Source organism: Panthera uncia, chromosome F2, assembly GCF_023721935.1.
Source record: "Panthera uncia isolate 11264 chromosome F2, Puncia_PCG_1.0, whole genome shotgun sequence".
Classification (NCBI taxonomy): Eukaryota; Metazoa; Chordata; class Mammalia; order Carnivora; family Felidae; genus Panthera; species Panthera uncia.
The window spans coordinates 42670467-42958824 of record NC_064812.1 but is presented as its reverse complement, the minus strand read 5'-3'; the positions used below and the strand labels follow the sequence as shown (position 1 = coordinate 42958824).

The following is a 288358-nucleotide window of genomic DNA, read 5'->3' as shown; positions in this document are numbered from 1 at the left end:
GGGGAGGGCACTGTGGACTGAGTTAATTGCCTTTACACCACATAACCAAGGCTTTCATTTCAAAAACGAATATAACCATTTCTGTAAAACATCTACTTCAGAGAAGAAGTACTTTAAAGTATCTTAGTATATTCTTGTTGGCAATGAATTGACTCTTTAACAGTTGAATTTATAACTCGTTGGAGCAAATTTGAAAAGAATACTAATATAATAAATTACTGTAATTTATCACATAAAATGATATGATTCATACTTTTCCATTAATTCGTATGTATTGTCCTACAAATTAGTGAGGTTGTAATACATACTTGATTTCTTAATTCAGGCATCGGTGATCTAGGCTCAGCCTACTCAGATGTGCAGACATTTTAATCAAAGAAGTTCTTAATAAAAATAAGCTTTAGAAGGTAATTATACCACAGCAAAATAATTTGGGGACAATTGAATTGTACACTTATGGCCCTTATGAAATGTAAGCCCCTTTATCTGTATTCATAAACATATATGTATAATATATATGTGTATTCGTGCTGACCCTATAAATCATAAAGCTCAGTTTTATATACATGCTACATCAACATAGGTCTCAGATCCTTCAACACAGTCTTGACTTCACATATTCTTTTCCCATTGTCAGACTCAGAACCAAATATGTCTATATTTGGAGTTTCATATGCACATATTTGTTTTACAAAATGTTATTGGTTTTCAATTATCATTACTAAAACAATAGACATTCTAAGAGAGGAGCTTCAATTGTATGGGCAGTTATTGTGCAGTAGGTTTATGTGGAGAAAGATGGAAATTAGATAGAGCATTGGTAGCATGTGTTCCTAGATTCATCAACACATGGATTTTTAAAATATTAAAACAATAACCTGTTTGAAAGTTTTTATAGTAGCCAAAGATCAGTGTGGACATTTGTAAACATTCCAGAAGATGACTGGACAAAATATTAGAAGTAAACATTATTATTTTCTTTTACTAAAAGATTTCTTTTGTCTGATTCCTAACATGGATCTTGCAAGCTTCTGAAAGGAAACGTGTTTCCAAACAGATGGAATTCATTTAAATAAGAAAGGTAAGAGGAGTGCCGACAGAGGAACCATGGCTCCTGATATTACCATATGAAAGTACTGTCTAGATCATATGACTAACAGCCAACTAAGTCTGCCATGATGACCCATATTATAATAATCTGCCGCTGCACATTTCACACCAGCCACGTGTAGAGTTTTTAAACCTTTTTGATTTTTATTAAGTACTGTTATTACTATTATTGGTATTATTATAGTTATCACCTTACTTCGTACGATGCTTCTTTTGGCAAACTTTAAGTCACCATACAGATATTAATCTCCACAACAACTCCACAAAGCAGATACACCACATGCTTATGAAATGAGCTCCATGTGTTGAGGGTTGCAACACAGCTTTTTTCTTTAACCAGAACTATCACTCAGTTAAGAGCTAGCCACCTCCATTTATGTATATATATAAACGCATTAGGATTCTTCTGTTGGAACAGAAGCTAGCCATATTTAACTTAAAGGGGCCATTTATAATTAAGACAGAATTTGTAGTTAAGACAGAGGTATCCAGTCAGACTGGACTCAGGCATTGAAAATCCAACCTGAGTCCAGGCAGCTTCTGTCTACAAACCTGCCTCATTGTGTCTCTCTGTTGATTGTCTCTCTTCCCTTTGCAGTAACATGTGGACTTACGATGGCATGCCATAGCTTCTGAGTTTAGGTCTTTGTCATTCAAAAGACCAACTTAGACTGAACTAGAGTTATCTGGTCCCAATTCTAAAGTTCCTAGAAGAGAAATCTGACTGGGCAAGCTTAGATCAGCTGTCCACTCTGAAACCAACAAACCCTGGCCAAGGGGGTGGGATCCAGAAATGCATATATGACTCCTGAGATGTCCGGTTATGTAAATGAGAAGAGCATTTAAGGGTTGGAGGACATCATTATAAGACAGGCAGACCTTTCCAAAGGTGACTGTGACAAATAATTAATAATTAATAACCCTTTATATTTTATAAAACGTTTCCATATTTATTTTTAAATTTTACCTCTTTTGATACTCGTAATGCTCTCTGGTACATATCATTATTCCTGTATTTCCGTGAAGAAATAGGAGTTGGAAAGTCTATGGAGCTTGCCCCAAATTACACAGCTAGAATGTGAAAGAGCTAGAACTAAAACTCAGATTTTCTGACAGCCTGTGAATAAACTCAAAGACACGTTTCTGTTCTTTTTTTTTTTTTTTTTCTTAAAACAGAACCTCTGCTCTCTTCCCTAAGAAGTGTCCTTCCCCACACCCTTACGGAATATATCTAAGGATACTCAAAAGACTGGCTCACAGGTATTCACAAAACAGTTTACTAACCAGACTTCCCATGACTTATCTGCTGTATTCCATTTTCCCTGCTGTTAATCCCCATCATCCCCATCAATTTCCCATCAATTTCCACCTCCCTCCAAGGAGCCTGAACACTCTCACCGCTGACTCTGTTGGCAGGGCCCCATCCTCAGAAGGCTGGTGTTCTCTCCAAAACAGTTCTCTGATGTTTCCAAAGCTTCCCCTCCCTGAAATTGTGAAGCCATGCTGAGGTCCCTGTGAGTGATGCAACGGCCTTCCTGGTCTCTCATCACGCTGAATCACCTAGGCCACGAGGCAGCTCTGCTGGAGCCAAGTCCCTTAACATGTGCCCCAAACAAATTTCCTCTCCGAATCTTCACCTGTCTCTTCATAGCAGCCCCAGTAAAGTTGAAGGGGGCATACAGGCAGGTGACATGTTCTGGACATCCCTTGCACTTCTCTGTCTCTCCCATGGGCTACTTCTCGGTCATTTATTCATCCACCCTTCCACCTATCCATTCATCCAACAGGTATTTGTTTATTATGTACTACATGTAAGAAGGTGTGTTGGGTGTTCAGAGACACAGCAGTCACCAGGAGAGTCAAAGTCTGTCCCTTCATTGGGCTTACTTCTGGTTAAGGAAAAGGAATGGAAAACAAGTGCACAAATCGAATAATTTCTGGCAGAGAAGGAAAAATACACCAGAGAATTGGGGCAAATAGTCACTTGTTAGGTGGAGAGCAAATTTAGGTGGGGTGATTTTTTGGAGACCTGGCATGATTTATAAATCTGATTTATGTAAAACAGATCCATCCTTGCAAAATACAGAGGCAAAGAACTTTAGGCAAAGGAAGGGTGTGCATACAGGTTTTGAAGAGGAAATAGCTTGGTGTCCTTGAGGAACAGGAAGACCAGAGGTGAATGGTAAGAGGTGAGGTCAGAGGCAGGGACTGAGTCAGGGAGAGTTTTGTAGTCTGTAAGAAGAGAGTTGAATTTTATGCAGTGGGGAACCACTGAATGTTTTTGAGCAGAGAACAGAAGTTTTAAATGATCACTCTGGCTACAATAGGGGAAATAAAGCATAAACATCAAAAAGGGGAAAAATATTTAAATTACTTACTCCTCCCTTCCTTGCACCATAACTAAATAAACAAATACATTTTCATGTATATCAAGTTTTGCAAATTTTTGCTGGCGACAAAGGGAAAGATTTGTTGCCTAAAACGAAGCACTGGCCAAGACAGACTTCTTTTACATGTAAACACTCCTTCAACACAATTTTTTGAGCTTATAATAGAGGCCAGAGTACTGCGTTAGGCACCGGAGAGGTAACACAAACACAGTGCAGGCCCTGTGCTCCAGGACCTTTCAGTCCCGGGGGAAATCCAGACAAGAAAAGAAACAATTCCAATCCAGTGTTATATTAGTTACCTAATGCTGTGTTACAAATCACTCCCAACATCGAAGCTAAAATCAACCAACATTTATCATCTCACAATTTCCATGGGTCAGGAATTTGGCAGGGGCTTAGGTAGGTGGTTCTGGCTCAGGGTCTGTCATCAGACTGCAGGCAAGACGTCGGCCAGGGCTGCAATTATGGGAATGCTTATTTGGAGTTAGTTTGAGAAGCCGCTTCCAGGGTGGCACCTTTGCACGGCTCTTGGCTGGAAGCCTCAGTTCCTTGTCATGGGCCCTCTCCATAGAAATGCTGGAGTTTCTTCATGACATGGCGGCTAGCCTCCCCAGAGAGCAATCCAAGAGAGACCAAGGAGGAAAACACAATGTCTTTTTATGACCTAATCTGGGAAAGGACACCCAGTACCTTCTGTAGAAGCCAGTCCCTAAATAGAGCCCACCCTCAAGGCGGAGGCAATTAAGCTTCCCATAGAAAAAGAAGGAGCCTTAAAGAATTATGGACATCTTTTCAAACCCCATCCATCCATGTGGTAAAGTAATGCTGTGGCAGCAACATATAGCATCCTTAAACCAAGCTTGGAGAATCCTAAACGTCTTTCAGCAGGAAAGTTGAGACAGGGAGTGGATGGTGAAGAGGAGTTCAAATAGTATTCCAGGCAGAAGGAAGAACCAAGGAACTGACCCTTTAAATAAGAAGGTGTGGAGCATTAGGGAAACAGAAGTGTAGCATCTCACTGAATCTATGAAGTTAGCAAGTGGCCCTACATTCTATATGCCACCAAGAAAGGGAGAATGCTGCCGCTTAAATAGGATGAACCACTGATTGAAAGACACATTTTTTTTTAATGTTTTATTTAATTTGGGGGGAGAGAGAGAGTAAGCAGGGAAGGAGCAGAGAGAGGGAGACACAGAGTCTGAAGCAGGCTCCAGGCTCTGAGCTGTCAACACAGAGCCCAACACGGGACTCAAACTCATGAAAAGATCATGACCTGAGCCAAAGCTGGACGCTTAACCTACTGAGCCACCCAGGCACCCCTGTGAGACACATCTTTATTTCAGAGGTGTAAAGTTATAAAATGAAGTAAGTGCATTTTGGAACCAGTGAAATTGTTGTTTTGATATTGAGAAGGCCTGGAACGAGGCAGAAGAGTGTGAAGTTTGAAGCTGGAGGGTGAACAGGAGCCAGAAGATGATGGATCCTGGAAACCTGCAAATTCAGCCTTTAACCTGTTATCAGTGAGAAGTCTCAGAGGTTGCAAACTGAATAGTGAATAGTCAGAAAATCGGATCTGCATTTTAGAAAGAGCATTGTGATTGCAATGCACAGAGTGAACTGGAGGAAGGCAAGGATACCAGGAGGCGTTGGCTGTAGTAAAAATCCAGAGCACATAAGACAGTGACTTAAGCAGCAGTTGGTGGCGGTGGACGGATGGTAGGGATAAAAGAATCAAGCAGAGTTGGTGATTAATTGGATGTGGGGGTGGGAAAAAAGAGAGTAGGCTCTATACTATTAAAACATTGCACCGCCATAAATTTTACACAATGACAACATGTAGAGTTTTAATACCTTTCTGATTGTTATTAATTACCATTATTGGCATCATTATTCTTATCACTTCATATTTTATTATCTCGTTGGGACTGGCTGAATTCATGTTATCCAGAGAGACAGTATAATATAGTGAAAGTGCAGGGATGTAGGAGACAAAAGAGATCGTTATATAATGCTGGCATCATCCTGTAGCAGCAAGTGAATTTGGGCAAGATATATGACCTCTCCAAGATGGTTTCCTCACACTCTACGTGAGTATGCAATGTCTCCTCTGCCAGTGGTTGTGTGGAACAGAGAAGGTTTATAGTAGGTGCCTGAATTAGTGCTTCGTTGCCCGACATGCAGTGGGTGCTCAATTAATGGTCACCATTATTATAACATTCATATAGCATTTAATTTGACAAGCCAAATGACCATTTAGTTGGTTATTTTTCACAGCAATTTTATGAAATAATGGAGAAGGTAATGAAAAGGGATGAAGTCATTAAAGAAGGTGGAGGATGGAAGGATTCACATTGTTGCTTCTACCTTTGTCTGCCAAGGACATTACACAGTAATGACCATGTGTGTTAAAGTTCAAGAGCCTATGTACAGGATCTCCTGCCCATGGGTAACAGATAACTCTGCAATTTCCTCACAATTAAACAAGATGTTAATGGATATTTCATGCATTTTTAAAGATGAGTTTCATTATCAAGTAAGTTTTAGAAATGCTGGGCTTTGTTAAACCAGTTTCTTTTCTGCAGAATTCACCAAAGCTTTAAATATTCTCAAGTCTGTTATAAATCTCCAAGAAGGGAGATACGATGCAGCATCTTCCAAACTTATTTGATGATGGAACTCTTTTGAGACTAGTTTTCCACAGAATACAAGTTTGGGAAATTTTGCAGCAGACTGTATTTTCTTGAATATCTGCATCTTAAATGTATTCTGTCTTTACCCTACTTTAGAAATAGCCACCATATCTGAAAGACATAGTAAAATAAAAATTATGACTCAGGATAAAAAGAATCTTAAAAACATCCTAATATAAGGACCTCCTTACTCCTTAACATTGGTTGTCAGAAAAAATTAAAAAGAAGAAATAAATTTTGTGGGAAGTATACAAAAATTAACCACTTCTATTTTGTCTTTATGTGCATATAGAATAAGACAAATGATTCCTATGGATAATAAGATTATACACCCATGTAAGGTATAAAGAAGCTTTCCCTGTATATATTTAAATCTTGTAGAAGCCATGAAAATACCAAAACAATGAATAATTATGTTTAAAACTATGCATCCATCCATCTTCCTTATCTGTTGATTTGGAAGATATCACATACATATATAGGGATGTATACTTAAGTATCAGTACTCATTATAGCAGTATACATATAACACTGGAATATCATAGAAATCAGGGTAAGTTGAACAACGGTACCCAGAGAAAGATAAAAGAACCAAAGTACATTAATGGTTGGTCATTAAATTTCATTTTCTAGTAGCACTGGTATTGAGATCAAATCGAGTATCTGTGGTTGAGAAGGATTAAAGAGTCTGGTCTAGTTAGTACTCTGACTCATCTCTCATCCCAGAATAGCTTTGAAGGTGGCCTAATATTCCTCCTCCTTCAATATCAGTGACAACACCGAATGACCTTATTCTTGGCATTTTACTGTATGGTTTCTAGGTTGGTCTGTACCTTTAGTAAACTATCAGCCATAATATTTAAAAAAATTTTTTTAATGTTTATTTATTTTTGAGAGAGAGACACAGAGCACGAGCGGGGTAGGGGCAGAGAAAAAGGGAGACACAGAATCGGAAGCAGGTTCCAGGCTCCGAGCTGTCAGCCCAACAGCCCGAGTTGGGGCTCAAACCCACGAACTGGGGGATCATGACCTGAGCCCAAGTCATACGCCCAACCGACTGAGCCACCCAGGTGCCCCTGCCATAATTTTTTTTTATTTGGACATTTCAGCGTATAGTAAGGATATTTTCCACTGTCTCCTAAACACGCTTTATGGAATTGATCTTCTGAGATAGCACGCCTTCTTCAAAAAAGGACTATAATGAAAACCTCATCACACCAAAATCATGTCGTTGGTGTTACAAGTTATCTACATATTTCTAGAAAGATAATGTCTGTGAAGCTCACTCACCTTTCTTACTTTAACGCATGAAGCAAGTCTTTGTGCAGATTTTCAAAGTATATGTATTGTACATTAGATTCTGTCCAACAAGCTCTCCCTGTGCAGTGATCCCTCGTATCATTGCTACAAATTGTCAGTGCCCCAGTGAAATGAAGATATTGATTTCACCATAACTCCTTTCACCGCCTCCATAGGAGGCTCTTTCTTCAGATACAAAAAATGCATTAAAACCCCATGCTGTCACGAGGCAGATTAATGCCCTGTGTCACAGCTCTCCTTGGAAACTACATCAAACACCAAGCATTAGAACTGGATTAGGAGCCACTGAGACCTTTGACCATCCCAAGACTGCCCTTCTCTTCTGTCCCGTATGAACAATGGCTCCATTTGCAAATTGAGTCATGAAAATGAAAATGCCTGGGGACAGGAATGCACAAATGCCTTCGTGTCAGGTCCTTACACACAGAGCAGAGTGGACAGTCACATGGATTGCAAACTAGGCAGCATATTCAAACGGGGTAGGAAAAGGCAGAAAATGGGAATGTCAGCTACCTGAGAATGCTTTTGAAATAGAAGACAAAAAAGAAACCTAGAGAAATAAATGATTTATCTTAGTGACTTACTGGCCCATCAGAAGTCCCATTCTCCTGAAACTTCATCCAGTATTTGAGTCCTGATTTTTGCCTTCCAGGATAACTGCTGAGTTTGCTGTTTCCAACTTGAACCCTCCCTTCATTCTTATTAGCCCTTGGAACGGACCCTCACCCAAGGTGCCCTGATACACCTCTCAGTTGAGTTTATTAACTGCTTTTGTATTCTCATTTCTAATTTAACATGACTCTAATTTTAGTTTCTTCCCAGAACCCTTTAAACGGACTTGGCATTTTGCTTCCATTATCTAAACAAGTCGTCTCTTCTCATAGCAAACAGACAGCTTCTCCTTTTGGACTGAAGGATAGTGAGTATTAGGGAGAATGTAATTCTGCCCCCTAGGTGCACCTGAAACAGTTTGGTGAAAAACCTTTGTTTCCATTTTCTGTTAACGGCCTTCGTGAAGGCCCAGGGGGTTCAGAAGTCCACAGAAAGGAGTCAAAGACAGTTTATAAGGTCACTACATGTAGCCCTGCAGGCTGCTTAATGTACAGCTTCAAAAGGCAGCAGGTCCTTGTGCTACAGCATAATTGGTGTCTACTGAAGTCATGTGGTTCATTACTGAAACGATCCTATATGGCGGTTGTACTCATACCCAGACACGTGATAAGACCAGTGAAAGGCTGGGTAGTTGCAGCAGGTAGACTCTACTTTTGGGTGAATTTGAACATTCTTCAGGCATTCCAGTAGGCATTTGTTAATTTAAAATAAGAAGTTGCTGGCCTTTCGTAGTATTCACCCATCATTCCAAGGTGAAACACATATTACTAATCTATAAATTCCTTCCTTCTCATCTAAGACCTCATGCTCGGACATCTATGTCAGGAGGACTTGGATGTCCCCATCGGGGACAAACTGACATCCAGCATTGCGTTGGACAGTTTCTCAGACTGAACTAGAGGACCAACCCCTAAGACCAGGACTATCATTGTATCCTACAGAAGTAGGGTTTCAGTCCTTGAAGTTTATCTCCAAACGTAATTAATCCAGTTGGTGAGGAAATAGGTATACTCTATTATGGCCAGGATGGACAATTTGCAGAAGATTGTGTTACCAAATGGGCATATCTGGGAGGGCCATAATACCCAGTGTAAACCAGGGAGATCACATCTTGTTTTTTCCTCTTAGGAAAGGTCACATGTCTACAGATTGGTTCTCAGAATTGTGGATGAAGATTGCAGGATCTATGATTAGTTATCCATATTCTTCTGTTTTCAAAGACTTGCATGAGTCAAGTTCTGGCCCTTTAGGTATATCTGCCACCCACGTGAAAGCAATCATTTGTGAATTGATTCTCCACTGATCATCCCACCGAACCCAAATCCTCTCCCAAGATAACAGGAGAGATTATTTGTAATGCCTTTGTGAGAAATAAGAACCCCTATAAAAAGCTCAAATCTATTTGTTCTTTTATCTTAACCCCACAATTGTCCCTAGAAGAATGTCTGAATTTATTTTGTCACAGCTTGCCATGATCTCAGGGCTGTGCATCTGGCTCATGGGCCTGCTCACAAAAGCAATGCAACCAAAGCATGTTTAAGAAATTTTCAGATATGTTGGAATTCTCCGAACCAGATAATTTTGGACTAAAGATCCTATTTCTTTCTCAAGGACTTTCTCTGACCAGCAGTGAAAATACCTGTGACCTCTGCACACACACAATTCCCAACTGAGTGCCCGTGGAACAAATACACGGATATCTGATCTGTCCGTGGGGCTACATCTCATATCACGAGGATGATTATAACACCTGTCTTTGCTCCACCATTTCTTCCCCCTGACTTGACCTTAGCAATACAATCCTCACATCAAATTCCTCTCTTTTTGTGTCCATTAATCCCTATGATGCTAACTGTGAACTGCCAGCAGTTGCGAATGTCAGGATGTAAGTGCAGGGGGAGAAGTGCGCAGAGATGAAATTGGACGTGAGAAGAATCATATCGTGACAGGCTTGCTATGCCATTCGGACAGGCTTGGACTTTCCCCCACAGGCAAAGGGGAACCATTGGTATCTTTCGTGGAAAGATACAAACCTGTTCACAATTCCTCCAGTAGTGACCTCTGGTTCCCTCAATGACTACCGATTATGGCTAACTCAAAGGTTAAGTTATTTTAAATCTTTAAGTGTGATAGGAACCAGATTTTTTTTCTCACTTATAGGTATATTTGGTTTAGAATGGAATTTTATTTTTGGCAACTGCAACACTTCATGACAACCTTCCAAGTATACCTAAAGTGTGAGTAAACAGAATTGAAGCTTGATTAAAATGAGGGCTGGAATACACAAGTTAAATAAAGAGCGTAAATGGTGAAAAAAACAAATTGGATTTCTAAACTTACTTTCACTTTGATCACCGAAGGTGTTATATATTACAGTTTGATAGCTCAGAGAGTGACTGAAATGGTAAATTTATAGAGTATCATTTCATTTAAATGAACAGCAGGATATATTTGCAGAAACAGATTAATGTTTCTTGGAAATTTATTAACACCTGCTTGTTTCTCTATGCTCCCTTTGCTAGTGGATTTTCTATCTATCATATGTAAATCCCATTCTTTTTTTTTTTTTTAAATAAAAGGCACTGAAAGCGTAAGATCTGTTTCACACATTATATAGCTAGTGACGAATGCAGTCAGATGTGCTCGATGCCCACTGTTAGGAAGGGTGTTGAGACACTTGGGAAAGCCTGAGGGGAGAACCCAAGAGGGCAGTACAAAAGAGGATTGCCTATTCCTCCCTCTTGCTATTAAGTAGGTGCATTCCCTGTAAGAGGAAGAGAATTCTCCCTTTGAGTTTGGAGCTTTCACAACTGCTGACCAGGGAGGATCCTGTGATGTTCTACACCCAGTGTGCTGAGTGTGGGAAGGGGTTTCTGTACCAAGCACTTAAATGACCCAGAATCCCCCTGGGGTTACAGAAGAGAGTCCGCTGGATCCAGGCACCCATCCTACCCCTACATTGGCCTTTCAAGATCTTGCCACCAGAGATGATTTTGGGACACAGCCCTGTTCTGGCTCACAGACGGATGGGTGATCTTTGCCCGCCCTCACAATCTTTAGTTTGGTGTTTCACTGTAACATGTTTCGAAGTTCTTTATTCTCAAATCAAGGTGGTTCATGTTTTTTTGTGATGCCTTCTCCCATCTTTTTTTTAAATTTTTTTTTCAACGTTTTTTATTTATTTTGGGGACAGAGAGAGACAGAGCATGAACGGGGGAGGGGCAGAGAGAGAGGGAGACACAGAATCGGAAACAGGCTCCAGGCTCCGAGCCATCAGCCCAGAGCCTGACTCGGGGCTCGAACTCACGGACCGCTAGATCCTGACCTGGCTGAAGTCGGACGCTTAACCGACTGCACCACCCAGGCGCCCCGCCTTCTCCCATCTTTAACATCAGAGGTGGAATATACAAATTCTTCCTTCTGCATTTTATATTACCCCTGAATTTAACTGCCCTGGGATCTTTTTTTTCCCTCCTAAAGTGAAATTAAACAAACGATTTCTAGTGGGAGGCTTTCTTTAAGATTTGAGTCTTAGGAAGATGCTTGTTTAATTTAAGGTGTGTTTTATATGCATTTATGGCGTTTTGGGAGGTGGAGGTGGTTGACCTAAACCTTAACACATCATACCATGTGGTTGATGGTGTAATGGCCACATTACACCCTTTAGAGTTTCTATAATCTTATTTCATTTTGGGTTTGGATATGGAAAGAAAAGTTTGTATTTAGAGCAGCTAATACTTTAAAGTGGATCAAAATTTTAGTGTCTGAGAGGCCCAGCTGGTTGGTTCAGATCAGGCATCAGAGCTGAGAGCCAAAATGACTCCTACCAGAACAGGTGCCAGATAAATAGAGAGGCAGAAGCCAGGTTCCAAAGGCAGATCAGACAGGAACCCAGCATCACAATTAAAGGATAACCCTGTGGGGGCGCCTGGGTGGCTCAGAGGGTCGAGTGTCCAACTTCGGCTCAGGTCATGATCTCCCAGCTTATGAGTTTGAGCACGTCGTCGGGCTCTGTGCTGACAGCTCAGAGCCTGGAGCCTGCTTTGGATTCTGTGTCTCCCTCCCTCTGCCCCTCCCTCACTTGTGCTCTGTCTCTCTCTCTCTCTCTCAAATAAGTAAACATTTACAAAATAATAATAAAGGATAACCTTGATGCCCTGCCCTGTGTAATCCAGATCTTTGTGACTCCACAGCTACACCATGCCTTCTTCTTAACCACCTTGAAGCTACATATCCATGAGGAATTACATTCAGATCCTTTTCTTCTGCTAATTTTGCTTCATATTTTGGTCCCCAAAAAATACAATTCTAGGCTCCTGGCTGGTACAGTCAGTACATCACGTGACTCTTGATCTCAGGGATCATTAGTTCAAGCTCCACATTGGGTGTAGAGCTTACTTTAAAAAAATACAGTTCCAGTTGCCAGGTTATTATACTGGATGGATAAACTATGGGTCCAAATGAATGAGAAATGCTTCAGCTAATGTAATAAGCAGGTGGCTTGCAGCTTTGACCTCTCTCAGTGTTGCTGGAAGCACTTGACTTGGAGCTCATTGAATCTGAAAAAGCCACCCGTGAAACCACTCTTCTGTGAGTGATCACACAGCAGTGTTCAGGACCCTCCTGAAGTTCTTCCTGGAAACCTGACAGCTGCCATCATGGCCTATAATTGCCTCATATCAAATCCACACAGAGTAGCTCCACACCTACACCATCCTTCCTCTTTCTGTCTAATTCAGACCCAGACACTTCTCTGAATGAAGTTTTGTCAGGCAGCTGATTTAAAAGCCTGTATTCATTTTAAGGTCTAATACAATGGTTTTATAAAAATACCAGAATTTAAGATAAAATTTGCTTTTACTATATGACTATCAGCCACAAACAGTTACTACATACCTCTAATGAATAGGCACTGTGGGAGGTTTTAGAGAGAAATAGACAAGACCTGGTTTGAACCCACAGTAACCTAAGGAGGGAGGAGGAATCTTTGTGAACAAATAAATAACAAGAAATAACAATAATAAATGGTAACTGTAATGGATGGTGGGGTGAGCCACCCAGATTCCACTTCAAAGAATGAAAGGCACCTTTTTCCAGTTAGTAGGAGTGAGACCTCTCTTAAATAAACCAGCCTCACCTAAGGGCATGCCTGCTTCTGGAAGCAGTCTGCATTCAGTGACTGATGACTTTATACCGGAAATCAAGCCTGGCGCCTACAGCCAACTGAAGATTTGTCTGAAAGGCCTCAGAAGTCTCCACCTCCCATACTATTGACTGACTCCTCCCTGGGCCAATCCTGCTTCATCCTATTCCTTTAAAGGGTGCTGACTGGTCCCAAAAGCATTCCTGATAAACTTCCTAAATGATAATCTCCAACTCAGAGAGCGCAATGGAAACTGATATTGGAAAAATAACATTAATCTGTTCAGATGCCTGAAAGATCTTTTCTCCAATAAGCACTCAATGCCAACAATTATAACAGTATGGTATATTGTTGCTTTTGGAAAGTGAGGTGGTGTTTTATAATTTAATAAACAATTCCAAGACAGATAAAACTGCGAAAGTGTCAGTCAGGAAGATAGCTGGTTTGGTTTGATGCAGAAATTAATTAAATGCATTAATCTACATGTCATGTAGATTAATGAGATTCATAATCTATATATGTAGATTATGTATATAATACAATGCACATAAATATGATAAAGTCAATCTATTAGTTATTTCTTGATTTCCCAACACAAATATGTTTAATACTTGGCCAAGAAGCATAGGCAACAGAGAAAGAATGTATGTTTTTCCCTGGAAACCTACATTTTGAAGCAGATGATACTTCTATGCATGTAACTGATAGAGTATTAACTACAACAAGGAGAAGATTTGAGTAAAGAATTCAGGTAAGTCTTCCTGGAAGAGATTGCATAAGAGTAAATTTTGGAAAGATAGATACAATTCAGATGGAAAAAAAAAAAAAAGGAAATTAGCCAGAGTTTTGGGACAGAGCTGGAAATAAAGTACTTGTGGGTAAAAGAGAAGCCTCCCCCTGTTCTGGACTCATTCTTGAAAATAAATATAATTTTTCATTTTAGAGTAGTGACTCTGGAAGTATGTTTTTAAAGATATATACTGAGATCAGATGCACTGAGTCTGTTCTCCACCTTCCACATTTCTTTTCTTTGCTGCCCACACTCACATGGGTCCCATTCCATCCTAGCTGTTTTTGGCAGGCTAGACATGCATATTGGTGCCTAGATTAGCTCTAGTTCCAGATTATTGACACGGGTTCCTTTGCTTGTGATATTTGGTTTTGTTGTTGTTGTTGACTTCCAGTTATGGTCCCTGCTTGATTTCTAGATATTTAACGAAGAAGATGCTGAATTCTGTAGCCATGCACATCATAGAAATTCTACAAAAGCTATTTCAAAAGAAAGATGTTGAGGATTTATTAATGAAAGGGGAGAAAGAAACATAAAGGTGAGAAAGGAATATTGAGTTAGTATTAACTAAGAGCAGTAATCATTTTGTTCACATTTTATTTTGTTCACACTAATTCATTTTTAATTTTCTTTGAAATGATAAATAGGCATTTTCCCCTCACTTATTCTTTTGTATGTGAATCCGTCTTAATGTGATTAATATTTTGCCTAAAAAGAAGCTGAAGACATAAGTAATTATAAAAAACCATACACAGTAAGAGTGCTTGTCCTCACCATATCCCACTATTCTTTAGATTTTCACTTATGAAAATGTTCACGTCATATAAAATGGAGACATTTTCTTTAAAAAATATTTACTATCTATAGCTTCCCGAAAATGTTGAAGCTTCCCAGAATGGTCAGCTGGAAGCCTTAATTTCTTATTCCGTATGTATTTTATAGTAGCCCATTAATTCTTTTTTTTATCCCATTAATTTTTTGAAACGCTTCCTGATGAATAAACGTGTACTAGACATTGTCCTCCTCAGGTGTCCAAGCCTATAGCAAATAGTATTCACTGTGTTCAATGCACATACCTGATACTGGGCATGTGTAGATGTTAGTTACTCTAGTAGCTTTCTGTAAGTTCCTAGACCATTTCAAAGCTACTAGAGTAACTAACATCTACACATGCCCAGTATCAGGTATGTGCATTGAACACAGTGAATACTTTTTTTAAAAAAATTTTTTTGGTGTTTATTTATTTTTGAGAGAGAGAGAGCGTGAGCAGGGGAGGAGCAGAGAGAGAGGGAGGCACAGAATCCGAAGCAGGCTCCAGTCTCTGAGCTGTCAACACAGAGTCCAACGCGGGGCTTGAACTCACAAACCGTGAGATCATGACCTGAGCCATCCAGGCGCCCCCCCCCCCCTTTATTTTTCAAAGCCCATTTTCTCTTCAAAAGCTTTTTCTGAGTTTCCCTTAACTGCCTATTCAAAGAATCATCTTTGCAAATATTAAATGCATGGTAAATATTTCAGTAATTTATTGAATAATCTGAATACAAGTAGGCATCATTTTTCTCCAGTTTGGTCATACTAATGAAAATATTTTTCTCTATGGCTGGTTATTTTGGATACTCTGTCTCATTATAATAATACAACTTTTTTTTTTAAATCAAAGCATTAGTACAAGTCATAAAAGGACTTTTTCTTCAAAATTGCTTCTAAGTTTATGCATGAAGTTTTAAGGAGCCACTTAAAACCTGAAGATTACATCATGATAATCACCAAGGAGACCAGTGCCTGGGTGTCATTTGACGAAGGAAATAGAAAGGCTTATTTAGTTTGGAATATCATGATATAAAAGAAAAATAATATTAATATGTGATTATTCACATTATCTTTTTCCTCTCTTAAACTCTAAGAAGAACTCTATCTTTGCCAGGTTAATTTCTAAGGCTTTACTGTGTAGAATTGGGGTAATGCATGAGAGGGAGAATAAAGAAACCTGATCTGATTGATTCATACTGGAAAGGACAGGGAGTTATTTATAGATAAGACCGTGGGCCGGGAGGTGGGGGGAATGGTAACAAGACAAGCAATATCCAGCATATGCTATGCTTGAGGGAGAGTTTAGGGGAGTTTCAGGAATAAGAGGGAAAGTTATCTGGCTAGCTGCCATGATATGATTTCAAAAGATTCAGAAGATAATGTTGAAGAAGGGATTAATTTTTTTTTCTGTTTGTTATTAAGGAAACTCTCTCTCTTTTTTTTTTAGAGTGACGGCTATTTTACCTTTAAAATTCTTTTAGATGTCAAAATTATTTTTGAATGTGACAGTAGATGTGGCAGTTTGTAGGAGTTCCATTTAGGCTGTTGTGTTGGGGTTAATGGAGATATATCAAAGTGGAAATGTCTTAAAGACATTGAGAGATATATGACTTGAGTTTAGATCAGGGAAGGCTTGGAGAGATTTATAAATCATTAGCATGGCTGTGGCAGCTGACACGGGGGAAGGAAAGAACTCTTTGAGGAATGTAGCATTGAGGTGAAAGCACCGGGGCCACAGCCTAAAGAAACATAGTTATCTAAACCAAGACCTGGAGCATACAGATGTCGATATTAGATATTCAGGAATGAAATGGTAAGAAGCACTGTCATTGGGTGGGTAGAAATTTAAACAAAATAGGGTTAATAGGAGCAACCAACAAATGGAATCTTACCACAACAGTCTGATTATTTGGAGTCTGATGTCAAAGACACAAAGGATATTAGCAGGGAAGCAGAAAAAAAAACGTAGGTGAGAACTGTTGTCTCCAAAGCAGTGCGTGGTGCTGACAGAAAGTGGCTACCAGCTATTTATTTTAATGGGGCCTCTCTGGCAGAACTTGTGTCAGATTTTGTATGGGAGGTCTGTAAGTGGCAAGTTATCAGGATGGGGGTAAGGGAAAAGGCAGCCATGTCAGGATTGGGCATATCAGAAGGGCATCATAGGAATGGCAGATTAAGGGCCTCTGAAAATCCACTTCTCCATAAAAGCAGTGGGAACATGGATAAAAATTGCCAGAGTCAATTTTTTAACAACTCTGGAAATTAGTCAAAGACTTGCAACAATTCAAGGATCTGAGGAGAGCAGGTAGTGTTGTGCCCTGTTCAGTTCAGGAATTCCCTCAGTTTCTTTCTGGAAGCACCACCGTTTCTCAGGGTACAGAATAAATAAGATATTTATAAGTTGGAAGCAATCAACTTTTTACAAATAATTTCATTTTAGTGTTTCCTCCTAACTCAATCTTATTCTGAGGTTTCAGATGGCTATACCAAATTATCCTTGAAGATCTATTTAAACCTGACTATTGCTATGACTATTACAATTCCAGAATGGCATTAGATATTAATATAACACTATTATTTTCCTCAAAATGTATAAAGCGCTTTATATCTTTATCAATTGTTGTTACATGCAGTATCTCATAATCATCATGAAAGTTCTGTGAGGAAGGTAACATGGTTCCCATTTTATGGATGAACAAAATAAGGTTCAAAGGGATATTGTAATTTACCTAAGGCCACCAAAAGAGTGAACGAGGAGGATCACTCACTTTCTTCTCCATCTCCTCCTTTTCGTCCTTCTTCTTTTAATTTTTTTTTTTAACATTTATTTATTTTTGAGACAGAGAGAGACAGAGCATGAACAGGGGAGGGGCAGAGAGAGAGGGAGAAACAGAATCCGAAACAGGCTCCAGGCTCTGAGCTGTCAGCACAGAGCCCGACACAGGGCTGGAACTCATGGACCGTGAGATCGTGACCTGAGCCGAAGTCGGACGCCTAACCGACCGAGCCACCCAGGCGCCCCATTGTCCTTCTTTTAAAATATTTTTAGGGTAAAGTTTAAGAAGGATACAGTATAACCACCACTCAAGTCAAGAAATACAACATTACCAGAGTCCCAGAGCCCCTTGGTGTCACCTCTCAATTGTTATCCCTTCACTCTCCCCAAAAAGTAACTACTATCTTTACAGCTATGACAGTGCCTCCTTCACTTTCCATTTTACCACCCAAGCATTCATCTCTGAAAACTATGAATGTTTGTACTTTATATAAATAGAATCTGCATCGTGTGTGTATAAACACACATATACACCATGTATATAAACACATACATATATATATAGTGAGAGTCTGACATTTTTCACTCAAACTATGCTTTATCCAAGTTTAGGTGCAGCTAAACTTTGTACATTTTCCTTGTTGTATGCTATATGGTGGTAGGTATAGTATATGAAGATATCACAATTTATGTATGCATTTCATTACTGATGGATACTTGGATTGTTTCTAGTTTTCATCTATTTCCAATAATGCTGCTATGAACACACTTGAATGTGTGTCACATTTCTACTGAACATATACCTAGAAATGGCACATCTTGATTTGGTAGAAAATGCCAATCCATATGTATACCTCTTCTGTGAAGTGCTTGTCCATTTTTCTATTTGGTTGTCTTTTTCTTATTGATTTATAAGAGTTTTTTAAAAAAAGTTTCAGTTATAAGCTCTTGGTTATGTATGATAAGTATCTTATTCCATAATTCCCTTTTTACTCTTCTAATGGTGACAAACAGAAATTCTTAGTTTTATTAATCTTTTCCTTTGTGCTAAGTGTGTTCTATATACTATTTAAGAAATACTTCTCCATCCTTAGATAGAGGCCACTTAGATATTATTTTAATTATCTCCTAGAAGTATTACTTTTTAGTCTTTCACAGTTAGATCTAAAATCCATCTAGAAATTTTATTTTGTTGCCTACATGTGAAGTATGGATTCCAACAAATTCCCAAATGTCTCAGGACATATTAAAATACTGCAGTGCTACCTTTAAAAAACAAACAAACAAACAAACAAACAAACAAAAACTCAGGTGTTTTAGTTCTGTGACTAAATCAGACTTTTAAAATATTTTTGCCCAGCATTTCAAGTAATCTTATTGGAAAGGTTGCTCTGAATTACCCAGCCATCTCTTACTAGAATCAGAAATCAGCCATCCTTGGACTTTTCATCTTTTTACATCTGTCTCCTTTTAGACATAATGCCTGCCATTCTGGACCTTTCATATGACCAAAGAGATATGGCACATGCCTCTTAAGCAGTTACAGAACAATGTAAGACAATTACTTATTAAATACAAACTTGAGTGGTATAGACATTAAGTGCTTTGGAAACCAAGAAAAGTTAAAGTACTCTGTGATAGATTTACATTACAGAGAGGACTACAGAAAAATGCACAAGAGGGAAAAAGCCTCTAAGTGATGATGGCCAGATGAAAGTGAATATAAAACTAAGGCCAATAAGAGAAATGAACATGGCTGGCTACTGGACTCAGGAAGATCCTGACAATCTAGGAGGGTCATCCAGAGATTTTGCCATGTCCAGGGGAAACAGATAAATATTTTTTGGAGTTGAAATCCCATAGTAATGAAAATCTTAAAGTTTGGGGCTCTATCTTGAGAACAATGGCAGGCAATAAGAGGTTTGAACCACTGATTGACATAGTAAAGTAATTACAGAGGTCTTCCTGATGGAGTTGAGATGGAAGAAATGAGGGGAAAAAAATGGGCAGGAAAGACTTTCCTTATCACAGGTTAGAGCCCCAGGCCTAGGGGAAGACCATGTCTAATAGTGGCACCAAGCGACAGCAAAAAACAATGTCAGATAAATGAAAACACATGTCCACACAAAAACTTGTACATGAATATTTGTAGAAGAGAGCCAAAAAGTAGAAACAGACCAAATGTCTATCACCTGATAAATGGGTAAACAAAATGTGGTATACCCATATAATGAAATGTTATTCCTAATCTTCTCTAGATCTCTTACTGTTCAAGGAAGGATAAGAAAAGTCTCAAAGGTGTGATATTTCCCAAGAATTTGAGAAGAGGTTTTGATCCAGAACTAATTTCGTAAATAAAGAAATGTCATTAACAGTGCCCAAATTGTCATAATTTGTCTCATTTTCAACTCATGGAATGGGAACAAGAATGCACAAATTAAAAGCAGAGTATAAGAATGAAGACTTCAAAAAGGCTACAAAATTCAAATGGGCTTAAATAAAAAAGGAAATTATTGGTTCAAGTAAGGTTTTGGGCTTCAGGCACAGCCTCATCAAGGAGCTCAAATCATGTCAAGATTCAGTCTCTTTCTACGTCTCTTGACTCTGTGTCCTTTGTTCTCTTTATTAACTTCATTCTTACTCAGGCTCTTCGTACATATTGTTCTGTGGCAATTCTACGTTTGCTTCCTGAATAATCTCAATGGAAAAGAAGGCTTCTCTCCTCCAAAAGTTCCAGTAAAAAGGCCAAGAAGTATTCTTATTAGCCTGGCATGATGACAGACTCTCTGATTGGCAGGTCTGGGTCACATGCCTGCCTCTGAAGCTGAGTGGTGGAGTCAACCACATGTGAACCAAACTCACCGAGAGTAGAAGCGGGGTAGAGTTGCCAGATTTAACAAATGAAAATACAAGATGCCAGGTTAAATTTGAATTTCAGGCAAATTATGAATATTGTGTCGGTGTAAGTATATCCTATGCAACATTTTGTACATAATTTACTTTAACATGTTATTTGTTGTTTCTTAGAAATTTGTTGATTCTCAGATTTCACTGGAAGTCCTGTATTATAACTGGCAATCCTAAAGTGGGTACTTCTATAAAGGAAAATTAGAATGCTATTACAGAAAGGGGAATTGGTGCTCAGTAGGGAAAATTGAAATATCTGTGAAGAGTAGGCTAGAGAAGAGGCCAGTATATCTCTTTGTCCTTCTGAAGCTACCACCCAAAGTATTAAGAAACCTCTTCAGTACAGTCAAGGGATAAACTAATGTCATGCTGAAAATATGCCAAATTTGCAATCCTAATTAAAGCATTTGGAGAGAGACCATGACTCATTCCAAAATAAGCCAAAGAAATTCATTCACCTACAAAGTCAATTTCTTCTTTCACGAACGCGAAAATAAAGGACTTTGTTTTCATAAACCTGAATGTCTGAGGAAGTTTCAGTGAAAATAAGTGCATCAGTCCCTACATACCCATTTAACTAAAGAAATCAGTGACATACAAAGAATCATGAGTAAATGTAAATGTCACCACCCAAAGCTCCCTCAAGCAGAAGTCGGAGGAGAATTTGATCATTATGATCTCTTGAATCCAGATCTCATCCCTGATCTACAAACCTTAAAATTTCATTGAGGCCATTTACATAATACACTCTACAAAATTAAATTCCAAGTCCACATCATGACTGGAAAAATACAGGTTTCCGAGTTTTACGACTATAGCACACTTGCATAAGGTGTTCCATAACAAAGGCTCTTTGCAGAGGGACAAAATATGCCAAGTGAAATAAACTAAAATAAGTGCCCATATGTGCGCATATATAAAAAATTCATATAGAGAAATATTTATTCTTACTTATTTCCTATAGGAATATAAATGTGATTTTAAGGGGAGGTAATTTTACAAATTATAAATCTTCCATTTTGCTAATTCAAAAAAAAAAAAAAAAGGCATTTTTAACCAGGCTTCAGACCCGTCACCTGAGCCACCCCTGGACCCTCCCTCAGCATCCACTTACACTTATTCAAACTTCCGTGTGCCTTCCAGGAATGAACGGGAATGGCTAAGAGGAGCGAGGCGGATGGATGCCCCACGTGATACCAAGGCATCTATTTTCCATCCCTAAAAGAACAACGACGCTATTTGTGGTTGCCAGTTGCCCATATATCATCCTCTCCCTCTTCTCTTTCTTTTCCTTCTCACACCTGTGTTTGTGAACCAACCTTAAAATCTTTTGCAAAAGCAAAGCAGAGCAGCTGGGGGTTGTTTGTTTCACATACCTTCTGGCTAGTGCCACTCCACAAATGTCCAATTCGCACTTCCATCTTGCCAGTCTACAGGGAATTTTCTGCTTTTCGTTGCTTTATTCGGGGACATTTTTTTTGCTGTGTGTGGGTGTATGTGGTGGGAAGAGGGGTAAGCTGGGTGGGGAGCAATGTGCTCTTTGGTTGCTGGGTTTAGCTATCGCCATTTGTGATAGGGCAACAACTTTTGGGAGTTCACGGAACCACGCCAGCCTTTCTAACAAGAGAATAGACCGGTAGGTATTGGAAACAGTCGTTTGCTACAAGGGAAACAGCCAACATCTTATTTGCATCCATGCATAGCAACAATGCAATTAAGGCAAACTTCTTAGAGAATTAGATTGAGATGGTAATTAAAGAATTGTGCAGTGCATTTTAATGTGATCATAGAGAAGTAAATTATTTGGTATTGCTATATTCTCCCTCTTTAGAATAAAATGCCCTGGGACCTTTAAATGAAAATTCCCTCAAATTTCACTGGTACTGGGGAACTGATTAAAGCAGAAACTACTTGCTTAAGATATCAGTAGCTCTAAAGTTCACTACATTAAATTCCCCACAATGGAGAGCCTTCTTACAGCTCCGGAATGCAAGATACACACTGAGGCTTTTGCCGATGCGTTGGAATTGTAGCGTAGGCCCCCAAAACTGAGGAAATCAGGCAGAAGTGCTTCTGTATTCGAAATAGAAGTAGCAGGGAGCCCCATCATATATTTACTAACTCACGTTAAATTATCAGTGCCCGTCATTCCCATTACCCACCTCCATTTTAAAAAAAAGAATGAAAAGAGCCCCTGTGTTTGAGCATTATGGACCTCACAGCCGAGGCATTTCCCTTTTATCTTGGCCAGAGGAGAAAGGGTTAAGGAGAACTGCCTCAGGAAGAGCTACATGAGGCAACACGGGGAACCGCGCCTGGCTAGACCCTGTAGTTGCCACCATGAGCCAGGAATAAGTATTGTGAGTGACACGTGTCCCTAGAGGACAGAGACTGGTGTTTGCGTTCTACCTGGTGAGCTCACACACAAGGCCTGAGATTGCCTGAAGCTACGCATGGAAGCAAGGGCTGCTCTGGGGAGAATCCTGTGCTTGTGCCAGTTGGCTTGATGGAGTGTGTCTGTCACATTGGCTCAAGCCCTCATGATTGGACCCTGCCCAAAAGGGAGGCCAGTAGAGATTAGCAGATGCCAGCAGTAAGAGGCTGAGAAGTGGGGGACTCCAAAGGTCAGCCAGAGTGTGTGCCATTCACATCAGGGAATTATATGAGGAGGTCCCTGTGTGTTTTAAGGGTATCAGGATCTGTTTTAAATAGGTATGGTAAGGCACACAGACACAGACAGGACTGTTATGAAGAAAGATGTTTATTAGACTCACAGATCCCTGGAAACAGGAAGCATGCCATATAGGGAGACACATAGGTTAGCACCAGGGTCGGTCAGAAGGCAGAGTGAGCGAGGGGCAAATGTGAGCAAGAGCCTTTATTGGTTTATTGGTTACCGTGGGAAAGAACGTGTCAAGCAGGGTGAGCAGCTTTATGATTGACTAGTTTGAATAATTTCAGCAGTTTGTGGGGCATAGGAGTTGTCCTTAGTTGATTGGTACCTGGTCCTGGAGCAATAAAAGAGGGGGCAGGATTGTGGGCTCTAGACTGGTTAGTTTGTACTTAAAGGTGTGCTTCTGAGTAAGTCGTTTTCTGTTTCAAGAAACTGGCTGATCGTTCCAGGGTCAACAAAGGCCCAAGTGTCAAAGTCTCCAGATAACAGAAAATAAAAGATAGAGCACCACCGCAGATGCCCGTGTCTGAGCTTCAAGAAGAAGCTACTATTATGATGCCACCCTGTTGGGAAGCTTGATGGTGAGCCCGTGTTAATCAGAAAGAACTGCGGCAGTACCAGGAGCATAAACCTTTGTCCTTCTCCCCAGATGGAGGAAAAACAACTGGAGTGAGATACGTGGCCAACCACTCTTAAGGGCTATGGGGAAATCTGCTCTAGAAGCTGCATTTGGAAGAGTAATTTTCAAAATCACTGAGGTTGTTTTTTGTTTGTTTGTTTTAATTTTTTTTTAAGATTTGTTTATTTTTGACAGACAGAGCATGAGCAGGGGAGGGGCAGAGAGAGAGGGAGACACAGAATCGGAAGCAGGCTCCAGGCTCTGAGCTGTCAGCAGAGGGGATGTGGGGCTCCAACTCATGGACCGTGAGATCATGACCTGAGCCAAAGTCGGAAGCTTAACTGACTGAGCCACCCAGGCGCCCCTGTTTGTTTGTTTTTTAAATCAGAGGTGTTCTCACAACTTTCCAGCCTTTACATATTTGTTTATTTGAAGTTATCCCAGTTTCCCAATATTGTTTTCTTTTCATTTTAGTTTTCTTCATCTCTTATATAACATATGTCTTGCAATAATTTTTCCCTTTCAATAATGATAAAGGATGGCTCTTTTTTCATAGGCCCTTATGTATTTGACTATCTTTCTGTAGTCTTCACACACAAAATTTTGCTTCAGTTTTGAATTTAAATTAGAACTCTTAATATGTCTCCTTTTTCTTTTCTTTTCTTTTTTTTTTTTTTTTTTGGTGGAATTTGGTTCTGGAGAGATGAAAAGCTGGAGGTTGGTCCTAATGTTTATTATCTCTTAGATAATGTGCTTTTCTTATTTGATTCATGTAGAGCTTTTTAAAAATATCCTTTTAATTAAAAAGAAATTCCTCATCTATGTCTTAAAGTGAGTCAACCTTTATTGATTTTGGACTGAAACATGATGACACGTTTAGACCAGCTGGCTTGGATTTCTTTTGTCAGGAAAATGTCTTTTGTTTGTCACTCTTATTTCATTTTCTCTGGTTTTTAATCAGGAAACTTCTGGTGTTTTTAAGTTGACCCTTTTTCTGTTTTCCATATTCACCTTTCTATGTTGTAATTTTTAGTCTTCATTGGTTAGCAGTATGTTCAGATGCAAACAACAAAACAGCAAACTGTGGATTAAACAAGCAGGATGGTTTGTTTTATATCACAAGAGGGTCAGAGTTAGGCAGGACACGGCTAGTGCAGTGGTTTAAACAATGATTAAAACAATATGAGTATATTAGGCTCATTCTGTCCCTGTGTTCCTCCAGCCTTAGCATGTGGGCTTATTGCCTCTTAGTTTTAAAATGGTTGCTGCAATGGCAGTCATCATAACTGTGTTCCAAAAAGGAAACGGAGGCAAGAACAAAAAGGCAAAGAAGGCTTTCTCCCAGTGACATTCTGTCTTTTTATTTGGATGGAGATAGTCCAGGACTAACTCTTTGCCTATTGACCAGACCTGGTCACATGCCTCCCTTGCTGGTAAGTGGCTGGGAAAGGGGTGTGGATGGGGTTGGCTAGCCCCCAGGAGTACCTGCTTCAAGTGTCTTCATGCTCTCTCTCTTTGTCATGGCAGAGGCGTTCAAATTGGTCCTTTATGTAGTTAAGCCATTTTTCCAGAACTAATTCTATTATTTTATGTTTCCGATGCAGATTTTAATTCTGTGATTTTTGTTTTTGGTTTCCATGATTTTTAATTCTCATTTTATTACTATCACTTTTTTGGCATTTTAAGCATCTGCTTTTTTTATTTCCCTCTGTATGTCAACCTAACTTTTACAACCTTATTCTGCCCTCTCTTTATGATTTTTGTTGTTATTTTTCTATGCAGACCATCATTTTGCCTCTCTTACTGAAAACAATAAGTTTATTTTTTTTAATTTCCTGTAATAAGCATTTATAGTGGTGTAATTTCCTTTGAGTCTTTCATACAATACTCTATTTTTCTTATGCCAAGGACTTTTTCCCATTTATTCATTTGTATATTTTTTAAATTTACTCTTGCTTAAGAATGAACTAAATATATAAAACCCACATATACCTCTTATTTTCCTTTGCCCCTTCTCCTAATGTCCACTTCAATGCTTGCAGATTCCTAGTCTTGTTCTCAGATTTCATGTTATGGATGAATTGGTGAATTAATGATTGATGAATTCATGATTGATTTCCCCATCCCCCAATCCAATTTCCACTATCCAATAGCATTTATCTATTGGTCTGAGGAAAACTGCCCCACAGTTTTCAAATGTGAGAATTTATGTTCAGCACAATTATAGCAAAGTGTGACACACGGTTAGATCTCATTATATATAATATCACCACCACCATCATCACCATCATCACTATTAGAGGAAAGACTCATGTTAATCATCATCACATTTTACAAATGTAAAATCCAACACTGAGATAAACCATTTCACAAGAGCATAGAACAAAGGAACTAGAATCCATAACCAGCAAAGAAATTGAATCAATAATCAAAAACCTCCCAACAAGCAAGAGTCCAAGGCCAGATGGCTTCCCGGAGGAATTTACCAAACATTTAGATAAGGGTTAACATCTATTCTTTTGAAGCTGTTTCAAAAAATAGAAATGGAAGAAAAACTTCCAAACTCATTCTACAAGGCCAGCATTATCTTGATTCTAAAACCTGACAGAGACTTCACTAAAAAGGAGAACAACAGACCAATTTCCCTGATGAACATGGATGCAAAAATTCACAACAAGATACTAGCAAACCAGATCCAACAATACATTAAAGAATTATTCCCCATGATCAAGTGCGATTTATTCCTGGGATGCAGGGCTGGTTCAATGTCTGCAAATCAATGTGACATATCACATCAATAAAAGAAAGGATAAGAACCACATGATCCTCTCAATAGAGGCAGAGAAAGCATTTGGCAAAATACAGCATGTTTTCTTGATAAAAACTCTCAAGAAAGTAGGGATAGAAGGATCATACTTCAAAATCATAGGCCATATGTGAAAGATCCACCACTAATATTATCCTCAATGGGGAAAAACTGAGTTTTCCCCCTAAGGTCAGGAATACAATAAGGACGTCCACTCTCACCACTGTTATTCAACATAGTATTGGACATCTTAGCCTCAACAATCAGACAACACAAAGAAATAAAAGGCATCCAAGTCAGTAAGGAAGAAGTTAAACTTACACTCTTTGCAGATGACATGATACACGTACGTGGAAAACCCAAAAGACTCTGCCAAAAAACTTCTAGAACTTATACATGAATTTAGCAAAGTCACAGGATATAAAGTCAATGTACAGAAATGGGTTCCATTTCTATATATCAATAATGAGGCAGCAGAAAGAGAAATCAAGGAATTGATCCCATTTACAGTTGCACCAAAAACCATAAAATACCTAGGAATAAACCTAACCAAAGAGGTAAACAATCTATACACTGAAAACTATACAAAAAAAAAAAACTTATGAAGGAAATTGAAGAAGACACAAAGAAATGGAAAACATTCCATGTTCATGGATTGGAAGAACAAATATTGTTAAAATGTCAATAGTACCCAAAACAATCTACATATTCAATGCAATCCCAATCAAAATAACACCAGTATTCTTCACAGAACTAGAACAAACAATCCTAAAATCTGTATGGAACCAGAAAAGACTCCAAAAAGCCAAAGCAATCCTGAAAAAGAAATCCAAAGCTGGAGGCATCACAATCCCAGACTTCAAGCTGTATTACAAAGCTGTAATCATCAAGACAGTATGGTACTGGCACAAAAACAGACACATAGATCCATGGAGCAGAATAGAGAACCCAGAAACGGACCCACAAATGTATGGCCAACTAATCTCTGACAAAGCAAGAAAGAATACCTAGTGGAAAAAATACAGTCTCTTCAGCAAATGGTGTTGGAAAAACTGGAAAGCAACATGCAGAAGAATGAACCTGAACCACTTTCTTACACCATACACAAAAGTAAACTCAAAATGGATGAAAGAACCTAAATGTAAGACAGGGAGCCATCAAAACCCTACAGGAGAAAACAGGCAACAGCCTCTTCGACCTCGGTGGCAGCAACTTCTTACCTGACATGTCTCCAGAGGCAAGGGAAACAAAAGCAAAAATAAACTATTGGGACTTCATCAAGATAAAAAACTTCTGAACAGCGAAGGAAACAATCAGCAAAACTAAAAGGCAACCGATGGAATGGGAGAAGATTTTTTGCAAATGACTTATCAGATAATGGGTTAGTATCCAAAATCTACAAAAAGCTTACCAAACTCAACACCCAAAAAACAAATAATTCAGTGAAAAAATGGGCAAAAGACATGAACAGACACTTTTCCAAAGAAGGCCTCCAGATGGCCATCAGACACATGAAAAAATGCTCAACATCACTCATCATCAGGGAAATAAAAATCAAAACCACAACAAGATATCACCTCACACCTGTAAGAATGGCTAAAATTAACAACTCAGGCAATAGCAGATGTTGGCGAGGATACAGAGAAAGAGGATCTCTTTTGCACTGCTGGTGGGAATGCAAACTGGTGTAACCATTCTGGAACATAGTATGGAGGTTCCTCAAAAAGTTAAAAATAGAACTACCCTATAACCCAGAAATTGCACTACTAGGTATTTATCCAAAGGATACAGGAGTGCAGATTTGAAGGGGCACATGCACCCCAATGTTTATAGCAGCTCTATCAACAATAGCCAAAGTATAGAAAGAGCCCAAATATCCATTGGCTGATGAATGGATAAAGAAGATATGGTGTGTGTGTGTGTGTGTGTGTGTGTGTGTGTGTCTTTATGTATATATATATATATATATATATATATAATGTGTATATATACACACTCAGCAACAAAAAGAATGAAATCTTACCATTTGCAACAACGTGAATGGAACTAGAGTGTATTATGCTAAGCAAAATTAGTCAGTCAAAGACAAATATCACATGACTTCACCCATATGTGGAATTTAAGATACAAAACATGAATATAAGGGAAGGGAAGCAAAAATAATATAAAAACAGGGAAGGGGACAAAACATAAGAGACTTAAATACAGACAACAAAATGAGGGTTGCTGAGGGGGTTTTGGATTGGGGGATGGGACAAATGGGTGAGGGGCATTAAAAAGGACACTTGTTGGAATGAGCACTGGGTGTTATAGGGGATGAATCAATGGATTCTACTCCCGAAATCATTATTGCACTATATGCTAACTTGGATGTAAATTTAAAAAAAAATAAAAATAAAAATAAATAAATAAATAAATAAAACAAAATATATTGAACAGATTTATATATATGTGTATTTATGAACATAATAGGTATTACTAGTGTATTTCTACAGTGCATTCAGCTTTATAATTGAGGTATCTATTTGAAGTAAAGTACATGAAATAAAATGTATAGTAAGCACTAAAACTGTTAAATTTGTGATTATAATAGTTATTTTCTTTGACCATGGATTGAAATTAATTATGCTAAATGAATTTTGAGAATGATTTAAAACTTTACTCCAAATGTAAATAGATTCATTGTGATTCAATATTTTAAAAAAAGATACATAACAGATGAACATAAGGGAAGGCAAGCAAAAATAATATAAGAACAGAGAGAGAGAGAGACAAACCATAAGATAATCTTGAATACAGAGAACAAACTGAGGGTTGCTGGAGGGGTTTTGGGTGGTGGAATGGGCGAAATGGGTGAGGGGCATTAAGGAGGACACTTGTTGGGATGAGCACTGGGTGTTATATGTAAGTGATGAGTCACAAAATTCTATTTCTTAAATCATTATTGCACTATATGTTAACTAACTTGGATGTAAATTATAAATAAATAAATAAATAACATATATGACACCATTAAAAAAACAAATAAACAAACAACAAGAACAACAAAGCAACTAGACCAGCCAGGCAACAGGCAGAGGAAGGAAGTGGTTATGGCTGCAGCTGTGTCACAGAAGGCTTACCTGAGGAGGTAGTGCTTAAGCTGAGCTGAGAGAGATGATGTATCAATCAGGACTATTTTATTTGTCATCGGGTTTCTAGCGAACAGACCTCAATAAAAGGGCGGTGATTGATTGAAGGCATTGAGAAGTCCAGGCCAGATCAGGCTTCTGGCAGATAATCCACCTCTCCATTATCTGACTCTGCTATCCTCTGTGTTCATTAATTCTCCAAAGGTCTCCAGAATTCACAGAAAGACAAAGAGCAGCTCCATATTAACTTTCTACCATGTTTGCTACCTAACACTTCATGCAAAGGGAACAGCACATGGAGAACAACTAAGAAGTGTCCATCTTCATTTTCCTCCTTACTATTTTGAAGTCTCTCTTGCCTTCAGTACCCCCAGTGTATATTCTGTAAGAGTTGTGATCTTTGAATGGTTGTAGAAATGGAAGTTCCAGTCTGACTATGTCTGAACACCCCTAGGCCAGCACAGTGTTTTGCAATTTGTGTAAATTATGTGTCAAAGAGAGGATCAAAGAGTGAGGAGAAATTTTCCTTTCATGGTACCTATTCAGCTACATGGTTTTATTTTTAGAGAGTAAAATGTCCATGGGACATGGATTTTATTCAGCAAATCAGCTGCAACCAGCTTTTTAAAAAAGTGAAAGAACTAATTAATTCTGTAACTAAAGAAAATTCCTCTCAGAGTCTAATGAATTGCTGACTTCAGCTTCTAGTGTTATGAGGTTTCATCTTTTTTGAGCCATCATGAATTTTTAACTTGAGAGCTGTGGGAGACTTTTTTAGGGGATGAATGAAATTGCCTGATATTAATTTATCTCTGATGATCATATGAGATATATTTGAGAATTAGTCAACTCTTTGTGTTCAACTGGAGTGGGAGGGTGTTGGAGGGGAGTCAAGTGTTGCTTTCTTCTGGAATAGCATAATGCTGGCCAGACTACTATTTGGCATGGGTTGATGGAAGGAGAGTTAATCATTGGATCAACAGAGTAGATTTAGGCTTTCAATGCCCCTCTTACCCTAAAATTCTGTATCTCCATTACTCTATATTTAAGAGAATTAGTAAAACAATAGCCACTGAATTCCACCTGTGGATAAATTGCTTGACCCACATTGTACATGACATGCTCTCTCCAGTTTGCCACTTACTTGGTGAGAAGAGAGAAAGAATGGATTATTTACAAAACAAAATAATATGTTAAAGTAAGTAAACAAGGAGGCCATTACACTGAAGTGGCTCTAATGCCTTGGCAGCCCACATAAGCAAAACCTAAGCCGGGGTTAATTTCTGTAAATGTACTGATATCCAAAAAAGAACAAATTTAAGAACAACCAGCCTCAAAAGGCCAATTAGGCTTTTCCAAATAAGGCAACCGATTAAACTGTAGCCAATCACATAATTTCCTTGCTTCACTTCCTCCTCCTCTGCATATAGCCTCTCCCTTAACCTTTCTTAGTTTGGCACTGGCCAATTCCAACCCATCTTTGGTCAAATAAACTCTTGAAAATTTCAGTGTGTCTCAGTTTATCTCTTAACGGTTACAAGTGAAATTATTGTGCAAAGAATAAAAAGCAGACTCTATAAACTTTCTGCAGGTCAAAGCAATGACCAATTTTTTGTGAAGGATTCCACGCAAGCAGGTCCATTTATTAAAACAGAGACAACTCATCCAAAGGTAGATGGTGTGAAGTCGAATTTCAAGTCTATGCAACTGCTTAACAGGAGGCACCAAAGACCCAATGTCTGTGATATGCTTTGTGGAATATAGAATCTTGCCATTTGACAATAATAGAGGGACTCAGGATATGCAGCAATGGTGAATGAGGCTGGAGACACTGGATTCAAATGTCAGATCTGGATGAGGAGCAATGTGGAATCACCTTGCAAACCCTAAGTCTCTCTCTATAATCTGATATTATTGTACACAACTGTTCCACCTGATTAATGAAGAAAACTGGGCTCTTTTAATTCTCTTGAGGTGGAAGAAAGAAACAGAGCTGGAGATATCTTTTTTGTTTATAAGTTACACAAAAGTACATTTATAATGCAAACTGTGGAGGCATAATAACACTTACAGACTATGAATGCCTACCACGTGTCAGGCACCGGCCAAAAGAATACACATAAATGCTCATTTTGCAGTCATCAGAAAAATTGAGGGCAGAATCATTTTACCTATTTTGTAAGGGAAAGACTTAAAACCTCCAACTACATCATTAATTTGCCATAAATAGCATGGTAAATAGCAAGAATGATGGGAAGAGGTATTGTATGTCTGACAAGTGGAAAATGAAATATGAGAATTAGAAGAAAACAGAAAAGAAACCCAGAACAAGCATGGCTTAGAGTATGATTAGGATAGATTTAACTTAGAAACTCAGCGATCTGGAACCTGGAGAGTATACACAGATTTATTTCTAGTTTTTAGTTTATTGATATTTTTGGTATTGACTGTATATCATTCGACCCTGAAGATGGATAGGTAAAACAAAAGGAACGTCCCAAGGCACCGTGGTCATTGTTGCCCAGAGTGAATAGCACTGCTCCAGTCCATAGCTGTGGAGTCAGGACCATGTTCCCTTAAGTAATCCTATCAGACCTCATTTTGTTTATCAATAGCAATATCCATGCTTCTTAAATATCAAATATCCACTATATCCAAGAAGCAAATATCTAATCCAAAACTTAATGCAGATAATTACTGAATCATATATCCCTGGGAAGCAATTATTTTTAAACAGCCATAGCTGTTTTGATTACATGGACATTTAGGTTCCCTCTTTGCCATGTTTGGCCTCAAAAGAAAGATGGCAGGATCAAAAGAAAAATGCAGTACTGGTTTCGTGACAGTAGAAGAGAGATTTTTAACAATTCAGGATATAAAGGGAAACCAGAATCATTTTAGGATCTTAGTCTTACCTGGAAGATACGTAAAGATGCCACTGCTGTTTTTCATAATTGAAGGGAGACCCTGGTGTTTTTGTGTTATTCTTTCATTTTTCTTTTTTCCTTTGCCATGAGAAAATGCTATTAAAAGTTGCAAATGGTATCCATACCTGAAGTGTACTTAAACACTGCGGGGTCTTGTACTCGTCAGAAAACTTCGCTCTCTCCCAGTTTTTTCAGTTCCACGGTGTTCTGTGATCAGCAATCCTAGTGCCTTTCTTGCACTATTCCAATCAGTAGGGCATGATGAATGGTTGAGAAAACTATACAGATTAGATTACACAGCTAATTTTTATGACAGCACTCTGAAACAGGTTTTGCCTCCCATGAGCTCCCCACATCATCCCCCCCACCCCCATATCATTTATTGGACCACTCTTTCTCTACATTCCTCCTTTCCTTTCCTTCTTTCCCCTGGAATACACATTGTTCCTCACACTTACTTTCTATCTCAGTTTATCTTATATATTTCCATTCTTCTCCTTTTTGCCTTTTCCCCCTTCCTTTTATTTTCCTGCCATTCACCCTTCCCTGTAATGAGCAGACCATTACACATAATTTATCTATATTTAAAATACTGACATTATTTATGAAAGAAGCTTTCTGGTGAGAGAAGGAACCTAATGACTTTTTCCCCTTGAATTATTTCTCCCCAAGGAGAGAGGAGGGTAAGCAGGTGGAGAAGTAAGAGAGAGAGAGAGAGAGAGAGAAATATTCGAACTCAGCAGAGTATCATTCGCATCATACAGAGGTATTTAAAAAATATATGCTGTTTAAAATAAAATAATAAAAATACATGCTAGATTTTGGCATATTTTGGGGTGTTTAGCTTTCTAGTTACTGTTTTGTGACTGATGGTGGCGTAACCTTTATATTCTCACCCATTTTCTCTCCATTTGAAATTTTCCACATTTTCTTTTGATTATTAAGAAATCAAAGAATTATTTGAGATTATTAAGAAATCAAAGAATAATTAAGAAATTATTAAGTTATTAAGAGTAGTTCAGTTTACACCAAGATTCAAATTATATTATAAGCCACTATGTACCAAAACCTCTGGGAACATAAATTAACAGTCATTATTTAACACAAGTATTGAGATTTAACAATATTGTATGCATTAAGGTTATTTTTCAAAATATGGTAAATTTTGAATTTATGTTTTAATACAAAAGCAATCGTGACACAACTAATGAGATTATAAATGTGTTTGTGTGCTATTAAATAATTATTAAAATTTGTGGTTTGCTTTTTAATAGAAATATTTTCTACACTGAAATCCTCTATATAACAGAAATGTCATTTCACATTAAGTGAAAACTCATCTCTAATATTTTACGATAGTCCTTCTTTTGGTAAAAATGTAAACATACATATACCACATGGATATAAGACATGTATATTGTAATTTTTATTCCTAACACATCATTGAAATAATGTATCTTAAACATTTTGACAACTATCTTAATCCTATCTCATGCAAGACACAATTTGAGAGGCACAATGGAAAGAATTACTACTTTTTTGCTTCTGGTATTTCATACCAACTCATGAAGTAAATCAACCCAGTAAATTTTGGCAGTAAATTCCCAAGGGTGACCTACACTTTGGAAAGTTTGGTTCATTTTTGATACTTCCTCCTCACAATGTGTAGACTGCCTGGTCAAGTTTCTTCATGTTCCAGCCTTGTTTCTGACTCGTTCGACCCATTCTGTGGCGTGCTCCTTTCCTGCTGTTCTCATTCCAAGTGAAGTCTTGTGAAAATGACAGGGTCGGTCCTTCTGCAGCTGGTTCCTTCCTGCCCATGGACGAGCTGTTTCAGCACTCAGCCTTATCACCCTCTCTTGCTCAGTTCTCTGCTCCCTGCCCCATATTTCTGTCTTCTTGTCCCTTCCCTGGTGCTAACAAAATGTTACCTAAATGCCGCTTCTTTCAATGGCTCCAAACCTGCTCTAGCTTCGTTCATCCCCTGCACGATTGTCTATTATTATTGTAGCAGTTAGCACAAATGGGGAGCTTGTGCTGTGCCAATGACTGAGTGCAGTGCTTCCTAAATCTAGGAGGTAGGTGCATTTGTTACTCCTCTTTTATAAATGATAACATTAAGCCTTAGAAGGGCATATGGTTAGTGAGCACTAGAGATGGGTTTTAAGCCCGGAAGCAAGATTTTCTCTGTTCTGCTAAATTATTTTCTTAACTATTCACGGCGGTCAACTAAATACATTTTCTTATTAAAAGTGTTGTGGATGATAATAATAATTAGAGTAGGGAAAAGGTCATGAAAGTTCTTTGAATACTGTAAAAATGTTCCACCAGTGCAGGGTTGTGAAAATAATAATTTATGGTTCTCAAGCCCTTTCATATCACCTCATTTAAATTACTGTTAGAAAATTATGTTGATTATTCTAACAATCTGATTAATTGGGAACATTCCATACAATCCATACACGGACTCCCAATTTCAAGGAGTTAGAAAAAAACAAAACATTTCATAGGATTTCCTCTTTCTTTGATGGGTAAGGAAGATGTTACAGGAACTTAGGGTCATGGGTTTGGAATCTACGTAACTGTATTATTGTACAATAAGCGTGCATTAATCAGGCAGCACCCATAATCAACATGAAAGAATAAAAACAAGCTTTTACTATTAAAGCATTACTATTGATTTTTATAAACACCAAAATAAATACCCCTTCCAGGCCCATTACACAGGTAATAATAACCATTCATTTAATTAATACTGACTCAGAGTGAAAAATTCAATCTGAGTACTTATAACACCCACATTAATATCAAGAAGGTTCATTAGAATTAATACCACAATAAATATAAAATGAATTAGTAATGATTACACCATCATTTTAAAGCATTCCTATTTGTACTCCTGTATTTACTTTAATCACCATCACTCTAAATAGCAATTAACAAAAGCTGGGCTGGGCATATTTATGTAGGAATAACAAGGCATATAAATGCGACCCATTGCAAACCACACACGTTTTATCTACACTCATGCATCAGTATGGGAGGTTACTAAAAATGACGTATTCTTTATAGCATTGGTAAGAAAAATAAAACCATTCGACAGTTTGGCTTCCTCCCTGGTTTTAACTTGTTCATCCCTTCTCAATAGCTACATTTTGATTCAAGATGCTAGCGCAATGCCCAGCGCGCATAGTAGGAAGACGATTAACCTTTGTTGAATAATTTCTGAGTTTCCATGATACAGATTCGTCTGGCAGGACTACTGGTTACACTTGGGTGCTTAATTTCAATGATGATTACAGAGAATCTGTCATTGATTAGCTATGTATGCAACCAATACTGGACAGAAGTTATTTACTAGGGGGAGAGGAGATCGTGTCCTCTGTCACTGCCAGCTGCCCATACTGAACTGGGATAAGAAATATAACACATTACTTTTGCAGAATGAGTTATTTGGGAAGGAATTTCAGGAAAGAAATGATGGCTCTTTGTTTCACATTCTTTCTATTCCCATTCTTTTGTGGCTGAATCTTGATCTTTTTGGACATTAGGAAACTACCTCAATAAGAGCAACTCAGATAAAAGAAGGAAACAGGAAGAGAAACTACACCAGCAACGCTCTCCCCCTTTCCTTTCATCCTGTTGCTATGGCTCTTGCAGAATCTTAAGTCCTGATCATATTTGAATTGGGGAAAGCTGAATAGAATAGAAAGTAGTTAAGTTGCTATTAACTCGAAACATTATTTGTATTCACTCGTAAGTACTGGTTAGTCAGTAACATTTCATAAATTATTGACAGTGTGATAAAGGGAAAAATGTCTCCAAAAGAATGTCACAAAGGCCTTAGCACATTAGAGGGAAGCACGCAGTGTGTTTTTGATGGGGGGAAGAAGGCGCTCCTATTTGAAAATCTGGTTCTATTTGGGATTCACGTGCTGCCTGATGAGTAGATTATCAAAGCTCTGCTCTGTACTTACCCCCTACATCATCTGTTTTCACTTTTAGTTGCTTTAATCTTCTGTCCTGTTCACTTGTGTGACTGTCTACCCAGAAGAGAAGCGAGGGATTTGCTGACTGTGGAGACAGTGACTGTAAGTGTTTCAAGAGACTATGAGCCTTGAAAACCAGAGAAGCAATGAGCAAGCTAGCGTTTATTTGAAAGGTAAACATTAAATCCAGGTACAGAAACAACACACAATTTATTACCCTATTGATCACCAAGAGACTAATGCCTTCCCCTTTCCTAAAGACATTTATCCAATAAGCTTTGTACACACCACAGCAACAATCTGTAACCCACTTACGGAAGTGTCACGACTACAGCATTAATTACTAGCGGTATGTGGCTTGGAAATGGTTTCCTGGTGAAGTGGCTTGTATAGCTCACAGCCTGGCATAAAACCACATTCCAGTCTTTTCCACCTCCAACCTGAGGCCATTCTCCAGCTCTGAAAGAGAAAGAAGATAGAATATTCTCAGCGTTCCTTCCTTTCTTTTCTCAGCACACAGTACGCACCTCCAGGTAAACACTCTAATCTGCCCTGACAGAAATCCACCATTTCTGAGCAACTACTTCGTACCAGGAAATTTATATAATTTTTTGAATCTTTGAATGACTTAATGACATGTTAGTCTACGCATTGATAGGTGAGATTCTATGTAAAATAACTCAATAAATTGGTTATATTCAATCAACAGATAAACATCACTTACAAAGAGAAAGCAGCTTTTTAATGGGTATCCCCACCACGCACACACGAAAAAAGGTCTTTCTATTTAATCACGAAGCTTCATAACTAAAGGAGGTTCACAAACTAAAGACTAAAGAGTAAACAACACAGGTGATAAATAACACACACCATACCACCAGTATCATAGAGCCATCTCTGTGGGCACCTGTGGGGGGCATTTGTAAACACATTGTATCCCAGCCCCCCTGCCCCAGGCACACATGTGAAGTGGGTGGACTCTTCTCTCCATCTTTGTCAAAAACATTTTATTAAACACCTGGTATAATTACAGAATGCTGTGCTAGGTACTATGGAAGTTTTAAGGCTTAGCGCAATTGTGTGAGAATACAAGACTGTCTCATTTTGGATCAAGCTATTGCCTCTATTCAATGTGCGTGATAGCTTTTGAGAACACTCTTGGAGATCATAAAAGTATCTAGGCACTCTACCACCATCTACTTTGGTCTATAGCATGGTGGAAGGAGTGTGAAAACAAGGAAAGTGGATAGAGGAGAATCTAGATAGATGATGTTCCAGTCCAGGGAGAAAGAGAATGTAAGAAGACATCAAGGGAAGTGGAAGATTCATCACCATCATCATCATCATCATCATCTCTAATCTTTATCAGAGTTTACTGTGCATAGGCACAGTGCTAAGTGCTTGATGTGCATTATCTAATTCATTCTCACAATAATTATTTCATTAAGAAACTACTATTTCTCAAATTACCGATGAGAGAGCTGAGGGTTAAAGAAGGTTAATCTAGCTCCAACACGCTGGCAAGTGGCAAAGTCTGGGCTCAGGCTTAGGATGTCCGACTCCAACGCTTGCAGATGTAGTCGTCACATGTCAGGAAGCAGAATGAGAAAAAGAGCACCTGCAATTCATGAAAAGATCAGACATGAACCTGTGCTCCTGATGCTACTGACATGATAGGGTGGCAGGAGCCACTAGTCAGGATGAGCCTGGTTCCGCTCAGAGGGTGGCTCCCCAGCTAGCCGTTCCTCAGTTGTTATTTGCAGCCAGCCATGCTGGTTGACTCTCCCTCTCTCAAGTTGGCAATACATAGTAAATGGGGAAATGATGGGCTATGCAATATATAATTTTGGAACAAAAACATTTTTTAGCAAACTTTTTACTCCAGTATAACATACATACAGAAAAGCAACCAAATCATGGGTATTTAGTTCAATGAGTTTTTCACAAAGTGAATACACACCTGTGTAACCACACCTATGTAACATATAACCTTTGTCACAGAGAAACAAAGTATTACTGGCCTCTAGTAGCCCCCCTCAACTCCAGTCACTAATTCTCTTAAAGTGTGACCATTAACCTAACTCCCAAAACTATAAATTAGTTTTGCCCATTTTTGAACTTCATAAAAATGGAATCACATTTTTTTTTGTTTTTTTTTTTAACGTTTATTTATTTTTGAGACAGAGAGAGACAGAGCATGAACGGGGGAGGGTCAGAGAGAGGGAGACACAGAATCGGAAGCAGGCTCCAGGCTCTGAGCTGTCAGCACAGAGCCCGACACAGGGCTTGAACTCACTGACCGCAAGATCATGACCTGAGCCGAAGTCGGCCGCTTAACCGACTGAGCCACCCAGGTGCCCCAGAATCACATTTTGTATACACACACACACACACACACACACACACACACACACATATACATATATACATATAGTGACTGGCTTCTTTATTTCAATATTTTGTTTGAAAGATTTATTTGTGCTATAGCAACTAATAATAGCTTATTCTACGTGATGTATAAGACCCATTGTACAAGTAGACCATAATTGTTTTATTCAATACACTGTTGATGAATATGTGTGTTATTTACAATGTTGGGTGCAGACTAGAGAGAAGTCTTAGAGCTGTCCAAGGTGGGCAGTTGACTCCTGTCCATGCGGATACTGTTGCTCCTGGTTCTCAGCCCATGGATGGCCCAATTTTGTACCCATAGAGCAACAAAAAAGAAATGAAAATAAGAATTATGAGAGAATGAACTCCATATAAATATGAGAAACAGTGTGAATGTAAGAATTACCAATTATTAGACTAATCTTTGGCAGAGAAAAATTTCAACAGACTTCTCTATCCATGAACATTATGCCAGAAGTAAAAAAAAAAAAATGAAGAAATAAGAGAAGTAGAAAAATATACTCTGATCTCCTAAAAATGAAAGTAGGCCAACTAATAAATTACTGAGACATTTTACTTGATTTTTTATTATTCTAGATTAATAACTTGATTGAAATTTTAAAAAAATACATGTTTACTATTAATAATTCAAATCAGTACTCTAAATCACAAATTTGTTAACCACGAATTGTAGACAATTACACAAAACAATATCACTACCCCGAAATAATGATTGTTAACATTGGATGATCATATGGACCAAAGGAAGAATGGAAAATCAGAAAAAAATATTTTTGTTACATGTGATGAAATTATATATGCTACTTTTAAATTAAAAAATTATTAAAATTAGGGATGCCTGGGGCACCTGGGTGGCTCAGTCAGTTAAGTGTCTGACTTCAGCTCAGGTCACGATCTCACAGTTTGTGAGTTCCAGCCCCGCGTCGGGCTCTGTGCCGACAGCTCAGAGCCTGGAGCCTGCCTCAGACTCTGGGTCTCCCTCTCTCTGCCCCTCTACTATTCATGCTCTCTCTCTTTCTCTCTCTCTTTCTTTCTCCCTCTTTCTCTCTCTCTTTCAAAAATAAACATTAAAAATTTTTTTGTTAATTATTAAAATTAAGGGAGTCTGGGTGGCTCAGTCTGTTGAGCATCCGACTCTTGATTTCAGCTCAGGTCGTGATTCCAGGGTCACGAGATGGACCCCCACATTGTCCACACTGAGCGTGGAGCCTGCTTAAGATTCTCTCTCTGTCACTCTGTCCCTCCCCTACTTGCACATGTGCTCTGTCTCTCAAATTTAAAAAAATTATTAAAATTAATTTTACATGATTAAATTGAAAAAGTGAAGCTAAAGTGACTATTAAAGTAATGCTTAAATTTAAATACAAATGTTAATCACAAGGAAAACTACTTTTCAGAAGTCCTTATATGCTTTCAAAAAAGAAGATTATGAAAATCATCAAGCTATGAGGATAATTCTTTTTACTTGCACATCACATTTTAGCTGCTTCCTATGACATATGTGAAGCTAACAGTCTTAGACTTTCTCCCCCCTTCACCACTTCCTGATTTGGGATAGTTGGAGTATTATTTTGATACTAATAATTTTACACTTTTAATAACTTTAATAATTGTATATTATATATTGTTATAGATAATTATTAGGAATTATTTTAATAATTTATACTTTAGTCTCTAATAATTATGAAGTTACAGCTCTTTTTTTTTTAATGTTTACTTTTTGGGAGAGAGAGACAGAGCATGAGCAGGAGAGAGGCAGAGAGAGAGGGAGACACAGAATCTGAAGCAGGCTCCAGGCTCTGAGTTGTCAGCACAGAGCCGGACGCAAGGGCTTGAACCCACAAACTGTGGGACCATGATCTGACCCTAAGTCAGATGCTTAACCGAATGAGCCACCCAGGTGCCCCTAAAGTTACAGTTCTTTAGCCAGTTTTGACATTTATGGATTCTTTTTAAATTTTTTTTCTTTTGTGTGATATAAATATATGTAGGTTTCTTCCTATTTTTTTTTCAAGAGGAGATCACTGTTTCTCTTTTGCTGAGGCCATGTTCATTACAGAATCTCTACCTATTGCCTTTATACTTAGATTATGTCTTGGCTAGTATTCTTTGGTCACACTTTATTTTTCCTCAAACTGTTTAAACATTGCTCCCTCACAGTCTAACACTGACTGTTGTGGGGAAATTCAAAATCAGTCTGATCTCCCCAGCCCCCCCCCCCCCCCACTTAGTTCATGACTTTTTATGGATATTTACAACATTATTTCCCTATATTTGTCATTCATTTTAATTAACCAGGATGTAGTTCTGTGTGATTTTTCAGAGTTCCTGAGATGCAGAGGAGTTCTCACTGTGTAGATTCAATGCATCTCTTCATCTCAAGGAATTGTCTTTCATTCTAACTTTGTATAATTCTTATGTTCTGCTGGGCTATTTATTCCAAGGTTATCAATGATAGGTTATATTGAAGTCTCCTTTCTCATCATATCTTTCAAATCTACTGTTATTTCTTTGTTCCCTTTACCTTTTTCCTTTGTAGTCACTGTCATGATCCTAAAAGTTAGCTAGTAAATTGATTTTTTTTGTAAAATGAATCAATTTGTCTTTCTTTCTTTCTTTCTTTCTTTCTTTCTTTCTTTCTTTCTTTTTTCTTTCTTTCTTTCTTTCTTTCTCTTTCTCTTTCTCTCTTTCTTTCATGTCTTTGCTTTTCTCTTTCATTTCATAAATCGGCTTTCAATTTGCTTTCTTGCCTCTTCCATGTCCTTCTCATTTCATTGCAATGTTTTACTGATTTTGTCTTTGAACTCTCATTGTATTTCATAGGATGAAGCATATTATGTTCCTTTTCCTTTTCTTCATAACCAATATCCTAATATTGCAGGGTCTTCATGCTATATATATTATGTTCTTTCCATACTTAACATGAGAAAACATACTGACCATAAAATTAAAGACTCTCTGTAGGGCTTTGATAGGGATCTCAAAAGTCTAAAAGATACAAATTATATTTTCTCAATAAAACTTCCCTGTTTCCAGACATTTTTGATAGCTGCTATTTGCTATGACAAAGTATGATAGAACCTTCATGTTTTCTTTCCTATCAATCTCTACCTAGCTAATTATCTTTTCCTCTGAGTTACAAGGGAGGACAAGACTTAAAGTTAATGCGATAGACCCGGCAGTGTGTGTTAGTGTGTGTGTGCATATGCACACTGTAAGATGAAGGAAGGGGGTGATAAAATGTTTATCTGGTCTCTCATTCTCTCTCTCTCTCTCTTTCTCTCCCTCCTTCCCTCTCTCTCTTATACTCTTATACTAAGATTGACTCCACATAGTTTGAGTGTAACCAATTCCAAGAGGGAACAGTTTAGGCATTATAATCATTAAACTATTAACGAGCTGTTTCTGTGTCAATTGAAGATTTTCTTGAAATTCTCTTTTGTAAGATCTTGCGCTGAAAACTATTAGTTGGCCGCTATTTGATGCTAAGTTTCACATTACACTTACCCATTCTTCCTTACAGAGAAAACAAAACTTTAAACTAAGAGATTCTTGAAATCTTAAGAAGGAATGGAAGCGGTATTCTAAATTTGACTGTGAAATTACTAACGTAGAGTAACCTTTCCTGGAGAGTGAGACTAATTCTTTATCACAGCCCTCAATAGGTTTTATTTTTAAGGTGCTTAGGATGGCCCCTAAGTCCCATGTCAAATCCCATAATATTCCTTTAACATATTAAGAAATGATGCTTAAAATTCTGAAGTTTCTGTAACTGAAGTTAAAATTCTCCCTACAAATATATATAACCGATAATTTTCAGAGAGTAAGTTTTGGTAAGTGTTGGGGGGGGGGCATCTAGAGAATTTGGCGCTTGAACTGGAGGAATTGTCTGAGGGTACAAGAACAGCCGGCGCTTGTGTGACAACTGTCGGTTACCTTACAGGTTGGTGGAGGCCCGGCCTTGCTTCCCGGAGAATACTTTTCCCAGCGGCAACTCTGCCGGTGTTGGACATACCCAATCAATGAATTTCAGCTGTCACCGCGATCGACACGGATCACTGAACAATTGACTAGACTGTGATGATCAGTATTGATTGTGAATGTGTCTGAAATTAAAATATTGGATACACTATAGACTATTCATTTTGTGAACGTGGAATACAGGCATTGAACCATGAGTCTTTAATTCCCATGCTGGTCACCTCATCTTATACGACCAAGACATTCATTCTCCTCCATTTTTGCTTCTAAGAGAAGGAGAAATTTAAGTGGTTTCATCAGAGATACAGGTAAGCACCTGAGATTTCTTCAGCATTTTTTAGAAGGGAAAGAAAAATATACTCTAAAAAAATCACAACATGTAATGATCATTCCTATTGACGTACTATAGAGATATACCTTCGATCCCCTGTGTAAATTCTGTGAATGTAAGGACAGTATTAATTCATTTACTCAACTCATAATTAAGCAGGCATCATGATGTGTCAGGCATTTTCTGCATACAGAGATTCAGGCACTTTTCTAGATGCAGCAATACAATAACGCCATGCCTTCTGTTGCTCCCATAGTCTGGTGGGGTGGGGGTAGGGGGCCAAACTTGATAAAACAACCGCATCAGTAAATGTAAACTTTAGAGGAGCATAAGTACATTTTCAGTGAGGTGTCTGGCACCGTGAGTGCGGAATGGAGGAAGGAGATAAATGAGGCAGGCAGGGTGAGGTTTGCTGAGGCAACGATCATTAGCTGACACATGATATTAGAGTAGGGTTTCACTTGAGAAAAGTAATTAACTATGCAAAGAGAAGGGCACGGCTGAAGATGCAAGAATAATCCAAGCAGAGAGAAAAGTGTTTTTGCAGCTGAAATGGCACAGTATTTTAAATTTGGACAAGGTGAGGGTGGCTAAGGGTAAAGAGCAAGAGCAAGTAAGATGAGACATGAAGCTGGAGGGAGAGGCGGGCACAAACAAATGCAGAGGCTTAGAGTAGAATGACATATGCTCCCGTGAGTCTAAGACAGTCCCTCTGACGCCTGCTGTCCATGTAATTAATAATAACATACCCTTTCGATCCTAAATGCAGTCCAGTGTGCCAAGGAAGGGACACGATCATCCTGCTCAAAGGCCTTATTAGGGATTTTGGTCTTTATCTTAACTCCTAACAACGGGGAAATAATTAAAATGTTTAAGCAAGTAAGAGACGTGATTACATTTCAGGCCTGAAAAGATCATTGCATAAGGTGTACAAGAAGCTGATGTGGGCAAGAAGGGATACAGGGAGTCCAGGTTAAGAGGCTGTTGCAGGAGTTGGGGAAAGGATGGCAGTAATATGAAGAAGATAATGCGAGAGGAAAGAGAATGACTTGATAGCTTTTTTTGCTCTCATTGTCCCAGATTTGGTCCCAAATGGAATTCCCGTACAAATACAGGCATTGATTATTTGGTGCTTTAGAGGTCCCAGGATGCATTATGCAATTCACTAACAAATTCAGAATGTTCGGGTGCTTGGGGGTTGGTGACTCTCAATGATTAGTTCACTTCTGGCAAACGGTGCACACATAAGGGAAATAATTCAGGGGGCACCTATCTTCCTTCTCTCATTGTAGACATAGACCATGAAGAATGCTGGGAATATTAAGACTGAAGCTTCTGGATTTGCTCCCCAAAACATTTTATAATTCCTTGGCTTCAAGATGCTATAGAAGAAACTTTGATAAACACAATGCAGTTGAGACCACATTGTGCCTAAACGTATCCAAATATCTCTCTCATTGCAGCAGGAGATAGGGAAGAAAGGTTTTCTAGAGGAAACCCTGGGTATCCTTAGAGGCCCTGTAACAATTCACTGTGGAAGTGAGTGACAATAATAAAAAAAAAAAAATTAGGGGTACCTGGGCGGCTCGGTTGTTTAAGCATCTGCGTCTTGATCTCAGCTCAGGTCTTCACTCAGGGTCACGAGTTCAAGCCCTGTGTTGGGCTTCACACTGGGCATGAAGTCTACTTAAAAAAAAAAAAAAAAAGAAAGAAAGAAAGAAAAACTAAAGTCCTTCATCCAGTCAATCACTCAACTATCAACTATTAAATGTCTATTTTGCCACAAAGTGTTCTCGGCTGTGGAATTATAGCTATAGATATGAAAAATATGGTCCCTGTCCTCCTGGCATTTACCCTCAAACAAGACATAAGCAAGACTAAACGAAGATATATATATATATATATATATATATAGTCATGTATATATGTATACATATATATATATATTTGAATATATTTGAATTCCTGAGATTTATGACTAATGTTAATCTGACTTGAAGGAAGGTACTGCAGATAATGTGGTAAGAGAGAGCTCTTATTGGAAGTGCTATTTGAGCTTAACCCTGGATGAAAGAAGAAGACAGTCATTTGGACCTAGTGAGAAGAGTCCAGAACAAAAGGAAAGCTAAAATGTCTGAGGGGTAGTGACAGGTGGAGGATTGCTATGCAATGAGGTTGGAAGGGTAGGAGGTAGGAACCAGGTGTTGTAAGGCTTTATGGGCTGCAGGAATTTGGGGTTTGCTCCAAATTGCAATGGAAACCATTGGAGAGTTTCAGGCAGAAGAACTTCATGATGTAAATTAAAAAAAAAAAAATCTCTGACTTCTGTTTTAAAAGGCCACGGTCGAGTGCCAATAATCATGAGTTCAGTTTGTGGTTTGTTACAGTAGACCATTTGAGAGGTGATTATGTCTGGATTAGGATGTTGGAAGTGAGTACATTTGTGACATGTTTTGAGTTAAAAATGAAAGACTTTGCTGAGAGACTCAATGTATGGGTTAAGAGAAAGGAAAAGTCAACTTTTCCCTTCAAGAAAGTGGATGGATGATGATGCAATTTGTTGATACAGGGGAAAATGGAGGAGAAAAAAACATTTGGGATGACAGGAATCAAGGGTTACATTTTTGGCATGTTATTTGGAGAGACCACCTAAGTTGGTAGTTGGATATGAGTCTGTAGTGATTACCAGATGCTGTAGATGCTTGTTGAATATGGTCATTTGGTGGTCATTAGCCTATATATGTTATATACGATTATATATGTTATTATTACATTATTGGAGGAGATCACTTGGAAAAGACTAGTCAATTGGAGCTCAGTTGGAGGAGACCAAGATCAGATTGCTTTATATAATAAGTGGACCACAGCAGGTGTGGGGAAAAAGAGAAAAGAACCAAGGTGAAGGAAAGAAAGAGTAGTTTAAAGAAGGGTGTTTAAGGAGAATTATGAAAGATTAGGGCAGCTGCCCTATGGGGTTTTTGACATTGGAAAGAAAAAGAAAGATGATTTTTTTTTCTGTCTAAACTCCTCCAAAGTGCTTTCAAGAGATTCTCAGAGAATATATTCATGATTTTTCAGAGATTTTGTGTGGATTCATATTTATTTTCCTCTTAAACATATGACAAAATAGAGACTGGTCTCAAGGTAACTAAGTTATATCTTAGTTGCTCATCTATTATTTCATTTAATTCATGCAACAACCCCATGCAGGAGATCCACTTCACACATCAACATAAAATTAAATCATTTGTTGGATTTTAATTTGCTATACTCAAGAGATTATTATTTTTTTTTTTAACCTCAAAACTATCCAGGAGCTAAAAAAAAAATCACAGGTTTAGTTTTAAAAGATTATTTGTCCCATTTTTATTTATCCAGAGAAAACAAAAAGAGAACTGGAGGGAAGAGGTGCCTGGCTTTTCTGATCTTTGACTTGAAGGACAGGGACCCTCATAGATCACACATTCAATGAAAACAATCTGAGCAGCTATCCAGGATTCCTAGGCAGAACTGTGAAGTCGGAATGCTTCCCGTAACATCTCCAGGAGCAGAGCCTCTTAGAAGCTGCTATCTCTTTAGGTGGCTGTTCAGGGTTTCCATTTGCTAAAATGAGTGTAATATATGTTCGACTCTTGTATCAATAGGATCTTGGGTTGAATGGGCTGTCTGTCCGTCAACTATTAACAGAGCCTCCAAATCCCTCACTCAGTGCTTAAGATTTCCTACCTTGAGAAGTGGTTTTTACTTAGTATTTCAAACATCTTTTCTTTCTAAGGAGCATCTTAGTCCACAGTGTATACTCATCACACTGGCTAATGCCCTTTTCTGCCATCGTCGTATATAATTTATAAGATAAGCTTAATATACATTCTGACTATTATAAATGACATTTTACTTAATAATTTTCATTATACTCCAGATTCATAAATATTTTATAGCACAGTGGCACCAGAAATGGGATCACTGAAAGTGTTTAAGTAGATATGTTTCACCTTCAGAAAATTGAGGCTTTCCTCACAAACTTCTCTCTGCCACCCAAATGTCGTAAAAGTTGTCCAAAGTCACAGATAAGAAATTGCAGTCAGGATTAAAACTCAGACATTTCTGATTCCAGAATCCTTGCTTTCAAACTTCCTATCGTAGTAAATACTCACTACATATTAGTCCATTTCTAGTATGCACTAAGTAAATATTTGTAAGTAAAATAAATATTCAGAGAGTCTGGATTATAGTTATATATGTATAGTATACATACTGTTCTTTGAGGAAAAATTAAAGTTTATGAATATTATTGGTTTAATCACCTCTACTATGGAATTAAATATATTCTGTTACCCAGAACATGCCATCAATAAATAAAAAACAACTCCATAATATTGCAGAAATTTTGGAATGCTAAATCATGCTACGTTATTTTAAACATACGTTACTTTTGTGCTAAGCTTGTTTCCAGAAGAAGCAAAAATAATCATTAGGACTTAGTCATCTAGTCTAATACTCCCACGCACCTAAACTTTTTGTCAAATAACATTGCTGAAAGTGACTTGCCCATAGTCTCATAGTTAACGCCAAAATGAGAACCGAAGCTCAAATGTTCTGACTTTAGTTTGTGCCCTCTATTACACAACACATTTTAATCATTGTCATTGCCCACGTTTACTTTCTCGTTGTGATATCTGAGATATTTGAAAACAGAAGTGAAGTATATGAGTTTATTTATCATCCATATGCCGTCTTTGTATATCTCCACTGCGCCCACCCCTGCATGATTTATAAGCCATTTTCCACACTTTAGAAAACCTATTTTTGTCAAGAACATATGCAAATTGGGTGCCGGAGAGTTTCTACCTTCGAGGCTGTTAGGTTAACTGGTTCCACAAACGTGCTAAACAAGAAGAAAAAATGGACAAAACAATTTCCATCGGCAATGCAGAACGTTCTCAATATTATTGTTTAATCAACCGGCAACTTAAATCTGGCATTATGTAAAGCATCACAATCCTGGTACACATTTGGGTGGGTCAGGGGGAATCACATCAAAAATTGTCCTGACTTATGCTGATGTGTTTTCTGCAGTCCGCAGGACAATGCTCATTGGGAAATTTTCTTTTGCCTTTTCATATTGAACAGTACATTGATATATCATGTGTTTACATATAGTGTTGTTATGACTGTGACAGATTTCTGAACAATTTTCATTACCGATTACTCTGAACCTCAAGTGATCTGAGGAAATCATTTTATTGTAGGCTAAGACATTTTTTTCAACGTGAAAGTAAAAAGGAATTACTTTGACACAGTGGAATGCAATAAAGCAATTTGTGATCAGTTCGAATAAGATGAGTGAGAAAGAAAACAAAGTCTTTGGCACTGGGAGTGTCTGCCTCTTGCTTTGATATCTTTTCTAATGCTGCAGAAGCAAGTTGGGTCATTTCTCCTCCTCCCAGGCTGTTCACTTACCATCTGTCAATGTTGAAAAAATACAAAGAACACTGTATAATTATTTTCCTTATGAAAAACATGAATGCAAACTTTCTCAGAGCTAAAACTTTTTTAGAGCAGGATAATCAGCTGCAAACTCTGCTTCTCAAATATCTATCTAATACTCTCTGAATATCTTAGTACTCATTTATCCCAATAGCACCTTATCAAGAACAAAACAGCATACATCCATAAAGTGAAGTATCAAACAGGTGTTGAAAAAATGAGAATGTCCACTCTACTTTGTTAAATAAGAAAAACGAGTCAGAGAAGAAAATGTTATACCATTCAGTAAATATTTACAATACCATTTCTGTAAACACACACACACACACACACACACACACACACACACGCTAAATCATTTAGGGAATAGGAATGCATTTATTTCACAACAACAGAGGCAGAAAGAAACATCCTGTATCTTTATTTTTCTGTCTCTCCTGCCTGGTAGAAAGTTTAATCTCAAAAATGCTTTTGAGTGTTTCTCTTCTTTCCTAAGGTTATACAAGAGTCCTGGATGCTTAAAAGTCATGAAATTTTAGGAATAACCTGTTTTTGCTTCTATCATGACCACGAATGAAATGAACCTTGCCCAAACCTGGATGGCATTTTGGAAAGTGAGGATGGCTTTGTTGCACATAGAATCCACTTCTTCCAAGTCTACTCAGCCATCAGGAAATCCAACAGGCCCTCAACACCTGGGCCCTTCCAGCTCCTTTCCATTACCTCGACAAGTCTATCCTACATGATTTCTGCCATCTCTGAAGCACTGTGTGGAACTGGGTACAGGACTCTAGCAACTACTTATTCTAACACCTTTTCCCTTCTTCAGTTTTGTGGGATCAACCCTTCTTTTTAGGGCCTTACCATTCACTTATTATCCAATCCCACTGAGCCCTTCCTCTCCCTTCACCCCCATAAGAGAGCTTTATTATCTCCTAGGAAACAATGAAATCTAGGTCTTGAAGATAAGAATATCCCTCTTAAATACAAGGCAACACATACACTCAGACATACACATGATTATTCACTGCACAAATATGTATAATGGAAAAATATTGCAAATACCCTAAATTCTTAATGGAAGATGGATTAAATAAACTGGAAAAACTCACACAATGGAATAAGCTATACAAAACTAAAAGCTGATCTTGTGAAGTGATAAGAAGTGATTTCAAGGACATACTACTAAGTGAAGAAAGAAAGATGAATATGAGCACACATAGAAACATGAAGAAATAGAAATATGTATTGCGAATGGGTAGATGCTGCTAATTTTTACCAAGGAAACACCCCCTAAAACTAGACAGTTTAAACCATACAACAATGATAATTATTACAATAGAAGTAGTTAAGAAGATGGTAGATGGTATGAAATAGGAATAAGATGTTTCTGTTATATTTTTAAATATAGTTATAAGACTTGAGCCATACATGTTTAAATTAAATGATTAAGTCAAAAAGGCTGTAAAATTCTAATCCTAAGATTAAATACAAGTGGAAATAAAACCAAAATTTAATCAAATTTGTAGTTTAACCACACAGAAAAAGTAATCAAATTACTTGTAAACATAGCACCTTCACTGTAAAATTTTAGCAGATATAGTCTAAACACTAAATAACTGCAAAGAAATTTAAACTTTACATAGTGGGTTTGCTGCTGGTATTATTGTTAAAGTAATAACCTAAGCTTTTTTCATTACTATAGAACACATGCGTAAATAGAACGTCGTATTTTGGGATCAAGGTTCTTACTAAGGGAAAAAAGATGTAAATATGGAGTGGGGAGAAGATAAAGAACTCTGTGGTGATAAATTTAAATTGGTGGCACCCATGTGAACCACATGATGTTTTTAAAGATATATATGCCAGCTGTCCTTCAAACAATCTAGAAGAAATGGCATCCCAGTAGCATTGAGGACACCTAGTACCAAAATCTTGATTTCTAAATACTATCTCTAGAAGAAAACAAAACTCCTTGGAGAGAAGATTGATGCTAAGTATAGGAAGAGAAAATACAAGGTAAGCCTGGAAAATTCTGCCCTGAACTGTCCAAACAATAATGGAGACATGTCTAAAAGACAAAAGCCAGCTTGATGGGCTTGGCTGGCCAAACTACATACAATTTGAGCATCAAAAAAGAATAATGATGTGTTAGGCTGTAATACACTGAGGAAAAAAAAAATCCATGAGACCATAATAATACTTGAAGAAAAAGGATGAGAGAGAAGGTAAAGCTTTTATTTATGTAAGAATGACAAGTAATAAACTTAGAAGGAATTTAAAAATTAGAAAATAGTGCTTTTGCTCACACTCCAAGATTGGGACATTATTGAGAGACAGGCTATTCACATAATTTCAAAGTCGTATACTACAGCGTACTTCTTGGTTGCAAAAAGAGAGCTGGGAGATATGCCTTTAACCTAATAATCCCAGTTAACATTATCAACAACGAGACAGACAGACTTTACGCCTCTGAGGTGATAGAATGTAAAGTCCAAGAAAGCACCTCTATAATATTCTTGCCCAAATATCTAACTTGAATCTAGGAATGAGGAAGCTATTTTGCTTATCTAGATTTGAAGACATTAGACATATCAATTAATTCCTCAAAAATAGTATGTCATAAAAGACAAAAGGCAAGGGGGCCGTGTTATATTAAAAAGAGTAAAAACACATGACAAACAAATGCCACATGTGATCCTTAATTGGATTCTGATTTCAGGCTGGGGAGTGGAGAAAGGTCAGCGGAAAGATGTTTGCAGATAGTTGTGTACTAAATAATATTACTCTATCACTGCTAGTTTGGAAGTGTGACGGTGGTTTTGTGTTTATGTAAAAGAATGTCCTTGCTTCGGGGGGTTTATGTTGAGGTATAAAGAGGTTAAGAGCCATAATGTCTGCCGGTCTGCAACTTACTTTCAAATATTTCAGCAAAGTAATTGTGTTTGAAAGAGATAAAGCAAATGTGGCAAAAAGTTAACAGTTGGTGAATTCAGGTGAGTGTTATACGGGTATGCATTGTACTTTTCTTCGGGCTTAAAATTTTTGAAGAGGTGCCTGGGTGGCTCAGTCAGTTAAGCGTCCTTCTTCTGCTCAGGTCATGATCTCATGGTTGGTGGGTTCAAGCCCCACCTGGGTTCTGGGCTGACAGCTCAGAGCCTGGAGGCTGCTTTGGATTTGTGTCTGCCCCCCTCTCTCTGCCCCTCCCCTGCTGTGCTCTCTCTCTTTCTCTCAAAAACAAATAAATAAACATTGAAAGTTGTTGAAAATAAAAATTTTGAAAAAATAGTTTTAAAGAGATGGTAAATGTAAGACAAAAACTAAAGCTAAAATTCTAAATTTTGGAAATAAAGATAGGAAGACTCCATTGTTTTGGGGTTGGAGGCAATAGTGAGTTAGAGGGGTCAGATGGAGAAAATTGCCTCTCATACTATTATTATCATCCTACAGCTGAATGTTATATATAGCTAATTTCTCTATGAGGTTATTCTGGTTATTAATTAATAAGTATAGGAAAAAATCTACTGAAGCATATAAACCAAACCACAAATACATAATGGATGAGAGAGAGTTTGTATTTGGGGTGGAGTGAATATGGAATTCTTCCACTAGCTAAATCACAGGTTGGCAACCACAGTGAAGCCAAATCTGGCCACTGACCTAAGTCATACATTTGTACATTTGAAGGTTTTTTTTAATCCAATATATTTTAGTTTTTCAGTCAGAAGAATAAAAATCAGAAAGAACTAATTAGTATGGTATGCTCAATGACTAGCTTTTCCCGACTTTGCTACCAAATGAAGGATACAGGTTGACTTTCTAAAAAGAGGGAATGCATAAATAAAATAAACATAAATAAGGAAAAACTAGAATATTCATTTAAATTAATACATTAGGAGAGATGGGCGAAGTGTGTGATAAGACTTATTTTACATTATGCAGTACTTATAAAAAGATATGAGCTTCCTTTTCCAGGAATCATAAAACACATTTGCTGAATCATTCGCCAATTCCACTGGCGCCTCTGGAGAAATGTGTCAGGTATTTTGGAGTTTTCTAAATTCAGGTTCAGAAAGGTTAAGTAGCTTGCCAAGCAGCACAGCACAGCTCAGCAAATTACTGGAAAGAAAAAGAGGGAACTCAGTGCTTGAATCTTTGTTGAACCCACCCAGAAAAGAGTCAAGAATTTTCTCTGGGACCTTTCCATGAACTAGAACTCTTTGTATTTTAGAAGGAAAGGGAAAAACACCAGCTACCACCTAGAAAATGTGTGTTATTGACTAGCTTTACAGGATTAGCTCTACCTACTTGAAGGTTACTCAACCCCCCTGTTGGTAATGTTGTATTTAAAAAGCTTTTAGGACTCAAATCAAGGAAATAAAAGCTATCCTGTTCTTATAATTCAGTGTGTCATCATTTTGATAAGAAGCAGCCAACAGATTCTCTCCTTTTACTATCGGCAATTTCTGTCTTAAAGAAACAAAGACCAAAGTGAGAAGACTTGAGTCTGTTTCCGTACTTCTCTTGGGTGAACTGAACTGGAAGTATTGGCAATGGCCACTGCCTCACTGCCTCCCTCCACGCACACAGCTCCCATCCTCCCATCCCTGGCAGGCATGGGAAAGAGGAAAAGCCAAACACTGTGCTTTTTTTTTAATCTAACCTCAGCCTGATTTTATAAAGAGCTCTGGAACATGAATTGTACTGCACAGCTTGTCCTGCTCAAACACAAGATAGCTGACTCTCACATCAGCTGGTCACCAGCTATGGGCCACCGCTGGTAGGGCGGCATATCCTTCTAGAAATGCCAAGCAAGGTGGCTTCTACTGGGTGGGGTGGCTCCCATAAGCCAATGGCAATCCTCTAAGAGGCAACCGTAAGCTGTTATTAGCAGCTGAAACATAGTTGCACTGTCCTAGTGAAGAAGGTCTATTCAGGACGTCAATAGCACCTATACCAAGAGTCAAATAGCCAGTAATCATAAAGTATGTTTATGTTCATTACTCACAAAAATGAAAATTAAAGCCCAGTGAGGTCACATGTTCCATGTATAAGCGAAACCAATGCATATTCTGCAATCAATAGGTGTAAGGTTCTATAAATCAGATCTGTAGATCTGATTTTCTATAGATCCCGTCGATAATTGTTCATATCTATCTATCTTTTCTGCTTTGGTTTTTCCTTGTTCTATCAATTACCAAGAGAGGATCATTAACATCATCAGTTATGATTGGATGCTTTTTCTATTTGGCTTGTTGACTCTGTCATTTTGGCTTCCTGTACCTTGAAGTTGTGAGACACACACATTCAGGCCTGTATGTTCTCAGTGAATAGACCTTTTGATCATTGTGACATATTTTTCTTTATCTCCAGCATAAAGTTTACTTTGTGTGATATTAATTGGTTCATCATTTAATCATGTTTCCACAATTTTATTAAAAGAGAGAAAGGCCAAAAAGAAAAGAAATTCTTTGGCTTTTTCTCCATGTGTGTTGGCTACCTACAGAGGATTATCTATACCATGCTGACCTTGTACAAATCACTGATCTCAACATTTCACCTGAAGAAACTCACAGAGGCATTAAATAAGAACCCATCAGTCCACTTTCTAGAAACCACGGTACATGTGCTCACTTAGAATTTGAGTCTGTTCTAAGTTCTTTTTATGTATACAGTATCCCAGACTTTATTTATTCTTCATGGTTTAGACTGGATCCTGAAACATCTTCATCTGAATACACAGTCTCAAAACTCATAATTCAAAATAAGATAGTCATAAGATTAGCATTTCTTGCTTTTAGAAAACTAGGCTTTTGGGGGAAGAAAGTGAGGGTGGGAAGGCACGCCCTCTGAGTCTCAGCCATGTCCTATACAATATAAACAAATGTAAGCCTCGATGGATTATTTCCATTTTCTGTAAAATAGTTTTTTATAAAAAGCTTCATCATATTCAAACTTGTTACACTGGCCAGGCACACATCCAGGTTTCCTAATGATGACAGGGCTTGTGTCCTCCTTTTAAGTACTTTCGAGTTGTTATAAAACTGTAAAAAGAATAGAGAGATTTCTAAAAGCAAATTTATGTGGCACAATAATTCTGGGGTGTGTTGTTTTTGAAAAATAATGTTGCTTTGACAGCATTTTAATGCTGTTTTTGCTCTGACAACTTTATTTACAATAGATTTGACTTTGTACACTTTTATATTTGTCAAAATCAAACCCTGAATCAGAACCTGGGTTTATCCAGGTTCCTTCAAAACTGCACTAGACGCATTCCTCATTAGGCATCTGTTTATTCCAAAACACACACAGACACAGGGGATAGAATTAGATAACACTTTTTTGGCTTACTAAATGGGTTAGACTTAGTAAATATGGTACTCGCTTTTCAACTGATTCTGCCATCTGTCAGCAAACTTATTGTTTTTAGCAGGGGTTTTTCTTGTGATAATTTACAAGTTGTTTTTCTTCTTTTGTTCTTTTCATGAAGATACATGTCCTTAAAATTTAAGGGGAAATAACGCATAAAAGAAAGGCATCCACAAAACAGAAACAGCAGAGACCAAATGGTTGCTGGGGAGTTAAAAGGTGCATGAAATTTTACCACCAAAATTTTCTTTCTTCTTTTTTTTTTTTTTTTCCTTGCAATGAAGACGGAAAGAGAGTGAGACTCTGTATCCTGCAGGTGACTTCTCAGTCCCAGCTCTGGGGAGGGAATGCATCCGTACAAGAGAAACAGCACACAGTGGAAGGAATTCATTTCTCAGGAAAAGGTACAGAACACGGACTCCGGGAGCTGAGGAGTGTCCAATAAAGCCATCTAGTTCTGAATTCTGCCCTCTGCCAGGATCATAGTAGCTACCTTTTGCACCGTGCTTGTTCCATAGATCCTAGTAGGGTTTATTGTATTTTGTATCTGGCACTAACTGCATACCCTCGGGAAGCTACTTAGCCTCCCTAAGCCTCAGTCGCCCTGAGAAACAAGCAAAGAGCGTAGCGTGTTTAGTAAGGTGCCTGATTTTCATTATTATTGGTCAGAGCTAATTTTACACATTTTCTTTTGAAGAGAGTGAGCTCCTTGAGAGAAGGACTATGTCCGCTTCGCACTTAGATGTCCAGGGCCCTTTCCAATGCACTAGAACATAATGGGCAGTTAGTAAATGTCTGTGGAATGAATTGGTGCCTGCACAGGAGATTGAATCCATAACGACGCTCTCACCTTATTGGTGTTTGACTCTCAAATCAACCTTGTGAATTATTCTTTCCTACGTGTTACAGATGAGAACATTGAAGCCCCCAAAAGTTCTGTGACTTGGCCAAGCGTACAAAATTAGTAAGTGAACTGAGACTCAAAGCCAAGTCCAGTCATTACTCTTTGTTACTAAAGAGAAGTTCCAGAAATGATACCAAAGGCGAACATTTAATCCATTTGTCTGGCTTGTATACACCGCTTCAACATTTGCTTATGTGTTAATACCTTGAGCATTCACAAAATAATTTAGCTTTCATCTATATGGTGTGAGAAATAGGGGGTTTTGTTTCAGATACCAGAGAAAAAAAATGGGAATATTTTCAGAAGTAGGTATTTTCTTTCTTCAATGACTTTAAACTTAAAATGTAGTCAGACTACATTCCTTAAAGTCCCCTAAACTAAAATACCCTCCCTGTTCTATGGAAATCTACAACTTTAGCTGTTACTATTTATTGCTACTATTTATTGCTACAAAAACCGTACACTATTTCTATTCCTTACAACAGCTTTAAAAGTTAGTTATTATTACTCACAGCTCACGAGTGAGTAAACCGAAATCCAAAGAGGTCAAGTCACTGACTCAAAGTTTGCCTAGGGAGTTTATTGATCTGAATTTTAAGGATGTTTTACTTTATGCCTGTGCTTTCAAACTGTCATGTGCACGTAACTGTTAAAAAAATGCAGATTGGAGGGGCACCTGGGTAGCTCAGCTGGGTAAGCGGCTGACTCTGGCTCAGGTCATAATCTCCCAGTTGGTGGGGTTCAGCCCCTCGTGGGGCTCTGTGCTGACAGCTCAGAGCCTAGAGCCTGTTTCACTTTCTGTGTCTCCCTCTCTCTCTCTCTACCCTTCCCCTACTTATGCTCGTGCGCTCTCTCTCTCTCTCTCAAAAACAAATAAATAATAAATAAATAAATGAAATGCAGATTTGATTGTGTAGATCTGAAATGGAACCAAAGTTCCCACATTTCTTTTTTTTTTTTTTAATGTTTATTTATTTTTGAGACAGAGAGAGACAGAGCATGAACGGGGGAGGGTCAGAGAGAGAGGGAGACACAGAATCCGAAGCAGGCTCCAGGCTCTGAGCTGTCAGCACAGAGCCCGATGCGGGGCTCGAACTCATGGACCGTGAGATCGTGACCTGAGCCCAAGTCGGATGCTTAACCGACTGAGCCACCCAGGCGCCCCAACTCCCACATTTCTAACAAGCCTCTAGCTGATGTCAAGGCTACCATTCTACAAACCACACCTTGAGTATCAGAGCTCGTTGCTACATTACCTTCCCAAATTCAGACACCCCTGCACTCACCTTAATTCCTCAATCTCATGGCCAGAGTTCTGCTTATAAGACTAACATTTTGCTTTCTTCTAGCTTGTGTGTATAACTTACTGTATTGGTCCTTCATACATTACTTAACTAACATTTTCTCCTTTCTGCTCAATCCTATCGCAGTGTAGCAGAAATTTGAGAGTAGCTGCAGTTGAAAACCTCTTTGTCCCCCATTTCATCAGCTTCCCTAAATCAGAAGATTGTATTAAGAATCAGCAACCGTGCTCATTAGTGAGCAAAAGGAGGGGGAGAAAATGAGAGAATAGTTAACATAGCAGAGGCAGAAAAAAAAAAATTAAGCAGTGAAATGGAAAGCCTACAGCCTAAGAAGAAAAAAATAGAGGCCGATCTCAGAAAGTCACTCCAGGGAAATTTGTGAGGAAATTCTATGCAGGAGCACAGAAGCATGACAAGGAAAAGAGAGGAATGAAAAAGCTATAAAGGATATTTGACATCACAGTCTTAACCAAACGGTGATGTGCAAGTGAAAATCAATGGAGGCTAAATATTTAAGCATAATGACTGCCTAAAAGTGATTAGAGCAAATGGAAGAAGCCATACATTTTATTGGAGCCATTGGAGGAAATGGGACAGGAGATCGCAGAGAAATCACAAGTGGGGACAAGGTGTCATGGAATGAAATCAGAGGGGATAAAGAAGAAAAGACTCATGAATCAAATTTCAGCATAGACCATGAACTGTAGATCAAATCGAACAAACAGTCAAGGAACTGTTAATAAATCTAAATGGCTCTGGGCAAAGTGAGGAGTCGGGTGGAGAAGGAATGGAAAGAAAAGAGATCAGCAGCCGAAGCACAATTATAAGGGGAGAAGAGTGGCTAAATCAAACACAGTCAATAAGGAGTCCTATGTCTGTTCATTCTACCGATATGTATACGAAACTGAGTGGTCAGAAAGATCTTAAATACTTAGTTTTGTTTAGAAGAGAAGCACAAATATAGTCATGGGTGAGATTAAAATTATTAAGAAAGTAAAGCAGCCATGTCTGAGCCACGTGCCTAAGGTCCAGAGGAAATTTCACTGTGAGTCTGTCGTCCTGCCACCCTCCCCGTCCCACCCCTCCCCCAGCCGCTCCTTCCCCTTTCCCTATAGCTTTGTTTCCATGGAAATCTATGAAGGAAAGTAATGTTTTGATTACAGGTGAGAAGGGCTTGAGGGTCATTTGTTCACTGATATCAGAAACCATGAAAAGAGATTCAGTTTAGTGGGTGAGAGGGGAAGGCAGAGATCACAACAGGGACAAAAGCAAATTTTACCAAATTATCTTCATCGGCTATAAGAAAGTATGCAAAATTTGAGTTCTATGTCCTATACTTGATCTGAATTGTTCATATGTTTTTCAGATGCAGTTTAATATTCGAGAGTAATAAACTAGTTTTTTGAGCCATCTTACTCTTTTTTTTTTCATTACTGAGGTATAGGTGACACACAATGTTACATTAGTTTCACGTGTACAACGCAGTGACTTGACACGTTTATACGTTATGCTACACTCCTTCAAGTGCAGCAACCACCTATCACCATACAATGTTACTACAATACCATTGATTGTAGTATACATAATGTATATACATATATACATACGTATGTGTGGTGTATATGTATATACACACTACAGCTTTCTCCTTTCATCTATCAATGGACGCTTGGGTTGTTTTCATACCTTGGCTATTGTGAATAATGCTGCAGTGAGCGTGGGGATGCACGTATCTTTTCAAGTTGAAGTTTTCATTTCCTTTAGGTAAATACCCACTAGTGGAATCACCAGATCACGTGGTATTTTTCTTTTTCATTTTTTTGAGGAAGCTCCATACTATTTTTTTTTAAGTTTATTTATTTATTTTGAGAGAGAGAGAGAGGGAGAGAGCGCCCATGCGCGTGAGCAGGGGGAGGGGCAGAGAGAGAGAGAATCCCAAGCAGGCTCCTCACAGTCAGCGCAAAGCCCGATGTGGGGCTTGAACTCCTGAACTGTGAGATTATGACCTAAGAGGAAATCAAGAGTCAGACGCTTAAGGGACTGAGCCACCCAGGCGCCCCCATACTGTTTTCCACAATGGCTGTATCAATGTACATTCTCACTAACAGTGCACAAGAGTTTCTTTTTCTCCGCATCCCCATCAACACTTCATATTTCTTGTCTTTTTTACTCTAGCCATTCTGACAGGGGTAAGGTGATACCTTGTGGTTTTGACTTGCATTTCCCTGATTATCAGTGATGTTGAACAACTTTTCATGTGTCTGTCGGGCATCTGTATGCCTTCTTTGGAAATATGTCTCTTTAGGTCTTTAGGTCCTCAGCCCATTTTTTTAATTGAATTACTGATTTTTTTGGTGCTGACTTGTGTAAGTTCTTTTTTTTTTTTTAATTTTTTTAATGTTTATTTATTTTTGAGACAGAGAAAGAGCATGAACGGGGGAGGGTGAGAGAGAGGGAGACACGGGATCTGAAACAGGCTCCAGGCTCTGAGCTGTCAGCACAGAGTCCGACGCGGGGCTTGAACTCACGAGCTGTGAGATCATGACCTGAGTCGAAGTCGGACACTTAACCGACCGAGCCACCCAGGCGCCCCTATAAGTTCTTTATATATTTTGGATATTAACCCTTACTGGATATATCATTTGCCAATGATCTCCTTCTCACTAGTTTGCCTTTTTGTTTTGTTAATGGTTTCCTTTGCAGTGCAAAATTTTTTATTTTGGTGTAGTCCTATAAACTAATATCTTATTGAGTACTTGCTAGGTACCACTCAACACTGATTACATTTTCCACACAACATCTCATGCATTATAGATGAGGAATAGGAAGTTTAAGAATGAAAAATGCAGTCCAGAGTACATGTGTTTTGTCTCTTAAGAAAGAGTGTATAATTCCCTTATTCTTATAAAAGAGTTATCGGCCACAAAGAGCCTTGGGTACTCAGGACAAATCATGACCAATGACCTCTTAGGGCAGGATTTACCTTTGGAACTCTAGACAGCCTTCCTTCCTACCTCAGTGGCATTCTTTCCAGCCCTTTTAAGTACCAGTGCCTAAACTTTTGTTCTTCTATCTAAACAGAGACAGATGTGATATTATCACGAATGGTCAGGGAAACTGATTGTCCATTGACACTCAGTTTCACAGTGAAAATTCAGCTTTCCTAATTTCCAGGTAAGTTTCCTTTCTATCATACTGCAGAAAGTTAATTACTATAAGCCAGGTTTGCCTAAACCCAACCCAATTATGCAATTCTGTGGAGATTTTCTAAGTGCCTACTATGTACTATTCCATCTGCTAGTTGCTGGGGATGAGTAAATATAAGTAAGTCTCTAAGGAATGCAGCCTGCCCTACCAGAGAAAAATGCAGACGATAATTACAATATTGAGTGATGAGTTTAATGATGAGATAGCCCAAGGGAAACCTAAGTTCTTGAAACTTAGAAAAAGCAAATACTTCAAGTTAGGAAATCAAGAAAGGTTTTAAGCAGCATTTGAGAATAGGTGGAGAATGGAACATTTGAGGTAGCATTCTAAGTAGAGCAAAAGTATAAGCAAGATATGGGAAGTTCCAGAAATGTGTATGAAGGTAGAGTGGTTCAATTTACTTCAGGATGGGGTGTATGCTGAAGGATAACAGCAATGCTCAAGAAAAGAATTAAGATCTACTTTTGGCCCACACACCAGGCTAAGGGATTTATGTTTCATTCTATATGCTTGTGTTTCCTGAAGTGTGAGGTCAGGACGACTAGTGGTTAAAATATATTTTAAAGAGTACACAGATTTGATTTTGTGTAATATTTAACTATAGGGAGAGAACACTATTCCATCCTTAGGATCACATTAAGGAGAAACTTTCCACTAGGCACTAAGAGTTGAAACACCCTTTGAGAATCATTAGCATCCCTATGTAACAAAAAAAGAGTGAGCATTTCAGGATCAAAGTTTTTAGCAGAGAATGTGTCCAGAATTGAAGAATCTGTTTTGTTCAAATCCTGTTTATCTTAATATCCATCCTCTGTTTATGGCAATTGATGGTAGTTTTCTGCTGTAGTATCAGCATTGCTTTTTTCATAATTATTACATAGATCTAGGTCAGTTTATAGAAAGTGAGCATGTAAAGAAAATTATTGATTAAATCACAGTGTAGGCAGAGTGCAGAAATGGAAAAAAAATATATAGTGTTATATGAATAGCCAAACTTTAGGAAAAAGTCTATAGGCCAATTGTACCGCATCAAGGAAGCCCACATCAGAGACCATTTCAGAGAAATGGACAATTATGTCAAGTGCTGTACAAGGTCAAAAGGGACTTGGTTTTTCAAAGGGCACTGGTGACCTCTGAGAGCCGTCCATAGTAGATGTGGACGGAAATGAGACTAAGCAAGGATTAAAATGGCAGTGAAGAGGTGGACGTGATCTAGATATCCATGAACCACATTTGGAAAGTAGAAGTATGGTACTATAGGAGCCTTCTTCATATTTTTTCTGGGTTGGCTGAATGAACACTCAGTATGCACATCTGTGAAGGCGTTTACTTACCTGAGACTCAATTTATGTTGATGATAATTTTAAAAATGTAATCCACTTCTTCTCTTCTTCTTCCACTTTTTCTCTTAAGTAGAGCTCCTAAATATAAAGAAAACATTTGTATTGATCTGATCATAACTTCTACTCAAGCCTATGTCCAAATATGCCATCAATACACTCATCAGTTAAAAAAAAATCCATGAAGCAAGTACTATTATTACTCTCATTTTTAAAGTTAGAAAAAATGAGAGTCAGGAAAGTTCATGTAACGTACCTAGGTGACACTGACACAGTAGAGCACATATTTAATTCTCAAGCAGTTTTCTGGAACCAACACTCCTGATGCCAATGTGTGTTGTCCCTGTAAAACCTAGAAAGTAAATAATAAGCATATAATATGATTTGCCCAAGATGAAAGAATCAGTTCCAGAATTATGTTATAGCTTCAAAAATGTTCTATCATATGATGGGCTTTATAAAGGAAAGTGATTTATTTTGGTTAGGTACCCTATACTTATCAAGTACTAGAATATCTCTTTGTCAATTTATTTTTTCTTAGACTTCTTCCCAGGCCCAGTTGAAGAACCATATCCTTTATGAAGCTGCCCCTGACTCTCTTCCTTTTCTAAATGGCTACAGTATTCATGGCCCTTGCCCCACCATAGCCCACTTGGTACATACATTGCATTTTTGTGTATGCTATGACTCCTGGAAATCATGTAAAGTTGTATATGTCTTCATATAATGAGAACTTAATAAATTATTTCATGGAATACATCAAAGACCCAAGACCAAATTAAAAGGTCTACACCCGAAGTAAAAACTTTTAAAGATCCTTTATCCAAGACTTCATTTTATACTCGGCTTGCTCCTCATGGTCTCAGCTCTCCTAGCGTTTCCACATCCCAAGCCAGGCTGCACTGAATTCTTTAAAGCTGAAGCAAGCTTATTCAATCAGCTATAAATATAAATGTTTACTGGAACACAAACCAGGAGGAGCCTATGAGAAAAGTAAAGGAAATAAAGCTTTTGTAGTTATTTTTCTTCTCCAAGGTTCCTATCTCAGAACCAAATATTTAAATACTATTTTAACTGACATTTAAGCTAGCCAGGTTTAACAGTTCTAAAGATAGAAGAATAGTAAACTGGGTCTTAAAGAGAGAGAGAGAAAGAGAGAGAGAGAGAGAGATCATCATGGAATGCACATTAAAACCCAAGTTCACCAGCATGAATTTTCTGTTATCCAATTATGACATTGTAATGTATCTATATGCTTGTATGTCTATCTCCTCTGCAAGCCTGGGAACACCTCACAAACAAGGACTGTGTCTTTGCATGTCAAAAGATTAGTCTTCGGTGGTTGTGTCCAACACTAACATCTGCACCCCATCAGACCCCTCCTGGACAGTAACAGTGGCTGGCGTTCATTTAGTGTTTACCGTAAGTCGATCTCTATTCTAAGTCCTTCATATGTACTAATTCACTTGCCTTTTCAAAATCCAATAAAAGAAGGGCTCTAATTAATCATTCCCATTTTATAGATGAGGCTGTGAGGCACAGAGAAGTAAAGAAACTTGTCAAGGCAGAGCCAGAATTTGAAAACAGGCTGTCCTGCCCCAGCCTGCACACTCTTCATCACCACGCTGCAATGCGTCAGTCAGGACAATACTGGGGATTAGAAAAAGTGGGCAGAAATTTAGAATTCCGAACTAAGACCTCTGTGCTTTTAATAAGGGCCTCAGGTGATTCTGATGCAGATGGCATGAGAACCATACATTGAAAAACACAGTTTTAGATAACAGGCATAGAAACATTTTTAAGAACTGGTTTTTTGTCTACTGTTACAGTTCGCCAAGCATTTCCATATATATCATCTTATTTCATCTTCAAAGCACCCCTGAAAAGTATTACTGTTTCCCATGTTTGTGAATGAGAAAAGTACGTCTCAGGAAGCTTACTCATGACCACACTGCTATCAAACATAGATGTTCCAGTTGTAAACCCTGTGCTCTTCCCATGACACTGACGCCCTAACTGACCTTCCTGGTTCTTTCTGAAGTTCATAATCCACCCAACAAACCAAGGATCTCCTTAAAGCATAAATCTCCTGATGTCATTTCCAGGGGATTCTCACTACATTTAGGGAGAATCTAATTCCCTTATGTGGCCTGCAGGGCCCCGCACGATGTGTCCCCTACTTGCCTCCCTCACCTAATCTCCCATCACCACCCCTCCTGCCTGGACTCCAGTAACTATGCACTTTCATTTCTAATCCTCTCATGTCAAGTTCTTTTCTCTAACTAGGCTTTTTCCCCTTTCCTGTTTCTTATTTATTTCACACAGCACCTGAAATTAACCCATTAATTGGTTGATCATGGAGACCACGAAGAAAGTGCTCTTGTCTGACTTGTTTCATACCTGACATTTACAAAGGTGCAGGTCCAAAGACTTCACGCGTAGATCTGTATAATTTTCACAACTGAGAGTCTAGGACCTTGCCTTATGTCACCTGCTAATCAGTGACAGGTGAATTTTACACAGAGGCTGTGCCTTTCACCAGTTACCTGGACTTTCCCTGAAGAAAGTGACCCCAGCACCCCACGTGTTGACATAAGCCCTCATCTCTGTGCCAACACTCTCACGCAGCCCCTTGACCAAGCCACCCATGCTCGTGGTTAAAAGCACCCTAAACAGAGAGTGCTTTGATGAAAGCGTGCACTTTCCCCCTCTTTTCCAGTCCCATCTCCAAAGGAACAAATTTAAGTCAAGGCAACAAAACTGATTAGCAACTACAAAATGAGCATCCAGCATGCCCTTAAGATCAAAGTAATGTCAGAGAATGTAAAATCTAGAATTACTCTTTATTTGGTAGTAATAGTGGAGTGGGGAGGCAGGTGGAGAGAGTGGAGGGAAGGGACCTTCAGAGGTGACTCCACATGATCTCAGAGGAAATACTTCATAATGAGCATCCCAAACCAACAGAAGTAGAAGCCTGTTAATCAAAATGAAGCAGCAAGTGGCCAAGCAACCATTATTTCCCTTCCAGACATCTTACTGGTTTGGAGGTCAAATATCTATTCTTCATCTAGCATAAAAAGCTGCCATTTGGGGGAGGTTGAGTATTTTATTATTATTTTGCTTTGTTTTGCTTTAAGACATCTGCCATTTCTGCGAACAAAGATTTCTGTTCTGTGGTTCCTAATAAGCTTTGCAAGGTGGTTTTCCTGGCATATGAAGAAGTCATTTGAATAATAAAGGCTCATATTTATAATTACATTGAGTTAAATAGATTTGCTTAGCTTAGGGTTTGGGGTTATTCATAAACAGATGTGAGAGTCCAGAAAGCCTCTGTAATTTCAACAGTCTCGCTGCTCTGGGGGTGCTGAAGGGCTTAGAAGCCTGAATGTGAGTGAAAGAAGCTTTCCCCAACTCCCCGAATAATCACCACTGCACCTCAACCCAAGTCTGCTTCTCTCAACCCAATAGGATTCATGCTTACTAGCCAGGTGCCAGCGTGAGGGCAATGAATGAGCCTGGCTCTAAGCTGGGAGCATTCACACCCTAAGCATTCAGGGAGGAGCCTTTTATGCAATGCTTTGCTCTGTTCTCAGAATATAGTCTACAGTCCTATTTGAAGCTTCTGGTTTCAAAAGTGCTAAAAAGAGGTCCCTCATCCAAGGAGCACCTTAGGGTCTAGACCTTCCCTGACAGCCACCTCTTTCCTTGAAATGTACTAGCCCTGCGAGCCATCACTCAGATACTTGGGAGGTGATACAGTCAGTTTTGTGCCACATTTTGAAACCTGTAATGTGCTTTCCTCCTTGGAACCACTTTTGAAAAAAATATGTGTGTGAACATGGAATTCTTGGCCACTAATTTTCAATCATCGATGAAGTGGATTCTCTTTGACAAATAAATTTTTACATGAAACCACCATATATGAAACAGGAAAAGGCCAATTTGCTCTAGTTAAAATATCATTTATATAGAGGTTCCCAGACTGTCCTACCTCTATCCCTAGATGCCTCTTCCAAAACCTGGAATTCCCCTGGACCCAGTTTGAAGACCTTGCTCTGAGGATTTGGCCAAACGTCTTGAGCCTCAATCAGGACTTCCCTCATGTGCTAGCTAACTTGATAGACATCTGTGGGACATTAAATAAGCTCTGAATTGTGATCTCTAAAGCTCTGATAACTTCTGAAGCCAAATCCAATTTAATCTGTGTAGTGGGTTGGATAGTGTTTCCTAAAATTTCATGTTCATTCAAAACCTCAGAAAATGACCTTACTTGGAGTAAGGGTCCTTTCAGATATAATTAAGACAAGCTTCAAGATAAGATAAACCTGGATTACAGTGGGCCCTAAAGCCAGTGAGACTATCCTTTCAAGGCACGGAAAAAGGAGAAGACCCAAAGATGTAAAGAAGAAAGCACTGTAAAGACAGAGATAGAGTTGTCCGTGAGCCAAGGAGTATCAACGATTGCCATCAACTACCAGCAGCTAAAAGAAAGCAATGAGACAGTCTCTTCCTCACATCTTTCAAAGGGAACCAACCTGTTAACACCTTGATTTTGGATTTCTGGCCACCAAAAACTGTGAGACAATAAATTTCTTTGTCTTCAGCTACCAAATTTGTGATAATTTGTTACGGTGGCCCCAAGAAAGTAAAACATTGTCTCTCACTTAGAAGGCAAGTATTTGTGGAAGGAATATTTGTCGAGTGAGTATAATCTATCAGTTCACTTTGATACAGTGGCTGACTAAAGAAAATGTTTAGCAATAAGTGTTTGAGGAGGAGAGGGAATGCTCATGATAGGGGCCAGAAGAAACCCATTTTTCCTTCGCCTTTAGTCCAAGGCAAGACTCAGGCAGAGCCTCCAAAGGACCAAATGATCGTGTGGTTCATGGACAAAGAACTATCCAGGGAAGATGAACCGATGGCTATTGCTTCTGGCTACCTGAGGAATAACAGTAGCTCCCAGATGCTTTCTCAAAGATGCCCTGACATCTTTGCCCTTTGAGATCTTTGACACAATGAGAAGCCATTCTTTTTGTCTTTGGCAGTCAAAAAAGTACAAACAGCGTACAAGACACAGATGGGAATTGGTAAAATATTTATATAATGTAGACAAAGACGATTTTAAGGAAATTATTTTTCAATAGATTTCAACAACAGCTACAAAGTTCTTACGGCTTCTTATAAGGTGCACCATATTGCCACCTTGGCTTTCACTTTGTTTAATCCATGATCATCCAGTTTTCTTGGCTGTGCTTTGTGTGCACACTTTTCACCTGTTTTGTGCCTCCATGCTCCTCGCCTGACCACAGTTTTATTCTAAGGCAGTATACCTAATGGCTAAATTTCTACTTATTTAATGTCCCTGAAGAGTTCTTGGAATGTAATGAAGTAACTGCTTTCCCTGTAATTTATGCATACATTTATATACTGAACTGTAGTTTAATCAAACTCCTTTGCCTTGTGTAGTATAATAGCAATATCTAATGAAAACATATGAAGTATGTGTTTCATAATTACCCCAGACAGCTCATTTCGGTTTGCTTCCTACTTAATCCCGAAATTCCTATCTTCCTGCACTGTAAACACTTTCCTTCCCTTCTCATCAATCTCAGTTATGTAAATGAAGCAGGGGCGGTGGCACAATTACTTTTTTTCTGGATGTTATCAAAGGCCCTATTCTTAGAGAAACAGCTGACAAGGGCACCCGCTAAAAATGATCCTTTTGTTTTCTGGAAAGGCGAAGCAGACCTAAAGTAGGGAGAACTTTGCACAAACCCTGGAGAACCAGTGCCAGGGGCCATAATGCCCATGTGCTTGAGCGTGGTAATCCCCATAAGGCTGGCTAGCCCTGCAATGGCCGTGAGCCTCACTCTGTGCTATACTTTCTACAGAGCACAACTGGAGAAAAGCCATCCCAGTAAAATTACTTTCATGGACTGAAAGTAAATCTCTGACTGAGTTCAGAGCGTCAGCATCGTGAATGGTCCTCTGACTGCCGAAATAAGCACACCAGCCATCAGAGAACCTTGAACTTCCTGCTGCATGCATGTGTATCCTCTGTGGAGATCTAGATTCACTGCTGGTTTCCAATCCACTGGGGGGGGTGGGGGGGGGTGGGGAGGCAGCACGTCGGCAGAAAAAGTGACCGCTGTCTTTAGGTTTCAGTACTTGTCTAAGTGTCTTTTTCCTTATTCCTTTTTATGAGAATGATTCCTTTTCTGTCTATTCCTTCTAATATTCCTTCTAATACTTCTCGTTCTTCACTTTCACTGTTCTGGAGGCCTGCGGATGGAACACACAAATCATGGGACCATGGGAAAACATACTAAGAGTTGAAGCCAGATATTCCCAGCACCCACTGACTGCGATCTCAAGCAGGTTAAATGATCTCTGAAGCTTCGGTTTTCTCACCTGCAAAATGGCGATCACGCATCTATCATTTCAAGTCACAGTGAGAACAAAAAGCCTGGCATGGTGCTAGGCACTCCAAAAAGCTTTTCTCCCTTTTGTCTTTCTAAGCAGTTTTCTTCCTACCACGTAAGACATTCATTTGCTTGATAAACACTAATGTAACACTTCTTTTATAACAGGCGCTGTGCCAGAACCTGAGATAGAACGTAGTCATTGGTCACATGAGTCTGACTGTCTGGCAGGGAAGGTAGACTGATGACAAATGACACAAATTGTATTTGCATATTCTATGTGCTCTAAAGCAAAAGCACAGAAGGTGCTGGGATCATTAACTAGGTAAAGACAGGAGAGGGAACGTGGGGAAACGCTCCTCACAGAGCATTTGGTCAGCACAGATAAAGGCCTGTGGGCTGAGAGAAGCAGAAAGCTTAAAAACACCTCGAAAACTCTCCAGAATAGGAAGTTTTCAGGCTTCTCATAAAGATCTCCAGGGAAGAATTTTGCACATGTTTCCCTGACAATCTACTCTAGTGTTTTCTGGTGTTATTTTGTTGGGGGGAGGGGGACAATATAAAATTACAGGAAACTTGAAACTAGCAAACTGTTCATAGAATGTATCGCCAGGTAATATGTGGCAAGATGATTTGAATTATTAATTTGTGTTTTATCCTCATTGAATTTCCTCTTTTCCTTTTGAATATCTTATTTTATATCTAAGAAATATATCTTATTAAATATATCTTGAATATCTTATTAATATCTAAGAAAAAGACGCTGCTTTTTTCCATTCTCTGTCATCACTGAAGAAATGGAATTTGGTTTAAAGAAAATAGAGGAATGTGATTGTTCTTGTGTTTTAGATTTGTAGAGTAAGATTCACACACTCCACTTACTACAATGGGGAAATCATCGTTTAAGCTGAAAATCTTCTGACGTCTTCAATATCTAGAACTTTCTATGTGATGTACAAAGGGGACGCTGGGCTGTGTTAAAGTCAGCACTGTTGTAGGTCTATGTTAGAAGGCCCCACCAAGCCTGCTGTCCTCAGTCCCTCCTGGATACTTCATACCCATAGACTAGTCTTCATTACAGGGATGCCATGACCAGCCATTACACAATTTGTAGATAACTGGGTAAAATGTCATTCTCATACAATCCATTTACCTGAAGGTCTATTCTTTTTGAGATATAAAACCAGTCTACTCATTCGCTATTCTGTGTTTTCTTACGTGATGGTCAGTCAAGTGCAACCACAGGAGGAGACACAGGAGAGTCTTAGGGAAACAAAGTTAATTATAGTCATAGAACCTAGGGAGAGGTCCCTCCATGCCAGGCAGGCTCCAAAGGGAAGCACCATGTTTTGGTCGGGTGACAGAAGCAAGGGGAAAGCAGAAGCAAGAGCCTTTATTGGGGTTTCTGCAGGAAAGACAAGGCAGGGCAGAGAAACAGGTTAAGGTCCAGTTTGAATAATTTCAACAAACTCTAAACTGTAAGAGTAGTCCCTAGGTGCCTGGTACCTGACCCCAGGATGATTTTTTTTTAATGTGTATTCATTTTTTGAGAGACACAGAGAGACAGGGCATGAGCGGGGGAGGGGCAGAAAGAGAGGGAGACACAAAATGCCAAGCAGGCTCCAGGCTCTGAGCTGTCAGCACCTGAGCCGAAGTTGGACGCTCAACCAACTGAGCCACCCAGGCTCTCCAGACCCTAGAATGATGAAGGCTGAGAACTATTGCCTCCTAGAGAGTATGGGCCAGACAGATGAGGTGTGGCTCTAGATTGGTTAATCTGCTAATCAAAGGCATGCTTTTGCCATTTCTAAGAACTGGCTAATCTAGGGAGGGACAGTCTCTCCCTAGTCAGAAGTGTTATTTAAGACCTCAAAAAACGCCATAATACACAAAACACACACACACACACACACATATTCACTGTGCATATATTAAACTCATCTTATGTAAAGATTTATTTTACATATGTAAAACCCATATGACTAGAATTAAAAAAATTTTTTTTTAATGTTTATTTATTCTTGAGAGAGAGAGAGACAGAGTGAGTGCCAGTAGGGGAGGGGTGCAGAGAGAGAGAGAGAGAGAGAGAGAGAGAGAATCCAAAGCAGGCTTCAGGCCCTGAGCTATCAGCACAGAGCCCCAAGCAGGGCTCAAACCCAAGAGCTGTGAGATGGGGACCCGAGCCGAATTCAGACGCTCAACCTACTGAGCCACCCAGGTGCCCCTGTTAGAATTTTTTAGTGTTACAGAACTAATGTTTACTGTATCATTATTCATTTTGTGAGGGCCTTTTTAAGAATTGTGCAACTCATCCTACTTTCAGCTCTGAGGTGAGTATGTTCTACCTTGAACCTCGCAGAGTCCATTCACCCTTTTGCTTGGGTTTTTCATAATTCAGGCATTGGTATCTCACCCTTACAGCACAGGCACTGACTCCTCCCCCACTCTGTGTGGGAGTCCTGATTGGCTCAGCCAATCACCACTCAGGTTCCATCCTCCTGGCCATGGTGATTGGTTCAGAGAATGTGACCAATTGGACCAATCAGACGCTTGGATACATCTACTAAGGGCTTGTGTTAAGTTTACTTATGAGAACTTAGGCTAGACGCTGCTTTTTCCTGTTAGACATGAATAAGGAGCAAATAGTTCCCACCAGCTATGGGCAGCCAGTTTATGGTTAGGGAAGGCAGAGAGGACAGAAGGGAAGAAATGTGTTCTTTGGAGGTCATTGTTGATCCATGAGATTAATCTTCACCCAGTGCAAGATTTATTTTACTTACATAAGACACCCGCACCCCACCCTTGCCCAGCCTTTTTAAAAGTCAACCGGACTCAAGTTTTCTGTTACTTGCAATTAAAAGCTGCCTGGCACAAGGTCCTTGTTTTCTTTCCAACATCACTCTATTTTGATTCTGGTGCTAACGGAGTGAAGGCTTACTCAATTTCTTCTCTTTTGTGTTACAGTAAATCAAACAGGTGAATTAGAAAGGTGAATTGCAGCTTTACCAAGCAATGAATTTTGAGTAACGTAATAGCAGCCTTTAAGAGGAAAAATGGGCAGAAATGTATAATTATTATATGTGTGGCAAAAACATCCAATTACACAATTTTATACACACTCACACGCTCTAACTTTGCTCCCCTCCGTCTGTCCTTACGCAAAGGCTCCCCTGGATCTCTGGGATGGCCGTGCCAATGACCGTTTCCTTGGTGGAGCCTAGCATTCTGATCCCACAGCTCAGGACCTGGAGGCCTCTCAGCTATGCCAGCCCTCAGGCCACGGGTTTTTTAATTCTTTCCTCATAAAGGAAGAAAGTAGGGGAAGCCAACCCCCAGAGAATGAGAAAGAAAATAAAGAAGCCCAATAACTAAGTAAAAGAAGAAGAGAAAAGGTCAAATAAAAGGTCAGAGAAAAATATTTTCTAACTGTCATGCTTCACTCTATTCTTTTGTCCTTTCACATTCTCAGTCTTTCATAAACTAAGGAGGGAAAATGAAAATTAGTTTCATTAGATACACCACTTTTGTTGGACTCAGGCTTGAGTTGATCAAATGAGGCAGCTGAACAGAGAATGAATCTTCCCTGTGATTAGCTCGCACTCTTGAAGTAGCCAGGCACCTGTGAGGATAGGGGGTGGAGAGAAGATAATAATTGGGCTCTCATCTTTTCTAATTATGTATGTTTCAAGTGCATGTGAACGGTGGGGTTTGAGAAGGCTACATAAAAAAGAAAATTCAGTCGTGAACACTTCAGTCATTAAGTCTGGTATTCAAAAGGAGGGAGGGATAAAATTTTGAACAATGGAAGACTTGAGAAACAGATACCCCAAAATAATACTGTTTACTGAAAATTAGCACAATTGTTTATTTATTTCGTATCTTACAGCATCTTTATCTTACCAAATAATTACCGTAGCTATTGACGAGACACCCTGCAAACTGTTTTCTGTCCTTTGTTTACAGTGCCTCTGAAGTTTCCAAAAAAGTTAACAATTCTTTCCTTTTTATATTCAATTTTTCAAATGAATATGAACAGTAAATGCGAAGACTCCAGTGTGCTATTTATGTGTGTGTGTGTGTGTGTGTGTGTGTGTGTGTGTATTATGAGGGAACGTTAACAAAATATCAGGTGTTATAGAAATTTTATTTAATTTTAATTTAATTTAATTTTTTTAATGTTTATTTATTTTTGAGAGAGGGAGCACAAGTCGGGGAGGGGAAGAGAGGGAGACACAGAATCCAAAGCAGGCTCCAGGCTCTGAGCTGCCAGCACAGAGCCCAATGCGGGGGCTCGAACTCACAAGCAGTGAGATCATGACCTGAGCCGAAGTCAGATACTTAACCAACTGAGCCACCCAGGCTCCCCTTTATTCTTTTTTTTAATGTAGAAATGTGCCTAAGAGTCTGTTCCTCTGGTCTTACATCTTAGATTTGGGTTCCTAAGCAGAATATAAGTGAATTTATTCATTTTCTCCTTGATATGTTGTCTACAATTAGAATATAGGGGCACCTGGGTGGTTCAGTCATTTGAGCATCTGACTTTTGATTTGGGCTCAGGACATGATCCCAGGGTCATGGAATCAAGGTGTTGGGCTCCTCACTGAGCATGGAGGCTGCTTGAGAGTCTCTCTTTCTTTCTCTCTCTCTCTCTTTCTCTCTCTCTCTGCCCCTCTCCCCTACTCACACATTTTCTGTCTCTCTCTCTAAAAAAAAAAAAAAGCTACACTTCTAACAAATCCATATGGAGAGGTGCACTTTTAATAAGGGCTTTGGGGTCCAGACACCTTTTCTACCCCTTATTAAATGGGAAAAATTATTTTTTCCCAATATAACTACTAATAATTTTGATTTGAAAGATACATTGATAAAGTAAGATTTTTTTTTAAAGCAAACAAGTAGTTACCATGCCAACAGCCTGTATCCCCATGAGGATGGATAATTTGGTTCATCGATGCTTTCCCATCACTTAGGATAGGGTCGGCCATATGTCACTAATACTTAACATGTCATCAAGTATTTATTGAATAAATATATAAATACATTTTTTTTTCAACATGTCACTGTCACTAAATGTCAACTATGGCCAATTACTGTTTAATCTTTCTCTACCCATGGCTTTCTACCAGGCTTGGGTAGGATAGTTTTATCATCTCACCCTGAATACCTGTGTCTAGACAAGAGCCCTTTTGAAGTGTAAATACTGCTAGAACTAAAGCTACATTTGGCACAGAAGAAAAAACAAAAAACATTTGGTCTTTTTTCTCTTACAGATTGCTACTTCCTAGAGAAAAAAGCTCTCTCTGCCTGCTTGCAGCCAGCCAGTTGGAGGAAAGGCCCTAATTATCTTTCTAAGTTCTGGCACTCAGACTCTATTTCCTCTTTTGGCTTAATACCAAACAAAATGTGAAAGGAATAAAAAAAAAATCAACAAGGCAATAATACTCTTGTGTGTGGAACATAATCAGAAAATTACTTTCTTGCTACCAAATACTGATATAAATTCTATTCCATTTGATCAGAAGTTTGAGATTTCATACAATGCTTAGATTTACAATTAAAACCCAATTAGCATACCACATTTCCCTATTATAGCAAAGGTCTTTTGAAGGGAACATATCACCTTCAATTGCAAAATGATCTCTATTACCAGAGTTTAATTCTAAGCATATTTGAATAGATATAAAACAGTGACTCTGTATTTCTTCATGTTGTTTATCACAGACTACTTTTCTGTTTTGAAATCAGAATTTTGTTGTCCTTTTTCTCTCTTTGTAGCCTGCTTTATTTCTCCCTCTACTATCCATGTCCCAACACCCTCAATTCTTTGAGCTTACTATTTGTCTACAGTTCTCACCTCCCTCCCCAAACTGACCTCACCATTTTTACATCATTCACCTTTTGAAGAAGGGAGAAGTTGGAGAGGGTGGTATGCAGCTTTCTATTTTTCTGTTTCTCCTGAGCAGTAGTCTCACTAAAGAAACCTCTATTAGTAAGACAGATCTCTGCTATTAGAGAAGAATGCTGGAAACTTTATATACTTAACTTAAAGAAAACTATGAACATTTACATCTTCTCTATTGAATTAAACACATAAAGCAACTCAAAACCAAAGTTCACAGCTAACAGCATATTTTCTTACATTTTATTATGTTTTATGAACATGATTAGCAATTAGCAGGTGAAGAGGTATGTAACTTGTGTATCGAATCCATTCAAATTTCTTAAAGGAAGAAGCCATGTAAAATATATCCAGCACTGAGCTTGTGACATGAAAAGTTCCCCCCCAAAATACATAAATCAGTGAACTGAGGAGTCAGTGAATCACTCTGGCTGCAGTGTGGAAGATGAGTTGGAGACTGGGCCAGCTGGACCTGGTAAGAATAGGTAGGGGATTTTTAAAGATCTTGAGGATATTGGGGAGGTAAGTGAGGAAGATCTAAAAAGGTAGTAGAGGCGCACCTTGGTGGCTCAGTCAGTTAAGCATCCGACTTCAGCTCAGGTCATGATCTTGCAGTCTGTGAGTTCAAGCCCACATCAGGCTGTCTGCTATCTATGCATAGCCCACTTCAGATCCTCTGCCTCCCTCTCTCTGTCCTTCCCCCGTGGGCCCTCTCTTTCTCTCTCAAAAATAAATAAACATTTAAAAAGGTAGCAGAGATGGAAAACAGGGGCTAGACATATGTTAAAGACAGAGGAGGTAAAATCTCTAAGACTTGCATCCAGAGGATGAAAAAGGCAAGTAATCCTGGGTGCCAGCTGGTTTTTCACCTGAAACTTGGAACATTTCAAAAAATTCCATCAACATGGATGTTGATGAGTTTACAAAATTTAGAGAGCACAAGTACTGACCATCACTAACTACTCTCTCCCCCAAATGCTCTTTCCCATGGTGACTTTCTGTCTTTCTACTTCTTGATCCTACTAAGTTAATTTAACAAGGGGGCCGGTAGACACAAGCAAACTAAAACCTAAGCTTCTAACTGAACCCTAAAGATAACCAGTCACAAGCAGCCAACAGGAGTTCCCAAATAATGCATCTAATTAAGCCACAGCCAATCAAATAATTTCTGCGCTTTTCTTCCTCCTCTTCTCTATAAGAGCCTCACCCTCCGCTGCCGCAGGGGGGCGCTCCTAACCACTTAAGGTTTGGCACTGCTTTATTCCTGTGGATTTTTGCTCAAATATATACTTAAATTTTAATATTCCTCAATTTGTCTCGTAACGCTCCCATTTGATCGCCTCCAATTTCCAGAAAAGATTTCTTTTGTTAATTAAATGTAATGTGTTCTTCATTTTAGTTCTTTTACCATTATGGACATCTACTCTGATCACGTCTTGTAGCTGGCCCCAGTATTTTCAGTCACATCCTCTTTCTAGCACAGCCCTCTTCTTCCTCCTCCTTCAGGGATAGCACACACCAGTGTAATCAAGTAAGAGGTCAAGAGACTATTTCTCATTCACTTGCATAGGTTTTCATGGAATCCATTTAGTCTCATGTATTTTCAATTAAAGATATACCATTTCCAAGCTTCCTTTTCATTTTCTTTCCTTTTGTTTTTCTTCTTCACTTTCACTGACCTAGATTCCACACACCAGATGTGTTCACCTGGAACTCAGATTAAACGGAAGGATGTTCACTCCCTGCTCCTTTTGTACCTCAGGTCACAATCTGGAGAATTCCTCTACAGAGAAAAAGGTTGGAAAACATATTTCTAATTCTTAGGAGGAGGTAATTAAATAATTTCCTTTTATGATACTGTCTTTGTTCTCTTCTTGAAAGGAAAGAGCAGCCCCTTTATCACTTTAAACAGGGCAAACTAGTATTTCTAACCCTCCTCCCAAAGTTAATTAACATGTAAATACTTGTCAGTAAAAGGTAACACTTCAGTAATTAGCATATAAATGGGCCAGGGACAATATTCTGCCATAAAGGAGACAGCTTGGAAGATTTTGCCAAATGTATTTGGAAAGAAAAAAATAAAATAAAATAAAATAAAATAAAATAAAATAAAATAAAATAAAGCCTTCATCATTTCCATGCAAACAGTTATGAAATAGAATGTCAGCGGGTGCCTGGGGTAAAGGGAGGAGAACTACCCTGCTTGGATAGAGCAGGGTGACGTTTGCATACACAACTTGGTTTTATGTACGTGTTTACTCAAGAAGCCATGACGGAAAGTGACTAATTGTTTATGTCCAGAAAACACATCATGTTTGTCTGATTTTAATGAATATCATCAGCGAAGGAAACAGAAAGCCATAGGTGGGAAAAGAATTTAAGGGCTAATTTTTCCATATTGGCTGTAATGATGAGTACACTCACAAAATTGCACATACAGGTATTGCTTCCACTCAGCCCTGAATTTGTGTTTCAAATGAGGTAATTGTGCACCTAATGATCCGTTTGCACAAGCAATTACCTGATTGGCATATGCCAGGTGAGCTTTTGAGAGATAATAGGACAAACACACTTTTGCGTGGCACCTATCGCATCTTGGTTTGAAAAAATAAAATAATAGCTACATTATATTTGTGACATTCTTATTAGAATTGTGTCTCCACGTGTGGATGAGATGTTCGTGCTAATAAAAGATAAGTCATTAGTCCACGAGGAAAATAAACTTTGAGCACACTGGCAAGGACACTAGTTACTGTATATTAAAGCTACAACATATCCTGGTTTATGGGGAGGAAACTGAGCATTTATCATCAGAAAACCAGGATTGCAATTTCTATATCAATTCCAGATATCCACATTTAGGCAAGTCACTTACAAAACATGGAATCACAGTTCTTTGAAATGGAGATAATCTTCTTCACGTGGAAACTGAATTTGATCATTATTACTCATTGTGTCTTGTATTACTAGGACTAATATTAAGCAAATTGTGCTGATATTAAATAAATCATATTGATACTCGTGCCCGGTCAAGGTGAACCCTGGCAGGATCACGTTTGGTGGGGCCGGCAACCTGGGTCCCTCCTCTTTCACCACCTGGTAACAGGTGACCCAGCTCAGTTGACGTTATTCCGGATAGACTCACCCTTGAAGACAGTTTTCCCTGACTTTTTCCAAATCTGATCTTTCTAATCTTCCAAATAAGTCCAAGTTCCAATGGTTGGCTCAAAAGCAGATTGGTTTTCTAAATTTGAGGAGTGGGTACATTTTTAAGGCACTTTGCCTAGGTAGTGTGATTACCATAGGACAGAGGAGAAGATCTGTACGTTAGCCTCCACCTACCCAGAAGCGGGCCTTCTGTTCCCCATACTCTAGAAAGTCACTGTCCAATAGAATTTTCTGTGGAGGATGGAAATGTTCCATAATTCTCACTGTTCAACATGGTAACCACTAGCTACATGTAACTATTAAACACTGGAAGTGTAGCTAGTGGGAACTCAAAAACTAAATATTTTATTTTATTTTAATTAATAGAAGTTTAAAGAGCCACATAAGACTAATGGTATATTAGAGACTGCTATAGACTGCTATATTTGACAGTGTAGCAAGGGAAAAACAAAACATTTTATCAAGTAATAATTGGACGGTATAGGCTATGAATGTCACTTACTGTCCAGAGTTATTTACTCCTACCTTTCACAAATAGTGAATGCCAATCCTTTTCCATGGCAATCTTTGACATTTTTTAAGCCATCTTCTGTTTACTCCTTGTCATCAAAATAAGCTAAGAAAGAAGTGCACAGATCTAAAGACTGCAGTTAATGTACTCTTATTAGAATCCAGCCTAAAAGCAAAGCAAAACCAAAGAAGCAACCAACAAGGAAATAGGCAGAGTTTTTTAGGAGTCTTTAATACCTGTGATCTGATTGTTGGTGGGCATTAGTTATGAGAATATCATCTAATTGAGATGGACTATTAAGGAATCAGTCTGTGACATAACCAAGTATTGAAACCCTTATAACCTAAGAAATATTCCTAATTTGACTGGGCTTTGAAGACATAAACATAGTTTATTACTAAAACATAGTAATAATAATACAGGACCTACAACCTAATAATTTATTATGTCTCAGGCAATCACCTAAGAATTTTGCATACTTTATCTAATTTATTGTTCATGACAGTCTTATGAGATGGTTGTCTTATTTTCCCCATCTTACTGATTGTGGAACTGAGACATCAAAAGACAAATCATAATTTGTCCAAGGTCATAGCAAGTACATGTGGCAGAGTTGAAGGTCAAAGCCAGAACAGTCAGACTTCAGAGCCTATCCCCATAACCACCACATGCTGTGGTTTTGTACCACCTCAGGGAAGGATATTCTAGGAAAATGATGGACTTTCTTAGGTTTCATAGAAGAGCAAAGGTTTTCATGCTAGACAACCATTCTGCCAATGGCTTAATAGCAATGAGTCTGCAAATAGGTAAACTGTTTCTTGGGCAACTTAAGGGAACAAATGAGTATCTATTGGGCCTGACCTTTCTCTAAGGCAAACCATGATATCACTTCTTCCAAAAGCACTGGAATGGAATGAATCACTTGAATCTAGTTTCGTGGGAAAGTTAATTCGCTGGCGTGAACAGCTCAGGAATAGCTCATTGACAGGAAGACAGTCATGCTTTCGTCAGTTGAGGGTGAGGACCCAAGTCCCATCATGCTCCCTGACAGCCTCCTGACTTTTTTTTCCTCCTAGGAGGCTTGTAATGCCGCTCATATCAATCTGGGCTTTTGCGAACAATTTATAGTACCATCTGAGATTGCCATTCTTGCTGAAGTGTAAATGAGATGGTGAGGCCATCTCAGAATTAAAAAATGGTGACCTAGTCCAAACTAAAAATATTCATAATTCTGGTTTCCAGAAACCAGGGATGTGAAATAGAGGTCACGGGTGGGAGGTGGGGAAGCAGAAGGTGGCACTTACCTTTGATGATACAAAAAGCTTCAGCATGTGCGTGCGTACACACATGTGCACATTTGCACACACACATGTACCTACATTTAACTCCTGTCGGTGTTCACTGTGCTCCCCTGTTCCTCCCTCTCTGTCCCTAAAACTTGTGATAAAGAGATCCTTGGGGGTACCTGGGTGGCTCAGTCCGGTTAAGCCTCTGACCTCAGCTCAGGTCATGATCTCGAGGTCGGTAGGTTCGAGCCCGGCGTCGGGCTCTGCGCTGACAGCTCGGAGCCTGGAGCCTGCTTACGATTCTGTGTCTCCCTCTCTCTCTGCCCTTCCCCCACTCATGCTCTGTCTCTATCTCTCAAAAATGAATAAACGTTAAAAAAAAATTTTTTTTAAAGAGATCCTTGAATATCTTCTCCCCTAAATCTGATCATACTATTGCTATTAAAATATTAAGACTTTTTAGAGCCATTTACAAAAATGTTAATGAAACCTTCTGTAGTTTTGGGGGGATAAAGTGTAAAATATAGCAGAAATAAGGATATTGGTAATAACTAAAAATACTAACTTTCCTGGATGATAATTCCACATACCAGGACATGATCGGATCCAATTACGCTGAGCTCTATTCAGTAATCACTGTGTAATGGGATAGAATCACAGAGTAATAGGATTTGTTTAAGGCAAGGATAGAGGAGCTTAATCCACATTAGATATCTTAAATGCATTAAGAGTAAAAAAGACTGATACAAAACCGTTCTGAGAAAATGAAAATATTTTTAAGGGTTAGATGTATGGTCTCTGAAGACTCTTGAGGGACATTTACAAACTTTGTTGCCTAGCGATTTTCATCAGCAACTTCTCTGAAAATAGAATTTAAACGAGAAAGGGTTCTATATAAAGACACCCATCCTGACACTTTTTTTTTTTTTTTTATAAGATCACTGACCCCGGCTGATCAAAGTTTGGTTTGGAAAAGCCAGGACAAGATCTCAGAAGGGTCACGATGGCCCTGGACACATTGTTCGGCTTCTCAGATGGAGAACTTTGAAAAGGAACTGCGAATGCCTTGTCACGCTTGAACTGGATATTAGTTGGCTAAGCTGAGAATCAAATATGGGAAATTAGTTGCCATTAAAAGATCGCTTCAGGCAGTTCATTTCTCATCAGCCAAGCTGTGCGGGCCTCCTGCTGTGGACAGTGAGCATTAGCTTACTAAATACTTGAGCTCATCAGACACTGCATTACTCATGGAGGGGCCTGAATTTTGGCGATGGGGGAGGGGGAAGAGGAAACACCAGATAGAAAAACGTAAGTAGTGGCATCTATTTGGATAGCTATGAATGCTCTATGCTATTAGGAAGAAACAATACAAATTATTATTCATTGCCAGGTACAGATATTCACAATTGGCAGTTAAGAGAGAAATGAACTGGTTATGAAACCAGTTTTATGTGATTTTATTTTTGGTTCCAAAGTGTGTGTGTGTGTGTGTGTGTGTGTGTTTAGCCTGGAAGAATAAATGGTAAAATCTTCCCAGAAATGAGTTTTTACCATTTCTCTTACTCATCTGTATTTTTAATAATTTTACAATTCAATTATTATAATTTTATAATAAACACCCATTACTTATGAAATAAAAAATAATAGACATTAAGCAAAAGATTATGCCTATTTCTTTTTCTCCCTGGTTTTGAAATTTTTTATTTCCTTTTGAGGAACATTCATTCTGAAAGTCTTCTAAATACATGAAGTGGAAAATTCCAGGGTGAGTACAAATGCACTGTGAATAGAAAGTAACGTGCATCTTGGGGCCTCTCCTATCTAGCAGCTCTAGAACAGTCTGAAGGCTAGGCATCCACAGTTGCTTGACATTCTCACCGGCCTTTCTCCATACGGAAAGTTTGCAACGACTCTCTCCTTTGTTCTCCTCCTATGAAAAAATTGCGTGCTCCAAAACAGGGTACCTTATGTACCTAAAAGTTGCATTATGTGTGGGGAAAAAAGAAGGGGCGTTGGAGTCAGAAGCTTTGGATTTGAATCATGGTTTCCCTGGATAATAGCTGTGCGACCTTGTACAAGCCATGTGACAAACCCTGAGTTTCAGATGTCTTATCTGTGAAGAGAAATAGTAAAACCTATCTTACCCAACTATCTTGACGATTAAGTTAGATAACCTGTGGAGAGCCCTAAAGAGAGGTAACCTGTGAGTTTTGGTTATTCCTACTTTCGTGCTTTTTCATGCGGTGAAGCCAGGGAGAGGAAATGGGGTGAGAGTGGTAGAGTTGACCACCATGTAGGGTGCAGGAGCATACACAACCTCTGAACAAAGTAGAGGTGGGTGGCAGTGTCTTTAAAAGCGCGGGTGGTGACTGATGGATGGCCCACGCCTTGCAGGATCCATGTCTGCAAGATGCTAAAACCCCTGTGCCCTACGAAGGAGACCTCCTAGAAATACAAACCTTTCTTGATACAAGACAGAGGACACAGCCTTGCTCCCTGACCCATCAGCCATGGGATCATAATAAATGTTCCCACAATTCCAAGCCCATTCTCTCCACTCCAAGATGGGGATGTCATCTCCTTTTTTCAAAATCCTTTATAAAGTGGGAAATACAACCTACTTACTTCTCAGTAGTAGGATTCTAGGATTCTAGTTCGCAAGCAAGTTTGCAAGTTACTAACTAACTCATGATTCTCATAGAATCAAGTGCAGGAACAAAGCTGGGTTCCAGGAACTCCTGGTAAAGTGGCCCACTCGTCCCAGCTTGCCCGGAACATTCCTGATGTTAGCACTTGAAGTCCAGTGCCCTGACAAGCCCCTCAGTACAGACACACCTGGGTAGCTGGTCACCATCCTTCCTGGCTGCGCCCCTCTGAGTGTCTGCTTCTTTCTGCTCCCTGTGGTGACCAGCCTCTCCACTCGCTCTCTCTGCACAGTTAGAACCCCAGTGGCAGGTCTCAGTCTCTAATTTTGTTATCAGATGTGCAATTTCATTTATTATTGCCCATGATGTAACTGTAGTTTACAATAACCCCATTTTAAAAAGTTTCATAATCAAAATTATGTGCCCCGCATCTGCAATTTATAACGAAAGACTGCCTCAGGGGCCACTGTACTGATGAGCTCAGTGCGTTCCTGAGATTACTTATCTTCAGATGAAACCATTTAAATACACTCCATGATCTTTAAGAAATCTTGCAGGGAAGATGCTTGTTTTTAAGAAACCTTGGATTAAAAATCTGCCCAATGGTAAATTCTACAAAATCAGCCTCTTGGCTATTTTGCCCACCATGGTTACCCCTAGTGTTAAGACCCAGCTGGCCAAGTGGATGAACGAATGAGGTAAATGACAATGAAAATATGAGAAAGCTCCGTGTTGAGGTGTGTGCATGCTACCTGCTCGTGGGATAGAAAGTCAGAGAAGGAAGCACACTGAAACGTACTGGACTTGGCAAAGATTTGGAATAGAGTAGATAGATATATGATGAGAAGGGAAGCCAGGTTCTTCACTGTCTTCCTCATTCAGCTCCTGACCCAGTCGCAGATCACGAAGCCTAGGACTAGCCGACAAAGTGCAAAGCCAACTTGACGGATAAGGGGAACGGCTTTCCCCTGCTGGTAGGGGTATTCCCCCCTCCTCGTTGGAACTCATACTCTCCAAGGATGCAGATGCAGAACAATGGGAAAGAGTCAGTCAGACCTATGGCCACCAGTTCCCTTCTACTTAGGTGTCTTCCATTTGAATGGATCCTTTGTAAAAGCATGCAGACTTTGTGAATGTTTCCTTGTCCTATGGTTCATTTTTTCATTCACGTTTTTCACCTTTTTCATTCACTTTTTCACCCTTTTGTCCGTTTCCACACAGCCTCATACAGGGTAGCTGTCCACCTCTAGCTCATTCTTGTGCATAGATTTCTACTGACGCTTCCGCTCTCGCAATCGGCAACAGGACTTGACACGTCATTAAAATATACTCAGACACCATCTCAACTGCAATCAGAATAACTTGCAGGCAAAGGGCTCAAGCCAGCCTTCCGGATTTGTGCGCGGAAGAGGCAAAGTCATTTTCTTCCGTAGCCTTTCTCCAGCGTTGCACTGATTCTAAACCAGCCAGATTGGACTCGCATCTCCGTGAGGCTACTTCACCACTTGTGTTTTCGTAGTGGCAGCAGCCTAATAGTTTACACTGAACTGTCTTAACACTTGCCCACGTGTTCTGGCTGCCCTTTTATTACGGATGAGCAGCCCTGGTCTTGAGAGGTTCACTTGGTGCAACATGGGTTTCATCTGGGTATGATCGTTGTGATCAGCGCTGTCGAGGGGACAGGCTGCTGCCAAACCACCCCCTGCGTTGATTGCCTAAGGAGAGAAGTGGGCCAGCTCTGTCCCCTTGGCTCCGAGACACAGAATTCAGCAAGACGGGGGTCAAATTACCCCAAACTCCCTCCACTTCACCTAAATAAACACTTGTCGTATGTGCCCAGGAAAGAGATGCTTTACTGTTGGTATTGCTGTTTTCTGGAGCTGAGAGGACAATTGCTTCCTTGCAAACATGGGCAGATTAAATACACTACATTCTGTCCTTTCACCATCTGCTTCTCGCTTTTTTTATTTTAAGCTGCATGACTAAACTTTATTATCTGATGGGTGAAGGTGGGCTCGCCGCCGTAGCTGTGCTCAACTCCTTGAGGCTCGGAATGAATGCAAAGTTGCAGGGTTGATCTGCAAGGGGCGAGTCAGAAATCAATTGGCCACTGTGCAATTATCACTGGCTGTGTCAAATACCGAGACATTAGCATTCTAAGATTCCTCCCGGCAAGATTCACAGCGGGAGGGAGGGAGGGATGGAAGGGGAGCTACAACAACAAAAACCTTGTTTTGTTTCATTCCTCTAAATATCTATGTTTGCATAATTTCCCTTTCTCTTTGTGCCCGCCTGGAAGTGCTGTGAGAAAGATTCTGTTCCTGAGCTCTGTCTTTAGACTTGTCCTTCACCATCCGCGGTTTCTGGTCTTCTCCGCTATCTCCCTGCCTTGCCTTGTTTCCCTTAAAATTTTGAAGCATTCTGTCACCGTAGGTGAGCATAGAATCCCTTAGGAATGTCTGACTATCCCTTCCAGCTCACATTCATCCTGCTTTCACCCTGGGGTCCTCTGACTTCTAGAGCTGGGACTGGCCCGAGGCAAGAAAGTCACTCCTCTCCGATGTAAAGGTTGAGGGGACACCAAGATAAATAACCAACCTCAAGATAAATAATATTTCAATACCATATATGTTTAAAGATTGTTTTTAAATTTTTTTTTTCGATTTGGGGATCATTGTAGTTTTACATGCAGTTGTAAGGAATAATGTAAAGAAATTTCCCCCTTACCTTTTTACCCAGCTTCTTCCAATGGTTAGCATCCTGCAAAACTACAGTACAAGGTAACAGCCAGGATGTTGCCACTGATCCAGTCAAGATACAGAACATTTTCATCAGGACGAGGTTTCCTCGTGTTGCCCCGTTATAGCCCCCCTTCGTTTCTTCCCCCTCCCCCACCCCATCCTTAGTCCTAGGCAATTACTAATCTTTTCTCCATTGCAACAATGTTATCATTTTGAATTTTTTTTCAATAGAATCACACTTTTATATAACCATAGAGGCCGCTTTTATTTATTTATTTATTTTTAAATGTTTATTTATTTTTGAGACAGAGCATGAATGGGGGAGGGTCAGAGAAACAGACACAGAGTCTGAAACAGGCTACAGGCTCCAGGCTCTGAGCAGTCAGCTCAGAGCCCGACGTGGGGCTCGAACTCACAGGACAGCGAGATCATGACCTGAGCTGAAGTCAGATGCTTAACCAACTGAGCCACCCAGGCGCCCCTAGAGGCCGCTTTTAGGCAACAGCTTGAGCCATGGAAACTTGATCAAGGCAGAAGAGCCCACAGTGACCCCAATCCCCTGGCTGAGTACAAACAGGACCATCAGGTGACCCACTTCAAAATAAGCATAAGCTTTAGCTCACCAATGGGGTTACCCTCATCTAGGCAATTAATAAAAAATGGGAAAATTCCTTATATCCCTATATCTCCTCGCCTTCCTCCTTTATTTTTTAAAAACTTTTTAATCTTTATTTATTTTTGACAGAAGGAGAATGAGAGAGAGAGAGAGACAGAGTGCCAGCAGGGGAGGAACAGAATCCGAAGCAGGCTCCAGGCTCTGAGCTCCAGCTCAGGCTCCAGCACAGAGCCCAACGCGGGTCTCAAACCCACAAACCGTGAACTCATGACCTGAGCTGATGTCAGACGCTTAACCACTGAGCCACCCAGGTGCTCCCCCCACCTTTCTCCTTTCAAAACAGCCCCCACCCACTGCCTCATTGTAGATGGTCTCTCCTTTGCTGTCCTGCGGTGTGTTCAATAAACTATCTGCTTTGTTCTCCTCCGGGTGAATTCTTTCACCACCAGTGCTACTGACTTCCACATTTGGAGGTCCCTGTCTGGTTGGGAGAGGCACCGCAACAACCTTTTAGGGTTTTTTTTTTCCACCGAGCATAATTCTCTGGAGATTCATCCAGGTTGCTACATGCCTCAATAATTTGCTCCTTGATTGCTGAGTAGTATTGCATGGTATGTGTGTGCCTCAGTTTGTCCATTCATTCATTGAAGGACATCTGGCTCATTTCCAGTTTGGGGCCATTACAAATAAATCTCCTATACAACATTCGTGTGCAGATTTTTGTGTGAACATAGTTTTCATGTTAGAGGGATAAATGCCCAACAGTGCAATGCGTGGGTCATATGGTGGTTGCACATTTAGGTCTTTGAGATACTGCCAAACTGTTTTCCAGAATGACTGTACCATTATACGTTTCCACCAGCATTTGGCGTTGTCACTCTTTCTCACTCTAGCCATTCTGATAGGTGCGCAGTAATATTTCTTTATGCTTTTAATTTGCACATTCCTAATGGTTAATGATATTTAACATCTTTTCATTGCTTATTTGTCATCTGTATGTCCTCTTCAGAAAAAAAATGTCTTTTTATGTCTTTTTCCCATTTCCTAATTGGATTGGGTTCTTTTTTTAACTGTTGAGTTTGAGAGTTCTTAATATATTCTAGATACTCATACTTTGTTGAGTATGGGTTTTAAACATATTTTCCCCCAGTCTGTAACTTATCTTTTAATTCTCTCCACAGGGTCTTAAAAGAGCAAAAGTTGCAAATTTTGATGAAGTCCCATTTATCTTTTTCTTTTCATTTTTAGATTATGCTTTTCACGTCAAGTCTAAGAACTCTTTGTCTAGCCCCAGATACCAAAGACTTCTGATTTTTTCTCAAAAGTTTTGTAGTTTTATATGTAATTCCATTTTGAATTAATTTTTGCATTAGGTGTAAGGCTTAGGTTGAGGTTCATTTATTTTTGCCTGTGATGTTTAATTGCTCTAGCATTACTTATTGAAAAGACTCTCCTTACTCCCTTGAATTGTTTTTTCCCTTTTGTCAAAAATCAATTGAAGGGGGCTCCTGGGTGGCTCAGTCTGTTAAGTGGCGGCAGACTCTTGATCTCGGCTCAGGTCATGATCTCACAGTTCATGAGTTCAAGCCCTGCATCAGGCTCTGATGGTATAGAGCCTGCTTGGGATTCTGTCTCCCTTTCTCTCTGCCTCTCCCCTGCTCGTGCTCTCTCTCTCTCAAAATAGATAATAAACATAGAAACATTTTCAACTGATTGAAGGTGTTTATGTTTGTCAATTTCTGGGTCTGTACTCTGTTTCGTTGACCTATTGTCTACCCCTCTATCACTGCCACACAGTCAAAATAAATTTTAAAATAATCTATGACAACCGAAATATCAAAATTGTAAATGACACAGGATCAGTACCAGTGCCGTGGAAAGCCATATTGGGGCCTAAGGCAAAAGAAAAAATCATTACTAGTGATCCTCTGGTGACGTCCAGTCACCAACAGGAACAACGACCTGCTTGGACATTGGTTAACCAGTCAACACACCACAAATATTTGGCAATCAACAAATATTTGCTAACAGAGGCTGGCAATTTAGTATCCAAGACGTCCCCAAAACACAAAAGAAGAATGCCAATAAACAAAGGTAGAAATACAGACCATATTTCCAGTCATCTGAATAATTTTTAATATTTTTTAAAATTTTCATCTCGATGTTTAGTACCATATAGATGTAACCAACAAGAACACTTAAGATACAAAAAAGTTTTATGGGATGGAAATATTTTACCACTACTACAGACGTTCTCTGCAAGTTTACCATGCATGTTGTTTAAGAAATGGGACAAAACAGCAGCATAATCTTTCCCATGAGGTAAATAACAAAGAAGTGAATCTCTTTAGTGGTGAAGTAGGGTGAGATTGAATTAGATATCAACCAACTATTTTCGCAATTTTGAAAACGTCTTTATAGAAGTAGGGACAAAATTCAAAATATTTATCACCTATGGCATGAACATCAGCCAACTATAATGGATATTGGCCTTAAATGACAGGTAGGCCTGTTCTGGGGTATATCAGCACAAAATATGCCCTATCACAAAGGGTATGTAATCCAGACATAATGCTAAGAAGAGTCTTCTGTTTTCATATTATCCACATGAAAACTTCAGAGTTAACTTGATGAAATTTTTCACCTTGATATTCATCAGTGTCATTTTATAATGTTAGCAAATATTTGTGGGTGCCATCCTCAAGATGCTCACATATATGTGTGTACTTTATTGATAAACTAAATCCTTCATACACATGGATAGGCATTTTTGAATGACAGATGAATGTGAGGAAACCATTTGGTTTTTGCTTCAAAATTAGTATATACCTTATTATAATAGTAACAACTATTTTTATATAATTTGTATAATTGAGGTGTTAACTCCTTATACTCATATGGATCTCAGTGGACAAGTGTATTAGGCAAACTCTTAATAATTCTGAGTAGTGTCAGCATTCCCTTTTTGTAGGTGGGAAAACTGATGACCTTGAAAATGATAAAGACTAAACAAAAACCTATGTCCTCTGACTGCTGACCCTGTACCCTTCATAATGTACGTAAGGAAACTCTTTGCAAATGACAAAGTTTTATATGAATTGTAGACATTTTTTATTCTTATTAACAAAGAAATATCCTTCTGTGTGAAAATGACTGAGGAAAGTGGCTTGTGAACTACATCTTTGAGTAAAGACTCAATTCTAAAAGATGTTATCAACAAAACAAAACAAAACAAAACAAAAAGGACAAGTAATCAATTGATTGGTAGTTGGTTTTACTTTATCATTCATTAATGTCCAAATCCTCTTTAGTCCCCAGGTAGACCCACGTAACTTCATGTTGGGGAGAGAAAACTTTTTCTCATATTGGGTTTTTTAAAACTTTTTCTAAAGAGTGGGTTACTTAAACCAACCAGTTGTGTTGATTTGTTAGGTTTAGAAAACAACCAACAGCTTGCTCAGACAGGCCAACTTATTAGTCCAATATCATTAAGATCTTCTCATGCTGCATGTGAGACCTTGGATGAAGATCACAACTTGCAGTATAGTTATGTTTGAACCATGAGAACTAGACATATAATTGGTGCTCTGGAAAGTTTTCGCCCTTCAGTAGCTGAACATTTTTTTTTCTATAGTATTGTTAAGACTGCACAATTTATTTTATTAAAAATATGGTCCAGGACTCTTATGTTGATAAATTACAAAACTCCCCCATCACTTTCCTTCTCTGAGTCTCCCCCACCTCCAACCTGTATCTCCTTCTATTCTACTGTTACGGTCCCTGATGAATGCCTGCTTCACAAAATGACAGGAGCAGGTGAACAGGTGTCACTGTAAAAAAACAAGAAAACAAAAAACCAGAAAGCTTACTATTTCTCAATGTTTATTGAAGTGCTAACCTAATAATACACTTTTTGGGGTGGATCAGGGGGCAGAATTTTGTGTCAGCCCAGGAAACTCGCCGAATAATTCAACTATGTTGGAAATATTAATTTAGTCGAGCGGACATCTGTAAGCCTTATTCAGTTCAGTACAATGCTGATTTTATATCAGTTCCAGTTTTATAAATTCTCCGTTGGTATAAGACCACAGTCTTGCCAATATTCTCATAAATGTACCACATTACCTTTCCTTTCAATACTGTGTAATTATGATGAGCATAGATAATAGAGACTGAACTGTTTTAGTGATTTATGGGAAGGAATTGTTTCAGAAGGGACAAAATATTCCTGTAAAATGAGCGACAGTAACCATTTGCATGAATGAGCTAAAAAGTAAAATGTGTAGAAAAGAGTAAAAAGAGAAGGCACAGAACTGACATTCAAAGCGAAGGGTAGACAGGAGAGAGCCAAGCAGGTGAATGCATATAGCATATTTTTAAAAAGAATGTTAAGAATGATGCATGATCAACAGATGGCCAAACAATTTTTTTTGGAAGGATATGGAAAGAAATAACAGCCTTTGATTTTAACCTGGAGGAAGTTATTGGTGATTCTAGGGAGAACACTTCTGTTAGTGAGAAGAACTAAGGCATTGCAGGTAATCCTGGAGGAAATAGAGGCAGCTGGTAGAGCTATAAGAAGTCATCAGTTATCTACGTTTGGAGGTGTCCATTAAGAGGAAAGTTCCCAGGGGAAAATGGTAGGACATAAACCATTCTACCCTCGTATGCTTCCAGGGTTGTGGCCAAAGTCCCTTCTCCTCTGAGCTCCCGTAGTTTATCCATCTGTGACCCTCATTTGGCACTTAGGGCCTGCTGGCTTGTATTGTTCTTTATTTCTTTAAGAGTTGGTCTATTTCCCCAACAGCCTGTGAGCTCTTTAACAACTGCTTTGTATCTATCGTCTGCCACAGTGCATTGCACAGAACGTTAGTGACAATAACAGTTGTCAAGGTAGTCGTGGTAAAAGTTGTAATAGAAATAGCTGTTCCTAGGACTGTGCTCAGTACTTTATATGTTTTATCTCATTTAATCCTCCTCCCGAGGTAGCTATTATTATTATCCGTCGTTATCTCCAATGTGAAAGCGAGGATGCTGAGACTCAGAGTTCAATGGCTGGCTTCTGCTCACACAGCTTGTAGGTGGCAGAGTTGGGACTCAAATTCAAGGCTTTCAGATCTCAGTGGCCAAGTTTTAGTGAAGAGAATCTGGCACACACTGTCTCCTTCCTTTTTCTTTCACTGGTACCTGAGGTTCTAAACAGTGAGAATTTCATCAAGATATCAGGGCAACAAGTTGTTTTACGTTTATCACTGGAATCTTCAACTCCCCTGTATTTTATGAGTTTTATGATCTGTCACCAGAAGCACAATGGTTTACGTCTGGGAGAAGCTTGAGGTCATGGGAGCTCTGATGGGGGTAAAGATCTGAAAAGCTCTCTGACCAACTTTCTCAGAAGGGCAGCACAGAGAGCATTTTCTGTGAAACTAGGCACTCGCAGACACACAGCACAGGCCGAGGCCAGACAGAGTTGTCAGATAAAGTACAGAACACCCAATTACATTTGACTTTCAGATAAACAACAAGAGAAAAATTAGTGTAAGTATACTCCAAATGTTGCATGGGACATACTTATACTAAAAAGTATGCTTTAAATATAAAATCTAAAAAAAAAAAAATAAATAAATAAATATAAAATCTAAATTTAACTGAGCATTCTATATTTTTATTTGCTAAATCTGACAACTTTTCGTCGGCAGCACATCTCTTCCATCTTTTGAGGCAAGGAAGTACAGATCTGAACCGGAAGCCAGGAGGAGGAAGGAAAGAAATGTTTCTGTCACTCTTGAAAATCAGAACTGCAACTCAAGTAAACTTGACCAACTTAAAAGTTGGGACTTTTACTTTACGTCTGAATCATAGTCATTCAAAATGTAGAAAATAATTTAACTAAAAAATAATTTTAAGTTTTTTGTACTTTTTTCTCTCATACACACAAAAAAGAAGATAGACAAGAATGCTTTAAACCCTCTTCTACGTGCAATAACTTATTTGACTGACTTCATGGATTCTGCAAGGCAAACAAGGAATTGGGTTCGAGTTATGATTCGGATAATGGGTTCACTCAAAATCCTGATAACAACAACAACAAATCCTGGGAAACCGTGTATCATCCTGTAGTATTCCCATCTGCCTCGTCCTCTGCAGGAGCCTACAGGGTCCCTGAATCAAAAAAACAAAAAACTTTAGAGAACCCAAGCCAACTTTCCTGCCTCTAGGAATGGCTGTTCTTTGCCATGGGCAGATTTGTCTGCACATTCGTGGTTCAGTCAAAACTGCCTGCATCTGGGGGGCCTGGGTGGCTTGGTTAAGCGTTCGATTTCAGCTCAGGTCATGATCTCATGGTGTGTGAGTTCAAGCCCCATGCCAGACTCAGTGCTGACAGCTCAGAGCCTGGAGCCTGCTTCAGATTCTATGTTTCCCTCTCTCTGTGCCCCTCCCCTGATTGTGCTTTCTCTCTCTCTCTCTCTCTCTCTCTCTTTCTCAAAAATAAATAGACATTAAAAATAAAAACTTCTTGTACCTGAATTACTCAGCTAATTATATTTCTGGTGTTCCATCTGAACAACTTTCCTTTAAACATGAATCTTAGAACCGAAGTACTAGTCCCTGACTCAGTGCCAGCTGACTACACTCATCACCCAAGCACCCTGGAAAGATTTGGGGAGTTCAGACATGTTGAACAGGGTTGAAAAAGAGTCAGCTGCTCATTTCCAGGGGCTTTAACTTGTGCAGGTTGAGAACTGGGACGTATCTTGTTTTTCTCTCCTCTTCTTGCCCCTCACCTCCTATTCTCCCCCATGGTCTCCCTTCATTCTCAGCATTCAGTGTGTTTGACAGAGACATTGTAATCCTGTTCTGGGAGTCATAGTGACAACTTCCTCTTGGAATCTCTTTTGATTGGAGACCCAATGTTCATTAGAAACATTTAAGAAGGACAAGGGAGCAGATCTGGCAACCCATATTTCTTCAACTTGCCAGAAAGCATCTTACTTTCTTTCTTTTTTTCTAATTTAAGAGTACATTATTTACTTAATTCCTAAAAGTGACCAATTATTTGGTATAAGCATTACAAAGGGCCTGATTTCATTCCCAAGTTCTCTACTTTGCCTTCTAAATAGTGCACGATGGGTTATTTTTCCCAATCATGAGGTCTATCCTCTGAATGGTATCTATCATCCCTGTAAATGAATCCCATTGAAAATGAAGTAACTTTCATCGCATGAAATCATGTTCTAGAAGGATCACTCTATGAGACAGATCTCTTTAGGACTGGATGACCCCACCATATCAGGGCTATCCCCAGGAGATGTAAAATTCAATGCCCTTCTTGTCAGTTAATTATTTTAGAAGAAAGAAAACAGTAAGAAACAACTGGCCTTACAAAACTGGCAAAAAAACAAAACAAAACTTTGAAATTCTGAAAATAAATATGCACTTAAGTAGAAAAATAAAGCTGGACTGAATTTTAAAAAAGGGCTTTCCAACTGTCTGTGATGAATGACAACGATTCTAAAAATGCATGTATGAGAATATAAACATTTGCCTCTAAGATTCGTTTTGTCCTCATACACTTTTACTGTTTCAAAATGAAATTCTGCTGCTAAGTTATAAAGTTGAGAAAATGATATATTTGAAACAACCCAAGTTTTTACTTCGGAAATAAAGTAGTGTGTGGGATTACTTTGTTAGTATTTCAATTTTCTGATCACCATCAATCTATTTAAATGTTTCCTTGGAGCTCTTGCAGCACTGAAAATTCAAAGACAAATCAAAGAGGTGTGGCAATTAGTCCAAGGCCCATGTGTGTGACAGTAGCTTCTGCCCTAAAGTGGTTAAAATATAATATTCAAGATTCCAAGAATTTCACAGGCCTATCTGAGCAAAATACCAGGAACGTCATGGATGCTGAGCATGAAATTTGTCTTCGACATACATGTGGTTTTTATCATACACTGAATAAATCTGGTGTTATTTTCTCCTACAAATTGGCCGTGGCTTACATTTCACTTCAGATTCCTTTTAGAGGGGGGATCCCGGGGTGGGACGTTGCAGGACCCGAATACTCCCTCGGGAGAGGACTTACTCTCCAGTGTCCAGTAGCTGATGACTGAGCTTGTGAATGATTTTGGACTCTTGCCTGTCCTCACCAGCACCCGCTTTGAAGTTAGGTTTCTCATTGACACTTCTACTAGATGGAACAAGGGGAGGTGCCAACATGGCATAAAACAATGAATTCTTCTATGCTTCTTTCAAAAAGAAAAGAATTGGGCACAGTAGAGACTGCGGTAAAATGACATCATTAAACTGAGGATTTTTTCACTGATATTCTTATTTAAAAAAAGAGGAAAAAACCCCAACTGAACAATTGCTACGAAAGAACTATGCTAGGTGCAGTGAGCATACCGCGGTGGAAGGAACACAAAGAGGAAACTGAAACAGAGAACTGCTTTGCAGTATGGATTTCACCAGCCTATCCTTGGAGATAATCAGGAGTCACCTCCTTCGGCCTGGGTAGTCAGCTCTTATATGCTCTCCGTTTGTCCATGAGTGTGTATATTATGTGTCCATTTGAGGGTGTGTCTGTATATGCCTGTATGTTGTGTCTGTGTTCCAGCTGGGCCTGAAATCAATTGTTCTAGTTTTATGCCTCCAGATTAGATTGTGTGAAGGAACGAGCCCACAGCAGGTGCTGTTTCTACCACCTACCCCAAGTACTCTTTGCAGTTTGGTAGGCAGCCAGTGATGAGTTGTATTTTCCATATCCCCATTTCCAGTGTTTATATCTGGTACTGTCACAAGAAATTATGTGGACAAAAATGCAGGTTGCTGAATTATTTATGTATCATGTCTATTACTTAGTGAGATATATTTGTAAATTACAAATAGTTTCCAAAAGCCTAAAATCATTTAGGCTAATTGGTACATTATACAACCTAACTGTATAATTGATTTTTTTTAAATGAATTGGTCCCTAAGTGAGTTTTGAGTATTCCATAATAATTGGTTTCTAATAAGTGATATAAATAAATGAGTGATTAATGCATTGATATAGAAAGCAGTTGCTAGGCCTTTAGTGCAGCTGAAAGACCCAGTATATTGGGTCATACACTGAATATTCTATAATATTGAGTGTTCTATAATAATTGGTTTCTAATAAGTGATATAAATAAATGAGTGATTAATGCATTGATATAGAAAGCAGTTGCTAGGTCTTTAGTGCAGCTGAAAGACCCAGTATATTGGTACATCAAGTCCATCAGAAGGCTAAGCATAATTTAAGTCAGAATGTCATCATTCCAGACTGAAAAATTTTAGACTGTAATGAAAAGTGCCCATCTTTCAGTCTTTGATCATGAATGCAGGTGATCATTCAGTTTAATAAAAGAAAATATATCATTGACTTTAGATGTAAGGTTAACTTAATTGTGAATTGTGAGGATTGAGATGTCCCAAATATTTAGCTTCCTAGTACTGATCTCAGCGATGAATGAAGAGGTAGTCGTTTCCCTTACAACAGAACATTCCGTCAGCAGAAGATATTTACAAAAGCACATTAAATAATGGGTGTGTTGGGGTTGTTTTTCAAGTTGATTGGGAAGGACACTCTCTCGTTTAAGAAGAGATATATGACTTCATACAGGAGACTTCATGGTCACTGGCCAAATGTTAATGTTCAGCACTTAGTATCTCTGGCTCGGACCCAGTCTTAGCATCTCAGGATCTGTTAAGTTGTTCCTTCTTCTGAAAGGCAACTGGCGCTTGAGAGCAGTTCTGACATCCTTTGTGCAAATGGAATCTGCAAGCCAGAAACCCGCGGAACTATTGTACAGCTATTAGAGGCACCTCTGCTGTTCATTCACAAACGTCAAAATGGCACACAGCCGTGTTGCCAGTGGGCTTTGTGACACCAGTTCCTTCTTGTCTGGATACTAGAACTGGCTTCCTTTCGGCGACATTGCCTCCATACCATTTAATATAGCTTAGTGGTACCGTCAGCCGAGGAAATCCATTCTTCTTCTCTCCAAATGGCAATTGTGTCACCCAAGTTCTCTCTTTAGGATACAAGGAATGAGCTGCATGACAGAATGAATATGTTTGGACATGACTCATTCCTGCCCCGGTGCCTGGAAAAGGCTGCCATGTAATTCCTTTCAATAGTGATGCTCCCGAATCCCTTGAAGCCGCCTGGCTCCTGCCCTTCTCGTGTCTTGTTTTCTGCCTTCTCTTCAGTCCTGAAATTTTCCCATAACCTTGCAATAAATTGCCTTTTCTTTTTAGGTTAGCCAAATTCGGCTTCCTGTTGCTGGCCTCCAAAAACTCCAACAAACAAAAATGTCTCACTTTTTGGTTAGTTTGGGCTTGAAGAATATATAGGAAAAAATAAAACCCTAATGTTTAGTAGCTGCTCTGTGGTAGCATAATTGATCATTGACCCGGGAAGTAAAGGAGAGTTATATCCAGATTAATACAATTAAAAGCATCGTCATCCTTTGCAAATGCTGCATCTGTCATCCTAATCTAATCTACTGAGTGTTGGTTCAGGTTGTCGGATCAGCAAATTCCAGGTCTATTTTCACCAACGGTTGTTTATTTTTGTGGTATCGGTTGTTACAAGCTTCTCAAGGGTTCCTGTGCTTTATAAAAAGTAAGTTTTCAGTTTCTTTTCTCTCTAAATTTCCCCTCTCCCAGCTGCCATATTTCATATTTCTAAACTACTACTTTAAGGAGGTGGAGCAACCAGGCTGACAAGGCTCTTTTCTCAGGGATCCACAACATTACCTCATTTTTTGTTTCACCTCTATGTTCTCCTTCCCCCATCAATCTGGAATGACTAGATGCCAGTCTTGGAAGTTGCGGAGAAAGGTGCATGGTAAATCTTGCTTTTCCTTACCAAATATTCACCCCAAATTATGTGTAAGGACACAAATCCTTCCTACTTGCTTGTGACTTAAGATTCTGAACCTCAGAAGCTACACGGCCCTGGCGAACTCTGAAAATATACAGTAATTAACATTCCAAAGTAGTACCCTGTTAAACTACAATGACTCTTCATTGTTTAACAGGTCAAAATTCATTATGTGGAAATTCATATTTTGGTTCAATCTTATTATCCTTATTTCTAGTCAAATACAGGGAACTAAAAGTCCATTGGGTTGTGTTAGTGGGAAGTGAGGGTGTTCCACTAGGATCTGTCTGCTCAGCCTAAATCTGGTGTCCCTAAGACCATAAAGACTCCATCACGGCAGGAGTACAGAATTTTGTGGGAGTAGTCCTACCCATATTCCTCAAGACAAAAGTCTTTATTAACTTATGCTTGACTCATTGTGAATAGGAAAGACTGATGTCCCATGAGATAGATTTCATAAGCTTTTAAGGGGGAGTAGAAACCAATAAAAGCATGATCAATCCTGTCAATAGAGCCAAACCTCTGGGCGAGGACCTCTGTGGCACAGGTTTTTACATTTCTTCACAGCAAATTTCTTTTCCTAACTATATTTGGCTTATTCTTATTACTTGGTGTTTGAACACTGACCATTTGGGAGCAAAGAGAGATGAGCCAGAGTGTCCAGGGGAAATCATGCTGGGATTACCACTTTGACCAAAAATGATGAGTTTGCACACATATAATGGGAACACAAGCTGCTATTCCCTTGATAACTCCTCAGACTGTCTAGTATATATAACTTTTCCTATATACTGGGTTCTTGACTGAGACTGAACGGGAGCTGTGAAGTTACTCCCTGCCTCTGAGATGCTATTTTTCAATAATATTGACTCTTAGAAAAGAGGAGTATTAAACTCAGAGAATGGAGAGCTGACTTTTCATCTCAGCTTCAACACTTACCCTCTAATGGATTTAAAGTCAGAAGCTCTCGATATACTTCTTGCAAATGCTTGGTTTGAGGATCGGATACCATATTGAATTTGAAACAGCTTTATAAACCATAGTGTACTGAACTAATGTGAATAGTAATTTTCCTTTTTTCTAAATAAATTTAAGACTTGAAGTGAGAGAGATTTCAGGAAGAGGTAGTTTCTCATAATGCCTAATCACTGCAACCAAAATGATGATATCTAGTAATCATGATCAGTAACAGTAAAATAGAAACCATGCCTATAAAATTCTTCACTAGTGGAAGGAGTACACCTTAGAGTTTCTATTAATTAATTCAGTGTTAAGGGATAGACATGTTACATGAACAAGTTTATGAATCCAGGAAATTATCCACAGCAAACAGTTACAAGGAAAACCTGGTTTCCAAAGAAAGCAATCTATTTCCACTCCATGCTCATTTTGACTTTCATTCTGCTTTTCACAGTTTAGAAGGACAGATAATTCAATTAAAATATTTTCACTGTTTTGTAATACCCCATGGTGTTATCAAATTCTTAAAAAATAAATCAAAGTGACATTAATAAACCAAATAAAATATTGTTAAATAAGTTAATACAAGTTAGCGGTGTTGAGGCAAAAAGTTTGGAGAGAGAGAACCCGACTTGAGATCAAGCAATTCCAAACACACACACACACACACACACACACTCACAAACAAAGCTTGTGGGTTATTAGTTTTTCTAGAGGGATACTACTCTTTCTCTAGGCATAAATTACTTTGGTAGAACCAATTCTGATTGATTATAACTGGGAAAGAAGATAAAGAAGATTGACTCCTATAGGTGGAGAATTTCGGAAAAATTATGTGCGATACGTTCCTCACATTTAGCATAGCTTCTTCTAGATAAGAAAAATATTTTATCTCTTTTTGGGCAAATTGATCATTATTAGTTCACTGATTCTGTAACATGTGAAGAAAGTACCCAACTCTTTCCAACGTTCTTCTAGACAGAGCCACTTCACAGAACACAGGAGGGAGAAAAAGACAAGCGAATCACACCTTCCACCCATGGGAGAGGATAGCCTCAGAATAGATCAACGACACTGCAAGAATAGCTCTAAATCACTAGTGAGTTATTGGTTAAGAGGGGACCCAGCTCATCACATCCACTGAAAGCAGAATCCTCTCAAAAAGAACAGGACCAAGATAAGCCCAGCCACCATGATGAGAAAAGAAACAGGACTTCCAGGGGGCCAGAGACGGAGTCAGAAGCTGCTGTTGGCACTCATGTCGGGAGGCTTATTAACTGGGCACCTGGACTTGGTGGTCACACCGCTGAAAGTTCATGTCAATTGTTTGCAAGTTTTTCCTTTTCCACCTTTTTTCATATTAAGGTTTTTTGTTTTTTGTTTTTTTTTTTACAAGTTACCTTAAATCTAAACGCAAGTTCTTTGAATTATCTCAGAAAAATTGAGTTTTGTGTATCTACCCAAAGAAAACAGCTCTCGTTTTTGAGAGGAAAAAGCAACTACAAAGCTATTTCAGTTTGTGGGTTTTAAATTATTTTATCATTTAGAAATTGTCTCATTAACACAGTTAATAAGGAGTAGCATTAGAATTTTGTCTTATTCAGATAATGTAAAAGCCATTAATGATCATTGTTAAATGAAGTGACTCTTAAACAAATAAAAATGTAACAGTAAATTCTCAGAGCTTTGTGGAGTCATGGAATCCATGCAGATTAGATGGAAGCCATCTCAAAGTTGGTGACATCTGTCAGAGGCTCTAGCTCAACCACAGCTATACCAACAAAGCAAACTCATGAACGACATATAGTAAACACTAGACAAATAATCTCTGCATTCTATAGTGCATGTAGAAACATGGGTTCAAGTTCAGACACTACTGGTCTCAGCTGTTTGGCTGTGAGAAGTCTCAATTTCTCTGACCCTCAGTCTTTTCATTTATAGATGAGCAAATAATTCCTAGCACTACTAGGGACCCAACTAGTGCTTCCCTATTATTTTCTTTGTAGTCAGGACCTACACAATGTTTTATACAAGTAAGAACTCAGTTCACACTCACTGAGTTTATGCCTCAACAGTTGCCACAGATCCAAATCAAAATCCTTTCTTGTTTTTGTTTTGTGTGGCTTATTTGTTTGCCACAAGAACAAGAGCCATCCCCTTTTGTCTGCCTTCTACATTGAGCCGATTAATCCACTCCTGCCTTATTCAACTGTGAATTCCCTAATTCTCAAAGGTACTGCTTGCCTGGCCCTTGTGCAGAAAGGTCCGATGAATGTACAGGGAGGAAAAGAAGCTCAAGAATCATCCACAGTTTGGCAAGTAATCTATGAGATGGCCTGGAGCAAAGCACTCAACCCAGTAGGGGTGAAGGTTGTCATGTGGTCAGTCAGGTAAGTCCCGTCCTCCTCAGTCCTGCAGAAGACTCGCAGCCTGATCAATCAGCAATGGGTGGACAATGGGCGGGGCTTGCAGGAAGACTGATGATCATCATTCTGTAAGACTGAGATAACTGCCCTGTCCCCTTAGAGCTTCCTGGGCTCTGGATTGTCTTTCACTTCCAATTCTCATCACATTTATTCTTCAAATAAGTCTCCTTTTCATGAAAGTGGCTTATGTGAGTCTCAGATCCAGCTAACCCAAGGAATCAAACTAATTAGTTTTTTTGGTACAATTTTCACCCCAAATACATCCTAGTCCTTGGTTACATTGCCGAAGCTGCAGTAGAAAGACACTTGTAAGGAACAGAGAAGAAACAAATACAAGCAGGCAGAACCTGCATGGCACACACCCTGTGCAAACAGTTATTTGTGTACATAATGTTCTCATCTCCCACCAGGAAGTGTCTATGCTCCATGAAACTTCTGAATTCTGCACAAGTTTGGGAAGCTCACTCTGCGGGATTTCCTCTGCTTTCAGCTCCCAGGATGTCCTTGTTTCACTTGGCTAATTTTTTGAGCTCTACTGAATCCCCCTGCGGGGCAGAGAGCAGAATCCCTGTGTCTGGCAGGGGAAGGAAGCATAAACACACACACACACACACACACACGCACGCACACACGCACACACACACACACACACACACCCTAAGTTCTTATCGACTAAATGTTACCTACACTATTAAAGGAAGACAGTGAGTGTTGAAATGCATTACTTATATGCCAGGCAGCAATCAACTACATTTTGCTTTATAGCATTGATCAGAGTTTTACTAGACTACACTTAGGGAAATTATCATCTGTGTTTACTTACAGGGAGTGTAGGTAGGATGGAGTGTGGTTTACCAGCATTGTAAGCCAAAGGCTGGTAGCAGAAAGCACAGAGGTGGCCACGTATCCTAAAATAATCCCCAGCCACTGGACCAGGCAGAGGCCTCCTTAATCGGAAGAAAGGGTAGAGTGAGATGGGAAACATGGAGCCCCAGACCTCCTGGGAATATGTGATAGTTCTTTCATGGGTCCTCATGGAACAGCCGGAGGCCAAAGGATGAGACTCACCAGCTCCAATCTCTCCTCGTTTCCAGTCAGGAGGGGACTGCCTCTGGTCTGCATGCTTACAACTGTGTGCCAAAATACTGCCTTTGCAAATCTGCTCATCTACATCACCCAAACAACAATGCTAACCAAGTCTGAGCTGCTTGTTTCCAGTTCTCTCTTGGCTTCAGGAATTCAAGAGAAGCTACCCTTCAGGGAATAGCAGGGTGAGTAATAGGACTGTGGCTGTGTTTCTACACGTGGAAAAGGTGGTCAGGCAAACAGACCCAGAATCTCCCAGTCCCGCCAGGGTACAAATGACCAAGAGCTTTTCAGTCTTGGAATTCAATATCATTTTCCAAATAGAGATAATTCTAAAATCCCAGGTTGAATAAATTTACCACATGAGCCAACAATTCCACTGCTAGGAACCTACCCAAAAGAAATGAAAAAGTATGTTCAAATGTTCACCGGTTGGTGACCAGATAAACATGATGGGATATCTATGTGACAGAATACTATTCAGCCATGAGTATGTATGGAACACTGATAGATGTTACAATATAGGTAAACATTGGAAATACTGTGCTAAGTAAAAGAAGTCAGACAATAAAGACTGTGCATTATGTGATTCCATTTATATGAAAGGTCCAGAGAAAGCAAATCTATAGAGAGAGACGGAGTCCAGATTAGTGATTACCAAAAACTGGGGGTGGGAACAGGGATTGACCACAAATGGGTAGGTGGAATCTTTTGAAGTTGATAGAAATGCTCTAAAATCGAAATCATGGCAATTGTTGCACAACTCTGTAAATTTACTAAGGATCTTTGAATAGCTGTACAGTTAAAATGGGTGAAATTTACGGCATGTAAATTATATCTCAATTAAGCTGTTAAAGACCAAAAAATCCAAGTTTCATCATTCAGCTTAAGTAAGACATAGGAAGGGAGAAAGACTGTGTGCTGAAAATTTCTTATGTTCATAGAACTCACATGAGCCCCTTCTTTCCATCATGCATTTTTATCAGTCTTCCCAAATGAGTGGCCAGCTTACACTTGTTTGCCTAAATTACCTTCTCTCGGATCTCTTTCTTTGCTTACATATGTTAGAGAACTTCAGATAGAATCAGGAAGGAGGAATGATCAGCTTGATCCTCTTATTAAAAAAAAATTATGACAGTGACATATTAGACAAAATATGAAGATGGTAGAATAAAATTGCTCTTTTTAGCATTTTATATTTTCTGTATGAAAGGTATTTGTGCAGCCGTTTCTATAACCCAGGCTGGTACCCCACAAAAGCATAATATATGGCTAGGAGACCACCACATGTCTGTCTACCATTAGGATGGGGAACAATATATTCAGTAGGTACGGGAAAGTCCACTGGGGAGAAAATTCTTCCTCTTGCCTCCAGGGGCATCTGACCCACAGCAGCCGTGGTGTGTAGCTTGACTAGCACATGTTTACAGATTGGTGAACATCCGAAACATTCGTTTTATTAGGTAGTTACATAATAGCCTTTTATTTTTGATTATTTATGCATTAGCGGCAAGCAATGGAGATGTGCTATGTAGGAAAGTTATTATTTGCTAATTTGCTGCTTTTAAAATACACGGCACACTATCTATTATGTATCATGCATTACAATTACAACAACAGTTTAATTAATCACCAGCACCCTGTTTTGTACCAATCTACAGCAGAATTCTGGGTAATGGTGTTGTTTACCACTTAGCAAGTAGCAACATTTCACTCTGTTTCACTACATTAAACTGCTCAAATAAAGCAAACGGATATTGAAAAGAGTTGGCCATCTGCCTTTATTTTCTTTTACTTTTGTTTAAAAAAAAACTCTCAAAAGAAAAAGCACACAGCCATGAAACTGATAGTGACAAAAAGCACTTCTATTTTTTTTTTTTTTCTCTTTATCAGGTCAGAATCTCATCTAAATGCAGTTCTGATGAATAGTTTAAAAAATAAAAAAGAAGCCCGCTTTGTGGATTTGGAGTGGGTCTCAAGACCAGCCGTGAAGCCTAATGATTATTTAACGGTGCCGCACTTGAGGCTGGCTTCTGTGAGCCTCCTTTCCCCCCTTAAGAGTTTGATGAATAGGTCTTGTGACAGCCATTTAGGAATAAACAAGAATTCATCAGTCTGCATAAGAAGAAGCCAGTTTATAGATTAAGTTTCCTGAGGTAATTCATGAGGTCAGTCCCATTTAGATGGAGACTATTAGGGCCTGGCTCTCGAGAATGGCCATACAGGGGAGTCACTCCAAAGGGACCCCGCTCACACAAAGCCCCCTTTCAGGGAGAAGCCTGCCATTTTTATGACCCTGCTGCTAGGACGCACATCAACTTGTCACTGTGCAGATCTGCTAGGGCAAGACCTCATCACTCTATTAAAGAGCTCTGTGACCCTATTGATTTGAAGTATTTAAAGCAGGGGTGAAGTTCAAAGCAATTTCTTTTCTATACTATTACTCAGTCTCTCTGTGTCTTGACTCTAAAACATCTGCTGTCAGTTCCTTTCTGTTGTCTGATTCTGGAATCTGTCACTGGAGAACAGAGTAGTTTTATTTAAAATAAATTGGATTCCTTTTCAGTTTTCAGCATTTCGCATTGTGATCAATGGTTTATGCTCCTTCGTCTGCCGGGAGACTTAACTGCAAGTGTATCCTTTTATGTCCCTTTAGGGCAAGACTGAAGCAGCGTTAGCCTCTGAGGTTTTATAATAGAATCGAGTCTTAGAAGTAGGTAGCAGCCACCGGCTCCTCTAATTGGCCAATCAACAAAAATAACAACCTTTCATTAAATAAAAAATACATTCAAGAAGGAAAGAGAATAAAAAAATGTATCTCCAACTGTGGCTCCAAGACCCAAATGCTAACAGTATCTTTTTTTTTTTTTTTTTTACTTTTATTTGCTCCGAGAAATGAAAACAGAGTAAACAACTCAGTTATTTTTAAATGTCAGCAGGTAAGGCAAAAACTGGGATCCAGTTTTGAAAGGTGTTTTGCAAAACAACGCAGGCTGCCATACTGTTCTGTGGAACCGGCAGGAACCAGGGAACACTCTGAATAGTTAATAATACCTTAGGCATTGCTCCTGCATTACCCAAGTGATAGTGGGAAATTGGTAGCCTTTAACTGGCTTGGTTGGGAGACTGGTCCAGCTCTTTGGCTGAGTCTGTCCTCAGCCACAGTGTTCTCAGGAAGTATGTTTGAATGCCAATGCTGAGTTAAACATTTTCATTTTCTAAAAACTCAAGAAAATTATTTTTTTTTAATGATTATTTTAAAAGCACGGGCAGAGGAAACAATACAAAGTTCAAGACTGGTATTCAGTTCAGCGTTGTCACCAATAAATCCAAAGAAGTCACTTGTCCTCGCGGTTCATCTTAAATAGACCAGGGGTATCTGATGACAATGGAAGCACAAAACCACTTCCTGTCTCCTAAGAGTCTCTTTCACATTTATCTTCTTTTATTCCTTACGCCTCAATTGGGCAGTGTTTCTCTGGCAGAAAACACCCTCACGGAGTCAGCTATCGCCTCTCTTCAGATGACTCCTGATTCTGCCAGTGCGTCCTTGACAGCCTTCCCCGGAAGAACTGTGGTCAGGTGTCCAAGCCTGGGCGAAGTCTCCTCCCACCTCCGACACAGCCTGTTTAAATGTGAAACTTTAAGCAATGTCCATCCTACAGTCTTCGTTTCAACCTCAGCATTCTCTCCTTTCAGTGGTGCTTCCCAGTCACCTGTTCTTCCCGCACATCCTATCAGTTGCCTAGTGTGCAGCATCTACCACTGGAATGTGTCCGACCCCACACCTCCTCCGGATCTACACTCACATCTTCATTACCTTTCCTCACCGGGTGCTTCCAAATTGGGTCGTCTGGCGTCAGCCTATTTTCACTCCAGATTAAGCCTCTGAAACCAAGCTTTGACCGAGGTACTGAACTATATGAAAACTTCCAATTGTTCCACAGAACGTAGAAAACAAAACCCAGTTCCTTCAGTCTCATATTCAAAGGCATCCTGACTCCAGCCCCTCATTCTGCTCTCCTCGCCCATACTAGGCTCCAGTCTAACAGCCATCCGGGCCATCCCCTGTCTCATCTCTTTCCAAACTCTCTTGAAGGCAGCCCATCACTCAAAGGCCTACTTGCTCACGGCTTTGAGCTCCAGCGCCATCTCTCATGAGCTCCAGACCCTTGGATCCAACTGCCGGTTGGAATCTCCTCTCGGATGTGTCCCAGGCAATTAGAACCCAACAAAGTTCAGAGTTACCTCATCATCTACTATCTCAGACTGTTGCCTCTCAACAAATAGCAACACCACTCACCAAGCGGCTGGTACCAAAAGTCTCCCTTTTCCTCGCTTCTCACAGCAAACCAACGATCGATTCCTTATTTCTTCTATCATCTTCACACCTTTTGCCTCTCCTGCCTCCACCGTGACCAGGCATCCTCTCCAGCTCAATTTTGAAGCATCCTGATCTGGGACTCGATTCAAGAATTATCGTCTTGCTTCTTCAGAGAAGAGAGAGACCCCATTGCGCATACCTATATCATTTCACAGATCAGGGTTTTGTATTTATTTGTAGAACCTCTTCGTAGAGAGATGCTAAAAAAAATACGTAATGAATACGTGAACAAATGAACAACGAATCTTAGCAGGAGGAGAAAGCAGAACTAAGTTTTCCCTTTTCCAGTTTAGGATGATGCAGAATTAATGTTCAGTTAACTAACACAAGCTTACAAATGAAGACTGATAATGTTTACCACAAGATTTAACCCATCTTTCGTCTTCATTTGCTATGAATACGAATATGTTTAAGCCAATCGGAAAATAGCTTATTTTTATTCTAATTCTTCTTCTTTGAAAACATTCCTATGTCATGCCATGGGCTATGGTGACTTAAATATGAAATTATATCGTTTATTCAGTGTTTCTTTTTAAACTAGTTGTGCCTCAGATGATGCGATATGTTGAATTCTTGTTAATCAGAACGTAGTGCAGGCTTTTTTGTAATCCTGAATGTGTATCTTTCTAGCTCTCTTATTTTCTGTATTTTTCTGGCACAAAAATTGTGCTACCATAGCTCTGAGGTCAACAGTTAAGTACACTGGTTCAGTTCTCCCTGAAAATTTTCAATAAAGAGAGCACAAAAGATTTGAAGGAGGTAATAGTTTCTGTTGAGATCCTCTGAGGAAGTAAGTAATAAATGATATGTGACACCGTTTCTTATACCTTTAATTTGGAAGAGGAAAAAGGGAGAAGAAACTTGTGGATGTCAATAGAAGCGGAACGCCCTAACAAGTTGATATCGTCTTGAGTGTACTAATGCTGAAGATGTTGGAGTATTATAGCAGGTGTTCACAAAGTGCATTTTCAGAAAGGACCTAGAATTTGATGGGCCAACTCTGCTCCATTCAAAGAAAAGAAAGGTGAAAAAAGAAAACCTTTCTTCCTACGAAGGACTGATGATTCCATAATCAATTACCTTTGCTAAGAAAATCTAAATGTCACGTCTGATGAACTTCTAACCAGGTTTCGTCGCTAAGCTAATATCTAAGACTTTCTAAACTAGGGAAAATCATCTTGTTTAGTTTTTAAAAAAATGATTTGGATCCTAGAGTAGACACAGAGGAAATTTCAAGTGGAAATATGGATATGTCTTACAGAGTCTTAATTTTCTGCATATGTACATATAATAAGACTTAGAGGCGGGGCGCCTGGGTGCCTCAGTCGGTTAAGCGTCTGACTTCGGCTCTGGTCGTGATCTCCCGGTTCATGAGTTCAAGCCCCACGTCGGGCTCTGTGCTGACAGCTCAGAGCCTGGAGCCTGTTTCAGATTCTGTGTCTCCCTCTCTCTCTCTGACCCTCCCCCGTTCATGCTCTGTCTTTCTCTGTCTCAAAAATAAATAAACGTTAAAAAAAAAAAAAGACTTAGATGCAAAACCAAAGATTAGAGACTTTCTAAAAAAGACAAAAGATACAAGGAATTAGGTGGAAGAAAATTGTATTTCTTGGCAAATCTCTTCTATCAGATTCCAGATTCTGCCATTGTGTATGCTGCTCTTTCAATAAAGCCCTGTATTTTTTCTGTAGAAAATCATATCAAGGATACTCATCTTATGCAAATGCAGATGACTTATAATTCTAAATATTGAGTGCCTCTTTAGCACCAAAAAGAGAATAGTTAAGATATTTAACTTTTAGCACATCTCTATTTTTGTGTCATTGATGAGATTATATTTCAGATTATATGGAAAGCACTGAGGAAAATAATAAATAAAGCTCAGCCCCTCTATTTAAGGAGCTTAAAATTTACTGGACAAAAAGATAATTCATAAATTTAATTCATAAATTTGATCATCTTCCCCTGTTATTGGTATAAGCTAACAAACACCACACACATTTGTTGAAGAGTAAGGATTATATAAAATCGATTGATTGCATCTTATTAATAGTTGCTTTTGGACTCATTTATTAGACATGCTTGTAATGGCTTAGGAAGATAAGGGTTTATGTTCACATAAGGCTGGTGAAGCAATTCTTTAATGTCTTCAACATACCAGGTTTCTTGTACGTTTCTGTTATGTCAGCTTTACCATGTGACTTTTATCTCTGAGTTCATCTCATGATTATAAAGATGCCATTCTACCTTCAAGTTCATATATGTGCTCCAGACAAGAAAAAGAAAGCACCAAGGAGGGAAGGGGAGAGACAATCTCAAAGAGAAGAAAGCTCTCACAGAAATCCCCAGAAAAAAATGTCCTTATGTTTCATTGGCCAGAACCATAGTGCATGATCATTCCTAATTGCAACAGCATCTTGGAGACATAGCTTCTCAGCTGGGAATGTTGCTCCCCAAACAAAATGAGAGTTCTATTTATAGGAAAGACGGGTATGTGGATATTGGTCAGATGGAGAGAAATGCCTGCCATTATTAAAACAGCTCTGTGAAGGGTGCTTGGGTGGCTCTGTTGGTTGAGCGACCACCTTGGGCTCAGGTCATGATCTCATAGTTTGTGAGTTCCAGCCCCACATCAGGCTGTCTGCTGTCAGCACAGAACCAGCTTCAGGTCTTCTCTCCCCCTCTCTCTGCCCCTCCCCGGCTTGAGCTGTCTCCCTCTCAAGAACAAATCAATATTTAAAAAGAAAAACAAACACTACATGAATAGCTTCTCAACTTTTGCATTTTTCCCATATACTTATAATCCCAATGTATTAGGTCCAGCCAAGAAAGGCCCTGGTCCTGGGATGTTAGAGAGCCTGCTTTGGCTCTCCAGTTCCATGCCTCTTTCTAAGGGAAAGGATTATATTGGACTGAGGGGAGATGTGTACATGAAGCCATGTACACTCCATTTCCACGATTGCCAGATCAAGTCCCTGATGCTTAGGCCAAGGAATTATCTGCCCAAATGTCTACGGAGTCCTTGGGTCAGTGCTTCTGAAGTCTCAATTCATCACTAGTATAAATGTCCCTATGCTGGAGGGGTGACCAAGGGACAGGTGCTTGCATAGACTGTGGCCAGAGCTTTGACATGTAGGTGGGATGTTTAAAAGTGTGTATCCAACAATCCTCATAGGTCAGGACAAAGCCAAGTGTGGAGGACAGGCTGTGGGATGGGAATAGATTGCCCCCTACCTTGGAATATAAACACTGAGAGTCAAAGAATTCTAAATTCAAACCTGGTTTTCTAGTTATTATGAATATATATCTGTCAAGGAAGCTGGATAGGACATATTTTATTGAAATGTTCAGTAACTGACTTAAAACTCTCATTTGGATCTGTGATATGTGGGCTTCCGTTTGTACTCTTACCCTCAGCTACACAAATATTAGGGGTTGGACAGGGACAAAAATCATGGGATTTTAGTTAATTCAGCTAGCACATGGAGTGGCTCAGTGTGATTTATCTAATTAAAATAGCAACAAATATTCAATAATCATAATTCTCATCATCATCATCATCATCATCACAGAAGATTCCATCTTGAAGACCTATCATTCATTTAATCAACAAATATTTCATGGTACCTCATTATGTGCCAGGAATTATTTTAGGTCCTTAGGATATAGTTGTGAAAATGACAGATAAGGAGTGTGAGTGAACAGTCAGTGCCTTTTACACATCAAGACATTTCTCAGTTATCATTAGTAATTTGGACATTTCTGAAATTCAGACCTTGTGCATGATTTGGCTAAGGAGACCATTTCCCATGATTTTAAGTAAGAAAAATTGTCATGCATTTCATTTTGACCCCAGCCCCTAAACCAGTTCCCCGTGTTCACTAAAAATAGTAAAGCACTTATAAAGAAATAAAAACAATCATGTTAGAATGTAAAATACTAAAAGCAATGTTTCACCACGTAGTTAATAAGGTCGCTAATGAACATTCCTTTATAAAAGTAACAGCCCTTCTTAAAAGCATCAACACACAGCACTTATCCCTTCCATCGACATGGTGTACATCCTAAAAGTCAACCAGTGATTCTGCTTCCAGCTAATATTGAACCAGTTTTCTCACCACAAACAAGGAGTCTGAATAAAATACATTAAACAACAGTTCTCGACATCAGGTAACAGGCAGTGCAGGAGATCTCGGAGGTCTCTGAGAGATAGGGAACAGAGGAGGTGAGACTGCAGCGCCTGCCCTCCTGCTCTGCGTGGAGGCACTTTCTGAACCATGGTGCAGAAAGGGAGAGCCAGAATCCAGGACCGGAGTCCCACTGAGGGGTGAGAGTAGAGGCATGAGCACAAGAAGGTCTATGCCAAGGCTCCGAGATGTGTATTGCAGTACAGTAACATGTTTCACTTTGTTTAACTCACTGCTTCCAACATTTTTTAACACACATCTTTCCTTTTCCAAGTAACAGTTATGCTCGTACCAGTCCTATCCAGTAGAACTTTTTATGATGCTGGAAATACTTTCTCTATTTCTTCTGTTCGATATAGTAGCAACTAACCATGTAGTGAACCCTTGGAATGTGGCTAATGCAACTGAGAAAACCCATTTTTTACTGTACTTAATTTTCTGAAATTTAAATTTAAATAGTCCTATGTGGCTGGTGACTGCCACATTGAACAGCACAGCTCTAGAAAAATGTCTACGGCAAAGATCATACATTTTGGTAAACCCCTGTGTAACAATCATGTTGTTTTCAGCAGATGAAGAAGATCGGGTTCAAGGTCATTAAGACTTGTCCCAAATAAGATAAAGTGAGAACAGAGCCAGGGTGTAAACCCAAATAAACCCAAACAGCTAGTTCCAAATTCCATGTCTTTTCTAGTGTTCCACTCTGCTCCCAAGATGCTACAGAGATGAGTATTTGATGATAATTTCTGTGTTTTTTATTTTGATAATACACTTGCTATTTCTATTTGTATAAATTTGAATTTTGTTGCATTTGTTTTGCTTCCTAAGGAAATATTCTCGTTCCAAATGCTTTATAAATAATTCTTTTCAACTGTATTTTTTACATAAATATTAAGTAGATGTTTCCATTTTATCGATGGAGGCATGACACATAAAGGAACATAAAAGAAACATGAATTCTGTATCTGCTTTATACTGAACACATTTTAAAGCTATACAAGCAAGACTAGAAGTTGGAATAATTTTAGCGTTTATATTAACAGTTATCTTTAAAGCAAAAAGGGAAGTATTCACTTACATGTACACAAATAGTATTTTAAATTTTTAACATTGTTGATTCCCATACAAAATATCAAAGCTACTTTACAGAGGTCTAGGTATAGCTTGTAGTATGGTTTAGTAGTATGTACTTTAAATATCATGTACAAACTAATGGTAATGCTCATAGGTTCAGCTGTAAGAGTTATGTTTCTCAGATTGCATTGATGTGCACTAAACATGACTTCCAATGACAGGTTATCAGATTTACTGACACCCAGACAAGACTCCATTGCATCTAACCAATGATGATGGTTATATATGTCTCACAGGTAATAAATTAATTTAGTATGCCAAATAGAAATAAATGAAGTCATATTTGGCATAACTTCAATTTTCTAAAATTGCTTTTCAGAATATTATCATCAAAAACATTTTGTTACATTTTTAATTTTTTTATATTTGTTACATATTAGGTAAATATGTGTATACACTATGACGGTTACCCATAATTTTCAATGAAAATTAATGTGAACATTTAAAAATATTTTACTTAAAGTATTTTAAATTCTATCTGTAATATACTCTAATTTTAATTATATGACAACTATCAGTATAGGAAAAAGTGAATGGAAAAATGTCAAATTGCTACAAGTGATTATGTCCAAGAGATAAGATTATGTATTTGTCAATTCTCCAAGTTGTTTATAATGCAGTCATATTACTTGTATGAAAGAAAAAATAAATTATCATATCAATGCTACATTTAATCTTCAAAAATATATCTCAAAAGAGGTATATTCTTTATACAAATATATAAGTAGGTTGGCCAAGCTTTGATCTGAAGTATTTATAAAACAGTTAAATTAGAATGGGTTTTACTTTTTAGAAAGGATTTGCATGGCAAAGTGAAGTGAAAACCATGAGCTAATTACGTGGTAAATTCAATTAGTGTAGTCACCTAATCTAAATTATTCAGGCTCATTGTAGCTGTAAAAGAGCAGGGCCACCCTGCCCAGGACCCAGCCATGTGCAAATAGATGGTTAGTAAATCCTGCCAATGGTAATAAACAAAATTGATGATTTTCTTCCTATTCTAGCTGCTTTCTTTTTATGTGTGGGAGTATGAAGCATCAGATAATTTCTTCAATGGGATTTTTTTTTTCAGGAAAAACAGACTTAGAAAAAGCATTCCCGTGTCTCTAGACTCTTATACATGTAGCCTACCCACAACTGAATATTCTCAAAATCATCTGCATATGCCACACATGGCTAAGGCCATAGGTCAAGGGTAAGTAGATAAAAGAGGATACTTTACTTCCTGTTTGAGGTTTGAACTGTTAAGGTAAGAAAATGTATAGGCCAGTACCTACCTGTAATTTGCTTCCAAGCAAGTGTCTTACGTAAACTTGAAATCAATACTGTACCGTCCTCATAGAACAATCTGGAATTGAAAAGAGAAGGGGCCTTACTATCTAGGACTTCTGCACAAATATCTAGGCTGCTAATCTTAACTTCCCCCTTCCCTGATAGAGAACAATGTCAAAGTGTCATTTGGGAACTAGAAACTCTGTGTCCCTTGTGATTAGATTGGAAGCCCCAGATAATCTGAGATATCCCGACAAATCTCAAGACAGTTAATCACATCTTCAAAGTGCCTTTGGCTATGTAGAGTGACATTTACAGTTTCTGGGGATCAAAACCTGGATACTGTTGGGAGTCATTATGCAGTTTACCACACTAATGTTAAAGGTTCTGGTGGTACGGGTGATGAACATGGCAATGTTGTCGTAGGGGGTAGCAAGAGTGTTGGCCAGCTTCATGGCATTAGTACTAATTGTGATGGTGGAGGTGATGTTGATATTGGCAAAGGCACTAGTAATGTTTCGTAAGTGGAGTGACAGGACTCTGGATGTTAGTGAAGTAGGTGTGGGTCACCACTCACACGCACATCACAATGCAGAAAGCACCCTATGACCCCAAAGAGCAGACCAGAGTACCCTAACTGGACTAACTACAGTGGGGCCTTCAACAAGTAATGTCAGCTAGTTGAGCAATTCTGAGAAACGGCTGAGACAGCGACAGAGAAAGTCCCATCCACGTAGGTGAAGATGTTTCACGGAAGAGAATTTGTCAGCACAATTGCCTATGCTTCAGTTTCCGCGGCACTTGGGCATTCTGCTTAACGTAAATGCTTCCCCTCTGCCTGGAAGACAGTAGGCATCCAGCAGCCAGATTTGACAACTGGCTCTCACAGTTCCCTGGAAAGATGACAGGGCACCAGGCTGCCAGTAGGAAAGAGACCGGCTCTGGATACTACACATCATTGTTTTGAAACCTACTCCATCTTGGTGTGTTGTAAATGCCCCCTAGTTCTACCCCCCTATGGACTAAAATTTCACAGAGGAAAATTTCATCAGTCACCTCCAAACATTTTTCAGGTAGAACCTCTCAACCCTCCCTTGTTTCAGCACGCTCAGCACCCTGTCCTGAGAAGTCTGAGTTTATTAGACATCTATTATAACTGACATATTGTTGCAGTGGGGGTGAATAGATGCATTAGACAGATGATCTTAATTGGCTTTCTTCCAAAAGAATTTTTTTAAGAGACAGCTGAAATTCATTCACATTTACAATTAGTAAAACTTTCTTTCATTATTGAAATGCTTGCTGAAACAGCAGCCACATCAGGGTGACAAATCCCGTTATCATGCTTTCCGCAATTGTCTCCCCAAAAGATGCCTATTGAGAGCATTGTCTGGGTTTGTGTATGAGACTGACAATCAAGCTCCAGGCAGAGGGTGGGAGGGGTGTGCTATGCAGCCTGCTCCAAAGTGCTTTTGTGTGTGTTTGTGGTTGTTCAGTAGAGAGATCTAAGGTTCTGGAAAAATCTGAGGACGCACTATGCGTGCTAACAAGATCAGTCATCGAGCATTAGTGGGATTCTCATGCTTCGCGCCTTTAGTTTTCCATTTTCTTGTATTTTCCTCTGTGAGCAATGGCAGGTGCTATCTGTTTGTCAGGCTGTTACTGGGGAAAATGAGGGTGGGGAGAGATCATTTTTTTTTAAGTGAGCAGTTAACAGCTGAACTCACATGGCTGACAATAGAATTGTGATGAAGGGCACACAGAAAGGCATGTAAAGATTATCCCTTAAGACGCTCGTGGAATGAATTGCTTCCTGAAGGGACTGAGAAGGAGTCATTGCTCTGGGCCTAGCATCCCTTTGGGGCCGGGTGAAGGAGACCGGACAGGCCATGCTGGTCTGACTCTGTTAGACCAAAGAGTTTGTCAAACTTAGCAGTTTTTCTTGCTGTGGGACAACGAAGACACAGGTAAGATCTTCAAATGCTGAGTGGAAGGAGAGAAGGGAAAGAGAAGTAGAGAGGGGGAAGAATCAATGAAGCAATGCTGATAATTGCTGTTTCAGTTCTCCTGAGACTTGAGGCTCATTTTCTTTCACCAAATGAACTGCCTGAGGGATGCTGTTTAAATACTTCTGTTTATTTATTGAATTGTCCAACATGCACCATGTTATTTTGTCTCATATTCCTTCTGAGCGCTGACAGTTGCTTTCTCTTTCGCCAATGCACCTCCGAGCATGTTGGCCAACACAATCTGGGCCCACTCCGTTCTCTGAAGAGCTCGCTCTAATTCTAGAACCATGATTCCAGCCCAGCGAAACCTGCTATCCTGACAATGAGCCTTGCCCTGAATGCAGAGAAGCCATGTGCCCAGGGTCATGCTTTTGGCCGGGGCATATCAGGGCAGACACACAATCTGAGGTTGAGAGGTGAGGCAATAGTGTTGCTTGAAAGAGGCGAATGGAGCTGTGAAATCAGAAAATCCCTTGCCCACAGCGTCCTTCGGTGCCTGGAAAGAGGTCTGAATTCACATGGTGTTGTCACTGATACCTTTTCAAGGTTTTCAGGCTTCTCCTTAGTGTATACTGAACTTGACTGAGATAAAGAAATTAAGAATGTCCCTAAATTCTAAGTGCCATGAGGGCACAATGTCTGTCATGATCATCTCTGTGGATCCAAGTCAGCATTTTCCTAGCACGTAATGAATATTCAAACGTTTTGATCTAATGAATTAGTGAATTACAGAGTTTAACTCAGCTTTGCCACTTACTGTGTGATGGTGACAATTTTCGTGCTGACAGCAGGTACCCGGGACTCAGCACCATGGGCAAAACATCATATAACATAGAGCCTCTGCTTTCAGGAAGCCTAGGCTTGAGGAGAGGTGATGAGGTATATAAACCAAAAAGTGTTGTATGCGCTCTGATAAAACATGTTCAGGGAGGGGCACCTGGGTGGCTCAGTCGGTTAAGCGTCCGACTTCAGCTCAGGTCATGATCTCACAGTCTGTGAGTTAGAGTCCCTCATCGGGCTCTGTGCTGACCGCTCAGAGCCTGGAGCCTGCTTCGGATTCTGTGTCTCCCTCTCTCTCTGCCCCTCCCCTGCTCATGCTCTGTCTCTCTCTGTTTCAAAACTAAGTAAAAACATTAAAAAAAAATTTAAAAAACAAACATGTTCAGGGTAAAGGAAGAAATAATCACTTCTCTATGAGAGGGCGGGTCAGGAAAAGAATTTTCTAGAGAGTGACTTTTGAACCAAGTTTAGTTCTAGATGAGTAGGATGAACCGAGTGTCCAGGCCCTTGACTTGCCAGCCCTGAATCTGGCTCCGGCTTCTCACGGCCATCGCGGCACCCCCTCCACATGAGCTGGTCTGCTGTGACTCTGTTAGAACACTGTCATTACCTGGATGCTCATTTCAGTGGACCTCTTATCACTGTTAGCTAAAATATTGTCCCTGGAGATTTTCCATTCTCTCATCTCAAACTCTTCCAGCCTCAACATACCCACCTCCACCCAAATGAGTGAGAAGCCAAGGGACGGATGACAGAGGTTTTTGCATCCAGCAATCAAAGGAAACAAGGTACTTGTCCTGCAAATACAGCTTCCAGACAAGTCTCTAAGCCCCCACTTCCAACCAATTTTCTACTCTACATCTCTTATATAGGAATTCTAACCTCCACTGCTCCAACAAATTTTAACAGCAACTTCTCAAACTCCTATCTCATGGAAAACAGACTACATCCTCGAAGTCATCAGAAGATATTTTTTCCCCATCTTGACATTTACCAAAACCATTATGCTGTTTCCCTACACCCTCCCTGAAGGAAGCATTTTATTCTCCTGAAACTCATAACCCCACAAGCCTCCTGAGAAAATTTTGGCATCATTTTTGCTTTACAAGGCTGTTTCAAAATCTTACTGCTTCCCACACTCCATCTCTGAGGCACGTGGCACCTGGTCACATACCACTACCTCTCATCACTGTCTCTAACAACTGTCTTGTTATACCGCCCCAATTAATGATAAATATTGGCATATGAATCACAACCTTCCTCGTTAGCCCAAGCACGGCCACCATCCTGGGTGATTCCAATGAACATGTGGAAGACCTATCCAACATCAAAACCATTCCTCTGCTTGGATTTGTCAATGATGACATCCTTCTCACACATCATATCAAACTTTAACACTTAATTCTTTGATGACAGTTTCCTTTATTTCCAGCTGGTCAACGCTCTCAAGTAGTCACTCCCACCATCCCTGCATTTGATGCCATAGGGCCCCCTGATCTCCAGACCACTTTACTGTCTTAGTCATACAGACCCTTCCGGCACCCCTTCTTTTACTGACTAGCCTTGACCTATTCAATTACATAAATATCTGATCTGCCATCACTCACCTTCCTCACATTCATCTTCCTTATACAGTCAGATCCTAACCGCCCATCCCTCCATCCCTGGGACATGTCCATAATTTACCTTTTCTACTCCTATATCCAGGCTCCTAAGCACTGCTTGAGAAAATCCCAGCAATCATGTGGAGTAGTGACAGCAAAACTGGCCTCCAGCCTTATCCGGGCCCCTGTTGTTACCTGACATTTTTTTATTTGTTCTTGGTCTTTGGTTCAAGCTATCCATACCCCTTTTAATGTTGATATTATCCATCAGTTTAGCTAGTCAATGGTCAAGCACCAGTTTAGGTGTTGTTGCAAAGGTTATTTTTAGACGTAATTAACCTGTCATCAGTAGGCTTTGGGTTAAGCAGATTATCCTCCACAATGTGGTGGGGCTAATCAGTTGAAAAATCTGATTAATTAATCAGACCTTAAGACTTAATCTGACCTTAAGACTGAGGTCTCCCAAGGAAGAAGGAATACTGCCTGCAGACTATCAGGCTTAAGACTGCAACATCAACTCTCACACCCATTGCCAGCCTGCCGGTCTATCCTGGAGATTTCGGTCATGTCATTCCTCACAAGTGCCTGAGCCTATGTCTCAAAGCAAAGCTCTCTCTCTACATATATCCTATTGGTTCGGTTCCTCTGGAGCACACTGACTAATATATCTCTCAACAACTAATAAAAATACCTGCTACTTTCTCAGTCCCCATCCCTCTCACTTTCAGGATACCTTGTTTGGTACACCCAGAAAGTTTAGGCAAAATCCAGCCTAACCTGACTCAACTATCCAACATCCTATTTCTGATGATCTTACACGAGGTGTCTACTGCCCGGGTGACATCTTTCTTTGACATTTAAAGAAAAACATTTTAATGGTAATTATATATCTGTGATGAATACCAAAGTGATTTACCAAGGTGGTGATGGCTTATGTGTCCCTTGAAACTGTCCACACTGAAACTTTATTTCTACTGCAAAAAAAAAACCTTATTCTCAGTCCTGAGGCTGCTATTCTTTGTTGTAAAACAAACACATACTCATGGATTTAGGACCAGAACAAAAGGAGTTATTCTTAAAATTGAATATTAGACATTATTAACTTAACCATTCACTAACCATTCCTCAATGACCTGTAATTTTATACTGGCCATAAGCCCCTTAAAGACCTAGCTTGATGCCATTTTCTCAGGGCGTTCTCTCAAATATTTTCTCAGATTGTGAGCATCAGCCCTCCTTGAAATATTTTTCTAACTCTCTTCTCCTCTCTCTAGAAATGACTCTTCCAGAAACTCTAAATTCATCCTTCTGTCTATATAATGTAGAGGAATATAGATTTAACCACAGCACGGTTCCCCAAGTGTGGTCTGGGGACATGTGGGGTCACCAAAACCTTTTTAAAGCATCTGTAAGGAAAAAACTATTTTCATAACGTAATTAAGAAATTGTTTGCCTTTCTCACTGACATCTTCTCAACAGTGTATAGTGAGTTTTCTAGAAGCTGTGTGACATGAGATATTGCAACAGACTAATACAGAGTTAGGTATAGGAATCCAGCTATCTTCCTTAGGTAAGACTCTAGAGAGATTTGCAAAAACATAAAACAATAGCACACTTCTCACTAATTTTTTAAAAATAGAATGATTTTTCATAAAATATGTTATTTGGTTAGTACTTGATTGGTTTATTGTTATTTTTAAAGCTTTTATTTTTATTTATTTTTGAGAGAGAGACAGAGAGAGAGAGAGAACAGGAAAGGCAGAGAGAGGGACAGGGAGAGAATCCCAAGCAGGTTCCATGTTGCCAGCACAGAGCCATACACAGGGCTCGAACTCACAAACCATGAGATCATGACTTGAACCGAAGCCAAGAGTCCGACACTTAACCCACTGAGCAACCCAGGCACCCTGGTTTATTGTTATTTTTAAATAAAATTTTAAAAATATATATATTTCTTAAATTTTTGTTTCAATTGCTAATATGGTAAACACGTAGACTTACAACCTACTTAAACAGAAACTCTGGTTAATGTATGTAAAGAGATCCTAGGACCACAAAGTTTGAGAACCACCCAGGCCATGCTGTGGTAGGCTTCTATCTTTTTCATACCAAGAAGCCATCAAGGCATTTTTCCTTTGAGGATTTAATTCTTCTGATACAAATTATGACACTTTTTTAGGATTAATAGCAAATTTTCCTTTCTTTCTTTCTTCTTTCTTTTTTTGTTTGTTTGTTTGTTTCTTTCTTTCTTTCACTGCTGAAGGCCAAATAATCTATATCTCTGCTTATCTTTTATTCCTTCCCTCTAGGCTCACACAAGTAGGGATCCTCGCTCCTGTCAACTCTTGGAGCTACTATTTACTTTCATGATTATCCTCAAATACTTTATCTTCTATTTCTTAAACAGTTCCTTATTTGAGCCCATTCCCTTCAGCCTATAAATAGGCACGAGTTCATCTAATTTAAAAACATACGTGCATATTTACATATTTATATTTCATTTACACATATATAATTTAATATCCATGTAACACACTTTACTTAATTACAAATGTAAGTATCAATCAGACATCTCTACATATCTTGATTTTAGCCAAGCTTTTGTGAAAAGAATCAAAACTTTTTCTGTGTCTCTTTATTTCTTCACCCTTCAGCTCCTTTGAACTAACATCTGACTGGATTCCTCCATAGCAACTATTTTGGTAATGGTCACTGATGACTTCCAAAATGCAAAATTCAATGGACACCATGTAGCTTTTATCAAAAATGAATTTCCTGTGGTACTTTGTACTGCTAACTACTCTTTCTACCTTTGCCTTCTATGGCCTGTTCTTCGCGGACTCACTTCCTCTCCGACCCCTCTTTCCCACTCTCTGATTTGGGCTCCTCTTTGTACCTACACTCCTGAAATCTTATTTGCCAGATTTGTGTCAAGATTTTCCAGAGTTCTGTTCATACGCTGGTTGGATGTGAAAACCAAACAAGAAGACTTGAAAGAGCCTGTCAAATTTCTGACTTGGTCAATGACTAGTACCGCCACCTGAACCAGAGAACATGGCTCAAGAAAAGTACGTTCAGGAGGGGAAATACCTTTTCATACTAAGAAGAGGATGAAAGAAGCAGATGGTTGTAGTAGTAAAAAGATTGAAATGTCCAGTCGCACACCATCTCTAAGGTCTCTTTCTCTTTTAAAACTCAAGTGCTTGGGACCATTTTTGAACGCGATGCAGATCATGGACCAATATAGTGGAGGATATAATGATGGGAGCGTATGAGGTAAGCTGCATGGCCATTTTCCAGAAATGCTTTAGAAAAAAACTTCTTAAACTAAGTGGACGAAGTGACCTCAAAGTCCCTTCAGTATTTAGATTTTATGGTTCTCTGATTATTCAAGCATTAATCTCAGAACCGAAGCCAAAGAAACTAAGGCAGAACTACTGAAAATCAGGGAGGAGTCACAAAAATAATGCATTTCCTCTTTGTTCTGAGGGACTAAGAACAAATCATGTAAAACACTTTGGAAGGGCATCCCATCCACAGCCCAAAGAATTTCTTCTTGACCGACATTTAGGAAGCAGAGAACAGTCTTCTAAATTTTTTCCTTCCCACCTTAAGATAAGCATCTTCATTTATTCATCTTGATGCCTTCTGTTATTTCCTCCTGAGTAGGATATGCTTCAAGGTTAAACTTGACACCAACAGTTGACCAGTGACAGGTGACAGCTGACACAAGATAAGTGGATGGAATGATCTCTGGTGTGCTTGAGCAGCTTTCTCATAATCTGTTATTAACACAGTCACCCTTCTCCAGAACCTTGGGCATAGAAAAAGAAGTATTCTCTGACACATCACTCTACCTGCCCTCTGAAGGAGGGTTCTTGACCTTTGAGGGCAACATTCATTGTTGCTTTCTTCTAAGAACAAGTGCAGACGCTCCTTGACCCTTCAGCTAGAGAATACCTAGGTGATAAGCCAGAGTATTCTAGAGTATTGCTGATTTTTGGATATGACAGATTTTAATATCAAGTTTAAAATAAATGAGCAAACACAGGGTGAAGAGCGAGTATTGCTGAAGACCAATCATAATGAAGAAGAAGAAAAAAAGAACGAGAAGGAGGAGGACATGAAGTAGGAAGAAGAAGAAATAAAAGAAGCATTAATTAAATGCCCAAGACCAGGACAACCCTTTCATTTACAGTCTATAACACCGTGAGGTACATGTTCACTGTCTCACAGTCACAGGTGAGGAAACAGAGATTTAAAGAGCCTACTAGTCTGCCCAGGCGCACACAGACACTGTGTCGGATACCACGTTGCACTCAGGCTGAGAAAATCAGCAGGGCAAGATGGTTGTGGCTGACACGTTTACCAAAGTTGAGAAAAATACCGAAGGGCCTTGCATCCCGGGTGTTTGAACCTTGTGCAACCGTTCAAGTCCATTTCTAAAACCCCCACAGCACCAAAATATTGGGAAAATATCGCGCAAATTTCCTGCTGAGTCAGATTATAGCAAGTAGAAGAGTATTGGCATACATAGTTATGCATATACGACTCCTCTGGAAAGTTCTTCGTGGGGAAAAAAATAGACACAGGCACTGTCTTTTTTTTTGAGAGAGAGAAAGAGTGCCCATGCTTGAGCACTTGTACAGGTGCAAGCAGGGGAGGGGCAGAGATAGAATTCTAAGCAGCTTCACAATGTCAGCCTGGAGCCCAACTCGGGGGCTTGATCTCATGAACCCTTGAGATCATGACCTGAGCCCAAATTAAAAGTCAGATGCTTAACTCTGAACTGACTAAGCCACCCAGACACCCCAACCAAGATATATATTACAGCACTTTGGAAATAACAAGATATAAGATGCTAGAAAAGGCTACCGATAACACAAAATTGTAAATATACTTTTCATTGTGATTTTGTAGATCTGCAGCGCTGTCTCTGTTCAGATAGAATGAATGGATCTGACGATATTGGAGCTGCCACCTGAAGAATATAAGTTAAAATCAGGAGCGAGTATCTTCTGTCCTCATTATCACTGTGACCTCAATTATGACTGGCTACTACAACCCTAAAACTCTACGACCAGGTCACACTTGATGGCTCACAAAGTGCCTTGTCATATACCATCTCATTTAATTCTAATAATTATCCTATATTGTTATTGTCCCTTCACAGAGGAAGCTCTGGAAATGGATGTGACCCAAGTCACATCTGTGATCGGTATCAGAGCTGGGATTCCAACCTAGGTCTTCAGCTTCTGCTCTAATATTATATTTGTAACCACATTTTTTAATAACATATTTACTCCCTGATGATGAAACTGTTCATGTAAGTATCTTCTCTGGATGTCCGTGAAGTGACACTTCATCTCATTTTAGAGTTTGCCAGAAACTCCTGGCCACAAAGGAAAGAAAATACGGATTGCTCTTCTAATTTGCCTGGTGAATGTCTAGGTTGGGTAAGGGATGTCAGAGGGCAAAGTATCTGCAAGCTTTTCATTATGTGTCTTTATGCATCTAGATATCTGATGTGCGGCTTGATAACTGGAAGCCAAATCCAAAAAGTTCATCTTGAATTGCACTCTGGCCTGTGATGTGTCTCTCCACACAACTGTGTGTGTGCGCGCAAATAAGTATGTAAATGCACATACATTTGCATCTATATACATAGGTATTTATATACACATAGTAATTTGTAAATGTAGAGGCCATTCATGCAGTCTGCATGAGTTCTATTACTATGTAGACCCTGAGAAGTGTGACCAATGAAATGTTATACATGTCATATGTAAGGCAAAATCAACATTACCCCCTCCCTGGGCTTATTAAAAGGTGGGAGAATGAAATGAACTAAAACTACCCACTGCAAATCAAACATCATATTGGTTTGCTTTTTTTCTGAAAGTTTTCATTGTTCTGATAGATTGTGAAAACCATTTAAATCACTTCAATCGCTATTTGTGGACTTCAAAGACATTGGGCTTGGGTTTAGGTGTCTCTGCTTATGAAACACAAGTGCCCAGTACTCACTTTCTCAGCTGGGCCTTCCCTCTCTTTAGCTTTGACCTTCACTTGCTCTCAAGTTGCAAGCTCATCAGTAGCCTCTTGCCGGGAGAATGACTGGGGCAAACCTTGCAGAGCAGCCCTAACCGTGTTCCACTGGGTGTCTCAGAGCCAGTCCAAATTTTCTGTGCTTTCTTTTTGTGTATTCCTTCTAAATGTCCCACCTGTGACTGGAGAGTTTGGAGAATTGTCCTGGGCTGCTGGAATGTCCTAATTGCATGGAGGGCTTTAGACAGTGCCTGAGGTTCCATGCCCCAGAAGCATGCCAGTCAATGAGTGACAGGTAGAGGAGTATGAAAGCTCTTGCCCGAGCTGGGACAAACCCCAAAGTGGCATTTATACTCCACAGCTCCCCTGCAGGGTCAGGCCAAGACTGGACTTTGGCTGGACTTATACCCTCCCTCAGCTTCCTGTCCTTCCTGGTCCTACGTCCTCCCTCTTCTTTCCAGGGTCTCCTGGGAACACATTCTTAAGTTTCTGGCACAGGGTCTACTGCTGGGGAACCCAACCATCTACAAAACCCTGGAATATGCTGACCTTCCTTCTTTCCTCCCTTCCTTCCTTCCCTCCTACTTTCTCTTCCTTCCTTCCTTCCTTCCTTCCTTCCTTCCTATCTTTCTTCCCTCCTTCTCCCCCTCCTTCTTTCTCTTTCTCCTTCTTTCTTCCCCTTCTTCTTTCTCTTCTTCCTTTCTTAATTCCTTCCTTCCCTCCTATCTTCTCCTTCTCCCACTTCCCCCTCCCTCTCTGCTTTGTAGTTTCTCATCCTAATTCCTTTGACAAATACACTTCTAACATAGAAATTGATAAATTTATGAGAATTAATATTTATGGAGCACTATCAAGTATTGTTCTAAGGGCTTTGCATGTATTAACTCATTTAATTCTCTTAACAACCTTAGATATAGGTACTATTGTCTTCATTTTATAGGAAAGGAAATTGAGGCCTTCCTGTAAATTGAGGCAGACAAGCGATTTGTTTAAAGTCACACAGCTAGGATTTGAAGGCAAGAATTCTGGTTTTAGAGTCTGCTTAACATCTTTGAGGAACAAACCTGGCTTCAGAGTCCTGGATCTGATTCTTTCATGAATGATAAGAGTTTAGAAAAAGTTCCTTTTTATGTAAAACATTTTCTTACTTTCCCTCCCTCTTACACTCTCTGTAAAATGGGGCCTCCTTGCTGTCTGTTTTCACAAACTAACAAAATAATTTTGTAAATAAATTCTACATTTATTATTTTACTAAACTCTTACTTGGAGAAAATTTAACCATAGCCACAACTTTTGTCAAATATTAAGCTATTCCTTTACTAAAGCAAATCTTCTGATGATTTGGCAAACATACATTATTACTGCTTTTTAAATTGTGGCCAAAATATTAAACAGGATTCAATTTCCAAATTACTCAAAGATATTTCCTAAAATGTTGAAATAATAAGTACATTGACTCATTTTCTGCCTTTTGCCTTATGTTTGTGCTTTTGGTTTTGGGAATGAGGCAAAAAGTAGGATTGTTTTATAATTGAATTTCTTTGTCACCAACTTTGTTACCAACTTGCAAACAGTAATTATCATGTTTACTGCTTACCTGTATCTTGAGAAAGTCTAAATGAAATGTGCTGCCTTCCCGGTAGTGAATATTTAAGTGAAGGAAAAGGAAGACTCTTTGGAAGGTATTTCATCACCTAAGGATTATCTCATTTTTTGGTGACATATATGTGGCACTCAGTGCGTGCCAGGCATTGTTCTAAATGTGTTCTGTGCCTTAACTCAATTAATCCTTGTAAATCCCATGAGGTCAGTACTACTACTATCCTTATTTTATAAATATGAAAACTGACACATAGAAAGATTAAGTATGGTTCCTAAGATCACAAGACTAGTGAATGCTACCAGTCAAAAAGTGGATAGAGCCCTGGGATGTGACTTTAGGGTGTGTGCTCTGGCCATCACACTCTGATACTTCTTGGCTAGTTATGTGGAAATGGAGGGATGGCTGACATCATTTGTGAAGACTAATTCAGTACAGCCATTTTTGTTTATGAATGTGATGGTAATACCATGCAAGGTCACTATGATGAAGGAATTTAGTTACAAACCTCATGAAAAAGATGACGTTACCATAGTTTTGTAGAAACGAGGACCTGAGCAAACTCTTTCATGCCTTATGAGTCTATAGTAATGAAATCCAAAGTCAAAGTATTTGGTACAGTTAACATGAAATAAATATTGGGGTAGGGGTGGATAGGGGAATATAATTCAGGGACATATAATTCACATAATTATAGTTCAGGGACATATAATTCCAATGGGAAGATATTCTGGTGGAAGCCAGTCATTAGATGGGTACCATGGTGTCCAGTGACTGGAACGTGATCCAGTATATAAAGGGCAGTCTTGGCTGGTGTGTGACTGGGGGCAAGTTTCATAACTTTCCTACCTTAGACTCCTTATATACACATAAAGTGATTTAGACAAAAAGCTACCTGATCTTATTCAGCCTTGCAAACCTTTGGTTGTTAAAGCCTGTGGATTTGTTTTGGTTTTGGTTTTGAGTGGAAAGAAGTGCCAGGACTTTTGTTTTCATTAATTAAATGATATTGGCTTATGCTTTGGACAGCCATCCTTGTGAATTCTGAGGCTGCCTCCCCAATATATACCCAGGCGGTGCTTGTGATCCATCAATCTATAAATCAGTAGACATGTTCTACTCGTACATTAAATTACAGGGTGCCCTGGAGCAATATACCTGCTGTTTGTCAGCTACTGCCACCTGCCTCTGGTGTCTGTGGGCTTATAACTTCCAAATGAGCTGTGGTGGGGGGGCGGGAGAGCCAGATGAGAGAAAGGAAGCAGCGATAATGTAAATGCGACCGGACAGGAAGACATGGTTGCACTTGGCTAATGACTTGCAAAAGACTCACTAGTTTTCTCTGTGTTGGAAGTTGGCCATCTGTTGGTTACCTACCTGTTAGCTTTAATTCATGCAGTGACAAAGAAAAGGGAAAACAAAATGGTCTTTCAGTCTGTGTGATGTTAACCCATTTTTCTGGGGGTGGGACAGAGATTCACACTAAACATTGCAAGAAGGTTTCTATCCTACAAAAGAGAAAGTTGACTGTATGTATGTAAAAATGAATTCTCTTTGCTTATACCTGTCAAGAGTTATCAGTACTACTGCTATGTGCCAGACATTCTTCGAGATGCAGGGGCTACCACGGGAAAAAAGACGACGTCCCTGTCCTCGTGAAGCTTACATCCCAGTGAGAGAAAGAGACAAGTAAACTAATAAAGATATGAATTCAGCTAGTGATTGTGCTATGAGGCCAATAAAGCACAGAGAATAATAGGAGAGGGAGTGCCACTACCTTATGTAGTGGGGCCTGGGAAGTCTTTTCAGAGGCGTCACTGGAGCAAAGATGTGAATTATGATAACGGTGCAGAGACCCGGGGTCAGAGCCCTCCAGGAAGAGGGACCAGCAGAGAGGCAATGAAGGTGGCTTGTCCCCTCAACAAGAAGTCTAACTATAGCTGAGGGGTACTAAGCACTGGGGAAAGTGGTAGGAAACAACAGCAGAAAAATAGGCAGGGACAAATTCGCATAGGACCCTGTAGACCAGAGGAAGGACTTAGAGTTTTATTCAAAATGAAATGGGAAGCAGTGAGTTTTGAGCAGGAAAATGGCACAACCTGAGTTACATTTTAAGAGTCACGTGGCTGTGTGTGAAACAGATGTGAACAAGAATGGAAGCCAGGCGACCAGCCAGGAGGCTAGTGCAGTGGTCCAGGTGAGAGATGCTCGTGGCTCCAACCTGGATGGTAGTAGAGGTGGTGAGAACATATTTTTCCAAATATATTTTTTAGGGCAATCCACTTGCTGCTGGGTTGGATGGGAAAGTTTGAGAAAAAGAGGAATTAAGGATGACTCCTGGGCACACCTGGGTGCCTCAGTCAGTTAAGCCTCTGACTCTTGGTTTTGGCTGAGGTCATGATCTCACAGTTCATGAGTTCAAGCCCTGCACCAGGCTCCCTACCGTCAGCACAGAGCCCTCTTCAGATCCTCTGTCCCCCTCCCTCTCTGTCCCTCCCCTGCTTGCACACTCTCTCTCAAAAATAAACATTAAAAAAAAAAGAATGACACCTGGATTTGATCTTGATAGAATGGTTTGATGGCAATTTAGTTTTTTAAAAATATTTGGGGAAAAAAATCAAGATTAAAATATCCAGAGTTAGTTTCATTATGAACTTGTTTAGTTTGAGATATTTATGAAATACTAAAGTGAGCATATTAAGCAGGCAATTGGATATAAGAATCTGGTGCCCAAAGAAAAGGCCAGGGTAGAAGTGTAAATTGGGATTGCTTAGTGTTATGTAATGTTTAAAGCCACGGGAGTCAATGAAATACATTCTCTACAAAGAGAAGGTAAACAGAAAAGTGGATAGGACTGTGAATCAAGACCTGGAGAAGTCCACCATTTCATGTCAGAAGAGGAAGAATCAGAAGAGGGGTGATGTCTCAGGATTCAAAAGAAGAATATGTTTCAAAAAAGAAAGAGCAGGGATGCCTGGGTGGCTCAGTCTATTGAGTCTGACTCTTGATTTTGGCTCAGGTCATGATCCCAGGGCAGTGGGCTTGAGCCCCACGTTGGGCTTCCCACCGAGCATGGAGCCTGCTTGAGATTCTCTCTCTTTCCCTCTGCCCCTCTCCCCCTGTTGTGCACTCTCTCTCTCTCTCTCAAAAATAAAAATAAATTTAAATAAATAAAAAAAGAAAAAGAAAGAAAGGACAGTCACTATAGTCACCAGCAACATGCTGATTTGACAAGTAATACCAGGTAGGGAACAGACTGCTGGATTTGTGAGATGAGGGTCATAAGTAAAATTCAATTGGACTAAAGAGGAGAGGAGAGAAGGGAAGACAGAATACAGACAATTCTTTTCAGATGTTTGCTTTAAGGGGTGCGCGCACACACACACACACACACACCAGGGCATTAATCCAAGGTACGCAAACACAGTGTTTTGTTTTATTTTGTTTTGTTTTTAGTTATTTACACACTGATCTAAGAGAGGCTAAAGCATACTTCTGTCATTCTGTCTTAGAAGGTGGAAAAGCAGTTTATATGGATACAGATGCAGGGGATGGGGACAGTGAACAAGCCAGTCCTTGGTTTTCGCTCAATATTCTCATTTGTTAGTGACACAAAATTGCCACTCCTTAGACTTTTCTTCTTTCTTTTAAAGTTTTATTTATTCATTTTGAGAGAGAGGTGGGGGGAGATAGAGAGAGAAAGAAAGAGAGAGAACCCCAATCAGGCTCTGCATCGACAGGGCTCGAGCCCAATGCTGGGTTCAAACTCATGAACCGTGAGATCATGACCTGAGCCAAGATCAAGAGTTGGACACTTAACCTACTGAGCCACCCAGGGGACCCTCGACTTTTCTTCTTTAGTCTTTTAGATCCTCACAGTGTTTTATGTTTTATATAGTCCACATTTTTTTTGCCTACGCTGATAAATTCAGTCTTTTTCTTAAAGACTTTTATCACCACGATACTTGAAATAACTAATTTCTGCCTAAGTCTAAATTGTAAATCCATAAAACTACAGAAAAGTAATTGTATTTATTCTAATACACTCCTCAAATGCCTGCAGATAAGTAGTTAATATCCCAGGAATGGTTACCCCTCCCACTCTGTTTTGTTGCTGTTCTGATTTCTCTTAAGGTCAAAGGTGTCTTGCTCAACTATCAAAGAAGATGGGCGTACAAAGCTAATGCCATTCGTCAGGGAAAAGAAAGCAACTTCCAGATTAGTATGAGATGATCAAAATAAGAACTCTTTGAATGCTTCCTACATAATTCCATTGATTTCATTTCTCTCCTTCAGAGACTGGCAGCCCCAAATTTCTCTTTCTAAGCATTCCATGCTTACTATCATGAGGGCCACAGCAGCATATAGGCAGATGATAAAAGATTTTGTAATCTGGCTTCTGGATTGTTGTGATAGCCCCTGACTTTTCTTTTTCTTTCAAAAACAATTCCCTAGTCAACAGCTATTAGAAAAATACATTCTCCACCCTACTCTGAGTCCTCAAAAGAGGCAAATTCACCTCAAAATTGGGGCTAACAATCGGTCAGTAAACTAGCCAGCCAAGTAGCCTCAGTTTTATTTAGAACTTTCTGGGTTTTCGCCCAAATTGTTTCCAGAAGCCAGCTGGCTCCCAACCCTTCTTTGGCTTTGTTTTCCTTTTCTGGGGATGTGCTCAGGCTGCGCTTAGTCAGTTTGCCTAATTTTGAGCCTCATCAGTACTTGGCTTGTGCTCACCTTCTGGACTTTCCCGTTCCTGAGTGCCTTCCAAAGACTGCTCTCAACCTAGATTAGAGAACAGGACTGGATAGTCCACAGGGCCTTCAGGATTTTCCGATTTTCTTCAAGAACAGGGAACTTTGGGCTTGATCTGTAAGTGCTATTGCAATACATAAATTCAAAGAAGGGGAATTTGTTGAAGATTGGAGTATCTGGAAAGGACAATTAAGCTGGCAGAATTTTTTTTTTTTTTTATGAACTGTCCTATCTATGACCATTGACTATCAGACAAAGGTTGGATATTTGTATTTAGCTTATGTATAACAGTTAACCTAATAGGCTCACACTAAGCTCTTTATGTTCTTTAGTCAAATGTTCACAATAATTCTGCAACATAGGTGTTCTCAAGGTCTCCATTTTATAGGTAAGATAGCTGAGGCTTAGGAACCTTACATGACTTGCCCAGACTTACACAGCTGGAAAGTGGCAGAACCAAGCCTCAAGCCAAGATGTTCTGAAGCAAGGTCTACCCGCCACTGCATTCTGCTGCCTCAAAAGGCTTCCACCATCCCAGCCCTTACAAATTTTAAACAGGGCCCTATGGATTCTTGACTAGCCCCAGCCCCAAACGCTGATGCTAGCGGTGTAAGAGGATCGAGTGTAAAATATCAATGGCAAAATACGGGTTAGAGTTCTTGTAAGATTATGTTTCATTTCATGTTTTAAAATATTTAAAAATATGGGGTGGCTGGGTGGCTCAGTCAGTCGAGCATCAGACTCCTGAATTCAGCTCAGGTCATGATCTTGCGGTTTGTGAGATTGAATCCCTGTGTCAGGCTCCACATTGACAGCACAGAGCCTTCTTGTGAATCTTTGTCTCTCCCTCCTCTCTTCTCCTCCCCCATTCTCTATCTCTCTCTTCTTTCTCTCTCTCAAAATAAATAAATAAATAAGTATTTTAAAAATAAAATAAAATATTTAAAAATGGTGTCTCATAAATTTACTTTTGGACAAAGTGTCTACCAGAGAATCAAACCGCCATTAGAATATTTGTAGCTTTTTGTGTGTCTCGCGTCCATGAAATACAGCCAGATCAACACTAAACCATCCTGCACACCTAGTAAACTGATTGGAGGATCAACACAACAATCTGCACAACCTGAACCACAGAGTTCAGCAGGTACGTGGCACAGAGAGGTGAACTTGGGGAGAGAGAAGCTGGCGACGGGACGGGCAGGGAGCTGCTTTTGCAGGCAGAGAGAGGACTGAGACTGGGGTTGGGGGGGAGAATGCGGGAAAAGCACCCCTCCCCAAAAGCAGCTGGAGGGAAAGTGGAAAATTGGAAACAGCCACAGGAACTAAACTAAAAAGGGAGAAAGGAGAGGGTTTAAATTCCATTAAGACTATAAACAAGGGGAGCACAAAGTTTGCAACTCCGCAACTCCATACCTGGTGGTGCTCTGGTGGGAAGGGTGAATCCCCAGGAACAGAGTAAGGTCCGGGAGGTTCTCGGGCCACACAGGGAAAAGCAGTTCCACTGCTGGAAGGACATTTGGTAGAGACTGTTGAAGACACCTGGTCCTAGAAGACCCCAGAAAACGGCCACATTCGCTGGTGCTGGAACAAGGTCGTTAAGGGTGAAGCCTGGTGCCAGATGTGTGTTGTGATTTTCCATAATCCCTGAAAAGCTGCTGCTGCACTATTTCGTGAACTTTTTCTGGGTGGGCTGCCACCTGGCCGCGGTCTCAGGGCTCCAGCAGCAGCAGGGTCCAGCAAGCGTTCCTGGGTGCAGCTGACATTTGGCCATTGTTCGGCCATTGCTTGGTGAGACCCTCCCACAGAGGGTCGGAACGGGTCAAAGCCTCAGTCCTTCAGAAGGGGGCAGGGGAAACAGCCGCATCTGAGACAAAACTCAGGGGAGAGGTACTGCCTGGGGCCTGGTCACAGACAGTGAAGAAGCGGGGAGGGGACGAAAGCTGAAGGCAGAGGACAGGTGCACGATTGCTGAACAGGGAGAACAGAGTTCCTTCAAATACTAGAGACTGGGTAGCTGGGTGACACCATTTTCACCGTTCCCGCTCATGCACATACGCACATAGGAGCGCCACAACAATCCACCCCAGTAGGCTAGCAGCACCATCTAGTGGAGAATGGAGCCGTTACACTGAGCCCCGCCCAACTGGGCCAACCTCGCTCTTCAAGAGCACAAGTCTCACCGCCAGCTTAATTTTTGGACTGTAAAGTGCTTCATGGTCTGACTCCTACAGGAAAACAAAGTAATTTCAGTCCTACTTCAATCTGTTAGCAGTCGCATCTATTCAATTTTCTTTTTTTTCTCTTTTACATTACTTTTCTTTTTCTTGAATACAGACAGAGAAAAAATTCATTTTTATTTTCAATTTTTATAAAAAATATTTTTCTTTAATTTTTTTACCATATTTTTTACTTTTGTGTAAATTTTTTCAAATTCTATCTTACTTCCATCATTTTATTTTAGTCTACTTCAGTGTATTCACCTTTTCAAATTTTCAAATGATTTCCTTTTTTTTCTTTTTCTTTTTTCTCTTTTTTGTTTCCTTTCTTTTTCTTGAATGCAGAAAGAGAAAAACTTCGTTTTTACTTCCAATTTCTATTAAAAATATTTTTCTTTAATTTCTTTATATTTTTTGCTTTTATGTAAGTTTTTTCAAATTCTATCTTACTTCCATCATTTTATTTTAGTCTACTACAGTGTATTCACTTTTTCAAATTTTCAAATGATTTATTTTTTCCTCTTTTTCTTTTTTGTTTCTTTTCTTTTTCTTGAATACAGAAAGAGAAAAAATTCATTTTTATTTTTAATTTTTATTTAAAATATTTTTTAATTTATTTCTACTATATTCTTTACTTTTGTGTAAACTTTTTCAAATTCTATCTTACTCCCATCATCTCATTTTAGTCTACTTCAGTGTATTCATTTTTTCAAATTCTCAAATGATTTCCTTTTTTTCCACCTTTTTTTCTCTAATCTGTCAAACCACTTTCAACACCCAGAGCAAAACACACCTACGATCTAGCATCATCTATTTGATTTTTATATGTGTGTGTGTTTTTAATTTTAATATTTTTTTAATTTTAATTTTTTTAATTTTAATTTTTCTACCTCACTAATTCCTTTTCTCCCTTCAAAATGAAAAAACGAAGGAATTCACCCCAAAAGAAAGAGCACAAAGAAACGACAGCCAGAGATTTTACCAACACAGATACAAGCAAGGTGTCTGAACCAGAATTTAGAATCACGGTAATAAGAATAGTAGCTGGAGTCGAAAATAGATTAGAATGCCTTTCTGCAGAGACAAAAGAAGTAAAAAATAGAATGAAATTAAAAATGCTATAACTGAGCTGCAAACATGGATGGATGCAGCGGCAGCAAGGATGGATGAGGCAGAACAGAGAATCAGCGATATAGAGGACAAACTTATAGAGAATAATGAAGCAGAAAAAAAGAGGGAGATTAAGGCAAAAGAGCATGATTTAACAATTAGAGAAATCAGTGACTCATTAAAAAGGAACAACATCAGAATCATAGGGGTCCCAGAAGATAAAGAGAGAGAAATAGGGGTTGAAGTGTTATGTGAGCAAATCATAGCATAAAACTTTCCTAACCTGGGGAAGGACACAGACATCAAAATCCAGGAAGCACAGAGGATCCCCATTAGATTCAACAAAAGCCGACCATCAACAAGACATATCATAGTCAAATTCACAAAATACTCCAGCAAGGAGGGAATAATGAAAGCAGCAAGGAAAAAAAAGTCCCTAAACTACAAGGGAAGACAGATCAGGTTTGCAGCAGACCTATCCACAGAAACTTGGCAGGCCAGGAAGGAGAGGCAGGATATATTCAATGTGTTGAGTCAGAAAAACATGCAGCCAAGAATTCTTTATCCAGCAAGGCTGTCATTCAAAATAGAAAGAGAGATAGAAAGTTTCCCAGACAAACAAAAATTAAAGGAGTTTGTGACCACTAACCCAGCCCTGCAAGAAATTTTAAGGGGGGACTCTCTGAGGGGAGAAAAGATGAAAATATATGTATATATACATATATATATACCATATATATATATATATGTATATATATATGTATATATATACACACACACACATATATATATACCCAAAGCAACTATATATATATATATATATATATATAATATTATATATTATATATACCAAAAGCAACAAAGATTAGAAAGGACCACAGAACACTACCAGAAACTCCAACTCTACAAGCATCATAATGGCAATAAATTCATATCTTTCAGTACTCACTCTAAACGTTAATGGGCTCAATGCTCCAATCAAAAGACATACGGTAATAGAATGGATAAGAAAAGAAGATCCATCTATATGCTGTTTACAAGAGACCCACTTTAGACCTAAAGATGCCTTCAGATTGAAAATAAGGGGATGGAGAATCATCTATCATGCTAATGGTCAACAAAAGAAAGCCAGAGTAGCCATACTTATTAGACAATCTAGTCTTTAAAATTACAACTGTATCAAGAGATGCAGAAGGGTATTATAGCATAATCAAGGGGTCTATCTACCAAGAAGACCTAACAATTGTAAACATTTATGCGCCAAATATGGATGCATCCAAATACATAAATCAACTAATCACAAACATAAAGAAACTCATCGATAGTAATACCATGGTTGTAGGAGGCTTCAACACCCCACTCACAACAATGGACAGATCATCTAATCCAAAAATCAACAAGGAAACAATGGCTTTGAATGACACACTGGACCAGATGTACTTAACAGATATATTCAGAACATTTCATCCTAAAACAGCAGAATATACATTCTTCTCCAGTGAACATGAAATGTTCTACAGTATAGACCATATACTGGGACACAAATCAGCCCTAAGTAAGTACAAAAAGATCGAGATCATACTGTGCATATTTTCAGACCACAATGCTATGAAACTTGAAATCAACCACAAGAAAAAATTTGGAAAGGTAACAAATACTTGGAGACCGAAGAACATCCTACTAAAGAATGAATGGGCTAACCAAGAAGTTAAAGAGGAAATTAAAAAGTCTATTGAAGTCAATGATAATGATAACACTACAACCCAAACCCTCTGGGATGAAGCAAAGGCGGTCATAAGAGTATATAGCAATCCAGTATATAGCAATCCAGGCCTTCCTAAAGAAGGAAGAAAGATCTCCTATTCCTAACCTTATGCCTCAAGGAGCTGGAAAAAGAACAGCAAATAAAACCCAAAAACAGCAGAAGACAGGAAATAATAAAGATTAGAGCAGAAATTAATGCTATAGAAACCAAAAAACCAGTAGAACAGATTAATGAAACCAGAAGCTGGTTCTTTGAAAGAATTGACACAATTGATAAACCACCAGCCAGTTTGATCAAAAAGAAAAAGGAAAGGACCCAAATAAATAAAATCAAGAAGGAAAGAGGAGAAATCACAACGAACACAGCAGAAATAAAAAGAATAGTAAGAGAATATTATGAGCAATTATAGGCCAATGAAATGGGAAATCTGGAAGAAATGGACAAATTCCTAGAAACATATACACTACCAAAACTGAAACAGGAAGAAATAGAAAATTTGAACAGACCCATAACCAGTAAGGAAATTAAATTAGTAATCAAAAATCTCCCCCCAAAAAAGAGTCCAGGGCCAGATGGCTTTCCAGGGGAATTCTACCAAACATTTAAGGAAGAGTTAATACCTATTCTCTTGAAGCTGTTCCAAAAAATAGAAATGGAAGGAAAACTTGCAAACTCTTTCTATGAAGTCAGCATTACCTTGATTCCAAAACCAGACAGAGACCTCACTAAAAAGAAGAACTATAGACCAATTTCCCTGAGGAACATGGATGCAAAAATCCTCAACAAAATATTAGCCAACCAGCTTCAACAATACACTAAAAAAATTATTCACCACGACCAAGTGGGATTTATACCTGGGATGCAGGGCTGGTTCAATATCTGCAAAACAATTAACGTGATTCATCACATCAATAAAAGAAAGGACAAGAACCATATAATCCTTTCAATAGATGCAGAGAAAGCATTTGACAAAATACAGCATCTTTTCTTGATAAAAACCCTCAAGAAGATAGGGATAGAAGAAGCATACCTTGAGATCATAAAAGCCATATATGAATGACCCAACACTAATATCATCCTCAATGGAGAAAAACGGAGAGCTTTCCCCCTAAGGTCAGGAACAAGACAGGGATGTCCACTCTTGCCACTGTTATCAACATAGTATTGGAAGTCTTAGCCTCTGCAATCAGACAACACAAAGAAATAAAAGGCATCCAAATCAGCCAGGAGGAGGTCAAACTTTCACTCTTCACAGATGACATGATACTGTATATGGAAAACCCAAAAGATTCCACCAAAAAACTACTAGAATTGATTCATGAATTCAGCAAAGTTGCAGGATATAAAATCAACACACAGAAATCGGTTGCATTCCTATACACCAACAATGAAGCAACAGAAAGAGAAATCAAGGAATCGATCCCATTTACAGTTGCACAAAAAAACATAAAATACCTAGGAATACATCTAACCAAAGAGGTGAAAACTGTATACACTGAAAACTATGGAAAGTTTATGAAAGAAATTGAAGATGACACAAAAAAATAATGAAAAAGATTCCATGCTCCTTGATAGGAAGAACAAATATTGTTAAAATATCGATACTACCCAAAGCAATCTACATATTCAATGCAATCCCTATCAAAAATAACACCAGCATTCTTCACAGAGCTAGAACAAATAATCCTAAAATTTGTATGGAGCCATAAAAGACCCCGAATAGCCAAAGCAATCTTGAAAAAGAAAACCATAGCAGGAGGCATCACAATCCCAAACTTCAAGCTATACTACAAAGCTGTAATCATCAAGACAGTATGGTACTGGCACAAGAACAGACACTCAGATCAATGGAACAGAATAGAGAACCCAGAAATGGACCCACAAACATATGGCCAACTAATCTTTGACAAGGCAGGAAAGAATATCCAATGGAATAAAGACAGTCTCTTCAGCAAGTGGTGCTGGGAAAACTGGATAGCAACATGCAGAAGAATGAACCTGGACCACTTTCTTACACCATACACAAAAATAACCTCAAAATGGATGGAAGACCTCAACGTAAGACAGGAAGCCATCAAAATCCTCGAGGAGAAAGCAGACAAAAACCTCTTTGATCTTAGCTGCAGCAACTTCTTACTCAACACATCTCCAGAGGCAAGGGGAACAAAAGCAAAAATGAACTACTGGGACCTCATGAAAATAAAAAGCTTCTGCACAGCGAAGGAAATAATCAGGAAAACTAAAAGGCAACTGACAGAATGGGAGAAGATATTTGCAAATGACATATCAGATAAAGGCTTAGTATCCAAAATCTATAAAGAACTTATCAAACTCAACACCCCAAAAACAAACAATCCAGTGAAGAAATGAGCCAAAGACATGAACAGACATTTCTCCAAAGAAGACATCCAGATGGCCAACTGGCACATGAAAAAATGCTCAACATCACTCATCATCAGGGAAATACAAATCAAAACTACAATGAGATACCACCTCACACCTGTCAGAATGGCTAACATTAACAACTCAGGCAACAACAGATGTTAGTGAGGATGTGGAGAAAGAGGATCTCTTTTGCATTGTTGGTGGGAATGCAAGCTGGTGCAGCCACTCTGGAAAACAGTATGGAGGCCCCTCAAAAAACTAAAAATAGAACTACCCTATGACCCAGCAATTGCACTACTAGGCATGTGCTGTTTCAAAGGGACACATGCACCGCCGTGTTTACAGCAGCACTATCAACAATAGCCAAAGTATGGAAAGAGCCCAAATGTCCATCGACGGATGAATGGATAAAGAAGTTGTGGTATATATATATACAATGGAGTATTACTTGGCAATCAAAAAGAATGAAATCTTGCCATTTGCAACTACGTGGTTGGAAGTGAAGGGTATTATGCTAAGTGAAATTAGTGAGTCAGAGAAAGACAAAAATCATATGACTTTACTCATATGAGGACTTTAAGAGACAAAACAGATGAACATAAGGGAAGGGAAACAAAAATAAAAACAGGAAGGGGGACAAAACAGAAGAGACTCATAAGTATGGAGAACAAACGGAGGGTTACGGGAGGGTTTGTGGGAGGAGGATGGGCTAAATAGGTAAGGGGCACTAAAGAATCTACTCCTGAAATCATTGTTGCACTATATGTTAACTTGGATGTTAATTAAAAAAAAAATAAAAAATAAAACAAGTTAAAAAAAAAAAGAAGATTTGTAGCTTTGATGGATAGAGGGAAAGCTCTGTGTAGATTTGGTGTTACCTCTATCCTACACTTAATTTAAATCACAACCAACAGCAGATTTATTAATTACCTTGATTATTAAATCCATGTTCCTCCTTTTTCCAATTCGGTCTTTGGCCAGTGTATGGAATCATTTAGCAAGTATTAGGAAGTGTTGGGACATGAATGGTTTTGAGAAACTGGGGTACCAATGAGTCTCCTTTCCCCAGAGTCATTGCCTTTATTTGACACTGGAATTGCAGCCTGGGTAAGGCCATCCCAATTAAGTCTTCTTCCTTCCCTTAAAGAACCATTGCCATCTTCACCAAGAGCATTTGTCCAAGACTTTTCTTCAGGTTCTATTCAGCACATTCAGTTAAAACTTTTTCCACAAGATTTTACTCACTTTCAAAATATAGCTGATTACAAACACTTGAAAGATGTAGGAAATTGGAAGAAAATTTATCATTCAAATTCCCATGACTCATTTGACAAATTAATGGACTGTATATACATATATCAGAGAATCACAACCCAAATCCATGAAAGATAAGGGTTTATAATACATTATAAAAAAATGATGATATAGACATAAATATAATTTTGTGTTGCTTTTTTTCATTCAACATGACATCACAATTATCTTTCTATTGCCTATGCCATTAAATATTCTTTACAATTTTTAATTTAATTTGATTTTTAATAGTTCTTTTTTCTTTTTTAAATAATGTTTTCTAATTTATTCCTGGTTATAAGGGCACAAATGAGTTTTATTTATAATTTATGTATCTGGCATCATTGCTGAGTTCTTACTGGTTTTAATAGTTTGTAAATTCCCTTGGTTTTTCTGTGTAGACAACAGTTTTTATTTCTTACATTCTAGTGCATATACATTTTATTATTTTTCCTTATTTTATCATGCTGGAAAAAACTTGTAGTACAATGTTGGTCCATACACTAGTGATAGTAACAGGTATAATGTTTTATATTCAACATGAATGTGGTTGTTTTTCCATCTTTAGTCACTGTCGTGGATTATACACATGTGTAATATGTATACACACACATATCTTGATTTGATTCACTTACATTTTGATTTTGGCATTAAAAGCCAAGTTCTACCAATTTATGCTTCAGTTTTCTCAGCTGGAAATCAGAGTCCACTGTCCACTTCTTAAGGTTGTTGTTAGTATTTAATGAGACAACACACATAAAGTGTTCATATCATACTACATGCTCAATTTAAATATAGGTTACTACCTTTATCATTTTAGATAAGGATAGTTTATAAATTTCCTTCTTTATGTTGTCTGGATTTAGTATCAAACATCATAAAGAGTTCCCAGCTTTTTTTGTTCACAGAAACAATTTGCATAAGATATAAGCTATTTATTCTTTCAAAGAAAACTCACCTGATAAAATCATCTGCCTATGGTATTTTTTTAATGGTAGGTTTTGATTATTGATATAAACTCCTTAGTTTATTCACATTTTCCAATATTTCCTGAGTTTGCTTTGGCAATTGTATTATTTTTTATAAAACCATTTAACTGATTTCAAATTTATTGGCATAAATCATGACCACTATTCTTTTGTGCTTTTCATCTCTATTGTATTTATTATTTCATTTTTAAACTTCTAATATAACTATTTTCTGCTTTCTTGCTTTTTTCCTTGATTGATCTTACCAGAAGTTTCTTACTGTTATTAGTCTTTTCAAATAAATTAGTGTTTGCTTTTGTCAATCTTTTCTATTGTTTTACATTTTTTTTATTCCTTTAATTTATGCTGATTTACATTTCCTTCTTTCTGTGTTCTTTGGATTGACTGTGACACCCTTCTGCTAATTTCTTGAGTTGAAAGCTTAGCTTGTAATTGTCAAATTTTCTGATTTTCTTATGTAGACATTTAAAACTATAAATAGCCCTCAACCACTAATTTACCTTCATCCCACAAGTCTTCATGTTGGTAGTTTTATTATTTTCCTTCTAAATACTTTTTTTAAATTTCCATAATGATTTGTTCCTTAATCCATGCATTGTTTAGAAGCATGGTTTTTAGTTTCCAAATGTGTGAACTTCTTTGGGCTGTATTTTTATTTCTCATTTCTAATTTCTAATAAAATTCCATTATAGTAAAAAACATGGCTTTCAGTATTTTGATTCTTTATATTTATTTATTAAAATTTGCAATTCAGACTACTATATGGTAACTTTTTGGAAATATCCCACGTATGCTTGAAAAAATGTGAATTTCTGAATTTGTTACAGGGTTCCAGCTTGTCCATTACAGAAAACTTATTGACTGTGTTATTCTAATAATGTACTTAATTAAATTCAATGTGAATACTACTTCCACTAAATCTATGTTTCTAGTATTATATGTACCCAAATTTCTTTTAGCTCATATTTATCTAGTATACTTTTTATATGGCTTTACCTTCAACATTTTAAAATCATTATTGTGTGATCTTGTCTTCTTTAGACAAAGTTACCATTTGGAGGACCATTTTGCCTCTGGATGGTGCCTTGCTCTGTTTCATCTAGAGCAATGATGCATTTGAAAATAGTTAAACTTACTTCAACATTTATTAAAGTGACACACACAATACACCTGATCATACAGAATTAAATAAGACATGATTTCTTTTCCTAAACACCTCCAAAACTAGTGTGCATCCATTCTAAGCAGGTAATTCCAGTATAAAGGGCAACCGTTAAGATAATGGGATGCACTTGATAAACATCTCCTACTGAGGTCCAGCTCTAACTGTGGCCCTGGAAGACCTGGTGAAGAATCCCATTACTTTCATCAAGAACATCCAGCTTCTATGCATATTGATGATCTTAGGAATGCAATTAACTAAGGAAGGTCCACTTTCCACCATGAAGCCACTCTCTGGGTTCTCAACAGATTCATTTACATGAATTTAGACATCTTTTAAAAAATACTAGTGGACATAAGAAATAAAAATGCCCTTCAAGCCATACTTTAGAAAGAAGTGTGTATGGTTTAACTCACTTTGTCTGGAGCATGATTAAACAAAATATACAATAAAATATGTCATATGACTGGGTCACCAGACATGCCCTTAGGGCCTCATGAGACATCAAGCCATGGAGAAGTATATTAGTGGACCAATAACACATACTCTGTCTTATCCATTGGCCATTAGAATATGGCTGTTTTAAGTAAAAACAAATTAAAATATTGTTTAAATCCTTATAATTTTTGTGATTAGTGATCATTTTTGGACATTCTGCAGTACTGATTCTTTCAAATAAAAAAATTATCATTTGGAGACTTTTAGGAGCATGTCCTAAAGATATCATGCCGACAGATATCTATCAAGAGCCTACTTTGTGCAAGCATAGTCCTTAGGTGTGTGGGCTGGAGGATGTTGAATAGGGGGTCAAGCTGGGAGGTTACAAGGGGTCTTCAAACACCAAATGAGGTTAATTGAGGAGAGGAAGACAAGACACAGACCTGAGAGAATAATCATCAGGAAGAAAAAAAAATCAATAGATAAGGATGTTGTGGGTTGAATTGTGTTCTCCAGAAAGCTATATTCAAGGCCTAATCCCCACCACTTGTGAATGGACTTTATTTGAAAATAGGTCTTCGCAGGTATAATCAAGATGAGGTCATATTGGATTAGAGCGGGCCCTAATACAGTGGCTGGTGTCATTAAAAGAATATCAATGAATGGTATCTGTGTAACAGGACAGAAATTTGAACACAGAGACACAGACATACAGGGAAGAACACCATATGAATACCAAGGCAGAGACTGGAGTGATGTCCATAAGCCGAGAAACACCAAGGTCTGCCTGCAGCCATTAGAAGCTGGGAAAGGGGCATGAGGTGGATTCTTCTTCAAAGATGCCAGGAGGCACCAATTCTGCTAGCATGTTAGTTTCAGACTTCTGACCAGAACTATGAGAAAATTAATTTCTGATGTTTTAAGCCAGTTAGTTTGTGATGATTTGCTAGAGTGGCCCAGAGAAACGAATAAAAGGAGAGTCGATTCAGAAAAGAGGTGACCTTGGGGGGATTCTCTGGAGACTTTGGGGTTCTCTGGTACCTTTTTAGATGGTGCTTTTGGCCAGTGTATGAACACATAATCATTGAGTTTGAAATAATGATTCTCATTTTTTGGTGAACACAAACAGTTTAGGTGGAGCAAGAGATATAGCGCATTTCAGTAGGACAAATACCCTCCTTTCCCACCTGTTCCCAACTTTAAATGTACAAGAACCCAGTGACTGATAAAAGAATATGATGAGCTGAACACCTGGGTGGCTCAGTTAGTTAAGCGGCCAACTTCAGCTCAGGTCACGATCTCATGGTTCATGGGTTCGAGCCTCCTGTTGGGCTCTGTGCTGATAGCTCAGAGCCTGGAGACTGCTTCGGATTCTGTGTCTCCCTCTCTCTCTTCCCCTCCCCAGATCGCACTCTGTCTCTGTCTTTGTCAAAAATAAAACAAAAAACGTTAAAAAAAAGAATATGATGAGCAAAATTCAAAGACTAATTGTAAGCTTACTACAGCTTTATATTATAAAACAATGACACAAAGTTAAAAAATAATCTAGTGCCTCTGTTTTGCTAGTAAATTTTAGTTAAATAGAGCAAATGTACAGACAGCCCATAACTAGTGAAGGCAGCACAATTTAGCAGATGATGCATGTATGTATCTGCTTTATTTCTAGATATATAGATGATTCATTATTGAACTCACTGCAGGCATGCCTTAAAATCTAGTTATTGGAAAATTATAGACCAAACTAATGTTGATGCAAATGTGCAGAGCCACATATTGTAGGGTTAGCCAAACAACCCACATCATACTAAAATTAGTAATGATGAAGCTAAACTAACAGTAATTTGTAATTCTAAAGCAAGATCATGGCAATTGAAAATCACAACTGTGGATATACTAACAATAATGGATACTTCCCCCAAATTGTGGGAAATCAAACTTGATGCCTATCCACATGTGAAGGAGGAGCCATCATTTATTCAAATATTTCAGTACAGGGGCTCCTGGGTGGCTCAGTCCATTGAGCATCCAACTTCGGCTTAGGTCATGATCTCATGGTTCATGGGTTCGAGCCCCACATTGGGCTCTGTGCTGACAGCTCAGAGCTTGGAGCCTGCTCTGGATTCTCCCTCTCTCTCTGCTCCTCCCCTACTCGTGCTCTGTCTCTCTCTCTCTCAAAAATAAGTAAACACTTAAAAATTTTTAAAAAATATTTCAGTACCTGATCATTCACCTAGTAAGTGCACCAAGCCATCATTCTGGGTGCTGGGGATATAGCAGTAAACAAAATAAAGTCCTTCCTCTGCCAGATCTTACATATTGCCAAGTACGTGCAAAATGTAGTATACTTTTGAGTCCTTGATGAACTCTGGTGAGTCTTAATTTTGTTCTTAATATTAAACTTGACAGGTTTCTCTCAAGTCAGTGTAGCCATATAGTAAAGAGGAACTCTAAAGAACTGTGTATCATTCACACTCAAAAAAATATCTTCCATGTTGGATTAGTCTGTGGTCCATTAGGAGGGTAATTGCTGCTCTCCAGTAGGCCACATATCATACTTGAGAAACACTTCTCTAAAACTATCACTTAGATCATCCCAGATAACTGCTGGAATAATTTGACCTTTGACTTCCTGAAACGACTTTGAGCGTTTTATCCCTCTCAGTTGGCACGCAAGTAGAACATCAGCCTCGCTCTAATCTATTCGGTCGTGGAGGATAAGAGATGGCAGAAGTGAGCTCTGCTTTTTAGTGTGCCTAGGAAAAAATTAGATATCAAGTCAGCCTCTTCTTCAGCTGGAGCGCATTGGACATATTGGCCCCTGCCGGCTTTCTCCATCAAAGAGGCTAGGTCCTGCCCAAGCAGAGCCAGAAGTTGGTTAGTATTGGGGTCTCAGCTATATAGGTTTAAGGGATTCCTAATGCACCTGATATCTTCTCTTATTTATTTGGGGTTTGATATATTGGATCTGTTGTTAAAATCCCATTTCAGATGTATCCATCTCACCTACTCAGCTTTCTCACATGTCAGAGTTTAATTTTTGAACAAGTAAAAACGCATGACTCTCAGACAAATAAAAAGTTCACATATGTCAAAAGTTCACTTAACTTACAAGGGAAATGGCAGGGTGGTAAAGTTGGTTCAAAGGCAAATTTGAGGGCCAGAGTTTCACCTAGCCGCTCAGGTAAGGCGTGTTAAAGTAGGTTTGCTAAAAGGCAGACCTGGCCAGTGTTCTTCAGGATAATAGAACTGTAAACTTTAGGGCTTCCAACGCTGCATGCAGGATCATTTACGTCTCTCCTGAACGAGGATCTCTGAGCGGACTCGTGTCTTCATAGAGCCTGGGCCCAAGAGTAAACCTGTAACCAAGAGTAGAAGGAGGGACAGCAAAGATTTAGCCCTGAACGGGGCCTGTTGAACAATGACCCAGAGTGACTTGCAAGGATGTGTGTTTGCCTCATTTCCAAACCTTAAATAATCTTTGCTAACACAGGGTTTTGCTTTTGCAAAGACCAGAATGACCAAAAAAGAGAGTGTCTGTATTATTATGTCTAACGCTTGATTATTGGCTATATTTTGAGTACTCATTTAACACCCACTGTGATAGCTTGAAAACCTTAGGCTAATCTATAAAGTCTGCCCAGACTTAGAAAATACAATCTCCTTCTTTCTGTGAGTGAGTGTGTGTGTGTGTGTGAGTGTGTGTGTGTGCTTAACTCTCCATAGGAGGAACAATATATGAGATGAAGAGATGGATTTTTCTTGTGCTAGCATTATTGGTTCCAGGTCCCCTGTCTTCCAGCTCAAATTGCGTCCTCCAGGCAGAATAATCTACTGGATAAGAATGGGAGCTTTGGCGTCAGACGTCTTTGGGTAATAATCCTGGCTCTTTTATTAACACTGTCCTCTAGCAAGTTAGTTAACCTTCCTGAATTCCAGTTTTTGCATCTCTAAACTAGAAAAACAACATCTACATTGCAGGGCTGATGTGAAGATTATACCCAAAGAACTTAGAACAATTCTGGCACCTAAAAGAGCATAATCAATATCGGCTATTGTTCCTTGTTCTTAACTTTACAAACCCCCATACCACACAGAAAATAATACACCAAAGTCTTTGAGATTTAAAAAAAAAACAACAAGGTAAATTTTATATGGATGTTCAAGGTAATGACAACAACAACATTGCCACACTTGGTCTAATTTTAACAATTTTTCAATAAGATCTAAGTTTGTTTGTTGTGTTTGATTTATTTTTCTCTTGATTTTCTTTGATTCTGTAGCCTCTCCATGGACCTGGATATGCAAAATGAGTATGCTTTGCTGACATCAAGCCTCTCTTCCAATGCACTAGAAGTTCCCTGTTATATGTGTTTTTAACACTCATCTTAGATGTCACTGGATCCCAGGTCCTCTTCCTTTCAGAGGTAGTAATAGGATGAAGGCATGATACTCCCAAGATCTGCTTGTGAACAACCAAGCACGCTCTTCATGTTTTATTCTTTTTTTAATGTTTATTTATTTTTGAGAGAGAGAGAGAGGAGTGCAAGTGGAGGAGGGGCAGAGAGGGGGACAGAGGATCCGAAGTGGTCTCTGTGCTGACAGCAGTAAGCCTGATGTGGGGCTCGAACTCACGAACCACGAGATCATGACATGAGTCGAAGTCAGACACTCAACTGACCGAGCCACCCAGGCACCCCTCTGTTGTATTCTTAATGCCACTATATCAAGTTCTCTTCTGTGTAGATCTTGAGAGTTCCTCCCAAATTAGACTCATGGGCCATCTGCTCAAATCTAAGATTTATTCACTCACTTCAGGTAAAGAAATGTATAAATTGAAGTAGCATGTACAAGACAATCTCACTTAACTTCAACTTGCTCATGATAGAGTTTATTTCCTTGGAAAGGTTTATGCCAAAATTAGGTTTTCATTGCATACCTTTTAATTCATTTTTCCACAATAAGTATTCATTTCTGTCTTCAGCCTGCCCCATGGATAATGACACAAGAAGCTAACATTCTAGCAAGGTACGAAGTCAACAACATCAGTTATAGAAGCATAAAGAAACGACTGTACTCTACGAAGTGTTTCATTAGCAAGACTGATGAACTGCAGGAAAGGTAGGGGGATCGCTCCTTGCAGCCCAAGATGAGATTGACTCAGCGTACCTGTCACCTGGTTGGTGACGTGCCTTCTGAGAAACTATTAGAAGAGACAAAAAGGAAAGGAAAGAGTGAGAAATTCTATTCCCATTTTATAGGTGCAGCAGGTGCTGTGTTACTTGGTTCCTCTATGAATTTTTTGTTATTGTTCAAATGAGATTTAAGAAAAGCTATCTAAAACACCCTAACCATGTTAGGTGTTGCCATTATTTCCACGGATTCACATTCAGGCTGGAGATTTAGATGTGGAACTGTGCAACTTCACCGATGCTGCCGGCCCTGTCTCTCGGAAGCAGCAAGAGCTGTGACATCCATGTCAGCTCACATTGTCCGTAAACAAGGAAGGCCTGCCTCTGAGTGGGGTTGAGGGAATTGACGCCTCACTTGAGTGCTTTGAGAGGCCAAGATCAAAAGCACTTTTAAGCATATCATATAATTATCATCATTAAGAAGCACAAGGCGAGGAGTCCTAAACTCTCAAATTTTCAAAGCAACAAAAGCTGCACAGCTTTAATGGGACTTTGAAGTCAGACAAATCTCCAGGTATTTTCATTATAGAGACTCACAACTAATTAAGAAAAACCCTATCTGGGCCAGTGTTTAATTATGTTTGCTTGTCCGCCTGTGTCATGTTCTGTGTTCTGAAAGTAGAGGGGTTTCAATTGGATTGTACTGAAAGACTGTGCTGGGACCGGCCAACAGCTTTCATTTTGAACAAAGCGTGGCATAGCAGGGTTTTGATCTCTTTGGCCTAAATAAATAAGTTCTTAATAAGCACTAATGATTTTCTTAATCGTCCACACAGCCCAAAGGTTAGCCGGAACTTTCTCCATTAAAATCACACCTATTTGGGGGCGCCTAGGCGGCTCAGTCGGGTTAAGCGTCTAACTTCGGCTCAGGTCATTATCTCACGGTTCATGGGTTCGAGCCCCAGGTCGGGCTCGGGCTCTGTGCTGACAGCTCAGAGCCTGGAGCCTGTTTCGGATTCTGTCTCCCTCACTCTCTGCCCCTCTTCTCTCTCTCTCTCTCTCTCAAAAATAAGTAAACATTAAAAAAAAATTTAAATAAAAAAATCACACCTATTTTATATTAGGGGGAAAAGTGTTACACCATCTACGTAGGAAGATCCTGGAAAATTCTGATAATAAAAATAAAGGCAAATGGCACTAAACATATCTCTCTAAGAGACACTGTTTATACGGAAGCTAGACCAGAGCTGGTGGCCTGAGTCAGATCTTACTTAAAGATGGCTTTTCTTTGACATATGAGATGGCTCACATTATGTTCCTGTCTTTCTTCCCCACCTCCTTTCAGCTTCATGGGTCGCTAATCAGCTTCTTCAATATCTTCGTTCACTAAACACACGCTGAACGGCACACATTCCATGCCAAGCACTGTGCCAGGCACTGGGAATACCAGAGGATCCAGTCCCTTCCCTGGAAGGCAGTACAGTCTGGCAGGGGAGAAAGACCAAGGAAGAAAGATACAGCCTAGAAAGGGTGCGGCAGAGGGAAAGAGAAGGTTACTCTGCAAAGGAGCAAGGGAGGGGGCACTGCCTGGACATCAGGGAGGGCATCATGGAGGAGATGCTTCTGCACCACATCCTTGCTCCTTAGCACGATAATCACCTAAAATGCAGAATACCTAATTTTTTTCCAAGTCTGTTTTTTGTACGAATGTTTTTTTTTAATAAAGTGTAGTTAATAGTACTGTCTATTACTACTATCTATTACTTCTGATTCCAAAGCCTATAGCCTTTAGCTTGATCTGAAGCCTTCTCCCATTTACTAGCCCTGTTGTCTTGGATAGATGAGCCAATTCCTTTGAGCCTCAGTGTCCTCATCTGTCTAGTAGATGTGATAGAATGCTCACTTCACCTGGTTGTCTTGAGCTAATAAAATAATGTAAATAATGTGCCAAGCATAGGCCCGGACACATATCTGGACCCCAAAGCTGGTGGCTGCTAGTATTTTTATTCGTGGTACTTGTTAAAAGAAAGTCTGGGACCCAAATCTCATGCCTACCTACATCCTGATCACAGCAAGGCCTTGTGAAAATAGTGTACTTTACCCAGGTCCTGGATGCTTAGACATGGCTGTGTTTCATGTCTAATACAGCTGCTAAGTGATTCAGCTGCTTTTAAAAGCTGCCCTTCTGGAGCCTAGACAGAGTGTGCCCTAGTGCTATGCCCCATTGTACTTTTATTTTTAGCGACACCAACCAGCCCATCATCATAAATTTAGATCATAATATGATGCCAGCAAAGAATCACCCAGGGGAATAATCCATGACCACTAAACAGTTCTAACACTTGAATAAACTGAGAGAAAAATAAAAAGAAGAACCAACAAATTTTTAAATCCCCCGACCCATCTATACAGCATTACCTCAGAGCAAGGCTCGTCAGATTACTCGGCACGGACTTTAGTAAAATGAGTAAATACACAACGTCGAGAAAGTTTGGAGAGAAAGAACATCATACATTTAAGGTATTCGAGGGCTGTCGGGCCTGCATGTTTTTGTAAAGAAACATCTGTCAGGATTTGTGAACCCACCAGAGTGCCCAGGATTCACTTGTTTAATGTGGGAAGAGACTTTAGAGTCAAAAGCCCCAGGCAAGCTGAGCAGGCTGATTGCCCCCGAGGAAAGCAGGAATTTAGCTGAATGCCTGATGCCATTTTAGTGCCAAGTAGCAGAACCTTTTGATACTAATGAGGCCCCACCATTTCAGAGCAGCTACATTAATTGACATTAATCAAAAAACCTATTGAAAAGTTTACCCATTTTCAATAGGTCAGAGACACCCTGTGTGTTGGAAACCCTTCTGCCGATTAGCAAACGTACTGCTTTCAGAGGCCCGAACCCTGTTGGGGGCTAAACAGTTCCTGTTCGTCTTTGTACATCCCAGCCACCTCGCTAACCTTTCAATGGCGCATGCAACATTGGGATTCCTGTTTTTTCTACTGGCAATGGAAGAATGGACCCCCCAATACTGTTTCCTAGGCTGTGATCGCCTTGGGAATTTCCATGGCAGAGATGTCCAGATGTTGACAGCTCTTTTCGACCATTCCAACTGGGCTTCCTGATTAATTCAGGCATAAGAGAACAGTTCTTAACCACAGACAAAGCTTCTCACTGCTGGCTGTCCTGCCAGTCTCTATGCTCGCTTCAATGGTTATTGGGAACCAAACGGCACAATAGGACAATTTCACAGTTCATTATCTGAGAACTAGTGGAACCTCAAGAATTTAGTTGGGGGCAAGCATACACATCTTGTATATATATCTAAATTTAACAGAGCTACTGACATTGAGGGCTTTTGAGCTTTCGTCACAATCACCTAAAAGGCAGTGAGAACGAGCCTTTGCTACATGACAATACTTGTGACAATTAGGCCACCTTTGCTGTTTGTTTAGGAATTTTGTGAGGTCTGTATGAAGGTAGGAGAATGATTTTGTAGGGTCACTGCCAGCGCCATGATTTTATGGCAGAAATTCTACAATCAGGCAGAAAAATATACCTAGATAGCTTCACTAGATGATTTCTGATCATTCCAATTTGGCTAGCACAGTGTAAGGAGTGACTTTCCTACTGGTTTTCTCCACACTGTCTAGGGCTAAAGCAGGCCTGGGCTGGGCCAGCTGCACAACTGAACGTTGACTGCAAGCTAAGGAGTCACCATGTTCTCTCTGAACCTCAAAAGAAAGATGCTTTTCAGTGCAAATTCTGTGAAGTGTGAGCGTTCCTATTTCACTGGAGCTGGTTTGCTCACATCTAGCCACGACCAGGGAAGGGAGAGCCTTCAGCCAAGTCTGCAACCCGCTCAGCCCCTGTGGGACTTGAGTTTAGCTCTTTTAAAACAATATTTTGATGAGTTGTGTGTAAATGAATCAGAAACATATGGATTCAATTTCCCTCGAAGTGTACGTGGGTTTAAAAATTAAGGGGGAAAAATGTGTGGTGCTTGGGTATGTATCAAAAGAAAAATGTTTAAAAAATAATACAAGATGCTTTGCAGAACAGAAAGCATGCCTTGCTTCTTGAAGCCAGGGCAATTGCAGTGGAGCAAGAGGCCAGTCTTATGACTCTGAAGTTAAAAAATATGCATGAGGGCCGGCCTTCCAAGGTCCGCTGTTGTGTTGGCAGCCTCCTGCGATGTCCTGGGACCTTGTGAACACCACCCAGCAAATGAAAAGCAGACACTATCCAACAGGGAGGCCAAATGATATCTGGGCTGAAAATTAAATCACCAGGCAAACTGAACAGATTTTCAAACAAGGTGCTTGCACTCTCTTTTTAAGTTAATTTAATTCTAAATGGAGGGCAGCCTGCAGGCCGAGATATAAACTGAAGCTAAGACACATAAACCCCAAATTCTATCTTCCGAACCCTGAGGATCCTCAGGACCAGAGGCCATGAATATTGGAGAAATAGACCATTTGGGAACTGAAAGTTGGTCAGGAGGGAGCCCGGCTACTGAACGCCTTTTGGCTTTTGGGACATGTTTACTGGTTTGCCACATCTTCATTCTTATACTACCCCAGCAGCAAGAATCTTATACTACCCCATCATACAACAGTGAGTCCAGGCTTAGGGTTGCCAGAGACCAGCTATATTCCCAAACCACTTGGGGACTGATATAAAGCTGTTGTTGTCAAGGGAAGACATGAAAACAATGTACCATCTACTATTACAATAATCACGTGAAGGATAGGACAGTTCAACATCAAAAACAAATATTGATAAAAATGAGAAACAAAACAAAGTCCTTCCTAACGAAGGTAGTTAGCCAACAAATACTGATGGTATTCTAAAAATATAAGCGATCTAGGTGTTCATTTCTAATGCAGTTAAACCAGACTATGATAGTTTATCTTACAGTTGCAATTGGTTTTAATAATCAGTAGTCATTTATTAACTGGAGAGGTCCAGCTTGTTCAGATATGTGACAGGAGAAAGTGAGATTGCAAAGAGACAATATGCATCACTATTTCATTCGACTGAACATTTAAGAAAACTGAGAAATAACAGAGCTACAGTGTTCTTGGCCTTGGATGCTCCTCTTGTCTTCTGGACAAGGGCCGTGGAGGAGCAGTGGGAGACCAGATGTCTGGCCCTGGAAGGGGCTTTACAGAGAGGCTACTGACTGATTCAGTGGGATTCTTTCCACCCATGACTGTGCAGGTCCTAATGTCCCTGTAGTACAGGCACCATGGTGGCTTGAGAGAAAGACCTGACCTTGTAAAAGCTTTATCAGTTACAAGCCCAGGCTTGCCAACTGCCTTGGATTCAGCCCAGTTCTTTCCATGAGATTAGATTCATCTTATTGTTCTCCCACCGAACACATACCTACCCTAGGCCTCTTCCCTCCACAAACATGGACATCCTCTAATCTGAAACAAACCTGAGTTATCCATAATCACACTGAGCATTTTCTTTGCTCTTAAATTTAAAGAAAATATCTTTTGATTTAAATTATGTTTCCCTAAAATGCAGATTGTGGTTGATCAAACAATTTTACGACACGATGGTTCTCTGAATTTATTCCCGAGGTCATCCTCTTCTTTCTACCCTTCACAGAGTTTTCAAGAGGAGAAAAGATATTACCCACTAATTCTCTTCCCATTACTTCTGATTACATCCACTTTTCCTTGGCAAATTGTAGCATAAGCAGATACCTTCCCTACCCTTCCACTGGCAATTATTAGACTGAGGAAAATTCAATTTATTTCTTTGTGTTTAAGGAATAGGAAATTTCCAGGGTATCTGAGTGGGATTCCCAGGATCCCAGGGTCAAGGGATCCAGCCCTGCATCAGGCTCCAGGCTGAACACACAGCCTGCTTAAGATTCTCTCTCCCTCTGCCCCTCCCCCCTGCTCATGCTCTCTATCTCTCTCTCTAAAATGATTCTTTTTAATTTTTTTAATGTTTATTTTTGGCAGAGAGAGAGAGAGAGAGAGAGAGAGACAGAGCATGAGCAGGGGAGGGGCAGAGAGGGAGGGAGACACAGAATCCAAAGCAGGCTCCAGGCTCCAAGCTGTCAGCACAGAGCCCAACGTGGGGCTCGAACTCACAGACTGCGAGACCATGACTTGAGCCGAAGTCGGAGGCTCAACCGACTGAGCCACCCAGGCGCCCCAAAAAATGATTTTTAAGAAAGTAGGAAATTCCTAATACCAGCCTCAACTCTGCAATGGTTTTCAAAATTTTTTCATTCATCAAACATTTACCGAGTGCCTGCTATGTACCAGCACTGCTCTCAGAACCAGAAATACAAGCACAGAAATACAAGAAATTCTGTTACCTTCAATCAGCTTTCAATTTCCAGTAGAAGGACACAGATATATAGGCAAATTACTGTAAGTGAGAGGGCTGGTTACTTCCTCTGCCTTGGAAGAGGGGTGGGGGGGGCGTGAGGAAAGGCTTACTATGCAAAAAGGCAATTGTTTTCAATACCCTGTTGGCGAGGGAGAGATTCCACCCTGGGGTTAATGGGGTGTCTGAACACATGACACCCAATCCTGGACAGGCAGGATCAACAATAGCTTATTAGTCGATTAGTATGCAGTCGCATCCCGGCGGGTGGAGGATGCCGCATCACATGCGAGATCATACCCGCCTTGCACTCTGGAGCGGGATGAACAACCACACTATGGGAGGCAGGCTTTGCAGCACCAAGAAGGTGGGGCGCCCCTGGTTCCCACAGGAAGATGTGCTTGGCTGGTTTGAGTAATTCTGTGGCTGGCAGGGAATTGAAAGTCACTACTCAAGGATAAAAGCAGGAGCTGCACTTGGTTCCCCTGACAAAGGAGGGCTGTTTAGCTCGGTGACCTTTTCTGCAGGAGCAGCATGAGGAGGGGAACTTGGGGTTAGGCCGTTGGAAGCCACCCTAACTTCACCAGACATCAAGGCAGCACATAATACTGGGCCTTAATGTTACACATGATACCACAGTGAGGCTTGAGGCAAGTGTTGAGAAATACGTGAGTGGGCTTTCACTAGGTGTCTGGGCAAGGGCATGCTGGCATTCCAAACAGAAGAGCAAATGGGAGCAAAGGCCTAAAGGCATAGAGGGGCCTGGAAAAGAAGTTAAATATTTTGGGGGGGAAAAAGTGAACACTTTCTTTCTACAGATTTGTAGAAAAGAAACCACAATCTGTCTTTAAAGTTTAAAATATTTAAACATTAGAACTAATGAAAGAAGAGAAGACATGCTAATTGAGAGCAGCACGATCCAATGGAAATATAATGTGAGCCAGAAATGTGAGCCACCTATGTAATTTTAAGTTTTTTAGCAGCCACGTTTTTAAAAAGTAAAAAGAACTATGTGAAATTAATTTTAATGACATAGTTTATTTAACGCAATATATCCAAAATAGTATTATTTCAACATGTAACAATGTAAGAAATACTAATAAAATGTTTACATTCTTTTTCCCATGCTAAGTCTCTGAAATCCAATATGTATTTTTACAGTTATGGTGTACCTCAATTTGGACCAGCCACACATTTCAAGTGCTCAATACTCACATGCAGTTGATGGCTGCCCTATTGGAGAACACAGACTGAGAACATTTTGAATTAGGTTAAATTTGGAACAGAGCGTTAGGCAGTTTTCTCATCTGTAAATCAGCTGTTAAATTAGCAAGCTCGCACAACTGAGTGCAAATTTTTAGATATGGGATGGAAAATGCCTGGCGTGTGTATTGTTACTGCCACAAACTCTTTACTATAACTATTACAGATATTACTTCTAGATCCCGACACACTTTCCCACTAAGTCTATAGGCAGCCACTTTCAAAGAACAGAAATGGCGTGTAAGATGAGTTCATACGTTGTCCCAGATCCCCAGGCGCTGCTTTAAGACTATAGTTGATAAGCAAATGTTAAGTCTCCAATCCAGACTAAGCTTTAAATGCTCAGCTATAGAAATATAATGCAACAGAAGCCATTGGCCATAGGTTAAAAAAGAAAACTCTTCAATTAATACCATTTATTAGATCCTGTAGATGATGACTGTAACTTGGCCACTTCACCAAATGACTAGGCATTTTATGCCTGAAGCTGAACTGCACTATCTAAAAGACTATATTTGTTTTTGGACTTCTGCAGAGAACACTCTGAAGATTTTCCATCCATATTTACACTGAGTTCTTCATAAAGCAAATGCAACCATAATAAATAAACTGTGTAGCAGACCTCTTAGAGACCACAATTCAATCATTCACACACACAACAGCTCTGCTCACAAAATACATAATTCGTGTGCCCGTGTTATGCAGAAAAAAACATCCTACCTAATTGAAAATAGTGTTGCTAAGTCTAAATTCTTTGGTTAAGAGATGTGTTTTATTTTGATGATTTATTTTTAAATATCCCCATGGGTTTTTTTCTTCCAATATTAGTATTTTCTCTTCTGGCTGAACCTAGATTTTTCTGTCATCTTAATAATACCATTGCCCAAGAATTCATATTTCATGCCTTGTATTTGCTGTATGACATGGGAAATGATTTCTTTCTTTCTTTCTTTCTTTTTTTTTTTTTTTTTTTTGACATAGAGTAATAGGAAGAAACCTAGGAAGGGAGATACAAAAATTCAGAGACTTTGTTTTCACATTGTTCTTAGTATTTCAAAATTAAAAAAAAAAAAATAAGACAAGTTCTTACATATGTGGATTGTGATCTAACTGAAACAATGCCGTGCCCAAAATATATAGAATTCAAAGCCTGGGAAGCAGAAGGAGGCCCATGTAATCTAGCAAAGTCAGGATGTGCACTGATCAATAAAGGCACAGTTTACAGGATTGTTAAAATATTTGTGAGGTAATTTTAGAAAGCTCTCCTAGAGGTCAACTAATAAAATACTCCACAGAACACCTTATGGACCAAAGTAACATCATTCTCCATTACTATGCATTTGAACTGCTTTCTTTCTGATCATGTAAAAGGTTCCCGGCTTGACTATTTTTTCTCCATGAAATGCGTGCATTTCAATCTGAAAATTTCCCTGACCCGTCATATAAAATGTTATCTTTGACATACATTAGGCAAATAGAAAAAAAAAATTAAAAAGTAATGAGAAGGGGGCCAAACTGCTTTGAGAAGTTTCCACATATGTGCTAATTAGTGATTCCATCTGAAAATATTCCCAGAAAGCTGGATGAGTAAAGCAGACGGGGATAAATAATGCAAAGACCCTGTGGCATTGTCACAAACACCATAATCAGGGCTGTTTGTGAGTTCAGAGAGAGTCTCCAAGAGCTATGCCTGAACATAAAATATCAATGGGGTAAATCTGTGCTAACAACCTCAGGGTTATCGCGCACACACACACACACACACACACACATCACTTATTTCTTCCAACCTTTTGGTACAGCTCTTCCAGGATTTATATCTCACTCACCCCCATCGTCAGGTCTGTTTTTACATAAAGTGAAAACAAATTTCTAACATCTAGTTTGTAGTGCTCTTGAAACGCACAGACTTCATTCAAACACTGGTCCAGTTACATAAGCACATGGAGATGATTAGCTGTGAAATAAAGCATTAGTCCACAGCATCAAACACCAAATGAAATACTGTCTGATTACAGGGACTACAACCTCTGGAAGTCCCTTTTGTGAAATGACAAGCCTGCTGTTTCGTCTTTGGATACAATGCCCAACTGTGTTTTTTAAGTACAATTGAGTTTCATCAACCAGACCAAAAATACTGCTGGTTGAAATGCATTCTGTAAAGTCAGTGGAAAAATAACACTAGTAGCTCCATAAATGAGGGGTAAATAGCACTATTATGGTAATTTCTGGTTTTAATGCTTTCAGCTAACACAGGAAGACTATGATTTGGAAGTTGCAGTGGAGATATTAGGAGAAACACCTAGATGCTTCACTGGAAGTGCTGCAGAAATGACAGCATAAATTGTGCGATTTCATGCCCCCCCCCACCCCTGCCAGCCAAAAACAGAGGGAAAAAAGCATTTCATAGCTTTATGAGTGTGTATGTGACGTGTACCCGTGTATTTTATTAGAGGCATTTCTACAGTTCCCTCATGCAAGATGTTAAGATTGCACAAGACTGAGTCAAAACTGCTCCTCCCAGCCCTGCCCTTCCCCACCTACTGACTTGAGCACTCTGGGCTCCTAACAGCCCCGGGCAAAGGAGGAGCTGGAGCACTCCCCAGTGGACTCATTGGTGTCCAACTTCCCAGGAGAGCAGCAGTTTTGTGCTTTGCAAGACCAGGGTGACCTCCCCCTCTGTGTCAGTGATCCATTTACCGGAGGGATTTTACTGCTTTCTCAAACTTACTGGGCATGAAAACAAAGTCTGCTCTACAGGAGTAAACGCAGGGTCTGGAACCAGTTTGAAGCCTGCCTACTAATGAAAGGCCCACAGTCTCTTCTTTCTTTAAAATCAAGCCTTCCTACAAAAAGAATAAACTGCCCTCCATGACCGGGAGTCAAGTTACCAGGTATTTACATTTAGACAAGATAGAGTCTCATCTGGCAGCCTGGAAGAATGCACGGCTGTCAAGAATCAAATAAAGGCTTTCAAAAATCTTTCTCAAGAGCCAAGGATGCCATTTGAAGGGCAAAGTGGTGAGCAATTTCCCACTAACATCACAGGAATTTTTAACATTCTGTTTGAAAGATAAAACCTGCCCATATCCATCAGAAAGTCTATGGCTCAAGACTTAAAAAAAATATATTATTATAAATTTTAACATACTAGATTTTTCATTCCTGCACAGTAAGTTTTTTCTTTAAATGGAATAAAAAAATCTAGTGTGCTGATTTTTCACTATAAAGGGAATTTTTAACATTTTGGGGATAAATGGTTCTTTTTTCTGTTCTTTTTACAAGTTTGATGGGCATGTCAGTGTTAATTGCTATCTTATGTCTAAATTTTGTTACAATAGATATTTATCCCTACCATACATGAGGGCTCACTCATTTTTATTAACCTTAATGCACAAGGGGGCTCAGTAGCTTTGTACCCCAGAATTTGGATGTTCCTGAAAACGTCTAGAAGATTACAGGGACAGGATGTATGGAATCAAGAGCTTCCTTGAAAGACACTGTGAGTTGGAAAAGGGTAAGTAATAATTCTGAGCTCAGAATTCAGCCCTCATTCAGGTTATCCTCTGCCTTAGGCTTCTTGGCCTCTTCTCAGGAGAGAAAAGGAATCTTAAATAAAACAAAGCAAAATTAATAAATAAGTAGATAATAAATGCATACATAAATGCATATATAAATGCAATGTTCAATCATTTAACAAGTGTTTATTGAGTTCCTGGCACTGAGAATACAGCAGTTACATTAATGAAGGACACAGAAATCCTTGCCCACCTGGAGCTTGTAATCTGGTGGGAATGGAGAGTAGTGGAGAGATAATATATCTAAGTACCATGTGTAATATATTTATAAGGTAATTAGTTCCAAAGGAAAAATCAGGGAAGAGAATATGAGACTAAAGAGGTATGTGGAAATTTTAGATAAGTTGGCCAGAGATAGTCTACCTGAAAAGATGACACAAGAAAAACACTGAGGGAAATGAGAGATACCTGAGGGAGAAGCTTTCTAGGCAGAAGGAACAGCACGTGCAAAGGCCCTGAGTCAGGCCCATGTCTGGCATATGCAGGGTGCATTAGAGTGAGCAGATAGAGCATGGTAGAAGGTGTGGTCAGAGTGAAATGGTAAGGGTAGGCCAATCAGGCAGCACCCAATAGGCCAAGGTGACCCTACATATTTGGCTTGATAAAAAGGCACTGATGTGTTTGAGCACAGGAGTGACATGAGCTCAGTAATTACATGATTTCAGTAATGACAGGATAGGGACAGAGCAGAAAAGCTTACAACTGGAAGAAGAGACATTTAAGTTGAGACTTTAAGGAAGAACAAGAATTAGCTAGGGTCAAGTGGGTTTGAGGGAGATGGGACAGAAAACATTTTTAGAGCCAAAAACAGTATGTGAGGAGGCTCAGTGGGATTGGTGCTCGTGTTATCTAAATCACTGACAAATGATGGTAATGATGGCCATATCTTCTGCATGTTCAAAATCAGACATTGTTTTTTTTTTTTTTTCCCATGGAAGAGTATCATGACAAAAGTCCTTAGGCAATGCCTTTTGTGAGGACGACACTAACAGTAGTGCTCAGATGTGTGTCTTTGGCATCCGTGTGGCCTGAATATCTGCAGTGATGGAAGACATGGCTACGATGAGCCTAGAAGAGAAAGAGAATGTAGGTGTCATATGGTAGGCAGCAGAGACCCACCCAAACAATTTACAATTCTTGAGACATGGCCCTGACCCAGGACCTTTGCACTGGCTGTTGTTTGTTGTCGCTTTGTTTTATTTTTCTGCTGGAAAGACCTTCCCTCAGATACCTCTCATTTCCTTCATGTTTTAACTCCAGTGTCACCTTCCACAGTAGGACAACTAACTGAAATTTACGCATCTGGAACTGAAGTTTTCCAAGAAACAAGGGCTAAAGATGAAAAGTAAATGGATAGTATTTTTTCAAAGAAATTTTGAACCTATTACTTCCTTTTGTCCACATACATGCTCTGTAAGTTATGAATAGCAAGTAAAGAAAGTATATCACAGAGACTTACTAAATTATATAACACCACAGAGAGAATTAATGGCAGAGGAGGGAATGGTAACCCAGGACCCTTGGGAATGAGTTTTAATGTTTTTGGACCAAGCCTTGATGTAAATGAAGACAGGTGGTGGGGGAGGAGGGAAGAGCAACGGCCAGAACTTGTTTGGAGAAAGGATAGTTTCCATGTCCCAGAACGGTGACCCGTAGATTGCCATATACTTTGGTGATAAGCTCATTTTCATGCAACACAAACTATACTTTAGCATATTGTTTAAGATGCTATAGCACGTGCTTGTGGGAAAATAAATTAGTATGAACTTTCGGGGGGGGGGGGAGGTAATTTATGATTTTGAAATTCTTAAAATCAGAATTTTAAGTACTAAAATCTTCAAATTCTGATTACCAGATAGTTATTACTTGGGCTACAAGTCTGGCTATAAGTAACCAAAACCCAAAGCAAACTGCTTTAGTAATGAGGAAATGTATTGACTCACATAATTAAATGTGAAAAGACTGAGCAGGTTGCTGTCTTGATTTAGTCCAGGGGCTCCACTGCTATTCCCTGTGACTTTCCATGTGTGAGCTTACCCATCAGACAAAGAGTGAGGAGTTCTGAGTACAGCATAAATGTTCGAAACGAGAGGATTGATTAAAGTATATTGGAATATCATACACACATTAAAATATGTTTAGAGTACTCTAAAGACTTGAAAATATGATCACGATAAACCATTAAATCAGAAAAGCATACTGTAAAGAAATATGTTCAACACAATTCCATTTTTGTTAGGAAAAATATGCTGCATATCTAGAGAAAGAACTAGACAGACATATACTAAAATATTAACAGTTATAAATTATATCTGAATAATGGGTAAAAGAAACATTTTTTTGATATTGGTATTTTCTAAATTTTCTACAATAAACACACATTATGAGAAAAACAGAAGTCATTATTTTAATGTCATGCAATGATATTTGGGGTTTTGATACTTAAGCCTACATATAAATTTTCTTTTTCCTTTTTTTGGTCTGGTACCCGTTAACAGCGATGCTCTAGCTGTCAGAAGTCAATATGATATGGCTCAAGTCAACTTACCATGTTGGAAACTGTCTCACTGGGCTGCTAGGAGAATTATCACAACCACTTAAGGAGATTATGTGAAAACAAGACTCTCAGACATCCTCAAGTTAGAGTTCTTCCAAAAATAAATAAAGTTATATTTACAGGTAATCTAGGCAGTTCACTTCCATAGGAGAAGAGATCCTTTGAAAGCTACTCATGAATTTACATCCAATGATAACCATTATTTGGTAAAAGTCACAATGCGACTGGCAGCGGGTAAAGACCTTTATACATTTCCTTTGATTAGATATTAGTAACCCCATTTTACGGATGAAGACCAGGCACTAAGGAGACTATGTAACGTGACACAATTCATGCAGCTGGTGGAACCAATACTTGAGTTCAGGCCTACTTATTGCAGTCTCTGGGACTCTCCTAAAACTGCACGTTTTTTCTAATCAAGCTACTTGGAGCACCTTTCACTTTACAATCCTCACTCCTTTTAGGAGACATTGTTTTTCATCACCCAAAAGATTCCAACCCTTCATGGGTAGATTTTGAAAAAAAAAAAAAAAAAAAGACGTAGCTAGTTTTCTTCATAAAACCATTGTATGTGCTCAAATTCAAATAGCATGCATAAAAATTATTCTCCAAAACATGACCATTAGACAGATGTCCTCCCAAATGAATGAGTACTCATGAACACATTTGGAATATAGGATCTGCCCATCAACAGTATGTATTACTTCCCCATCAACAAAACGTGAAATAACCTGTTACAGAGAATTTGTTTCTGGAGCTAAATCACAGCCATGTGAGTAGGCCTTCTAATGAATTCTACCCCACAAATATTAACAATTAGGGAAGAGTCCATGAGTATGCTGGAGTCGAAGTTCTAAGCCAAGGGATGAGCAGTGGACTTCAAATATGGAAGGATAATGAAAATAAGAGAACTACATTAAATTGGTCTTTGATATCCCTCTTCTTTTCTGGGTGGTCTTTGATATCCCTCTTCTTTTCTGGGTGATATCAAGAAATTTCTGGAAGTTTACTGTGGTAGTGTTATACTTTATAACATTTATAAGAGACAGGGAGAGAAAAACATTTCACCTACTCTTCTCACACATTCATTATTTTTAACAATACTTCACCAGAGATGGCTTCTAACAAAGTGAAATATCTTATGTATTAATTTTTTTCTCTGGAAAAAGCCAATGTATGCAAACATATAAAAATCCATTTAAGGAAAAATGTATTCTAGTCATTGAGTGCTTCCTTACATAGAAATATAATCTCCCAAATATTCGTCCATTATGTAATATCACATTGCTGGAATCTAATTGCAATATCATCATTATAATACTTAGCAGAACTTTTCCCCAAGTGCTATCCCATCCATTTTTCTCTGTATAACAATGATGAGTTTCATTTAATGATGGAATTAATACGTATTTTTAGCACCTCACCTCCATGATTTCACTCTTGGATCTGACCTTTTAAAAAATGTATTTCCAAGTAGGAACTAAAGCAAGGGATTTCCTCCCCTCTTCTAAGCTCACACATGCTGTGGTAATGCTTTCATCTAGTATAAATCAAGTTAAACCTGTGTGATAGCTTACAAATAATTCACATATCCCAGTGAGCTCTTTGGTGGCTGACTTGTCCTGCTGTATGATACAGAAAAACTTTGTCCTTTAACCCACAAAATGGAAGCTAGCAGAATCACAACTGCCTATAGAGCAAAAACTTTCTGCCTGCATGAGTGAGTAGGAGGATTCAGTATCTCCTACAACAGAAGTACCTGCAAAGGACAGCTTTCATTCATGGCTTCGGAGGATGTGCTACCTAGCGGCCAAATCCTCCCTCCTACTAGAAGAGGCCCAGGACATTATGCGAACACGACGAAAACACCCTTTCGGGATCCCCACAAGAAGGCAAAAACTTAGGTGCCCAAGATCAGTAAAATAGACAAAGATGTCAAAGACGAGGCCACACTTTCTTTTTCCCAGGAGAATTTGGAATCTTAGAAGGAATCTCTATAACAAGTTCATGTAATCATTTACCCAAGGAAACCTTGTTTTGTAGATACAAACAAGAGGGTGCCCTCTCACCCACCCCAGACTGTTTATAATGATTCCCCTTATCCCCCACATAAAGACACCCCTGATGGGAAGATTCCTCTTTGCACCATGAGGATTCTAGCCCCCTCCGTGACTTGGCATCTGCCCACCTTTGCAAACCACACTCCCGACTAATCATCTTTCAGGACTCAGTTATGCATTACCTCCTTTCTGAACCATTCTCAGTTCCGTTCCCTGTTTAGAAAATTCAATCACTCCCTTTTCTTATGCCTTCACTCTGTCCAGTATATCCTCTATCCAACACATGACAGACCCTATAATATTGCATTTATTTACAAATGTGACTGTCTCTATAAAACTAGGATCTCTTTGAGAACAATAATCACGTTGAAATCACTGTTGAACTCTATTACATAACATGGGGATTCTGGCACTTAATAGACAGTATTTGCCCAACTGATGTTTGACAGATAAATGAAGAAATGAATGATAGGTAAGTGAGAGAAAGATTAGAAAAATTAGACAGATTAAAAATTAGAAAGATTAGAGAAATTAAGACACTTGCCCAAGGTCTCACAGATACTGCATGGAGCCAGAACTGGAGGCCGGGTGATCTCATCTGTTTGGCTCTGAAGCTCATACCCTTTCCATTATAATCCAACAGGTAAGATAAAAAAGTATTCTTTAAAATTTTTTTTTTCATGTTTACTTATGTATTTTGAGAGAGAGAGAGAGAGAGAGTGAGAGTGAATGCAAGCAGGGGAGGGAGAGGGGCAAGAGAGAGAGGGAAAGAAAGAGTCTCAAGAAAGCTCCACACTGTCAGCACAGAGCCCCATGTGGGGCTTGATCGCGTGAAACAGGAGATCACGACCTAAGCCGAAATCAAGAGTTGGACGCTTAACCAACTGGGCAACCCAGACACCCCAAGATAAAAAGTATTCTTTTTCCTTACATCAAAAGGATTGCTCAATACAGTATTTTAACACTGAAGGAATGTCATGCTTCACCCAGGTTCAATAGCCCAGTGGTTTCCAGTAAACAAAACCTCTTCCTCTTTTCCCTCTCCAGCCTGAGGATAGCCTTGTTAACTCAGTGAGTGATATGAACTCAAGGAGGGGAAGGGACAAAAAAGATGGGCCAAAGAACCCCACTGCACAACCTCTCAGACAGCCATCTCTCACGAACAGTATGCACTCGACACTGCTCCATATGGTCCTGAGTGCCTGTCCTACTGCTCAGAATGCTGTATGGTCGCCTCTGATCTCCAGGACCCTGGGAAGCTTCCAAATCTCCTTAGCATGGATTCCAACTCAGTACCTCCTTCCCCATTCCCCAGTCTGCCAGCAGTGGTCTCTATCCCGACTTTGTCTCGAGCTCAACTTGGCCCCAGGGAAGCCACAGGCTTCAGAGATCCCTATTTGCAGTGAGATTCAGAACCATGAGCACTAAAAACGTTATAAAGTTCTTTCTTTTTTTCCATTAGCATTTTAAACATCATTTTGCTGGTCTAGCACCTATCTATTCCTCCTTGTAAACAAGGAGTTTACAAGTTTGAATAAAACAGAGGCTTATGTCTTTAAAATCATCTGTACCAATAGTTCTAACAGAACAAAGCTAATTCATATATATGCAAGGAACTAGAAGTGGTTGAAATGAACTTCGCCTATGGTCTTTCCCTCCCCCATCAAGTGATACCCAAAGGAGAAGCTACCCAATCCTGATGTTTTTACAGAATGACATACATCACACAGGTAATTACTCATCCATCTTAATGCTTCCTTTTAAGTTTGCCCTTAAGAAGCCTGTGATCTCCCAAGTCAAGGGCCTCAGTAAAATCAATAAAACCTCGTCCTATCAGGCCACCAGCCAGATCATTTTCCACCTTTTAACAAGGCAGTGGTTATTAAATGCCTTGTTTGAAAACCCAAGTGGGGTCATCAGACTTTCATGATGAGAATAATCCATCAATTGTACATGTGCTATCTTTTCAGTGTCTTTGATATGAGTGATAAAGTAGGTAATGGCCTACGGTTTTTCAATATCTGAACATGTTCTCCTTTCCACATTGGGGTTGCAGCATAGCAAAGGGAATTTCACGACTGGAGGAAGCTTGTTAAGAGAGAAAGAAATTTCGCTGAGTTATTTCAGTCAATGCATAAGACATGCTGCTGGCTCCAACTTTGAGAGCTCAGCTCCAAGCTGTCAGTGACTTCTTTAGTCCTTAATGTGGCTATTCAGTGACCAGAGATTCTGAATCCATAAACTTACAGTAAGATAGATCTTGTCATAATGACTCTTGCCATACTTTTCATTAACTGCATCCTTGCCTTGAATTGGTAGGAGCGATGAGAGATCTAGCAGCTAGAAATTAAGAAGTATCAATTCATGTCGGACTCTTCTTAAATACCAATCTTAAAACAAAAACAACAAAGCAAATATACTTCTTGTGGGTGTCTATGAAAATAGATGTGTCCTTGAAAACCTTTCTGACTTCAGAATTGCTAAAGACTTGTATTCTGACATCGCCAGACATCTTCATGAATGATTAAAAAAAACAAAAGCAAAAACAAAACAATCCATAATTTAGCTAATGGAAGCTCCTTCTCTCTTCATTTTGCATCTGTTTGATTTGGTTGGGAAAGCATTTGGAGGTTATGTATTTTCCACTTAAGATATAATGCTTTTTATTGTTTCACATTAATTATGAAATTAAAAGGAGACTATTTCAAAGCCCTCATTGCACTGTTGTAAATATACAGAATTAATCAAGAAATTTAATTCAAATTTCAGTCTATGACAATGTCTAGTAAGGAATGGTTATCTGGGATCCTATGGACTAAAAATGACTATTAAGCCAGCCCTCCTCCACTTTATCAAGGCAATGATAATTGACACAGTGATGGGGATCCTGAAAAACAGCATGGTTCTGAAATATCTTTGAAATTATTAAAGGAAGATTAAATATATCATTTTATTGTTAAATATATTCTTGTGCTCTAAATCTTTGAAATTAGGTAAACCTCAAATGGTTTATTTGGTTATCTCCATTTGTCAGAGTATTTAATTGCCCCAAACACTTGATTTCTCAATCTAAGAGCATAATAGACAGTAAGCTGTTCTTGTCTGTTACCTAGGAAATAAGCTCTAGCACCTGTGCCAAAAGGAATACGGCCACAGAATCAATGAAGACACAAATGCACTTTGCATCTCTCCTTATTCCTGTTCTCTTTAGCTTTTATTGGAATTTATTTAGAGAGAAAATGAATTGGGGAGGAAATAAAATGAATCAGCTCAGGCAGCTTACATTCCCTTTGTTATAATGTGAGTAATAATGGAAGGAAAAACAATGGTTGGGAGGTAATATGAATAATCACAAGCCTTTTATTTATGGATCTACATTTACTTTACAACATGCCCGTGTCATCCCATTTATCCCTGAAGCCACCCTCCACGGCAAGTGACGCTGTTGTGGAGACCACCAGCTCCCTGCAACTAGATGGATCTTGGCTGAAATTCCCTGCTCTCCCACTAACGTGCTGTATGGCCCTGGACAGGTAATTTAATGGTCTAGCCTCAGTTTTCCCATCTATAACATAGGGTCAATAATATACCATAAGATTGATGCAAGAATAAAGGAGTTAATGATTAGGAAAATTGCTAAAATTCCAGTGCTTTGCAATTATGGGGCATTTTCTTATCTAATCTGCAACTCCCTAAGAGCTACAACTCTTCTTTGTATTTTACCAGTGAGGGAACTGAGGCTTAGCACAGTTTAATGACTTGCCTCAAGTTATTTGCCAAAGGAAGTGAGTGTTTGGATCACGCACTTTAAACTAACTATTGGCAGAGTATTTGGGATCTACTTACTCTCTCAGGTCTATCACTACAGTCTTCTACAGATCCTTTGCACCCACTCTGCTCCCTTCCGCTTTGCATCTTCTGGTCCCTCTGCCTACAGTGCACTTCCTTCCGCCTCTGCCTCCCTCATCTCTACAGATTCTGCACATCCCAATTCAGGAGATGCTGCCTCAGGAGAGTCCTCTCCACGCTCCTTTGTAGACCAAGTCCCCTGGCACAAGTCCCTCAACAGTAGAATGCTGTCATATTTAAAATTTTCTAATACTTTATATAACTACAAATGTAATGAAGAAATGTGCTCTCCACAAGACCTAAGTTCCTGAGACAGGCCCTATGTCAGTGTTTGCTCATCACTGTGCCCTCAGCGCCTCGCACTCTCCCTGGCATGAGGGAGTGTGCAATAATATTTCTTAAATAATTGTGAATGAGTGAATACACCAAGTGTGTAATACATTCTGGCTCTTATTTCTAGCCCTTGGTGTGCAGATCAAGAAACTAAGGTTTGGTCAGGTTAAGTAAGCTGCCCAAGGTCACCCAGGTGATGTGTTCTAGATCAGACTCAAACTGAAGTCTTCAGACTCTTTGCAAGGATCTCACCATCACACTCGAATTTTTTAACTGAATTTTTGTTTAATTTTTTATAAGTTTATTTATTTTGAAAGAGAGAGAGAGCAGGGGAGGGGCAGAGAGAGGGAGAGAGAATACCAAGCAGGCTCCATGCTGTCAGCATAGAGCCCAATGTGGGGCTCAAACCCACAAACCATGAGATCATGACCTAAGCGGAAACCAAGAGCTGGATGCTTAACCGACCAAGCCACCCAGGTGCCCCTTTAAGCTGAGTATTAAATTTAGATGTTGTGATAGAATAATGGCCCCCCAAAGACATCCATGTTCTGATCTCCAGTACCTGTGAATTTGTTACGTTACGTGGCCAAACGGACTTTGTAGATGTAAGTAACAATCTTGAGATGGGAATATTGCCCTGGATTATCCAGAAAGGATGAATGCCATGTAATCACAAGGGTTCTTAGAAGAGGGAGGCAAGAGTATTAGAGTCAGAGAAGGAAGTGTGATAATAGAAGCAGGGGTCAGAGTGATGCCATTGTTGGAACAAGGCCATAAGCCAAGGAATGCAGCCAGCCTCCAAATGACAGGAAACAAAATGAATGGATTCTCCCTAGAGTCTCCAGAAAAAAACAGCCCTGACGACACCTTCCTTGTTTTTAGCCATGTAAAGACCTATTTTCAGACCTCTGACTCCCAGAACTTGATGATAATGAATTTAGGTATATTGTTTGAGGCTAGTAATTTGTTCACAGTAGCAATAGGAAACTAATGCAGATGTTAATGACCTCAGGTCCATTGATAAGGTTGTCTTCATGGTGATGTAAGCCATTGGCATTACACTGTAAGATCAAGCTCAGTGGATGGATATAAACAACACACAATAATAAAAGACCATTTGTTGAATTTGATCTGTGCGGTTAGTTACTCAAATCAGATTAATTTCAAACAAACAATAAATCTATTCTTTAGTCGTTAACCCTGAATAATCTATATTGAAAGGAAGCGAATTCTATGGAAAATCAATCTCACCTTCTTTTTGTGAAGATGTGGTGTACTGAAAAAACTTCATGACTGAAAGTCTAGGATGTTGATTTGAGGGCCATTTGCCACTTTTCAGTCATATGACATTAGGCCGTGCACTTGTCCTCTCTTTCTTCATTCTAACATGAAAGGAATTGAGAGGCAGATCCTGGAACTACCCCCCACATCTACCATCTATGACCCCACCATGCTATTTTTTAGCCTGACTTCACCTTCTCAATTAAGCATGTTTGTACATTCTAACCTGTCCCACCCACTATGATCCTCTCTTAGGTTCTTGTTGCATAACACCCCACACTGAAGTCTAAAATTCATTCTAAAGGCGCACACACAACTTGTAGTTCATTGTGATTACAAAAGGACAGAGCGTTCAAGCTGCCGTAGGTCATTTGTGTATGAGTCCAGAATAGTCACTACACTGAATGTTAACATATGTCTCCACTCTGAGTCTGTCCCTGAAGCATAAGAAAATTCTACACGGGTCAAGGATCTCCTCCTTAATAAATTCTCTCCTGTAACTTTTAGGGATATTAAAAATAATAAAATAACGTAACTTGGAGCGTGATGTTTAAAAGCTCACAAGTTTACCAATGAAATTTACATATCCTTTCTCTTAAGATTGCTTTTAGTGTTTATTTTCTTAAAGAGTCAGACAAGAGAATAAAAGATACAAGAAAAAGTGATAGGAAGGGAAGAGTGCGGAGGAGGGTTGGCAAATAGATCCTTGGCCTCTTCTCTCCTGGAGACCTGTACAAATAAGAAGATTCCGAACAATCAAAATCAGAGACGCTACTGGAGTCACCACATGCCTGCTGACAGATGGACAATTTTGCTAATATACTCAGTGGAACTTGAAAAATTGAAAAATCTATTCCCAGTATATTTTAATGGCTCAAGCAATGAAAAATTTATATTAGTATTGATAATGACATCCTTGGAACAAGAAAGAAGCAGGGACTGGAAGTGCATTATATTTTTAAACATCACACCAGGCGTTGCTTCTGGAAAAACACAGTTCCTGTCCTAACTAGTGTTTCAGTGGCTCATCTTCATTAAGTAATATATAGGATGAAAAATGTTAGTAAATTAGAGACGACAAAATAAAATGGCCTTCTTCCCCAAGAAACATTTTTCAATATGCTGTATTTCTATACACCAAGAACCAGCATTATTAACGCATGGGGATAGTTATAGCTCTTTATACATTACCGACTTGACTCATGGTTGGCTCTGAAATGGAGTATCTAAGAGATCTACTTCATAGCTTTCTGTAGGACCAGAAGCAACTGTAGAAGCTCTCTCAGGGACAACATTCTGAACTCTGATCAGTTCAGAAGCACCAATCTGCCAAACCTATTCTTGTGTCTCTTAATGGATCAGATAGAGTGGCCTCAGTTATGAGGTTCCCTACACAATCACTAGATTATAGGTTTATAGGGCAGGTGAGCCAGCAGTTTCTGAAAGGAAAAGCAGATTGAAAAAGTGAGTCATTGGTGAAGGCCTAAGTTACGTAACTCCTCTAGCAACAGCTCAAAAAATTGGGTTGCTTCACTTTCCAGAGTCCAAATAGTTATAGAGCCCATTGGCTATGCTAATATTTATTGTCTATAACAGATCAATATAGGCTAAGAATGGTAGACTAGGGTCAGGAATGGAAAAGGCTTATGAAAGAAGAGAGCAAATAGTGGTCTGCTGTCATAGCCAGTCTCCAAGACGACCCCCAATGACTCAGGCCTCCTGGTATTGGCACCCATGGATAGTCCTTCACACACTGAACTAGAGTTGGCTGTTGTGACCAACAACATTCTGTGGTCACATTGTGGTGGGAAGCATAGTACAGTATTTCTAAGGCCACATCATGGAAGGCATTACTGCTTCAGCCTTGTTCTTTTGAATCACACATTATAAGGGAAGCCAGCCACCATGCTGTACAGCCCTGTGGAGCGGTTCACATGGACAACAATGGAAGAGCCCTGCTGGCAGCCAGCATCAGTCTATCATTCTTGTGAATGAACCACCTTGGAAGTAAAATTTTTAGCCCCAGGCAAGCCTTCAGGCAACAGCCTGAGCCAACATCTGACCACAACTTCACAAAAGACCCTAAGCGAGAACTGCCTAATCAAGATCATCCTGAATTTCTGACTCACAGCAACCATGCAAGAAAATAAGTCATTGTTGTACTTATATACGTCTAAGCTTTGGGGTGGGTTTATAAGACAGCAATAGATAACTAATACTTTCAAACTGATAGCACGAGTTTAAATGTGACCTAAACGGCATCTAATATAGTGGTTAGGAGTTACTGGATTTAGGTCTGAGTTTAAATCCTAGCTGGATGATTCTGCAAATTATTTCATCTTTCTAAATTTCAGTTTCCTTATCTGAAGAATATGGATAATAATAATACCGACCTCTGCACAGCAAAGGGAACAACCAACAAAACTGAAACACAACCTATAGAATGGGAGAAGATATTTGCAAATGACATATCTGATAAAGGGTTAGTATCCAAAATCTATTTAAAAACTTAATACAACTCAACAACCCAAAAACAAATAATCCAATTAAAAATGGGCAGAAGACATGAATAGACATTTTTCCAAAGAAGACATCCAGATGGCCAACAGACACATGAGAAGATGCTCAACATCACTCAACATCAGAGGAACGCAGATCAAAACCACAATGAGATATCACCTTTACACCTGTCAAAATGGCTACCATCAACAACACAAGAAACAGCAAGTGTTGGCGAAGATGTGCACTGCTGGGAGGAATGCAAACTGGTGCAGCCACTCTGGAAAACAGTATGGAGGTTCCTTAGAAAGTTAAAAATGGAGTACCCTACGATCCAGTAATCACATTACTAGGTATTTACCCCCAAAAGACAAAAACACTGCACCCCAATGTTCACTGCAGCATTATTTACAGTAGCCAAATTGCAGAAGCAGCCCAAGTGTCCCTCAGTAGATGAATGGATAAAGAAGATGTGGTGTATACACACAATGCAGTGTTATTCAGCCATAAAAATGAATGAAATCTTGCCATTTGCAACAACATGGATGGAGCTAGAGAGAACAATGTGAAGCGAAATAAGTCAGAGAAAGACAAATACCATATAATTTTTCACATATGTGGAATTTAAGAAACAAAACAAACAAGTGAGAGAGAGAGAGAGAGAGAGAGAAACCAAGAAACAGACTCTTAATTATAGAAAACAAACAAATGGTTACCAGAGGGGAGGTGGGTGGAGGAATGTATGAAATAGGTGAAAGAGATTAAGACTGCACTTATCTTGATGAGCACTAAGCAATGTACAGAATTGTTGAACCACTATACTGCACACTTGAAACTAATGTATGTAACTATACCAGAATTAAAATGAAAAACTTAATTTAAAAGAGTAATAATAATTCCTACCTATCATTGTGGCCAAGGTTATGTATCACTGGATCACATGCCCTCTAGGATCTATTCAAACTTTAAAATTCTGGAACACAGAATTTATATATATATATATATATATATATATATATATATATATTATATAATGTATGTATACATGTTTTATATATATATATAAAATATAATGTATACATGTTTTATATATATATATATATATATTCAGAATACATACACACATAATAAAAGACAGGAGACACCTGCTATATTAAGCATTTACTCTTTTGGCTACTAGGCCAGATAGGTACTTTACATATTTTACACCACCTTTGAGTAAAATCTTACTTGGTGTCAATCAGGATCATAACATTTAAAGGCTTCTTGTTTTAAGAAGAATTGGTCCAAGATGAAAGCTGTATGACAAAAAGCTACTGGACTGTAATCAAGTTCTATTGCAGCCAATTAATCTTTGTACAAAAGCTGGAAGGTATTTCATCAACCAGAAATGAAGGAGAAAGTTTTATTATAACCCAGTAGTGAACTGACCGTTTTATACTCCAGGGACAGGGAAAAGTAATCAATCCATGGGTGTTTACCATGGGAAAAACTGAGGCTTTAGGAGGGAGAAGCTTAGCCCCAGGGAGGGGATCCTGTAAGTCTGTCAACTTCTTGATAGAGCTCCTGGCCTAGACCCAGCACTCCCCTGGCCTTCTAGCAATTGAGGCTGTATTTGACTTATAAAAAACAAAACAAAACAAAACAAAAAAACTTTATTAAACTAGCCTTTTGTCATTGAGACGTGAAAATTCACTCGGTTACAAGTATTTTTTCTTCGGTGTTCTCATTTGAAGTGATATTTCGTTTTGTTTTTCTCTTGTTTTCTTTTCCCTGTCTGCTCTCTCTGCAGTTTCTGGTAATCATGAGAACCGTGGACATTATCATTCCACCAGCCCTCTCTCCATTTTTTGCCAATTCCAATTTGTTCTGAGTCCTGCAATAAATGAAATAAATAATACATGAAAAGGCCAGAGGCAACGGCACCATCACCCTGCACACCCAGGGGAGAACCCAGAGGTTGGAGGGAGCTCTCTGCAGAGAAGATGGAAAACAATGTCTCAGGGGCCCAATTATTTACTGTAGCTCCTGAAATGAGATGATTTATGTCGGTGACAAGGCTGTCCTGGAAATAGTACCCAACTGGTATAAATTTAGATCTATTATGAAAAAAATGATCCTTGGACCAAAAAGAGCCCAACTTAAAAAGAAATTAAATGACTGTGGATTGTACATACACATACTGTAATACGTGTGTGTGTGTGTGTGTGTGTGTGTGTGTGTGTATACACATACATACAGGTATTTGCTACATATTCAATATTTAACTGGTGGAAGTTCAAGAAGCTAAGAATATAAACACTTTGTATCTCAAGTTTGTAAGGTCACACAAAATAATTTGAGTCAGGTCATAGGTGGAAGAGGATAGACTTTTAATTGAGGACAGCCTTTAATTTTTTGGTGCGTTACATGAATACCGAAGCATTTAATTGGCCATGACATTGGTAGCGAAACAGGCAAGGGTTAAACTCACTAGATTAAGATCAGGATTTGGTTACTTCAAAACAACACCCTCCAAGGTCACATAATGAAATGAAAAATTCAAAATGTCAAATAGCAGTGCTGGTTCCATTGGACAAGCATCCAAAGGAAATTCATTAAAGCCCTGGGAGAGTCCAAAATACAAAATTCCCAGGCCTTAGAAAGTCATCGGGAAAGAGGAGCCAGCAGTTGGTTAAAGCTTAGAGGATCAGGTTGCTGCCTCATCAAGATAGCTGATAGTAAAGTTTTTTAAAGGTATACAGGATCAGTTAAAGAAGAGTGACCATATGTATCATGTGAACATGCGTATTTTTATTTACAAATACGTGCTCCACTGTATATCATATATGTTATAAAACACGTGCAAAAAAAAAAAAAAACCTTAGAAAGCAATAAAAAATAAACATAATCCTACGTTCTTTTTCATTCTTCCACTATGTCAGTACGGGTTATAGCAATGTCGCCAAAATTTAGAGACGAAGAGAAGTGTTATGGCATCAGGCCAAGATAGGGATAGGGGGCGAGAAGCAGGAGCATCGGGGACTGCAGACAATTCAGGTGTGCTCAGTACCTAGTGCTCAATAAAATAGTGAGTGGACATTGAGGATTATTAGTGTAATTCCCACCCCTCCAAACTAATACCGCATTCCTTCCTTGTGATTGTCAAGGACTATACCCACAAGGAGGTATGGTCCTGATTTGCCCTCACCCCACCACTCCTTGGACTCAGCTTTCCTGCTGTCCACATGGCGGCTGGGAGGCCAAACGCTATTGTGAACAAAGAAATAAAAGCCAACTTGCCCTTCCTTTGACTGTGGCAGTAACGGGACTGATACCAGGTTTTTCTCACAGACTGTCTGCCCATCTGTGGAGAGTGGCTGTCAGACCTAAATCACCTACACAGAATAGGTATTTCAACTGTGGATGTTGCAGAGGGGCACCTGGGTGGCTCAGTTGGTTAAGCGTCAGACTTCAGATCAGGTCATGATCTCGAGGTTCGTGTGTTCAAGCCCCACGTTGGGCTCTGTGCTGACAGCTCAGAGCCTGGAGCCTGCTTCAGATTCTGTGTCTCCCTCTCTCTCTGCTCCTCCCCTGCTCACACTCTGTCTCTCCCTCAAAAACAAATAAACATAAAAAAAAATTTAAATGTGGATGCTGGGGCGGCTGAGTGGTTCGGTCAGTTAAGCGTCTGAGTCTTGATTTTGGCCAGGCCATGGTCTCACAGTTCTTGAGTTCGAGCCCTGCATGGAGCTGTGCGTTGACAGTGCAGAGCCTGCTTGGGATTCTTTCTCTCCCTCTCTTGCTGCTTCTCCCCCTCGCCCCCCACCCCATGCTCTCAATCTCTCTCTCAATCTCTCTCTCTCTCTCTCTCTCTCTCTCTCTCTCTCTCTCAAAATACATAAATAAACTTAAAAAAAAATTGTGGATGTCTGAACTCTATTTCCTCACCCTGGAAATTCTGCTTTGGTTGGTCTGCTATGGGCCTGGATTCTGCATTTTATGATTTCCAGACTCTGCTGAGGCAGGTGACTGACTGCAACCATAAGGAAGAGGCTAGACTTGCAGATTCTGAATCCTTAGGCATCATGGCTCAGCCTCTAACCCTCCACACTCATTCTTCTGAAGACAACCGATCAGAAGATGTTGACATCAAGGAACTGTCAGAGACCCTCTAGGGAAAGATCCGACAGGGTGGATGGAGTTAAGTAGCTCCCCTGTCCATCGTTTCATTAAGATCCACAGAGGCACTCCAACAGCATTACGACAATCTTCACTAGTGTCCAATCTGTGGCTGATGAGCTCAGCCACCCTACCTACAGCTCCAATTCCCAAAAACAGTCATTTGTGCAGGAAAACTGGAGCTCAGGAAGCACACTGGGTGAAGAGTCAAGGGACAGCCTTAGGATACAGGAAGAAATAGGATTAAGGAAGAGCATGAAGGGGTATGTGGAACTGAGAGAACGTTCACGACGCTGGGCCTACAGTGAGGGACCAGAAGGATGCCGTGAACGGGTTTAGCAATCTACATGGGGCAGACAGGGAGAGTGCTGAAATGCTACTGTGGAGTCGAATATAACTCAATAAGCAATGGGAACCCCCGAAGGTGTTTTCAGCAGGTAAATAGGTACAATGAGATGAGCTTGGAGAAATGAATCTCAGAGCAATGTGAGTGATATATTGGGGACGTGGGAATTTGAATGCAAGAAAACCAGACATACTTGCAGGTTCAATAACTTACTATTTTTGACACCTTATTAAGGAATTAACTGAGAAATTAATTAGGCCTCTACACCAAGCAACCTAGTGCTAGGGGAAAAAAAGTAAATTCTCATATATCTTATATATCTCTTATATATCTCATATATAGCTGACTGCAAGGAGATATATGGCTACCTATTCACAGAGAAGTGCATATATACAGTCCATCAAAGTCTTAAAATCAAACGGCAGGTTTAATACAAAAATACCCCCTCCATGAACTCCCAGCTCTCTGCCTATACCACACCCATTATGACCAAAGAAAAAAAACCAAATTTAGAGACCTTAATAATTGAATTAAACTTTGCACATAGAGAAATTCTTTTTGGTGTTGCTTTGGCTTTAAAAAAACAGAAGTATCAACATATCTTTTTGTCCAGAAAGAAGCGAAAACGTGCAAAATAAATGCAATATGCCCTGTCTTGCCTCCCTGAAAACAACCATTGTTGTATTGTATTTTACATATCTGTTTCCCCTTCCCAGATTCTTGAAGGCAGGGGCCAATCTGTTCGCCATGTTAGTTCCCAATAACAAGAGCAATTCCCCGCTGAAATGCAGGACATAATTATGAAATATCCTTGATTAAATAAATTGTTCATTCAGGTACATTAGAATGTCATAGAAATACTTTAAGAATTCACGCATGGGGGGGCGCCTGGGTGGCGCAGTCGGTTGGGCGTCCGATTTCAGCCAGGTCACGATCTCGCGGTCCGTGAGTTCGAGCCCCGCGTCGGGCTCTGGGCTGATGGCTCGGAGCCTGGAGCCTGTTTCCGATTCTGTGTCTCCCTCTCTCTCTGCCCCTCCCCCGTTCATGCTTTGTCTCTCTCTGTCCCAAAAATAAATAAAAAACATTGAAAAAAAAATTTTTTTTAAAAAAGAATTCACGCATGGGAACAGCTATTTTCAAACCCTACCGCTGGGGTACCTGGGTGGCTCAGTCAGTTAAGCCTTCAACTTCAGCTCAGGTCATGATCTCACAGTTCGTGAGTTTGAGCCCTGCCTTGGGCTCTCTGCTGTCAGAAGGGAAACTGCTTCAGATCCTCTGTCTCCCCCTCTCTCTGCCCTTCCCCCACTCATGCTCTATCTCTCTCAAAATAAACAAATAATAAAACATTGGGGGGGAAAAAAAGCCCTACTGCTTTGCCAAACAAATCTAAGCCCCTGAGAACTAAGACCAAGTGACCCAACTCATTTTTTATGGGGGGGGGGGGTGGCCCTCTTGCAAGTATGTTCACAAACACAACGGCAGAGCACCCTCCCCTCACATGACGCATGTGCCCCAGGTCTGGAACAGGGGCCATACTCTGACGTGTCCCATACGTGTGTCACATGAATCACAGCCAATGTAAGGCAGCTCCTCTGAGAACTGAGATCTGCATATTGTTATGACCTATTTTATGCAAACTTGATACTTGGGAGTTACAATACTAACCTTATTCAGTGTCTGAAAACCTTAATTCATAGATTCCATAAACATTTATTGAATTAACCCCAGTGTGTTATGTGATTATGAGGATAGATGGAGTGGTGCTGAAAATGGAAAATGGAAAAGCAACAGTGCTGACGTTATCTCATGGAAAGCGTGCTAGGGCAGAACAACCACTGTAGCAAACAATTGCAAATGTCTGTAGCCTTGCACAGTGTATGATACCGTCTCCCTCAGGCAAAGCCAGTGTGCACGATCCTGGTTAGCTTTCCTAGGGATCCCTCCTCGAAATGTGCCCTAGGGACCCAAGCTCCTTCTGACGCCATTGTCTTTAACACGCAGTCTCCATGGAGGAGAAAGTGAGAGAGTCAAAGATCAAGCATGGAAGGTTTTTTTTTTTTTTTTTTTTTAATGTTTATTAGTTTATTTTGAGATAGAGTGTGAACGGAGGAGGGCAGAGAGAGAGGGAGAGAAAGAATCCTAAGCGGGCTCCGTGATGACAGCACAGAGCCCAATGTGGGGCTGGCACCCACAAACCATGAGATCATGACCTAAGCCAAAATCAAGAGTTGGAAGTCTAACGGACTGAGCCACCCAGGTGGCCCAAGCATAGAAGATTTTTATAGGCCAGTTCTGGAAGTGTCACATATCAGCAAGGGTGATGGGAAAGAATTCAATAGTGGACCCAGAAAGAAAACCAAGTAGATTTGGAGAACACATAGCATTATTTCTGTCTTAGAGTGTTGGCAACATTTCTATTTACCTCATCAGTCAGTGGTTTTCCCTGTAGTTGGGCCTAAATCAAACACAAACTAAAAGGCAATGTGGTAGAGTAGGAAGCTATAATTATTTGATATCATATTGCTTATAATTAATTATGTACAATTATTTATTAGCACTATTGTTATTCAATCGCCATCTCAGTTTCCAAAATCTTCTTTCTTATGTATTTTATCATTAATTCATTCTGGTAGCCATACCAGAATCAAGCTGGTGCTTTTTAAATGGTTATTTTACAAGAGTGATCCATTTTTCCCATCCTAGTAGAGATGACCTTTATAAATTCTAAGGCCTAATCATTTTAGTTAATTCAAAACAGGTGGAAAATACCTTATAGGAAGTCATTTGTTATGCACAAGATCAAGCTGAAATGTCATCACCTCTCCGTAGCTCTCTCTCCTTGAGACTTCCTTTCCCAGATATAATTAATTGCCCATGATCTGTGTTTTCACAGCATTTTATATACACTCCGTTTTAGAATGAATCACGTTATCCTATAGTTATTTGCTTACGTATTTGTCTTCCCCATAGACTTGAACACCTTGGGGTTAAGGCAGTTTTTATCTTCAGGGCCTAAAAAAATTGCTGGGACACAACAGGTGCAGAATAATTGCTCCGCCATTGTGCGCCACCACCTTTGTGGCACTGTGTCCACACCGCCTTTATAGCACTTAGAAAACTACACTGTAATTTTTTTTATATGTTTCTGTGACTCTCTCTGACTCCTAAATTGTGTAGATTAGGACAGAAATAATATCTTACGTGCCAATTGCCTACTATATCTTTGTCTATACATTCAAACGCCAACTCATTCTGAAAATGATTGTATATGCTTTGTATCATACGGAGCAGAAGAGGGTTAAAAATACATAACTGAGGAAATAATGACAAAGGGTAAATAAGGGTAGGAAAATGATGTGAAGAGTCCAAGAGTGAGATGAGTACATAAAATGCCTGGCAGAACATCCCTTACTGTATTTGTGCAACGTGAGGCATAGACTTCGCTCTGAGGTTTCTAGTATCAAAGCAAAAGGGGCCACAATCTCATTTACAAAATGTAGTGTCTAAAATGTTTAAGCCAACTGTTTTCTTGAGGCAATGGTGGTTTGCTCTGGCGTTTTAAATTTTTATTTCTGTTTTTCAGTTATCCAGTGTTTTTTCTTTCTTTTTTTTGGGGGGGGGTGTTGTTTTGTTTTGTTAAACCAGGTATTATAATGATGAGCTGCATATTTGCTGGAGGTTTTCCACATAAACCAAGGAACTGTCGTTAAAAGGTGAGAAGTGAGGCCTCTGCTAAGCTCTAAGAGGAAGTTCCAGGGGATTCACAGAGAACAAAAGATATCCACTTGAATTACAGAGCCCTTCAATTCATCTCTTTCCTCCTCCCTACTGATGTCACCAGTCCAGAAGTGAGAGCACAGGGGCCCTAGTATGCCTTCAATGAAAACCAAATTAAGGTTGAAGGTAATCTCTTCTACCTGGTCTGGAATGTCTACCAAATAATGGCATTTAGATATCAACCACCCACTACAAGGTAGGACGAGGCTTCTCACATGCTGGTATCAGGCTAGCTACATACAAATTACTGGTGGGAACTTGTTGGTTAAATAGAAATTTCAGGAAACTCTAATTTATTAGGTCCTAACTCTAGCTCAGAAATTTATATTATTAAAATTCTCCCACATGATTCCAATCAAGTCTAAGTTTGCAAAAACTATCAACTTATTCCTTAATTTAAGAATATGAGTGCAATTTCCACCAGATTTATTCCCTAGGTTTCCATTTCACTAGTCACAGGCTTGGTGATTTAACTCATTTGTTCCTAGAGCTACACATATAGGAAGTATCTTTCCCAGCCCTCATTCTGGGATGTAAAGCCCATCAACTCCATAGCTATACCCTTGCATTTATGGCTTAGGCAACAATTAACCTGTGGGCTCTAGATTATCCAAACAAGCATCATATGTCTTATTAGTGGAAATGTAAAATTTTTGGCAGAGAATATCCAATGTGCTATCAAATCAATCCAGGAATCAAATAAATGGCTTTCATTGTACAATACCAACAATAACAACTGACATCTACCAAGTACCTGCTATGGTTAATATGGTTCAGGTGCTATACTATGGGCTTTATAGGGCCTCCCACTTAATATCCTGAAGAGCCCAAAGAAGTAGATATCATCATTCTTGCTTTACAGACAATAAAATTGAGGTATAAAAGAGTTAAGTAACTTGCCTAAAGTTATAAAGATAGAAAATGGCAAAGCCAGAGTTTGTTAGTACCCAAAATCTATAAAGAACTTATCAAACTCAACACCCAAGAAAAAAATAATCCAGTTAAGAAATGGGCAGAGGACATGAAAGGACATTTTTTCAAAGAAGACATGCAGATGGCTAACAGACACAGGAAAAGATGCTCAATATCACTCATCATCAGGGAAATACAAATCCAAACCACAATGAGATACCACCTCACACCTCAGAATGGCTAAAATTAACAACACAGGAAACAACAGATGTTGGCAAGAATGCAGAGATAGGGAAACTCTCTTACACTGTTGGTGGGAATGCAAACTGGTGCAGCTACTCTGGAAAACAGTATGGAGGTTCCTCAAAAAGTCAAAAATAGAACTAACTATCTTGTGATCCAGCAATTGTACTACTAGGCATTTATCCAAAGGACACAAAAATAATTATTTGAAGGGTCACATGCACCCCAATGTTTATAGCAGCATTATCTATAATAGTCAAATTATGGAAGAAGCCCAAATGTCCATTGATGGATGAGTGGATAAAGAAGTGGTATATACACACATGATGGAATATTACTCAGCCATCAAAAAGAATGAAATCTTGCCATATGCAATGACATGGATAGAGCTAGAGTGTATTATGCTAAGAGAAATAAGTCAGTCAGAGAAAGACAAATGCCATATGATTTATCTCATATGTAGAATTTAAGAAACAAAACAGATACAAGGAAAAAAAGAGAGAGGGAAACAAGCCATAAAAGACTCTTAACCATAGAGAACAAACCGAGGTTGATGGAGGGAGGTGGGTGGGGGATTGGCTAAGGGGGTGATGGTAATTAAGGAGGGCACTTGTTGTGATGAGTCCTGGGTGTCATATGTAAATGATGAATCACTAAATTTTACATCTGAAACCAATTTTACCATATATGTTAACTAACTAGAATTTAAATTAAAAATGAAGAAAGAAAGAAAGAAAGAAAGAAAGAAAGAAAGAAAGAAAAGAAAGAAAGAAAGAAAGAAAGGAGGGAGGGAGGGAGGGAGGGAGGGAGGGAGGAAAGGAAGGAAGGGAGGGAGGGAGGGAGGAAGGAAGAAATTGGCTAAGCCAGAGTTTGGATCCAGGCAGTCTGACTTTAGAGCCCATGCTCTTAACATCCTCACTATCTTTCCAGAAGCTGGAAATGGCAGCTTAAACTTAACAGATATTAGAACAGAAACCCTAGCCTTACTTTGGATGAGATTATTTTACCTTTACAGACTTGGAGAAAAATATTTGAAACCTTTAATAAAAGTGAATGAGCCTACTAGAATTTAATAAACGTGTAATATTGAAAAACTACCCAGAAAAATACTACATATCAGGTTATCTACTTCATTTATCCCAATAGGACATGTTCCAGGAAAGGAATTTTAGTCCTGATAGGGCCTTGAATATTACAGGCTTCTAATTCACTCTTAATAATAAATGAATGCATGAAAGAATGAATCAATGAATGAATGAATATATTAGTGTTGATTAGTTTGATTAGAATGATTAGCCAAATTGATGAGGGAAAACATAGAGAAAAGGGATGGAGGAAGGATGTAAAGTATATTGTATCATAACTAAATTGCATTATATTTTCACACTAACAATCCAAAAATTAGGATATCCATTTCATCACTCTAGACCTTCTCTGTGAAGGGATTTGGCTCATATGATTACTTTGTTTCCTGGTAGGTCTTTTAAAATAGGTTTTATGTTCACTCAAATCTTGTGTCAAAGCAATTTCCAAGGAGGTCTGTAATTTTTCTCCCTATTTTGCATACATTATCAAGACAATTTGAAAGGGAAAGTGCAATATTATACACCCTTAAATACATATATTATACAATATCTATGCAATATTATAGACCCTTAAAACAACTTTAGAGGAGTTCATATACACACATATCGTCTAAGAATTGCTTTCATATAAGCTCAGAGAACGGAAGTTGTTAGACAAATAATGATTCCTCACTAGGAATCATGTTAGTAGGTTTATTTATACTGGGGCCTCAGGGTTTAGGACACACACAAAAAAAACCCAACATGCTTCCCACGGAGCACATCTGAAGTGAAAGCAGTTTGTTCAGCTGATGTATTTAACTGTCAGGAATCATCATCTGAATATGTGTGAATTTCTGTATGTTTGTAGCTGTAGCATGAGGGATTATGACTGAGATCCCAGAGAAGCAACCATTCATTCCATGAGACTCCTAGGGAATGAGTATGAATGAAAGAGAAACATGGAGGAAATTGCACTTAGAGGAAAGTATCAGGGTATTTTGCATCCCCATTTCTAGCTCTGGACACACTCATACCCATTCTCACACACTCACAGGTACTCACAAATATGCAACCGACATAAGTATGGGAAAGTCTCCAGAGTCAGATGAAGCCCTAAGGCCATGTAAAAATTTAGGTTTGGTGGAAAAGTGGAAGCCTGGGAGACCCCTATCCTAGAATCCAGATAGCGTGTTTGTCTCCTGCGGTGAGCGTCTTTAGAGATGAGTCTTGCTCACTCATTTGTATCCCTCACATCTTGCATAGGCCTGGGCACATAAACCGTTTTCAATACAAGTTCACTGAAAGATTGAGTAAACAAATCAACAGATGAATGAACACTAGATTAGAATAGCCCACTGTAGACCAGAGACCCTGCAGAATAACCATCTCAGCCTCTTGATTGCTCTTGCTGCCTGGACAGGAGCCAGATAAAAATACTACCTTCCATTATTAGAGTGTTTTGAAAGTTACGAAGGAAGTTCATGACTATTAAATTCATTTTCTCCTCACAGCAACCTCTTGTTATGGGAAGGGCAGATACCTTGACCCTAACTTTGCATATTAGGAAGTTATAAAGCACAGAAGTAAAGTAACTTGTCTCAATCTACACATCAATGGAGTCTATTGATAGAAATGGAACTGAATCCAAGGGTAGTTATTATTCCCCACTTACTCCTCCACCGAAAGATGTTTACACACACACACACACACACACACACACACATGAACGCACAATATACATGTAACAGTTGATTCTCATTATTTGTGGTAGTTATGTTTTACAAAGTCTCCACAAACACTGAATTAGTGAGTTAGTGAATACTGAACCATTGCTCCTTGGAGATATATATATATATATATATATATATATATATATATATATATACTGAGTGATTTGCCTACAGGCTCTCCACTAACAGATGCTAGAATTGGGCTTCAAACCTAGTCCAAGGCCCCAGACCAAGAGTTTCTCATACTACACTTCCCTGCCACATCTTGTCTCCATCCTCTAGTCCCTTCTGTTATGAGAGAGAGACAGAAACAGAAGGATTCCTTGTTTGACTCCAATGAGGAACTTGTGCTTGGAAGGGCTATATCTCTCTCACTCTGCATATATCTGTGAATGGTGAGCAAGGCACCAGAATATTGATTTGGAATTATGAATACATTTTAGTAAGTAGGCAACTGCACAATGGAATCTGTGAATGATGAAGATGACCTGATTATATCATATCATATTATTATATCAATCATATCATATCATATATCATATCATAACATAGGAATGACCTTTCTTTTAGGTCTGGTCTCTTGACAAGAGAAAAAAGACTAGTTTTGTGAGAAAAGCTGATCCACTGGTAGGCAAGAAAGACTTCTACCAATTTCTACTTCTACCTTCAGGCTCCAGTCTGTTAGACAGACATAGTTAAACTTCTGGCCTCCACACTTTCATTACCCACATGATACTTGTGGGCACCGAACCAATGTAAAAAGATAGAGGGGAATGTATTTCACACAAAGGACTTTCGTTCCCTCTCAGATCACCTCATCTTTCAGCATAGGAAGGGAAAGACTACTGTCCACAGGGTGCATGTGGGAAGCACAGTGAGGCAATCACAGCAGGGCAGAGAAAGCAGAGGTGGAAAACCATGATTAAGAGGTGCAGAGAAGACAACCTTGCTGTGTGGCCATCAAGGGAGACAATGTTGACTGAATAGGCTTTGGGTCCGGCTGACATCTAAAGGGCACAAGTGCAATATGGCTGGGTTAGAAAACAAGTCAATGGTGGCAAGTCAGGGAGCAAAGAGTGGCCAGAGTGAGGAAAGCAGTGCACCTCTATCTCCATCTCTGCACCATCGGGTGAGGAGAGTAATGAGGGCAGCATCTCAGCCAATTGCTACAATTTCCAGATGGCCTTATATGAAGCATTTTGCATGCACATACATTTCATTCTTAGAAGAGCACAACCAGGAAGTGTACTGTGCTCTTTCCACAAGGGAGGTAGTAAGTTTTACAGAAATGAAGTGATTTGCTCATGGCCACTCAACCAATCAGTGGCAAGGCCAGATTCCAAACCTAGTGCCATCTGAAGCCAATGGCCATGTTTCTTCCACTTTCTAGATACTCAGCTGCCGTCCAAAGGTACTAGAGAAAAACATAAATATGAATCTAAAAATAGCTGGCAGGAGTTTGTTGGCACTAGAATTCTCTACCCTGTTCAATAATGAAGTCATATTAAAAAGCCTACTTTGAGAGAAAGGAAAATGCAATTCATCAAATTGATGGCTGTGTTCTTATATTAAGAAACTGACTTTCTGAACTGAGTGTGTCAATGTGCGTGGTGATAATATTTATGTTCTAATAACTATAGATCTGTCATTCTTGTTATCACCAAAATAAGTAATTTGTTACAAAAGACGCAGTTCCAAAGTTATCCAACTATCCTTATTGTAAAAACTGTAAAAGTCTTTGGAAACACGTAAACTCCATCTTGCCATATAATGAATCAATTTAAAAATTAAATATGAAGCAATGTTCAGCTAAGGAGTTTGGTGTTTTGCTGAATGAAAGATGTTTGGAGAAACGTCATGGGATGTCCCATGATTCCCCAACATGCCTGAATTTACTCATCCTTACCGAGGCACATTTGGAACCCAGCCACGAACACATAAGGAAACATGCATTTACCCTGTGCTTCTAGGGAACAAGAGCATTACTTCAGTGGTCTTCTATCCTTCTGCCTCCTCAGTCTTTGTAGTCTGTGAAACAGGAAAATAGATGCCATTCCTCCAGCCCCCAAGTTTTATGTATTGTATTCTTTTAATGATGTACAATTGATTCAGTGCCTTTGAACTTCCTCTAAACATCTAAAGCACTTAGGATCATTAAGATGCTTTCAAAATGCAGAGAATGTATCCCTCAAGTACTCTTTGACACTTGTTGTAGATGGAACGTTGCCTCTGTCTCACCCAGCCTGGGTGTCAGCTCGTGGCTCATTACTGTAAATTGCTAACATTAGAAATGGTGACTCACAAAGAGGAATCGTTGGTAAACTTACACAAGAGGAGTTACCAGGCCACGTGTCTGTGGGGTGCACTAGGTGTTAATGCAGGAAAATAAGATGCAAGCTTTCTGAAAGATACCCATCTTCTGAATCAATCATACTGCTGTGCCGGAAGGTAGGATGGAGTTTTTAAAAGTGGGGACCACCATCCTGATTTCCTTAACCGAGACGTCTTATTCCTAAGACATGCCTCAGCTTTGACAATATATAGTGCACAGTGGGAATGACAGCAGAGGGGCCAGGCTAGCTGGCCAAAGGTAGAAAGATAGAAACTACACTTGACTTTGTTGAACTAAGTCTATTGCCTTGGGCTCCCCATTTGAGGGATCCCCAATTTGCAGTAGTAAATGGCAGAGGGACAGGGACTCAGGGAGGTAAAATAAGTCAGGAGACCTAAAGTAGGTAGAGCTGGTGAGTTTAAAAATAAATACAGTTCCCATAAATCACACAAGGAAATTAAGCATAATACATTTATCTATCATGTATTTAATTATTCTATGACAGGACCTTCTTAACTTAATTCTACTATTCTAACTTCTACTCACAAACTTTATACTTGTTAAACCTTTCAAGATTGCCCTCTTTGAGTTTCATCTTAACCTGACTTGCCTTTGTAAGAAAATATTAAAGTGGAATAGGTAGTCTCAGAACTCGTCTATGAGTAAGCCATTGGCTCTCAGATGTTTTGGACCCTAATCCATAACAAGAAATACATTTTGCATTGTGATACCATACAAACATACAAATATATAAACAAAAGCATACACATAACACAATGCAATAATACTTCAATAAGTGATGACTATAGAAAGAGTACAACCAAAAAATGATGTATTATGCAGTTGATAATTATATTTACCTAAAATATTTAATACCATGGCCCAATGCTCACAATAAAACAATAAAATGGAATCTAGAACATGTAGGAGAACAATTGTGTATATACAGTATGTATCCAATTTTAAATTCAATGTTATCTTGATAAATTCAGACCACTAATGCAATTTTTCCTTAGGATTTAAAAGGAAAAAGGACATTCTTAAAGTGAACAGGTCCAAATCCTATTTACTCTACAGAAAACCAACAGAAGTGTGGCTTGTCAAGAAAAGAGATGAGAAACCATATAAAATTATAAAAAAGGAACCCACAATTTCCTGATAAATTCAGACTGTATAGAATCAATTCATATTATTCAAAATATGAGTCTTAATTAATTAGAATAACAGCAGTAACAACTATTAAGTACCTGCATTTGGGAATATTCTTATTGCCAACCAAAAAGAAAAATAAAACTAGAGTGATTCATAATTTATGCCATGCAACTAATGAGAAATATTGAGCTGCTTAACTATCCACTCATTCATTCATTCATTCATTCACTCATCTGAGCATGTAACATGTTTGAGCCACTATGATATTCCTGGCTCTTTAATAGGATATGGAGATCCCAGAGATAACTAAGACAGAGATCCTGTCCTCAAGCAGCTCAAAACCTAGTGAATGATCCAGGCAAGTAGACACTCACATTGAATATGGTGAGCAGGACACCAGACTCGAATATAAAGTACTATGGGGACAGTGACCCTGTGGGTCTTGGGAAAATGGGAGAAGTTTCAGAGAGTGGCTAACCTTGGACTGAGTCCTAAAAAGTGTGAGGACTTTGCCAAGTAGCTAAAGGAGGAGGGCATTCTCATAAGAGAGAATAACAAGTTCAAAAGCCCAGAGATGGGAGAAGACGTCCCCTGTCTGGAAACCCCTCTATTTTGGTATGGCTGAAATGTAATAGATAGTGGGGAGAATGGGAAGATATGAAGTAAGTTGGAGAAAACCAGTGTTTTTATGCTATTCTGAAGAGTTTGGGTCTCTTCTGAAGACAATGGAGAGCCCATGAAATGTTCAGGGACAAGAATTAACAGATTTCATTTGTCTTTCAGAAAGATTATTCTGGGATGGGTTTAGAGACATGCATGACAAGAGGCAGAGACTTATTAAGGACTTAGATCTGCAGACACTTGTCATCGTTCAACTGACTCTGCCAAGAGAATCTGCAAACAGAGACCCTGCCCTCAGTGAATCCAGCGTCCAATGTATAGAACCCCAAATTACAACCGATAGAGAAATGCTCTTTCTCGAGATAAATGTGTTCTGTTTGCCAGCACTTTGACACAAAAGGAAGCACTGGCTTCATAGAAATAATTAATCCTCTTTTTCTGCCACTGGGATAAACAAAGAAGGAAAAAGAAATAGATGTTATAAAAAAATAAAATCCAAGGCAGATCAAAGGGGATGTGGTGGAGGATTGAACAACTGCTCCCCTTAAGCAAAGAACAGTAATGAAGAAATGAGTTTTGGCAGCCCAGCCAATGGGATAGTAAAGAAATTAATCCAGAAGGGATGTAATGACCTGAAAAAAATGATGAACAAAGACCAGAAGCATCAGGAGAGAGAAAGGGGGAACAGAAAGGTAAGAGCCATTTTCTTCTCTGTCCTGCCTATTTGAAGGATATCAGATTTAAGGCCTCAGTAAAGAAAGAAGATATGAAAAAGCAAGCCAAAGAATGATTTGGCAAAGGCATTTAAATTTCTTATTCTTCTTATTCATTTTGTTGTTGTTGTTGTTAAGGCAAAGAGTGGTATTTTAATTTACTGTCATAACAGAGGAACTGACTATTGATAACAGCAGACTGGTTCAGGAACGATGAAGTTTCAGTAGACTCAGGATGCATTTTGAAATACTTTGTTTTTCCAGCTAAAGATTAGAGTTTTACTTTTGAGACTCAGACCTTTAATATAATGTACCCTGATGGTTTTTATTTTTTCTTTCCAGAATGGACTTTAGTGCAACAGGGAATTAAACTGAAATCATTAAATTCTTTCTACTTAGCACTTTAGAGAACATTTATATCCAGCCTGCCTAAGGTTAGTGAATACTATAATAATAAATTGTTAATACTCAAGTCTTTGGTATTTATCTGATTTTTAAATGATTTTTCCACCTCATTAGGTAGAGTCTTATTTTCTTTTAGTTCTCTGAACTCGAAACAGAGAAGATAATCTTGATGGCCTGAAAATCTTCTTTTGACCAAATGCTCTCAAATAAACTTAGAAATGGCACGGGTGTTCACAAGGATATATCTGAATTTGTACAGTTCTGAGTAATAGCTCCAGAGGTTAAAGTTCTCATTTATGAACTGGTTTGTACTTCTTCTTTTAAAAAAAATTTTTTTTAACGTTTATTTATTTTTGAGACAGAGAGAGACACAGCATGAACGGGGGAGGGGCAGAGAGAGAGGGAGACACAGAATTGGAAGCAAGCTCCAGGCTCTGAACCATCAGCCCAGAGCCCGACGCGGGGCTTGAACTCGCGGACCGCAAGATCGTGACCTGAGCTGAAGTCGGATGCTCAACCGACTGAGCCACCCAGGCGCCCCGTGAACTGGTTTGTACTTCTTACACACAGTTTGATATCTGTTTCTCAGGCTTCAAGTGAAGACACTCACTGTGGGAAATTTAAACCAGCCACTCAGTCTCAAATATTTTTCAAAAACATCCATCCTTACCCATTGCTTTATGAATCAGGAAAATGGATTATTAAAAGTTCTGATTATTGAAACAGCTGCAGAACAAAAATCAAAATAAGAAACCCTCAGATAATTTGATTTTATAGCGGTACTGTGCTCCAGAGTATGAGAAAAGCTATGTAACATTGTGGCCATTCACCTATTTTTTAGTAAAGATACCTTTTTGAAGCTGATACCCCAATATTGGTTAAGCCAGCCATCTGATTTCTTGAATTTTAACCTCCATCATCCCTCCTCAAGCCTCTCCACTCTGGTTACTGTTCACACTGAAGAAAGAAAAAATTTCTATCCACTCCCTCCAAATCAAGTCGGGGGAGCATTTGCCAAGAAACCTGCCCTTTACCAGAAGTGGGCAAAGTGGCAACCACAGCAGACGACATCCCCAGGGGCCTAGTCTTGTGGTCTGGCTGCAGTGAGAATTTTCTCAGCTTCCTGGGGGAGAAGGGGCACTGACCCAGCTTTCAGCCTCAGCCTGCTGCTGCAGAACTAATTACTAGTGTGAAAAAAAAAAAAAAAAAAAGACTTGATTCAGGTCAGTGTTTCCTCAAACATTGTTTACATTTGATTTTAAATCCATACAATGGCAGAATTGACATTTGCAGCTTGCTCCCACATTCATTTGAGGGGTTTTATGTTATTTTATTTTCAGGTTAGAAATGTTTGAGGAGGCATTTATCATTAAAGCCATGGCCTTTGCTCCTAAAGCTTCACCTCCCAAGTACAATAACAAAAACTGCTAATTACAAGAGGGAAAACAACCAGGAGTGGATCACAAAGGGGAGCCCTTTCTTCATCAGCATAGACAATAGAACAGCTCTTTCCAAGGCCCCACACAAGACTTGGGACTGGGAAGCCTGCTCTACCCACCCGGGTATTCACTTAATTCTACTGTCTAAGAACATGAGGGAAGGAAAAGGCATTATTCTCTTACAGAGTCATAATCCAAGGTAGACTAAGTTATGTGCAATACCAAACAACCCCCAAATCTCTCTGATTGAATCTGAGTGAAGTTCATTGTTCACAGTCAAAAAATCCATTGAGGGTCCAGGTAACACACTGGAGCCACTTGCCCCCATACAGTGTGACTCAGTAATCGAGGCTGAGAGAGGCCTCCATCTTGTGGATGTACCATCTGGAATATTGTCCTCCTTGTTCTATCCAGCATGGGAAGAAAGTGCTGGTCTCACACCAGTGATTCAATGCTTCATCCAGGAAGTAAGGAATGGCGCATTTGCATTCACAAGATCTCACCTAACTGCCGGAGGGCAAAAAAATATCATTCTCTTAGAAATGAGCTGAAGAGAATCAGATTAGGGTGAGCACTAAAGTCTATAAATAACAGCTTATGTATACCATACTCACATGCAGGCAGGGTGGAATAATTGTGTTTTTGTAATTTTTTTAAAGTTTATTTTTATTTTTGAAGGAGAGAGAGAGACAGAGAGAGAGAGGGAGACACAGAATGTGAAGCAGGCTCTAGGTTCTCAGCTGCCAGCACAGAGCCTGATGCGGGGCTCAAACCTGTGAGCAGAGAGATCATGACTTGAGCCGAAGTCGGACGTTTAACCGACTGAGCCACCCAAGTGCCCCATAAACAGGGAGCCTTTCTCTTTTCCAATAAATTTTTAAATTCCTCAAAAATAATCCCTTTTTTTCCCTGATGTCTTCACTTTTTGCATTGACAGGTGAATTTTTGTTCCTAGACGATGTCATATAAATCAGTTGAGATAAGAAAGTTGACTTATTCAAGTGAGAATACTTTAATATGTGTAACACTGCTCTCAAAAATACATTGTGGGCCGGCGGGGGGTGGGGGGGGGGCATCTGGGTGGCTCAGTGGGTTGAGTGTCTGACTTCGGCTCAGGTCATGATCTCACAGTCCATGAGTTTGAGCCCCGCGTCAGGCTCTGTGCTGACAGCTGTACTGCCATGAACTATTACCCAAAAGACAATCTCATTAGCTCTACGTTACAGTCAAATAAAATATTTCCAAAGTTCTCTGAATTGGGAAAAGTTTGAATCAGGATCTTCCATTTTTGCATATGGGGAAACTACACCATAAAGAGGTTAAGTAACTTGCTCAAGATCACACAGATAATGAGTGGCAAGGCCAGGATTCGCTCCAGGTATCTTGGGTATACATCCCCCTTAAAACACCATGTTACACAACCTCATATACCAAAAAAAAAAAACGTAATTAAAAAATAAAAAAAAAAATCCAACATTTCTATTAGAGACAAAGTTAAAGAACATGAATCTGGACAGGTACAGAGAGGACATATGTTGGAGGGCTTTCTGTGCTATGTTAAGACGGTAAGAAGGTTGGGTGAATCCTCCGCCACAGGCCAGCAAATTTTTCCTGGAAAAGGCTCAGATGGGAAATCTTGTAGGTTTTGGAGACCCTATACTCTCTTTCAGAAGTTCTCAATTCTTCATTGTTTATGGCTACTTTTATGCAATGGAAGAGTTGAGTTTGTACGTGAGTTTTATTTGTACAGAAACAGAAGATGGGCCAGATTTGGCCCATGAGCCACAGTTTTCTCTGCTCTGAGCCAAGAAGGACCTTGAAGAATTCTGACTGATCATTGACATGTTCAGACTTGTGGTGGATGGATGGTGTTGATAGTAGATGGCAGTGAGGGGCAAGACTAGAAACTGGAAGCAGCACAAAGAGTGCATAGAAGAAACAATGGGTGCCTAAATCTGGCAGAAGCAATAGGAAGTAGAAGAAGGTATGGACAAGAGAGGTCTTGCTTGGGCTTGTACAACTGATAAGACCATCATTCAGTTAGCTGTGTGGGAGAAAGGAAGGGAATATATCCAGGAGTCCCATGTGTATATAGTGGTGCCAGGCACCTCTTTTAGGAAATACAAGAGAGTGAGTAAGGTGAAGGGAGTTAAAGGGGGACGGAGGGACATACTTTGGGATGAAGCAGATTTGAGGAGTCTGGATTGGCCTGATGTACATGCCCATTAGACACCTGAACATACACGTCTGAAGCATAGAAAAGAGGTCTGAGTGGGAGATGTGGGTTCACAGTCAACAGGACAAAGATGGACTTTAAGCTGAGAGGGTTAATGAGAGAGCCCAGGAAGGAATAAAGAAGAGAAATAGGCTGATGAGAAATTCATGATGTCAATATTTAAATAAATATCAATATTTAAGGGATGTTGTGAAAGAAGAGACACCTTGAAAGAAGACCAAAGAGAAGCATAAGGAGTTCAACGAAGAAATCAAATGAGGAAATGAATTGAAGAAGGATGGCATTGTCAGCAGCGGTAAATACTGTAGGGAAACAAATATGATGCCTGAGAAATATCCATGAAGCTGACCATTAGAGGATCAACAGTGGTGTTAGAAAGAAGAGTTACATCAGACTGGAGAGGAAGAACACCAGCTTATAATGAGTTGAAGATAGAGAGGAAGACAGGTTCTCAGGTGAGAAGGATTTGTACTTTACGTGCAGGCAAGGACTCGCATAAACAAAGAGAGGGACACTTCGAGGTTACAGGCAAGAAAGAGAACGCAGTGGAACAAGACGTATAAGGTGGAATCCAGAACAGGGAAACAGGCTGGCCTTGAGTGAAGGAGGCAGAGGAGCAGGACAAGTGCTAAGAGGGATGCAAAGACTGATGTTCTAAGGTGGAGAAGCAGAATGGTGAGGAAATTCCTAACTTAAGGGCCTCTGTTGTGTCTGTAAATAAGAAGCAATGTCTTAGATGCCTATATATCTGGAGACCCAAGAAAAGTGGGGGACAGGACTAATTCACAGAAGCCACCAATAATCAGTACCTAGTAGTTAGAAAGTCCACCCATTTTCGACAAGTCTATGTGAGTGCAGAAAAGGCAGCTGCCACCACCTTTGGGAAGTTTTGGCTAAGGCTCCCCTCAGACTATTCCCAGTAGCTCTCAGCCAGCAGCATGGCCAGCAAGTCCTTCATTACCATGGTTCTACTAAGGCCAGTTACAGTGCCTGTGATTCCGCCATTAGAATGTGTCTCTGGAGAAGGCAACATTTTCCGGTTGAGGATTCACAGTTTGGAAGGATTAGTTGACAGCTGGCTGCAGGCAAGAGAGATGGTCTGAGGATCAGAAGGGTGTGGGGATGGCTAGGAATCCCAAAGAAAGGGAATTACATGGAAGTGCAAATTCACTGCCTTCACATGGAAATTAGTGCTGGCCTTGAGCATGGGGGTGGGGATGGGGGGGGGCTGTGGGCTTGTGGCTGCTTGCAACCAACCCCACAAAGCATTCATCCTTTGCAGCATTATAATATCCATGAGAGTCAAGCTTGTGAAAGGGAGATAAATACTATTAGTTATTTATGAAAAGATATTTTTAACAATGTCCTGCAAAATAAGACAAATGTGGGAGGAAAGATTCATCTCTATGGAAATAGCAGTTTTGAGAGAAACAGTACTATTATTTTTGGAGATTCGGAAGATAAGACAGTCTTGGGAGAAGGAGAGCATTCTCAGTAGGAATCCACTGTAGTGCTGGGGTTACCGACAGCTACCATTCTGTTTAGGGGGTGATGAGCTTGTGATATGCCATACAGTCCTCACACAAACACCTGGACAGGTTGCAAGTGTAGAGTTGCGTGCTACCTCCTTATCTGAAGGGCAGGGAGGAAGCAAGGACAGGACAGTCTTGAAATGAAGAATGCTAGCAGAGCCTGGGGCCTTTCTTGTCTTGAGCCTTCAGATTCTGCATAACAGACACAATGGAGGAACATTAATCACAATAGGCCAGGGGAAGGTCTCAGTGGAGAGGTGGCTCAAAGAACCTTTCCTTATTTCCTTCCTCCTTCCTTCTTTCCCTCCCTGTTTTCCCTCCCTTCTTTCCTTCCTTCTTCCCATCCTCCCTCCCTCCCTTCTTTCCTCCCTTCCTCCCTCCCTCCCAGCACCCCACGTGACAGTCTGCTTATTTTTGACCCAGTTCCAACATCAGCTCCTTGTGAAGCTTCCTCAGTGTTCCTCCCACCTCAGCAAAATTCTGTGAGCCCACCTCTGTGTTTCTGCTAAACGGCAATACCCCCAACTTAGCAACTCGTTTTGAATTGTCCTGCTTCCTCACTGGACTCTGGACATGCAAAGACTGGCGCGTTTTCCTCCTCCTTCGACCTCTTTCCCTGGTTCCCCAACAAAGTGCCGCACACCTAGAAGGAATATACTAAATGCATGTTGAATTGAAATACATATGGGAATTTGGCAAATCAAGAATGTTTTTGAAACTTCAATTTCTTGGCTAATTAGACATAAAATTAAGAAAGTGGCTGAATGACAAATATTAAATTCTGAATCCTCTTCAAAATGTATAATAGTGTGTGGAGCAGCAGGAATCTTTATTCTCTCCCCCTGAAAATATAATTATAGAGCTAGAAATGACTAGAAGAATCATTCGCTCCATTCTCCTCTGCCTCCAGGTAGGTTATATTAAATTATCTCAGACAGATGAAAATCTATCCTTTTTTCATTTCAAAAAATGAGATTTTAATTCCACTATTCTAGTATAAAAAAAGGCCTCAGCTAAGCAACTCATCCTGATTTCTTCTCTAAAGCCCACATGGCACATTTTGAGTTGGATAAAGCCAGCTGGATAAGATTCCTTTTGTTATAGTTTTACAAATTGCATACATAGATTTATATTTATATGGAATCTATATTTGTATATAGATTTATAAATTTACAAATTACATACCTAGATACTATACAGATACAGATTGAGAGTGTGTGGGGGGTGTGTGTGTATGTGTGTGTGTGTGTGTGTGTGTGTGTGTGTGTGTGTGTAGGGAGAGAGAGAAGGAGAGAGAGAGAGACAAAGAGAGACAGAGAATTGGCTCTATTTAACTTAAAATTTCTGAAATGATGAAGTAGGGAATATTTTTTTACCTGATGCCCCAAACTCTAGGAAGTTTTAGTCTGGACCAAGTCAGGTTTTCAATATGAGGCATGCTGGGGAAACGACACATGAAGACAAGTCTTTAAGTCATTATATATGTAGTGGTCTCTTCTCAATCTCTCTTCCCTGTGCCTGAAATCCCAGGATGTGGGACTGTATCTACTTATTTTCTTTCTACTGCCATGAGAATTTTAGATCTGAACTTGTGGACATCAGTTGTCATTTCTGCTAAGAACTAGAAAAAAGAAAAGAACTAGAAAAAAGAACTAGGCTTTGGGAGAAGAGGAAGGTGGAATAGGGATTGAGATTATTGTGGTGAAGCCTCAAGAGGTTCAGGGCACAGAGGAGAAGCCAAGGGAGATTGTCCTTCATCAATGGATGGAAGAAGGGTCAGAGCCATGCAGCAAGAGCTCCAGCCTAGGAAAGCAGGGGCTCTCTAAGGAGCTACCCCACCCCCAAGCTATTCCAAGGAGGTTTAATACAGGTTTCCATTGTCTCTTTTACGGCTTTATTTCTGGGACTAAAGTCAGACTCCAGGAATGGATTCCATAACTAGCAGGGAAAACAAAAATCAGAGAGGTATTGGATATCTGGAAAGAGAACCAAAAAGGAAAATAAACTACTTATTAGGATAAAAAGCAACATGATAGAGTTAAAAGAATAGAACTTCCGGGGTCAGGTTCAGAACCCAGTTCTGCAATTTATGTGTGAATTGGAGAAGTAATTTGTTCTGTTTTAAGCTTGCTTTCCTCATCCATAATGGGGATAATGGTATCTTTCTTATAGGCTCTTATGAAGATTGAATAAAATAATAAATATCTGCAATACAGTATGTGCTCAGTTAATGGCAATTATCAATATACTATTTGTAACAGAGATAAACATATTTGTAAGTATCTTATTAAAGCTTAGGAGAAGGGAAAGAGATAAATAATAGATTAATTAATTATAGAGCATTAATTATAACTTATTTAAGGTGTGTAAAATAGTATTGATAGCACGTGTTTGATTGTTATATTTCAGTAAATGTAAAAAAAATAGGGATAAGATTCTTCCTAACCTTACTTGTAACCTTTATTTCTCTGCAAAGTCTTGGCTTCCTCAACTGGGAATTCTACAATGAGGGTGTAGTGAACGCAGTGGTACCCAGCCAGATCCACCCTGGTTAGACCCAACACTCATTCCCCCAGCTGCTAGGCTTGTTGGTAGCTGAAGGGTCCCGACTGAGTTTCTCCCAAAGAGAGAGCTGCCCTTAGTCACAGGGAGATTCCTTACCCAAGACCATATCCCCTCCTGGGGCAGCCAGCCCCTAGTGCCCTTTGAGGAAGGTTTTCAAAGACCCAGCTGTTCTAGATGGTGGGCTTCACATGGTGGGAGCTGAGGCCTTTGCTCCAGCTGCATCATCGTTAGGTTCTTCCTCAGCCCCATCTTGCTGCCTTTACTCCCACACAGGAGATGGGCCTGGGAGCCCTTCCCAGGCTCTGCCGCTGAGTACTTCCTGGGACCCAACCAGAGGCAGAGGGTTCAGGAAAACACATTTTGCCATTGGAGACAGACCACCAGGACTCCAGAGAGGAAAGAGAGAATTTGGGCAGTGGTAGGTGCCCGGTATGTGGCAGGGGTCACTAATTATAAAACTGTGAAAGAAGAAAGGTGGGCCAAGACGAGAATGGTGGGCCTGGCGTGGAGCGGGGTGGCTTGGCCTGAGTGGGAGGTCCCGGCATCAGGAAAGGCCCACAGAGTATTACAAGTCTACAGGGAAAAACAAATATTGAGAGAAAGGCTACAGAGTTCCACCAGGCATGGCCATACTGGGGGGATGAAATGCCAACCCAAAACGGGTTGCCGCTATTCTGACACCTTGTTCAACAAAGGTGTTCTTTTTTTTTTTTTTTTTAATAAGTTTGTCCTCAACAGTACAGTAGAAATTCAAGAGAAGAAGGAATTTATCTGATTCCAATCCTCTTTCCAGGAATTTTCCCCTGGGCCGAAGCAATTCCATAAAGACACTCACTCCCTTCAGCTTTCTCTTCTATAGACGAGAAACAGAAGCTGTTTGTTTCCACCTCTACAGCTTGTCCAACTACTCTTTCTGTTCTAAACTTTTACATTATAGAGAAGGGTTATAAGGAGTTTATAAACTGCAAATTCAGGCTTATAGCTTGAAGGGCATAAATGTGCTGTGCCACCAATTCGGTGCTATTCAAAAGGGCATATTTTATACTCTACTGTAAAAATACTCACCAGGTGTGCCGTAAACATGAGTGTTTGAGGGTTTCCTGGCTGGGCCTTCATCATCTTGGGTTTATTGAGCATTTTATTATTTCTAGCTAATAGTAGAGTTGTGTTTCTGGTTGCACTTAGAGGTAGTGGTGGTAAGTTTGAGGAAACCAGATTACTCTCCCCAGAAGCTCAGGATCAGGTCTCGCCTGGCAGTTCAAAAGTTCCTCCTGAGAATGATTTGAATGAAGCTGTTGTTCCCTGCTTGCAGGTGGTTGGACATGTTTTCTTCCTTCTCCTCATCCCATCACAAGGGCTTTTAAGTTATTAAGAAATCATCAATGTGTGCATTATTCAAGAGCCATGACAGATCATTCTCCCACCGGGAGTAGGAGAGAGAGAAAGAGGAGTCGGCTTAGAACCACCATCGTGTGCGTCTAAGAAGTGGGAGATCACAGCCACCACGCAGGCCACCTCCCCTTGTCACTGGTGAGGTGGCCAGGGCTCTACCTCAGTCTTAAAGCCTGGAGATGGGTTCCACTGGCTGGTGCTGCATCGCAAGCGCTTCCGGCCTGGACCTGTCTCTCTCTGCTCCACAGTCAGCAGAAAGAGTAGCTCCAGCAACTCAGAAGCAAGTCCCCACCAGCTACAATGTGGGGGAAACGTGTATTTGCTAGGGCTGCTGTAACAAAGTACCACAAACTAGGTGCCTTAGAACAACAACAGAAATTTATTGTCTGATGGTTCTGGAGGCCAGAAGTCTGAAATCAAGAAGTTTGCAGAGACGTGCTGTCTCCAGAGGCACTAGGGAACGGTCTGTTCCAGACCTCTCTCCTTGTAGACTGCTTGTAGCTTTGGCTTCCAGATGGTGGTCTTCTTCCTGTACCACTTCACATCGTCTTACCTCTGTCTGTGTCCAAATTTCCCCCTTTAAGGGCATCTAATCATATCAGATTAGGTCCCACACTACCCACCTCACTTGGTTCTCTCTTAAAAGACCCAATTTCCAGGATGCCTGACTGGCTCAGCAGGTTGAGCGACCGACTTCGCCTCAGGGCATGATCTCGAGTTTTGTGGGTTCGAGCCCCACATGGGTCTCTGTGCTGACAGCTCAGAGCCTGGAGCCTGCTTCAGATTCTGTGTCTCCCTCTCTCTCTGCCCCTCCCCTGCTCTCTCTCTCTCTCTCTCAAAAATAAAATAATAATAAAAATAAATTTAAAATAAAACATAAAAGACCCTATTTCCAAATACTGTCACATTCTGAGGTATTGGGGTTTAGGACTTCAGCATATACTTTGGGGCTGGGGCGCAGTTCAACCCATAACAGTATGCAAATGTTCTGGTTCCGATAACTGGGTAGTTGGCTTTCAATGGAGACAACCCTCTCAAGAATTGAGATAAATCCAAGAGAATCTCCAAATATTGCCTGGCAGAGTGGTTAGTTAAGAGCCCAGGGTGCAGCCCTGGAACCAGACAAAACTGCCTGTAAATCACAACTTTGCTAGTTCCCAAAGTCACCTCTCTCAGCCTCTGCTTTCTTGACCACAAACTAGCGCGAAGTATGGTTTAGGTTTTCATGCGGCTGCTGTGAAGGTAAAGTGAGAAAATATAAGGAAAGCATCGAGTATTAAGACCTAGGCACCTGCTGAAGTTTCAATAAGGATACTACCTATTTTCAAACGTCAAGGTTTCTCCCTCCCTGCAGAAAGAACGTCTAAGGGCCCAGCCTGAGGTTACTCCTTAAAGCGCTGTCTATAAAATCCAAAAGAGCTACCAAGGCATCAGTCCCAGCCTCCCTACAGAGACACTGCAAACAATGGCAAACAAATTGGGTAGGTTTGGATCTTATCTTCCAGCCAATCTAGAAATCTATTGTTTCCAAGTTCTTCAAAGTTTGTGTTTTCCAAAGAGAGAGGTCTTTTTCCCTTCCTTAAAAAAAAAAAGTCACTGTCTGAGTCAATAGATTCGTGGGTCATGGAAGCAAATTACAAAGCTAATACAATGGATTTGAGAAATTGCTAATGTAATCAGATTTTGAACAAGCTTTGGAAACGGTCCCTATTTCGCCGCACCAAGGGTATTTTTCTAAACCGTTCATTGCTTTCAACAACCCCATTATAAAACCAACTAAAAGTGAGAAAAGCAAATTCAGCAGCAACCTATCTTGTCAGGACAAAGAAACCTTCCTCACCAGGAAGCTGTTTTCAGAAAAATATTCAACACCAAATAATCCTATTTGAATTTTGCCACTCAAAGAAGTCTCAGAAAGAGGGACTTGTGGAAGAAATTTGGGCAGGGGTGGGGGGTTTGGGGGGTGGGGGGTGGGGGGTGGAAGGAGGTAGACAGTCCTCCAGAAAGCCTTCATTTCTTTCTACCTAGAGAAATAGAAAAGATTTCTGTACCTTTCATTTCATTCTGTACATTTCATACAGAAATCTTTTCTATTTCTGTTCCTTTCATTGTAGGAAGTAAAAATTATGTGATCCAACACCTCTGACTTTTAATATAATATTTAAACCTCATAATAAAATGTCGCTGAAGACTTTACCTGCTCAACCAGTAAAAGAGACACTAAAGTCTAGAAGTCCCTGAGGCCTTGCCTAGCACATAGTAAATACCGAATTAATGTAAACTTTTCATCATTTCATATGTAAGGTGACCCATACGTCCTAGTTGCCCTGCAAAGTCCCAGTTTATACTTGTTGCCTCAACAAAAATGTTTATAATGTCTCCTTTCACTATCAAAAGTGACCCAGTTTGGACAAAAAATCATATGGTCCACCCTATTGATAAGCAACTTTGAGAAGGTCTGCAAATATCCTACCACATAGGTTTCCTTTTATTTTTGGAAAGAACACCTGAAATTGCATTTAGGATTTTATTGGGGGAAGAACTTACTTCCTTTGATATTAGATGTAAGCATTTTCCCTTATGCAATGTTAAACATATGTGTTTAGGGTTTTGTGGGTTTTTCTTTTTTTTATAAATTAACTTTTTCTGAGCAGTTCTCTCAATCTACAAATATTTACTGTCTACTGTGTGCAAAACAATTTTATATCCAGTACCAGTCAAAATTCCAAAACATAATTTAAAGCTCTCATTCAACCAAAAAAAAAAATACTCTTCCTATGTTCACTAAGTTACTTTTATAAATCTTTTTAATTTGTAACTATATGAAGACTTTAAACTGGTATGAAAATAAAGCAGTAATCCAGACTGGAAAAGACATCAGGCTGGGCATGTGGTGACTTCAGTGCTCTGCCCAGCTGCTAATTAGCCGTGGAATGCTAGAAAGCCGTCTTCCCCTCGCTGGGTCCCAGTTTCCTCATCCATAAAATGAGAGAGTCAGATGAGATCATCTCTGAGGCTCCTTTCAGCTCTAAAATTCTATGATCTGATGAACCATCTCTTTTCAATTGATTAAAATGAGTGTTAAGAGATTTCCTAAAGTAAACAAGCCAGGCGTGATTCCAATTTGTTTGGTTTTCCCATTTTTCTTTTCATTCATTCAGTTTTCCAGCTCAGAGCATTTGGGCGGGGGGGGGGGGATACAAAGTAGGTATTTCTGAATTGTCATTTAGAGATGACACCTGAAATCTTCCCCATTTAAAATGCCTAACACGTTGCCATTTTTAATGTGCTTTCAAAGCATTTAGACAGCAAATTCAAAAGGAAATAGTCTGCACAAAAGTTGACTTAGTTTTAACCATGCAGAGATTCAACCACCTTATAGTTTATTTTCCAGCTTGTATCTTGGAAGGACAAAAAGAAAAAGGGGATTGATAAAATAATAATAATAATAATAATAATAACAATAAAGTTCTAATATTCCTACCATCAGCTAAGGAATAGGTCAGTCCAAACCAGCTTAATGTTACCGGTGAACTAGCCCCTTTGTGGACATTCACGGTCTCTCAGCATCAAATGACCTTATTTGTTGGCTCAGTGGTTTAAAAGAAGCATTCTATTTCCCACGGTTGTACTTCAATATGCTCTAATCCATAGAGATTACTGTGGTAGAATGTTTCAACCCAGTGTAGCTTTCAGGCACAAGTAATTTTCATCGGAGCAAAATTCACAGTCAATTTATGATCAACAAAGATATTAAAATCTTAAAATTCTATGGTAGATGCCAAAATCAAACTACCACAGGGACTTAGCTTTTTTTTTAATTAAAATTTTTGAAGTATTTTAACAGCACACACACACACACACACACACACACACACACACCACACACAAACCTGCAACTCGAACCTTGATGGAATCAAAAAGGAATTTGCATTTTTGATTTTATGTACAGCTGGTGGCCAATGTGTTTATCTCGGTAGGGAGAAGGGGCAGGTGGGGGATAAAAATAGTAGTTAAGATAAAAGAATGATCTCAGTATGGATTTTTTAAATAAATGACAAAAAAATGGATGACAGAATTGAAAATCTATATTCTCCTCAGGAAGCAGGTATGGGAATAGAGGGAGCAACAGCATGCCTTCAGTGGAAGAGCAAAGAGAAGGTATCATCAAAGCCCAACCCTCATTAGAAGTGGCCCCTCTAATCTCAGGTTAAGAATTTAGGGCTCTTTTGAGAACACTATTATGTGCCCGTGGTTGTGTGTCAGGCAGAACTGGCTACATAATTTAAGGAACTCAGAAAAAAATGAAACTGTGAGGCCCCTTGTTCAGTAATTATGGAGAATTTCAAGATGGCGACAGTAAAGCATTAAACCAAGGCCAACACCCTGAGCAACTGCACAGGTCACATACTCATAAAACTGACCCTGACACCAAATTATCCACACCCACATTAGCTTCCATCCTTTTACTGAATTGCACAACCCAGGAGGTGTGTGCCTCTATCCGGGCTTTACAGATGAGGCCATTGAAAATGAGAGCAGTGTTTCACTCAGTCAGCTTGTGAGAGCTCAGATCCTCTTCCAAGAGACCTAGCACTTTCTACCATCCTGGCTACACTTAGTCCTCCACAACAGGCAAAGGTCAGTAAAATGCTCAATATGATACCTGAACTTCTAGTCTTCCAAAGATCTGGACTTCAATCAGGTAAGTCTCCTAAGCATGAGCTACCTGTTCTATTTGTGCTTTGCTTACAGATTTTGCCCAATAAGTGTTAGCTAAATGAGTGAGTAGGTAAACGTGGTGTTCAATATAATAATAATATACTTTGGTAGATAATTTTTACATTTTTAAAAGCATTGTCACACACTTATTTTTTTCTAGAATTTTATATTGCTGGGTATTTTAAGTAATTCTTACGACTTATAAATCCCTGAGAGTCTGAGCCTGATATAGGACAAGAGAAATACCCACCCATATTCATTCAGAACTCTTTGCTAAGCACTGACTGAGCTAACCACTAGAAATAAATATACATATATATGTATGCACGCATTTCCCTTAAAGGCTTTACCATCAGTAAGGCTTCCAGGATACTTTCTGAAGGGGAGTAAAAGGTATTTAGATGGACAACTGTGGGACAAGATTTCAAAAGTAGAACGACATTTGCAAATTGCAAGACACGGAGAAAGAATGCATGTGTCACGTGATGGGAAACGAGAATGAAGAAGACAGGGACAGACCATGAAAGGACCTTGAGCACAAAGCTCAGGATGCTGGCTTCCTCCTACAGGCTCTGAGGAATCATTCTAGGAGCCAAATGGCATTTCCATGACAAAATATATGGCTCTCAATCTGGAAACACTTAGAGATGGGAATTGTAGGCTTCATAGCCAAAAACTAGTCCTAATCATCCCAGCCCCATTCATCCTGGGTTCTCCATAATAGTTATCCCACAAATGTCCAAAGGTTCCTGAGAGTGAGAAGGAGCAGACTTCATGGAATTCTCATAAGAATGATTTCATACCTGAATGCTCACCCATGAGCCCTGGTATGTTAATACCAGCCTCTCCACAAAGTTATAGGCAGGCAGTCAGTCTTGCATGATGGAGGGTCTTCAGGTCTCAAATGGAGGATCCAGTCTCTTCAAAGCTGAGTAAGTTCTGTGGCCGTTCTGAAAAATTAATGAGTCGCCTTCTATGAACTTAGTGCAAGCCCTTCCAGTTTAACCTATTAGGTATTTCTCAACCGTAACCCCTCACCATCAGCTGTCACCACCCTAGTTCAGGACTTTTTCTTGGACAACTGTATCAGCCTGCTATCTGACCTGCAGCCTTACTTTTCCTGTGCTCAAATTCACCCTGTGCCCAGCTGCCCAAATGACACACATAAGGCACCAATCTGACCACTTTTACTCCCTGCATAAGAGCATCCCCATCCTCTACTTGATGAAGTCCAAGCCAGTTGCCACAGCATGTAATACTACACATACCTACCTCCGGGCCTGATTAGCTCTCCCCAAACCTCCCCATCTGCTCTCCGGTGTGGCATGAAACAGCTTGTGATTCCTGCACACACACTACCTATTTAACCTTCCCTGCTTTTCTCATCCATTCCTTCTGCCTAAAGGATCCTCTTAACATTTCCTTTCCTGGCTGATTCTGAGTCATCCTTAAAGTTAATTCTGTTGCCTTTTCCTCCAGAAAACCACCATGGACTCCTCCAGCCCCAGTGATAGGTGTCTCTCCTTTCTGATGCCATAAAAACTCTTCACATACATCTTTTTAAATTATATCACCATCATTTATGTATATGTCTCCCCCTTTGGATGTGAATTCTTTGAGGATTCTAACATATCTTCTTTATTCCAAGAGTTAACAGAGCACCTATACCCACTGGTGTTCATGTGTGCATATATCATGGCTTTCTAAGTTGGAGGGTCCGAAGAAGGAAAGGAAGAAGCAAGGTAGGTTAGGTAGAAGTAAATGTTACATGGCTATAAGGGGCCATAGAAGAAATAACCTTCTCCTTTTTTCCCCCTGCTGCTAAGATCTAGAATACTTCCTAATTAATAAATATATCCCAAAGACATTCATGGAAAAGGAAAAGGAGGTGATCCTTGTATTGGATCCCCACAGAACAGGGCTTCAAAATAATCACCACCCCCTCATGAACATCTAAAAGCATTAGGAGCTCTCCAATTCCCCTAGACAAGATGAGCCATGGGAGGCAATTTTTTTTTTTTTTAATTTAAATCCAAGTTAGGTAACATATAGTGTAGTAATGGATTCAGGAGTAGAATGTAGTGATTCATCATTTACATACAACACCCAGTGCTCATCCCAAGTGCCCTCCTTAATCCCTATTACCACTTAGCCCATCCCCCCACCTACCTCCCCTCCAGCAATCCTCAGTTTGTTCTCTGTATTTAAGAGTCTCTTATGGTTTGGGGAGGCAACTTTATTAGGACAAAATTGACATGTTATCGGCAGCCGTAATGCTCTTTCCTTTCTGTCCCTAACTAAATTGTTAAAAGGCAACCATCCATTCTGAGATGGTAAGAAAGTCTTACTTGAGATGGCAAGACAGCCAGGAAAGGTAAACCTTTTTTTTTTTTTTTTAATCTTTCTCGAGTATGGCTCAGGACTAATTTGAGGACGAGAAACGATTCCAGTGCCTTGTAAATTGCGATCCACATTGCAACTCCTAGCAGCCACAGTTCAGCACAGTTAGAAGTCAATTAAGGGAGGCCCAGGATTAAGACATCATGGAGACTGAATTATCTCACACCAGCAGGAAAGAGTCGTTTCTTCAGTTCAGGTTCATGGTCTTTGGAGCAGAAGTGGTTTTGAAGAGGAAAGAAAATACCGGCGACTGTGGTCTGTTACTTTCTGCAAGACAAGGAAATAGAGAAGATTCCAACCTAAATTTATAGCTAGCTTTTCAATATTTTTTAACTAATGAATTTATCTTTTTAATACACTTTGAGTACAAATTTCAGGGCTTCAGGTTCATTGGGAACAGCTAAAATACCAAAACATGGAATAAACCACAACATCCCGCAGTTCCCTCCATATGTTTTATTTTTTTCCCCTGTTTATGGGATAAAATAGGTGAAATAAAAGTAAAAGTTTAATTACAAGAAATAAAGTGTCAGCAGTGAAGTTCACAGCCAATTTTTGTACTTGGAGTCATGGAGCATGTTTCCACGATATGATTGTAGGTTTTTGATTGTGCAATAAAATAATTTCAACAATAAAAACCATTAGTATGCAGGTGTTCTACAATTTTCTTAGGGAGTTTTGCAAGAGTTGGCATGCATTTGATAAATGCACTCTCAAACCCCAAACTCCTATGCAGAGACATGTGGCTTCACACGGAAAAGGCTTTTGCACACCTGCAGTAATCAAGCAAAAACATAATGGGAAGCAAGGGGATTGGGGGACACACACCCTTCTGTCTTCAGACGAATATTGAAGTATTAATGAAGCCTCATACACAGAAAGGCAGTATTGTCATTTGCTGACTTGGCCCACCCACAGTTTTAGTAACTATCACTTTAGAGATTCACGTGTGATCTTTAAATAAGCATAAAGGGGACAAATCATATTTTGACCTTATCGCAAAATTAAAAGTCACAACATGGCTTTTAAAGTAACTCTACTGTTCTTATAGTGAAGAGATACTCAGTTCATTGGCGTTTCTGAGCAAGTTTCTCATGATGAGCTCTTATTCTACGCTTAACAAATAAAGATGGTGTGCATTCACATCTAAGCCTTACACTGCAGAATCCTTTACAGGATCCTTCTACGCATCACCCACATTTAAAGCAGAATGAAGCAGAGCTCGCTGGTGGGCACGGAGGCAGGAACCCTGAGCCCAGCTCTGCAGACACCTGGGTAGGCACAGCCTGGGAACTACCTCTCTATACTCCAGTGAGAGAAAATGCATTGTGTGTGTTACATAATAATTTCATTGAGGAAATTTTTACATCTCTTGTTTTTCAATGGTAGCAGAATACATTGCTCTTTTCTCTTGATCCGATTAGCAAATGACCTCCAAGACCTAACAGCAGTAGATGTGAAGTCAATGTGCACGAGGTCCTCACCCACCTCTCAGCCCATTCTGGCAGCATCTCTTGATGGTTACTCCACAAGGAGCTAAAATTAGGTCACAGCAGCCTATCTAAGGCAAGTCTGGGTGGAAAGATCCAAAGGTGAGCCTAAGCCAGCATCTGTATGAATTACTAACAGCCCAAGCCAAGAATACTTAATAGCAATGCCAAGTGCAAAGGGAAGAGTAAGTAGGTTGTAAATGGGAAACAAAGCCAAAGGCCAGGATTCAGGAGGAAAGAGAAGAAGAGCAGAATCAGATCAGGAAGGAAGCAAGATGATTCCAGGCAATTGTTCTGACTCTCACTGGTCTGCTTTCAACTGGTTATTAGGCCCAGTAACATCCATGGGCAAAGCTGAAAGATTCAGAGTTTGGGCTAATACTCCCTGCTGCCAAAACGTTTAGTTTTTTTCTTTACCTATTTATATTGTCACCTCTTTAAGCAGTGGACACTTCTTCACTACCCATTGAGAGTCTAACAGTGAAATAGATGGAAAAAATCTGGTCCCCTCTGATTCTGAAGACCAGGGGTTAAAGACCACACCTGTTCCCCTTGTCAGGGGTGAAAAAGGAGGCAGGAACGAGGAAGGAACTCCTATGATAGGCTTAGCCAGCCTAAACTTTTTCTTCTGATATTCTTTTACTTTTTAAACTCTGTATTTCCAAACATAAGAATAATAGCCTCCAGCACATAAAAAGCATTCACATACTATCAATATGTACCCAGCCCTGTGCTAAGTGTTACAGAAATCACAAATATTGCAAAATGCAGTTCCTGCCCTCAAGGTTTTTGCAATTTCAGTAAAAGACAAAAGACTTCTATATGAAGCCATAAAACTGGATTTTGTCAGGCAAAGAACCACCTCAAAACTCTGTGGCTTGAAATAATCATTTATCTCCTCTCAATTCTGTGGGTTGCAGGTTTGGGTTGGGCTCAGCTGAGACACAGGCACCTTTGCCTTACATAGCGTCTGATGATCCCACTCCTATATCTGGGGCCTCAGCTGAGACAGCTGGCAGGCTTGGGGTGGCCAGGCCTTTCTCTCCACAGGAAAAAGAGGGCAGGCTTATTCAGAGTAGACATGTTCCAAGAGAGCAAGTTCAGAAACTGCAAGGTCTCTGGAGGCTTAGACTCACAGTTTACACATTGTCACTTCTGTCACATTTTTGTCTGTTAGGTTGGTTGGTTGGTTGAATCGAGTCATGAGCCAGCCACAATTCAAGAGGTAGAGAAACCCACTCCATCTCTTCATGGGACAAGCTGCAAAGAATTTGTGGCCAGATGTAATCGTCCACAATCACCCACTAGCTATAATTATTTGTATTATTTGTATTATTGTAATTATTCACTCACTTCCGAGATTGCTGGAAACCATCATATAGTTTTATCACAAACGCAGAGTCCAATATCTTGGGAACTTCATCCAGATGTGGATGGTTCAGATGTGGACAAGGCCTCTTAGGTACAGCTTCTTGCATGTGGCTCCTCTTAGTCCGGAAATTTGTGAACTAAACAGACACATTTGTTTGCTCCCTCTCCCCACATACCCGACATGCAATGGTGAGATGGCAATAAGAAAATCGTAATAAATATCTCCATTCAAAAAAAAGAGAGGGGTACCCAGGTGGCTCAGTCAGTTAAGTATCCAACTCTCGGTTTTGGCTCAGGTCATGATCTCATCATTTCATGAATTCGAGCCCCACCTCAGGCTCTGTGCTGACAGTGTGGAGCCTGCCTGGGATTCTCTCCCTCCATTCCTATCTTTGCCCCTCCCCAACTCGCACTGTCTCTGTCTCTCTCAAAATAAATAAATAAGCTTTAAGAATTTTTTTAAAAAAGGAGAAATGGGAAGTAAATAGGAATCATTGGTGCATAGCAACTCAAGAATCCAGTCATGTACATATACAATAAGAAATAGCCCTTATTTACAGAGAAATAGCTTTTCTCATCCTGCTCCCTTTTCAAAGAAATTTGAGGACCCAGAGTCATCTGTTTACTTTGAACTGTTTTGGTCCCATTAGAATGCAACCTTATACAACCCCCTTTAAAACTTTGTGGGTTTCCTATGTATCAGGGTAGAGCCCATTTAATTAGACACAGAAAACACACACACACACACACACACAATTGTTTTTGATGTGCTCTCCTTTCTTCTTTTGACAGGAAATCAGGATGCTATAAATTAATGCCCTTGAAGTCTTTAGAAGTTATCTTGCCCTATTGAGAGAATCTTCTAGGAACCACCACAAATCTTTCTGAGGTCTGTACAGGTGCTTAAAACCAAACCCCCCCCCAAAAGATTTTAGAAGGATCTTTTGTAGACTGAAGAGACTGTGACTGAAAACTATTTTATTTTCTAATTTAGAAAGTCTAGAAAGGCCCTCTATACTTCCTCTACTTTCTGCCTGCAAACTGAATAGTTTTCTTTAGTTCATCCCTTTCTTTGTATATGTTTTCAACACTCTGCCTGAAAATTTTCTTAATTGGATCCACAATCGTATGAGTTAGTTACATTTTCTAACTTCCGAGTCACCACATGCAGTGGTTTTGCCAATTACTTTGAAACAAAACTAGTGCCACATGTTTTAGGTTTTTTTGTGTTGGCAGCACCTCACTTCCTGGTACCAATTTCTGTTTAAGTTAGCCTTTGTTGTGCAACAAACTACCTCAAAAGTTAGCAGCTTAAAACATTGATTTGCTCATAGTCTTGTAGGTCAACGATTGGTGTTGGACCCAATGGTATGCTGATCTGGCTGTAGTCATTGCTGAATATGTAACCTGTCAACAGCGGGGGTCAACACTGAGCCCCTGATATGGCGCCATTTCTTGGTAAAACTGCCAGCCACCTAATAGCAGGTTGATTACACTGGACGACCTCCATGTGGTCTTCCATGCCTTTCCATTAGAGGCAGTACTTTGTTCTCATGGAATTGACACTTCCTCTGAATATGGATTTGCCTTCACTTCCCACAACACAAATGCCAAAACTACCATCCATGAACTTGCAGAATGCCTTATTTACCATCATACTACTCTACATAATATCGCTCTGGACAAGAGAATTAATTTTTCAGTAAATAAAGTGGATCATGGGCTTATATTCATGGAATTCACTGTGCTTACCATAACCCTCATCTTTCTGAGGCTTAACAGAATAGTAGAAAGGCCTTTGAAGACACAGTTAACGGTATCAGTGCGGAACCACTCTTTTGTGACACCCTCTAGGATGCAGTAAGTGCCAGATTAATGACTAATATATTGTACTGTTTCTTCCATAGATAGGATTCAGGATCCTGAGAATCAAGGGATGGAAATAGAAGTGGCTCATATTACTATTATCCGTGTCCTCTACTAGTAAAATTTCTGCTTTCTTTCCTCACAATTTTGGGCTCTGCTGGTTTCAAATGCTTTGTTGCTAAGGAAGAAGGTTTCCAGGGGTGTGCCTGCATGGGTACACGTGTGTGCACACACACATGTTTCATTAAACTGGAAGCTGAGATGACCACCTGGCCACTTGGGCTCTTCACATCAGTAAACCAACTGTCAAAGAAGGAGGTTCCTTTATTGGTTGGAGTGAAAAAAAATTGGTTTGCTACTTGAAAGGTTTTCTCCCTCCCACCAACCAATTTTGACACCAACTGGGTGTCCTCCAAATCCAATTTAATTCTGACATTAACTATCTGAGTTAGTGTCAGACTCCACAGGTTTAAGGGCTCAGTCCCACAAAACTGCTCCCATTTCAGATGCCAATTGCGAGTATCAGGTCCCAGGTTACCCACGCTTCTGTCCAACTTGGCTACAAAGTTGGGGGGTTCCCATAACCCCCCTCCTCAGTTTCGGTAATTTATAAGAATGACTCATAGAACTCAGGAAAATTCTATACTTACAATTACCGTTGATTATAAAAGATACAAATGAACAGCCAGATGAAAAGGTACATACGGCAATGTCCAGAAGGATCCTGAATGCAGGAGCCTCTGTCCCCACGGGGTTGGGATATGCTACCCTGCCTGCACATGTATGCATACACCAACTCAGAAGTTGCCCAGATCCCATCAATTAAGGGTTTTTAATGGAGGTGGCATTACATAGACATGACTGATTAAATTGTTGGCCATTGATGATTAACTCAATCTTTATCCCCTCACCCCTCCCTAGAGGTTGTGGCAGGAGACTGAAAGTTCCAACTCTCTAATCACATGGTTGTTTCTCTGATGACCAACCCCTATCCTGAAGCTATCTACAGGGCTACCAAGAGTGCCCTCAGGAGAACAAATGACATCCTATCACCCTTATCCCTCGGGAAATCCCAAGGGGTTTAGGAGCTCTGTGCCAGGAACCAGGAACAAAGACCAGATATTTTTCTTATTATACCACACTACTGCATAATAGGAGCAGAGGCCTCTTAATACTCCCAATGCTCTGTGATAAAGGAAATAGAAAACTGCAGTGGCCCATTATAGGTGAGACAGCTAACAGCACAGAACCTTCCGGAGTGACAGTTTAGGTCCCCCACCCACCATCAGACAAGAACCATGATGAGTTGAGGCCCCAGATTGGAGCAAAGGGAATATGGCAAGGTTACAGAAAGAAAGAAGCTTTAAATGCCAGCAATGACTGTGCGACCAGTTGCAGAAAAGAGGACGGTAGTTCTTACTAGTATTTCTTCCTTAATTTGGTATGAAGCCCTATATAGTTTGCTTTTCTTTTTCTTCTCTTTTTCCTACCTATCTGAGGTATATTCATAATGGTTTACATTATATATAATGTACATAATAATATATTACCCATAATGCCAAGTTATCAAGGTATTGACTGCACTAGACTATTCTATCATCAGTTTGTTTAAGCTGAGAATGGCTTTTCCTGGAATCCTTCCCCTCTCTATGATTCCAGGCTAGAGTTGGCCAAAGGGGGAACTGGAAGAGAAGCAGCTCGGCATCAGGAAGTGGTTCTACACAGCTCTGTCCCTTCCTCCTTCTCTTGGGAGTGAGCCTGCCCCCCCAGAGCACACCTTCTGCCTCTCTCACCTGAGGGCAGATCTCTGCAGTAGGCATGTCATTCCACCTCCAGATTATGAGATCCACGTGCCACATTCTTCAGCCTTATCAGAGTAAGGATGGCATTTGTCCTGTTTCCATATACTTCTCAGCTGGTTCAGAACTCAGGTGGGGAAGAGAGGTCTTCATTACTGGGCTCCCCTGAACCCCGAGATTGATTCCTCAAGGAGATCCAGGAAAGCTTTCCACCAGATCTTGAAAGATGTCATGGGACTAGAATAAATGAGAACCAAGGAGGCAGGCACAAGAAACAGTGTGAGCAGAGAAAGAATGTAGTGGGCAGGAAAAGGAAGATTCGTGTGAGGCACAGAACTACATTTTCTACGCAAAAGAAAAATAACGAGGGATGCAGTTTGACAAGACACAGGACAGCGGGGCAGCTGATGGCAGCCTGGAAGACTAAGGTTTTCATAACAGTTACTTTAATTTTGCGCCAATTGTTCTGGTTCCTCCTAATATTAAATTTTATGATCAGCTTCACTCCCAATTTAATAAAATAGTGCAATCGGCTCTTTTATAGATCTCTTTTGTGGCTAATATAGGCTTCTTCAAATCCAAATCAGAGAAATGACTTGCCAATAGTAATGATGTCCCAAGCTCTCCAATTGCCTGTCTCTCCCATCATCCTCACTATACCTGACTTGACTTGGAAAGCTATTTTGCAGTGTTGCAACATTAATAATGCTTACCAGGAGCAGAACGCCTTTTTTATGTGGTTGATGTTATTTCAGCATGCTTTACTAGAAAGGCAAAGAGAAAGAGGTCCGGGATGATAGAAACATTTTGCCCTAGTTCAGTATCTGTCAGGAATTTAACCGATGAATTGTATCTCAGCGTCTGAGCTCATGCGTATGTTATGTATCATGCTGTTGGAAAATGTACCCACATTTCCCTTTGGTCCCTTTTCTGCCCTCCCCCGCCCCCTCCCTGCATTTCAAATTCATTTTTGTTTCTGTTCTAGGACTAATGAGACTGTGATCAATGCCTCTCTAGCTGACCCTGCCTTCAAGTCTTCAATCATAGCTTCTCTGTCTAACCCACTACCCTCTCCTCTTTGTCAACCGATGGATTTATTTAGTTAAGAAAACTAAAATACGATCATGCCTCAACTCCACAAACAGGCCTCTGGGTTGATTTTCTTCATTTTATGAAATCCAACCAACCGTAGGCGCTAAACTATGTCTTTACGGTGTCTGTGTCTGGGCTGATAATATTTTCTTCCTTTGTGAAGATGTTTTAAGGTCTGCCTCTTTCTCCTCAAGTCAGTTCAAGAGTGCTGTGCTCTGCAGGGTCACTTCCTGAGGCTGAGGTTCTGAGATCGGATACAGAAAGCTCTATCCCTAAGCAGGTTTTTCGTATGAGTTAGGTGCTCACAGTTCTCCCCTTCCTAAAAGGGGACTCCAGATGAGGTCAGCACCCACCAAGGGGTGCTGGGAAGAGCCTGGCAGCCCAGATACCCACTGCCCGCTGCTCACCGATGAGCCAGACGCCCCACGACGGGGTAGGGGTGCCGTGACTGCAAGCTTCAGAAAACCCCTCCCTGCAGGCTGCCCTTCCTGCTTCCGCGGTTGCGCCAACCTCACATCCAATCCTAACAGGACTTCTAGGACAAAATGCTTTTTACACACCCCATCTCACTTGTCACTTCCAATGTTCCTAAAGGCAACCCGATTCCTTCGCTGTTTCCGGAAGTGTAGAGCCGGAGCTTCCGGCAGTTCAGTCCCTCGCCTTAATTGCAGGCAGCTAAGTGAGGGGCCATCTCTGGCCAGCTTCACGCTCCTCCCTCCTGGGCCGCTTACTCCCACCGCCCCACTTTTGGTCTAAGCCCTGCCTCTCGCACAGTGCGCTCCATTCCGAGCCCCCAGATGCCATCCGCACACGCGCTGCCTTCGCCTCCAGTGGCCTGTACCCCTGTGCTGCATCCTCTCCGGGATACACAGCTTCCGGCTACTTTTTGGCAGGCTCTGGGCCATGGGCGCTTCCCAGGTTCCGAATGCTTTGCGGGGGAAACGTGGGGAGGCACCTGGGGGCTCAGACGGTTAAGCCTCCGACTCTTGATTTCAGCTCAGGTCATGATTTCACGGTTTGTGAATTCGAGCCCTAATCCAGTTTGGGATTCTCTCTCCCTCTCTCCCTGTTCTTCACACACACACGCGTTCTCTCTCCCCCCATCTCAAAATAAATAAATAAATAAATAAACATTTTTAAAATTACCAAAAAAAAGAGGGGGGCACCCGAGTGGCTCAGTTGGTTGAGCCTCCCACTTCAGCTCAGGTCATGATCTCACGGTTGGTGGGTTCGAGCCCGTGTGGGGCTCTGTGCTGACAGCTCAGAGCCTGGAGCCTGCTTCAGATTCTGTGTCTCCCTCTCTCTGCCCCTCCCCGGCTTGTGCATGCTCTCTCTCTTCTCTCTCTGTCTAAAAAATAAATTTAAAAAACATAAAAAAAAAAAAAAAAGAAGGAAATGTGGGTATTCTAAACCCCTCCAAGACATGACGTGGAACTAAGCCGCATGCCTTAGATTAACCCCGACACTTGAACAAACTGGAATAATGGAGGCTCATGGCATATGGAAAGAAAGCAGAGGAGTGGCATATAATCCTCTGTCTTTCTCTCTCCCCTTTATCTTAGTGTGCTTTTATTTTATTTTATTTTTTTCAAGTTTATTTATTTTGAGAGAGAGAGCTTGAGCAATGGAGGGGCAGAGAAAGGGGAGAGAGCATTCCAAGCAGGCTTCACACTGTCAACACAGAACCCCGTCATGGGCCTCGAACCCACCAACCCATGAGATCATGACCTGAGCCAAGATCAAGAGTCAAGTTACTTAACTGACTGAGCCAACCAGACACCCCATCTTAGTCTCCTTTTAAAAACAAAAACCACACACACAAAATAAATAAATAAAATAAATACAAATAAAAACAAAAACCACATTTTTTGTCTTTTCTCCCCTTCTAGGATAGAGAAGTTCATTTTAACTCAATTTGACCTAATTAAGGTGACACACTGTAATTTCTCCCACTCTTTATGTCTTTGCCCAAGGCCTTTCTTCTTTACAATAACTTACACTCATGCACCTACAATAGCCATCACCAAGATGATGCCACATACTTTGGACTGTCAACCTTCCCAAGCGACCTTGCTTCAAGTCTACTTCCCAAGGGTGGGCCTGCAACTCACAGAGAGAAAATGGAAGTTCCATCTTACGAATCCAATTTAAATGAAATACTCTCCAAAGCAACAGATCTCAATGAAATCTATTTTTCTTTTGTCATTTGCATGCTCACGATTTTGATAAATAATCATTTGCATTTGAAAGGGGAAAAATCAAGTAAAGCATAATTGAATTCTGATACCACTTGGGAAATACGGTCATAGATGTGAGAACGTTAAGATGGTGCAAAGGACCCTAAAAAAATCATTTGTGCAACTAGCACACTGTATATTTGATCTGCAGATTCCTGGACAAGCTTCATGAGAGAAGCTTTGAGAAAACACTCTTGGGTCACAAGTCATGTATGTTTTTGGTAAGAATGAAATGCATCTTACATCTGAGGGTACTTTTTAGGAACAAAGCATTTGGAGAAATACCTGGCTGGTAGCTGCTTTAATACTCAACAAGGAAGATAGCCAAAATTTAACGACAAAATACAGGATAAAGAACAACAGGGAGAATGACGTCTTTACTCTTAAACAATCTGTACTGCATTGGTTTAATGCAACTGCAATTAGCCAAAGAAGAAAGTTTAGGATTATCTCATTCCATTTTCAAAAATCACCAATAGCACATATTACATGCAAATCATGCTTCATATCATTCTAAATACTTTCATGCATTCCTTGGTTTTATTCCCCTTGGAGGTGATCAGAATGGGCATTATTTTCACCAGTGAAGAAGCTGAGGGAGGGAAATCTCCCACCAGGGTTGACACAGCTGCTTAGTGACAGCAGTGGATTGGAACCCAAGTTTGTTGAACACCCACCCAGAGCACCCAGTGTCCCATCAGCCTGTTATGTCAGTTCCATACTGGTCGTGAGATTCCAGGCATTCCTGGAATCCATATAAATTGTATTTTTGATTGAGATCCTACTGATTAACCATGCTCTTCATTAGGGCCAAAGAATGCCATATTTAATCTAAAAAAAATGGAGGTTTACATGTAAATGCAGACAACGCCTTGCATAAAAGCCTCCTGCCTTGAATTTCTTGTAACACCTCTCTTTCAAAGAGCTAAGGAAACTTTGCAGCCACTTGCTAACCCTCCCAACATGCCTGTGAAAGGCCCAGTGGGCAGTTTTAATTATGTCCGGTTTACAAATAGAAAAACTGAGACACAGATGGTGAAAAATGAAGCTGAGTAAGGGGTTTTCCCAGAACCACCCGGCCTGTCGGGTCCCGGCCACTGCTTGCCAGGCCCGCACAATCTCCACTTGGCCACATTTTCTAAGTAAGATGCTTCGAATGGCAGATGATCCTTAAAGGCTCTGGTGTGTTTCAGCTGTAACACACAACTTTCAGAAGTAGTAAAATAAAGCGGTCAGAGCCCTGGGGCTGTTGGGAGGGGGGCCGGTAAACGATAGGTATGGAAAGTGCTTGGCACTGAGTAGCTTGCAGGTAGTATGGGCACAGGAAATGGTAACAGGGAGATGAGTCTCTGCCTAAAGAGAAATGAGGCTGCTAATGTAGATACTTAATAAATATTTATGAAAGGAAAAGAGAGAAAAAGAAAGAAGTGAAAGAGGGAGAAAACTTTGTAAATGGGAAATTGGGCTTACTCTTCTTTGCCTGTGACATGTGAGAGCTTATAAAATGGTTTTCTCCTCTGTAACATGAGGGTCAGGTGGGCATGTATCATTAACACTGCCCTTCATAGAAGTCAATCTCCACCTCACTGTGCAGGCTTCTTTGCTTAAATTACCTATAGTTACTTCAACCTAACCAATACATTTTAGGCAGACTCATTCTAATATGGTTTGTTTCAACTTCAGTATAAAAGAATTACAAGCCTTTTGGGGGGGGGGCGGCCTGGATGGCTCACTCAGTTAAGCATCTGACTTCGGCTAGGATCATGATCTCACAGTCTGTGGGTTTGAGCCCCGTGTCAGGCTCGGTGCTGACAGCTCAGAACCTAGAGCCTGCTTCAGATTCTGTGTCTCCCTCTCTCTCTGCCCCTCCCCTGCTCACGCTCTGTCTCTCTCTCTCTCAAAAATGAATAAACATTAAAAAAATAAATTAAAAAAAAGAATCACAGGCCTTTTTAAAAGTAACTAAATAGGTTTGACTATATTGCAATAGTTCCTGATATACCCATCATAGAAAACAATCCTTTTCTGCTTTTTAATCTCCCCAAACCAAACATCTTTCTCTTTTTTTTAATTTTTATTTTAATGTTTATTTGTTTTTGAGAGAGAGACAGAGTGTGAGTGGGGGAGGAGCAGAGAGAGAGAGAGACACAGAATCCCAATCAGGCTCCAGGCTCTGAGCTGTCAGCACAGAACTGGATGCGGGGCTTGAACTCACGAACCAAGAGATCATGACCTGAGCAGAAGTCGGACGCTCAACTGACTGAGACCCCAAGGGGCCCCAAATATCTTTCTCTCTTATATACCAACTGCAGCCAGATACATGGTGATGTAGGTAGGGCATACAATTAAGATTCTGAAAACTTTGCCTAGCAGATTGAAAGATACTTGAAAATTCATGTAATTCACTGGCTTTTTGGCTTTCTTTCTGGCTAAATTCAATCTTGACCCCTCAGTTCTAACACAGAGTCCCTGGCCCCTGAGGAAGCCTTGAAATGGTTACCTGTCTTCCAGCTTGTCAGACTCAGTTGCTCTGCTCAATGTGATATTATTAACATCATCTGCATTAAAAAGCAATGAGTAAACATACTTTATTGCTTAAAAAGGAGGGATTGCTAAATATGAGAAAACTGAATTGCTTTTAACCTTGCCCAGGTAGGCGCATACAACTTGTTTTGTGTTTAATCCCATTATTTAATGTGTGAAAATAAATAAATAAGAATGGGCTGACAGCAGTGGCAATATAATATCCTTTAATCTGCAGTTCACAGTGCATTTAAAAAATAATAATTTTGAAAGGAGCATTTGAAAACATTTGATCTTAAAAATGCATATTTTGCTTATTCTAGTGTTTGTTGATATGAAGGCTTTGAGGTCAGCCCAGTAAATATTCAGTTTGCTCGGCACAAACTGTGCAGGAATCTAATAGAAAGCAATATTGTTGAAAATGGATATCAATTGAAAACAGAGAGCAGCGTCAACTATTCCCCACTGGGAACAGACAACAATAAAACCAGTCAAGCATTACACAGCCGAGCCTGCCAAATGTCATTAGAGTGGAGAAAAAAGGAAAGGAACATGGTCGGGAAAGAAGCACTTTGCTTTATTTTTTTTCCCTCCAATTTAAAAAGACAAAAAAAAAAAGACAAAAAAAAAAAAGCTTGGTCGGGGGGGGGGGGGGGGGGGTGGGTAGTAGAACATTTAAAGAACAAGGACAATAAAATTGTCCTAAAATTGTCCGAGCCAGTGTCACCTTTATCCTAGGCCTGATATATCCTTTTTTTCCTTCCAGAATGATTATATGATAAAGATTTTCAAATAATTTTTCTGTCTCTTCAGCTGAGCATTTTCCCCCAGTGACTCTCTAATCAGGTGCATTTACAATCGTAAAGTTCCCAATTTTTAAACTAGCATTGTGATGTCATTCACAAAAATCACATTTCTATCATCATTTAATTAATGGATCTGAGGTCATATTGAAAAAAAAAAAAGGTTTTGTAAATGTAAACTTTTTCACTGTTACCACCAAGCTTCAGTGGGGAGCGTTGAAGAAGGAATGGGCTACAAAGAAGCTCTATCTCTGGGTGCAAAGATCTATTTACAGTAGCTCTAAAAATCTGCTACGTGATGGCAATGTAGAAAAATAATTGCTGAGCAATGGGCGGGACAGACAAACACATAACCATCGCCATCCCCACCTGAAGGCAGAACTGGGAGCCAGTGACTTAGCCCCAAAGCTTCTGCTATATCTATGGCATTTTCATTGATGATTTGTAAATTTTCAAACAAAGAAAAATTGTCTCCTACAGACAATGGTCAAGCCTCTGAACAGCCAGCCAAGAGCTCCCCCTAGTGAAGTTGCACGCATATCAGAGTGAGCTCCCACTTGTGCACATACATACACAACACACACACACACACACACACACACAGCCTTAAACCTGACTCTTTATTCCAAAATGTTGTCCAGACCCACATTCTTTAAAAACAGCATGAAAAAAAATCCCCCACACTCTCCTGGATTACTCCTCTTGCTCATTGCCCAACCCCGCCCTCAGCGGTAAAGAGCCTAGTGAGGACTCCTGTAAGAAGGTGAAACTGTCATTCTGATCATATCATTTTGAAATAGTAATAATAACATATTGGCTCCAAATCTGCATCCTCAAGTAGATGATATCAATGTAGAAAGTCCTCAGGGACAGCTTATTACCATGTAATTAGCATAATAACTTTGTTGTGTAAACAAAATAAAAGACAGGCTTGAATATAAAAAATATATCTTACACTGGATCAGGATCTACAGCTTCTACAGAAAAATCTATTGTCTGCCAGTCTTGTATTTCGTTGCCACATCACCGTGATAAACACCTAATGAAACGTGCAAGCAGCTTTCTATGTAAGTGTACTGCATTCGTACACGTGCATACACGTGCCCATATATTTTACTGCAAAACAATATACAGAACACTCATTCTACTCATATTTAACAGAACTAATTTGCTATAACGCCAGCATTGCATCTCCCAGATCAACCCTAATTCCTTCAAGTACATTTTGGCTTCTTCCAAAAAGATATTTTATTGGTTTTATGAGCCTTGATAGGGCTCTGAAGGAAGAAAAGGCATTCTTTGGGGGAAAGAAGGTAGCAAACGTAGAAATCAGACACAGAGATGAAAGGCATTTTATGTCTTCCTAAAAATTCTTTGAGGGCCATATCAACATTTTTAGTAAAATACAAACGACTGCCATTTTATAATTAACAGCTGTTTGTGTTAAGTATCCAGTGCTTCCTAGCTCCGGCTAATATGCTTTTTTTGCTGAAATTATAGATCCACAAGAAAAGGGATCATAGGTCTAAAATGCTAAAGGTGACCCTATTTCCCTGGGAGTCTAACTCTAGAATGCACTTTGTGAAATGTTATATATTAATGCTCAAGCTCTGAAATCTTTAGACATCGAAACAACACAGGATAGAGTATTTTTTATGAAGTGTTACTTTCATCGTCAAGCTTCTTTGAGTAAAAATATATACATAAGAAGAAGTAAATTTAAATAAACCCACTGGCTTATAGACACTATTACTTAGCCTCCCAAGAGGATGGTGACAATTAATGCGAAAGTCTTTGCAAAGTTTTGGTGGAACACGCAATAAAGTTTTCGTTTTGGTTAAAATATTTTCTAGGGACTATTTTAACGAGCTAGTTTAGTATACTCAGATCTTTGTTCCTTCCGTAGCTCTTGCATCTCCTCAAAACAAAAGAGACCAGGGAAGGGATTGTGGTGGGGGAATGGGGAATATAGCACAACTCAGCCACTGAATGGGACACATAAGGATGTCACCAATTTTACCACCATCGGCCAAATTATTAGGGCCAAAACTTCACTCCCCTAAAACCCATATCAATGATGAACTCTTCTACACTTCATTGTTGGACTGTGGGTATATATCTCAGCCTGCAAAAACTGGGTTTCTTCCTTTATAAAAGGGGGAATTATAATGTGCAACACCTCCCTGAATCAAAAGGAAACCACTATACAAAGAATGGAAATTAGACCTATTACATTAATTAAAATTCTGCCAGCATCTCTGAAAGTGTAATTTGGCCCAATGTGTTTTAAAAAAAAACCAAAACATCATGAAAATTAGCTAATGAATATTGTGCAGTCACTTCCCTAACATAAAATAACTCAACCATTTAAATTGCACAAATTCCAAAATGGTCTAATTTACAATACGTCGTTGTTTGCTTGTTTGTTTTAGAAGTGCTTAACCTAATAACATGGTGAGATTGTATTTTTTTTAATTCCAATCTTTTATAAAATAACAAGAGACTCGTGGTTGAATTTTCCCATGAGCTTAGTAACTACAACCCTAAATACTTAACTCTGACAATATTTACTCCTACTTAAATTTATTATTTAAAATTTGATCCTCTCAGTTTTCACTAGGTTGAGAGTCAGGAGACTCAGGCTTTTGAGTCAATGCTGACAATTACCCACTATGTGACCTTGAGCAAGCCACTGTCACCTTGGACTCCTATAACAGTATCTACCCTGGTGGCGTCATGGGGTGGCTGTGACCATTAAATGAGATAGTACATGCAGTGTTTTAAATATTAGAAAGTGCTAGACAAATACATGCACTGTTATTTTGAAAAGTAATGTCTTAATCAGTCAACGAATGTGTAATCATCTTTTAAAACTTTCTCCAATTGATTTCTCTAAATGGTTCTTTCAGTTTTTCATTTTTTGGAAAACCATATATGTTGAGTTACTTACCTGCAGAGATTTATTTTTTTAATTTTTTAAGTATTTATTTATTTGAGAGACAGTGGGGGTGCAGGCGGAAGGGGCAGAGAGAGAGAGGGAGACACAGAATCCAAAGCAGGGTCCAGGCTCTGAACTGTCAGCACAGGGCCCAACTCAGAGCTCAAACCAACTGACCATGAGATTATGACCTGAGCCGAAGTCAGACACGTAACGGACTGAGCCATCCAGGCGCCCCTGTAGAGATTTATTTTTTAAAAACAATTCCTGGTACCATTGGAATCTTAGTTTGGTATCTACCTCTGTTCCAGTCAGTCTTTCCTGCTCAGAATTGTCTCCCAAATTATATGAGAGCACAGCCTATATATATATATGTATATATATATATATATGTATATATAAAACCATTGTGCTTCTTTGGTTTGGGTTCTCCTAGCCTAAAAAGTGTCCAAGAGGTTCTCTCTGAAGAATTTCCAGAGAAGGTACCATTGCCACCAGATAAAGGCTCTGCCTGACCTTGACTCCATCATAGCCCAGATGGAAGAATTAGCCCCCAGATGCATCCCTATGTTAAAAGTGAAACCATGTGGAATACTATCCAGTAATCAAAAGAAGTGAACTACTGACATCCACAACAACATGGATGAATCTCAAATACATTTATCCTAAATAAAAAAGCTAGGCTCAAAAAAGCTCAATGTTGTATGATTCCGTTTGCATGGCATTCCAGAAAAGGCAAAACTATAGAACTATGGGATAGGAAATAGATCATCAGTGGCCAGGGGCTGAGGGTAGAAGGGGGAGCAGGGGTTGACTGCAAAAGGGCAGGAGGAAATTTCTGCAAGTGAGGGAACTGTGCTATGTTTTGGTTATGGCAATGACTACACGGTGACATGTCCATCAAAGCTCATACTCAAAAAGAGGGATTTTACAATATGCAAATTATAGCTCAATAAATCTGAAATTTTAAAAAATCATGGAAAAGTCAACATGAGTTTGTTACCCTGCTCAGATTATGATTTTTCCTTTAAAGCAAATTGTATTTCCATGGCAATTCAAACTGTTTTCTGGTAAGATGAACCCATATCAAGCAAATCAGACACTTCACCAAATATGGTTAAATTTTGAAATAAAATTTCCACTACCTATCTATCACATCCGTGATTAATTGCCAGAGTCCAAATAGTGTTATTTCTGGCACAATGATCATCATGTCATTTTTATTGTTTTCCAAATGGGAGGAAAAGATTTCAAGTCCTAAGTTAGCTATATAGATTTTCCTTCTTCTCCTTCCTTATGTCCCTTATGTCGCCATCCAGTCCTTAAAGAATTGTTGATAATTGTTTTATAGGTATTGCTCGCAGGAATGGGAGTGTGTCCCCTCATACAGGCTTGTCAGTCAAAAATTTCAGCTGGTTACAAGAGGACCTCACTTAAATTGAATTCTGAGTAAAATATGGCCCAGATAAAGCTGATGAAAGGCCTATAAAATAAGATTTCAAAACAGACCAAGCAAATCTAGCTAAGAGAGTCTCTTTTTAAAATCAGGTCGGGAGGCCATTAGGGAGGAGGAATTTATGCACATCCTCATCAGAGAAAGCATGAACTTTTTAAAAAACCTTTCAGCCCGCTTCAAGCCCTCATCCTGGACTTAGCCTCCTCCTCACCGTGACATCTGACTCCTGTGCCCTCTGCACTTAGAAAGGAGCCAATTGGATTTAAGAAGGTTCAAGCTTTCATTTGCATGTGAACTCGACCAATCCCAGTGAACCTAGTTTCAGTCCCTGTTTTGCATAGAGGACCTGAATGAGAACTACACTCAGAGCCTTTGCCTCTATAACTCTGACCCCTGTCTATCTTCCTCCAAACCCAATTTATGTTTCTCCTTGAATCAGTGTCTCCTGAGTTGCAATTCTAATTGCCCAAATAAAGGCCTCTTCGCTTAAATTTTTCACTTAATTTCTCTTCTTGGCCCCCCAAAAGAGCAAATAAAGCAAATGAATGAAAAATAGTCCTAGAACTCAGTGAAAAAATGCAACCCATGTACTACAGATGTACTGTAAAATATTAGTACCGAGACTCTTCCTTTTTAAGATGGGGGTGCAGCATTCAGCTGCAATGATTTTATTTTCTTATCAATCAAATTATATGATTTAGTAAACAGGCAGAGGGGTCAGTAGGCAGCTCCTTCCTGGGACATGATTGCTGCGGGGGCTTAAGGGGAGTGCATCTCTGGAGAGAGAAGGAGGTGTGAGAAAAGAACCCCACCTCTCTGGATCCCCATTCTGTTCCTTCTGCTGTAAAATGCCATATAAAACAATGCCCGAACAATCTATCGCTGGAAACACAATTATTTGCAGGTGTCTCAGAGCCATTTCGGCTCATTCACTGTTCCTTTCCCCTCATTGACATTAGTTTAATCTGTGAAAATCAGATCACTATTCCGCCAGACTTTTTACCTCATTAGGTTTCTATTGTCTGTTCTGAGGCATTGCATACATTTCTACCTCCAGGCAAGACTGGTTCTTGTCTGCACTCAGTTTTTATCCCTTCCCCCTCTTCATTCTTATGAGGAAGAAACACTTTTAATCCAATAATTTATTTCTGGAGCTAATCCAGAAAGATCCCACCTGTATTAAAAAAAAAAACAACTGGCAACTTTGGGATATAAATCCTAATCATGCATGAGATATACATGAAACACCCACACCCCCAAGATTTGCTCTCTAGACAAACAGCAATTCTCTGTAGATAGCAAATTATATTAAATACATATAATTCCATTTTTTCCATTGTGTTAAATCACAGCAACGTCGTTTTCTTGGTAAATTTGTGTCTCCTGTATGTCATTACTATTATGATTGGAAAAACATTGCCTAGAATTCTTTCAACTATATTTAGATTGGAGTTAAAGCATCCACTTTGTACAGCCAGATCCACGGGACCAAACGAAGGACATTAGTGAGAGTATGGAGCTGTTTTCTGCAAACCCTTGAATTTAAGCATTGAAGATCACAGCGATGTTTACCTCTCAGGATGCCGTTCTATATACACAAGTAGATAAGATGTTGAAACATCTTCTCAATTAATTATACAACAAAACAATGTGTCTCTTTCATATTTTGGCTACTACACTGTTTCTAAATGATTTTGATACATATTTAGGGCTCTCAAATCTAATTTTTTGATTTGGGGCTGAGGGACAGTTAGTTACCTTAACCCTCAGAAATCGGGGTCACAAAAGAAAATTGCTGACAGTTCTTTGAGTGACTGCATATTTCAGTATTAGCTGTGCTATTAACCTTTCAAGAAATCTAAGTTACATTTACAGAATGTCGTGAACTGTTACACTCATTGTTTATTTCCTTATTGGATATCAGCAGAAATTATCTGCCATACCAAGAAGCATCGGAACTCCTGACTAAACAACTTTCCTTCCTTTGGGGAAAAAATAGTAATAATAACCTTTGATGGTATAAGAACATCATAATCCACATTGTCATTCCTAATTCAGCCCATGCCAAGAATACAGGATGATTTACATATGCTCTAATCAAATATTTGGGGGCTGGGGAATCTCACTGCATATCTCTAGATCAAGATTATGTGACATGCCTTGGATTCCAGCCAGGATTGAGGCTCTTCATTTTTAAAACAATAACCACCTGCTAAAAGAAGAAAGAAAGCCATTTCCTTCTTGACATTCGTTAGCTTAGGATCAGCAGAATCTTCCCGCTGCTCAGATTGAAATGTAATAGCTGCAAGGTTGAAAACTGAAATCTTGCACTAAGCACTTCATTGCTGCTGGCTTGTAATTTTTTTCTCTTCAAAAATTACATACACAAAGCAGTTTTAGACTCTGTAATCAGATATTTTGCCTCATACTACTGTGTGATTTGGGTTGTTTTCTTGGGATGTTTTCTTTTTTTCTTTTCTTTCTTTTTCTTTCTTTTTTTTTCTTAAGAGAGGGAGAACCGGATCTGCACAAGCAAGGCTTTCAGGGAAAACGTACATGCTACGCAGGACCCTGGACCCTTCCTGCTGCTATATGACATTTGTGGATTGTGACCAAGCTAAAAAAGTAAGATGGACTCAGGCTAGTCCACTTTCATTGGACCCCAAGCCCACAACTCAGATCGACTCAACTCTTTTTCATTTGCTTGTTGTCCAGCTCGGCAGCAGTCAGGAGATGCAGGGATCTCCGGGAGAAAGGTCTTGGCGGCAGGGAGGCAAGGAGCATGGAGAGGCCAAAAGGAAAAAGGACTTGATCTTAGCCCCAAAGGACTGCCATGTGGTGGGTTCAGACTTTGCAGGGACATGAGATGCATCCAGCTGAGCAGAGACTTGGTGACTTTACCCAGGTGACCTCTGGTTTTTCTGCATGCCGAGCAGACAACGGCATTATTATCTTACACTCTCAACAGTCCGAGTACCTAATGTGAGAAAGCTCTTGAAAAATATCAGATTTATAGAATCCACAAACAAGCAACAAAAAAAAAAAACGTGAAAAAAAGTAGTATGTTTAATTTGCAAAATGTATGGTTAAAATGGCATGGAATTTGCCATTTTATGCACCACCACCACTTTGGAACTGACGCTTTCCCCTCAGAATGGGTTATTATTTATACGTGCACTCCATGGTTAATATCTGTATTTTTAAATAGCATAATATAATGCATTGCTTTGGCATACCATGGCAATGAACTTTCATTTACAGAAATTTTAATTTACAAATCCACTTTTTTCAAGTTCCTCAAAACGGAACTCTTTCTTTAAGCATCTATCTCTAAATGTACGTGTGTGTGTGTGTGTGTGTGTGTGTGTGTGTGATATTCAGTTCTTTTCTTAAAGGTCTTCTGACCTCAGAACTTGTCCCCCCCAAAAAAATCATCTACCCCTTTCTTCTTGGCCTTCCATATCACATCTCATTCACTCACCCAGGATGAAAACTTTGAAATCATCTTGAAATCCTTCTCTCCCTCCATCTATTTACATGATATCAGAGAATAAAGGATGTAGGCAACAGAAATGGATCAGGAGATGCTCACACTTCAACTATTTATCTTACAATGTATGGAGAGCAACTACATGGTAAAGCAAACTTAAGCTAAGATGCGACCCTGAATCCATATTTTAATAGCCCTCTTGAAAATCAGGAAAACCTTTTGGCCGCCTTTTTGGCATACCTGATTGGAGTGTCCCAGATTCTCTACCCCTACTTCGAGATAGAGGCAAAGAAGCACTTGCTCCAGGGGAGTGAAAAATATCTGCCAATTCCACTTTCCAGGTGAGCTTGCATTATTAGCATTCGCTTTCACCCAGTCTTTGTGAAGATCATCTGAAACCATTTTTCCACTGTACCGGCTTTGATTTTGCTAATATTAGGTAGTATCCATAAATACACTTATCTTCAAATCTGCTAATGTTTATTTATTTTTGAGAGAGAGAGAGAGAGAGAGCATGTGCAAGCAAGTGGCGGGGGGTGGGGGGAGTGCAGAGAGAGAGGGAGACCCAGAATCCAAAGTAGGCTCCAGGCTCTGAGCTGTCAGCACAGAGCTGGATGCGGGGCTCAAACCCAGCAACTGTGAGATCAGGACCTAAGCTGAAGTCGGACACTCACCCGACTGAGGCATCCAGGCACCCCCATTTAACTTTAAGTGTATGTATAGGTAACTGGAAAGTGCCTGAATACACTGAACGCCAATGGGTGTGGGAAGGCACCATTGGCAAAAGCCCTTTGCTTCGTCATTGCCACTTTTTGACCGTAAACCTTCAGGCCTGGTACGTGAAGTGTGGCCATCTGATTTACATGGATCCAGGGAGGGTGCTGGTGTCAATCTGCATATTAAACATTAAAGAAACAGAACTTTTTTATTTCTTTGGATTAAAAAAAAAAGGAACTCTATAGGTTGAAGTTCTAATATTTCTTGTATCATCTCAATGGGAGCATCTTGAACCTCTCCTGGTATATAAAAACTCCCATTTTTTATACCCCATTTGAAAGATCATTACTGTGTTAGTCAAGATTCTCCAGAGAAACAGAAGCAACCAGATCTTTCTCTTAATTCCCACCCCCTCTCTTCAGAGACATAATCTAAACTACTAGACCTCTGTCTCTCCAGAAAGAGAGAGAGAGGAAAAGATTCATTTCGAGGAGTTGACTCGTGATTGTTTCGGCTGGCGAGTACAAAATCTGTAGGGCAAGCCAGCAGGCTGGTGATTCAGGTAAGAGCTGCTGTTGCATTCTTGAGCTGAAGGCTAGGAACTCAGGCAGAACTTCTATGTTACAGTTGGAGGAATAATTTCTTCTTTGGAAACTTCAGTCTTTCTCTTAAGCCCTTCAACTGATTGGACGAGGCTCACCCACATCATGGAGAACAATCTGCCTTAAAGTCAACAAACTGTAAACATTAATCACACCTTAAAGATATCCTTACAGCAACATCTAGACTGGTGTTTGACCAGACAACTGGTCACCATGGCCCAGCCCACTTGATGCATAAAATTAACATCACAACCTATTACCATCCACTGTGCTGTGGTGACAACCCATAGATGTGGAAGAAGGACCTCACCATGGATAGTCAGACAAAATGACAAACTGCTTTCCTCTTCTTCCATCCTCTCTCAGCCCTGAAGGCCTCAATGCACAGAAGAGAGAAGGGAGAGCAAGAAGGAAGCAACCCTACACTCTGCTCTGGCTTCATGTGGGGAACTCTTCCCTGTCCTGAGACAAGGGATCTTGGAATCACATCAGACCTGAAACTAAGAAATTAGCATGACTGAATCTTACTTAATTACTAAACCGAAACTGTTCATTGCTGAAGGGATTAGATAGAAACTTGTGGAATTGGACCAAGATGTTATTGAGACAAGTGTGAAGCAGGGAAGGGGAGTTCAACACAGCAGAATGGTAACCCACATTAGAAATACAAAATCCTAGGGAGCTATCATGTGGAAACTTCACAGGTATTCAGTTCTGTACACGTGCAAGGAGCAGAGAGTGAAGACACCAGGAAGAAAACTGGGTCAGGATGACGGAGGACTGCATGGATGCGGTGTCACTGTGGGTGTAACACAGACCTTCCGGGTGGATCATGTGGACGCCTCGGCCAAGAGCCTGGCTTACCTGATGTAGGCAAGGGGCGGGGGGTCATCCATGATCAGAGCACAGACTTCAACGTCCGGCACATGTTGGTTTGGAACCGGACTCTGCCACTTTAAGCATGTTGCTTAATCTACTTAGGTCTTCGTTTCCCCCCTCATAAAATGGGAATGGCAGCAATATTTGTTTTATAGGGCTGCTATGAGGGGTAAATAGTGGTGCAGGGTGAGTGTTCCAATAAATGGTAGCTGGAGTCATCATCACCATCATCCTCTTCCTCATCAGATGCTAGAAGATTCTTCTGCTGCTAAAAGTGAAGGATCTGGTAAACTCCTGATTTACTCTGTTGAAAGTTTTTATGTCTTGAAAGAAGATATTGGCTGCCACTTACAGAACTTGTGTCATAACTGGCCCTCCGCTAAAAGCATTTCTCATATAATTGCCACAGTGACCTCACAAGGTAGATGCTGTCTGCATTTTACAGATCCGAAACATTACTGAGGCTCGGAGAAGTTAACCATCTTGCCCAAGGTCACACAGCTCACTAGATGCAGAGCCCTACTATTCCTACCATAGAGCACTGCATCCCACTGAGTATGGACCTCATTCTGGAGAACTTGCCGATAGTGGAGGGGTTGGACACTAAAAGAAAGCAGCTGGGCTGATTTCAAGCAGTAAGTTTGAATTCTAACAAAAAGAACTAAAGGCATAATCATAATTTAATGCCCTTGCTTTTAGGCGAGGAGACTTCAACGTGTCTTTGATTTTAAGTGAACAGATTTCAAAATGTTTGGGGTAGAGACAGGATGGGTGGCTATGTTACTATGGACATTAGACTCTATAGATGGGATTCTATAATCAAGCAAATTTCTGATGGTCAAGTGAAATATGGTCAGAGGGGAAAGCAGGAGAGGATGGCAATCAAAGAAGCAGGTGTAGCTACCAAGGGGCTTCTCTGATGAGGTTGGATTCTAAAGGATCTTGATCAAAATGTGTAAGTCATAAAATTATGAAGAAGCAGCACAAACCAGAAAGATTAGTGTTCACCTGGCCAAGTATAGGACAAGCAAGGACCACAAAAGTTGTTAAACTTTTGTGGGAACAAGAAGCATGAAAGAAGGGGTTGATCCATTGCTTAGAGGAAGTGATAGAATGTTGAGGGAATGGCAGAGAAAAGGCACAATTACTCATCTCCAATTTTATTTCTTTTTCCCTTCCAAGAAAAACAGCCTTCCAACTGTAAGTGTCGAGGTGCTTACAGCAAATGAAGACAATCTATACCTGCTTTCACCTGAAGTCTCCAATCCCAATTATACTTCATCTCCAATAACCTGCTGACAGAATCGCAGAATCACCGCTAATAACCCAAGAGAAATCAAAATTAGGGGGGAAAAAAAGAACCGGTCAAATAATCGTCTTCCCAAAATTCCAAATTAAGTGTGCCAAGGTATGTTCTGGTTTACCAGAAGCATCAAATGATGCAGGTTGAGCTACCATAAGGAAGAAGGGCAGGGACAACAGAAACTATTGAGGAAAAAAAAGTTATCATATCAGTATTTATCCTTTCATGGCAAAATAAAAGATGTCATTGCGGGAGTCTTAGGATCAAGAATGAGTAGATCTTGGCATCGATCTCCAGCGAGATTACATGCACCCCGTTTTCAACTTCATGGAAACTGAGTATTGACACTGAACCAAAGCCAACATTTCTACAATACTCTCTGTCTCTTGTGAACCCACATCTGCTCTTTAGCACAGAGTGCTGACTGTGTGTCCCTGCGCGGAATTTAGCCTGCAGCCCTGTTTTGCTAGATTGGGATCATTGTTTGTTTGCTTGATTGTTTTTAATGCTTTTAAACGGGTTATATACGCCTTAAAATCTTCAGGACTCCTTACTGTCCCCCATCCACTCTCTAATCATGTACACTACCTGCCTACTACCACGGGCATTGCTTGAAATTGCAACCCTTCTCTGGGCCACATATGGTAAATCTACTTTTTTTTTTCCTTTTGCACCCCTTCACATCCTTAAAGTCTGATGATATTTTGAACAAGATTACACCAGAGACTGAGCCCTTCACCAGGTCACTAAGGAGGCTTTGTATAGGTCACTCTCAGATGTTTCTATTCTAGTCTCAGGGCCAAAGATCCTGTGACCCATTTCACCAACCCTTCCCACTGTCCAGAACTTAGTAGTGAAAAACAATTACAGAGGATCAAAATGTAAAAGTTGTAATAAACTGATTGCTAGCAACATAATTTAATTGCTCATTGTTTATTCCACAGAGCAAAATATCTTACACATAAAATTTTCATTCTACCTCTGTCTTTGTAGACATTTTTGGTAAATGGGAGTACTTGTCCTTCCGAATAACCATAAGCACAAAATGAAGCTAAGTATATTTTTAAATGTCCTGTAAATTAAAAAGAGCCTGGTTATCTTACTATACTGATTATTTAACTCACACTATTAAGTATTTTAAGTAGCACAAATTTATAGGGAGCATATCGCCAGAGAAGTGTTACTTTCTAAGCAAATTTTCAGCGGAGGATGTATACATTTTCTTTAAGAAAAATATACAGATTATTTAAGTTTGAACTACAATACATTATGCTTTAAAATCAAATGATTAGAAAATTATAGGCCAAAAATACTGTTGAGATAAATACGCAGCCTACCCGTTCAGGATAAATAAGCCGCAGCCAATTAAATGGATATGAAGAACCCAAGTTAATAATAATTGATCATTAAAAACCAGAATAAAACTAGAATAAAAGTTGAAAGGACCAACCAACCTGATCGCACTGATAATAAAGAATTCTCTCTGAACTCGGAGCATTGCAGCTTGCTGGATGTGCACTTGCCTAGCGGGAGCTGGGTACTGTGGCTGGCAGTCAAGCATTCAGCAGAGGAGAGAATTGCTGCTCCCACCTCGGGGGAGGCATTCATATGACTCTATGCATACGAAACCTAGTATTCTTCGCTAACTCACCTAGTTGTATAAATGAAAGGCAGTGAACCTGCATGCCATTCGTCTAAAGAGCCAAGGAGCCTGGCTGATAGAGCAGCCATTCTTTGGAACATTTTGGCAGAGAGAAAAGAGCACTCTGGAGAGTCCTGCACCAACAATTCAGACCTTGGTCCAGAAAAGACACGCATCACCTCTGCTCACAACTCATTGACTGCCGCTGGCCACAGAGCCTCTCCAGCCCCAGGAGGCCAAGAAATATCATTCTATACTATGTTCAGAAAGCAAAGATTGGGTGTATTTAGTAAAAAGAATTAATTTTCACATCACTAAGAAGACCCTTTTAATGGGCCTTGGCAGTTGGCTTTTAAGCTGATAGTAAGTTGGAGTTTTAACCTATCTGCTGCTGGCCTTATGTATTGTGCCTTTCTTCGGTAGCCATCGTGGATGATGATGGCTTTTGTCACCATTTTCCTTTTGTGAAGGATCAAACAGCTAGCAATTATGGAGGGCTCACAATATGCCAGTCATTGCACTAAGCTTTTTATAATCACTATCTCAGTTTATCCTCACAATAACCTGAAGTTGCAGTTACTTTATTGCTATTTACAATGATTTCCACCACAGCTAGAAATATGACCTACACGTATTAAGAGTTGGAAGGCTGGAGTTTTGAGATGGAAGCCAGGTTGCAGGGAGATGGGAATTACAGAGGCCATGAGAAAACAGGCAATACAATTGGGCTTCCAAGAAAGAGATGCCAAGAGAAAGAAATAATAGCATTTAGGAGAACAGAATAGGAATCTGCTAATTTGAGGATGGTAAAGACTTAAGGAGAAGAAGTCACTAGAGTAGGAGAGGTTGAAAAGGTGGAAATGACAGCGGATGGGCGCAGTCCCCAAAAAGACAGAGGGGATGGGACTTGGGGCCAAGCGGGCATCTCAGCTTTGGTCACCTCATGCATGCGTGGGCCAAATGGGTCTCCTGGGGTAGGAAATGCTTGCTCATGCTTTTACCCACTTTTTGTTGTTTTTTCTCATTGACCATAGGAATGTTAACTCCAAAAGACCTTTTCCTTCAGAAGTAAAAAATATAGATGGGAAAAGAAACAGAAAAACCCTAGAGCAGAAAAGCTGAAATCAGAGGAAATTATGCTCCACACTTTAATGAATACAAGGACAAGGAGCAAGGGAATGGGTAGCTTAATGAAAATAATTAAATTTTTAAGGAGAGTTTTTTATAATGCTTTATTTATTTATTTATTTATTTGTTTTTGAGAGAGAGCGTGTGCGCAAGTGGAGGAGGGGCAGAGAGAGAGGGACAGAGGATCCAATGCAGGCTCTGCACTGAAAGACTGACAGCAATGAGCCTGATATTTGCCTCGAACTCATGAACCATGATATCATGAACTGAGCCGAAGTTGGTCGCTCAATCAGCTGGGCCACCCAGGTGCCCCTACAATAATTAAATTTTTGAACTGCCATCAGGGATGGAAAATTGAAGCCATTCAGAGATGAAGGAAAGATTTACTGAGCATCAAGTCCTAGGCTGGACAACTACTGGGTGAATTGTGCGATTTTCTCCATGAACCTCAATGTAGTCAAGAAGAGAGGTGGCCATACCAGACCCAGAGTAGGTGTTCAATAAGTGTGTATCGAATGAACAAATGAGTGATTTTGAAGACTTGAGACATGCATATTTGTTCTATTACTCTGTGAATTTTGTCTTCAGACCAACTGATCACCTTCAGTTGTTCTTCTTCAGTTAAGTCTGCCAACTCCTTACCCTCTCTCCATCTTACTACAGCTCCAAAATATGGACTTAGCTCGTCCTTTTATTCCTTCAGGCGGTACTAAAGTAAGACCTAGAGGGAGCCACAATGGTGAATCAACTTAACTGAAGACTTAAGGATAACATACAGGAATTGCAATTTGGAAAAGACAGAGTTAAAACCGAACCATTAGATTATCACTGAAGACCCCATCCCTGTCCCCAAGAATATTCTGCCTCTCTCATCTCCTCACGCGGGCCCATTTCATTCGCTTTCCCTTCCACGTAGAGAAAACAAGAAACCATACAAAAGGGGAACAAAAAGGGAACACTGTAACCATCTTTTGTCTCGAAGAAGATCTATCATAAAAAAGCAGCTTAGCTCCTCATTGTCTCAACTCTCCCTTCCAGAATATGCCTGGCCTTTACATAAACGAAGGCCTATTAAATTGCTACATCCCCCATCCCAGAAGAGAAGCTTCTCTACAGCTAAATCCAGTTTCCAACCTTAGAATAAGGAGAACAAACAGCTCCGCAAAAAGACAACTTATTTTTATCCCCACCAGAAGTACTACTGAGGACGAGAAACGGAGAAGAGTGTGGCAGACAGAGAAGGAATAGTAGGGCATTACAAGGAAATACCCTCAGGTGTGGAAGGGTCCAGTGTGTTCTGGGAGGGAGAAAAGTTCAGTTTGCCTGGACTTTGAGATTCCTGGAGAGGAAGTGCTGGCAGAGGAGACGGACAGGGGGCCGGAGTTTAACGGGGCTTCTATGCCACAGTTAAAAGCCTTGCTTTAGACAACAGCAGCATTTTATAACCGGCAAGACACGTGTCCCAATTTGTTTTTAGATCGTTCACTCTGGCACCAGTAAGGAGGATAAACTGGAATGGAGACTGGTGAGAAATGACGCAGGCAAGGGCAGTAGGGAAGAAGTGTAGACAGCAAAACTGGCGTGGTTTCAAGATGCAAACTTTCCCTACCCTGAATGCATTCTCTTTTTTCTGCACCTATGACTCTCAAACTTACTTTAGAAAGTTTCCTGTGGCGTTTGTTAAAAATACCTTTTCTTAGGGCCACCTGGGTGGCTCAGTTGGTTCAGCGGCTGACTCTTGATTTCAGCTCAGGTCATGACATCACGGTCTGTGAATTCAAGGCCCGTGTAGGGCTCAGCACTGCTGGTGTGGAGTCTGCTTGGGATTCTCTCTCTCCCTCTCTCTCTCTCTCTCTCTCTCTTTCTCTCTCTCTCCCTCTTTTTCTGCCTCTCCCCTGCTTGTGCTCTCTCTCTCTCTCTCTCTCTCTCTCAAAATAAATAAATTAACATTAAAAAAATACATTTTCCTGGGGCCCATCCCACAGACTCTCATTCATTAAGGGATAGGGGGAGAGTTTCAGGAATCAGCATTTTAAACAAGTATCCCTGGGGAGTGGCTTTCATGCAAGTGACAGCTTAAGGCAAATGGGTCCACACGGCTTAGATCCTACCCTCTTACGTCTGTTGTTCTCTATCAAGCCTTATCCCACCATCCCAGCCTACAAGGACCTCACCCAGAGCTGGCTTTCCCCAGTGCTCACGGCTTTTATGGGAATTTCTTAAACTTTAATGCATGCAGATCACATTTCTAGCACTCTCCCAGTTAATGCTGATGCTGCTGGTCCACACTGCACACTTAAAGGACCAGAGTCACTATATCATGGGTGTTGTCACCACATGACAATGATGGTTTCTTGGTTGTTTAATGGAAGAGAGTCTTGCCTCCCAACTTTACTGTAATTCCTAGAGACCAAGTTCTGAATGCCTTTGGGAAGCCCTTACATCACCAAGGACTGAGTGTACAGCTGGTGCTTTATAAACACGAGTTGAGTTGAATAATTCAAAGTAAAACAGCAATCAACTCCTAGATTCCATGTTGGGAATAAGGAAATAAATGGAGACTCCTAGCCTAAGTTTTCATTATTATTGCTCCTAACTAGTACTTTCATACAGCCACATAGAACAGCCAGGAAAAAAAAAAAAAAAGACATGCTCCATGGGACATTCAACAACAATAATCTTAAATGTCTACATTAGAAACGCAATATGAAAAAAAAAGAATAGCTTTTTTTAAAATTTTTTTTTTAACGTTTATTTATTTTTGAGACAGAGAGAGACAGAGCATGAACGGGGGAGGGGCAGAGAGAGGGGGAGACACAGAATCCGAAACAGGCTCCAGGCTCTGAGCAGTCAGCACAGAGCCCGACACGGGGTTCGAACTCACGGACAGCGAGATCGTGACCTGAGCTGAAGTCGGACACCCAACCGACTGAGCCACCCAGGCGCCCCAGGAATAGCTTTAATAATGCAGAAAGAAGATGTACTTTTCTAAAAGTTTCTGGAGCATCTTCTCAAAAGACTTATCGGTTGTCTTAATGATAGTCTCCAATTCATTGGCCCCCTATACTGTAGGCAGATTGCTATGTTCAGTGACATGTGAATCAGGTCTCAGTCTCAGAATAAGTAGGATGCTTTCCTTTTAGAATGGGGGAATTCTATAGACTCAAATGGGAATCCCAGATTTTCATGTGTGGCTGTGTACTGATGAAATGATATACTTGCCTGAACGTGCTTTATGCTGAGTTTTAAATATTTTTATTCAGACATAAATATAGAATTGAATAGCACCATTAATGCTACATACATTGGATAAGGCCTGCTAAAATCAAGGCAACAAAGATCCACAAGGACTTTACAAACAAGAAGGAATGGGAGACAGCTTCTTGACTGGAGACAAAGTGTTTACAGAAGAGGAGACACATTTTCACCACCTAGGAGTGCTTTGACATCCAATCAGAACACCAGAACATGATTTATTATCCCAATTATATCTTAAAACCACAGCATAAGCCAAGACCATACTGCATATGAAACTATTTCCTTCCTTGGGTCTGCTTCTAAGAAGACGTCCTAGAAATCAGAGGAGAAAATTGGAATATACTAACATCTCCTCCCTCTGAAGATCATTTACTTCAAAATTCTAACTACAAGGAGAAAAGCTAGATTTAGTTGCCAAAAAAATTTTTTTTCATTGCTACCTTATATATGAAATAAAATAGTTCAAGTCTGTAGGAAACTATACTAGACATTACATACTCTAATATAACAAAATATATTGAGGCAAGATATTTTAAACCATTGTCACTAGTGAACGGATGATTTGACTTTAGCAACTGTTTATGGGGCATTGTGAGGAAATTAATCCATTCTTTTGTCATAAAATACCTCATTTCATAATATCAATTTTGCTATTAGGAGTTAAAGCAAGAATTTTCCTAAGGATATACATTTTTACATGACATTAAGGTCATTTGTATATATTATAATATAAGCATAACTGTGATAATTATTCTTTTGTGCAAAAATTTCAAGTAATCCTTCCAGCAGAACATTAAAAGATTATAATGTATGTGTGTGATTATGTGTGTGTGCGAGTGAGAGAGACTAATTCACTAATGATGCTAAGCCCATTAGGTTAGCTTGAGAATCTTGGGGGTTAGTGATTTGTTATGAAAGGGCCATGTCTAGCACAGTGAGTAGGGGGTGGGGTAGCATGGGGCAAAGCAGAACTTGAGTGAGTTAGAATCGTCTCCCAGCTTTTTATGTTAGAACTCTGAATGGATGGCATAAAAATCAATATGCATCTATTACTCCCAGAAAGCAACTTAGTTTGGAAAACCCAGTTATGCGTATGTCTTTGGCAGTTTTCCAGATATCTGGCTGCATTTCCATCGGTGTTGCATGCCGAAAGACAGCATGAAGGGAAGTGGCCAAATGATCAATTCCCGAGTCTCTCGTATCAACCCTGATCAAATGGGAAGCTGATGGCAATGTCTTCTCACCGATACTGTTAGCAAATTCTGATGTACTCATAGCAGCAAGGTGAGTAGTCTGCACAGGCAAAGTCACACATCTATGGTTGATGTTCTCCATCTAATCCAGAAAGCTTGATATTTTAATGGAACCAGCATAGTATTTTAATGGATAAATGGCAGCTATAGGAAGACATCTGGGATGGAGTGTGGTTAGAAAAAGAGGAATTTCTTGGAAGATCTATTTATACGCCTCCGATCGGTTGAATAAATTTAGTCACAAACATCGCAAAATAGAAGCCAATCTTGTGTATGGCACTTTGGATGAGTATGGTTTGCCCTGAACTGAATGTTTTTAGGGCATTAGAAGGCTCCCATCCATCCTAATCAACTTTGTGTAGACATGATTCAACATCCGGTGTTGGCTCCGATCAGCACAAGTGTCAGTCACTGAGCAGACTCTGGCCCACAGCTCTCTGTCCTCATTTCCTCGGGGCCGAATGTATGTGGTTGTCACAGGACAATTCCCTCTTGCCTGCACTACAAGGCTGCCTGCCCCTGACAGGCTTGCCTGGCTGTGGCACTGACCATATGGCTAGGCTCAAGTTTACCTCTCTCTTAACAATGCCATCTCCCTGTCTCTCCAGCTCACACTGTCTTCATGGAGAGCACGTATTTATAGACTCTCCCACAAACTAACCAATCTCACAAATGTATCCATGGTTCCAGTTACATGAGAGGTTCCTTACATTCACACACTCACTGGGATGTATCTTCTGGACCATGGCTCACATAAGGGAATTTCCGAAAAGAATTCATTCCAAACTCATATAAATACGATTGCCTTTAACGTCCTAGATTAAATTCCATTCCATTAATTCCTTACATCATGGCATATATTTGCTTTGCGCTCCTAATTGTCTAATGCTATTGCTCTTGATTCTGGCACATGTTAGAATAAATTGTGTCTTGAGGGGGTGGGGGAGAGGGGAAAGTGGGTGATGGGCATTGAGGAGGGCACCTGTTGGGATGAGCACTGGGTGTTGTATGGGAACCAATTTGACAATAAATAATATTTAATATATAAAAAAGAATAAATTGGGTCTTTTCTCAAAACCTGATTTTAAAGGAATTTTAAGTATCATTTTTAAACTTTTCTTTTTATTTGATATATACCCCAACAGAAGTATAAACATTCATGGCAATATTTGAGGAAATTCAAGACTATGAAAGGCTCCAGGAAGTACTAAAATAATGTTTAACTATTTACTGTAGCTCTTTACCACCCACCCACCTCCAAGATTTCCCAAACTTATTTCCTTTAGTAGGTCTTTTTTTTTTATCCAATATCTATTGTCTTGGACAGGTCCCTACAACAAAAGACCACAGAGTGGGTTGCTGATAAACAACAGAAATTTTATTTCTCACAGTTCTGGATGCTGAGGAGCCCAAGATCAAGGCATTGGCATGATCATGTCCTAGTGAGGGCCCTCCTCCTGGTTCATAGCCAGGTCCTCACATGATGGAAGGGGCCAGCAAGCTCTCTGGGGCCTCTATTATAAGGGCACTAATCCCATGTATGAGAGCTCCCCCCTCATGATCTAAGCACCTCCCGAAGTCCCCACCACCTAATACCATCACACCAGGCACTGACATATGAATTTAGGGGGTCATACACATTCGGACCATAGCACCTATTAAGAAATGCATGGTTCTAGGAGAACCGAGCAAAAACCTATTTTCAAATACCGTGCTAGGGGGAAAACAACTACTCATACTCTGCGGGGCTCTTAACTCACTATTTCCAGGATGATCTGATCCCACACCCATAGCCAGTAACACTACGTGCAGCTGGAATGAAATAAGTTGGAGAAACCAAACCCCATGGCCCCTACACTCTGGAGAGGCAAAGTTTGCTTGCACCATAGCAGAGATGACACAAGTAGGACCTGTTAATGTGCAGCACCATGAAAAGAAAATGATGATGAATTCCCCCTGTGTGTTCCTTGCTTGTCCTATTCCCTACATGTTCTCCCTGGAAGTTCAAATATGTTGGTCAGATTATAATCATTCTTTTAGATTCCCTTCAACATATTACTGAAATAATAAGCAAATCAGTTGTTTGAGAACAGACTATACCTTGGGACACCGTGCTCCTTCCTACTGGCCTTTTCACAGGTCTAAAGTATGACAGGGTGCCTGGGTGGCTCAGGCGGTTAAATGTCCAACCCTTGATCTTGGCTCAGGTCACGATGTCACATTTCATGAGATGGAGCCCTGTGTCAGGCTCTACGCTGACAGTTAGGAGCTCGCTTGGGATTCTCTCCCTCGCTCTCAAAATAAGTAAATAGGCAAATAAATAAGCAAACAAATAAACAAAGTATGCCAAGTTCTCCCCCACCTTAGAGGCTTCACATATGCTGTTCCCTCAGGCTAGAACACCTTTCTCTTGCTTTTTATTGCTAGTTCCTTCCAGCTTAGATGCCAACCCCACTGAAAGGCTTTCCTTCATCCCACACCCTGCTATTATTCCCCATGTCTGGCTCTTTTCCTTCATAGCACTTATCCCAATTTATAATTTTGTGTTAGTTTGTTTTCTTGTTCATTGCCTACCTTCCTCTTCAGATTCCAAGCTCCATGGTGCAAGGGTCACATGTCTCTTTTATCCACCAGTGTAGACACAGCCTAGTACAGGACCTCACCCAAAGGAGGCACTTTATAAAATAACAGTTGAACAAATGAATGAAAAGTCTGACTCTTAAAGAAGAGCAGGAGCACTATTTCTCATGTTTGCTGTGGCCTCTCAGAGCCTCAATAAAATCATCAATTCATCAAAAGAACCCCTTTTCTGCCTATCCTACTTGGACCCTTCCAGAGACACAGTCTCTAGGCTACCTCTGATCAGGGAGCATTTAATTAATTCAGGGGGTTCGCAGCCAGCTTATCACGTTTGTGTTCGTTACACAGTAAGTGTTGGCTAAATCCACAGGCTGAGAATTCTGAGTGGTCTAAACTTTTTTTAATTCAGAAATGTTCCATGTCATCGGTGCCATTTCCTTCACATCCACGTCATGTAGCTCACAGTCTGTTGTGCGACAGCAAGAAGAAGCAGACAAGAAAACATGGAGCTGCTTTTCTGGGTAAGAAACTAGGCCAGGTGACTTGTCTATGTTGTCTCACGTAATTCTCATAACAACACTGGGAAATTGGAAATATCCCATTTTATGTATAGGAAAACTCAGGCTCATCTAGAGAAAGTATCCACAAACAGGAGGAGCTTGTGGGCAAGAGTACATCAAAGACTTTCCGAAGGAAATGACAAGGACCAAGTCTTCACCTATGCTCAGTTCCTTCGGATATTATTCTGCTAGAATAATAATGCAAAGCCTTTTTGATCAGGTACATCTCAGACTTGATAAATCCCATTTACATGATCCTGAGAGAGAATTTTTCATACGTTCACACCTGGAATCAAGATGTGCTTTGTAAGTGGTTCAACGTGTTACTGTTTCTTTTTCTTTCCAAAAGTTATGAATTTGATGATGCTACAATCCAGGGAGACTTGAAATCAAAGAAGTGTGGTTTAACGGCTTCTGTGATAGCGCCAGGTAAAGGAGAGCCACAGAGTTTTTCCATCTGTTCTTAATATTTAAAATAAAATTACCACCAATAGAGCACAGACGACTCCTGACTTACAATGACTTGACTTACGATATTTTCACTTTACGATGGTATGAAAGCAATACACATTCAGTAGAAACCATTCTTCCAGTTGTGAAATTTGACCTTCTCCTGGGCTAGTGATATGCACGGTGTGATTCTCCATCATGATGCTGGGAAGCGAGAGCCACAGCAACCAGTCAGCCACATGACCACGACAGGAAACGACACACTTAACAACAGTTTTGTAGTCATACAATGTTGTTTTGCACTTTAAGTACAGGATTCAGTAAATCACATGAGATAGTCAATGTGTTAGTATAAAATAGGCTTTGTGTGAGCCCGACTCTGTCTGATGTTAAGTGTTCTGGGCACATTTAAGGTAGGCTACACTAAGCGATGACATTTGGTGAGTCAGGTGTATTAAATGCATTTTTGACTTGCAATATTTTCAACTTAACAGTGGGTCTATCTGGATATAACCCCATCGTAAGTTGAGGAAGATCTGTGTTTACTGTATACCCAGATATTGTACCATGTAATCTTTTAAAAATTATCTTATTTACTCCTCATTAGGATACTACCACAGAGTGGGTAATCGTATTAGTCCTTATTTTATAAATGCTGAAACTAACAGAGAGGTTAATTAACACGTCCAAATTCACGCAGCTATTAAATGTCAAAACTGAGATTCAGACGCAGGTCTACCTAATGCTGAGGTCACGTTCTTGATCACAGTAAGTAAGACGCCGGTTCCCGGTCTAGCGGCACAGTGTTGGAGGCTGTCCACCTTCAGAGCAGAACACAGGCAAATGGCGGTGAAGTTTCCGCCTAACGGGCTATGCGCTCGCAGGATCGGCACTTTGGCCACGAGCAGAAGATCACGGACAGACAGCATCCCCTCCGCTGCGGCACAGCTGTTGTCAGGGCTGCTGCTGACCTCAGCGTTACCAGCAAACTTCATGGCAGGGGCGTCAGACTGTCACTCCACACGACACCAACAGTCGCCAGCTAATACGCCAGCTAATACAGTATTCGAGTCCCACAAGGACGTGGACATCTACTACTTCAATCTCCCGCAGTAGATGCCTCTGCGCAAAGCAGCCGGAAGTTCAGCCGACGTCTCTACCTATCACTGCCACAGCCCACAGGGTTCAGGCGTGACCTCATGTACCAGGAGAGGCAGATGTGCTGAAATCTTTCACCTTTAACATACAATCCCCGCGGCACCTGCGTGGCGCAGTCAGTCGAGCCTGCAACTCTTGATCTTGGCTTAGGCCATGATCTCGCAGTTCGTGAGTTTGAGCCTCGCACCGAGCCTGGTTGGGATTCTGTCTCTTCTCTCTGCCCCTCCCTCGCTTGTGCTCTCTTTCTCTCAAAATAAATAAACTTTAAAAAAAAATTTTTTTAAAGCATACAATCCTCAAATAGGTATTATATCTGATACTCACTTTTTTTTTAAAGATATTGAGGTTTTTTTAATGTTTATTTATTCTTGAGAAAAGAGAGAGGGAGAGAGAGGAAGGGAAGGTGGGAGGGGCAGAAAGAGAGGGAGACAGAAGATCTGAAGCAGGCTCCATGCTAACAGCAGAGGGCCTGATGCAGGGCTCGAACTCATGCACTGTGAGATCACAACCGGAGTCGAAGTCAGACAAGTAACTGACTGAGTCATCCAGGTGCTTAGTTTATTCTTCACACATTTCCCCCCCCTGAGGAGATTGCCTGACGTGCCTTGGGATACTATTGATTCCTCCTCCCTGGTAGACAGGAGGTCAAGGGGTGGTTAAGACAGGCTCTGAGTCTGACTGCTGGTCTAGAATTCCCCGCTCTGCCCACTGAGTGATGCGGGCAACTGCTAATGCTATCGGTTTCTCAGTTTCCTCATCTACAAAATGTTAGCTAATATTGAGTTCTACCCAATATTAGTGTTATCGGTTATCACAGTATTATCACAGGGTTCTTGTGAGGAATTAATGAGATAATAGATGTGATGTGTTTAGTACAATATAAGGCACAGAGCAATAGTAGGCATTACAGATAAATATTCAAACGAACTATCTAGCCATTTAATTCTATGTACCATGCTTAGTGCTGTCCACTCATATATACAGTTGTCCTTAGAAAGTCCTAAATTAAAAGAACCTTTTCAAGTGTTCAGGAGAGTTACCTGAACTGGATAGACCCAAATGACCTTTGCAGTCACTTTTCTGGAACCCACATTGAGTAGAACTTGAGTAAGTAACCCTCCCCATAGAATGGATCTTCTTCTGGGTTGGATTTGCTGACTCTAAACTTCTGAATGATATGTATTTGGTATTTATCTAGCGCAGAGGCCACAAATTATCAAGCCTATGGTCACACAAATGAGTTAAGTACAAGAAAGACAGTATAGTATAAGAAAAAAAAACAATATAGTATAAGGGAAACAATGAAGTGAATGCCAAGATCAATGGCAAATGCACTAATCCTGAGAAGTGGTAGACAATAGAAAGTGTCCTACCCAGAACTGGATGGAACTGGGACCCCAGCCTCTGTCTAAGGGGCTAGCTATTACTAGGCCCCGGCTCATTATTGTTCATGGAAACATAAGTCCACTGACACCAGATTTCCCTATTTTTCAAGTAAAAGGAAAAATCTACCTTTTCATATAAATCAGCAATTAAATTCAAATTATTTTTTAAACTATCTTCAGGCCAAAGAAAGACCAAGAAATATCTATATGCCTCTGGTTTGTATGTTCCACATGTGATCTAAGCAACTTCTGATTTCGCACAACTTTTTATTAACTCTGAATGTTGACCTATTGGTTCAGAAAGACTCTACTTTCATGCAGGATTTACTTCTATTATTCCTCCACTCTCTATTAGCTTGCACATTCCTTCTGTAGCCCAGCACAATCTGGAAAGGAAAGAATCTTTAATTTTGGAGTTCCTCATTTTTTCTATGACAAAACTGAGGTCAAGAGCAGCTCATCCAAAGGAGCCTCCTGACACCCGTTCCACTTGTCTTCATGGGACGACAAGCCAGGGATGTCATCATGCCCCTCAAGCAATCACTTCAGATGTATTCTAAGAAAAATCTATGCTGAGCTCAAGAAGGTATGTGGAAGACATGAAACTTAGTGGGCGCCCCCCACCCTCAGGTGAAAGTGTAGCATCGCCTCTGGCATGAAGGTGGGAAGGACCTGGATGGATGGGGATAAGTTTTCCCGATAGATGTGATCTTTATGGTCTGGTTGGTTGCTCCAGTGGGCTGAGGTGTTCAACATTTCCACTTGAACCAATATGGGTACTAAGGAGATTCTAAATCTAAATCTAAATTACTATTTATCCATGTGTTGAATTACGTTAATTACGTTATTGCTCCCTTCCATGAACAGCGATTCCTAATCTTCCAAGTCATGGCTTGCTTTCAAGTTTACTACCAGCATCTACTCTAGTTCAGAGCCTGTTTTGTTGACATCTTGGGGAGTCGCTACCAACAGTTACTACTTATATCCATGTTGACTTCTCAACTCTATTTATCCCTTTGTATAGGTAAACCATTTGAAGCATAAATACTTCATCAGCTGTGGGCCAAAATGAAGAATAAAAAAGAGCAAATCATTCATTGTTTAAAGAGAACCTGGAGAAAGGTTCTGGATTCAGGTCTATAGTCAAACCTCTCTCAATAGATGGCTGAGTTTGGGCAAGTTACTTAACTCCTCCTGTGCAAGGGAGACCTGCCTAGTAACCACGTACTTTCCTAGTTAAGAGAATAAAATGATCTAATATTAAAAGAAAAATCAGTGGTATTAGAGTTGTATTAAGTCACCTGTGTGTATGTCAATTACTAAGGGCTTCCCATGTGGCCAGTCAGCACGTGAAACATTTTACATATATTATACCATTTAATCCTCACCCTAACCCTATGAGTTAGGGATTACTGATTCCCATCTCAAGGAAAAGAGTGAGACTTGGAGAAATTTCCATTTTAACCATGGGAAGCTGACACTTGGCAGACTCAAAGTGATTTGCCTGAGGAAGGTTGGCATTTGAACCCAGGCGGCCTGCCTCCAGAGCCCATGCATCTCCATGTGACAGGTACATTCAATGAAGAACACGATAGACAGAAATATGTCGTTTTAATTGGGAAGGGGTGCAGAAGGAGCACTTTCAAATATCGAACCATGCAGTATGCTAGAAATGAAAAGATCCAGTGCCCAGATAGAGGGCAGGCAGTGAGAAATCAGAGCATAATGGGGCTGATGCATGGGGGGTGTGGCCAGCGTCAAACAAGTATGATCCAAGGGAGGGATCCGGCCACAAACCTGGAGCATGATGAATCCAGGATAGCTTGCCAGGGCAGGGGGACTCTGGGGCTGAGGTTGGCAAGCTAGAGGACAGCAAGCTGTCCAATGAGCTGAGAGTGACCGTGCGCCAGCTGTGGCTGATTACAGAAGGGAAAGTCCTACCATCAGTGCTCGCACTGCTGTCCCTTTGCTGTCTGTTCCCAGACATCAGAGACCATCCAAAGGTTTAGAGGTCCCTGGGAATGGGCAGACAGTTTGGAAGGTGTCCCAGGAGACACCACATTTATCTTGCTCCCCCCGCCCCCGCCCCGGGGCATGTGTGTCTTTATTTTCCCTCCTGTGGGTTAGTTTCTTCAGTCGAGCAAGAGCTCTGCCCTGTTTCTTCCACACCCAAACGGAAAACCAATCTCCGCCACGGGGGACGCGAAGTCCCTCAAATCCTTGCAAACACTTTAAACATTGGCACACTTCTTGCAGGAGGGGAGATTCCCTAACTGAAGGATAAATAAAGGCTAATTGTTAACAATCATTTTTTAAAGTCTCCCCTTTCACAGGAAGGAAAATGTGCCAGATCCTGCTAACATAGGAAGTGGTCCCAGATCCCTTTCTTTTTTTAAAAAAAGAAAAAGAAGACTAAGTATACAATGGTGCTTCAAAACCCCTGATTTACCTCTTTTAACTTAACATGTGAGTTAAGCAGGAGGCTGCAGGAGACCATGTTATTACTAAATTATGCTTTTATTTTCCTTTGATGTGCCTGATGCGGCTTGCTTGCACATATTGGGGTATTTAGTAAATGAACCCTGGGCCCTAGTTATTTATTTATTTACCAATTTCCCTGGCATTATCAAAAGCGAGGAGCAGCTGTGACTTCCCCAGTTCAAGCGCGCAGCTGAATGTTTAAAAGGCCTGCCTTTGCCCGAGCTCCTGCATTCTGCAGAATTACCTTCACTAATGCCTGGCAACTGGAGAAAGGGTGTCAGAGCGAAAACTGGGCTTCCAGCTGTGGGAGGTATGTTCTCCAAAACCTCTGGGCTCGTAATAGACTGCTTACCGATAAGCAAATGGAAAAGGTAGCTGATTGTGGCCACTGGGAGCCTTGGACCCATGGATGTCTCCTCAGTAAATCAGAGGAAAGAACAAAAAGGAACTGCTACCTCCCCACTCCTGCCCGGAGCCTGGGCCTTCTGATGCAGATGATACTATCTGAAATGAGCTCCTTTGAACTGGCCAAGGGCTGATATCCAGGAGGGAGGCACCAGTATGGGCATGCTAAGTGTTCAAATAGGGACATGTTGGTTCCAGTTGGTAATTAACCTCTTCCTGAGCCTCACAAGTACCTGTAGGGTGGCCCACCCCTTCTCCCAGAACTTCCCGGAGCCCCTCATGACTAAAGGGGATGTGGTGCCATGGCCCTAGCACCACAGCATGCCCCCAGCACCCTACTTGGTGACAAGGCTACTTTCTGTTTGATTGGCATCTGTGCCATTCAGATTTGTTCAATATTTTATCGTTACCTCTTCATTGGCCTCAGTTAGTACTCCTTACGGGATTGCAAGACAAACGTACCTTTTCCCAAGTTCCTTTCTATAGTAAGCAGAATTAGTGAAAGAGTCCTGTGTGGTTCAGTTTTCCACGTTGTATTAATTGTCTATGGCTGTATAATAAAACGCTCCAAAATAGAATGGCTTAAGACAACAACACGCATCATCTTGCAGTTTCTGTGAGTCGGGGGTCTGGGGTGGCTTGCTGGATGCTCTGGCTCAAGGTCTTTCACAAGACCACAGTCCTGGCACCAGCTGGGGTCGCAATCGACCTCAGAGCTCAACTGGAGAAGGACTGCTTCCAAGTCCACATCGTTGGTGGGATGCTGTTTCTCCCAGGCTTTTGGTCAGAGGGCCTCAACTCCATCCTAGCCGCTGGCCAGAGGCCACCCTCAATTGCTGGCCACGTGGGCCCCTTCATAGGGCAGTTCACAGCATGGCTTCAACAGACGTGGGGGGAGAGAGAGGGAGATCATTTAGTTTACCCCTCCCCACTCCAATAGGAGACAAACGATTTATTGTCCATAGTAAGGACACCAGATAGTGTCTCCTACAAATTATATTCGACATGCAAATGAATCAGATCCCATATACAATACCAAACATGTGTTTTAATTCCATTAATCTACCCAGAAAATTGTCACTTTCTCATTGGGCCAGGGACATGAGAGTACTGGGGCTTTTTAACTTAGGACAGATAAGAAGCTGCCAACGGAGCTGGTAATGGGAAAACAATGGGCCCCTCTTAGGAGCACACTTTTTTCTGCTATGAAGAGCTTATCCTGGAACTTTCGTCTTCTCCCTTTTTATTCCACCCCCACCCTGTCTTCCCCACCCCCCCCCCCCTTACGAGCAGAACTCAAGCACACATTATCCACTTCATGCACTGCCCCATGCCTTCCCAGGGAGCAAGAAATTGGAAATGAAACACACTATATGCAGATTGGTTTTAATCACCTGGAACAGATGGTGCAGAAAGTGGCAGGTAAGTGCAATTGCGAATTTCCTTTGCATGTTTCTTAAAATGCAGAAACAACAAAGAAATTAAATGGACTGTCAAATGTCAACGTCAGCTCTGGCTATGAACAGCCAGGCTTCCCCATGTCTGTACATAACCCTAATACTATCTAAATCTATTTTTCCACTTCTCTGTTAATTAACTAACATTTGATGGGCTAAATGCAAGAAGATATACACAGAAACAAAGCAAACACGTTTTACTCCTTGGCTGTGGGAGAGTGGAAGGGAGCCCAGTAAATGCATGTGAGCCCAGCTCACCTGAGCTCTGCACTATAACAGGTAATTGCAATAAATCATCCTTTGCCCCGTGATCCCAGCCTAGTGAAGATTAATGGCAGTAGACACTAAAGCTGCCAACTTGGAAGATTTCCGTGGTGGTGGAGAGGAGGCTATGCGTAAGGAATGTGTGATAAAATGCTACGCTGGGACCATAATAAACGGGCTGGAAGGGAGCCGAGGTCCTCCTCTGTAATGCAGAGACATTAAGACCTGTCTGATTGTGATGACAGACAGGTATTTGACTGAGCACACTGGCAGCTATAAAAAAAATAGCTAAAAGCTAATGTCAAGATGTGATGTCGACCTGCCACCTGCCATCAAGAGTAATTATGGCCCTGACCGCTTGCTCGTAGGGAGGGCAGAGGAAACAATATTGTATCTGACTGCAACGAAGCGGCTACGTTTGATTTGTGGCCCTGATGGCACGACTGGCCCCACTGTCACCCTCCTTGATGAAGCAGCAGAGTCAGACACTGGCAAGTGTCCTCACCGAAGGGGATTTGAGGGCTGACTTGCTTTCACTCAGTCCAGTTAGGAGGAAGCCAGGGAAGAGACGGCAAGGTGGTCTGGAGAGATTAACTGGATACTTTATCTTCAAAGAAAAGGCCAAGCTGCATGGATAACTTAGAGATGTAGACATCAGTCCGGGAGCCCTTTCAGAAATGCACGTTTCGCGAGCCAAGAGACCAGCCAGGTACAGGCCAAACACGCTTCAGAAAACCGTGCGCTGCGGACCCAGAAAGAAACCTTACCTCGTGGATGTCGACAGGCTCCCCACCATAGAAAGAGCGAGTGCCACCACACAGGCTTTGAATGCTGTGGAAGAGCCGAGAAAAGGAGTTGAAACCTGTGCAGGATGGGGTCCCCTATTTGTTTGTTAGGGCTTCCATCATGAACTACCACAAACTGGGCAGCCTAAGCAATAAAACCAATTTGTCTCATGGTTCTGGAGGCTAGAAGTCTTAAATCAAGGTGTTTGCAGGGTTGTTCCTTCTACGAGCCATGAAGAAGGATCTGTCCATGTCCTTCTGTGTACCCCTGCATATGCTCATGGCGCTCTTCCTGTATATTAGTCTATCTCCAATTTCCCCCTTTCTTAAAGGACACCGGTCAGCCTGGATTACAGCCCACCCTAATGATCTCATTCCAACTTGACCATCTCCATGAACACCCTATCTCCAAAGAAGGTCACAGTCTAAGGCACTGGGGATTCGGACTTGAGTGTATGAATGTGAGGAGAACACAATCCAACCTATAATAGACGCCTAGAGGAATAATCCACCTGGCCAAGTGCATATGGGAATCAAAAGTTCTCACTAGTCTGAGGGGAAATGACCAGGTGTTGCAGTTGAGGTCAGATCAGTAGGATGTGGTTGTGAGGCAAAGACTGCAGATATGTGAGGCAGATGTGGGCATCATGTCGATAGGTATAAGGATACAGGCAAGACCAGGCATGAGAGGGCACAGACCATTAGCAGAGCTCCAGGGAAAGCAGGCAACAGAATGAGGGGCCACCAACTGAGAAGACAGACTTCAGGGTCCCAGATAGCATCAATGGATAATGTGGAGCTGGGCTCTGAGGTAACCCAGAAAGACACAGGAATCTTTCTTGGTGACGATGAGAGCATTTTAAGGGCCTTTGGTTTGCCCTGGCTCAGATCTTCTGTAGTCAACCCCATAAAGGACAGGGTTGGTCATACAGACCCTGACCCTGCACGGGGAGCACATCCTTATCTACCCAGAGTTTATACGCTTAGCGCCTCTGGGGGTTGGGCATTTTACTAGGAGGATCTGATCTTCCATGAACTAGGTAGGAAGTTCCTTCAAAATCCTCACAATTCACTTCATGGAGGTATTTGTCCTCTGGGCCTTACTGAGCAAAAGGCAGAAGACTTATTTGTGGATTCTTGGCCAGATTTTGACAGTACTGTTATGAACTAGGGGTGACATCACCAAAGAAATATCTGACACTCTAATTTTAGGGATAATTTAGATAAATTATAAGAGGGTGGGTAGAGAGGACAGGGGAACAGAGAGAACAACTTTGAAATGAGAGGAAAGGAAATACAATCACCTCATAGGGTCTATCTCTTCCCATCCAATAACTAAATTTGAATAAAATATTGTATTTTCAGTTATTTAGTCTGGAAATATTGTGTTGATAAGTCACTAGGAAAATGAAGATACACAGATATCCCACCTTTGAGCTATGACTTCTCAACCGTTTTCCAGGTAAGGAAAATATGTCAAAGAAATTGTTTTCGGAAAACGAACGGTCCTGTTTTCATTAACTCATGACTTTTTAAGATGTCCTTTAGGACTTAAAAGTTTTAATGTTGTCTCTCCCCAAAGGTGTTTTTAGGGTTTGAAGATGACATTTGAGCCTAAATCATTTCAGCTGTTAAATATTAAAGAGAAATACACAATTTCTGCTTTTGACATAAAACATTCTTTTCAATAGTTCAAGTAACTAAAATGTCTCAAATGTTCAAGTAACTAAATTTGAAACCTGGAAACTTGCTTGTCTATGGTACTCCACGGAAAAGAAATTCTACTCAAGTTGGAAAGCATCAGAGTAGACATTTTTATGATTGCAAATATTATAAGGGGAACGACTGAGCATGTGTCAAGCATTTCTCTAGATTTCATATATTTTTCTACTCAGGGATATTTTGGGCATGCATGTGGCCTGCAAAAAGCTCTTATCTCTTTGAGCAGCAAATTGAAAAAAAAAACTCTTGATAGAAGTCCCCCAAATAAATTCTCATTTATGTTTTAATTCAACTACTACTACTATTAACTTTTAATACTTTTATTTATTAAGCACGTTCTACGAGCTTAATAAGCTGGGAAAGCATATTGATAAGCTTAATAAATACTGTTACATAACATCATTTCAAGTTTTCTTTAAAATCCACCTATAAGAGGGGTGCCTGGGTGGCTCAGTTGGTTAAGCATCTGACTTTGGCTCAGGTCATGATCTCACGGTTTGTGGGTTCAAGCCCCACGCCAGGCTCTGTGCTGACAGCTCAGAGCCTGGAGCCTGCTTCAGATTCTGTCTCTCCCTCTCTCTCTGCCCCTTCCCCACTCGGGTTCTGTCTCTCTCTGTCTCTCAAAACTAAATAAACATTTAAAAAAGATTTTAAATCCCCCTATAAGATAGATAGCATCATTCCTAATTTGAAGATGTGAGTGAGGCTCAGAGAAGTTATGTACCCTGAGGGGTGCCTCATAGGTAAGCGACCTGTGCAGTCACAAAAAGCCTCGCATTGAAAAGGACCTCATGCTTGGTTTAATGGTCTGATGCCATTAAATTAAAATTCTTACTAAGTTTTGAACAACCACTCATTTTGCCCTGGGCCCCACAAATTATATAACTGTACTCGACCAATGTCCCATGGGTCTTAGGGAAGCGAAATCTGGATTCAAAACCAAGTCAGCATGGTGCCAGAACATGCCACCATTCTGTTTTTATCTTGCTGGATTTCCAAGAAGGTCTTAACAGTGATAGTATAATTTTTTGGAAATAAAGACTTCATTCATACACATAAAACAACTAAGTACTAGGTTAAAAGCGTTGTGACAAATTGTACTTTCCATAAATGCCCACAATAATATCTCCCATTCCACATGTTCTGCTACAGCACGACTTTGTTACTTCCCCATCATTGAGTGGAATCTAATTCCCTTCCCCTTAAACTTAGGTTGCCCTTTCTGACTTGCCTTTGACCAATATAATGCAGCAACGGTGACATTCTTGGGGTTAAGGGGCAAGATCAGGAGACTTGCAGTTAGCTATGCTTTCTTGGAAGGCTAGCTCTTAGCACGGTTCTTTTGGGAGCCCAACTCCCATGGCTGTGAGAAGCTCAAGCCACATGGCGAGGCCACTAGAACACATGTAGGTACTTCAGTGGACAATCTCAGCTAAACTCCCAGCTCATGGCCATGATCAACCACCAGCCATGTGAGTGAGTCCATCTGGTCAAGCCTTTAGGTGAGAGAAACTCAAGAGCAAACCTTCCAGTTGATGCCATGTAAGACGGGGTCCTCTTTAAGTCACAGTCAACCCACAGAACTATGACAGAAAATAGGAAGTTATCCTAAGCCACTACATTTAGGAATAGTTGGTACATACATTAGGTAGTCAGAATAAGTATTAAGACACTCAAATAATTTGATTCCTGATGTTGTTAAATTTACTGGAATTCTTTGCACTGACTCAAGAGTAATCAGCCTGTGTACAACATAGCAATTGATTGAACGATAAAAATTATTTTAAGCCCTTCAAACATTAAAGTCCCATTTAGATGTTACTAACCTAATACTCTATAAATGTGTTTATTGTCAACCTGTCATCTGCAGGAGCTAGCACACTTCTGAAGACTCATAACACAGTCTTCATACACACAAGCTGAGAAGACATGTTCTACCAGCAAAGCCAGTTAAGTGATAGTTCTCCAAAATTAACTGACCAACATCACCCATCTAAGAGCTGACCCTCACGATTTCATTTCTCTAGACTCATGCTGAGAATTAAGATGTCTCTTCAAACTCTATTTAGTCTTCAAAGAAGTAACAATGCATTTGTCTAGACAACTATACCCATGCATCTGCCCATCCTAAGAAGTTGTTTCCAGAAAGAACAGCAGAAAACCGACCAATGGGTGATAAGGCACACATCAATTATTAGGTATTAGTATTATTTTTCCTCTGCCTTTTGGAATTGTCTCTTAGCAAACAAGCAGCAAGTCTGCAAAAGACATTAGAATAACCATTTCCCATCTACCTTCCTAACTCTACAAATTACCCTTTACACCCACACACACCTGCACACATTCATACACATGAGAGTGTGAAGTAGCATACATTCTATCTGGGATAGGGTCAGGCTCTACGAAATATGTAGTGAACAGTAAAACAAAACAAAACAAAACAAAAATCATTAAGTGCTTGAGAACGGAGAAAAATCCTTATAAATAATCTGATAATTTGCCGAAAGTTTCCCTGATGTTCTGGAACACAGAATAAATGAAACCAACCTATAAATTCTAGTAAACTTTATCAACTTTCCTATGTCTTATGTCTACCTGCCCTGTTTCTCTCAATTATCAAAAATTGCATACTGGCCTTCTGATAGAGCATGCTATGTTTTGGTTATGTCTTGTGAGGTTAAGTTTTATATTCTGTGTTGAAAAATCATTAGACCTCATCATTCTAGTCTATTCCTTCCCTATGTAGCCATCTTGACAAAATATTCCACTTAGAAGGTATCTAGCCTCTACCAACCTAAGTTATTTTCATATTTCACATACTCTCCTTCTCTCTCTCTCTCTCTCTCTCTCTCTCTCACACACACACACACACACACACACACACACTTCACAAATAAGCTTTCAATGCATTTTCTGTACGTTTCTACTCTCTTACTGTCAATGGGAATTTGTGTCTGGAATTAGGACCATTCACCATGAATTCACAAACAGCTTACACGTTCTCTAAGTCAGCAACTATCAGATCTGTTGCAGAAATCCTACCAGACATGATTTCTGGAGGACAGCCAAGAGGGCTGAGAATCTGTTGTGAGTTAGCCAGACTGTTTCCATTGAGCACATCTGACTCTGCTAACATTTAAGATCATGTATCTCCCTAACCCAGAGCCTGTGACTTGCCAGCAGGAATAAATAGTACAGCACAGGCCCTGAGCCTGGGCCGAGGGTTATGGTTTCTGAACAGAATCAGATCATGGACTTGGACTTTCCTTTCTCCTCAGGGATAAAGATGATTCAGGCTGAAGCAGCTGAAAAATATGGAAGTCATTAGGAGGCTAAACTGTACACAGCAACCAAAGTATTAAGAACTCTCGGTAAACAAAATGACCAGCATTTCTGATCCCCCCAAGCTCCCTAAACTAAGAAACATGGCTAAGAAGACCCTTAGCCATCCCCTGATGCAATTCTCTCATTCTGCAGGTCAGAAGGAGAGTACTCAAGATTACACAGTGACTTGCAACCTAGAGAACACTAGATCCAGACTCCCCTTCCTTTTCTCCAGTGATTTTTCCACCACTAAATGTTGGTTCCTCCCTTCTTGCTGCTTCCCAAAGCACCACTTTCTGGCCTTGCTTCCCCGCCATCTTGGATTCTACCCACAGCTTAATTCTGGGGTGAGAATGACCTTGTCATCCGGGCCTTCCGTAGGTTCCGTGTGTTAAATTGGGGGAAAGAAGGGCTATATTCTGTTTTTCTGACTGTCTTCTATTCTTCCCTACCTTTCTGCTTCATGATACTGTTTTAACAGTAGTGGAGGCTGCTATATGCATATCAGCCCTGCAATTAATTGAGTAGTACAGAAATGAGGATTTATCTGTCCACTTACCTCTAGGGATCATCTGTTCTCTTTCATGGAGTAAGGACTACCCCACCCAAGAAAGTGACCCCCAGACATACAAAGGGACATTCATTGGTTGTCACAATGACTAGAACACACTACCAGCATTTTGTGGGTGGGACCAGGGAGGCCAAGCCACCAGCAATGCCCAAGACAGTTCCTTACAGTAAATCATCTCACCCAAACTGTCAGTAGCACTCCATCGAGGAAACAGTGATAGAGCCAACTAGCTGAGGAAAAATCCTTTCTTTCTCTGTGTGGACAAGGGAGGCAGGAGGGAGGGGGAAAAGCATCAGAGCCGGGCTAAAAAGCAAAGGTTCTCAGCACAGCTCCCCCAGTGATAACCTGGATAAATTATGTTTCTGAGTCTTTTTTTTTTTCCTTTCATCATAAAATAAGGACAGGAGCGCCTGGGTGGCTCAGTCAGTTTAGGTCAAGATCTCACAGTCCATGGGTTCGAGCCCCACATCTGGCTCTGTGCTGACAGCTACAGAGTCTGGAGCCTGTTTCAGATTCTGTGTCTCCCTCTCTCTCTGCCCCTCCCCTGCTCATGCTCTGTCTCTCTCTCTCTCTCTCTCTCTCTCTCTCTCTCTCAAAAATAAATAAACATAAAATAAGGACAAAACATCTAATTCCTAGAGTTATTGTAAAGATTGAATGACAATTACATAAAATTGTTAAACACCTGTTAGTGCAGTAACGGAGAGGATTTTATTCTCCAGATTTCCCGAAGACAGAAAAACAGGGAAAGAGAAGGCATGCTGCTTCATGGGAAAGCTTCAAGAAGAATATCCAGTAGAGACTCAAATTTGGACTTTCATTTATTTTTTTTATCTTTTTAATACGTTTATTTATTTATTTTGAGAGAGAAAGAGAGCATGCATGAGTGGGGGAGGGGCAGAGAGAGAAGCAGAGAGAGAGAGAGAGAGAGAGAGAGAAAGATCGAGAATCTGAAGCAGGCTACACATCGTCAGTATGGAGCCTGATATGGGGCTTGAGCTCATGAACTGTGAGATCATGACCTGAGCTGAAATCGAGAGGTGGATGCTTAACCTACTGAGCCACCCAGGCGACCCTCAAATTTGGACTTTTAGAAGACTCAGGAAGTGTGTGTGTGTAGGATTTGGGGGTCTGGGGCTAGGTAGCAGTGGAAGGGGAAAGTGAGTTGGAGGGCCAATGGCCAGCAGGATACTAGCAGAATATGTTAACTGTGAAATGTGAGCCTAACAGCTTCAGGAAAACTACTAGAGAAACATGGTATTGTGAGTTTAGATACTTTGTAGAAACTTGCAGGGGGTAGATTTTCCATCAAATCAGCTCAGAAATAGTATCTGTGTGGAGGCAGGAGAAAACGGTTGCGGTCAGAAAAAGCATTAACCAAGATGTAGGGCTGGTGATTCCAACCCCGGTTATCCGAGTTTCAAAGGTAGAGAAAGGGCAGGTCACAACAGCATCAGGCAGGTACTGAAAAAAATTTCTAATTTGAATTAAAGCTCAACTCTCCCATCCCCCACCCCACTCCACCACAGAGCCGAAAACTTCTAACTGACCAGTATTTATCGAGAACTTAACCATGGACGAAACACAGTGGGAACTAGAAGAAGTCGACAATGCACTCATACCCTCAGGGCTGTGGATTTAAAGCCTGTACTTTGGGGTCAAATACACCACACTTGCATACAATCCAGGTCCCTTACAGTCTTGCAGCCTCATCTGGGGCCTGTGTTTTAACTCTAGATTCCTGGTATCCTCCTCTATACAGTGGCAGCAAATGACAGCACGTTCCTGACCTCAGAGGAACGTGCTGAGAAGGACATGAGACGATCCATGTGAATGTGCACTGTTGTTAATGGTATTTCATGTGACTCAATCAATGTCCAGTCAAGTAAAAGACGCTAAAGTGAATGTTACTGTGGTCACCTCTGGTGGACTTAAGTCAGAATAGATCCTGAGACGCAGAAACCTGGCTTCATATGCCCACTGATTCCTTAAACTTTTACTGCAATCCCAACACAACGTTTTTGGGGAATGAGGAACAGGATCCCATTAACAGAATTCTTTGTGATCACGTAAATTTATAGAACTATACTGCTCTCAAGCTACTGAAAACAGCCTCTTCCCAGAGAAATGAGACTTGCTGCTTCCAAGATCCTGCCAGTGTCTGCCATAATGTGAGTACGGCATTAATGTTTGTAAAAAGAATACTGTACATGGGTTCTGTAGCTATTAAGATATTGATGCTGATAAACCTGCTTCCCAAAGTTTATATGTTGAAATGTTTCCATCCTATTTTTTTAATGCGTATTTATTTTTGAGAGAGAGAGAGAGAAAAAGCATAGGAGGGGCAGAGAGAGAGAGAGAGAGAGAAAGAGAAAGACAGAGAGAGGATCCGAAGCGGGCCCTGTGCCGACAGCAGAGAGCTCAATGCAGGGCTTGAACCCATGAACCGTGAGATCATGACCTGAACTGAAACCAAAAGTCAGATGCTTAACTGACTGAGCCACTCAGGTGCCCCACATCCTATTTTGCAGCAAGTATGACAGACAAGTCTGAATAAACTGAGCCAACAGTTTATGGGACTTAGTATGTGATAATATGACCTTACAAGGCTCCCCCTTCCTCTAATGCATAGAATTGTGCCATTGGACATGAATCCAGCCATTTAATTCTTTTACATGAACATAAAAATGTCCTCTATGCACGGCAAGAATACAGAACTGAAGAGAAGCCTCAGCATCTAATCGAATGATGTTCTCTCAACCCGTTTATACTTTTCTGGAGGCTCCCTCAGTGGTGCTTTCCTAATGAGAAAATGATTTTGGGGAGATGACCAGTATCCTGTAAACAAGGCACTAAAACACCCCCCATGCTTAGCCATCAGACAACATCCTTAGACTATATGCTCCATTAAGGTAGCTGTAGACTCTGTCCATTGGATCCCTTCCTGTACCCTCAGTGGCCAGCCAGCACAGTGTCTGGAAAGTAGGAGGTATGAGATAAATATTTTTAGAATAAATGCTTCCTGAACTCCAGTCTAATTATTCTACACCCAGACAGGCAGCTTGGGAAAGAACATGGCCTTCTCCCCAGGGTTTTAGGGGAGCTGCTGTCTAATGTCATTGTTAAGGTGTTTAGCGCTTCAGCCTTCAGGAAAGAAAGAGCAAGGACTATTTTTAAACCCCACTGGCAAGAACTCCTGACATCTTTGAAAGATGAAAAGAAAGTTGCCAAGCAGTGAAAAGCAGTAATTATGCCAGGCAGACACTCATCATTCGGACCAGGGATCTTCATTTAATTTACCTCAGTTAAGGCTGAGTAATTTGTGCAGAGGAACCTCATTCAGACTTTCAGCTAAATTTCAGATTGAAAGGATACTGCCGGCTAGTGAGGAGCCCTGATGTGGAAAGTTACAAAAACCATCAATATGTTTTGTGCTCTTCGTTACTTGAAACATTACCCCATAGATATCAATAATAATATGAAACAGCAATGGCAGGGGATGTTTATAGAGCACTCTAGTAGGTCTTTCACATGTACTGTCTCACTTAATACTCAGTAAGATACCACGAGCTAGATGCTATTGCCCTATTTGTTTTCAGTTGCAAAAACCCATCATTCAAAGAACGTGAATGGCTCCATGGAGGCCTCACATGTGTTAAATGGTAGAGTCAGAAGTTAAATCCAGGCTGCCTGATTTCAAAAGCTCTTGACAACTAGATGAATTTCCGGTTGAGTAATGTCTTAAGATTTGTCTCCACCTTCCTTCTGCAAATTTAGATGAACATTTAGAAGACAAGTAAGAGGAATCTGAATATCACTGGGTCTATTTTTCTCTATTGCTTTCTATAACAAGTGTTAGCATGATCTAGACCACAAGAAGGTGCAACTACAATGACCTCCCAGGCCCTGTCTCACAGCAGGTCTCAGGATGGATAGACCAGAGTGGGGTAGCCATATTCAAAAAGTAAGAGGCGCCTGGGTGGCTCAGTTGCTTAAGTGGCCAACTTCAGCTCAGGTCACGATCTTGCAGTTTGTGAGTTCAAGTCCCACGTCCGGCTCGGTGCCGACAGCTCAGAGCCTGGAGCCTGCTTCAGATTCTGTGTGTCCCTCTCTCTCTCTGCCCCTCCCCCACTCACACTCCATCTCTCTCTTGTGTTTCAAAAAACGAATAAACGTCTAAAAAATTTTTTTTTAAATTAAGAGTTTTCTTTCATCTGTCATTGCACATACAGGGCTGTTAAGGCATTTGCCATTAGAAGACTTCATCAAGTCACCCCCCTCTCTCTGAGCCTCCTCCAGGGGAAAGAGCATGAGCTTTGGATTCACACAGACAGAAGGACTCCTGGGAACCCACCAGAAACAGAGAGAGAGTAAGCTGTAATTCTTTGGTCACTCCACCTAGTACGGTGGAGTCATCGAGAGTTTCTGCGTTCATTCATATAGTACAGAGGTGGCCTAGATCCTTGCTGCCCAGTCCAGTAGCCACCAGCCACATGTGCATATTTCAGTTGAAAACAAATAAAATTAAAAATTCAGTTCCTTAGTTGCACTAGCCACTTTTCAAGTGCTCAGTAGTGCGTGTGGCTAATGGCCACTGTGTTGGACAACGCAGATCTTGACCATTTCTAGAATATTCCAATCATCACAGAAAATACTATTGGACGGTGCCAGTCTAGATAAAAAGGAGAGCAAAGCCTTGCTGGCCAAATGACTGCTATTTAAAGGAAAAGGGGACACGTGCTCCAATTTTAGTGTTAGTTTTAATGAGAGGTTTTTTCCTAATGATTTGTCAGGGCTCACTCAATCATAAGAGGAAAAATGCAACTCAAAAATAGCTTCAACAAAAATAGAGAATTGATTTGTTCTTATATTTGAGAAGTCTAGGAATAAAGCCCAGCTGGATCCAGAGGTTCCAATCTCTCCTTAAAACTGTCTCTCTTCTGTAAGCCTTACTGTCTTCTATGTGCGCTTTCTTTGTAGGCTGGCTTTAGTATATGGTGGGGGGGGGGCGCAAAGGTGACCCCCCAGTAGACTCAGGCTCCTATCATTCTTGGTACCCACAATCTCAAGTTTGTCCTTCTTTTTTTAAAATTTTTTTTTAACGTTTATTTTATTTTTTTGAGACAGAGAGAGACAGAGCATGAACGGGGGAGGGGCAGAGAGAGAGGGAGACACAGAATCGGAAGCAGGCTCCAGGCTCTGAGCCATCAGCCCAGAGCCTGACGCGGGGCTCGAACTCACGGACCGCGAGATCGTGACCTGGCTGAAGTCGGACGCTTAACCGACTGAGCCACCCAGGCGCCCCTCAAGTTTGTCCTTCTATATCAGTCTCTGGTTGGCTGGACCCTGATCCATCCCTATGTTCAGGAGTATGGAATATTCTATTGGAAAGGATTGGGTGCCAGCTTCAGAGGAAGGGGGTAAGGAGAAGGTCACACTTACCCCAATTACGTGGACTAAGAATGGAAATGGGTGGTTCTTCCAAAGATGTCTGAAGCAAGCAAGCAAACAAGTGCACACACACACACACCACACACACACCACATAACTTCTACAGCCATCTGCTCATATGGAGCCCCACATAGTAGTAGTATTCGTACGAGTAGTAGTAACAGTAGGTAGTAATATTAAGGTGGAAGTGTCTCCAGAGTAGTTTTCGCTGAAACACAGGGATATTATTTCAACTACTGCTATTCATCACAGTTTATTGACTACTGTCTCTGCCTAACAAAAGAGGCATTATCTTTACACGTTTAAAAGATAACAAGCATCCAAACACACCTGGTACCAGGCCAGGTTCTCTGATTTGTTTGCTGTATGACCTTGGGCAAACTCTACTTTCTCAATGCCTTAATCTTCTTATCTTAAAATGGGGATAACAATACCAGTTTTATGAGGTTCTTTTTGAGGATAAATGGGGTAGTCCATAAAAAGTGCTTAGCACAATGTGAAATGAATAGTAATCACGCTATACATGCTAGCTATTGTTAGCTCCATTATTGTTACAACCTTCCAAGACAGTACAGGGGAAGGCTAATGAATAGTGAAAACACTCTGTGTTCTAGGAATGAGGAAAGCGAGCAGTCCCTGTAAGCTGGTGGGTCCCACGAGGATTTCCCAAAGCACACAGGACATGAGCAGAGTTTTTAAGCATGGGCACACAGGCAGAGGGAAGGGGGTGCAGCACTTCTCCCTGGAGCGCCCGAGAAACCAATGCCTGCATCTCTGAAGCCCTGTCTCTCACTAGGGAGAAGAAGCAGTAGAGGGTAGAGGTAGGAGTTTCCCTTTAACCATCATCCGCGGAAAAAGTTGAGAGGCAGCACGATTTCTTGAACATTAATAAAAAGAGCACAACAAAACTGAATCCGAACAGCCAGGCAGGCGTGTCTCCTGTGCCGTTCCTGTACTGAGCCCTCAGCACTGCCGGTGGCTGATGGTGGTGAGGTCTTCCCAGAGGGGCGAGCCTGAGCAGACTGTCTGGCAGGGCTCGGTGCATCTTCCAAATGCCTGTCTGTCCAGGGGGGTGGAGGCCTCCGAACAGCTGCTACGATGCTTTGTAAACAAGTGGGGGACACACTTCTTTAACCTGGAATCCTGCGGCTGAAAAATATGTTTACCTCTCCAAGGATTTGGCTGGAAATGCTTCAAAGATTTCTGCTTGTCCCAGAAAGCTGGAGCTCAGTATGAAGTGATGTGCTTCATTTCTGAGAACAGTGCTGTCCTTGGGTGAGAAGAACAGTATTTTCCAGCTTGACAGTAAATAACTTTCTGACTTGGGCAAGAGCACAGGACCAGATTATCTCAGAGGTAGATGAAATGCAGTTTAGCTCACGCACAAAGTGGATGTGAAGAAAATGTTTCCATCCGAGGTGGGGGCCAGCACTGTGCCAGAGCAAGGCACACAGGAAGACATTTCCAGGGCATGTTGTGATGACTGGATCATTTCCAGAGACCACTGCCAAGGCGGGCCTCTGGGCAGCTGCAGCTTTAGAGAAGCTTTATCATCCCCTCTGCCTGCCCCCCACCAAATTGTGTGCATGAGTGTGTGTGCATGTGTGTGTGCACACACACACACATGCACACACACACGCACCAGCTAAAAGCATTAATTAGCATGCTTTTATGTATTAGATCTTAAAAGCCATCAGGGCAGCTGTTGTCTAGAAGCCAGGGAGCTAAATTCAAGTCACGGCTCTGTCATTTGGCCATACAACCTCTGCCAGGTCGTCTCACCCCTCTGAGCTTTGATTTCTTCATTTGTAAATGAAGATGATACGATCTGAACCAATTAACTCAGGGTTTTGACGAAGAGCCAAATTAAAATGAGACGATGTATAGGAAAGTCTTCTGCAAATGCTAACGCCCTATTTTTCAAGGTATGGACCACAGACCAGCAGCACCGACTTCACCTGGAAGCTTGTTAGAAATGCAGCTTCAGGGGTGCCTGGGTGGCTCAGTCGGTTAAGCCTCCGACTTCAGCTCAGGTCACTATCTCACGGTCCGTGAGTTTGAGCCCCGCGTCGGGCTCTGGGCTGATGGCTCAGAGCCTGGAGCCTGCTTCCGATTCTGTGTCTCCCTCTCTCTCTGTCCCTCCCCCGTTCATGCTCTGTCTCTCTCTGTCTCAAAAAACAAATAAACGTTAAAAAAAAATGTTTTTAAAAAAGAAATGCAGCTTCATGGGCTCTGCTTCAGACCCACTGAATCAGAACTTGCATTTTAACATGATTCCCCAATTAATTAATATGCACATTCAAGTTTGAGAAACACTACTGTAATGCACTATAAAAATGGATTTACAGATTAGTTGCAAAGTTGAATAAAACCCATCTGACTCTTGGTTACTGAGGAAGGACGGCTGACTCAGGAAGTCAGTGGCTCAGATATTCCCAGGGAGCAGTTAACCACTGTCATTTACCAATTCTTGGAGACATCCAATGCCATGTGAATAAAGCTTGCCTTGTAATAGTGTGTCAAACAGCATTTTTATACAAGATTTATGGTGTTTTTTTTAAGTATCCTGACTTGAAAAACCCTACGGGACAATCTGGCCTTCCATCACTGACTGCATTTACTACCCTCCCCAACCCCACTTTGGCCCCTCCATCCCCTTTCCCTCTTGCTCACTCTACTGCTACCACAATGGCCTCCCTACTAATTCTCAAACATGCCAGGCACCTCCTGAAGGAGAGCCTTTGCATTGCTATTCCCTCTGCTTAGAATGCTATTCCCATCAATAGCCACAGAGCTCAGGCCCTAGTCTCCCTGAAGTCTTTGCTCAGATGTTACCTTCTTGATTTCGCCCTCCCCAACTCCTCTATTTAAAAGTGCAACACCTCCCTTTACCAGGATTTGTTTTTCTCCATACCAGTTATCACTTTCTAGCACACTATCTACTAATTTATTATGCTTTATTCCTAACCCTTCCTACCCCAAAATAGAATATAAGTTCATGAAGGCAGGGATTTTTGTCTATTTTATTCACTGCTATATCTCTGCTCTTGGAACATTCCTGTCACCCAACTGCTTGGCATTTATTGGATGGATGGGTGAATATACAAAAGAATGGCTTTGAACATGGGCTCTGTAATCAGACAGACTTGGGCATGAACTTCAGCTCTGCCACCATGAGCTGCCTGGCTGTAGGCAAACAGTGCATATTAACAGTTCTGGTACAGGGCCTGGCACTTAGGGATTGGCTCTATACATATTAGCCATCATTATTAAAACATAATTATTATTGGGGCACCTGGGTGGCTCAGTTAGTTAAGCATCTGACGCTTGATTTTGGCTCAGGTCATGATCTCATGGTTCCTGGGATCAAGCCCTTCATCAGGCTCTGCACTGACAGCACGGATCCTGCTTGGGATTCTCTTTCTCCCTCTCTCTCTCTCTCTCTGCCCTTTCTCTGTCCATGCTCCTGTACTCTCTCTCTCTCAAAATAAATAAATAAACACTTAAAAACATTATTATTATTACCATTAAATATAAAATATAAATCTCATTCTCCTAAGAGAATGATTAACAATTATCACTTATTTTAATAAATCAAACTTTCAAAGAATATGCCACATCAGCCAAACAGGACAAAGGACAGGGACTCATTTCTCAGCAGTCAATTCTTTTTGCATCAGTGAAAAGAAACAAAAAAATAAAATAATAATTTGCATGCGTGAATATACTTCACTTCACCTGAAGAATAAAGCTCCATATCTTCTTTTTAAGGGCAGATCAGGAACTATTGGTTTCTTTTATATTTCCAAATAAAATAGAACATCTGTCATTGGACAAGTGAACACTTGGGCTGAATATCAAGGAATGACTTTACAGTGTTTTTGGCCTGAGAAACTGAACAGATGAGGAGGTGGCTTTCCCAACTAATGAGTCACTTAAACACACAGGAAAAGGAACTAGAAACTTTTTCCTACATGCTCAGACCCATTGCAAATATTTATAAAATAAATGGTGAGTGGGGTGCCTAGGTGGCTCAGTTGAGCATCTGACTCTTTATTCCAGTTCAGGTCATGCTCCCAGGGTTGTGGGATCAAGCCCCACGTTGGGCTCTGTGCTGAGCAGGGAGCCTGTTTAAGATTCTCTCTCTCTCCCTCCCTCACTGCCCCTCTCCAACTCACACTCTCTCTCTAAAAAATCTAAAAATAAATAAACAAACTAGTTAATAATGAAATGATGAGTTTCTCATAATAGTTATTCTAAGTATTTTTCTTAGAGGTAAGAATTAAATATAAAAAGACTATTTTAATTCTGTTGGCTCATTCTTTTGACCTTGAACATCACTCAGTTCTTTACCTGCAGTAAAAGAACTATTCGTGTATGTAAATCACCTCACCTCTCAGATCCTCAATTCCATTTGCTCAACAATGGGGAGTTGAATTAGGAAGCACCTAAGGTTCCCTCTAGGTCTTATCACTCAGAGACTCAGTGACATAAAGCATCTCAGTCTCTTTCATCCCTAACCCTGGCTCCATCCAATCCATCACTAAGTCCTACTAGTCTGACTCTAAAATATATTTTAAATCTGCCCACCTCAAAAAATAAACAATAAAAAAATAAATAAATCTGCCCACCTCTACAGTGAGCACCCTAGTACTTACTCACCTGAACTAACTTGAGAGCTTCATAATCAGTCCTTCTCTCCTGTTCCTTTCCAACCTATGCTCCCACAAAGCAGCCAGCATGGTCCTTTTGAAATAAAAATTTGATTCTACTTATTCCTCTGCTTAAACCCTCCAGTAGTTTCCTTTGCACTCAAAATAATGTCTCAAATCCTCAGCATGGACAACAAGATGATGCACCATCTGGCGGCTCTCCCACCCTTACCCCCTTCCTCTGCCTCATTTTGTAACCCTCTTCCCCTCTCACTGCCATCAGTGCCACATGATCCTCTTAGGTCATTCCCAAGTGCTGCTCATCTGCGTGCTACTCGGCCTAACTCCTAGCCTTCAATCCCACAACAAATGTCTCTTTCTCAAAGAGGCCATCTTGGATTCTTCATTGTCCATTGTATCCCTCTTAATTCTTTTACTTCATAGCACTTGTAATCTGAAGGTATGCATCCCTTTCTGTGTCTCTTTGCTTCATGTCTGTATCTCGTTTTAGGCTCTAAGCTCCTCAAGGAAAAGGATCATTTGATTTGTTCATATATTCAGCACCCAGGAGAGTTCTTGGCATACAGTTGGCAATAAATGAATATTTGTGGAATAAATGAATGGATGAATGAAGAGTATTAGCAACTCCATCTATGAAGAGAAAGACAAGAATAGGACTGCTTTTTTCATTACCATCTTATGAAATTATTATTTAAAATAATAGTTGCAAAGCAACTTGAATTCATAAAAAAATAAATTTAAAATCAAGGCATTATTCTTAAGGTAATTGTTCAGATTAACTCATCAGAGGGTTTTACTAGGAAAAAATTGTAAAATCATGCTTAAATTTTTACAAAATGATACATTTATGGACCACATAATAAACTGAGTATCAACAGATATGGATTCATATTTTAATGACTCAAACACTGTGATCACAGTGTTATTGAACCAGTGACTTTAACCAAGTCACTTAGTAAATAACTATGTGCTTAATATCCATCTTGAATAACTTGGTAAACAGTGATTGAGGATATATTAAAAACATGCAGGGGCACCTCACTGGCTCAGTTAGTTAAGGGTCCAACTTCAGCTCAGGTCATGATCTTCCAGTTCGTGACTTCAAGTCCCACATCAGGCTCTCTGTTTGTCAGTGTAGAGCCCACTTTGGATCCTCTGTCTCCCTCTTTCTATGCCCCTCTCCTGAGCTTTCTCTCTCTCTCTCAAAAATAAAATAAACATTTAAAAACGAAACAAAATGCATATTTCCTGTTTCAGTGGCATTAACAGGGCTAACTAAAATGAATATACCAAAAAGGGAACTTGCCATTGCAGTAACTTTAAATATCTGTTATGAGAAAGGAGTTAACTACTATTATAATTATTTTTAATTTTTTTTAATGCTTATTTATTTTTGAGAGAGGGAGAGAGAGACAGAGCAGAGTCGGGGAGGGGCAGGGGCGGGGGGTGGGGGGTGGGGAGACACAGAATCTGAAACAGGCTCCAGGCTCTGAGCTGTCAGCACAGGGCCTGGCTCAGGGGCTTGAACTCGCGAGATTATGACCTAGGGCGAAGTTAGACACTTAACCAACTGAGCCAGCCAGGCACCCCAATGTAATTATTATCAGAAAACTGACCTAAAATTCAGTTTGCATACTTTTTTACCTTTTTCATTCCCCTATGGTTAGGTTTTCTGAGTTCCTGGGGCAATGAATTAGACAATGAGTAAGCTACAACAACATTTTATTACAGAAGGTTCAGAATGTGGTGTGACCACTAGAAGGAAAGAAAACTAAGGAAAGGCTTGGAGACTGACAAAGATGGGGTGGAAGCTGAAATCCACTTGAAGTAAAACTTGGATAGACGTTAAGATGTACCATAGGAAATGGCATGGCCATAAGGATAAGTGAGTAGGCACTTTCCATGCCCAGTTTGCTGAAAAATAGAGAGAATGATCCCTGGTCCTAGCAACCAATGAGGAATATTTTGAGAATAAATTAGATACAGTTTTCCTTTGGTGGAAAAGCACGATATAATTTATGATATTGTTATTATAATCATTAGTCATCTTTGTCTAGATTTATGGAGTGACTCATCCTAAATTAAGCCTTTGGAACAATGAGAAGAGGGAAATTTATGAGACCTACAATGATTTTCTGGTCTCATAAAAGATTGTAGTACTTGATTCTTGAGATGTTGAAATATCTCTGCCTCTTAACAGGAGGCTACAGGGACCATCCTTTGATTCATTATTTGATAAGTGTTTCAGGTCTCCCTCCTTCTGCTCCTCTGGGACTAATAATTCAGCAAGCATTTTAACAGTCACCTTGGCTGTCAATAAATTATTTTAACTTACCTTTACAGTGCCTGCTATTTTTCTCCTTTTCCCATGAGAATAAAAATTGCTACTTTTTTTAATTCCCCATAATTTCTCTACATATTCATTTAATATTCTTGGAGCACCTATAACATCAAAGCAACAAGCTAGGTGGAGAGATATAAGGGGAATAAGATCCTGTCCATCCCTCAAAGAGCTTAGAATCCAGTTGGGGAATATAACTAAGAGCACCAGATCTGGTGGATATTTTCAAGAAGAATGATCAGGTCACAGGGCCTGAATGGATAGAGTGTGAAAGAGGGGAGAGTACAGGTTTTCTCTCCTAGCAAGAAGAGATGGAGAATTGGGCAGATTTGAGGAGGGACTCATCAGCTCAATGTTAGGCACACTGAGGTGAGGTTGATAAGATATCCAGCAAGAAGCTTGACCCATGGGTCTGGAGCTTGAGAAAGAGGTCAGGACTGGAGACCGAGGTTTGGATTTCACCCGAGGAGAAATCCTGGGACCGGGTGACATTCTCAGTGAGAGAATATGAAAAGAGAGGGAAGATGAGGGAGTCTGATGATTAAAGAGATAAGAAACAAGAGATACGTAATTTTTGGAAGAAATACAAGGGCTAATGAAGAGAAAATAAAGGACGGTAAAAGGTAGAAAACGGCAGAGAGACGAGGGGGGAAGAGGAATCTCGATGTGAGCAGAGTGGAAGAATCACCCTTGGAAAGGAGCCTCTTTCTATCCCTCCAAGCAGAACAATGAGGAGCAGACACATGCAGACATACTCTGAGGTGAGATATAGGAGACTTAAACAAGGGAGAAACTGTTGGCTGAACAATGCAAAGTTGAATCAGAAAAGGTGTGGTGCTCAGAGAAAAGGACAACGTGTAGAGAAAGGCATGGATGTTGGCATTGGCCAGCCCTGGATCCAAACCCCAGCTCTTAAACTCATTATCACTGAGATGTTGGACAAGTGCCTTTCTTGAGTGGAGCCTCAGTTCTGTCTCCTATAGAAATGGCAAGTAACAAAGAAATACTCCAGGAGGTTGTTTCAAGCATTAAGAGCACATGTGTGAAGCACCCAGCTCCTGCCTGGGCTTCAGTGAGGAAGAATGGTCAGCACAAACTGGGCAGAAAAACAGAACTTGGGCTCTCACACTTGACTGTGCAACCAAAAAAGAAATCCAGATTGCTAGGCCTCACCCAGAACCAGTAGGTCTGGGTGGGACTTGCAAAATATGCATTTCTTTTATTTTTTTTAATGTTTATTTCTTTATTTTGAGAGAAAGGGAGAGCAAGAGAAAGTGAGTGAGTGAGGCAGGGGCAGAGAGAGAGAGATGGACAGAAAATCCTAAACAGGCTCCATGCCATCATCACAGAGCCTGACGGTGTGGCTTGATCTCACAAACCATGAAATCATAACCTGAGCAGAAATCAAGAGTCAGACGCTTAACTGACTGAGCTACCCAGGTGCCCCGAAAAATCTGCATTTCTAATGAGTTCCTAGGTTATGCTGATGCCAGGGGCCCAGGACCACTGAGGCAGAGAATCCTCTGTGAGGAAAGAGCAGAGGGCTAAGAGATTTTGTTGGCACTGGAACGCAGGTTCCAGAAGAATGGGATCACATCTCTTTTTAGAGTTATTTTTCCATGAATGCACTGTATCATTTTGTCTCCGGAACCTTGGCCACCTGTCTTACGAGCAAGCACTCTCTTAGAACTCATCCGGCTTGGTGGCTGGAGTGGTGGGTGCAGAGAGAGAGAGAGTAACTTTGAGTTGCCTAAAGAGGGAGATCAAGGAGAGTACACCCATTCTCAGTGTTGCCCCCAAGGGCTTTGAGCGAGGGCCATCAGGAAGGTGTCAGTATTTGGGAGTGGGGCTGAAGCAACATGGCTTTTTTTAAAAAAGTGGAAACTGTCAAAGTTTATACATTATTTTAATTTTGTTCTGTCTTTTCAATATTGCATGGCCCAGGTGTTTAATATTTCACATGTTTCTCTTTTTTTTTTTCATCTTAAATTACTTTTTATTTTTCTTATTCCTTTCCGTGGCCCAAAAGTACCTTTATTGCTAAAAATGGTAGTTTATAACCTTTTGCCATGGATCAGATTATCTCTGAGCAATTTCTTTTCCCTTTTTTGTTCCTAATTCCTTCCCATTGTATTATTCAGTTATTCCATTCTATTGCATCCATTATTCACTACTTTTTTTTTTCAAACATTGATTCTGCAGAAATCGAACACCCTCATTTTTCATTTCTTGGTTGGAGTTACTTTAGAAACTCAACTAGATTATGGCTCCTAATGCACTAATGCTCTGCTGAGTGCACGTTGCCCGGCATTTTTATAAGTTCTGAATATAAAGTCAAGTCAAACCCTATTCCTTTTCAAGATTCTCCTTTCATATATCGTTTAAGAAAATTGCTCAACCATCTAGCTTGCTTCTACTTAGTCCCTGACTCATTTCCTCACTGCTGAATGCCCCATCATCCTTCCTACATTTATATTTTCAGTCAAGGAAAGGAAAGTTAACCTGACATTTAGTTGCAGACTGTCACTGAAACTGTGTTCTGCAGCTGGGGTCTGGGGATGGGGGGCGGCACGAGGACGACACCGGTCGATACATCAGTCAGGCATCACTCCCTTTCTCTTCTCTACCTCCAGTGCCAACGACACCTCACCTGTGCTCTTTCTCATCAACAAGTCAACAAATGTTTATATTTATTCTTAGCTTCCTTTAACATATGGTGCTTAGTCTCTTGCTTTGTGCACAGTAAACACTCAAAAACCACGATAGATGAATGACTGAATGACAAATGAATGGAACACAGACCCAACACAGCCTGGTCCTGTCTACTTGCTTAGCTACTGTTTTACCATCATGCCCCTTTCCTGGGGGTATGTAATTCAGAGACTCCTCCAGTTCCTTAAAAGTGCCATGCTCTCTCATGCCTCTAAACTGTTACATGGGTCACTCCTTCCTACACTACTTTCTCTGACGAGCACGGCATTCCTTTCTTCTCCAGAAAATCACCCCTGAGCCCCTGCCTGATTGAGTGGTCCTCCTGTATGTGCTGAAAACATCTCAGCTTCTTTGGTCTAAAATAGTACTTATGTTGTCTGCTCATCTGTCCAACTCCTTAACTAGATTAAGTGCAACTTAAAAGCAGGGGCTGTGTCTCACGCATAATTACAATCCCAGCTCCCACCTTAATGCTCCAATGGTGGTGTTTAGAATGAATGAGGATGTGCTGATATCCAGGTGAAAGGCAAGGAGAGTTGAGTCGGGAGAGCTGCCATGAGCATGGAGAAGAGTGGAAAGGTATGAAATATGACAGAAAGAATTTTTCAGATGGGACAGCTCATTAGATGCAGGGCAATGGGAGGGGAAAAGTAAAACATGGCAGCTGGGGGCCAGGGGCTGGCAGGATACCTTCCCATCTGCCGCTAATGATTTCAAGTGCCCATTCCTTTCACAGAGGCCTGGGGATTTAATTTCCTTAACAGAACACCAGCAGCTCCACACCATACAGCCTAGTCATTGTTTTTAATAGAGAAAAGTATTCTTTACTGGAACAAGACAATAAGGTGGCTAAGTTAACTGGTAGCCATTCCAAATAATACAAAACAAGATACAGGTAGTTTAAAAATAAATTCATAGAATCAAAGAGGGCAGACACAGGGTGTTCATGATAAAGCTAGTGTTCCCACTTCTTTTTTTTTTTTTTTAATATATGAAATTTACTGTCAAATTGGTCTCCATACAACACCCAGTGCTCATCCCAAAAGGTGCCCTCCTCAATACCCATCACCCACCCTGCCCTCCCTCCCACCCCCCATCAACCCTCAGTTTGTTCTCAGTTTTTAACAGTCTCTTATGCTTTGGCTCTCTCCCACTCTAACCTCTTTTTTTTTTTTTTTTTTCCTTCCCCTCCCCCATGGGTTTCTGTTATGTTTCTCAGGATCCACATAAGAGTGAAACCATATGGTATCTATCTTTCTCTGTATGGCTTATTTCACTTAGCATCACACTCTCCAGTTCCATCCATGTTGCTACAAAAGGCCATATTTCATTTTTTCTCATTGCCACGTAGTATTCCATTGTGTATATAAACCACAATTTCTTTATCCATTCATCAGTTGATGGACATTTAGGCTCTTTCCATAATTTGGCTATTGTTGAGAGTGCTGCTATAAACATTGGGGTACAGGTGCCCCTATGCATCAATACTCCTGTATCCCTTGGATAAATTCCTAGCAGTGCTATTGCTGGGTCATAGGGTAGGTCTATTTTTAATTTTCTGAGGAACCTCCACACTGTTTTCCAGAGCGGCTGCACCAATTTGCATTCCCACCAACAGTGCAAGAGGGTTCCTGTTTCTCCACATCCTCTCCAGCATCTATAGTCTCCTGATTTCTTCATTTTGGCCACTCTGACTGGCGTGAGGTGGTATCTGAGTGTGGTTTTGATTTGTATTTCCCTGATAAGGAGCGACGTTGAACATCTTTTCATGTGCCTGTTGGCCATCCGGATGTCTTCTTTAGAGAAGTGTCTATTCATGTTTTCTGCCCATTTCTTCACTGGGTTATTTGTTTTTCGGGTGTGGAGTTTGATGAGCTCTTTATAGATTTTGGATACTAGCCCTTTGTCCGATGTGTCATTTGCAAATATCTTTTCCCATTCCGTTGGTTGCCTTTTAGTTTTGTTGGTTGTTTCCTTTGCTGTGCAGAAGCTTTTTATCTTCATAAGGTCCCAGTAATTCACTTTTGCTTTTAATTCCCTTGCCTTTGGGGATGTGCCGAGTAAGAGATTGCTACGGCTGAGGTCAGAGAGGTCTTTTCCTGCTTTCTCCTCTAAGGTTTTGATGGTTTCCTGTCTCACATTCAGGTCCTTTATCCATTTTGAGTTTATTTTTGTGAATGGTGTGAGAAAGTGGTCTAGTTTCAGCCTTCTGCATGTTGCTGTCCAGTTCTCCCAGCACCATTTGTTAAAGAGACTGTCTTTTTTCCATTGGATGTTCTTTCCTGCTTTGTCAAAGATGAGTTGGCCATACGTTTGTGGGTCTAGTTCTGGGGTTTCTATTCTATTCCATTGGTCTATGTGTCTGTTTTTATGCCAATACCATGCTGTCTTGATGATGACAGCTTTGTAGTAGAGGCTAAAGTCTGGGATTGTGATGCCTCCTGCTTTGGTCTTCTTCTTCAAAATTACTTTGGCTATTCGGGGCCTTTTGTGGTTCCATATGAATTTTAGGATTGCTTGTTCTAGTTTCGAGAAGAATGCTGGTGCAATTTTGATTGGGATTGCATTGAATGTGTAGATAGCTTTGGGTAGTATTGACATTTTGACAATATTTATTCTTCCAATCCATGAGCAGGGAATGTCTTTCCATTTCTTTATATCTTCTTCAATTGCCTGCATAAGCTTTCTATAGTTTTCAGCATACAGATCTTTTACATCTTTGGTTAGATTTATTCCTAGATATTTTATGCTTCTTGGTGCAATTGTGAATGGGATCAGTTTCTTCATTTGTCTTTCTGTTGCTTCATTGTTAGTGTATAAGAATGCAACTGATTTCTGCACATTGATTTTGTATCCTGCAACTTTGCTGAATTCATGTATCAGTTCTAGCAGACTTTTGGTGGAGTCTATCGGATTTTCCATGTATAATATCATGTCATCTGCAAAAAGCGAAAGCTTGACTTCATCTTTGCCAATTTTGATGCCTTTGATTTCCTTTTGTTGTCTGATTGTTGATGCTAGAACTTCCAGCACTATATTAAACAACAGCGGTGACAGTGGGCATCCCTGTCGTGTTCCTGATCTCAGGGAAAAAGCTCTCAGTTTTTCCCCGTTGAGGATGATGTTAGCTGTGGGCTTTTCATAAATGGCCTTTATGATCTTTAAGTATGTTCCTTCTATCCCGACTTTCTCAAGGGTTTTTATTAAGAAAGGGTGCTGGATTTTGTCAAAGGCCTTTTCTGCATCGATTGACAGGATCATATGGTTCTTCTCTTTTTTTTTGTTAATGTGATGTATCACGTTGATCGATTTGCGAATGTTGAACCAGCCCTGCATCCCAGGAATGAATCCCACTTGATCATGGTGAATAATTCTTTTTATATGCTGTTGAATTCGATTTGCTAGTATCTTATTAAGAATTTTTGCATCCATATTCATCAGGGATATTGGCCTGTAGTTCTCTTTTTTTACTGGGTCTCTGTCTGGTTTAGGAATCAAAGTAATACTGGCTTCATAGAATGAGTCTGGAAGTTTTCCTTCCCTTTCTATTTCTTGGAATAGCTTGGGAAGGATAGGTATTATCTCTGCTTTAAATGTCTGGTAGAACTCCCCTGGGAAGCCATCTGGTCCTGGACTCTTATTTGTTGGGAGATTTTTGATAACCGATTCAATTTCTTCGCTGGTTATGGGTCTGTTCAAGCTTTCTATTTCCTCCTGATTGAGTTTTGGAAGAGTGTGGGTGTTTAGAAATTTGTCCATTTCTTCCAGGTTGTCCAATTTGCTGGCATATAATTTTTCATAGTATTCCCTGATAATTGTTTGTATCTCTGAGGGATTGGTTGTAATCATTCCATTTTCATTCATGATTTTATCTATTTGGGTCATCTCCCTTTTCTTTTTGAGAAGCCTGGCTAGAGGTTTGTCAATTTTGTTTATTTTTTCAAAAAACCAACTCTTGGTTTCGTTGATCTGCTCTACAGTTTTTTTAGATTCTATATTGTTTATTTCTGCTCTGATCTTTATTATTTCTCTTCTTCTGCTGGGTTTAGGCTGCCTTTGCTGTTCTGCTTCTATTTCCTTTAGGTGTGCTGTTAGATTTTGTATTTGGGATTTTTCTTGTTTCTTGAGATAGGCCTGGATTGCAATGTATTTTCCTCTCAGGACTGCCTTCGCTGCATCCCAAAGCGTTTGGATTGTTGTATTTTCATTTTCGTTTGTTTCCATATATATTTTAATTTCTTCTCTAATTGCCTGGTTGACCCACTCATTCGTTAGTAGGGTGTTCTTTAACCTCCATGCTTTTGGAGGTTTTCCAGACTTTTTCCTGTGGTTGATTTCAAGCTTCATAGCATTGTGGTCTGAAAGTATGCATGGTATAATTTCAATTCTTGTAAACTTATGAAGGGCTGTTTTGTAACCCAGTATATGATCTATCTTGGAGAATGTTCCATGTGCACTCGAGAAGAAAGTATATTCTGTTGCTTTGGGATGCAGAGTTCTAAATATATCTGTCAAGTCCATCTGATCCAATGTATCATTCAGGGCCCTTGTTTCTTTATTGACTGTGTGTCTAGATGATCTATCCATTTCTGTAAGTGGGGTGTTAAAGTCCCCTGCAATGACCACATTCTTATCAATAAGGTTGCTTATGTTTATGAGTAATTGTTTTATATATCTGGGGGCTCGGGTATTTGGCGCATAGACATTTATAATAGTTAGCTCTTCCTGGTGGATAGACCCTGTGATTATTATATAATGCCCTTCTTCATCTCTTGTTACAGCCTTTAATTTAAAGTCTAGTTTGTCTGATATAAGTATGGCTACTCCAGCTTTCTTTTGGCTTCCAGGAGCATGATAAATAGTTCTCCATCCCCTCACTCTCAATCTAAAGGTGTCCTCAGATCTAAGATGAGTCTCTTGTAGACAGCAAATAGATGGGTCTTGTTTTTTTATCCATTCTGATACCCTATGTCTTTTAGTTGGTGCATTTAATCCATTTACATTCAGTGTTATTATAGAAAGATATGGGTTTAGAGTCATTGTGATGTCTGTATGTTTTATGCTTGTAGTGATGTCTCTGGTACTTTGTCTCACAGGATCCCCCTTAGGATCTCTTGTAGGGCTGGTTTCGTGGTGACAAATTCCTTCAGTTTTTGTTTGTTTGGGAAGACCTTTATCTCTCCTTCTATTCTAAATGACAGACTTGCTGGATAAAGGATTCTCGGCTGCATATTTTTTCTGTTTAGCACACTGTAGATATCGTGCCAAGCCTTTCTGGCCTGCCAAGTTTCAAAGGAGAGATCAGTCCCGAGTCTTATAGGTCTCCCTTTATATGTGAGGGCACGTTTATCCCTTGCTGCTTTCAGAATTTTCTCTTTATCCTTGTATTTTGCCAGTTTCACTATGATATGTCTTGCAGAAGATCGATTCAAGTTACGTCTGAAGGGAGTTCTCTGTGCCTCTTGGATTTCAATGCCTTTTTCCTTCCCCAGTTCAGGGAAGTTCTCAGCTATAATTTGTTCAAGTACCCCTTCAGCACCTTTCCCTCTCTCTTCCTCCTCTGGGATACCAATTATGCATATATTATTTTTTTTTAGTGTATCACTTAGTTCTCTAATTTTCCCCTCATACTCCTGGATTTTTTTATCTCTCTTTCTTTCAGCTTCCTCTTTCTCCATAACTTTATCTTCTAGTTCACCTATTCTCTCCTCTGCCTCTTCAAGCCGAGCCATCGTGGTTTCCATTTTGTTTTGCATTTCGTTTAAAGCGTTTTTCAACTCCTCGTGACTGTTCCTTAGTCCCTCGATCTTTGTGGCAAGAGATTCTCTGCTGTCCTGTATACTGTTTTCAAGCCCAGCGATTAATTTTATGACTATTATTCTAAATTCACTTTCTGTTATATTATTTAAATCCTTTTTGATCAGTTCATTAGCTGTTGTTATTTCCTGGAGATTCTTCTGAGGGGAATTCTTCCGTTTGGTCATTTTGGAGAGTCCCTTGCGTGGTGAGGACCTGCAGTGCACTTCCCCTGTGCCTCTTCCGTGGGCCTCTAGTCTGCGCTTGACTCCGGAGACTCCCTTCTGCTAATCCTCTGGCGGTTTTCTGAGTTCTTTAGGCAGGTGTAGGTGGAATCTAAGTGATCGGCAGGACGCGCTGTGAGCCCCGCGTCCTCCTACGCCGCCATCTTCCGGAACTCTCTCTCACTTCTTTACCTTCTTCCTTTCAAGCTGCGGTCCAGTACAGGTATTCCTTTTTTAAGCTTCTTTCCAGCTGTTAGGTGAAATTACCCCTATTAAACACTGCTGTAGCTTTTTAAGGCTTCTAAAAACAACATCTCAACTCTTAAAATTGCAGGATCTAACTTGTCTTTTTCAGAGTAATTAGTCCCTGCCCCCTTTAGTCCCTGCCCCGCCCTCCCCTGTCTCATCGTCTCCCCTTTCTCCCCTTCTCCCTCTCTCACTCCCATTTCAGGTTTGTTCCTGCCTTCTGAGTTGTCTTTGCATGGATAGAAATGTGTTAGATAGTAACACCTACCCAGACCCTGGTCCCTTCCCATTCTATTTTGGTGAGATTCCTGTGATTTAACACTGGCTCTTAACGACAACATCGGATACAAGCTGGAAGAATTTAAAATCTATGCCTGTCTCATGATCCTTCTTTCTCTATCCCTATGTAAAATCCTACCTTCCCTTCCAGATCTGGCATCCCATCTGTGTCACTCAGCTAACAAACCCTCCTCTTAAATCTTAGAGCACATATTTTCTGTAACAATAGACACTGAGCGCCTGTCTCCTACATTTTCCATGGAGAGTTCCTCAAGGGGCTGGACTTTGCCCTAGCAGTGCCTGGGATGAGACCGCACACAATAGCCGCAGTAACGACTAGTTACGTTTAACGGACTGCCTCTGCGTTTCAAGCAGCTTCACACTGTCTTTGGGATAAGTGTTTGGTGATGTTTCTGAGAACATTCCACAATAGAAGTTAGTCCCGCACATGACAGCTGGCTTCCAACCATGCAGTTTGGACTCCGACTTTGCTCTGATCTAGCTAGAGAGCTAAGTGGCCTGTGTTTTCTCATCGTGCCCTGTAAGATAGCACCATTACTCTTCCTATGAGAAGCCTTCAGGCACTCCCAGCAGCCCAGTATATTAGGAGGCAATAGCACTTTGGTGAGCAAGCCTGTCTCGCCCCTTCTTCCCAAGTAGCTCACTGCACAACCCCGTGCGGGAAGCAAGCAGTCCAGCCCGCGCTGCTGGCTTGTACACAGAGTCGGCTGGAGCCAGCAAGACGGAAGGAGCCGGAGCCGAGAGGGCCGGAACCCGCTGCCTCCGCCGCCCCGCGCGCTGCGGCGCTGGAGCCAAGTGCAGGTGCGCGAGGGCTGGCGTCTGTGAGGATGATTACCCTCATCATGGAAGCTGCCAGACAACTTCAGCATATTCTGTGGCATGTAAACTGCCGAGAAAGAACACTGTCAGCAGTGTCATTTCTAACGAGGGAGAAACAATATATGAAGCAGAAAAAAAAAAAAAAAGATAAAACCCCCCCCCCCCCCCCCCCCCCCAAGCCCTCACCCCCACCCCCGGGCTGTACCCTGAACATCCTGGCAGGGGTCTGTACCTTCCCGCCCTCCCCCGCCCCCCGACCTTGACTCCCTATGGCAGGAAGAAGCCCCCAGAGGGGCCCTGCTATTAGCACTGACATTGGCACGTAGGGGTTAGAAAAAGTGGAAACCATGTAATGGCTGAGCCCTGGAAATCTAGACAGTTGTCACACAAGTCCATCCGTTTCTTGGCCGCCTTCATTTATTTTGTTCAGGTTTATCTGGAGAGTGTCTTGTACCATATTCAGTTGTTGTTGTTTTTCCTTTTCCGTTGGTTAGTTTTAATTCAGCTATTTTTTTGTAAAAAAAAAAAAAGTTATTTTGGTTAAAGAGAATTTCTAGCCTTAACAAAGGTTTTGAGGTTGTAGAAAGTTTGATTTTTTAAATAAAATTGATTAAGTAGTCAGGATATGGTACACACACATACACACACACATACTAGTGACACACAGATCAACACACATACACTGCAACATCTATTGTCATGTGGCAAATAATAAATAGCCAATGCATTGCATGGTAGGGATGCTCCTTCTAGAAGCCCTTTCCATGTTGACAAACGCCCTTCTATCTTGAACTTCCTCACAGAACACCGCTGCCCATCTTCACTGAAATCTGGCTCTATGAGGTTACCACATCCCCTGCTGCCTTTTCAAATGGGTGTGTTCATTCTCCTACATTCCACATGCCTTAGAGGATGTCAGGATGCGGGCTTCATATCCTCCTTGTCCCCCAACTGTCTTTCCCTCTCTGTCAGCAGAAGTGTCCAGTGTTAATCTCACTTCTGGAACAAGACATATTTGTGCTTATGTTTCTGCTTGCATTGAGGCAGAATGGAAAACATCGTCCCCTCCATAATTCTCATTCCTTGACAACTCTCAGTTATTCCAATTCTTGGATTTATGAACTTTATTTTTCTTCCCTAAATACATCATTCTGTTCTTGATCTTATAGTACCATTATACTTATTCCAGTAGCCAGAGCATGCTCCCCTTTAAAAAAATGTCACATTAATTGTCTATGCAAAGACAGTTGTTTATTTCCTGTATGCAGCTTCCTGATTACTATTTGAGTACAGTCAAAAAGAAATTGGATTTTTTGTGCATGCCTGATTCCCTTGCATGCATGCTTTTGTCAAAATTTTGACACAGTAAATACAGACCTCCTCCATGTGGACCCCAATTGATTAATTAAAGGAGAAATTCATTGCAAAATTGCCAGCAGCTGTTGGCTAGAACAGAGGCTGGGGAGTCATACACCAAAAAAGGCTAGCAGTGGAATAGGACCATTTCTAGAGGGTGTCTGAATTTTGTGGAAAGTGACTTCTTCTCAATCTGAGCCTTTTTCATTCCATGGACTATTTAAAATATTTAATTTAATTTCCATGTAAAAACAATTCACAGTAAACATTTTCTCTCTCTCTCTCTCTCTCTCTTTCTTTCTTTCCTCCCTCCCTTCCTTCCTCCCTTCCTTCCTCCCTTCCTTCCTCCCTTCCTTCCTTCCTTTCTTTTTCTGGAACAAATGTAAAGAAGTGCATAACAAGACACATTGTCCACTACCAGGGGATTTCCTTAGCATTGTAAAGCACACCCAGGAACCACAATTCGCTTGGTGCAAGACCATTGTTAAGACCCAACACCTCTGAGGGAGAGAAAGCTAAAACAGCTTCACTTTGCAATCCCATATTCTGAATTCTACCATCAACAGGGATGCATGGCCATATGGAATTTCAGATCCACACCAAAGGGTAGATAAAAGAAGTTTCCAACAGAGGTCAAGAGCAAAGAATGTCAAAAATAAGAGTTAGGGGCATAGGTATCATTAGACATTGTGCGGAGGCTGGAGGGGAAGAAGTCAGCAGAGAAGGGGAGTTACACAGGAGAAAGGGTTCAGGGCGAAACTCTCTAATAAGTCATGGCAGTGACAATTCCTAAAGGTACTTCCTGATTCCCTCACAAAAGCTAAAGTTGAAATTTTCTCCATCTGCACTCTACCTTGCCAGGAGCTCATAAATCTAGGCTCTGACCTCACCATGATGGAGAACTCAGCTGGGACAACAGGTTGTCTCCCGAGCCGCTGCACACGGCACCAGGGGCCACCTGTGAGTCACAGCTTGTGGGAGGTTGAGGAACATCTGGCCGAGCTCATCTCCCACCACCACCAGTGGGTCTGACTCTATGTTACTTGTGTCTGTTTTAAATGTGCCTCTCTCTCCAACACAGCATCTTTGCAACATCAGGATGTTGCATAATGCCTGAGTGGAATCCAAGAACCAAGCCACACATGTAGAACTATGAGAAACCACATGTGGGAGAGAAAAATAACTCAACTTGAATATTATTTTTCTCCTCAAAGCAGTAAATGTGTTGGAGACCACATTGAATGTTTGATACAGACTGAGAAAGGGCGTGGATGTCTGTGCTTATAAACTTCTGCACTAAAGGGACTTGGGGTATGTTTTCAAACTAATCTTCATAGCTACCATTCATCAAGTGCCTACTAAGTGTTGGACACCTTATAAACATTATCTCTGATTATCCAATATGACCACAAGAGGTTATTATTATGCTCATTTTTCTAATGAGAAAACTGCTGAAATCATAAATGACCCATCAAGGTTCCACAACTGGTAAAGGGAAAAGGCAGGTTTGGGCATAGTTTCTTTTGCCAAAGTTCGTGGTCCTCCTCATTATGCTTTTTCCTAAGTCCATCTAGAAATGCTTAAAGTGACTAGTGTTGATTCCCTGTTTGCTCAACTCTATTAAGTAGGCAGAGTGTCCTTTTCTTCATGGAGCTCATTGATCCTCAGCTACAGTGGGTAATAATTCACCAAACCTGCCCAAAATTCACCTCGATTTACTCTAATGGAGTCTACCATATCCTGTAAGTAGAGAAGCAGGAGTACCACCAACTGAAAGCTAGCTCACAGCAGTAGCTTTCAGCGGGACCTTTCCTGCCTCCCTTACTCTCCTTCCTTTGCACTTTGTTCCAACCACAAAGGTCCAGAAGTCATAGGTAGCAAAATGAGGGAGAATGAACTAGGATGCAGAGGGGAAAAAAAGAAGCCAGTCAAAATCCCTGCCTAGTCACAAACTTTGGGCCTCCAATCTCAAAGAGACTCAGCCTCCAGTTCCACATTTTGAGGGGAAAGAGGTTAACATTAAATCAAGGTCAGAGGGTTTTTTGTGGTTTTTTTATTGTTTTAACACCAGAGTTGATATATTATGAATTTACTTGATACTGTGTTTGGGACTGAATGGCACTATAGGGACTTTTATTACCTACCTAAAAGTGACTAGAAACTACAAATACCAAAGTGAATAGAATGGAACATGACCCCTCCACAAAAGATTTGAGACCCTTTTGGTCAATACCAAAGAAGATTCAATGTGAAAATATTCCAGTCCAAATAAGAGTGATTGGGCTCTATTTTACCTCTTGGCCAAGGGTTCTTGACCCCAGGTCCATGGTGCCTTAAAAAAGACCAAAGAACATTTTATGTATGTATGCACATGTGCATTTTTCTAGAGAAAGAATCCACAACTTTTTATCAGAGTCACAAAAAAGATGAAAATTATTCCAAAATGAAGAACTTCTGGAGGCCCAGGGCAATCTTAGACCTTGGCTTTAGATCTGGTTTATATCTCCTTCAGATGCACGACTGGTCGGTACCCAGCCAATCTTATCTTAAAGTGAACCTAAGAGGTGGGACACAGATTGAATCATGCTCCAGAAAGTCCTTTGGATGAGATTCCAGGACATCTACCGTTTAGATCAGGAGAAGATAAAAACTATCTTTGAAATTCAGGATATAGTTTTCTAGGTTATAGAAACAACATCTTCTAATAATTGGTGGCTCATTGAGGTCACCTCTATTCTGACTATATTTTGACTCTTTTCAAGTGAATTGTGATATGCATGTTTTCTGAACCTGTGTTTTGGCATAAAATGCATATAACTCAACTGGTTTGGTTTCCTGATGCTCAGTTTCTGGTTACTAACCTTCCAAGGCCTTAGCCTTTCTGTCGTGTCCACAATTAGATTAGGTGATGCCTGGTCTGCCTATTCTAGCTGCATCCTGGAAGGAAAAGCTAGTCCAAAGCATCAGGTTTTAAGTAAGCCGATATCCCTACCATCCCCACTCACCCAAATCATGGGTACCTTTCCCCCCATTTGATGCCATTGCAGCCTCGGGCAGCTAACAGTCACAGGAAGTGAGTCGTTGGCATCCCAAGCTAGAATTTAAGAAACGCTTGCATAGAACATCATAGGATATCGTTAATTTGATACACAGCAAAGTAATTGGGCAAACATTAACTCTCTTTTAAGAATCAAGCACAAATAATAAAACTTAAATTGATCTACGAAAGAGATCAATTAGCTGCTAGAAATAATAGTTTACAGTCAGTTCTCAACTATCCATATTCATAAAAAGTGGCAGAGCTAATCGAACACGGCAGGTAATTTTCAAGTCATTAGTATTTGGCTTTAGAACCCTTTATTTATTTATTTGCATCCAAGTTACTTTCCTAATAATGTTTTGCTTACATTAACATTTAAATGAGGATGGAGCTCCATGCAAGCAGCTGCTGACTGCACAGGAAGACAGCCCATATCCATACCAGGTAAGAGTAGTAGAAATCAAACGAGAGATTAACATTTTACTGTGGATTAAATTTTCCAAACTCAAATAATTGAGAATGAGCTCTAATCCTCTTGAACATGACCTCTTCAGAAACTGCTCTCTGACCTTCCAGTTAAATACCCCTGTGTGTAATTCTTTGTTAAATCTCTGTTTTCCACACTAGAGCCTGAACTCCAAGGAGGCAGAACAGAGTCTGCCTCGTTCTACATTGTACCCCCACACCTGGAAAGTTTGTTGGTACATAGTAGGTGCTCACCAAATGTTTGTTCATTGAATGCATAAAATCTGCATCACTCTTTTAATGGAAAATGAGAAAAACTTATCTAGCATTACACAGAATATGTAATCAGGTCCCTAAGAGAAAACCTGATCTGGGGATGGACGCTCCATGAGCTGAGGGACCCCACTGGTCTGGTTCACTGCTGTGTACCAGCTTGGGGTTCAGTGCTTGATACATTGCACGTATGCAGCGAATAGAACCAGGCCAGTGGCCCTGCCACCTCCACTCACCCAAACCATAGATGTTTTCCCTCCACTGCAGAGGTTATCTCAATTGTGTCCCCAGCCGTGACGTCATTGGCCAGCTAACAGTCACAGAAGCCGTTTGGGACAATGAATGAGAATAACCAAGAAAAAGCTGCAAGGCTCTGACTGCACATCTTTCCCACCAAGTTGCAGAGAGACAAAAGGGAAACGTGACAGAATTTTAAAGAGGGCTGGTAAGTCTAAGAGATAGCATAGATTTGCGCATCTGGGAACAAACAGAACCTAGTGTTACTAATGTTTGTTTCTGTGGTATAGGCATTAGGGTCTATCTGCTTCTCTCTCTCTCTCTCTCTCTCTGTCTCTCTTCCTCTCTCGCCCTCCCTCCTTTCCTCACCTCCTCCCATCCCCTCCTCCTCCCCTCTCCTACTCCCTCTCCCGTTCCTTATCTCTGTCTCTGTCTAAAGTTGGCCTAATCTCTATTCATCTACACTTGAGCTATCTTCCTTGGGCATATCAGGACTTCTGAATCTGTGCAGCCAACCCATCAAAGTATTCTTTTAAAAAAAAAAAACGTTTTGTTACTATGCCACCCTAATGTTTCCCTCATGTGGAGTTTTCAGAATGGTAACCTTGACATCAGAATAAAAGCAATCAATCAGTGGTATGCATACTTCTGCTCTGGAATCCAGTGGGGGACCTGAGAACAAGTCAATACAGGCCTTACTAGTAAAATGAATGGACAGGAAATTTCCATTCATGAAAACAATCTTGGAGACCACCCAGTGTAGTGTCCTCACTTTACGAACAAAGGAAATTGAAGCCCAGACAGGCAAAACCACCATAACTTTTCAGAACTCATGTGAGAGCCCAAGAGTCATCCGGCTGACAAGGGAGACATTTTCTATTTGTGGCTACACTCTGACTCGACAGGTAGCTTCTTCCCCTCATCAGGTAGACAGACACCTCCTCTAGCAACCATCCTATGTACCCTAACTTTCAGAACCAAACTCCTAGAAGTAGAATTTGGTACCTACTAAATTTATTTTCTCCCCTCAATCTATGGCCCTATTCAAGAATAGCTATTCAGAACCTCCTCCTCCTCCTCTCTCAGCTCTTATCCAGCTGCTAAGAGATTTGCTTCAGATTCCAGAATTTAAGTTACCATGCCCCTCCTTCCAGATACATGGATCCATTTTTCCCCTTGGAGGATTTGCCAAAAGCCGAAGTAATAATCCTAACAATCTTTCAATTAAGTAAGATAATATTTATTACTTTTAACCTAAAGGACCCTTGTTCAACAGGAATACAATTTCACATCTGTGCAGATGGGACCCAGCTGACAGTGGACTCAGCAGATTGTGTGAGACTTGATAAAATCGCCTTCTTCTTCCTGACGTTTGAACAGCCCCCTTCTCCTGCCATATGTAGCCAAGAAAATAAGCCAGAGCCTGGTGCCCTAGTGATGAGCTGGCATGTGGCTCCTGGGTTTGTCCCCCAAATAAGCAATGTGTTTATTCAAAGGAGTTTATTTATTCTGCCTGCAGAATAGGCAAGGTATCAGCCAAAATGAATCCTGGCCAATGATTCATGCCATTCAAATTATGTGACATCCTTGCCCTATCCATTGCCTTAAAGTTGGAAAGGAGAGGACAGGCCAGCTATTGACTAGAGAAGTCCAAGCTTTGCTGTTGATATTTGCACAATCACCAGCATCCTAGGTGGGCAAGGGAGACAAAGAAATGTCTCAGCCCGGACTCCACTGAAAACAGAACCGGACAGGGGTGCCTAATTTGAAAGGTGAAGTCCTGAAGCAGTGAGAGTTAATGAAAAGAGAAGTGTGACAAGGAAGGTTACAGAGCCACAGCGTGTCACTGTACTGGCCACTGCTTTACCATAAGCCTCAAAGACACACAGCTGGTCGCTCAGCAGGTGCAGCTACTCAGCCACCTGGGATGTCTCCAGACAGGCTGTGCATCGAAGCTGCTCAAAGCAGTCCCTTCAAAGAGGAAGGAGCGGAAATTTATCTGCATGGCTACTTCCCCTCTCTAGTCTCCCAGATTCATTACAAAGGGAGTTCTTTTCCCCAAATCCCAAGTCATGTCACCTAGCTCCCTCAGTAGCTGCTGAAGAAGCCCGTCCCAGTACCGCAGTGTCCTGCTGCATCCAAGCCTGGAAGTGGTCGGAGGGGCCAGAGACCCCACGGGTTCAGCTGACCGGCCCCAGGTGGCAAAATTGCACAGGCCCGTGAAGGACCAACCAATCTGTCTCGGTGGCAGCTGAGGGCCTGGCAAGCAGGTGCGGTTGGGGATGCTGATGAGGTGCTGAAGATTACAGCATGAAACGGCAGCTAGGATTACAATCATATCCAAAGCACAGAAGTAGATCTTCCTTCTTCAGCTTTTGCCAAATATCTCCTTGTGCTGAGAACCTGGACTGTGTCCCTAATGACAAAAGTATAGCAGACATGCCAACCTAGGCATTACAAAATCTTCAGTCAAAATGATCTGTTCTGCTGGATGCAATAGTGTTTATGTGGGTGCTAAACCCTAGAAACAGACCTTGTGATCTATTACAAAGACCACCAATGAGCTCCTAAGCACCAAATCCAATGAGTACCTTCCAATATTTACTTAACTTGACCTTTTTACAATGTTTCACACAGCTGAACATTTCTTTCAATAGGAAACGTTTACCTTCTTTGGATTCCACATGCAGATCTCTTCTGATTCTCCTCTACCTTCTTTGTCTCCTCTGGTGGGTACTTTCCCTCTGCTAACTCTCAGCCTGATGCACTTTTTAGTCTACATGTTCTTCCTAGGGAACCTCATCTGCTCCTCTGTGCTAAGGATTCCCACAGCTCCAGACTTGTGAGTAAGACATGATCCTGACAAAAGGAAAAAGACAAAAGGTATCAAGTATTATGACAGTGTGTATGAAATGCTATGCTAAAATGTGTTATAATAGATGTGCACACAGAACACACTCAGCCTGAAGAATCTGCTTAAACCAATTCTGAAAGGATAAGAAGGAGTTATTCCGAAAGATGAAAAGAGGGAGAAAATTCCAGGGAAAAAAACCAAACAGAACACAGGCCTAAGACAGCATGGGATCGGAGAATAAGCGATGAATCTGAAAGGAGACCTGAAAAGGCTACAGAGACACGACTAGAAAGGCAAGCAGGGGAGGGTCATAAAAGGCCTGACATGACAGGCCGCAGCGTCTGGACTTCATCCTGAGAGCAGGATCAAGGCAGGGTCAGCTTTCTATTTTATAAATATTCCTTTGTGAAGACGGGCTTGGAGGAGATGCCAGGGGAGGATGGAGACCAATGGGGAGGTTGTTGTCCCACCCAAGCAAGACACTCTAAGACATTAAGAGTTTGGCAGTAATGACCTTCGTTTCTCCCATCTAAAGTAACTTGTACAAGGGAAATCCTGAGCTAATTCCAACATTTTTGTCTTTATACTTATGGAATAATGAACTGCTGTCTTGATTCTCAAACATTTACTTGATTTCTGGGTATCCCAGGCAACTATTTGTTCAGGGTTCTCCAGCAAATCTGGGAAATAAAAAGTATTTTGTAATGGTCCAAATCACCTATTTTTCTATCATTTTTTTTTTGTTCATTAAAAAATGTTTATCAAATAGTTACAGGAGGAAAAGTCCTCTTTCAGTTACTGTGAGTTATAGAAAGATGACTAAGACGCAAGTCCCCAGGAAGTAATATTTTAGTGGGATGCAGTCAGAAAGAGCATAAACTGTGAAATGGGGCAGATGAAAGAGGAAGGAGGGACCAAGAGAGAGGTTCTGGCAGTGTGCCATGCATGGCTGCAGAGGAAGAAGGGGGTAACTGTGTTTGGGAGGTTTGATTCAGGCTCGAAATGACTAGGATCTCAACTAGGCAGAAATGAGGGGACAGATATCCCTGACAAAGTCCCAAGGGCCTGACATCACTGTTGAATGACTAGGTTTGGTCAAAGTGGCAGGTATCTAAAGGAACATAGTAGAAAAAGAAAAATGGCGGACAGTTCAGGAAGACCTTAATATCCAGGTTAAGGCAGTAGCAGCCGAGCTGCTTAAGCAGACATCTTTTGGAGCATCCGTGTGTCTCCATGAGGGCACAGAGCCATTTGCAGTGTACTGACTCAGCAAAATTATTCCTACAACTGTTTGAATTGAAGCAAATTGAATCCATTTTCACATCGACAGCACTGCCTTGTTATTAACCCTAGGAAGACGAGAACTTTCTCACGAGCACTGCTGTCAGAGCAGTTACCTTGGCACATCCTCAAACGTCCCCAGTCCCCTCATGGCGCCTGGATACAAGACAGCTCCATGAGCCTGCAGGGTTGTCCAGATGTGTGTTTCTTCTCACTTACAGGAAACTCCATTACTTTAAATTTTAGAGGCCAGGGCCGCTATTTTATGAAGCCTATGTGAAGTCAGAATTACCTAATAACACATCGAGATGTAATCTACTTAAACCCATGGGGCCGAAAACGCACTAGTTACGAGACAAGTTAATAGGTTAAACTAACATCCTAAATTGAATTCACTGAGGAGACCTAGAAATAACTTCAAGAGGCTCATTCAGGGAACCCTGAGGAATCTTACCTGAAAGATATGACTACAGAGAAAAAGAGAGAGAGAGAGAGAGAGAAAGATAACAGAGAATCAGGGACCAAGAACAAAGTCTCTGACTTCAATAAAGGTCAAAACAATATACTCCAAACTGTTCCAGACAGATAAAATAATCTGTCCAAAATTAAATGATATTATGTATGGTCATTGTTGTGAATCTTTATACAACAACTTGGCCAGACAGAGAGGAAAATGTTTTCTCTCTTAATTTGGTGCTATAGTCTATCTACTTCATGAAATGTTAAGGTGAAAAAGTCTCAACTCTTCCATTGTTAATTTATATCTATCCTGGGTTTCTATCTGGTTTGTTGTTGTTGCTGTTTGTGTTTGTCTTCAAAATGTCTTTGTCTGGATACCATAATTATATGTTCTTATCAGAGAAGAGTCCTTACTATGTTCAGCTTACTCCTTACTCTGTTTTAATTCCTTCCTTTTCTTGTGTCTCACCTGCCCTCCTCTTCCCAAGGCCAAAATGGTGGACAGGAGGCAAGAACAAAGGAATCAGAAAGATACTGTGGTAAGCGCGCTGACAGAAATGGCTCCTATCTTCCCTCACTTTAAAACTAAAGACACCTTTACAATCTTGGATTTGGAATTCAGAACCACTTTCTCCATCTTGTTGTCTCCTCCCAGTGAGTTATTATCACCTCATGGGAGTGTAGAAGGATAGAGGGTGAGCAACCTAGACCATGTTCTACGTGGGACCCTGGTTTTTATTGGTGGTGGTGGTAGTGATGGTGGTGGTGGTGGTTTTTGGAGAGAGAGACAGACAGACAGACAGACAGTGCACATAAGCAGGAGAAGGGAAGAGGAAGAGGGAGAGAGAGAATCAAGCAACGCAGGGCTTGATCCCATGACCTGAGCCAAAACCAAGAGTCAGGCGCTTATTCACCTGAGTCACCTAGGCACCACTTGGCAACCTGGTTTTACTTTGGTGTGTAGGAACCCCAGAAGTTAAAGGTTGCTATATAAGTCTTCTGTCACTACTGTAACAAATTGCCACAAACTGGATGGCTTAAAAAATAAAAATCATTTTCTCACAGCTTTGCCAACCAAAAGTTCAAGATCAAAGCCACATTCCCTCAGAAGGCTCTAAGGGTGAATCCTTCCTGGCCTTTTCCAGCTTCTGGTGGCTGCTGGTATTTCTTGAGTTCCTGGGCTTGTGGCTCCATCATTCCAATCTCTTCTATGTCTAATCATCGCCTCAGCTTCTATGTCTTTTCTACCTTTCTCAATATCCCTCTGCCTTTATCTCATAAGAGTATTGTCATTGGATTTAGGTCCTACCCAGAGAATCCAAGATGATCTCTTCATCTCGAGATCCTTAACTTACTTTCATCTGCATTGACCCTTTTTCCAAATAATATCCACAGAGTTCACGAATTAGGACATAAACCTATCTTTTCGGAAGCCACCATTTGTATGGTTTTACAACGTCCACATACTAAGACATAACGTTCTTGCTGGTTACCAGGGCCTTGCCTCAGGGAGTCAAACACTCTCCCAAGCCAGCCAGTGCCACAAATATCATCCCAAGTCTGAGTCAGAACACTTGCCTAGTTAAATGTGTTTCCAAGACAAACAAATGGAAGCCTGCTCCTATTTGAGAGTTTAGACAAAGCCTGAGAAACATCAGATGAGCAATTCTTTCAGCAGGACATAGAAACACTTTGAACACTAGGATTTAGGTACTTCATTTACATGCCACTTGTAAACTATTTTAATATGTACAGGCTATTGTTAGTGTGAAGTCTTTGGGAAGAAATATGCTCCAAGTGGTAACATTTTACCTCAAAAATGACATAGAACCCTTTGCCTTCATGTACATTACATTTCAAAAAAAGGTAGATATTATACTGTCTTGTACCAAATGCCCTCAAGATTTTTTTTTGAAACCATAATATAAAACATCTTTTTCTCTGGCTCTAATCCAATTTCTTTGAGTGATGTGTAAACCGTACAATTGTTTGTAGCTCTGTGTCAGTATCCATTACTTTTGAAATGACCCCTACATTTCACATTCTATATAACATTTTCCTGTCTTCTCTGGGAATTGCAGAAGATCCTTCGTAGACACACTAATTGCTTGTGACACCCACAGTCCTTTTGAACACTGACGTTTTCTTGGTGAACCAGTAAATACTCTGTTATTTGGAGAGGACATTGTTGCAAAACACTTTCCCTGATTCTTGCTTTCTACTTAAACATCATAATCACACAGGGCTGAGTTATAGCTTCACTGCTGCCCATGCATATTGTACTCTTGGCATTACAGGAGCTTCAGAAACTGCTCAGTCCGTCAAAGTACCGGTAATGATTTCTTTTGTGGGTATATTAATCTCACAGAAACTAAGCATTACATTTTAGACAATAAAGCTTGCAAAAGACCTGTCAAATCTATATTTTTTAAATGCTTTATATTACGTTCTTCCAAAACACACCCCACTGCATTGACCTTTAAGCACATTAACCTCTGCAGGGAAATTTCTTAAATCCATATTATATGCATAAAACCTCTAATTCAACATTTAGCGAGGAAAATAGATCGTAGTTGGTGCTAAAATGTCAATGAGTCATCCACATCTGACAGTAGATTGCTGAATGACAAACAATAGCATTAAGCTTGTCTTAAGAGAAAATGTAGCGTGGCTAAAAACACTGTTAGGTCCAAGGCAAATGTTCAAAAAATAGGCACTCTCTAACACACCAAAATCTGATTTACAAAGATTCCTAAATATAAATTGGGGGTTGCAATCTGTCACCGGCACCAACCACCATGACTTACTCAGCATTGTTTCCCCCAACCCAAGTTGCAGTTTCTGGTTTTTCCTCCTTTTTGGCCATCAAATAAATACCCTTATTTGCCCAACCTCCTCTCCTCTCTCTCCCATTTCTTGGCTTTCAACTCTTCGCAATTTGGTGGAGTTTAGACAGGTCTTCTTTCTTTTTACATTGAAATACATTTCACGTATAACGCTGTGTAAGTTTAAGGTGCTCAACATGTTGCTCTGATGCATTTAGATATTATGATTGTCTTTGAAGCGTTGGCTAACACCCTTATCATCACATAATTGTCATTTCTTTTTTGTGGTGGGAATAATTTACATCTAGTCTCTTAGCAAGTTTGGTGTTTATAGTACAATATTGTTGTCTATGATCACTATGCTTGTGCATTATATATCCAGGACTTCTTTCTCTACTGGTTGTACGTTGGGTCTTCTTTCTGAAGTATCCACATATCCTTATCTCCCTCAGTCCCACGCTTCTTCTCAGCCCTCCTTCAAATCTTTGTGGTGACTTCAGAAAATATCCATGCCCTCTTTTCTTTTCCCTACTTTGTTCCATTTATGAGTTAAATAAACTCACTATAGGCACGACTGGGAAGCATTAAGTGCGGAGTCCCGCAACATTGTAAAATCAAAAGAAAGGAAAGCCATACGCTTACAAGTGAAATAGGGCATAATAAGTAATCAGCATCTTGACCACTTGAGCCCTTCAAAGCACCTGCAAAGGCTTCTCTCTCCAATTTAGCATCTAATGTCCCTCTGGGTTGATCGATCTGCTGCAAGTGCAGACATTCAAGATAAATTCAAAACTATTTCTTGCCTATTTGTGACTTCTCTGTTTTGCTCACTAGCATTGTACACATACTGTTTTCTCTCCACTTTTTAAAGTTTGACTATACACTAACTTGTTTCACTGTGCTTATAAGGCTTTGTAAGCTTTCAAATTAGTTCCATCACATTTGGGATCCTTTTCCTGTCAACAGATTCAGTCAAAATGCAAATGAATGCCTAAACAGTGACCCACTGTAAGTCGATGCTATATTATTCAGTGTTTTCCCCATAGACAAACTTCATCTGTTCAATGCTGCGTCTAAGACTAAGAGTTGCTCATTTTTGTGTGTAGATTTTTTTTTTTTTTGGCCACCCAAATTTGAAAGAGTTAATGATTTCAAAGATTCAGAATTCCCTAAGCCCCTTTCAAATTATTTTCTCTTCCTTATTTCCACATAGGCAAACAGAATTCTGTAAATCTGTTTAAAAGGTGATCCTCAATAAGAAATCTGGGGATTTAGAGGAGGGGAATGTATGGTCAATTTGGTGAATCTAAAATCTCCTATTTTATAGCACAAGTCTATATTCACCGTTTCTTTATTCACTTACTTGCTTCTTTGTTGTCTTGCCTACTAAGGAGTGAGCTCTGTAAGAGTGAGGATCTTGTCTATTTTATCTTCCCCAGTGTCCCCATAAAGTTGATATTCCAGAAACAATTTTGACCAAACAAAATATTTAACTTATCAGTTATTTTGATTATTTAGGTTCTGGTAGGCTTTGCCTTTGCTTATTTCATCATT

At 40.2% G+C, this 288358-nt stretch overlaps 1 long non-coding RNA gene and 1 other non-coding gene across 2 annotated transcripts; one reads left to right on the top strand and one right to left on the bottom strand.

The window, feature by feature from the left end:
* Nucleotides 1-111541: 111541 nt before the first annotated feature.
* On the bottom strand, nucleotides 111542-205205 carry LOC125924551 (uncharacterized). Its single transcript, XR_007458464.1, has 4 exons — nucleotides 205090-205205; nucleotides 202412-202730; nucleotides 200867-201013; nucleotides 111542-111748 (listed from the first exon to the last, which is right to left on the bottom strand). It is a non-coding gene; the product is annotated as an uncharacterized LOC125924551 (long non-coding RNA).
* Nucleotides 205206-247996: 42791 nt separating this feature from the next.
* On the top strand, nucleotides 247997-248081 carry TRNAQ-UUG (transfer RNA glutamine (anticodon UUG)). The gene has a single exon. It is a non-coding gene; the product is annotated as a tRNA-Gln (tRNA).
* Nucleotides 248082-288358: the final 40277 nt, after the last annotated feature.